Source organism: Mesoplodon bidens (genome assembly GCF_964165515.1).
Source record: "Mesoplodon bidens genome assembly, chromosome: 5".
Classification (NCBI taxonomy): domain Eukaryota; kingdom Metazoa; phylum Chordata; class Mammalia; order Artiodactyla; family Ziphiidae; genus Mesoplodon; species Mesoplodon bidens.
Window position 1 is genome coordinate 69,645,176 of NC_138161.1, and position 250,566 is coordinate 69,895,741.

The following is a 250,566-nucleotide window of genomic DNA, read 5'->3' on the forward strand; positions in this document are numbered from 1 at the left end:
ATGGATGAAAAGAAAACAGCTGGAATGTTTCCTATCTTTATTTCTTATAGGAAGACAATGTTTTTTAAACTAAAACTCTGTTCCTCACATTGATAAGGCCCTTGAGCCCACAGAAAATATAGCAGTTATTTTTGTGCCTCCTTGGCTTCCTTTAATTTCCAAAGAGTTGAAAAGAGTGGAGAGCAGTTTCAAAAAGAGACCAATAGTAACTTCAGGGCCCATTAATCTGAGAGGGAACCAGAACAAGTGGCCTGCAGGGCTGGTTTTCATAAAGATAAAATTAGTAAGAACCTCTTTAGTAAGGAAAAGGGTGGGTGAGGAATAAGTGAGAAATGTCATGAACATATTAAATAGTAATAAGGGATAAAACCTTTCCAATAACCTTTCTGTAATTGAGAGTTTTCATTTTAACTCACATTTTCATCAAAGTTACAAGGAGATTCAAACTGAACTTTTTTCTGTCTACACTCCCACACCATCCAGTTACTCATCTAGCCTCTAGCTTTGAATCTTTCCTCTTTTCTCACAAGTCGCAAATTTGTATCTTCAGCCCAGATCTTGTCCCTACACTCTAGACTCATATCCATCTGCTACCCAGTATTTCCACTTGATGTCTAACAGGCATCTCAAGTTCAACTTCTCCAAAAAACAGACTTCTGATATTCCTCCCCAAACCTGTTCCTCTCCCTGCCTTCTCCACCTTAGGTGATAGAAATTCTACCTTTCCAATGGCTCAGGACAAAAACCTTGACATCACCTTGACCTCACTTTCACAAACTACTGCCAACCCATCAGCAAATCCTGATGGCTCTAGCCTCAAATCATATCCAGAATCTAACCATTCTCATGACCTCCACCACTGCTAATTCCATCCAAGCCAACATCATCTCTCATCTGGATTGCTGCCACAGCCTCCTAACAGGTCTCCCTGCTTCCATCCTTTCCTTCCTGTGGTACGTTCTCACCCCGGGAACCAGAATAATCCTTTAAGAATATAAGTCAAATCATGTGCTTCCTCAGATTGGAATCATCTACTGGCTTTGCATCTCATTCAGAATAAATGCCCCAATCCTTAAAATGTCAAATAAGGCCCATCATGATTGGTACCCTATTACTCCTCTCTTACCCCTCTGCCCCTGGCTCACTCTGCTTCAGGCTCACTGGCTTCCCAGCTATTCCTAGAAGATACCAAGTACCCTCCTGCCATGGTGCTTTTGGACTTGCTCTTCCCTTTTCCAAGAACACCCCAAACTCCAACCCCACCCCATATCTCTGTGGCTCATTTCCCACGTCCTTCACCTTATCAACAAGGAGTTCCCTCACCACCCTATTTAGAACAACAAATACCATGCCCTCAAGGTTCCTCTTCCCTATTTTATTTTTCTTCAAAGACCTTATTACTCCTCAACATTAAATAAGTAAATAAACAGACATGTTTGTTCATTCACTTACTGCCCATGTTCCCCATTTAGAATGTAAGTTCCATTAGAGCAAGGTTTTTTTTTTTTTTAGGCTATTTTGCATATGGCTGAACTTCCAGTGCCCAGAATAGTTTCTGGCATATAATAGTCACATAAATGGTCAGAATAACATACACCTGTTGATGAATGAATAAAAAAAACAAAGGAACAATTGGACCATAGTTGATTCACAGCCAAGCACCACCTGTGCTGAAGGCAGAAGACACATGGAGAGCTTTAGAGAATGCCCACATCTGCCTGGCCAGCTCCTGGGTACACAAGTTGCTCTGGAAATTCTCCTGAGTGCAACGTGATGGCAGTTAGACTTGAGGGTCTTGGGTCACTCTTGTCTTCACCCCAGGGGACACAGCATTGCTCCATGAAAAGCATAAGCTTTAGTACCCAGAGCCTGGTGTTAAAGCCCATGAACTGTTTGGATGACTCTGGTCAAGTTACTTAATCACATTGAGTCTTGGTTTCCTTATCTGTAAAATAAAAACAATATCAATTATTTTTCATAACAGATGCAATAAAGATTAAATGAGCTAACATATGGAAACAATGATCTGTAAATTATAAAGGGGCAAATAAAAATAAAGGTTGTAATTATATAAGAAAACAACCTTGATTTGAGCCTACTTAGTAATTAAAGCAGAGTCACATATCCAGTGTAATTGATGGGTACCTGATTAGTCATATAAATGGCCAAAATGACTGGCTGGTATGGCTGTGAGACTTAACTGGCCTAAAAGGGGAGGGAACTGGGAAATTTTTTAGTACCCACAAGTGGTGGGTACTCTACATTCATTATTTCATTTTATCCTAATAAAAATTCATGGGAGGTAAGTATTACAGAAGTCACATTAAAGTTATAAGTGAGGTTCAGAGAGTTTAAGTAACTTGCCAAAACTCCCTTGGTCAGGGAGCTAGGAATTACAAGGCCATTTCCAAATCACCAAGTCATGCTCTTGGACTTTAAAAATTAAAACTCCCGGGCTTCCCTGGTGGCGCAGTGGTTGAGAGTCTGCCTGCCAATGCAGGGGACACAGGTTTGAGCCCTGGTCTGGGAAGATCCCACATGCTGCGGAGCAACTAGGCCCGTGAGCCACAACTACTGAGCCTGCGTGTCTGGAGCCTGTGCTCCGCAACAAGAGAGGCCGCGATAGTGAGAGGCCCGCGCACCGTGATGAGGAGTGGCCCCCACTTGCCGCAGCTAGAGAAAGCCCTCGCACAGAAATGAAGAGCCAACACAGCCATAAATAAATAAATAAATAAATAAATAAATAAAATTAAAAAAAAAAAATTAAAACTCCCTACCAGTGATTTTTAAATGTGTTAAAGACAGGTTGTCCATATAAAATGTAGATGAAAGGGATATTACAGAAGAATATGAAATATTTCATCAAAATTCATAGAAAATGAGAAAAGCCTGATACAAAAGGATACATACTCTTTGATTCCATTGAGATGAAATTCTAGAACAGACAAAAGCTGTGGTGATAAAATCAAAATAGTGATTACCTCATGTGTGTTGGGTGTGGGGGCAGGGATTGATTGGGAAGGGGCTATGGGAACTTAATAGGGAGATAGAAATCTCTTACACCTTGATAATGGGTTATATGGTGTATATATTTGTCAAAACTAATCAAACTGTATACTTAAGACCTGTGCATTTCACTGGACATAAATTGTTGTCTTAGTGTGTTCTGGCTGCTTTAAGACTGGTAGCTTATAAACTACTGAAATTTATTTCTCACAGTTCTGAAGGCTGGAAGTCCACAGTGCTAGCATAGTTGAGTTCTGATGAAGGTCTGCTTATGGGCGTCAGACTTCTGGTTATGTCCTCATAACCAGAAGGGGCAAGGGAGCTCTCTCTGGGGTCTCTTTTATAAGGGTATTAATCTCATTCATAAGGGCTCTATGAATTTGAGGGGGGATACAAAATCATTCAGACCATAGCAATTGCATTTTTAAGGTTTAAAGTCATAGAAAATTGATTTTTTTAGGCTTGGAACCCGAGTGAAAGGTAAAGGCACTGTTTTAAGGACTTTTATTAAACCTCAGGAAAATCCAATGATGTAGTTTGGAAATCAAACTCATCTCCAAGATGAAGAAGCTGAAACAATATAGAGTAATTTTTATGGTCCACACAGTCAGGAGGGGTGGAGCTAGAATTCAAACCCTAGTGGGATGTAATTAACCCCCCACTACAGCTGTCTCTAAAGATGGCTTGTCGTGACAACAATGAAGCTGGAAAAGGGAAGTTTGGGTTCATTTTTTCCAAATATATACCAAGTCTTTAGCCTCAGCATCATGTGGATAAACAGAATACATGAATACTTAGTAGCCAGTCCAGACCTTATTCAAAGAGGTGCCTTAGTAGGAAATTACAAGGAAAAATTATCATCTGTGACCCATAGGGATAGAAATGATTAGATTTTGTCTCTTATACTACAATACATCTTATTTCTGTTTCTTCATATTTCACCTTACTTAAAATTTTAAAAAACATTTAATCTTATCTTCATAGGAATAAATAAAGTAAGGATATGGCTTTGAGTTGTAACAAAGAATGAGCATTATATTGAATAGCCACCATAACCAAGTTTAAAGTCATTTCAAATGAACCTCATTTAAAACTAATGTGGAAGCTTTAGCCACATTGTACCGTGTGGCCTATTTTCAATACACCTCCCTTTGTACAATAGCTTTGATTTAACGTGGGAGAAGAGGCAAGAATAAAAATGTCTCAGAATAGATAGGAGCCTTATGGAACATTATTTCCCTAAAGTCCCTTCCTTTAATGACTGAATTCACTATATTTTCCTTAGAAAGGCAAAATGGTAGGTAATTTAAATTCAGACAACCATGCAGGACATAGCCAACTTAGCAGGTCACAAAAAAGAATTCAGAGGAAGCAGGGAAGATATTAACCACCATAACGAAACAACGGAAGATAAATAATAGAATCTCGCTTACCACACAGGTCTCTAACTATAGGGAATAAAACTTCCTTGATATTTTTCTCAAATGAGACATTAAACAGAAAGGCCTCGGAAGAGAAAAGCATTTATTTGGGTGAAAGAAACATAAATAAAATAGTTACATGATATAAATAATGGTAATCTAAAGAATATAACTGGTGCATGCAAGCAAAAATTTTGCAAAAACTCTAAACTACAGTGCAGAGGAGTTCAGGTCTGCTACAGGAGGCCTTAAAACAGTGTTGTCCACTAGAACTTTCTGTGGTGGTAGAAATGTTCTTTATCTGTTCTGCCCAATGTGGTAGTTGCAAGCCACATGTGGCTAGTTGAGCACTTAAAATGTGGCTAGTGTGACTGAGGAACTGAAGTTTTAATTTTATTTAGGTTTAATTAATTTAAATTTAAATAACCAAACGTGGCTAATGGTCATTGTATTGGACAGTATAGCATGGTTTCAAAGAAATAGACAAACATTTGAGACTGACCTTATCTTCAAAGAAACCCCTGATGACTCTGTCATTTCCCAAACTGACTTTTGAACGTTAATCAGTCTGTATGGTTTAAAGAGTTCAATTTGTTGTAGACACCTGCTGTTCCCAGGGGTGAAACTTATAGCCATGTCTAATGAAGGTTTACCCCATAGTAATGAAATGGATTGTGACATTCAGAAACACTCTCACTCTTCACCTTGGCCCATGAGATTCACAGAGTATGGCCTTACACAGAGCTGATGTAGTCCTTTATCTGATTTTTAGATTCTAAACCAAGAAAATAAAAAGGTCTCTGATGGGTTTCTTGGGAAGAAAATAAAATTGGTCTGACAGCCTGGCCTCTCTTCAGCAAGAGCTGGTTGCTGTTGTTAACAGATTTTTTCCATGTGGCCAGCTCTGCCACATGCTATAATGCTATAGCATTATAATCCTCTATAATCCTCTAACTTTCTATCCTCTACCAAATAAATTTAGTCTTTGGTGGAAACCACCCATGGAGTCTATGTGGTGAAATTCACTTCAACTAACCAAAGCATTAACCTTTTGTTATGAAGAAGATCATAAATTTAGCTAAAGATGGAATGCAGATTTCATTTAATTGACTGGTAATAAGTGCCTGGGCAGTTATTAATAATAAACTAATAATATCCCTAATCTTACATATAGAAAACCCTTAAGACTTCACCAAGAAACTATTAGAACTAATAAATGAATCGAGTAAAGTTACAGGATACAAAATCAACATACAGAAGTCAGTTCCATTTCTATACACTAACAAAGAACTATCTGAAAGAGAAATAAGGAAAATCACATTTACAAGAGCATCTAACAATAAAATACTTAAGAATAAATTTAACCAAGGAGGTGAAAACTCTGTACTCCTAAAGTTATAACACACTGATGAAAGAAATTGATGAAGAGGCAAGTAAATGGAAAAATACCCTATGCCCATACATCAGAATAATAATATTATTAAATATTATTATTAATAAAATATCCACACTACCCAAAGACATCTATAGATTCAATGCAATCCCTATCAAAATTTCAATGACATTTTTCACATAAATAGATACATCAATCTTAAAAGTTGTGTGGAACCACAAAAGTCCCCCAGTAGCCAAAACAATCATGAGAAAGAAGAATACAGCTGAAGGCATTACACTCTCTGTTTCAAACTATATTACAAAATTATGGTAATAAAAACAGTAAGTTAGTGGCATAAAAACAGACACCCAGACCAATCGAACAGAATCAAGAGTCCAGAAGTAAACCCACACATATACCTTCAACTAATATTTGACAAGCCAAGAATATTCAGTGGCGAAATTATATTCATATGGAGAAGAATGAATTTGGATTTGTATCTTACACAACTCAGAAAAATTAACTCAAAATGGATTAAAAACTTACATTAAGACCTGAAACCATAAAACCCCTGGAAGAAAATATAAGAAAAGCCTCCTTGGCATTGGCCCTGGCAATGATTTTTTGGATATGACACAATAACCGCAAGCAACAAAAGCAATAAACAGCAAGTGGGACTACATCAAACTATAAAAAGCTTCTGCACAGCAAAGGAAACAATTAACAAATTGAAAGGGCAACCTACAGAATAGGAGAAAATATTTGTAAGCCACATATCTGAGAAGGGGTTAATATCATAATTACATGAGGAACCCATACAATTCAATAGCAATGAGACAAATAATCTGATTTTAAAATGGACAAAGACTTGAATAGACATTTTTCCAAACAAGACACACTAACAGCTAGCAGGTATATAAAAATGTACTCAACATCACTAATCACAGAGAAATGTAAATCAAAACCACAAAGAGATATCACCTCACAATTGTTAGATTGGTTATCATCAAAAAGCCAAGAGATAACAAGTGATGTTGAGGATGAGGAGGAATCACTGTGCACTGCCATAGGGATGTAAACTGGTACAGTTACTACAAAAAAGTATGAAGTTTCCTCAAAAAATTAAAAATATAACTACTGTATGATCCAGAAATCTGACTTCTGGGTATATATTGGAAGGAAAAGAAATCACTATCTTGAAGGGATATCTTCAATCCTATGTTCATTGCAGCATTAATTATAGCCAAGAAATGGAAACTACCTAAGTGTCTGTCAATGGATAGATAGATGCATAAAGAAAATGTTCTGTGTGTATATATATATGCAATGGAATATTATTCAGTCATAAAAGAAGGAAACGCTGACGTTTGCTGTAACGTGAATAACACTTGAGAGCATTATGCTAAATAAAATAAGCCTAACAGAGAAAAACAAATACTGGATGATCCTTATACAGTATCCTTATAAATACTTATATGTTGAATTTAAAAAAGCTGAACTCATAGAAAAAGTAGATTGATGGTTGCCAGGAGCTGGGGGGTGGGGAAAATGGGGGTATATTGGTCAAAGGGTGTAAACTTTCAGTTACATGGTAAATAAGTTCTGGGGGCTTAATGTACAGCATGGTGATTAGAGTTAACAATATTGTATACTTGAAAAAAAATAATGTCCTGAGGTGCCTTGAAGTGCACTTAGGTTTAGTGGAAAATCATACTGTAATCATTTAGTAATATTTTCCATGGGATCACAAATGGGAACTTGTGGCTTCTGAGCTGTCTTTCTGCCAGGCCTATGTGAGCCAATGTAGTGATACACAGTTGAGGAAAACATAATCTAAACACATTTGCCACTAAATATCCAACAAGAGAGCATTATAGATATAACAGAGCACAGAGATAATATAGATCAATTGCAACGGGAACAATTGTGGCTGGCATTGTGGAAGAGGTGGCATTTGAGCTGGATTTTGAAAGATGCGTGGATTGTGGAGTGATAATGTGGAGGCATTACGGGCAATAACAGACACAGGGATGCACAGCATGTCAGAGGAAGGACAGATGTGTGACAAAGGTAGAAGGAGGTGCACTGAAAGATACTGCTGAAAAGACAACATGGAGCCAAATCCATTAAGGCTTTGGATGTCATGCTACAGAACTTTTTTTTTTTAAATTAATTAATTAATTAATTAATTAATTTATTTTTGGCTGTGTTGCGTCTTCATTGCTGTGCACGGGCTTTCTCTAGTTGCGGTGAGTGGGGACTACTCTTCATTGAAGTGCGCAGTCTTCTCATTATGGTGGCTTCTCTTGTTGTGGAGCACGGGCTCTAGGCATGCAGACTTCAGTAGTTGCAGCACATGGGCTCAGTAGTTGTGGCTCACAGGCTCTAGAGTGCAGACTCAGTAGTTGTGGGGCACAGGCTTAGTTGCTCCGCAGCATGTGGGATCTTCCCGGCTCAGGGCTCGAACCCATATCACTGCATTAGAAGGTGCATTCTTATCCACTGTTCCACCAGGGAAGCCCCAGAACTTGTTTGTAGTGATAGGTAGCCAGCAAAAAATTTTGAGCAAAGCTGTAGCATGGTCAGATCTGTATTTAAGAAGACAAGTTAGACTGCCATGAGCAGGATGGGTAGGTGAAACAAGACGTCAAATTTGGCAGGACATTCTATTAATTTTCTGGTAATATACACTTCAAAAATTGAGTTCAGACGGCTTCTTATAACCATGACTGCTGGTTGCCACCCCAACGACCATTTTCTCTTCTTTATTAGTTTATAAAATCTTACTGTTGTTCAGTCAGGAAAATGCACAAAGAAGTTGGGCCTTTCACCTTACTTCAGGAATTGAATCATTGTTGGTCCATAAAATTCATTGCCTTTTGCTAGAGATTTTTTTCAATAGGCACAGAAAAGGCATTCAAAAAAATTCAGTGTATGTGCACGATAACTTTTGGAGGTGATGGATATGTTTATTGCCTTGATTGTGGTTTCACAGGTGTATGCATATGTTCAAATTCATCAAATTTTATACATTAAACATGTGGGTTTTTGTATACCAACTATATTTCAGTAAAGTTGTTTAGAAAAACTCTTGTCAAAGCATGAATAGAAATGAGTTTCCCCCATCCAATAAAAACTGTCAACAAAAATGTGTAACTAATATTTTCCCTAATAGTGAAATACTGAACACTTCCACCCCAAGATTGGGAGCAAGGTAAAGATGTCTGCTCTTGCAACTTTTACTAAACATTGTCCTTAAGGTCTTAGTCATGCATTAAAGCAAGAAAATAAGTAAAAAGTATGAAGTTTAGAAGGAAGAAGTAAAACTGCCTTTATTCACAGTCAACAGACTATATGAAAGAAATGTTTTAAATAATCCACTAAAAAACTGGTAGAACTAATACATGAATTAATAAAGTCACAGAAAGAAAACAAGATCAGTATACAAAAATCAATTGTATTTCTATATTTTAGAAATAAACATTTGGAAGATAGTCTTAAAAATACCATTTAAAGTATATACCCAGGGCTTCCCTGGTGGCGCAGTGGTTGAGAGTCTGCCTGCTGAGGCAGGGGACACGGGTTCGTGCCCCAGTCCAGGAAGATCCCACATGCCGTGGGACAGCTAGGCCCATGAGCCATGGCCACTGAGCCTGTGCATCCAGAGCCTGTGCTCCGCAACAGGAGAGGCCACAACAGTGAGAGGCCCACGTACCGCAAAAAAAATATAAATAAATAAATAAATAAATAAATAAATAAATAAATAAATAAAGTATATACCCAAAAGCATTGAGAGCAGGGATTCAAACAGATATTTGTACATCCATGCTCATAGCAGCATTATTCACAATAGCCAAAAAGTGGAAGAAACCCAAGTATCCATTCCAATGATAAATGAATAGATAAATAAAATAGGACATATGCGGGGGAGAGGGGGAAGATGGCAGAAGAGTAAGGCGTGGAGATCACCTTCCTCCCCACAGACACATCAGAAATACATCTACACGTGGAACACCTCCTACAGAACACCTACTGAACGCTGGCAGAAGACCTCAGACCTCCCAAAAGTCAAGAAACTCCCCACGTACCTGGGTAGGGCAAAAGAGAAAAGAATAAACAGAGACAAAAGAATAGGGACGGGACCTGCACCAGTGGGAGGAAACTGTGAAGGAGGAAAGGTTTCCACACACTAGAAGCCCCTTCGCAGGCGGAGACTGCGGGTGGCGGACGGGGGGAGCTTTGGAGACGCGGAGGAGAGCTCAGCAACAGGGGCAGGGCAAAGTGGAGAGATTCCCGCACAGAGGATTGGTGCCAACCAGCACTCACCAGCCCGAGAGGCTTGTTTGCTCACCCACCGGGGTGGACGGGGGCTGGGAGCTGAGGCTCAGGCTTCGGTCGGAGCGCAGAGAGAGGACTGGTGTTGGCGGCGTGAACACAGCCTGAAGGGGTGTGTGCACCACGGGTAACCGGGAGGGAGTCCGGGGAAGAGTCTGGACCTGCCGAAGAGGCAAGAGACTTTTTCTTCCCTCTTTGTTTCCTGGTGTGCGAGGAGAGGGGATTAAGAGCGCTGCTTAAAGGAGCTCCAGAGACAGGCGCAAGCCGCGGCTAATGGCGCGCACCCCAGAGACGGGCATGAGACGTTAAGGCTGCAGCTACCGCCATCAAGAAGCCTGTGTGCGAGCACAGGTCACTCTCCACACCTCCCTTCTGAGGAGCCTGTGCAGCCCGCCACTGCGAGGGTCCCGGGATCCAGGGACGGTTTCCCGGGGAGAATGCACGGCACGCCTCAGGCTGGTAAAACGTCATGTCGGCCTCTGCCGCCGCAGGCTCGCCCCGCATCCGTACCCATCCCACCCCCGGGCCTGAGTGAGCCAGAGCCCCCGAATCAGTGGCTCCCTTAACGCTGTCCTGTCTGAGGGAAGAACAGATGCCCTCCGGCGACCTACACGCAGAGGCGGGGACAAATCCAAAGCTGAACCCCGGGAGCTGTGCGAACGAAGAGGAGAAAGGGAAATCCCTCCCAGCAGCCTCAGGAGCAGCAGAATAAATCTCCACAATCAACTTGATGTACCCTGCATCTGTGGAATACCTGAATAGACAACGAATCATCCCAAATTGAGGAGGTGGACTTTGAGAGCAAGATTTATGATTTTTCCTCCTTTCCTCTTTTTGTGAGTGTGTAGGTGTATGCTTCTGTGTGAGATTTTGTCTGCATAGCTTTGCTTTCACCATTTGTCCTAGGTTTCTATCTGTCCTTTTTTTTTAACTTAAAAATTTTTTTCTCAATAATTATTTTTTGTATTTTAATAACTTTATTTTATTTTACCTTACTTTAATTTATTTTCATGTATCACTTTTCTTTCTACTTTTTCTCTGTTGTATTCTGAGCCATGTGGATGAAAGGCTCTTGGTGCTGCAGCCAGGAATCAGTGCTGTGCCTCTGAGGTGGGAGAGCCAACTTCGGGGCACTGGTTCACAAGAAACTTCCCAGCTCCACATAATATCAAATGGTGAAAATCTCCCAGAGATCTCCCTCTCAACATCAACACCCAGCTCCACTCAATGACCAGCAAGCTACAGTGCTGGACACCCTATGCCAAACAACTAGCAAGACAGGAACACAACCCCACCCATTAGCAGAGAGGCTGCCTAAAATCATAATAAGTCCACAGACACCCCAAAACACACCACCAGACGTGGACCTGTCCACCAGAAAGACAAGATCGAGCCTCATCCACCAGAACACAGGCACTAGTCCCCTCCACCAGGAAACCTACAGAACCCACTGAACCAAATTTAGCCACTGGGGACAGACACCAAAACAACGGGAACTACAAACCTGCAGTCTGCAAAAAGGAGACCCCAAACACAGTAAGATAAGCTAAATGAGAAGAGAGAAAAACACACAGCAGATGAAGGAGCAAGATAAAAACCCACCAGACCTAACAAATGAAGAGCAAATAGGCAGTCTACCAGAAAAATAATTCAGAATAATGACAATAAAGATGATCCAAAATCTTGGAAATATAATAGAGAAAATGCAAGAAACATCTAACAAGGACCTTGAAGAACTAAAGATGAAATAAGCGATGATGAACAACACAATAAATGAAAGTAAAAATACTCTAGAAGGGATCAAGAGCAGAATAACTGAGGCAGAAGAACGGATAAGTGACCTGGAAGATAAAATAGTAGAAATAACTACTGCAGAGCAGAATAAAGAAAAAAGAATGAAAAGAACTGAGTACACTCTCAGAGACCTCTGGGACAACATTAAACACACCAACATTCGAATTATAAGGGTTCCAGAAGAAGAAGAGAAAAAGAAAGGGACTGAGAAAATATTTGAAGAGATTATAGTTGAAGACTTCCCTAATATGGGAAAGGAAATAGTTAATCAAGTCCAGGAAGGACAGAGAGTCCCATACAGGATAAATCCAAGGAGAAATACGCCAAGTCACATATTAATCAAACTGTCAAAAATTAAATACATAGAAAACGTATAAAAAGCAGCAAGGGAAAAACAACAAATAACACACAAGGGAATCCCCATAAGGTTAACAGCTGATCTTTCAGCAGAAACACTGCAAGCCAGAAGGGACTGGCAGGACATATTTAAAGTGACGAAGGAGAAATACCTACAACCATGATTACTCTACCCAGCAAGGATCTCATTCAGATTTCATGGAGAAATTAAAATCTTTACAGAGAAGCAAAAGCTGAGAGAGTTCAGCACCGCAAAACCAGCTTTACAACAAATGCTAAAGGAACTGATCTAGGCAAGAAACACAACAGAAGGAAAATACCTATAATAACAAACCCAGAACAATGAAAAAATGGGAATAGGAATATACATATCGATAATTACCTTAAATGTAAATGGATTTAATGCTCCCACCAAAAGACACAGAGTGGCTGAATGGATACAAAAACAAGACCCATACATATGCTGACTAGAAGAGACCCACTTCAGACCTATAGACACATACAGACTGAAAGTGAGAGGATGGAAAAAGATATGCCATGAAAGTGGAAACCAAAAGTAAGCTGGAGTAGCAATTCTCATATTAGACAAACTAGACTTTAAAATAAAGACTATTAGAAGAGACAAAAAAGGACACTACATGATGATCAAGGGATTGATCCAAGACGAAGATATAACAATTGTAAATATGTATGCACCCAACATAGGAGCACCTCAATACATAAGGCAAATACTAACAGCCATAAAAGGGGAAATCGACAGTAACACATTCATAGTAGGGGACTTAACACCCCACTTTCACCAATGGACAGATCATCCAAAATGAAAATAAATAAGGAAACACAAGCTTTAAATGATACATTAAACAAGATGGACTTAATTGATATTTATAGGACATTCCATCCAAAAACAACAGAATACACATTTTTCTCAAGCGCTCATGGAACATTCTCCAAGATAGATCATATCTTGGGTCACAAATCAGGCCTTGGTAAATTTAAGAAAATTGAAATTGTATCAAGTATCTTTTCTGACCACAACGCTATGAGACTAGATATCAATTACAGGAAAAGATCTGTAAAAAATACAAACACATGCAGGCTAAACAATACACTACTTAATAACGAAGTGATCACTGTAGAAATCAAAGAGAAAATCAAAAAATACCTAGAAACAAATGACAATGGAGATGCGACAACCCAAAACCTATGGGACGCAGCAAAAGCAGTTCTAAGGGGGAAGTTTATAGCAATACAATCCCACCTTAAGAAGCAGGAAACAGCTCGAGTAAACAACCTGACCTTGTGCCTAAAGCAATTAGAGAAAGAAGAACAAAAAAACCCCAAAGTTAGCAGAAGGAAAGGAATCATAATTATCAGATCAGAAATACAACAAAGAGATGAAGGAAATGATAGCAAAGATCACTAAAACTAAAAGCTGTTTCTTTGAGAAGATAAACAAAATTGATAAACCATTAGCCAGACTCATCAAGAAAAAAAGGGAGAAGACTGAAGTCAATAGAATTAGAAATGAAAAAGGAGAAGTAAAAACTGACACTAGGGCTTCCCTGGTGGCTCAGTGGTTGAGAGTCCGCCTGCCGATGCAGGGGACACGGGTTCGTGCCCCGGTCCGGGAGGAGCCCACATGCCACAGAGCGGCTGGGCCCGTGAGCCATGGCCGCTGAGCCTGCGCGTCCGGAGCCTGTGCTCTGCAACAGGAGAGGCCACAGCAGTGAGAAGCCCGTGTACCACCAAAAAAACCAAAAAAAACAAAAACTGACACTAGAGAAATACCAAAGATCATGAGAGATTACTACAAGCAACTCTATGCCCATAAAATGGACAACCTGGAAGAAATGGACAAATTCTTAGAAATGCACAGCCTGCCAAGACTGAATCAGGAAGAAATAGAAAATATGAACAGACCAATCACAAGCACTGAAATTGAAACTGTGATTAAAAATCTTCCAACAAACAAAAGCCCAGGACCAGATGGCTTCACAGGCGAATTCCATCAAACATTTAGAGAAGAGCTAACACCTATCCTTCTGAAACTCTTCCAAAATATAGCAGAGGGAGGAACATTCCCAAACTAATTCTATGAGACCACCATCACCCTGATACCAAAACCAGACAAGGATGTCACAAATAAAAAAACCTACAGGCCAATATAACTGATGAGCATAGATGCAAAAATCCTCAACAAAATACTAGCAAACAGAATCCAACAGCACATTAAAAGGATCATACACCATGATCAAGTGGGGTTTATTCCAGGAATGCAAGGATACTTTAATATATGCAAATCAATCAATGTGATACACCATATTAACAAATTGAAGGAGAAAAACCATATGGTCATCTCAATAAATGCAGCGAAAGCTGTCAACAAAATTCAACACCCATTTATGATAAAAACCCTGCAGAAAGTAGGCATAGAGGGAACTTTCCTCAACATAATAAAGGCCATATATGACAAAACCACAGGCAACATCATACTCAATGGTGAAACAATGAAACCATTTCCACTAAGATCAGGAACAAGACAAGGTTGCCCACTCTCACCACTCTTATTCAACATTGTTTTGGAAGTTTTAGCCACAGCAATCAAAGAAGAAAAGGAAATAAAAGGAATCCAAATAGGAAAAGAAGAAGTAAAACTGTCACTGTTTGCAGATGACATGATACTATACATAGAGAGTTTTAAAGATGCTACCAGAAAACTACAAGAGCTGGTCAATAAATTTGGTAAAGTAGCTGGATACAAAATTCATGCACAGAAATCTCTGGCATTCCTATACACTAATGTTGAAAAATCTGAAAGTGAAATCAAGAAAACACTCCCATTTACACTGCAACAAAAAGAATAAAATATCTAGGAATAAACCTACCTAAGGAGACAAAAGACCTGTATGCAGAAAATTATAAGACACTGATGAAAGAAATTAAAGATGATACAAATAGATGGAGAGATATACCATGTTCTTGGATTGGAAGAATCAACATTGTGAAAATGACTCTACTACCCAAAGCAATGTACAGATTTAATGCAATCCCTATCAAACTACCACTGGCATTTTTCACAAAACTAGAAAATTTTTTTTCACAATTTGTATGGAAACACAAAAGACCCCAAATAGCCAAAGCAATCTTGAGAACAAAAAACGGAGCTGGAGGAATCAGGCTCCCTGACTTCAGATTATACTACAAAGCTACAGTAATCAAGACAATATGGTACTGGCACAAAAACAGAAAGATAAATGGAACAGGATAGAAAGCCCAGAGATAAACCCACGCACATATGATCAACTTATCTTTGATAAAGGAGGCAGGAATGTACAGTGGAGAAAGGACAACCTCTTCAATAAGTGGTGCTGGGAAAACAGGACAGGGACATGTAAAAGTATGAGATTAGAACACTCCCTATCACCATACACAAAAATAAGCCCAAAATGGATTAAAGACCTAAATGTAAGGCCAGAAACTATCAAACTCTTAGAGGAAAACATAGGCAGAACTCTCTATGACATAAATCACAGTAAGATCCTTTTTGACCCACCTCTTAGAGAAATGGAAATAAAAACAAAAATAAACAAATGGGACCTAATGAAACTTCAAAGCTTTTGCACAGCAAAGGAAACCATAAACAAGTCCAAAAGACAACCCTCAGAATGGGAGAAAATATTTGCAAATGAAGCAACTGACAAAAGATTAATCTTCAAAATTTATAAGCAGCTCATGCAGCTCAATAACAAAAAAACAAACAAGCCAATCCAAAAATGGGCAGAAGATCTAAGTAGACATTTCTCCAAAGAAGATATACAGACTGCCAACAAACACATGAAAGAATGTTCAACATCATCAATCAGTAGAAAAATGCCAATCAAAACTACAATGAGGGCCTCCCTGGTGGCGCAGTGGTTGGGAGTCCGCCTGCCGATGCAGGGGATACGGGTTCGTGCCCCGGTCCGGGAGGATCCCATATGCCGCGGAGCAGCTGGGCCCGTGGGCCATGGCCGCTGGGCCTGTGCGTCCGGAGCCTGTGCTCCGCAGCGGGAGAGGCCACAACAGTGAGAGGCCCACGTACCGCAAAAAAAAAAAAAAAAAAACTACAATGAGATATCATCTCACACCAGTCAGAATGGCCATCATCAAGAAATCTAGAAACAATAAATGCTGGAGAGGGTGTGGAGAAAAGGGAACACTGTTGCACTGTTGGTGGGAATGTAAATTGATACAGCCACTATGGAGAACAGTATGGAGGTTCCTTAAGAAACTAATAGTAGAACTACCATAGGACCCAGCAATCCCACTGCTGGGCATATACCCTGAGAAAAACCATAATTGAAAAAGAGTCATGTACCACAATGTTCATTGCAGCTCTATTTACAATAGCCAGAAGATGGAATCAACCAGAGTGTCCATCAACAGATGAATGGATAAAGAAGATGTGGCACATATATACAATGCAATATTACTCAGCCATAAAAAGAAACGAAGTTGAGTTGTTTGTAGGGAGGTGGATGGACCTAGAGTCTGTCATACAGAGTGAAGTAAGTCAGAAAGAGAAAAACAAATACCGTATGCTAACATGGAATCTAAAAAAAAAAAAAAAAAGTTCATGAAGAACCTAGGGGCAAGATGGGAATAAAGACGCAGACCTACTAGAGAATGGACTTGAGGACACGGGGAGGGGGAAGGGTAAGCTGGGACAAATTGAGAGAGTGGTAGTGTATATATGGACATATATACACTATCAAATCTAAAATAGATAGCTAGTAGGAAGCAGTCACATAGCACAGGGAGATCAGCTTGGTACTTTGTGACCAGCTAGAAGGGTGGGATAGGAAGGGTCGGAGGGAGGGAGATGCAACAGGGAGGAGATATGGGGATATATGTATATGTATAACTGATTCACTTTGTTGTAAAGCAGAAACTAACACACCATTGTAAAGCAATTATACTCCAATAAAAATGTTAAAAAAATATTGGTAACAGAAGGGCATAAACACACACACACATGCACACACACACACACAGACACACATATTTTAACAAACGAAATGCAAGTCATATACACCAAAACCCTATATGCAAAACATCGCTGAGAGAAATTATAGAAGGCCTAAGTAAATGGAGCCAAAAAAAAAAAAAAAAACAATGTTGGAGACTCATCCTACGTGATTTCAAGACTTATTATAAAGGTACCATAATCATGACAGTGTGGGATTGGTGAAGGATAAATAGATTAGTAGAACAGATTAGAAAGCCCAGAAATGGACCGCACATTTACAGTCAATTGATTGGAACAAAAGAGCTAAGGCAATTCAACTGGGAGAAGGAAAGTCTTCTTAATAAAGGATGCTGGTACAACTGGATAAGTACATGGAAAAATATTAACATGAGATGAATTATAAACCTAAATACAACAGTTTAAACCATAAAGTCTCTAGGAGACACACATATGGTCTGGGTGGTGGCCCAAGAATTTGCATTTCAAACAAGTTTCCCTGATGATGTGCAGGCTGCTGTCCCAGGGACCACATTTTAGCATTGTTTTTTAACAGTGTGGAACAAGAAAATAAATACAAGTGCTAACATTTTTTTTTCACTCAACTCTTCCCCTTGAATAATTAGAAAGTAAAATAGTAACTTCTTAGGAATAAATTGAAACTATTAATAATTTAGGATTAAGTAGAAATGATAGAAGCTGTGAAGAAACATTTTTCAGCCATGTTGAATTTAGGACTAGGAAATCAGAGTTTTTTCAGAAGCTTAACTGGATACCATATACCAAGAGAAATTTACTGCCTTAACCCAAAGAAAAATAGTCATGCATATAATATGTACCTTTGCTTATGTGCCCAACATGAAGATAAAATATTCAAGTACATTTCAGCCTGGCAGCCCATTCCACTAGGCCATGCTCCATGATGAAATGTCATTGCCATTTCTCTGGATTAGAAAAAAGCCTTCTGTATGGAGACTTCCCTAATATTCTTCTGTGATTTGCCATTATAATCACTCTCTATGTCATGCTTCTTTTTACTATTTTCTTTGAAGTTTTAGCCAGGCAGTTTGCAGCTAGTGCATATCCCTTAGAGCAGTAAACAAGCTTCAGACAAATAGGTAGCATCAAGGAATTTTGGAGCTTTATAAAGGGGACCTTACAGATGACGATCTTACAGAGAGGCAGAGAGAGTGCAAGGCTTAAGAGCATGGGCTATAGAGTTTGGCAGCTCTGAGTTAAAATCCTGCTCTACCATTTAACTAGGAAGGATTTCTAGAGCAGTTTCTTCAACCATTTAAGGTCTCAGTTTTCTCACATGTAAGAGGAGAAAATCTCTTGTGAAGATTAAATGGGACAATATGTAGAAAGTACTCAGCCCTTTGCTTGAGCCTAGTGTGAGTAACTGTTGTAAGTATAATTGGGATAGTATCTTAAACCATATAAATGTGCATTTCTCCTTTGTATTTCCATATGAAGCATCTCCTTAGCCAGTATTATAAAGCATTAATCTGGGGAAGGGGATGGCCAGGGAGTATGGAGTAGAAAGCGAAGGAAGAGACAATTTGGAGATTTATTGCAGAAACATAAAGAAAATAGTTAATATTCAGATTCTAGCAGGCAACAAAAATGTTTTTGAGCACACACTGAGAGAGAGAGAGAGAGAGAGAGAGAGAGACGAAAACTGAGGTGCTGAGCATTTTATCTGAGAGATTTAGTATCGACCTAAAGGGGCCACGTGGTAGGTTTCTTGCCAAACTGATTGCTGTCATGCCTCTCTTTGTATCCAAGCCCTTTGCACCATGACTTTGCATGCCTCCATCAGGTGAATGGTCCAGCAGACTAAACAACAAGTGCAAGGACAATGAGGCAAGAAGGAGCTTGACAGTGTTCAAGAACCACAGAGAAGGCCAGTGTGGTTGGAGTGCAGGGAGAGGGACTGGGGAATGATAGAAAATGAAGTCAGAGAGAGGACAACACCAGATCATACACAGCCTTTTAGACTAGAAATCTCTGGCAACAGTAGAAGGAAAAGCCCAAACCACTGTGGCCTGCTTATACATGAGTACAGAAGGACCTATGGTTAAAATATCAAAATGCTTTCATTCCAGTTGGTAAATAGCCACTGTGCTGATCCTCCCTAAAAGTCCCCACAGCTCTGGCCAGCCAGGCTTCTCCCTGAGGGCCATAAGCCTTCCAGGATCCTGTAATTTAAGAATTCAGGGTAATTAGAAGCCTCTAACCCTGATCTAGTGCCATGATTACAGATGTGTAACATTATCCCCAGGCAAAAGGAAGAGCATTTCTTTATATACATCTTTATGAAGTTCAAAATAAACATGTATTCATTCACTTAGTAAATATTTATTAAGTACCAACTATGGGCCAGGAGATATTAGAGGTGTTGGGGATGAGTGAGAGTAAACAGACCTGTTTCTGCCCTCACAAAGCTTAGAGTTTGTACTTTAGGCTAATTGTTGCCTGTAGCGAGCAATTTTTAGGCAGTGGTTCTCAACCTAAACTACACAGCAGAATCACCAGAGGGTTTTTAGAAGTACTGATACCTAGGTCCCACCCCAAGAGGGTCTGATTTAATTCCTCTGAGTAGTGGCCAGGGCATTGGAAATTTCTAAAAGTCCACCAGCTGATTCAATGTGCTACCAGGGCTGAGAACTTCTCTTCTAGAGATATGAGCCAACGTGGATGACAGAGTGTAACTGTGACATTTTAGTAAAATTTATGGTTGCAAACCTAGAGAGTTAAGTCTTCACTGCATTTTAATGCATAAAGATAAATCAAGATGGAAACATGATTCTTTCAAAGGTATTTTTCAGAAAGTTCTGGAGGCCGTCTTTGTAGAATGGTGTCCTGACTAATGCTGCCTGGCAGTCTGACCCAATGTTAGGCAAGTCAACTCCACGTATTCTGCCAATACTCAGCAAAACTCTGGGCTTTGTGAAATAGAATTCCTGAGGAGAAGGACCTGTAAATGTGAACACTCCTACCCTTCTCTTCCCCCACCCATGACCTGTCTGCACGTCCCACCCAAAGCCAGCAGTCAGCCTGAGGAATGGGTGAACGCTCAGGACTCCATGCCACAGGTAAGGAATCCAGCCCTTGGGGTCAACAACCAAAACTTGAGATTGCTTTTCACACGTATTTATTACCTCTCCAAACCACTTTCCGGTTGCTTCCTTCAGCCGTCCATCAAGTGACAAATGTTTAGGATGAAACAGAATCAGATGAATTAGATGAAACTCCTTGAAAAGATTTGACCCAAAGGAGAGTCGAGAGGAGCTATGGAAAGGGAAACATGCAGCAAATGCTGGGCTGCAGCATAAAGATTTTTCTAGATTCATTGGGTCACAGAGAAGCATCAAAGCACATTCTAGGACAATGAATGTGCTCAGGGCTGGCTCTTGATTATTCTGTCCTAATGAAGGGGGACAATGATGTGAGTTTTCTGAAACAGCAACTGATTTTAATGAGCGGTTTGGTTTTGACTCTGGAAATCACTACTAGGTAAATAAAAACGTACCCAGCATGTCTGAACATTTTTCAGCTGGGCAGCTTGGAATGTGGTCAAGAATGTAGGAAGAAAATGGCTAGCATTTCAAAATTCATCTGAGAAAACCCACAAAACAGAAACATCTTAGTGGAAACAACAGAGCTCTGAATTACGATTTAGAAGAAAAGAATTCTTGTCTCTGGTCTATTGTGACCAGGTGTGTGACATGGGTAAGTAACTTCTCTTCCCTCTGTGCCTCAGTTTCCTCACTTTTAAAATGAGGGGACTAGACTTAAGTGATCTCCAGTAGAATAGATGGGTAAAATGGAATTTAATATCTGAGAGAGAGAGAGAGAAAAAAAATACTGATATGTGGGGCATGAAGACCACTGTCAGGGAGTAACCAAATTTGTATTTGGAGCCCAAGACACTCCTAGGGGATGAGGGCAGGAGGGGATCAAGATGCTTACACTTTTTCTCGAAAATTAAAACTAGTCAGGGCAAACTGGGGATTGCCCTGAGCTATTCATAGAGTCAGGGAAGGGCCACGAGAACCCTAGGTAAACTCACCACCAAGGAGAAAAGATAGGACCACCAGCCCAGATTCTGCACCAACTTAGGAGTTCAAAGTGTAGTGCACAGTGGGACAAGACACAACCCAGAATCAGGGAGCAGGCTTGATTCCTGGGGAAGTGGCCATGTGAGTGAGGAGCTATAATGATGGGAATCCAAGCCAGGTTTGCTTGAAGCCCACCACTGGCTGAACTTACTCCTGAGGGCTGGGACCTTCTCTTTGGCCCCTTAAAGAAGAGCAGTGGCCAAAGCAAGCTACACTAGTGGCTTCTCCTAGAGCCACCAACCTCTGTGGAACAGCAGAGTCCCCAGTCTCAGTTGGGACTCCAGAATTTGAAACAGAAATGACCAGGAGAGCCCTGGCCTATTAGAGGAAGGGGCTCCCAACAAAGGTCACTGTATTTCCTGTTCACTGGGCATGCGAGAGCTCCCACATTCAACTTTGCACCCCCACCTGAGTGGCGCCTTATTTGCATCCCAAATTATGAATTGGGGCACTCCAGTTACAGACCTATAAGATCCCTTACAGCTCTAATATGATGTGGTTTTAGTGTACCCACACTAAAATCACAAAGACTGACTTTATTTCAGAGTTTAGCATATAACTATCTCCTTGAGTTTGTAGACATTGGGACTGTTATCTAAAAAAAGGGAGAAATGGGTAAATTAGGGATCCATCTGTGACCATTACATAGCCTAAAATAAACACAAAATGTGTATCACTGCTAATGATCCATGAATTCACTCCATATGCATGCATTAGAGATCATTAAAGTGAAAGCTGGGAATGCAAAAGATAATTATATAGTTTGAATATCTAAACATTTTTCCTCATAGAGGGCAGATTTGTATGTATGTGTAAAATATAAGTGTATTACCCCCAAATGGAAACTGAAACACATGCTTGCTTTAGTGGAAGGTGATCATTATATTAATTTCCTGTTTCAAATGGCCTTAGACAATAACCATCAGCTTTGTAAACATGCAGATCTCTTGATCCAGCGATTTCATATGTAGAAATTTAACCTGATGAAAATTTCCACCAGTATACAAAAACAAATATATATGAATGTTCATTGTCACAACATTGTTAACGAAAAAACTGAAAAGAATTGAAATATTTATTAATAAGGGATTAGTTAGATAAATTAGCAGGCATCCATATGCCAGGATACTCTGAAATTATTAAAGATAGTCAAATGTACTTTTATAGCAGAGAAATAATATTATATTAACTGAGGGAGCTGACATTTACAGTTTGTATGTTTACCCCACATCCATTCCCTGCTTTAAATCAAATCTATGTTGAGGCTGAAGCCTTCCTTGTGTCAGGGAAGTTTGGTTACAAAGAGTGCTGATCACAAAAAGATAATTCCTCACACAGGTCAGAATGGCCATCATTAAAAATTCTACAAACAGTAAATGCTGGGGAGGGTGTGGAGAAAGGGAACCCTCCTGCACTGTTGGTGGGAATGTAAATTGGTGCAGCCACTATGGAGAACAGTATGAGGTTCTTTAAAAAACTAAAACTAGAGCTACCATATGACCAAGCAATCCCATTCCTGGGTATATATCCAAAAAGATAGATGCACCCCAAAGTTCACTGCAGCACTATTTACAATAGCCAAGACATGGAAACAACCTAAATGTCCATCGACAGATGAATAGATTAAAAATGTAGTATATTTATACAATGTATAAATAGATGTAGTATATTTATACAATGGAATATTACTCTGCCATAAAAAATAATGAAATAATGCCATTTTCAGCAATATGAATGGACATAGAGATAATCATACTAAGTGAAGTAAGCCAGACAAAGACAAATATCATATGGTATCACTTACATGTGGAATCTAAAAAATAAATAAATAAAATACAAATGAACTTATATACAAAACAGAAATAGACTCACAGACATAACAAACATATGGTTACTAAAGGGGAAAGGGGGAAGGGAAAAATTAGGAGTTTGGGATTAACATAAGCACACTGCTACACATAAAATAGATAACCAACAAGAACCTACTGTATAGCACAGGGAACTATACTCAATATTATGTAATAACCTATAAGGGAAAAGAATATATATATATATATATATATATATATATATATTTATATATAAATATGTGAATTTGAATCACTTTGCTGTCCACCTGAAACTAACATTGTAAATCAACTATACTTCAATAAAAAAATAAAACCACAAAAAGATAATTCTTAGTGCTTAGCACCAATGACAAGAGACCCAGAGAAAGGTATTCTCACCATCCCACTGGCACACTTTTGAGAATGAAAGTGAGTGCTATTAATAATGACATGGAAATAACCTGGACTGTTCTGAGGAAACAGGGACACACTACCTGGACCTTTCTCTGAAGTTTAATTCATTTTCTTATAAACCAAAGACAAATGTCATCTTTTAGTAGATAAGGCCCTTGCTCTCATGGAGACTTAGGTGAGGGGAGATGGCAAATAATAAAGAAAACAAAATAATGAACAAGATAATCAGAGATTAATAAAGCTTTGAAGAAAAATATTTTAATGGGTGAAGTGATGAAGGATGGGGAGGTAGAGTGGTCAGGAAGATCTGCTTGAGAAGAAAACATGTGGTGGGAGACCTTAATGTCCAGACAGGGTTGGGCATGCCATGATGTGGGCAGAGCACTCCTGATAGATGACCAATGACCAATGATGCCCAAGGCCTCTGATGTGTTGAAGGAATGCACCCCATGAAAGCAGAATTTGTTGGAGGGTTAATCAAGGGGATGACATGATCTGTATCATGGTCTAAGGGAAGGAATGAGAAAGAAGGAAACAGAGCCAAAGATACCTGATGGAGGGGGATGGATGATGTGTCTGGGGAGAAAATTAGTAAAGGCAGGAAAAGGGGGTGGGAGCAAGAGAAAGAACCATCCTGGCACCTGCTCCAGATTAGAGGTGGTATAGCTGGTGTTGAGACTGGACAGTGCCAGGACTGGCTCACCTGAGGGGCTAAGGAGTTTTTCTAAAACTCCAGGGAAATCAGAAGGGATAGCAAGGAAACCTCAGACTGGAGACGTGTAGCCTTGCCAAGAAAAGGCTAGTGCAGAGTTCACTCTTAATCTACAAACAGCAAATGCTGGGAAGGGTGTGGAGAAAAGGGAACCCTCCTGCACTGTTGGTGGGAATGTAAATTATACAGCCACTATGGAGAACAGTATGGAGGTTCCTTAAAAAACTAAAAATAGAACTACCATATGATCCAGCAATCCCACTACTGGGCATACACCCAGAGAAAACCATAATTCAAAAAGACACATGCACCCCAATGTTCACGCAGCACTATTTACAATAAGCAGGACATTCAAGCAACCAAAATGTCCATCGACAGATGAATGGATAAAGAAGATGTGGCACATATATACAATGGAATATTACTCAGCCAGAAAAAGGAACAAAACTGGGTCATTCGTAGAGACGTAGATGGACCTAGAGACAGTCATACAAAGTGAAGTAAGTCAGAAAGAGAAGAACAAATATCATATAATAACGCACATATGTGGAATCTAGAAAAATGGTACAGATGAAACGGGTTGCAAGGAGGAAATAGAGACATAGATGTAGAGAACAAATGTATGGACACCAAGGGGGAAAGTGGTTGGGGGTGGTGGTGGGATGAATTGGGAGATCGGGATTGACATATATACACTAATATGTATAAAATGGATAACTAATAAGAACCTGCTGTATAAAAAAAGAAGAAAAAAGAAGAAAAGGGGGCTTCCCTGGTGGCGCAGTGGTTGAGAGTCCACCTGCCGATGCAGGGGACACGGGTTCGTGCCCCGGTCAGGGAAGATCCCACGTGCCGTGGAGTGGCTGGGCCCGTGAGCCATGGCCGCTGAGCCTGCACATCCGGAGCCTGTGCTCCACAATGAGAGGCCCGCATACTGCAAAAAAAAAAAAAAAAAAAAAAAAAGAAGAAGAAGAAAAGGAAGAGGGAGGGCTAAATTAGGAGTATGGGATTAAGAGACACAAACTACTATACATAAAATAGATGAGCAACAAGGATTTACTGTATAACACAGGGAAAAATGTTCGATATCTTCTAGTATCCAATAATGGAAAATAACGTGAAAAATATATATATATAACTGAATCACTTTGCTGTACACTTGACCCTATACAATATTATACATCAACTATATTTCAATTAAAAAAATCTGTAACAGAGGATATATTAAAAAATTTAAAAACTCACACAACTGTACACCAAAAAGAGAGAATTGTACTGAATGTAAATTTAAAAATAAATTTTAAAAGGCTTTGGGGAAGAACCGTTTCTCACTAGGAATTCTGGACTGAAGCATTGGTGCAAGGCCTCTGCCCACAGCAACCTATGAGCAAATAAAACTAGACAGAGCACAAAGGAAAACAAAAGGTACTACAGACCCGCCTCTTTGCCCTGGAAGTGTGCTTGCAGCATATTTCTCCAGGCCTTCAGGCTTGGGTCTTGGACTGGAAGTACACCACCAGCTTTCCTGGACCTTCAACTTGCAGAGGTATTTCTTGGCTTCCAAAAGCAACTGTGTGGTTGACAGGGTCTTGTTGCTCCAGCTAGGTGTCAGGCCTGAGCCTCTGAGATGGGAGAGCCCATATCAGGACATTGGACCACCAGAGACCTCCTGGTCCCACATAATATCAGTTGGCAAGAGCTCTCGCGGAGATCTCCATCTCAACGCTAAGACCCAGCTCCACTCAATGACCAGCAAGCTCCAGTGTTGGACACCCCATGCCAAAAAACTAGCAAGACAGGAACACAACCCCACCCATTAGCAGAGAGGCTGCCTAAAATCATAATAAGGTCACAGAGACCCCAAAACACACCACCAGACATGGTCCTGCCCACCAGAAAGATAATATCAAGACTCACCCACCAGAACACAGGCACCAGTCTCCTCCACCAGGAAGCATAAACAACCCACTGATCCAACCAACGCCCTGGAGGCAGACAACAAAAACAACAGGAACAATGAACCTGCAGCCTGTGAAAAGGAGACCCCAAACACAGTAAGTTAAGCAAAAAGAGAAGACAGAGAAATACACAGCAGATGAAGGAGCAAAGTAAAAACACACCAGACAAAACAACTGAAGGGGAAATAGGCAGTCTACCTGAAAAAGAATTCAGGATAATGATAGTAAAGATGATCCAAAATCTTGGAAATAGAATACAGAAAATACAAGAAACGTTTAACAAGGACCTAGAAGAACTAAAGAACAAACAAACAATGATGAACAACACAATAAATGAAATTTAAAATTCTCTAGAAGGAATCAAGAGCAGAATAACTGAGGCAGAAGAACAGATAAAGAGACCTGGAAGATAAAATAGTGGAAATAACTACTGCAGAGCAGAATAAAGAAAAAAGAATGAAAAGAATTGAGGACAGTCTCAGAGACCTCTGGGACAACATTAAGTGCACCAACATTTGAATTATAGGGGTCCCAGAAGAAGAAGAGGAAAAGAAAGGGACTGAGAAAATATCTGAAGAGATTATAGTTGAAAACTTCCCTAATATGGGAAAGGAAATAGTCAGTCAAGTCCGGGAAGCACAGAGAGTCCCATACAGGATAAATCCAAGGAGAAACATGCCAAGACACATATTAATCAAACTAACAAAAATTAAATGCAGAGAAAAATTATTAAAAGCAGCAAGGGAAAAGCAACAAATAACATAGAAGGGAATCACCATAAGGTTAACAGCTGATCGTTCAGTAGAAACTCAGCAAAACAGAAGAGAGTGGCAGGACATGTTTAAAGTGATGAAAGGGAAAGACCTACAACCAAGATTACTCTACCCAGCAAGGATTTCATTCAGATTCAACAGAGAACTTAAAACCTTTACAGACAAGCAAAAACTAAGAGAATTCAGCACCAAACCAGCTTTACAACAAATGCTACAGGAACTTCTCTAGGCAGGAAACTGTCCGTAGCCCATCTTGATAGCTAAAAACTAGAAACAGCCCAATGGCCATTGACAGGAGCATGGATAAATAAATTATGTTATATTCATACAATGGAATCCTATACAGAAAAATATAAAAGAATGTGCTACTTATATCCACAACAATGTGGCTAACTTTCAAAAACATTATCCTGAATGAAAGAAGCCAAGCACAAGAAAGTATGAAGTTCTAGAACAGGCAAAACTAATACACTGCAGTAGAAATCAGAGCAATGGTGTTTCTTAAGGGTGTGATGGACTAGAAAGGGGTACATGGGATCTTTATGGGTGTTGGAAATGTTCTATAACTTGATGGAAGTATGGGTTACATAGGTGTATTCATTTGTCAAACTTGACTGAACTGTATATTTAAGATCTATGTGTTTCAATTCATGGAAAGTATACTTTAATAAAATATTTTTTAGAAACAGAGATGAATCAGGGATCTGTAAGTATAAGTAAGAGAATTCAGACTTTTTTACTACATATTTAGGCCAGTATTAGTAAAAGTACTGGAAGAGATAGTACTGGAGAAGCACTGGAGAGAGAGTATTGCTTCTTTAAATTGATTGCTCTAGTAGAAATATGACTGTATTTTGTACAGTTTATTTAGCATTTTCCTACATCTTTCATTTGATTCTCATGGCAACTCCATGTGGGAGGTAGTATGAGCACCCTCCCCATTGTGCAGATGATAAAATTGAGGTTCCGAGAGGTTGAGGGTTCTGTCCAAGGTCACACAGTCCATTTGCAGCAGAGCTAGGGCCAGAACCCCTATTTTCTAAAGGAGGTTTAGTGTTCATTTTACCTCTACATTTTTAGAGAGAATAAAGTTATGATAGCCAGAGAAACATCTGAGTTAGATTCTAGAGCATGGCTATTACTTAGTGAATTAAAAATCCAATGAATTTGACACACATCATTAAGAGGTTCTAGTCCCTTGTTTTTAGGGTTCAATAATACTTTGTTCACTGAAAAAGCATGGCTGGACCATGCCAACAACTCTCTTGGTTAGTGTGAGTTTCTCTGTTGCTATCAAGTTTCACTAATCATTTTAAGGATACATGTAATTAAGAGGCACAGGTGAAGCAGGAAGGAGTCCAGGATCTGGAGTGTGGTTCCCCAGGTCCTGTCTTCCTACAACAGACTTGTACTCTTTAGCCCATGGCAAAGAGATGTGTGGGTTACCTTACACAACAGGGAGACTGTAGGTTATGAATCATCTCTATTTTTACCCAGATCATTACGACTTAAATGGAATCCTCCAGGGAGCAATGATTCATAACTCAAAGATTCTAAATTAGTCTTCCATAAGCAATCCTAATCCAGGGTCACTTTGGCTAAAAGTGTTCCATAAATGGGGTGTCTCTTGCTAGTCAGTCTCATCTAGTTTATTTACCAGGAGGCCGATTATCAGCATGTTCCTAAAGAGATTATATTGGGTCACTTGTTTTCTTTATCTCCCAGGAGTGTCCTCCTGGTTGCATGAGATAAAGGATGATAGGCTAGCTGCTTAACTTCTTCCTCCAGGACTGAAATCCAAGTGATACACCACAGACCACAGGCCAGTGCTGCCACCACTTACTTCTCAGAATCTCGTATCATAAGGAGGTTTTCATGACAGGACTGGAGGGCACAGAGCTGGTGAGGCACATGTGAGCAGAGCCATCCCAAGGACCAGGTAACTAGGCCATGATGCTGGCAGTGATTTAGAGGAGTGAGTGATGGGGGGACTAGTGCTATATAAATAAAAAAATTAAATGTTGGAGTCCACTTTTTTTTAACACAATTATTGGAGTATAATTGCCTTACAATGGTATGTTAGTTTCTGTTTTATAACAAAGTGAATCAGTTATATATATACATATGTTCCCATATTTCTTCCCTCTTGCATCTCCCTCCCTCCCACCCTCCCTATCCCCCCCACAAGGTGGTCACAAACCACCAGGCTGATCTCCCTGTGCTATGCGGCTGCTTCCCACTAGCTATCTATTTTATGTTTGGTAGTGTATATATGCCCATGCCAGTCTCTCACTTTGTCACAGCTTACCCTTCCCCCTCCCCAAATCCTCAAGTCCATCCTCTAGTATGTCTGTGTCTTTATTCCCATCTTGTCCCTACGCTTTTCATGACCATTTTTTTTTCTTAGATTCCATATATATTTGTTAGCATATGGTAATTGTTTTTCTCTTTCTGACTTACTTCACTCTGTATGACAGACTCTCGATCCATCCACGTGACTACAAATAACTCAATTTCATTTCGTTTTATGGCTGAGTAATATTCCATTGTATATATGTGCCACATCTTGTTTATCCATTCATCTGTTGATGGACACTTCGGTTGCTTCCATGTCCTGGCTATTGTAAATAGAGCTGCAATGAACATTTTGGTACATGACTCTTTTTCAGTTATGGTTTTCTCAGGGTATATGGCCAGCAGTGGGGTTGCTAGGTGGTATGGTAGTTCTATTTTTAGTATTTTAAGGAACCTCCATACTGTTATCCATAGTGGCTGTATCAATTTACATTCCCGTCAACAGTGCAAGAGGGTTCCCTTTTCTCCACACCCCCTCCAGCAGTTATTGTTTGTAGATTTTTTGATGATGGCCATTCTGACTGGAGTGAGATGATATCTCATTGTAGTAATGATTTGCATTTCTCTAATGATTAATGATGTTGAGCACTCTTTCATGTGTCTGTTGGCAATGTGTATATCTTCTTTGGAGAAATGTCTTTTTAGGTCTTCTGCCCTTATTTGGATTGGGTTGTTTGTTTTTTTGATATTGACCTGCATGAGCTGCTTGTAAATTTTGGAGATTAATCCTTTGTCACTTGCTTCATTTGCAAATATTTTCTCCCATTCTGAGGGCTGTCTTTTCATCTTGTTTATGGTTTCCTTTGCTGTGCAAAAGCTTTTAAGTTTCATTAGGTCCCATTTGTTTATTTTTGTTTTTATTTCCATTTCTCTAGGAGGTGGGTCAAAAAAGATCTTGCTGTGATTTATGTCAGAGTGTTCTGCCTAGGTTTTCCTCTAAGAGTATGATAGTGTCTAGCCTTACATTTAGGTCTTTAATCCACTTTGAGTTTTTTTTTGTGTGTATGGTGTTAGGGAGTGTTCTAATTTCATACTTTTACATGTAGTTGTCCAGTTTTCCCAGCACCATTTTTTGAGGAGGCTGTCTTTTCTCCATTGTATATTCTTGCCTCCTTTAACAAAGGACCATATGTGCGTGGGTTTATCTCTGGGCTTTCTATCCTGTTCCATTGATCTATATTTCTGTTTTTGTGCCAGTACCATACTGTCTTGATTATTGTAGCTTTATAGTATAGCCTGAAGTCAGGGAGCCTGATCCCTCCAGTTGCGTTTTTCTTTCTCAAGATTGCTTTGGATGTTGGGGGTCTTTTGTGTTTCCATACAAATTGTGAAATTTTTTGTTCTAGTTCTGTGAAAAATGCCAGTGGTAGTTTGATAGGGATTGCATTGAATCTGTAGATTGCCTTGAGCAGTAGAGTCATTTTCACAAAGTTGATTCTTCCAATCCAGGAACATGGTATATCTCTCCATCTATTTGTATCATCTTTAATTTCTTTCATCAGTGTTTTATAATTTTCTGCATACACATCATTTGTCTCCCTAGGTGGGTTTATTCCTAGATATTTTATTCTTTTTGTTGCAATGGTAAATGGGAGTGTTTTCTTAATTTCTCTTTCAGATTTTTCATCATTAGTGTATAGGAATGCAAGAGATTTCTGGGCATTAATTTTGTATCCTGCTACTTTACCAAACTCATTGATTAGCTCTAGTAGTTTTCTGGTAGCATCTTTAGGATTCTCTGTGTATAGCATCATGTCATCTGCAAACAGTGACAGCTTTACTTCTTTTATGATTCGGATTCCTTTTATTTCTTTTTCTTCTCCTATTGCTGTGGCTAAAGCTTCCAAAACTATGTTGAATAATAGTGGTGAGAGTGGGCAACCTTGTCTTGTTCCTGATCTTAGTGGAACTGGTTACAGTTTCTCACCATTGAGAACGATGTTGCTGTGTGTTTGTCATATATGGATTTTATTATGTTGAGGTAAGTTCCCTCTATGCCTACTTTCTGGAGGGTTTTTATCATAAATCGGTGTTGAATTATGTTGAAAACTTTTTCTGCATCTATTGAGATGATCATATGGTTTTGGTCCTTCAATCTGTTAATATGGTTTATCACATTGATTTCCGTATATTGAAGAATCCTTGCATTCCTGAGACAAACCCCACTTGATCAGGGTGCATGATCCTCTTAATGTGCTGTTGGATTCTGTTTGCTAGTATTTTGTTGAAGATTTTTGCATCTATGTTCATCAGTGTTACTGGTCTGTATTTTTCTTTTCCTGTGACATTTTTGTTTGGTTTTAGTATCAGGGTAATGGTGGCCTCATAGAATGAGTTTGGGAGTGTTCCTTCCTCTGCTATATTTTGGAAGAGTTTGAGAAGGATAGGTTTTAGCTCTTCTCGAAATGTTTAACAGAATTCGCCTGTGAAGCCATCTGGTCCTTGACTTTTGTTTGTTGGAGGATTTTTAATCACAGTTTCAGTTTCAGTGATTGTGATTAGTCTGTTTATATTTTCTATTTCTTCCTGGTTCAGTCTCAGAAGGGTGTATTTTTCTAAAAATTTGTCCATTTCTTCCTGGTTGTCCATTTTACTGGCATATAGTTGCTTGTAGTAATCTCTCATGATCCTCTGTATTTCTGCAGTGTCAGTTGTTACTTCTCCTTTTTCCTTTCTAATTCTGTTGATTTCAGTCGTCTCCCTTTTTTGTGTGATGAGTCTGCCTAATGGTTTATCAATATTGTTTATCTTCTCAAAGAACCAGCTTTTAGTTTTATTGATCTTTGCTATCGTTTCCTTCAATTTTTTCATTTATTTCTTATCTGATCTTTATGATTTTTTTCCTTCTGCTAACCTTGGGGGCTTTTTTGTTCTTCTTTCTCTAATTCCTATAGGTGTAAGGTTAGGTTATTTATTTGAGATTTTTCTTGTTTCTTAAGGTAGGATTGTATTGCTATAAATTTTCCTCTTAGAACTGCTTTTGCTGCATCCCATAGGTTTTAGGTTGTTGTGTTTTCATTGTCATTTGTCTCTAGGTATATTTTGATTTCCTCTTTGATTTCTTGAGTGATCTCTTGGATATTAAGTAGTGTATTTTTTAGTCTCCATCTGTTTGTATTTTTTACAGTTTTTTTCCCTCTAATTGATATCTAGTCTCATAGCGTTGTGGTTGGAAAAGATGCGTGATACAATTTCAATTTTCTTAAATTTACCAAGGCTTGATTTGTGACCCAAGATATGAGCTATCCTGGTGAATATTCCATGAGCACTTGTGAAGAAAGTGTATTGTTTTTTTTTTTTTGGATGGAATGTCCTATAAATATCAATTAAGTCCATCTTGTTGAATATGTCATTTATATCTCATGTTTCCTTATTTATTTTCATTCTGGATGATCTGGCCATTGGCGAAATTGGGGTGTTAAAGTCCCCTACTATGAATGTGTTACTGTCGATTTCCCCTTTATGGCTGTTAGTATTTGCCTTATGTATTGAGGTGCTCCTATGTTGGGTGCATAAATATTTATAATTGTTATATCATCTTCTTGGATTGAACCCTTGATCATTATGTAGTGTTCTTCTTTGTCTCTTGTAATAGTCTATTTTAAAGACTATTTTGTCCGATATGAGATTTGTTACTCCAGCTTTCTTTCGATTTCCATTTTTATGGAATATCTTCTTCTATCCTCTCACTTTCAGTCTGTATGTTTCCCTAGGTGTGAAATGAGTCTCTTGTAGACAGCATATATATGGGTCCTGTTTTTGTATCCATTCAGCCAGTCTGTGTCTTTTGGTTGGAGCATTTAATCCATTTACATTTAAGGTAATTATCGATATGTATGTTCCTATTACCATTATCTTACTTGTTTTTGGTTTGTTATTGTAGGTCTTTTCCTTCTCTTGTGTTTCCTGCCTAGAGAAGTTCCTTTAGCATTTGTTGTAAAGCTGGCTTGGTGGTGCTGACTTCTCTTAGCTTTTGTTTGTCAGTAAAGGTTTTAATGGTGGTTTCTTATGAAATTAAACATACACATATTCTTTGACCCGGCAATTCTACTCCTAAGCATTTATCTGAGAGAAATCAAAACTTATGTCCACAAAAAGGCTTGTACAAGAATGTAAATAGCAGCTCTAGTCACAACAGCCAAAAACTGAAGTCAACTCAAGTGTACATCACTATGGGAACAGATAAATTGTGATGTGTTCATGCAACGGAATCCTACTGAACAATGAAAAGGAATTAACTAGTTTCATACAACAACATCGATGAGCCTCACTGATATAATACTGAGCAAAAGAAACACAAAGACAACATACTGAGTCATTTCACATATAGGAATTTCTTAAACAGGTAAAACAAATATAAGGTGTTACCATGTGATACTGCAATTCCAATCTTGGGCATATATTCAGAGAAAACTCTAATTTGAAAAGATACATGCACCCTAATGTTCATTGCAGCACTATTTACAATAGTCAAGACATGGAAGCAAGTAAACCTCCATTGACAGATGAATGGATAAAGAAGGCATGGTATATATACACAATGGGACATTAATCAGCCATAGAAAAGAGTGAAATAATGCCCTTTGCAGCAACATGGATGGACCTACAGATTATCATATTAAGTGAAGACAGAAAGACAAATATCATATGCTATCACTTATATGTGGAATCTTAAAAACTGATATAAATGAACTTACTTACAAAACAAATAGACTCACAGACATAGAAAACAAACTTATGGTTACCAAAGGGGATAGCAGGAGCTGGGGGAATGATAAATTAGGAGTTTGGGATTAACATATACACACTACTATATATAAAATAGATAAACTACAAGGACGTACTATATAGCATAGGGAACTATATTCAATATCTTACAATGATATATAATAGAAAAGAATCTGAAAAAGAATATTTTATATATAATCACTTTGCTGTACACCTGAAACTAACACAACATTGTAAATTAACTATACTTCAATTAAAAAAACAAATATAAGGCAAAGTAAAAAATGTTGTCTCAAGAATGAGAAGAAGAGCAAATAGGGACAGTCTGGAAAGAGACAGGAGGGAATTTTCTGGGTAGGTTAAAATGTTCTCTATCATGGTAAGATATGTGTATTGGTCTCAAGAAAACACCACAGACTGGGAGGCTTAAACAACAGAAATTATTTCTCACAATTCTAGGGACTGAAAATTCAACATCAAGGTGCTGGCAGGTTTAGTTTCATTCTGAAGCCTCTTCCCTTGGCTTGTAGGTGGCCACTATCTCGCTGTGTGCTCATGTGGCCCTCTCTGGGTGCAGAGAGAGATCTCTGGTGTCTCTTCCTCTTCTTATAAGGACAGCAGTCCTATCAGATTAAGGACCCATCCTAATGACCTCACTTAACCTCATTATATGCCCTATCTCCAAATACAGGCACAGTGGGGGTTAGGGCTTAAAATTATGAACTTTAGGGGACATAATTCAGTCCATAAGACAACAGTTACATGAGTAGATCCACATGCCAACATTGCACAGTTATGATTTGTTTTTTCAATGTTCATAAATTCTACCTCAAAAAAATTATAAATTGAGGGTTGCAGAGTGGATAAAGGAATAGATGAAACAATAATTACATGAAATAATAATTAGAATGTTGAACAATTTTGAACTTTGTTGATATGTACATAAGGATTCAGTATTCCATCTACTTTGTGTAAATCATTCTATTTACTTTGTATATGTTTTACAGTTTTTATAATAAAAAGACAAAGGAAATAATAATAAATAAATAATAAATAGACAAAGGAAAATGACGTGTCAATGGAAGATACTTTGTAGAGATGACAACTCTGTGTGACATTCTCCTGAGTTGAGCTCTATGTTAGGTATGTTTGTATTGTGTTTCTTGGGCAGGTCATCTTCTGGGCTTGATTCAATCTAGAGAATGCACTCATAATATAGACTTATTGAGTGTTCATTAGGTGCAAGACACTAGGCACTATGGTGGACTTACCTGACATTATCACCAAAGTCCTATTCAGCATTTAAATTCTATCACCATTTTATGTCATCAATGCAGATCACCCTCTCTTTTGCTACATATAATTCTCATGACTTTTTTTTTTTTTTTTTAGTGCTAAAATTTTTTTTTATTAGTTTCTGCTTTATAACGAAGTGAATCAGTCATACATATACATCTGTTCCCACATCCCTTCCCCCATGCATCTCCCTCCCTCCCACCCTCCCCATCCCACCCCTCCAGGCGGTCACAAAGCACCGAGCTGATCTCCCTGTGCTCTGCGGCTGCTTCCCACTATCTATCTACCTTACGTTTGGTAGTGTATATATGTCCATGCCTCTCTTTCGCTTTGTCACAGTTTACCCTTCCCCCTCCCCATATCCACAAGTCCATTCTCAAGTAGGTCTGTGTCTTTATTCCCGTTTTACCCCTAGGTTCTTCATGACATTTTTTTTTTTAATTCCGTATATATGTGTTAGCATACGGTATTTGTCTTTCTCTTTCTGACTTACTTCACTCTGTATGACAGACTCTAGGTCTATCCACCTCATTACAAATAGCTCAGTTTCGTTTCTTTTTATGGCTGAGTAATATTCAATTGTATATATGTGCCACATCTTCTTTATCCATTCATCCGATGATGGACACTTAGGTTGTTTCCATCTCCGGGCTATTGTGAATAGAGCTGCAATGAACATTTTGGTACATGTCTCTTTTTGAATTATGGTTTTCTCAGGGTATATGCCTAGTAGTGGGATTGCTGGGTCATATGGTAGTTCTATTTTTAGTTTTTTAAGGAACCTCCATACTGTTCTCCATAGTGGCTGTACCAATTCACATTCCCACCAGCAGTGCAAGAGTGTTCCCTTTTCTCCACACCCTCTCCAGCATTTATTGTTTCTAGATTTCTTGATGATGGCCATTCTGACTGGTGTGAGATGATATCTCATTGTAGTTTTGATTTGCATTTCTCTAATGAGTAAAGATGTTGAGCATTCTTTCATGTGTTTGTTGGCAGTCTGTATATCTTCTTTGGAGAAATGCCTATTTAAGTCTTCTGCCCATTTTTGGATTGGGTTGTTTGTTTTTTTGATATTGAGCTGCATGAGCTGTTTATAAATTTTGGAGATTAATCCTTTGTCAGTTGCTTCATTTGCAAATATTTTCTCCCATTCTGAGGGTTGTCTTTTGGTCTTGTTTATGGTTTCCTTTGCTGTGCAAAAGCTTTGAAGTTTCATTAGGTCCCATTTGTTTATCTTTGTTTTTATTTCCATTTCTCTAGGAGGTGGGTCCAAAAGGATCTTGCTGTGATTTATGTCATAAAGTGTTCTACCTATGTTTTCCTCTAAGAGTTTGATAGTTTCTGGCCTTACATTTAAGTCTTTAATCCATTTGGAGCTTATTTTTGTGTATGGTGTTAGGGAATGATCTAATCTCAAACTTTTACATGTCCCTGTCCAGTTTTCCCAGCACCACTTATTGAAGAGGCTGTCCTTTCTCCACTGTACATTCCTGCCTCCTTTATCAAAGATAAGTTGGCCATATGTGCGTGGGTTTATCTCTGGGCTTTCTATCCTGATCCACTGATCTGTCTTTCTGTTTTTATGCCAGTACCATACGGTCTTGATTACTGCAGCTTTGTAGTATAGTCTGAAGTCAGGGAGCCTGATTCCTCCAGCTCCGTTTTTCGTTCTCAAGATTGCTTTGGCTATTCGGGGTCTTTTGTTTTTCCAAACAAATTTTGAAATTTTTTGTTCTAGTTCTGTGAAAAATGCCAGTGGTAGTTTGATAGGGATTGCATTGAATCTGTAGATTGCTTTGGGTAGTAGAGTCATTTTCACAATATTGATTCTTCCAATCCAGGAGCATGGTATATCTCTCCATCTATTTGTATCATCTTTAATTTCTTTCATCAGTGTCTTATAATTTTCTGCATACAGGTCTTTTGTCTCCTTAGGTAGGTTTATTCCTAGATATTTTATTCTTTTTGTTGCAATGGTAAATGGGAGTGTTTTCTTGATTTCATTTTCAGATTTTTCATCATTAGTGTACAGGAATGCCAGAGATTTCTGTACATTAATTTTGTATCCTGCTACTTTACCAAATTCATTGATTAGCTCTAGTAGTTTTTCGGTAGCATCTTTAGGATTCTCTATGTATAGTATCATGTCATCTGCAAACAGTGACAGCTTTACTTCTTCTTTTCCAATTTGGATTCCTTTTATTTCCTTTTCTTCTTTGATTGCTGTGGCTAAAACTTCCAAAACTATGTTGAATAAGAGTGGTGAGAGTGGGCAGCCTTGTCTTGTTCCTGATGTTAGTGGAAATGGTTTCAGTTTTTCACCATTGAGGACAATGTTGGCTGTGGGTTTGTCATATATGGCCTTTATTATGTTGAGGAAAGTTCCCTCTATGCCTACTTTCTGCAAGGTTTTTATCATAAATGGGTGTTGAATTTTGTCGAAAGCTTTCTCTGCATCTATTGAGATGATCATATGGTTTTTCTCCTTCAACTTGTTAATATGGTGTATCACGTTGATTGATTTGCGTATATTGAAGAATCCTTGCATTCCTGGAATAAACCCCACTTGATCATGGTGTATGATCCTTTTAATGTGCTGTTGGATTCTGTTTGCTAGTATTTTGTTGAGGATTTTTGCATCCATGTTCATCAGTGATATTGGCCTGTAGTTTTCTTTCTTTGTGACATCCTTGCCTGGTTTTGGTATCAAGGTGATGGTGGCCTCATAGAATGAGTTTGGGAGTGCTCCTTCCTGTGAAATTGTTTGGAAGAGTTTGAGAAGGATGGGTGTTAGCTCTTCTCTAAATGTTTGATAGAATTCACCTGTGAAGCCATCTGGTCCTGGGCTTTTGTTTGATGGAAGATTTTTAATCACAGTTTCAATTTCAGTGCTTGTGATAGGTCTATTCATATTTTCTATTTCTTCCTGAGTCAGTCTTGGCAGTTTGTGCATTTCTAAGAATTTGTCCATCTCTTCCAGGTTGTCCATTTTATGGGCATAGAGTTGCTTATAGTAATCTCTCATGATCTTTTGTATTTCTGCAGTGTCAGTTGTTACTTCTCCTTTTTCATTTCTAATTCTATTGATTTGAGTCTTCTCCCTTCTTTTCTTGATGAGTCTGGCTAATGGTTTATCAATTTTGTTTATCTTCTCAAAGAACCAGCTTTTAGTTTTATTGATCTTTGCTATCGTTTCCTTCATTTCTTTTTCATTTATTTCTGATCTGATTTTTATGATTTCTTTCCTTCTGCTAACTTTGGGATGTTTTTGTTCTTCTTTCTCTAATTGCTTTAGGTGCAAGTTTAGGTTGTTTATTCGAGATGTTTCCTGTTTCTTAAGGTGGGATTGTATTGCTATAATTCTCATGACTTTTAACCTTTATATCTTGTGCTTATTTTTCCTTCCTGTAGAGATAAGATTCAATAGGCCAGTGCAGCAGTCATCTTTCAGCAGATTTGTTTTCTACTGCAATCTTTTGGTGTAGTGAGATTTCTGGAGGATACATTCAAGAAAATAGATGACACCCACAGCCAATATAATACTCAATGGTGAAAAGCTGAAAGTCTTCCCGCTAAAATCTGGAACAAGACAAGGATGCCCACTCTCACCACTTCTATTCAACATAGTATTGGAGTCCTAGCCACAGCAATCAGACAAGACAAAGAAATAAAAGGTGTCCAAACTGGAAGGGACGAGGTAAATGTGTCATTATGTGCAGATGACCTGATACTCTATATAGAAAACCCTAAAGACTCCACACAAAAACTATTAGAACTGATAAAAGAATTCAGCAAAGTAGGAGGATACAAGATTAACATACGGAAATTCGTTGCATTTCTTTACACTAACAATGAAATATCAGAAAAGGAATGTAAAAAATCCTTTTTAAAAAATCCTATACCATTTATCATATTTTAAATTAATTTTTATTGGAGTAGAGTTGATTTAAAATGTGTTAGTTTCTGCTGTACAGCAAAGTGAATCAGTTATATATATACATATAGCCACTCTTTTTAAGAATCTATTCCTATATAGAGTATTGAGTAGAATTCCCTGTTCTATACAGTAAAACAATCCCTTTAAAAATCACATCCAGAAAAAAATATATGTAAGAATAAACCTGACCAATGAGGTGAAAGATTTATATGCTGAGAACTATAAAATATTAATTAAGGAAACTGAAGGTGATCCAAAGAAATGGAAAGCTATCTCATGCTCTTGGATTGGAAGAATTAATATTGTTAAAATGGCCATATTACCCAAAGCAATCTACAGATTTAATGCAATCCCTATCAACTTACCCAGGACATTTTTCACAGAACTAGAACAAATAATTCTAAAATTTATATGGAACCATAAAGACCCAGAATTGTCAAAGCAATCCTGAGGAAAAACAACAAAGCAGGAGGCATAACCCTCCCGGATTCACACAATACTACAAAGCTACAGTAATCAAAACAGCATGGTATTGGCACAAAAACAGACATGTGGATCAATGGAACAGAATAGAGAGTGCTTAAATAAACCCACACACCTACTGTCAATTAATCTTTGACAAAAGAGGCAAGAATATACAATGTAGAAAAATTCTCTTTAGCAAGTGATATTGGGAAAGTTGGAAAATGCATGTAAATCAATGAAGCTAGAACACATCCTCATGCCATACACAAAAATAAACTCGAAATGGCTTAAAGACTTAAATATAAGACAGGACACCATAAAACTCCTAGAAGAGAACATAGGCAAAATATTCTCTGACATAAATTGTAGCAATACCTTCTCAGGTCAGTCTTCCAAGGCAATAGAAATAAAAGCAATAATAAACAAATGGGACCTAATCAAATTTAGAAGCTTTTCTACCGTTGAAGGAAACCATAAACAAAATGAAAAGACAAATTACAGACTGGGAGAAAACATTTGCAAATGATGAGACTGACAAGGGTTAAATTTCCAAAACATACAAACAGCTCATACAACTCAATAACAAAAAACAACCAACCCAATCAATAAATGGGAAGAAGACTTAGATAGACATTTCTCCATAGAGATGTAGACGTACAGAATGGACATGTGGACACAGAGGGGGAAGGGGAGGGTGGGATGAATTGGGAGATTTGGTTTGACATAGATATACTACCACGTGTAAAATGGATGGCTAGTGGGAACCTGCTGTATAGCACAGGGAGTTCAACTCGGTGCTCTGTGACAACCTAGATGGGCGGGATGGGGGGGTGGGAGGGAGGTCCAAGAGGGAGGGGATATAGGTATATATATAGCTGATTCACTTCATTGTATAGCAGAAACTAACACAACATTGTAGAGCAATTATACTCCAATAAAAAAAAAGAAGACATACAGATGGCCAAGAGGCACTTGAAAAGATGCTCAAAATTGCTAATTATTATAGAAATGTAAATCAAAACTACAATGAGGTGCCACCTCACACCAGTCAGAATGGCCATCATCAAAAAGTCTATAAATAACCAATGCTGGATTGGGTGTGGAGAAAAGGGAACCCTCCTACACTGTTGGTGGGATGTAAACTGGTGCAGCCACTATGGAAAACAGTATGGAGGTTCCTAAAAAAAAACAAATAAAAATAGAGTTACCATATGATCCAGCAATCCCACTCTTGGGCATATATCCAGACAAAACTATAATTCAAAGAGATACATGCATTTCTATGTTCATTGCGCCCTGTTTACAATAGCGAAGACACGGAAACAACCTAAATGTCCACCGACAGATGAACGGAAAAAGAAGATGTGGTATATATACACAATGGAATGTTACTCAGTTATGAAAAAGAGTGAAATAATGCCATTTGCAACAACATGGATGGACCTAGAGATTATCATACTAAGTGAAGTAAGTCAGAAAGAGAAAGACAAATACCATATGATATCACTTATATGTGGAATCTAAAATATGACACAAAAGAATTTATCTATGAAACAGAAACAGACTCACAGACCTAGAGAACAGACTTGTGTTGATATGGGGGAGGGGAGGCAGGGAAGGGATGGATTGGGAGTTAGGGGTTAGCAGATGCAAACTATTATATATAGAATGGATAAACAACAAGGTCCTACCATATAGCACAGGGAACTATATTCAATATCCTGTGATAAACCATAATGGAAAAGAATATAGAAAAAAATGTATGTGTATGTGTGTGTGCGTGTGTATAACTGAATCACTCTGCTGTACAGCAGAAATTAACACAACATTGTAAATCAACTATCCTTCAATTAAAAATATATAAAAAATAAAAATTAAAAAATAGTAGAATAACTAAAAAAAGAAAATAGATGACAATATGGAGAATTTTATGAAAGGACTGAACTCTTTTCAAGGAATTAAACTAAAATTCTAGTATAAATAAACAAATACAGCTAAATGAATAAATATGAGAATTAAATAGATGATTCCAAAGGCAGATTAAAGTCAGTATAAGTGAGGATTAGTGAAATTGAAGATAGTTAGTATAAAACATCCAGACTGGGGGCTTCCCTGGTGGCGCAGTGGTTGGGAGTCCGCCTGCGGATGCAGGGGACATGGGTTCGTGCCCCGGTCCGGGAAGATCCCACATGCCACGGAGCGGCTACGCCCGTGAGCCATGGCCACTGAGCCTGTGTGTCCGGAGCCTGTGCTCCGCAGTGGGAGAGGCCACAATGGTAGGAGGCCCGCGTACCGCAAAAAAAAAAAAAAAAAAGAAAAAAAAAAAACATCCAGACTGAAGTATGAGAATAAAATAATAGAAAATGTAGAAAACAGATAAGAGACATATAAGGTAAAGTGAAAATGTCAAACACACATTTAATGAAAGAACCAGAATAGGAAGAGAGAGATTTGGGCAAAAACCTTATTTGAGTCAAAGAGATTGGCTAGGATTTGTAAAACTTATCAACCTATGATATCAAGCCTTCAGCTCAAGAAACTAAAATCCCAACCAGGATGCAAAAATCATAGTCAAACTGCTGAAAATGAAAGATAAAGAGAGGATCAAAAAGCAGGCATGCAAGGCAGGGGAAGGGGGGACGCTATCTTCAAGGTCTCAGTAATAAGACTTATAGCTGAATGTGAAACATACTAATGAAAGCTAGAATCAGTGGAATGACACATTTAAAATTAAACAAACCTTCCAGTCTAGAATTCTATATTCAGCAAAAACATCCTTCTAAAAAGAAAGTGAGATAAAGATGTTTTAACACAAACAGAAATGGAGAGTGTTTGCCACCAGCAGACTTTTCCTAAAAGAAGATTACTAAGGGAATTTTCAAGTGACCCTAGATGGAAGCAGGAGAATGCAGCAAGGAATGAAGAGCAACAGAAAGGGTAAAAAGGGCATAAATATGAATAAGCATCAACTATATAAAAAGAATTGCATCTTATAGGATTTTAAATATATATGTGAATAAAATGCCTGACAACAAAAGCACAACAGTTAAGGAGAGTATATAGAGTTTAAGTTTTAAATTCTTGCATCATATGAGAAATGCTAAAAGTTCTAATTCATAATAAACTCTAATAAACCACGGATACATGTTGAAATGTTTATAGCAACCATGAAAATATTAATACATAAATGTATAACTAGCAAGCAAATATGGAGAGATGGAATAATATTTTTAAATACTTGAATCTAAATGAAGGTAAGATATAATTTTTTTCCTTTTAAATGGAAGTAGAACTCCAGAATCTGTTGGATCTAAGTCTTTGATTTATTTTGAGGAAAAATGTTTTTAAAAGAAGAGGAAAAAATAAAAAATTAATTCATGAGTATTGACAATAAATATTGTCAATTTATATGTGGCTTCTGTAAGTATTGCATTTAAGTCCACGAAGTTACTAATGAAAAATTACCCAGGACAGGAACTTTGCCACAGAGTTCAATCATATATAGAAATTACTTCTAAGGAAAGAAAAGTAATTTCAGAAACATAGATAGTTCTGGGGAAGCCAATTTACTCTAAGAAGTTGAAACATTCAAGATAATTTAATGTGGAGAAAAGAGTGACAAAAATTACTCTTTAGGAGATGATGAGATGCCTGATATTTTATTTCTTAAGGTAAAGAAGGATATAATTTACTCAAAGGATGTTTGTTCATAATCCAAGGAAATAGTATTTGATAGATGTGGTTTTATCCTCTGAGACCTCACTGCAGCAATGTTCTGTGAAACCATATTAGAATTAAGAATTTTTATTCTTTTAGTAACTGGGTAAATCTCCCAATGTAGAGTTCAAAGAGGATATTTTTACATGAATATATTATCTTTATAGCAAAATCTTTTAAAAGAATTAATTATATGTGTGTATGTACACACACACACACACAGAGGCATGTGGAAGTAACTGACATCCACAGTTATTCTATACACTGAAATTTCAAGATAACTTAAATTTCTTGATGAAGGGCCGCCAACATCTTTTTTAAGGAAATATATTAACTACTTACATATTACATATTACCTACTTTTTAAAAAATGGAAATTAAAAAAGTATTACATACTTTCCAATATACTTAAAACAACTAAAAATAAAATATATACTTTTATTGACAATTAAGGAATAATTATTATTGACATAGATTATTATACTATCTTACAATGTTCAAAGGGACAACAGGAATGCTAAACTCCTTTTTTAAAAATTCTACACTACCCCCTTTAAAAAAAATTCTCCTAATTTTTACAGTTTCCCTGCTTCCTCCTTGACTTCAGACCACAGCTCCTGTTTTCACTACTGCAGTGCTCCTGCTCTGTAATCCACTGTAAATTTGGGAGCCAATATCTAACATAATAGTGCATAGGACCTTCATGGCAACCTCAGATCCTCTCCTGTGAATTAGGTGAATGTTGGCCATGGAAAGTACAAGGACTTTTACAGACATCACTTTTCTCCTTTTCCATTTGTGGCTTTTGGGTGGAATTTCCCATAGGTGAGGTTTCCCTATAAGTGAACTACATGGAAGTGAGAGCTGTATGTTCATTGACTTTTATTAATGATGCGTATAATGTCAGACCTACTTCCATCTGAACGTCAACCTTTTAACTTATTCAGGAAATTGGTTCTACTTAGTTCCCAGATGCAAGTGGGTAGGGTGGGGTGGGAGGTGAGGGAACAAGGAGCTACCATCGACTGAGAAGGGATCATGTGAGATAAAGCTCAGTCGCCCTGTGATATCAAATATAATTCTTACAGCTGGTCTATGACGCACCTATTGACAACTCCATTTTACTGTTAAGGAAAAAAAAAAGACTTGCAGAAAAAAGGCAAAGGTAAAGTGACTTGCCAAAAATCACACTGCTAGAAAATAGCAGAGCTGAGATTAAAACCCTGGTGTGTTTCAGTGCCTCCTTTTTTCCCCTTCCACTACACCAGAGCTTTGGAAAATCTCAGGAATTAACTGGAAAGGACGAATGCTGGAGAATGTTCTATGGTGAAAACATAGCTCCAACATTCTGAGCAATATTGTTGTGGCTCTAAAACTGCACAGAGATGAAAAAGATGGCATCAAAATCTAAAATCCTCTAAAGAAAAAGTGAACAATACTTTTTAATTTTTAAGCATAAATTTCCTTTATTAAAATATAGTAGACATTCAGAAAAATGCAAAAATCATAAGTTTAAATCTCAGTTAATTTTTATAAAGTGAACAACTCATGTTACTACCTCCCAGATCAAAGAGTAGAACGTATGGCACCCTAGAAGGCCCAGGCTCTCTCTCACACACAAAGAAACTACTACTCTGACCTCTATCATCATAAATTATTTTTGTCTGCTTTGGAACATGCTATGAATGACATCATAAAACATGAACTCTTTTGTGTCTGCTTATTTCACTCTACATTTGTGAAATGTAATTATATTGTTGCCTGTTGAAGTAATTTATTCATTTTCATTATTGTGTAGTATTCCTCTGTGACTATACCACCACATATTCATCCACTTTACTGTTGATGAGAACTTGGATAGTTATGATACTACTTTTCACATTCTGGTACATGTCTTATGGCAAACATATGTATGTATCTCTGCAAGGTTTGTGCCTAGGACCAGAATAGCTGGGATATGCAGCTTTAAGAGATACTAGGCAACAATTTTCCAAAGTGCTCGTGTCAATCTACACTCCCTCAGAGTAGAAAAGTTACAGTTGCTCCAAATCCTTGTCCTTGCAGACACTTAAAATTGTCTGTCTTTTTCATTTTATTTTAGTTATTTGGATGGGTATGTAGTGGAGTCACATTTTTTCCCCAGCTTTACTGAGATATGATTGAAAATAGCATTGCGTAAATTTAAGGTATACAAAGTGATAATTATATATATGTATATAGTGAAGTGATTACCACAATATGGTTAGTTTACACATCCATCAGCTCATATGTTACCATTCTTTTGTGTGTGGTGAGAACATTTAAGATCTACTCTATTAGCAAACTTCAAGTATACAATATTTTAACTACAGTCATCATGCTATACATTAGATCCCCAGAACTTATTTATATTATAATTGATATTTTGACCAACATCTCTCCATTTTCTCTACCTCCCCCAGCTCTGGTAATCACTATTCTACCCTCTGCTTCTACGAATTCAACTTTTTTAGATTCCACATACAAGTGAAATCTAAAAGTGTCTTTCTGTGTCTGGCTTATTTCACTTAGCATAATGCCCTCCAGGTTCATACACATTATTGCAAATTGCAAAATTTCCTTCTTTCTTAGGGCTGAATAATACTCCATTGTGTATGTATACCACAGTTTCTTTATACATTCATCCATCAGTGGACATTTAAGTTGTTCCCATGTCGTGGCTATTGTGAATAATGCTGCAGTGAATATAGGGTGCACGTATCTCTTTGAGATAGTGATTTAATTTCCTTTGGATATATACCCAGAAGTGGGATTGCTGGATCATATAATTCTCCCATTTTTAATTTTTTGAGGAAGCTCCATAGTGTTTTCTATAATGGTTGTATTGATTTATAGTCCCACCAACAGTGGGGCATAATTGTTCCCTTTTCTTCATACCTTCACCAACAACCATCTTTTGCCTTTTTGATAATAGCAATTCTCATAGGTGTGAGGTGGTATCTCATTGAGGTTTTGATTTGTATTTCCCTAATGATTAGTGATGTTGAATACCTTTCCATGTACCTGTTGGTCATTTGTATGTCTTCTTCAGAAAAATGTCTGTTCAGGTCCTTTGCCCATTTTTAAATTGGATTATTTAATTTTTGCCATTGAGTTGTATGAGTTCTTTATACATTTTGGATATTAACCCTTTATCAGATATATGGTTTAAAAATATTTTCTCCCATTCTATAGTTCACCTTTCATTTTGTTGATTGTTTTTTGTTGTTGCTCTACAGAAGCATTTTAACTTGATGTAACCCACTCATTTATTTTTGCTTCTGCTGCCAAGACCAATGTCAAGGAGCTTTTCCTCTATGTTTTCTTTGAGTCCTCTTCTTTCCTTTTTTTCTTAGCCCAACTAAAGTTTTATCAGTTATGTTTATGTTTTCAAAAAAAACAACTCAGTTTTGTTGATCTTTTCTATTGTTTTCCTATTCTCCGTTTCATTTATTTCTATGCTACTCTTTATCATTTCCTTCTGTAGGTGTCCTCTTCATAGTGTTTAACAGGCCACAAACATGAACAGGGGTGATATCTAAGATTTCCTAACCTGAGGATAGATGTATTCCTAGAAAATCCGAATTAATATGCTGACAGCATGGTTCCAGAGAATACAAAATACAATGGTATTTGAGTTGTTTTTATTCTGCACTAAGCATAAATAGTATTCTGTGTGCTGAGCTGAAACAATACCACCTTGTCTAACATTGTTTCTTGAGAAAGTATGGTTCAAATACTAAATACTATCCATATATTTCTTATGAAGAAATATAGTTCTTTCTTGCAACAACAGATCTCAGCTGACTCCCCAGTGTCTGATTTAAGTCAGAAAAGGCATATCCTTTCTCAATTTTATACAGTAGTGAAGAAGACTACATTTCTTCTCTGTAGGAGCTGGTTAAATCTGGCTCCTTGACTGCTTCCTGCCATGTGGGTCATAAGTGTGGGTAAGAAGTGATGTTACTAACGACAGTCTGAAGTGGACATTGGGTACCAGATTTGGGATGGGTGGTTCCGTAAAAGAAATTAAGGTTACATTCCACTCTACAGCTGAATGTGAGTAGGGATGGGAGGAGTGGGGAGAACAGTCCTGAACTTCAGAAACAAAGGGACATGCCTCAGCAAGCAAGAAATAAATGGCTTCTTGCATCTCAGAGGCTGCTTCTGCCCCAGAAAAATAGGTCTATTTTATTTATTAAACAAATGTCCAAAATGTGCAGTATGCTTTAGAACCACAAGTAAATATCTTTGATAGCATATTCTTAACAAGGCCCACTGGAGCTCTTTTCAATGCATGGCCTTCTATATACCCATACATTTCCTTAGTCCAAGGCAAAATGGCCCAGGGCAACCCTATCTTTAGAGAACATACTTCATGAGGAATGGATACTCCATATTTAAAATATTCTTATCCAACTTCCCTTCCAGTGCATCTGTGTGTGTTGCCTTTGTTTCACCCTTGTACTCACCTAGGCATTAAACCCCTCGCCTTCACCAATTTCTGCAAAAAAAAAAAAATCAAAAAATCAAAAATCCAATCACAGCAAGTTTTTTGTGAGAGTGGAAGTTTATTGAAGATTTGGGACATTTTGGGGAAGTACTATACAACATTCCACCATCTCTCTACATTCTTCCTTCCCCTTTTTCCATGTCTTCAATCTCTTCCCCTTCCCAGTTCAAAGTAATTCAGTATGGCCCTCTATCAGTCAGGACAGGCTGGGATGTGCTGTGGTACAAAACAACCCCCAAACCAGTCACTTAATACAAACATTTATATGGGAATGAGACCTTCATTGATGTGCTTTGAAAGTACCTACAGAGATAATCTGAGCCTAAGCTCTACGTTTATATCTTTTTTTTTTTTTTTTTTTTTTTTTTTTTTAAATTTATTTATTTATTTTTGGCTGTGTTGAGTCTTCGTTTCTGTGCGAGGGCTTTCTCCAGTTGCGGCGAGCGGGGGCCACTCTTCATCGCGGTGCGCGGGCCTCTCACTGTCACGGCCTCTCCTGTTGCGGAGCACAGGCTCCAGACGCACAGGCTCAGTAGTTGTGGCACACGGGCTTAGTTGCTCCGCGGCATGTGGGATCTTCCCAGACCAGGGCTCGAACCCGTGTCCCCTGCATTGGCAGGCAGACTCCGAACCACTGCGCCACCAGGGAAGCCCCGTTTATATCTTTTGTAGCATGGATAGTTACTCGGATACTGAAAATATTACAATATGTCAAGAAGGACCTTATAGTTCCCTAAAAGGGGAACTTTATTTTGGCCTAATGGTTGCTAAATAAGAATTTACTTCAGAATCATGTGGGAACTTTAAAGCATTCAGATGCCTGGGCCCCATCCACAGATATTTTGATTCAGTAGATTTGATGTGCGGTCCAGGACTCTAAATTTTTAACAAGCTCCCCACATACTTCTGAAAATTATACAGGTTTGAAAACTACCCCTCTAGTACAGGGGTCAGCAAACTACAGCCCTTAAGCTAAAGCAAACCCTGCCATCTGTTTCTGTAAATAAAGTTTAATAGGAATGCAGACATGGCCATTCATTTATATATTGTGTATGGCTGTTTTGTGCTATAATGGCAGAGTTGAGCAACTGAGACAGAGACCATATGGCCCACAAAATAGAAAAAGTTTGCAAACCCTTACTCTTGTCTATTTCATAACTAATTTCCAGAGTCATGTGATTACTTGTGATGGGAACTAAGTAAGGCAATGAAGATGATCACTACTGAAAACAATAATACCTGGACTGAATTCTTTACAATCTTTATTTCATATGAGAAAAATGATTGTTTTTTATATACAAATTACCAGCCAAATTTTCTCCTGAGTTATACTGTCCCCTAATGGTAGAAATGTTAAATCACAGATGCTTAATCAGATTAGATGTTCCCCATTGTTAATCAATTCCTGAAATCAGTCACTATAGACTTTGTAGCAAGGGACTTTAGGGATCAGTTCAGGTGGTAGAACTGAGCAGGACTAAATGGGCTCAGACAACGTTGGCAATTTTAATGAGAATTAGAATCCCTTCCCTCTGTAAAATTCCTTTCTCTTCAAAGACTATTACTCTTTGCATATCCAATTAGATAGTCATTTATCCCAAGGCAATACATTTCTTGGGGACATTTCAGCCATTTGTGATGCCATGTCCATCTCCAAAATTGAAGCACAATACTATCAATATGGTCAAAATCACATGTGCACTCACTATGATGAACTGTGATAAAAGGAAAGAAAGCTTAAACAGGAACCTGGATGCATACACATAAATGCCAAAGTGGTTACCAAGGGGGATAGCACCCATGTTGGCAATAATGAGTCAGCAGAGGATGAAACCACTGGTTTTCTCCTTGACTAATGATTAAAATCCTCTGAGTCACTTTTAAAACATGATGATGGCCAAATCCTGCCCCCTGTCAGAATTACTTGGGACATCTGTTAAGGTGATGCTGGACATTTGTAAGGTGGACCACACTTTGCGTAGGAATGAATTAGATCATCCCTAGCCACTAGCCACAATTTTCATGCAAACTCAGTGGTTCTGAGATCTTAAAGTATGTAAGTATCACTTGGAAGCTAACTAAACATGAAAATTTGCAAGCTCCAGTCTCACAAATTAAAACTCAGTGGATCTCAATTTTTAACAAATGTCCCAAGCGATTTGAGAGTCACAGTCTGGAGACCAAACATACACTAACCTACACAAATGATATTTATTCTACAAATTACATTTTTTAAAGGTGGCAGCATTGTTTATTAATTAATTTTACAAGCTACCTGACCAAATGTGGGGAAATTTTTCTGTTCCAGGTGTGAAAAGAAATTACTATCAAATTCATTGGCTTAAACTAACAATTTTATTACATTTCATGATTTTGTGGGTCAAGATTTGGGCAGAGGTCGGCTGGATGATTCTTCTGCTCTCCTGTGGTGCTGATTAAAGTCACTTAGTGGTACCCAACGAGCAAATAGTTTGGCCTGAAGAGTCCAAGATGGCTTCACTTCACATGCCTTGGCTGGAAGGCTGGGCCAACTGGGACTGTTGCCTGGAATGCCTACACACCTCCAGTCTGGCAACCTTGGCTGGAGTAGTAGGTCTCCTTACATGGCAGCTCAAGGCTCCCAGAGAGAGTGTTCCAAGACACAGAAAGTGGAACAGAGTCATTTCTGCCATAGTCTACTGGTCAAAAAAGTTCCAGAGCTCAACCAGACTCAAGGGGAGGAGTCATAAACAGGCTGGAGTCATGGGTGTGTAACCCTTTGAAAAACCTCAAGTGCACCTGCATAGAAACCTGAACTCAAAAGGAGTCCATGCTTGGTTTATTGCTGTCTTGAAATTCTTTATAATTTTTTAACAAAGGGCACTACATTTTCATTTTGCACTGGGTCCCACAAATTATGTAGCCTGTCCTCATCATAAACCTCACCTTTCAATGGACAGAGTATTAAAAATTTTGTAGCCATCTTTAATGGGCCATAAGCTGCCTGCCAGAGACTTCATTCCTCACCATAGTTCTGTATTCAAAATTATCCTTTCAAAATGAAGAATGATGTTTGTGGGTTAAATTCAGCATAAAGAAGGGAAACAAATTATGAGGTTGGAAACTGGAACAAATTCTGTGATAAGTTTAGGATTAAGAAATATGTTGGAAACCAACAACACTGAGTATCTGCTAGCACCCTATAACTGGTCACCCCTGGGCTCACTCACTCAGTTATGTCATTAGGCATTAACCAACAGTTATCCAAGGTCAGTATGTGTGCTGAATTTATACATATTGTCCTTGATGAGAAAGACAGCCAGTAATCACTATATAGAAGGGAGTCTCCATGGTCTCAGCAAACCTGGATTTGTTTTGCGGGGGAATCTGCAAAACTATGTAAAGGTTATTAGGGAAGGCAGTGACAACTCCTATGCTTTTTGAGAACCCCAGCCACATCTGACATCTCTTCGGGTCATCAGTCATTTGCACTACATTATATTCTCAGCAGGAGTTCAATATGATTGCTCGTGATGAATCTAAGCAACAAATGGCATCATAACAATAACAACTACCAAAAACCAAGATGAATAGAATGGGGACACAATTAATGGAGAACAAGGTCAGGAAAAGTTAAGTACAGTATTTTGCACAAAGGCAAAGATTACTGAATTGAAAATATTGATATGATAAACCCTTGAAAGGTATGATTATCCAGGGAAAGTTTCTTAGAGAAAGAAGCTAGACTTTGAAAGAAATGAGGGTTGGCAGAGTACTGAAAGGAAATAGAAACTACATTGGTATGAGGACAAGAAGAAAATCAGCCCAACTAGAGTGGAAGAACGTGGGTAGAGGGATGTTACTGGATAAATTAGAGGTGAGGAAAGGAGGGTCATTGTTCCAGGGCACTGGTCCTAGGCTGCAGAATCTGAATTTACTCCACAAGTTATGGGAAGTTACTGTAGTTTGCTATTGGTTTGGAGGGAATAAGTGATGGCTTTTTATTTTAGTATGCAAGCATAATAGTGGAAGTCTCCAGCTGATGCACATTCCAAAGGACGTATAAGACTAAGATGCAGAATTTTTCAAAGGAGGTGGCAGAAACCTAGTGAATGATTCCCTGAACCACTGATCCACATTGAGGGTACAAGTATTAGAAGCTGACGATCAGAAAGGACTTTAAAAGAGAGGAGTTCTTGAGATACTTGACGGTGGGAATGTTTCCCCTTATCTCAGGAGACTATTTGAAGAAGTTAATATGTATCTCTTGGAGTTTGAAGAACACAGTGGCCTGTTATCTGATTCCCTCCTGAAGAAAACTTAAAGGGTAAAAGAAAGGATGACTAGCTACTTTGATGGAGGGAGTGAGAACTGGCCTGCATTCCCAGGGTTCTTTGAGGTGAAAATGTGTTTCCTGTTGTGGTAGATGTTGTGATGCCTGAAAGACTTGTTCCTTCAGCCACTAGAAGTGATGCCAGCAGAGAGTCCTCAACTGTCAGTCTCCTAGGGGATTGCTTTGGCTGAAGAAAGCTGATGACTGTCTGGTATGGGGGTACAAAGTCCCAGCCCCCCACCCCAATTTAGAACAACTCTTCAGAGCTATGCCAGGATCAGAACTCCCTGTAGATTGGCTAAGGCCTCTGTTGAGGCTGCAGCAAAGCTCAGCTTCTCCCGCTGACCAATTTTGCTTCTTTCCCTTCCTTTCTACAGGAGTTGATCCCAAGGACACTCCCAAATAAACATCTTGCATGGTTATCTCTATTTCAGAATCTGTTTCCCAGGAAACCTGACCTGTAACACCTGTAGATCAGATATGGAACCCACCAGCAAGTGAACTAGCATGAATTATGTTGGGTCTGTCAAAGTGGGACCCTGTAGGGAGGAATAAACATCAGCGGACAGGATCCTTAAAGTATCACTGAATTCCTTACAGCTGGGGAAGCAGTGAGCACCAGCTGGAATATAGCTGCACCAGCCCAGGTCAAGAAAACTGAAGATTAAAGATTTCCAGTTATGAGGGGGAGAGAGTCTTTGAAGAACTTACAAAACTATCTCTGAGAAGGGCCAGTTTTAACAGTTTGCCAAGTCCAAAGAGCACAAACATCCAGTTCACAGCAGTGTCAATCAAATAAAGCCTTTCCCTCCCCTCTCCTGTCCTCCTTCCAGGGCTCCAAACCTGGAGAGGTTAGAAACCCGGCGGAGGGGCAAGAACAGAAGATAGCATAAGAGAGAAGACGCCAACCCCACACTTTCTTGACTTAAAAGTTTAAAACTGTTTTCCCATCTCTCTCCATTTTTCATGATATCCCTCAAATACTGTCATAGTCTATCCTTTCCTTTACTTGGTGAGATGCCCCATATTCCTGTGAAGCGCTCTCTGCAGTGTCCCTTGTTGCAAAAAGTCAATACTTCACCTTGTCCGTAGGCTCTGACATAGCGCAGAGGTGGAATTGCGCGACCGCCACGCTGCTCACTCCGCCCTGCGCGCTCCGCTCTCACTCCCAGCCCAGCCCTGCTGCCCCGCCCCATCCGTTCCGCTCCTCTGGCCCCGCCTAGCCACCCTGCCCTGCGCCGTACTACCCGGCTGCCCCGCCCCATCCCTCTCGTCCGCCCACTGGCCCTCCCCTTCTCGATGGGCTCGCCCCGCCCCTTCCTGCTGCCCCGCCTCAGCCCACTCGTCTGGTCCCTCCCACTCGTCTGGTCCCGCCCCCTCCTGGTAACCTGGTGGCAAGGAGCGGCGGCCGCCGGCGCCATGGGGACTGCCTCGTCGCTCGTGAGCCCCGCCGGCGGGGAGGTGATCGAGGACACGTACGGGGCGGGCGGCGGCGAGGCCTGCGAGATCCCGGTGGAGGTGAAGCCCAAGGCCCGCCTGCTGCGCAGCTCGTTCCGCCGGGGCGCGGGGGCGGCGGCGGGGGCCGGGCCGGGTTCGCTGCCCCGCGGGGCGGGCGGCGGCGGGCTGCTGGGGGCCAGCTTCAAGTCCACTGGCTCGTCGGTGCCCGAGCTGGAGTACGCGGCGGCCGAGTACGAGCGGCTGAAGAAGGAGTACGAGATATTCCGGGTCAGCAAGAACCAGGAGTTGTTATCCATGGGCCGCCGCGAGGCCAAGCTGGACACGGAGAACAAGCGGCTGCGGGCAGAGCTGCAGGTAACGCCGGGCCCAGGCGCTCACCAGGGACGGCCGCGACACCCGGGAAACTGAGCCCCGGGGCCTCCTGCCCACCGCCTCGCAGCCTCTTGGCCGCACTGCCAGGTGGACCCTGGACGCCTGACTGCTCTGCATTTTAATTTGAGGGGACATACTGTCTTGGGTCTAAAGTGATTCCTTAACTAACCGCCCCCCCCCCTTTTCTATTTCTGGTCCATTCATTCAGATGCCTTGAAGCAATTAGCCTGAAAGTGTCCTGAAGCAACAAATGCTAATCTCCAGAGAAGTAGGTCCACACGGGGCACACATATACACAAAAGACTTTGGTGACATCTGTTGAGGCAACTCATCAAACCCTTCCTAGGAGTTTTTAACCACGCCTCACCCTCCCACCCCTCCACCCCCGCCCCACAAATTTACATACCTCGGAGGTGGGGCTTCTGTCTCCGTTTCTTTTTTTTTTAATTTTTTAAAAATGTATTTTTATTTATTCTTTTTTAAAATATATTTTTTAACTTATTTATTCTTGTTTTTTTTGTCTACGTTGGGCCTTCCTTGCTGCGGGCGGGCTTTCTCTAGTTGGGGCGAGGGTGGGGGCTACTGTTCATCACCGTGGGCAGGTTTCTAACTGCCGTGGCTGCTCTTGTTGTGAAGCACGGGCTCTAGGCACGTGGGCTTCAGTAGTTATGGCACACGGGCTTAGTTGTTCCGCAGCAGGTGGGATCTTCTTGGACCAGGGCTTGAACCCGTGTCCCCTGCATTGGCAGGTGGATTCTTTTTTTTTTTTTTTTTTTTTTTTTTGCAGTACGCAGGCCTCTCACTGTTGCGGCCTCTCCCGTTGCGGAGCACAGGCTCCGGACGCGCAGGCCCAGCGGCCATGGCTCACGGGCCCAGCCGCTCCGCGGCATGTGGGATCCTCCCGGACCGGGGCACGAACCCGTGTCCCCTGCATCGGCAGGCGGACTGTCAACCACTGCGCCACCAGGGAAGCCCGGCAGGTGGATTCTTAACCACTGCGCCACCAGGAAGCCCCTATTTTCGTTACTTTATGAAGTTCCATAGCTGTTGGATTTCAGTGATCTTGAAGTGAATTTTTCTGGCAGCCCCTGGTTTTCACCACCTTAACTGCTGTGGTTGAAAACGTTCCCTAGGTATAGTCAAATTTCCTTAATCCACTTGATTAAATTACTCGAAAAACAATTATTACATGCCCTTCCTGTAATAGATCTATTTTAACTGATTATTAGGAAAGTTATTTTTTTGTGAGCAAAGGCGTGAGATTTTGTGTCATCAGTTTGGGGCCCCTCTGAGGGTTGTAGTTTGTTTACTCTATTTTTCTTTACTATGGAAGAGACTTCTGGACAGCCCAAGTGTTCCTGAGCTCATTACAGGAGAAATAGAATAAATACCTCAGACCTGGTTTTTCTAGAAGGAAGAAGCCTTCTTCCTTCTAGACTAGTCCTTCTAGTCAATCCCTCTCCACCCCTACCGCACCCCCATTAGCTGTTGTATAATTAGCAGTGTTATCTGGGAAGACATAAGCAGTTTTATCTGTTGTCTTACAGATTTTCCTATTGGGCAGTCTTAATGCACTTGCATATATGAAATGGACTTATGCATTTCAGATATCTGATTTCATGCATCCAAGCCATTGTCTTGGATTCACTGCATATTGCAAAAGACTGAGGTGGAGGTAGAAAAGAAAGCCAGACCAACCAGGGTAGAGTGCACTAAGTGTTGACAAATGTCACAGTCCCAGGTTATTCCTGTTACCAATCCTGATTCCTTATGTAACCCTTTTGATTCCTTTCTCACATATCTAGACATTTTTTAAAAACCTTCTGTATTTATTTAATCCATTCAGTCAGACATTTACTGGAAGCCTGCCGTATATCAGGCACTGCTAGTGCTTGGGGCTAGCAAGAGGAGTAAGACATGGAGCCAAGGAGTGCACAGTCTCACAGAAGTAATTATCCTTCAGGTTAAGCCTTACAAGTTGTACTTCTTGTTCTCTTAAAGATGGGAAAGCTGAGGTGTAGTGAAGATTAAGAACTAGTGCAGTATTTCAAAGAAAAAGCATTAATTTCTATTGAAAGCTTAATGTCAAATATCTTCATTTATAATTCAAGCATATTTACATTTTTTTTCCATTATGTGTTTGAATAGAATGGCAATATGCATTTCTTGATAACTGGTGAAAAAGTAAGTAGATTGTTAAAATTCTAAGATATTTAATATGTATATAAGATAATGTAAAATTTGGGAGGCATGCTATTTTTGTTAGAAATAACAAGGTAAATTATTCCAGGCACTTCAGAAAACTTACCAGAAGATACTTCGGGAAAAGGAAAGTGCTTTAGAAGCAAAATATCAAGCAATGGAGAGAGCAGCTACATTTGAACATGACAGAGATAAAGTTAAGAGGCAATTTAAGGTAAATTTCATACATCTTTATCCCCAAAGTGATATGGAATAAAAACAGTATATTTTAAAAGTTCATATAATACTGCGATGAATAACCAGAAGTAAATGATGTAGGAGCCATGCAAGTTATAAGAACTAAACTAAAGCACTTTTTACATTTTTGAGTTGGACGAGGTAAACTTAAGGTAGTTTCAAAGAAAAGGTATAAAAGTGAACATTTTAATAGGGATTTGTGGGGGGTGGGTGGGAAAGGAAAGTGTTTCTATTAGGGGAAAGCATTTAGAATGTTTGGGGATGTTTTCTCTGGGTAAGCATTACTGGCATTAAATGGGAGGGGGACAAATTTGCTAAACATCAGGGAGCACACAAGGCAGCTCCACACATCCTGCTGGAATTCCAGTGGGTTCCAGTTACAAAACAGTGATGTAGAGGTACTCAGATTATTCATCCTACAAAAGGGGAGATCAAGGACCAAATGAATATTGATTTTATGAAAGAAAGAATTTTCCCTTAAAAGTTGATGATACAATTTTTGATTATGGAAAAGGGTTTCAAAATTAAAATCCTTCTTTTAAAGATTTTTAGAGAAACCAAGGAAAATGAAATTCAGGATTTATTGAGGGCCAAGCGAGAGCTGGAGAGTAAACTTCAGAGGCTACAGGTTCAGGGGATCCATGTATTTGATCCTGGAGAGTCTGATTCAGATGACAACTGTACAGATGTTACTGGTAAATTTATTTCCTATTTATAATATTTTGAGATTTCAATATAGGTATAATGATTATAGAGCCAACTTTGAATCCTTTTACTTATAAGTAATTGCTGTTACAAATAGAGTTGCACTTTCTCTTTCTCAGTTGTTATGACAGCTCTTTTCTATGAAGTCCATGATGTAGAGGCTGAGGTTCCTTCTGTCTCATTGTTCTACCAACCTTAACCCATAGCTTTTCTCTCTCTGGTCTAAGCCCCTCTAAGTCCCAACATCACATCTACAATTTAGCCAGGGGGAGGGAGGGAATACCTTACTTTCCTTGAAAGCACAATCTGAAAGATATACAGATTACTCCTACTCAAACCCCATTGGCCAGAACTCTACCTAGGAAGATGGGAAAGTGTAATCATTAGCAGGAGAGCCATGTATCCACATAAAGCTTGGGGTTGTGTCACTGAAGGAAGAAGGGGAGAATGGATGTTGGAGGACAGTTAGTAGTCTCTGTCACATTATTTTTCCACATAATTGATATATTCTTTACAACTATAAGAATATCTGCATAATATTTCATTGAGTGGTTTCCAATGCAGTTTTGTGAAATACTTTTAAAGTTTTTGTTTTACAATTAAACATAGAAAGTGTTTTTTCTAGAAATAAAGAAAAACCTGGAATCATAGACTGAAAGGTTCCACTGTGTTCCAAGGAAATAATAATGAAGTGTGATTGATTTTGAGAAATATTCTATTTTAAATGCAGTGGAAAAATGCAGTCACTCTCCCATTTATTAAAAATATAATTATATTCTTACAAACTGATGTATTTTAGAGTGAAATATGGCAACTGATAATTCCCTTTTAATTTTCATTTTAGTACCATTGGAATTTGACTAGCATCCTGGGACTTTTATTACTAACTTTTGAGAAAAAAAAGTGAAGTGATTCTTAATGACATTAGTCCTAGTGATTATTTCAGTATTGACATATGTTAAAATGTACAGGGTTTCAAAACTATTATATTCTAATTCTCTTAGCAAGTTAATAAAAACGAGTTAATATTTCCTCGTAGGTCTTTCTTCCTATTTCGATATAAACATGAAGAAGGAATGCTTGAGGGAATGTCACTCACTATTTGTCACCCACAAATAATAATCTCAGTTTTGCCAGAGATTTAGCCCAAATGCCAGTTTACTTATGTTTAGTCAAGGATGCCATGAATTATTATTTATTAAAAAAAAACACAACGTGTTCATAAGTACCTGTTGATTCAATCATTAATTTTTTTGCTCTGAGAAGTAAAGAAAATGTGCTCTTTACATCCTTAGCTTACAGCCTAATGAATTACCAATATGAATCAATATGAATTACTGGTGTGCCAGTAATAGTCTTCCTTTGAAATTCTTTCCTTCACATTTTACACTGATACCTAAATCATATAGTTAGGAATGTTTTTAGAATTTTTTTGTTGGGGGGTGTTTTTAACTCCTCTCTGTTATTATAATTCTTTTGGTTATTGTATTCCTAATTTATTTTCATCTTTCTCTTTTTAATCCCCTGTGTAAGTTTGAGGTGATAACCAGAATTCTGTTAACCACCACCTTAGAACTTGCCAGAAGTTGGTGGCAAAGTACTTTCAAAATCATTGTTTTGATTTCAAAATCAAAGTTTGAATATCTGTTGTATTTATAATATTGTAGTATTTTTTGCATTAGAAATCCATTGAATATATATGATAAGGTTTTGAAATTCCAATATAATTTGGTTTTCATCAGATGAAATCTCTTGCTTTTACAGCTGCTGGACCCCAGTGCGAGTATTGGACTGGTGGAGCCTTGGGAAGTGAGCCCTCCATAGGGAGTATGATTCAGCTTCAGCAGTCTTTCCGGGGCCCTGAGTTTGCCCATAGTTCTATAGATATAGAAGGACCCTTTGCTAACGTCAACAGAGGTAACACACGCCATTTGCCAATTACCTTGGTTAATGGTAGTGACTGTTCGTGTACTATGATCTTATGCTGGGAAAACTGCCATCAGCAGAGCATGAGACTTGTGTTCTGGGTGTCTTCCACTGTCAAACCATCATGTACTGGTGCTTGTCACTGACCAGGAATGATGAAGTTACATAATTCACATCAGGATCAGATGGTGCCTCCCAGCCAGACTGGCCAATAGGTTCTAATAACTGAATTTCTGGTCTGAGTTCTCGGATATTTTAGTTGAGTGGTGAGAGCCTAATGTAGATTAACTGAAAAACAGTAGTGTTTAGTCTTTCCCTCTGCATCTTTGATGGTGTTGAAGGTTAGAGAAGTTGTGGAGTAGAGTACAAAACTTCAGTTATATAATATAGTATTCTTATTCATTATCTTTTATATAATTTGGTATCCAAAACAGCTCTTAAGATCTGTTCCGAATTTCAATACCACCTCAGATCTGAAATGTTATAAGTAGCTCCACTCTTTTCTTAAAACTTTGAAATATAGGGACTTCCCTGGTGGCACAGTGGTTGGGAGTCCACCTGCCAATGCAGGGGACAAGGGTTTAAGCCCTGGTCCGGGAGGATCCCACCTGCTGTGGAGCAACTAAAGCCATGGCTGCTGAGCCTGTGCTCTAGAGCCCGCGAGCCACAACTACTGAGCCCACGTGCTACAACTACTGAGGCCCACGCGCCTGGAGCCCGTGCTCCACGACAGAGACAGGCCACTGCAATGAGAAGCCCGTACACCACAACAAGGAGTGGCCCCTGCTCGCTGCAACTAGAGAGAGCCTTGCGTAGCAGCCAAGACCCAATGCAGCCAAAGATAAATAAATGAATAAATAAATTTTTTTAAACCCTGAAATTATTTACCTATTAGCAAAATGAAAATTATTTTTTTAATTATGCATTTTGAATTAGTCAAATATGTCTTAAAATATTCATTCTCACTAACTATCTTTTGGTTATTTTTTGTTTTGTACTGTTCTTGAACTTTCTTTTTGACTCAATGTATTTCAAGAATAATTAGTAGATAAAACTGGGAATGTAGGCTCTCCTCAAGTAGCAAACTAATTGAACAGCCCATGTTGCCTAGTTCCCTGACATTTGACTGGAGCCACGAGTACCCCAGCAAAGACCACTGGTGACATTGATTGCTTTAAGCCCCAGGATAGAATTTGAGGTTAGAGAACTGAGTGCCTTCTAATATCTTATTCTAGAAGCTTTGTCGGTATTACAAGTGAGATCCAATGATGCCTGTTGTTTTCTTTCAGACTTTTGGGGAATCATGTTGTCAAATATTTTCTAGTAATTATTTTTCGGGAACTTATGAGAAATTTTATTTTCAGATGACTGGGATATTGCTGTAGCTAGTTTATTACAAGTTACCCCCTTGTTTTCACATTCTCTGTGGAGTAACACTGTCAGATGTTACCTCATTTATACAGATGAAACTCAGCCCGAAATGGATCTTTTCCTTAAGGTGAGGGCATTTATAAATTCTGTATTCACTGATTTAAAATAAAGTTAATGTTGTGTCCTGGTTATGATACTACTGATTGCCTGAACCAAGTAGTTTACTACCCACTAGATTATGTCTTAAAGAGTAGGAAGCATCTTGGGCTTTTCTTAAGAAAACGTCTTACTCAGTATTATCAGTATATTCAAATTAAGGCCTTGGAACTTTATGCTTTTGAATGCTTCATTACACGTTCTCCACAGTGTTTACAGCCCTTATTGATGGTGTCTGCTATAGTTAATACCTGCCAGCTCTATTCTTGAATCTGTTTCAGATTATGTCAAAATTTAATCCTTGTCATGGTTTTAAATTTTTCAAGGCAGCCATTGGGGTTAATCTAAGGCAGGGGTCAGCAAACTACAGCCTGTGGGCCAAGTCTGGCCTGCAGTCTGTCTGTGTATGACCTAGAGCTAAGATTAGTTTTTTTAAACGGTTGAAAAAAATCAAAAGAAGAATAATATTTTGACATGAAAATTATATGAAATTCAAATTTTGGTGTCTATAAATAAAGTTATATTGGAACACAGCCACGCGCAATGTATTGTCTCAGGTTGCTTCTCACTAGTGGCAGAATAAATTATGATGGAGACTAAATGGACCACAAAAACCTTTGCCAAAACAGCCAAGTTCTTAAGCTGTTATTAATTTGCCATCTGGCCCTTTACAGAAAAGTTTACCAACTACTGTTCTAACTGAATTTTAAATAAATATGCATGTCACATGCTATACCTGCTATATTAACATCATCCAGATTGCTGATTAATAAGTTCATTTAGCTTTCCTTTTTGATAATACTCAATTTTGGTAAAAAGACAAAGTATTTTGAAAACCAAAGCTTCTACTCACTGAGTATAGGCTGTTCCCAAACACATGTTGAGGGAATTACTAATTTATTGCATAATAATCATCATCATACTAAGTACCTTGATTTGTTATAGACCAACATATTTTTATATCTGTTTGCTTTAGTGTTCTAATATACCATGGCGGACACTTTTTACTATATAAATCTATGGATTTACATTTTTCACCCTATAACAATAAACAGAAGTCATTTGTAATAATAATAATAAAAATAAATAACTACCAAAGCAAAATAGCCTAATACTTTACTCCTGTTGTTTTAGGTTTATTATGAGATAAATCATTTTCTGGGCTAGGAAACAGGAAAGTTGCTAAGCTATTACTATTTTTATTTTATAGAGAAACTTGCCTTTTCTCTTAAAGATTTTCTTTAAGGTGTGATCATATATTTTTTAAAGTTTTAAATCAGAGAATATCCAACATAACCTTTTTGATTTTAAGTAGTATGAAGCTGACTAGATCTTTAGTTAAATAAGCTGTGCTTTCTTATGTTTTAATTTGTTTTTAGGACTGTTCACCTAAACTTAAAAGAATGTGTGAGACAATGGGATATTTTTTCCATGCTGTGTATTTTCCAATTGATATTGAAAATCAGTACCTCACTGTAAGAAAATGGGAAATTGAGAAGAGTTCATTAGTTATCTTATTCATTCATTTAACCTTACCAAGGTAAGCTGAAAATTCTATAATTTATTATAGAAGTTAAACTCATAAATAGAATTGAGATTACCAGATGAACTTGAAAGATAAATTCTAATTGCATTCTTATAATCAAAAACAATCCATGAAATTCAATAAATTCTATGACTTTTAATACGTGAATAAAATAAATTTAAAGTTTCACACTGTTAGGCTTGTTAATAGGTTATAAGTTTAACATCATTAATGTAAAGATCATTTTAATCAGAGGTCAGCAACCTATGGCCCTCAGGTCATATCCAGTCAGCCACCTGTTTTTTTTTTTTTTTTGCGGTATGCGGGCCTCTCACTGCTGTGGCCTCTCCCGCCGCGGAGCACAGGCTCCGGACGCGCAGGCCCAGCGGCCATGGCTCACGGGCCCAGCCGCTCCGCGGCACATGGGATCCTCCCAGACCGGGGCACGAACCCGCATCCCCTGCATCGGCAGGCGGACTCCCAACCACTGCGCCACCAGGGAGGCCCCCAGCCACCTGTTTTTATAAATAAAGTTTTATTGGAGCACAGGTATGTTCATTCATTTATGTATTGTCTACAGCTGCTTTCACACTACAACAGCAGAGTTGAGTATTTCAGCAGAGGCTGTATGGCCCGCAAAGCCCAAAATGTTTACTAGCTGACCCTTTACAGAAGAAGGTGGTGACCCCGATTTCAATAATCAGCATTAACCTTCATTATTTTCTTTCTTCAGATACAGATTGAGAGGCACTTGAACACTTGCATAGGTGTTAAATCATATTTTTAATTCTCTGAGGAGCTAACTACTTAAATCCAGTAAAGTGAGCAGTTTTCTTATAATGTGAAATATAATCACACCAATGAATCTAGTCTGCAAATGAAGCTTTTTTTTGTTACCAGTTAGATATATAGATAGAAGACAAAATAAGATAGGTTAAATAAATTAATTTTTCTTTCTATATTTTCTATCTGATTGGATTTAATCTTTCCAAAGCTTTTTTCTCTTTTTATTGAGGACCAACTCTGACTTTAACTGTGTTTGGAAGTGTTTGGAGCCCTAAGCTTTATGAGAGTCCCTGCAATATAACCTATCATTGATCCTTAAGACTCTACCCAGAGGCCAGGTGGCCAGGGAGCTATGTGGTCAAGGAACCTTTTCCCAAAATAAGTTTAAGGATTCCTTCAACTTGATTTCCTTTAGTTGGAGTCCTTTACCTCCCCTTCCCTCTTTTATTTTCCTGTTTTGTTTTTATATTAAGAATATATCCTGTTTTATTCTTTAATATCTAGGTAGTATTTTATCTTAGGTGATAGTATATGTCACTTGTTGTTTTTCTCTTGTTAATTCTTTAATCCTTAAAACCATGTTGTTTTTTCTGTTTTCTTCTTTTTGCTTTTTTTTTTCTGTTTCGTATTGGGGCCGGTATTTTAGTTTTTTATGCAAATTCTAAATCATATAATGGCTTTCCCCTGTATACACACACTAATTTGCCTTTCTAGACAAACTTTCATTTAATGCTTTTTAGAAATGGGAATTGTTTAGTTTTCCTTGTGGTGTAGAAAACATTAGTAGGTTATTTGAAGATTTTTCTGGAATTTAAATAGGAATAGTACAGACTGTAGTTACGGTACATTGAGCATAGTTAGGATTTTTTTTTTAACCTTTACCACAGTCAAGATTTTAATAGCTATCTAACCTTCCCCATCTGCCTCTGGATCTTTCTTACAGTGTATCTGGGGTATAAGGGTTCAGATCATTTACTGAATGAGTAAAGGCTAAAGGACTAGAGAAGAGAAAAATCTTGAAATCTTGAGGCTGATGATATTTGTGTTTTAACTTGAAATTATATAATTGTGAATAGAATTAGGTTTTCCATTTATTTGCAAAGTCTCATGAGTATGGACCATTATTTTGAGCAATGTTTAACAGTATTTTTGAGAAGTGTTTTTTTTAATTAGATTTTAAAAAATTAAAATTATGTATGCTGGGCTTCCCTGGTGGTGCAGTGGTTGAGAGTCTGCCTGCCGATGCAAGGGACGCGGGTTCGTGCCCCGGTCCGGGAAGATCCCACATGCCACGCAGCCGCTGGGCCTGTGAGCCATGGCCGCTGGGCCTGCGCGTCTGGAGCCTGTGCTCAACAACGGGAGAGGCCACAACAGTGAGAGGCCCACGTACCGCAAAAAAAAAAAAAAAAAAAAAAAAAAATTATGTATGCTTTAAAATTTAATTTATTGTACCTACTCTCATTGTCTGCTAGTGAATATATTATACTTTAATATTGACACTAAGCTAGAACAGAGCTATAAAAACATCCATTTTGGGGGCTTCCCTGGCTTCCCTGGTGGCGCAGTGGTTGGGAGTCCGCCTGCCGATGCAGGGGACGCGGGTTCGTGCCCCGGTCCGGGAGGATCTCACATGCCGCGGGGCGGCTGGGCCACAGAGCTATGGCCGCTGAGCCTGCGCGTCCGGAGCCTGTGCTCCGCAATGGGAGAGGCCGTGGCAGTGAGAGGCCCGCGTACCGCAAAAAAAAAAAAAACATCCATTTTTGGAAAGTTTCACTTATTCTGCAGCGGGGCCTTTTCTGGCCACTTGTCATTGTAGTAAATCCCCCTTCTTGGCACTTAGGTTAATTGACTAACTGTGTGCTGCCACAGTGCAGTATAGCACAAGAAATACTGATTTCCAATCTAGCCTGTTATTGGAAGACTGTGAAGAAGCTTTTCTGAAAAACACTGAAGGCAAACCACGATTAATTTATCATCGTTTGGAGGATGGGAAAGTCAGTTCTGACTCTGTCCAGCACCTGATTGATCAAGTTTCTAACCTGAACAAGACCAACAAAGCCAAGGTAAAATTCATAGGTTGTTTTTAAGAACATGCTTGGCAGAGAGAGGTGCTGGCGTGTTTGGGGAGAGGAAGGAAGCCAGTGGGGCTGGAGCAGAGCAAGTGAGGGGACATGAGTAGGAGCAGCCATGGGGGCCGACGCTGAAGAACCTTGTTTTTTTTACTTAGAGTGAGGTGGGGAGCCGTTGAAGGATTTAACCAAAGAGGAAGAAATGCTATTCTGACAAGACTCTCCTGGGCTGCTGTGTTGAGAATTGACTGTGGTTTGGAGGGAAGGTAGTGGGATAGGGCAGAGGTGGAGAGCTGTTGCTGTCATCCAAGTGAGAGATGCTGGTGGCTTAGACCAGGGTGGTGGTAGAGGATGTGATAAAAAGCAGTAGGATTCTGGTTAAATTTTGACAGAGCCAATAGATTTCCTAACAGATTAGTTGTGGACTATGAGAGAAAGAGAGGCATCAACAGCGATATGTGCCTAAATAGTGTATGATCTGTAAGTGGATAAATCAGAATCTCTACTGTGCTTTTTTCCCAAGCACAGAGTCCTTCTATCTATTATTGACCAAGGATTAGTGTAAGGAGGAGCCTTTTCATGGTAGCCTTTCCTGCAAGCATTGGGAAAAGCCAAAAACTGTTGATGAGTAGAAGGATTTGATCATCCCTAGATGCATGGTGGGATATATTTTAGAATAGAGATTACAGGCTTTGCATTACTGCATGCTGAGATAACTTGGTAAATGTTTATAGTTAGTGTTAAGAATACAATCAAAAACAACTCTAGGATTTTGATGAAGTTTCTGTTTCTCTATGCCTAGCCAGAAAATAAGACCAAATATGAGTACAGGCATTTTTCTTGAGGCCAGCATAACACAGTGAAGAGTCTAAGACAAGAGTACATTTTTATTACAGTTAATCTCCAGAGCCATTTCATTCGTTTGAATTATTTTAGTACCAGCCTAGTTCACTAGGTGCCACAACGAAAGATATTAATCTTTATCTTTTTTCTATTTGTTCTATAAATGTTGCTTTTAAAAATTAGTATACTAGAGGATGAATTTTTTTATATATGAGTCAAATAAGATCTCTCTACTATGATTATAAATTTAAATGTAGGATAAACTTCTTTGCTTTATTGGCATAAAGATGGATTTTGAAGGTTATGGGTATTGAATGGTACAGAAATACATAAGATGAAATTAAAGTAGCTGTTTAACTCATGTGTGTGGGTCAGTGTGTAGGCATGCATACATGTGTGTACACATGTGTATGTGTGTATATGTGTGTCTGTGTGTTTACAAAAAAAAACCATGACCTTTATTCAGGACATCAAGAGAAGGGACACTCAGCAGAGTGATTAAAACAATAAAGGCTGGTGTTGGGCTTTTCCCAGCTTTGGAATGTTCATACCCAAAAAGGTGAATTGATTAGCAAGGTATCCACAAGTTCTTACCTGAAGCAGAAGTGAGAGAGTTCAGCCATTGGAATTTTCCTGAAAAAAGACCATTCCTTTCACCGTGGGCCAAGCCCCCCAGCCAAGCAGGGGAGGAACTGAGAGTGACAGTGGGGGGGGGTTGCCTTGTCCTCTGTACCGGCTCCCCGACCTGTCCCCCAAGTGAAGAGGTCGTGGAGCTGCCCTCAGCCTTGGCACATGGCTCCTCCCCCCACCACTCCTCTGGATCATTCCATAAGTAACCCACAGATTTGCTGAGCACCTACTGTGTGCCAGGCCCCAGCCCACAGGGGAAAGCAGAGGGGGCCCCATTGTCTCCCACGAATGAAAGGTTGGTTCCCTCTGACCACTACAGCCTGGGACCCCAACCCTTCCATGTTTCCTCAGGTTACCCTGGTTACCCTTCCGAAACAAACAGGCAGAAAGCAAGCACTATTCAGGGAGGGTTTTTATATGAACCTATGTGTTCAGGTTATAGGACAAGAAGAAAAAAACAAAAACTATTTCCCCCAAGGCTGTGAGCTGAAAGGAATCAAGCCAAACTTAGGAATATTTTCCACACTGTCTGCTCCACATGATAAAATTTACTTCTGTTTGCATCCAAGTGCTGGCAGGGACAGAGGCTCCATGGCCTCACTACGCACCATGGGAGCGCAGATGCTGCTACCAGGGCCCCAGCACACACCATCCCACCTATCTGGTTCCTTAACAGGTTCCTGCTGTCACATGTCAAAATGAGCAGCTGTGTGCATCATCCAGACCAAAGTGGACTTTCAGTGGTGACACCAGGTCCTGGACAGAGTTTTGGTATCACCAACTCCAGTCACTTTCTCAGATGGACACATAAGCAAAAAAGAAAGCATACCTTTTGTTTTATTTGCAACATTGTTCACACTAAATCCCTTGTGTGACCTTAGACAAGTTTTTTAACTTGCCTCAGTTTCCTCTTCTATGAAATGGAGGGAATAACAGTGCCTCCCTCCTAGGGTTGTGAGGGTAAATGAGCTAATATACGCAAAGTACTTAGAACAGTTCCTAACATATAAGCACTCTAAAAGTGTTTACCGACCCCTCCTCCTGTTAGTCTTGTTTTTTTCTTGTTGTTAAACTTCTTTTTTTCCCCCCAGATCATTGATCACTCAGGAGATCCTGCAGAAGGAGTCTGTAAAACCTATATTTATGTAGAAAAGATTATTAAACAGGTAAATGTGCATTCCCTGTAAGATTTCTTCTCAAATATCTTAAGAGTGATTTCTATAAAATTGGGTTTTCCAGAGAAAAGCACTTGTTTGTTTTTTTTGAAAACAATACCGGGGTAAAGTGCCCTCTTTTCTGGCAAGAGTCCATCTGGTGGTATTATTGTGTTATTCCCAGTACCATGTATCTGTATCTCTCAGTTGCCTCACAAACGATTTGATGTTTTAATATCCATTAAGTATAAAATGGATTACAAAAGTGGTAGGTAAAAAGGAAGTATATGAGGGATAATGTTCATCCTATTCAACAGAGAGTCTCCTTAGATTCTGTGTGCACCTTGAGTTTTTGTATATTAGAAAAATCTGTCTTGAATTTTTCTACCACATTATCCCCCTAGCAATAGAGAGGGGTGAAAACACACCTCTAGGTGTCTGAGATCATGGATCACAGAGGTGTCTCAAACTGAAAGTTTCTATGATGTCTCAGTATTATCTTGAAACTTTATGTGAATTATATATTCTGCTTGATGTTTACCTGTCTTTTTTAATATTAAAAATCATTTAAAGTTATGTATCAGCAAAAATTCTAATAATGATGCGAAAAAGAAAAAGAATTCCCTATCTTCAAGTAAAACGGGCACCAGATGTTTAGCTTGTGTTTATCCTTACCTGCTGGCCCCTCCCTCAGGGTACCAGGGACCCTATTTGAGAAGTAAGGGATTAAATTACTTTTTAAAATTAACTTGTGTTACAAGTATGCAGATTTGTTATCACAGAAAAAGAGTGAGCCCCAAAATAAGATGAATTGAACAGAGTAAATGGCAGTAAGTGAAAATGGACATGTTGACCAACTTTACCATTTGTAGGACAACATATTTTCAGTGATTAATATAAAGACTAGACATTATAGCAGAGATATTTGATATCAAGAAACCCCATCTTAGTAATTAAATGCTTGTAAAAATGTAAAGCAGCATATTTCTTAGGCATTAGCACGGTCTTTAAAATTGTTCACCAGCCAGATATAACCAAAGATATTGTGTAACGTTTTTCAGAAACCAGATTCCCTCTAACTTTATTTTTAATGAATGAGAGTGATGTTTGTTTTTATTATTTTAATATTTCTTTACTTCTTTTCTTTATTTTTAAACTATTGCTTATTTTTATAGTTATAAATTGATCCCTGGAGGTACCATACAAAGGCCATAGGTTTGGGCTTGCCCTCCGAGGTAGGTGAGGGCCACCTTAGGCCTGTGTGCTGACAGTACTGTACAAGGTCTTTACTTCCTTTGTTTGCTTTTGTGTGCTTGCTCTTGGTGTTCAGGACATCCTGGGCTTTGAAAATACAGACCTGGAAGCTAAGGATTTGGGCAGTGAAGATTCTATTCCAGAAGAAGATGATTTTGGTGATGTTCTGTGGGACATACATGATGAACAAGAGCAAATGGAAGCTTTTCAGCAGGCTTCAAATTCAGCCCATGAGTTGGGATTCGAGAAAGTAAGCATTTGGAGTATTGTTCCAACAAAGATCAGTTGCTGCTGAAAGGCTGTATCATAATTGTGGTTTCACCTAATTATAGTCAAGGTTAAGGATTGTGTTAGTATCTGCCCTCATGGCTTAATTATCCATGTTGAGACATGTGCTTAGGTTTGTATCATATGAAAGATGTGTGAGATTCAAATATACTTATGAATATCAACCATGTTTAGTTACAGATTAGGATTTATCAACTACATGTTTATTATGCTACCATCTGCAATTCACCAGACCAAGTTTAGGATAACTAGGAAACTTGATAAAAATAGTAAGGCTCTCTATTGTTCCAATTCTTGGAGGAATCAAAATATCAAACATTCAGAAAACAAAGCAGAGTAGTTAATTCAGTAGGCAGGTCAGTCCTTCAGCATGCTTAAATATCTAAGCAAATAAACAAAACTAGAAGTGCACAAAGAATCTGCATTCAAGTTCAAAAATACTTAATAATATTTAAAAATTAATATAAGAACTAATATCTTAAAGAATATTACAGTAGTTGTCACTAACAGCTGTATTTTTATAGGATTTTTAATGACTTTCATAATTTAGACTGTCAGTGTTTATGCCCTGGTTCCACCATTTCCTCACTATGGATTTTGATCAAGTTACTTAGCTCTAAACTTTGACTTTCTTGTCTGTAAAATGAGGATAACTAATAACACCTATCTCACACGGTTGTTTGGGGGACTAAATCAGGTCATGCACATAAAGCACTTGGCACGGTACCTGGCATATGGTAAATGTTAAATTGTTGTCATTTTATAAGACAGGCATTGCTATCACTATTTTATTATATAAATGAAGAACCTAAGGTCCAGATTATAGTTTGCCTAAGAGCATACAGGGTGTAGATTGCAGATGTGAGATTTTAACCTAGGTCTTCTGGCTCCAAATCCTATGCTTTCTTCTATGGCAAGGGGTCTTAATGTGGGAAACATGGGTCTATAAATGGGCTTTAGTTGGGACCATGAACTAAATTGTTAGGATTTACAAGGTCATAAATCAATTAAGCCCTTTTCTTCTTGAGAAGTATCATTTCTATGAGAAATATTTGAATTCCTGCAGAATATGATATGACAAACAGAAAAATTGATTGAAAAACTATACCAAGTCATTATTTATTGTAGTTGCTGGAAATTTCTTTTACCCTAAAGCTCGCATAAACTACTTATTTATTACACATTCTTTTGATTCCTCATCAGCTATCATTTAGACCACTAGTACACTTAATAAACATCCTAACCCCCAAGATGACTTTGGAAACTCCTTTATAACGACTGAGATATTTCCGTTTTCTGAGCATGTCCTTTTCAGCTCTGAATGAGGTTTTCCTATCTGGGGAAAGCCTAGGAAATAGGAGTTCTCGGACTTTGCATGGAACACATGCAATTTCAGAAAGATCTCAGGTGTCCTAGCTTGGTTCTCAGTAGCATGTTGGGAGACTCCAAGGCCCCAGACAAGACCCTCTCTTGTTTCTCTGGAAACTGAGATGGTCTCCAGGACAGGTGTTCTTCTGACCAGGAGATGTACGATGCCTGCTGGTGCCCTCAAGGCCACCTGTGGTACTTTCCATGGTTCAGGAACTTGGGGTAATGCAGTAGTCTCCCTGCAGCGTTCTGCAGGACATCTGAATGGAGCAAAGCCCCATGGGGATCTGAAAGGTTGCCCCTCATCCATTAATACTATGGTAGGAGAAATTGGGGCCCATTCTTAGTTTACTACTTTGGACATATTTGACCAGCCATAAAAATAAGCAATTATGAGGGTGCTATTGATTAAAAGTAGATTTCATTTTTTCATGTGGCTTTTCTCCACTGATTTCAGAGGATAATCAGAAATTGACTCTATTTATTATTCTAAGAGGCATGCTCTTCACAATTCAAATTCATTTTTATTTCTAGTATTACCAACGCCTTAATGATCTAGTGGCAGCACCAGCACCAATTCCACCCCTTCTTGTATCTGGAGGACCAGGCTCTGGAAAGTCCCTTCTTTTATCAAAGTGGTATGATTCAGTGCAATTAAATTGTTATCGTTGTCATCATTTGAATTACTGAATTTGTTCAACAATATGAATTATTGAATGTCTACCTTGCTTCAGGGCCTGTACTGAACATTAAAAAAGCAAAAGGAGTAATATAACAGACTCATGCCCTGAGATATATACAATTTGAAAGTTAGAGAGAAGATACAGAATGAGAAAGGAATAGGAAATGTGAGCATTTGTGATTGTTTACATAAATTATGTAGGTCAGAGCTAAGGGAGTGGTCACTGTGGCATGGAGTTAGGTGAATTATAGAGGCATGTACCTTTATTTTCAATTACTGGCTTCATCTTAAAAGTTTCATTGGGATTTTAAATATTTGAAACAAGACAAAGACTGACTAGAGTAGAATAAATCATAAAGAATATCAAAATAAAGGATAATCTTTACTATGAATGCAAACTAGTTCTTCAAATTATGGACTAAGGTTCATATAAGCTAATAAGCTCTTAGTTTTATTTTAGTTCAGCATATTATTGAAAAACAAGTGGTAAGACCATTTCCTTTCACTCATAGTTATTATCTACATTGAGGAGTTAGTGTATGTTGTTTCCTTTTTATTGCCCTTTTATTCAGAGTTATGTTTGGAAATACTATTTTTGTACTTAACAAAGAAACTTCCTTTTTCCTTTAATAACATACTTGTAATTAAAGGTTAATGCTCATTTTACTAATACTTTAACCTCAAATGTATAGTGTTTTGGTTTACGTTAGTAACACCAATTTGTAATTAAAATGAAGCTATAATTTTTAATGGTTTATTTAAAAGAATCTAAAAGTGGTGTAAAAATGGAAATTTCCCATATTAATTCAAAATTGACTGACCATGTAATTACTAACAGGTAGCATTTGATGCTTAATGCATTGTGAATTCTTTTTTTGTTGACTGTAAAGGAGCTTCATCAGTCTTATAAAAGGTCTTTTTCTTTCAGGATCCAGTTACAACAGAAGAATTCCCCTAACACACTAATTCTTTCTCATTTTGTGGGGAGGCCCATGTCAACCAGCTCAGAGTCTTCCTTGATTATTAAACGACTGACTCTAAAGGTAGAAAAATACACTGTCTTTTGGAGTTATCAGAATTTTTATTTAGATTCAGAAGTTGTCAGGCCTGAGTACCTGATGATAAACCAGTTTTCAGTATTACACATTTGTTTTGGTTTTGCATAAGGTTAAAAATTATACTCAATGCAGTTGGGTCCTTTTGGTGACAATTTTGGTTTAAAATTCAGACAGAAATATTTCTTACCAGTTGTGATACAGTGTAGCTACTTTAATTTGCGTGTGTTCTCACCTTGTAGTTGATGCAGCATTCTTGGTCAGTATCTGCTCTGACATTGGATCCTGCTAAGCTTCTGGAAGAATTTCCACATTGGCTGGAAAAACTCTCTGCCCGTCATCAAGGCAGCATCATCATCATTATTGATTCTATAGATCAAATTCAGGTATGTTTTCACTTTTTAACCTATTGATATACTCAGAAAGAGACAAAAATAGTAGTAGTGACTATAGCAAACATTTAAATCATATGTTTGTGAGAAGAAAATGTTGATGTTGTTTCTTTTATTTCTGCTTAATTTCTAGAGAGGGAGCATGTGGATAAATATATATATATATATATATATATATATATATATATATATATATATATATATGCCAGTAGATGCTAGTATCTTATTGGGAAGGACCAACTGTATTTTCACAACTAGCAAATATTGTTCATTTTGACATGGTTTTAGGGCCTTGACATTTCCTTACATGCCCAGAATTCAGATCAGTGATAGTAGTGTTTTGCCACTTGTTCTTCTAATATTCTGAGATAAATCATCCAAAAAATAAGATTTTATCCTTAATAATAATGAGAAATTTAATGAGAATTTCATTTTACTTGGGGAGCTGTTATTGGGTTGCTTTTGAAATATTTTGAATTAATAGATGGAATTTTGTTTTTATATTTTTAAGCAAGTTGAAAAGCACATGAAATGGCTGATAGATCCACTGCCAGTGAATGTAAGAGTAATTGTTTCTGTGAATGTGGAAACATGCCCTCCAGCATGGAGGTAAGTGCTAAATTTAATTCTTTCAGATTACATGAAACTTTTAAAGTATAAACAAAGAAAGGTTTTTGATATGTCATATTTTTCATATGATGTCAGTGAGGATGGGGAGAAGTGGACTAATTCAAGAAAAGGATGCAATCTATAGGATTTGGTGGGAGGTTAGATCAGAGATGTGAGAAAGAAAGCTAGGATAGCTCCCAGGTTTCTGGCCTGAGAAATTAAGTAAACTGTGGTTCCATGAACTGAGATGGGAAACACAAAGGATGGGCAGGTTTGTGGAGCAAAGGTCATGACTTTTGTCTTTGGACATGGTTTGTTTGAGTTGCCGATTGTAGCTCCAATTGGTGATGTCTAGTAGGCAGTTAAATTTATGGGTGAGGAAAATGGGGAAGGCTGGGCTAGGAAAAATAGACCAGAGACCTGTGGTCCTGAAATGCAAGCTCACCTTAACAGTCCTCAAAAAGGGATGCAGTGGTTGAGTTCTGTAAGGCAGTGTTTCTTGACCTATTTTTGCCTCCCCACCCTAGGAGCCCTTTAGTGATTTTCTTCCTAATCACCTGCCAAGAAGTGTTAATACCGTACATACATCATATATCGATTCATGAATATAAACAGATATGTGTGTATATTTGTGCTTTATGCATAAAGAGAGTAAGATTTCCCCTCCCCAACAAACAATTTTCAGCACCCCATTGAGAATGGATGTTGTAGGGTGTAAATTCTAATTGGATTACAAGTAACCTGTGGACGAAGACTGTCTGACACTATTCCTCACAGGCACTAATACCTGTGTTGTTTTACTGATGGTATAGAACATAGAACTGGAAATGTTATACACTTCGTGTATAAGCTGTTTATAACAGTGTTTGTTGTGATTAATTGCTAAAAAATGAAATACTATTAATATGATTAACAGATTAATTTTATTTTATGAAGGCAGTATAAAAATTTAATTCTTGTAATGGACTTTGACTTGTCTTGTGGGTAGATTACAGCTTTGTTGTATTATTAAAAGAGAATTTCATTTTTCTTTTCTTTAAATAAAAGGTTGTGGCCTACACTTCATCTTGACCCTTTAAATCCGAAAGATGCAAAATCTATTATAATCGCAGAATGCCACTCTGTAGACATTAAACTGAGTAAAGAGCAGGTAAGTATTTTTAATTTTGCTGCTTTCTATTACTCTCTATAGCTTTCCTTATAAAAACACCTTATATGAGACTTAAAATTCAATATAGTACTCTATATGGTTCTAAGGAAAATTGGAACTTAGTAATAATTACTTTCTTAAATGCATTTACTCTTAAACTAATAACAGATATAGAAGAAGCAATAAAAAAGACTTTGGTCTTAAGGTTTACTATATTATATTAAGCAGTATTTTAAAAGCAAAAAAGCATTTGCATGTTGACAGCATCTGTGGTCCAGTACCACACGGCAGTGATGCCGCTGATGAGGTGGCAGGAACCGTGTTATTTCTGCAGGGATATTTGTTGATGGCTTGGTTGTAAAGACCACTTAATTCCAGGGTGGTTTTGTGTTTCTGTTTTGTTTTTTGGTAAACTGGTGCAGGAGAAGAAGCTAGAACGACACTGTCGTTCTGCTACAACCTGCAATGCCCTTTATGTCACTCTTTTCGGCAAAATGATTGCATGGTAAGTGGTGGTTATTTTATGTCATCTTCAGCATGTTTGTGTTTGCTGCAGAACGCTTCTTCACTGTGTGAATCTGAAAACTGATCATTATGACAATCTTGGGCCACTAAGATTCTGTTTATTCTAACAGTGATACTAACTACCGTGAGAATGTGACCTATGACTGAAGATTGCTGCTAGTCCTTGAATATCAGAACTTGTTGGGTATATCTGTCTGGTTTTCATCACAATAACCTTCTCCTGACTGGAGGTTGCAAAAGAAGGCCATCTTTGACCTCAATTTGGGGCCCACCCAGGAGTGCTCATTGTTGCCTCCTTGAGGCCTCTAGCTTTGAGAAAGTGAGGAGACAACTAAGGCATAAAAATGTTATTTCAGGTGTCTTTCACTATCAGTAGGTAGGTATGTAGGTAGGAAGTTTTAATTGTCTCTGTTCCCACGTCCTGATAAACCTTTCATCTTACAATTGGTCTTCTATTTTAGAAATCCATTCATAATTTGCCTTTAGATAAGCAGTAGAGAGTTTTACTACTTTTACTTCTTCAGTACAGCCTCACCTGCTTTGTCTGTTCGCAACCAGAGGTAAACAAGATCAACACTTGTTTTGGTATTTATCACAGTAGGTTGTAATCCTAGCACAACTCATATTCTAGACACTAAATTAAGTACTCTTGTCTCCTAATTCCACATTCTCACCTGAAGCACCAAATTTGAAACAAAAAAAATCTTCTGAAACTTTGAATTGTCCATGATATTTGATATTTTCGCTGTTCCCAGAGTTGTGGCGGTACATCTGTGAACATCAGTGGCTTGCATAAGTACAGTTCAAGAGTCATGCATTTCATAATAGTTATTGAAATTATCTCTTTTAAGAGGGACTATGGAACCATTTTTTTTTGTTTTTTCCCTATTCTTTGCATATCTATGTATTTAAAAAAGAAGCTACCGGTAAATATTGTGTAATATTTTAAAACAAACCCCATTTACTGGTTTTCTTTAGCCTGATGTGTTCCAAATTCTGGTTCTATTTTTTAAAATTTAATTTGCATGGCTAACTAATAATACTTATTTATAATTATTTTCCTGCTTCCTGTATGTAGGCGGCATGCCTCTAGGTGATAAGAACCATGTCTTACTCATTTTTATGTTTCATAATGTATAGTAGTTACTTGACACATAGTTAAGTCCCAACATATATTTATTGAATTGAATTAAATGGTAATACACTAAAATAACTGTGATGACTCTAGCAGCCCCATAAAACTAATGTTTTCCTGTGTCATGTTTTATTTAATTCCTGTTGTTATCAGTTAAACAGTACAAAACATAGAGGTAAAATAGAGCACTGTTTTTATTTACCCCAAATTTTTCACAGATGTTGGCAGACTATAAGAAATTAAATCTGTTCTCAATTCCAACAGTGCTGGGAGAGCAAGCAATTTAGATAAAATCCTTCTTCAGTGTTTCCAGTGTCAAGATACTGTTTCATTATATAGACTTGTTCTTCGATCTATCCAGGAGTCCATGACAAATGATATGGATAAAGAACTAATGAAACAGGTAAAATGTAATAAACTTATAAAGGGAAGATTATTTTGCCTTGTTTGTATTTGTGTGTGAATTGAAGTAAACAATAAATCCTTGTAATGCTAAATATGTTTTGAGAATATACTATACCCACTACCATAGTGTGCTGTGGCCAGAAGTGATATCTCAGGGAATTTGCATTTTCCTGATTATCATGGAGATTTTTCATCTTTTCATGCTTCTTGGTTATTCTTGTTTCCTCTTAGGTGAATTGCTTGTTCAGTTCCTTTACCCATTTTTCAATGGAGTTGACTTTTTCTTGTTGATCTGTTAGGAGTTTTTAAATGTTCTACATATTGAATACAAATCCTTTGTTATAGAGTTTGCAAATCAGTGTCTTTTTCCTGTTCTTGTCTTTTAACTTTATGGTGTCATTATACAAAGTTTTATTTTAATGAAGTCAGATTTATCAACAGTTTCTTTCATGGCTTATGCCTGTTGTATCTTATTTTTTTTAATCCTTTGCTATCATAGAAGTATTCTTATATTTTTTTCCCTTCAAAATATTTTATAATTTTGTTCTTCATGTGTGAGTCCTTAACTCATATGGTATATTTTTATTTATTGTGTGAGGAAGGAATCTACTTCTTTTTTTTTTTTTTTTTTGGCTACGCGACTTGCGGGATCTTAATTCCCCGACCAGGGATTGAACCTGGGCCATGGCAGGGAATTCCCAGGAACCTACTTCTCAATCTTTTAAAATACAGCTAGTTAATTGTTCATTTTACTTAATACATCTTTTCTACTGATTTGGAATGCCATCTGTCAAGTATCAAGCTCACATATAAACAAGAGTCTTTTTCTAGGCTGTTCTGTTCCAATTTACTATTCCTTGTCAATACCACTGTCTTAACTATTAGAACTTTAAAGTAAGCTTTGATATTTGGTTAGGCAAACCCCCTCTTAATATTTTCCACAGTTGTCTTGGCTCATTTCCCACATGTATTTTTAGAATTGGCTCAGCAAGTGCTATGCAAACTCAATATGCAATTTTAATTGTAGTTGCATTGGATTTAGAGGCTAAGTTGGGGGAAATTATCATATAAGTCTTCTCCTTCATGGAAAGCTAAATAGCTCTCCATTTATTTAGTCATCTTCTTGAATGATGATTATCAATAACATTTTATCTTCTTCCCCATAAAAATCTTAAACATCTTTTGTTAAAATTTGTTTCTAAGGACTCTATAGTTAAAATAACATTTTAAAATTGTTTGTTTCTGATTATTCAATTTAATTTTTGGAAATTTACTAGCAACCTTGCGGAACTCTTATAGTTTTAACCTGGATCCATTTTTATGTCAATTTCTCAGGTTGGGGGTTCCCCTGGGTTTGACTTTTCATTCTGCCTCTAAGCCCACAGTCTTCTGTCTGTTGGCTGTTTCCCTCAGGCACTCCGTCACTAAGGGGACAGCCTTTGAAAGGTCCCTGTGTTGGCAAGCATTCTATCATAGTTCCAACTCCTTGCTTCACAGAGCTTAAAGGCTCCCCTTCCATCCCGACTGTGGGTGTGAAAACCCAAGCTAAGTTACGGGAGTGCTGCTTATCCTCTCTCCCCACTTCACCCAGGGACAGCAGCTCCAGCACTTAGCCCTCTAACTTTCAGTTTCCTATTTATTTGGGATACTTGGGGGATTTCCCTTTTTTTTCTGCAGGTTCAGTTGTGCTTTTGGAAATGTTTTGTTACATGTTATCTGACATTAACAGGCATTTGTAGTGGGAGGACTGTTTTCTTCCACCATCTTCCCAGAATCAGGACTCTGTCATTAGTTTTAATAATACATTTCCTGCAGTTTTAATTTTCACTAAACTTTTTCTGTATGTGTGTTATCTTTGGTGTGCTAGACTTTATATGTACACTATCTTATTAGTGCCTTCCGGAAAGTGTGTTTTATTTTAAGAAATCTGTTTCTTGGTTTATTAAATCACTCGAATGATAAATTCAAATAAGTTAATAAGTTTAAAAGAATTGTGGAAATTTTAATGGCTGTTAGTTACTAATAGAAGTGCTTTATAATCATTGTTAATTCTTTTTTCTCCCTAGATTCTCTGCCTTGTAAATGTTAGTCACAATGGTGTGAGTGAATCAGAATTGATGGAACTCTATCCTGAGCTATCCTGGGCTGTCTTGACCTCCCTTATTCACAGTTTACACAAAATGTGTTTGTTGACTTATGGTTGTGGTTTGCTCAAGTTTCAACATCTACAGGTAAATGTTATCTTAATAAGGTTTTTTCACTTATTGAAATGTCCACATATCATCGCATATGTATTATGCTATATCATACCACATCATTTGAAATATTTCAATTATAAGACAAAATTGAAATCTCAAATTTGGCATTACAAAAATTTTTTCCAGTGATTTTAGGTTAGATACAAAATTTGACTAATATTATTCTTATGAAGTAAGTACCTTTGTGAAATGGCTATTACTTTAAAAGGTAGTTTTTTCAATTTTATATTTCATTGAATTGCTGGTATATTATATATGTTTTAAGAACTTGGCTCTGTAAGTCACTCTGCCTCAGTTCACAGCCCAGCTCTTCACAGCTTAATGTAACCTTGGGCAAGTTCTCTGAGCCTTGGGCAGATGTTTGCAGCTTACCTCAGGGGTTGTAAAGATAATTAATTGAGGTGGTGAATAATTAATTGATCCTGGTGAGGTCCTAGACATGATGTCTAGCACATAGTAAAAAATGACTAATATAACTTTTTTTTTCCCATATACTAGTTTGCATCTGCTAATACCAAACTCCCGATCCTTCCCTCCCCCACCCCCCTTCCCCTTGGAAACCACAAATCTGTTTTCTGTGTCTGTGAGTCTGTTTCTGTTTCACAGATATGTTCATTTTTGTCATATTTTAGATTCCACATACAGTATTTGTCTTTCTCTCTCTGACTTACTTCACTTAGTATGATAATCACTAGGTCCATCCATGCTGCAAATGGCATTATTTCATTCTTTTTCATGAATGTCCATCTGTCAATGGACATTTAGATTTTTTCCATGTCTTGGCTATTGTAAATAGTGCTATTGTGAACATAGGGGTGCATATATCTTTTTGAATTATAGTTTTGTCTAGAAATATTCCTAGGAGTGAGATTGCTGGATCATATGATAATTCTATTTTTAGTTTTTTAAGGAATCTCCATACTGTTTTCTATAGTAGCTGCACCAACTTACATTCTCACCAACAGTGTAGGAGGGTTCCCTTTTCTCCACACCCTCTCCAGCATTTGTTATTTGTAGACTTCTTAATGATGGCCATCTGACTCGTGTGAGGTGGTACCTCATTGTAGTTTGATTTGCATTTCTCTCATAATTAACAATGATGAGATAATTTCATGTGCCTATTGGCTATCTGTATGTCTTCTTTGGAGAAATGTCTATTTAGGTCTTCCACCCATTTTTTGATTCTGTTTTTTTGTTATTGAGTTGTATGAGCTGTTTGTATATTTTGGAAATTAAGCCCTTGTTGGTCACATCATTGGCAAATATTTTCTCCCAGTCTATAGGTTGTCTTTTTGGTTTTTTTATGGTTTTCTTTGCTGTACAGAAGCTTGTAAGTTTGATTAGGTCTTGTTTGTTTATTTTTGCTTTTATTTCTATTGCCTTGGGAGACTGACCTAAGAAAACATTGGTACGATTTATGTCAGAGAATGTCTTGCCTATGTTCTCTTCCAGGAGTTTTATGGTCTCATGTCTTTTATATTTAAATCTTTAAGCCATTTTGAGTTTATTTTTGTGTATGGTGTGAGGGTGTGTTCTAACTTCACTGACTTACATTGTGGCTGTCCAACTTCTACAACACCACTTGCTGAAGAGACTGTCTTTTCCCCATTGTATGTTCTTGCCTCCTTTGTTGAAGATTAATTGACAGTGGGTGTCTGGGTTTATTTCTGGGCTCTCTATTCTGTTCCAATGATTCATATGTCTGTTTTTGTGCCAATACCATGCTTTTGATTGCTATAGCTTTGTAGTATTGTCTGATGTCTGGGAGGGTTTGTTCTTTTTCCTAAGGATTGCTTTGGCAATTCTGGGTCTTTTATGGTTCCATATACATTTTAGGATTACTTGTTCTAGTTCTTTGAAAAATGTCATGGGTAATTTGATTAGGATCACGTTAAATCTGTAGATTGCTTTTGGTAGTATGGCCATTTTAACAATATTAATTCTTCCAATCCAAGAGCATGGGATATCTTTCCATTTCTTTGAATCATCTTCAGTTTCCTTTATTAATGTTTTGTAGTTCTCAGCATAAAAGTCTTTCACCTCTTGGGTCAGGTTTATTCCTCCATATTTTATTTTTTTGGATGTGATTTTAAAAGGGATTGTTTTGGGTTTTTTTTTTACATTCCCTTTCTGATGTTTCATTATTAGTGTAAAGAAATGCAATGGATTTCTGTATGTTAATCTTGTATCCTGCTACCTTACTGAATTTGTTCATCAGTTCTAGTAGTTTTTGTGTGGAGTCTTTAAGGTTTTCTATATGTAGTATCATGTCATCTGCATATAATGACAATTTCAACTCTACCCTACCAATTTAAATACCTTTTACTTTTTTTCTTGTCTGACTTCTGTGGCTAGGACTTCCAATAGTATGTTGAAGAGAAGTGGTGAGAGTGGTCATCCTTGTCTTTCAGATTTTAGCGGGAAAGCTTTTATCTTTTCACCATTGAGTATTATATTGGCTGTTGGTTTGTCATAAATAGCTTTTATTATGTTGAAATATGTTCCCTCTATACCCACTTTGGTAAGAGTTTTTATCATGATTGGATATTGAATTTTCTCAAATGCTTTTTCTGCATCTATTGAGATGATCATGTGATGTTTGTCTTTTCTTTTGTTGATGTGGTGTATCATATTGATTGATTTGCGTATGTTGAACCATCCTTGTGACCCTGGGATGAATCCAACTTGATTGTGGTATATGATCTTTTTTATGTGTTGTTGGATTCAGTTTGTTAATATTTTGTTGAGAATTTTTGCATCTATATTCATCAAAGATATTGACCTGTAATTTTCTTTTTTAGTAGTGTCTTTGTCTGGTTTTCATATCAGGGTGATGGTGGCTTCACAGAGTGTCTTTGGGAGTGTTCCTTCCTCTTCAGTCTTTTAGAAGAGTTTGAGAAGGATAGGTATAAGTTCTTCCTTGTACATTCAGTAGAATTCCCCTGTGAAGCCATCTGACCCTGGACTTTTGTTTGTAGGGAGTTTTTAAATTACAGATTCTATTTCACTTCTAATTATCAGTCTGTTCAAGTTACCTATTTCTTCTTGATTCAGTTTTAATGGGCTGTATGTTTCTAGAAAGTTGTCCATTTCTTCTAGGTTGTTGAATTTGTTGGCATGAATTGTTCATAGTATTCTCTTATGGCCTTGCAACAAAAAATATTAAACCCACACAGCCTACCCAGGGATGCTGCCATGTAAAAATAGCCCTCCAAGACCACAGTAGATAATTGTTGCTCCTAAACTCATAGAGCAAGAGAAATATAAGTAAAATGAATCACAGGAACCACTCCTAATTAAAAGATCAAGAGAATTCCTCTGAAAGAACAAACAATGAAACAGACCTCTTCAGTCTAATAGACACTGAGTTCAAAAAGGAGATAATGAAAATACTGAAGGAATTAAGAAGGACTATTGATAGAAATACAGACTACTGTAAAAAGGAACTAGAAACTATAGGGAAGAGCCAAGAAAAATTAGAAAATTCACTTGCTGAAATGAAAACTGAGCTAAAGACAATGAATAGCAGAATGAATAATGCAGAAGAATGAATAAGTGATCTGGAAGATAGAATAATGGAAATCACCCTATCAGAACAGCAGACAGAAAGCCAAATAAAAAAAAAATGAAAGCAATATAAGAGACATATGGGATAATATAAAGTGTGCCAATCTATGCATAATAGGGATCCCAGAAGTAGAAGAAAGAGAAAAGGGGATTGAAGAAATTATGGCTGAAAACTTCCCAAACCTAAAGAAGGAAAGAGATATCCAGGTTCAGGAAGCACAGAGGGTCCCAAACAAGATAAACCCACACAGACCTACACCAAGACATATTATAATAAAAATGGCAAAAGTTAAACATAAAGAGAGGATTCTAAAGGCAGCAAGAGAAAAACAAAGAGTTGATTACAAGGGAACCCCCATAAGGCTATCAGCTGATTTCTCTACAGGAGTGTTGCAAGCCAGAAGGGAGTGACAAGATATATTCAAAGTTCTGAAAGGGAAAAACCTGCAACCTAGGAAATTCCACCCACCAAGATAATCATTTACAATAGAAGGAGAGATAAAGAATTTTTCAGACAAGCAAAAACTAAACCTATACTAAAGGAAATATTGAAAGATCTTATCTAAATAGAAAAGAAGTAAGAATCTAGGGAAGAGAAAACCACAATTGGAAAGTAAATCACTTAAATAAGCCAGTACACAGATTAAAAAAAACAATTTCTGTGAGAGTGATGATTCACAGAATCACACATGAACCACAACGAACAGCAAAAGGACAAACATGAAGATGTAAAAGAGGACATCAGAATCATAAAATGTGGGAGAAGAGCATAAGAAAATGTAGATTTTTTTCTAGAATGTGTTTGAGCCTATGTAACTACCAGTCTAAGGCAAGTAGATATAGGAAGGGGTTAACGTACTTGAAAAACAGGGTAACCATAAATCAAAAACATACAACAGATTCACAAAAACCAAAAAGAAGAGAACGTAAGCATAATACAAAAGAAAACCATCAAACCATGAAAGGAAAAACAAAAAGAAAAAGAAAGAGACAAAGAAGAAATATAAAATCAATGGGAAAACAAGGTTTAAAATGGCAATAAATACATACCTATCAATAATTACCTCAGCTGTCAATGGACTAGATGCTCCAGTCAAAAGACACAGTGGCAGATTGGAGAAAAAAACAAGAGCTGACAATATGCTGCCTACATGAGACCCATTTTAGGGCAAAGGACACACATAGATTGAAAGTGAGGGGATGGAAAAAGATATTTCATGCAAATGGAAATAACAAGAAAGTGGGGTTGCAATACTCATATCAGACAAAATAGACTTTAAAACAAAGGCTATAAAGAAAGATAAAGAAGGACACTATATAATGATATAAGGATCAATACAAGGAGAGGATATTACACTCATCAACATATATGCACCCAATATAGGAGCACCCAAATACATAAAATAAATACTAACAGACATAACAGGAGAAATTGATGAGAATACAATAATGGTAGGAGATTTTAACACCCTACTCACATCAATGGACAGATCTTTGAGACAGAAAATCAATAAGGCAACAGAGATCCTAAATGATTCAATAGAACAGTTAGACTTAATTGATATTTTCAAGACATTACATCCCAAATAAAGCAGAATACACATTCTTTTCAAGTGCACATGGAACATTCTCTAGGATTGACCACATACTAGGGCACAAAACAAGTCTCAACAAATTTAAAAGTATAGAAATTATTTCAAGCATCTTTTCTGACCACAATGTCATGATACTAGAAATCAGCCACAGAAAAAGAAATGAGAAAAAAAAAAAACAATTACATGGAGACTAAGCAACATACTACTGAAAAACCAGTGGGTCAATGATGAAATCAATGAAGAAATTTAAAAATACCTTGAGGCAAATGACAATGAAAACACAACCATACCAAATCTATGGGATGCAGCAAAAGCAGTTCTTAGAGGGAAGTTCATAGAGATAAGAAAAATCTCAAATAAACAACCTAACCCACCACCTAAAAGAATTAGAAATAGAACAACAAAACCTAAAGTCAGCAGAAGGAAGGAGATAATAAAGATCAGAGAGGAAATAAATAAAATAGAGATTTAAAAAACAATAGAAAAAATCAATAATACCAAGAACTGGTTCTTTGAAAAGGTAAACAAAATTGACAAACCTCGGGACTTCCCTGGTGGCACAGTGGTTAAGAATCCACCTGCCAATGCAGGGGACACAGGTTCAAGCCCTGGTCCAGGGAGATCCCACGTGCCGCAGAGCAACTAAGCCCCTGTGCCACAGTGACTGAGCCTGCACTCTAGAGCCCGTGAGCCACAACTACTGAGCCCACATGCCACAACTACTGAAGCCTATGTACCTAGAACCCGTGCTCCACAACAAGAGAAGCCACCGCAGTGAGAAGCCCACACACCGCCATGAAGAGTAGCCCCCACTCACCACAACTAGAGAAAGCCCGCGTGCAGCAATGAACACCCATGCAGCCAAAAATATAAGTAAGTAAGTAAGTAAATTTAAAACATTGGCAAACCTCTGGCCAGAGTCACCAAGAAGAAAAGAGAGAAGACCCAAATATACAAAATAAGAAATGAAAGAGGAGAAATCACAACAAATACCACAGAAATACCAATATAATTCTTATCATCTGCAATGCCATGGTTGATTTATACATGTAAACAAATATAAATGAAGTCTTTCATTTGAGTATGCTGTGTTATATATGCAGGTGTGGAATGTTTGTAATTTCACAGGCTTATCTTTCTCCTTCATTGTATATCACTTAAATATAATTTGCTCTTTTTAGTACTTTTGCAAAACACATTTCAGATTTTTAATGTATTCACCAGAAGTTTGAATTGAATTATATTTTGAGTTCTTACAGGAGTTCTCATGTCAGTTTATCACATAAATATATACCAAATTTTAAAGTATTCTAATGCTCTTTCTATTATACAACTATAAAATTGAAATAATTGTAAATTTCTTTTTACAAATTCATTGTTAGATTGTACAGTGACTTACAGAAAATAGACTAATGTTTTTTCTTTTTCTCCATAGGCTTGGGAAACAGTGAGACTAGAGTACATGGAAGGTCCCACCATTATTTCTTCATATAGGCAAAAGCTAACCAACCATTTCACCATGCAGCTAAGGTATTGTAAATGTCCATGTTGTTTTTCTGTAGCTTCTGCAACACGCTCTACCTCTGTGTCCTTATTTCTCTTTCTTGCGTAACTTAATGTATAAAAATTTCCTTATTATTTTAAAAGGTTAAGTCCTCTCCTATTCTGTTACTGCCAAAAGAACAAAAGATGTTTATGTAAGTCAGTCTTTTAATATTATGCTGAAGATTTAAACTTAAGTGATATCAATGAAGGATCATTTTATTATAGTTAAATAGTTTAAGTAGTTTAAAAATATGTGTGTGTCTGTTTATATCTGTGTGTGTATATTTGGGTCTATTGATTTTTTTTTAATAGTTCAATTTTAGGAAAATAAACTTTAGTTTGGTCAGTGGTCCTGAATATCACTTTATTTTCATAGTTAGATTGGTGAAGTTTCTGATTTTGACCTAGTTTTCTCAGCATTAGTTTATACTCAGAGTCAGGGATATATCTCAAATGTCTCTCTCCTCCTTTAGCATTTGTCTGTAGCCTTTTGAAGTGATCTCATTGTAGCAATGTATTATTGAATGTTGTCCCGTCTCTTCTAATAGTCAGGACCGAGTGACTTGGAGGAGTGCAGATGAACTGCCTTGGCTATTCCAGCAGCAGGGAAGTAAACAGAAGCTGCACGATTGCCTTCTTAACCTCTTTGTGTCTCAAAACCTGTATAAAAGGTAAGAAACTTATTTGTAGGACACCTTTTCCCAGGAAAAACAGATTTAAACAGTTCTTCAGTGTAACAAAGAAAAATGGCATTCTTCATTTAAAAATTAGTCCAGTTTCAGTGGTAACTGAAGTATAAAACAGTGTGGGAGAAATTTTAATACAGTTTGCAAATTGCCAAAACATCTACTTTTTCCAAGATGTAAACAAGAAAGATAGAGTATTGCAGTTTTTCATAAAATCAGACCTGGAATACTCTTGAGATAGCTTTGTATCTTAATCTTTCACTGAAGCAGGTTTAAATCCAGACCACCCAGAGAGGCAGTTAATGATGTCTGCCTCTCAGGGTATTCAAATATTTCAAAGTATAGCCTTCAAAACAGACTCTGGGCTCTACAGAGAATCTGACTGGTGTCAGAATTTAAAGAAAGGATTACCCTTTTTCATAAATGTCTTTGTTTTAAAAGTTTTTATTTTGTCTTTTTGGCTGTGCCCTATGGCATGTGGGATCTTGTTTCCCCAACTAGGGATTGAACCCTTGCCCCCTGCGGTGGAAGCACTGAGTCTTAACCACTGGACCACCAGGGAAGTCCTTCATAAATGTCTTATTGTCTTTCCTGGTGTGTTTGAATTTGCCTCCGGCAGAACCACATTTTTATGAGACCAACTTCTGACCTCTAAGCCCTACGAGGGGGTTTTTCTGTCTCACCTGGAAATTTACTCATGTCTCATAATTTAGAGGCATAATTTGTTTTGCTTCTTAGAGAACTCTCTCAAATTTCTTTGTTGCACCTTATAGATTATTTCTGATCTCCATCCCAGTTTTTCATGATTTCATTTGAAATCATCCTTTTAGTTTACCAGCTCTCCCATCCTACTTAATACCATCAATAGATGAATAAGCTTACTTTTATCATTCAATTCCTTGATGAAAATACAAAGCAGATATTCTGACAGTTTGCCTGTGTTTCATTAATTTCTTCTGTTCTGATTTCTTCATTTAAAATAATTTTTGGGTGAACTCAGCAGTTGACTGCATATCATGAAATGTCTAAACAGGATTATGATAGGTTTCCATTGGTGAGTAACCATAATGATATTAATGGTAGCAGCCAACACTATGGAGTACTTGCTACAGGCCATAATCTCCTTACAGTAACACCTGAGGCAGGTGGTGTCGGTGTGCCCCTTCTGCACATGAGGATGATGAGGTGTAAGAGAGCACACAGCTAGGCTGCTGTGGACTCAGATGGCAGTCCCAGTCTACACCCTTACTTCACTACACTGGGCTAGCCTACTAATAAACTATCAATAGCTTGATATGAATTGTGGCATCTTCACTCAATAGTGGGGTTTAAAGTTTCTTTTTCATTAAATTACTGTTGTTTGTTGCAACAGAGGACACTTTGCTGAGTTGCTGAGTTACTGGCAGTTTGTTGGCAAAGACAAAAGCGCGATGGCAGCAGAATACTTTGATTCATTGAAGCAGTATGAGAAAAACTGTGAAGGCGAGGAGAGCATGATTTGCTTAGCTGACCTTTATGAAACCCTGGGGCGATTTCTCAAGGATCTAGGCCTTCTCAGTCAGGTAACTTCAGCAGGGAGTTAGAGACTGTGTGGGTTTTCATGTTTACTCTTTTCTCCTTCCTAGCAGTTAATGCAGCTTTTATTTGTTATGCTAATCAGATCTTACAGCATTTCACCCACTTTAATTGGCCTTTAACCTTTTTCTTCCCCCAGGCTGTGGTGCCTTTGCAGAGGTCTCTAGAAATTCGAGAAACAGCTTTAGATCCAGATCACCCACAAGTAGCTCAGTCCCTCCACCAACTAGCGAGTGTGTATGTGCAGTGGAAGAAGTTTGGCAATGCTGAACAACTATATAAACAGGCATTGGAAATCTCAGAAAATGCCTATGGTGCGGACCATCCACATATTGCTCGCGAACTTGAAGCACTTGCAACTTTGTACCAGAAACAAAATAAGTAAGATTTCAATTGGTAATTCTCTGGTTTTATGACAGGGAGTTACAGTTCTTAATGTATTTATGTGGGAGGCTTTGTTTCGTGGCTGTGTATTTTTCCGTATCCCATATTTTCCTTATCCTATATTCTTTTGAATCCACCATGTTCAAATATTATTCTTGGTCTGGGGGGTGAACAAAAAATTAGAACTACAAGATTCATCTCTATTTCAAGATGTGCAAAGGATAGAGCATGGACTTTGGATTCATATAGTTAGGTTTGAAACTGGGCTTCTTCGCTAACTCTAATATTGAGTGTACTACTAATACAGGGGGCAGCAAACTGTTGCCCACATGCCAAGTCCAGAAGGTCCCCTGTTTGGGACGTAGAGTTGTAGTGTAACACAGCCACATTTTTTTCATTTACATATTGTCTGTGGTTGTTTCCATGCTTCAACAGCAGTTTTGTAGTTGCAACAGAGACCATGGGACCCACAAAGCCTAAAATGTTTACTATCTAGCCCTTTACAGAAGAAGTTTGCTGATCCCTAGTATAATAAGCCCTCCGAATGATATCTCTTCCTCTATCTGAAATCATTTGTTTTGCTCAATCAGAAGTGATACATATTGGAATTTTTTCTTTTAACCAGAAGTATTGTTTCACACAGATTTTGTGTGATTTTCACATTTCTATTTGACAAAAAATTAACCTGTGTGGAAGCTGATATAGCAAACTAAAGTTTTGGATTTTCATTTAGTTAGATCACCCTTTAGAGATTCAAAATGAGTTTAATCAGTTAAAAACAGTATAAATGTCAGCTACTTGGGGGACTAGATTTGTTTTGTTAGATTTTGTTTTATGAAAGTTTTTGTTAAAGATTTTAAATTCCATATGACTATCACTTCTAGAAATAATGCTGTATTTAATTAGCCAAAAAAACTTTACACTGGTGGTTTCATTTCACTGAAGTATGACACTTTGGACATATGTTTCTTTCATTTGACTTTTTTTTTTTTTTAAGATATGAACAAGCTGAACATTTTAGAAAAAAATCTTTTAAAATTCGTCAGAAAGCTACAAGGAGAAAAGGCAACTTGGTAATGCAGATTTCTTTTGTGTTGTGTTTTGAACAAAAAGGAAAAGAACATCTCTGAATATCATAATGTAGATGCATAAACATCACATATTTAAGAACTTTAGATTTTAAAGTGACTTCTACGGAAGTACTGATTAACATTTTCTTATTTATAATACATGTTTAAATATTAGTATCACTGAGAAGTACAAATTAGTAGACTTTTAAAAAGTGGAACTATGTATTGTGATAATCGTTTTACACTACATACGTATCATCATGTTTTACACTTTAAACTTACACAATGTTATATGTCAATTATATCTCAATAAATCTGGGGAATTTTTTTTTAAAGTAGAACTATTCAGTTAATTTAAAGTTAATTAATATTTTAGAAGATGGACTTAAAAGCTGTTTCAATTCTTTAAAGGGTTGGAAAACAGAATAAAAGAAATTTAGTAAACATTTTATGTTAGATTCAAATGCCAAGAAATTATTGCCCTTGAGTGCAAAAAATTTTTCATTTTTCTAAGCTGCTAATAAAATCTAAATATAGCATATTTGTTTGTTTTAACTTAAAATGCTATGTGCAATTTTTTAAATTGAAATATATTTGACATCTAACATTGTGTAAATTTAAGATGTAAACATGCATATCTGATGAATTTATATATTGTAATATGATTATTACCATAGCATTAGCTAACACCTCTATCACATCACATAATTATCATTTCTTTTTTGTGGTGGGAATAATTAAGATCTAGTCTCTTAGCAAGTCTGATGATTTTAATACAGTATTTTTGCTTATATTCGCTATGCTGTACATTTGAGCTCCAGGACTTATTTGTCTTCTAGTTGCAAGTGCTATGTGCAATTTTAAGTACCTGATATTTAAATGTTTAGTAATAGGGTTAATAAATATATACATGTTAATTCTGTTTCCTAATCTTCTTGAGGCACTTTCGGATTCAGTTCATTTTGCTAAAATAATCTCATAATTATTTTCACAAAATAGTTTTTTAATGAATTTAAGAATGTGATGCTACATGGAAGTATATATATTTTCATAAATCATTAGATTAATTCAGTATGATACTTAAAGTAATTGTAATCTACTTTAAAGGGAAAAAAAGGAGAAAGGATTTTTTCAGAACCTTAGTATATTGCTTCAGAATCAAAGATAGCACTTACTTGGTGATTGTTGTGAATTTCTTGTGTTTGCTGCAGTATGGATTTGCCCTTTTACGTAGACGGGCCCTACAGTTAGAAGAGCTCACGTTAGGTAAGGATACACCTGACAATGCTCGGACCCTCAATGAACTGGGTGTGCTCTACTATCTTCAGAACAACCTGGAGTGAGTACCATGGTGTTAATAATGAAAACAGGTATCAATTTTGTCTCTTAGATACAAAGCTGTTTTACATTTCTATCAAGCTAAGCTAGAAAAAAATTGATAGAAACCATGCCAAATTTCATGTATGATATGTTATAAACATGGCCACACTTAACAAGGACCATGACATTTTCTCTACTGTTTCCTTTCACATTGTTTCTTTAGTAACTAAAAAGTTATTCTCTAGCTTTCCTAGTATGTTTTATATGTTTATGAAAAGTGAGTTTGTGTAGATATTGTACATAAGATCTCACATAAGAACAGATTTGGGACTAAAGAATGTAGATGGCTGCTAGTTTTATTCTTCGGTTTATTTGAGCATAAAGACTCACAAAGGCATTAATATTTATGACAAAGAGGTGTTTTTGGACTTCTTTTTATGTCAGAAAAATATAACAAATTTGACACTTTGGATACCAGAAACACACAACAAATACTTAGCCCACTTCACAAAGGGTTCTTTTATTAAAAATTAATTAGTACTACAAAGGGAGAAAGAAAGAATACCAAAATGTTTTGAGTTTGGCCTAGTAATTTTTAAAGATATAAAAGATTTGTTTTGGAAACTATTTATGGGTTTGTCTTTTAGAAGTGAAGTGGAGAATTGAGACAATTGTCCAGATACTTTAGGCTTTCACACTATCAGGAAAGCATTTTTAGTTTTTGGAAAAGGGAAGGAAGAGATGAGGGGGTGAGAAAGAGGGGGAGAGGATTTTGAGCTGAATCCTTTATTTTAACTATCTTGGATTTAAGAATAAAAGTGCTTCAGTTCTCCATCTAACTATGGCTAGGGATTCTCACTTCTAGAGAATAAATTGTTTAAACCATTTGTGGCTTTTGTTCATAGAACAGCTGACCAGTTTCTGAAGCGTTCCTTGGAGATGAGGGAGCGAGTTCTAGGACCAGATCACCCTGACTGTGCCCAGTCTTTGAATAATCTGGCGGCTCTATGCAATGAAAAGAAACAGTATGATAAAGCAGAAGAACTGTATGAAAGAGCCTTAGACATTCGGAGACGAGCATTAGCTCCTGATCACCCTTCTTTGGCTTATACAGTGAAGCATCTTGCAGTCTTGTATAAGAAAATGGTAAGTAATCCTTGGCATGCCTACATGTGTTTTATAATATACCAATTAAGCCATAATTGTTATTAGCAAAATAATTTATCTTCTTATGGATAGATTATTTCTATGAGCTTTTAAATCATAGTGACTTAATTTTTTAACAAGTAGCTGAGTAAAACATTTAAAAATATTATTTCATCAAAGACGACACAAACAGATGGAGAGATATACCATGTACTTGGATGGGAAGAATCAATACTGTGAAAATGACTGTACTACCCAAAGCAATCTACAGATTCAATGCAATCCCTATCAAATTACCAATGGCATTTTTCACAGAATTAGAATAAAAAATTTTACAATTTGTATGGAGACACAAAGGACCCTGAATAACCAAAGCAATCTTGAGAAAGAAAACCAGAGCTGGAGAAATCAGGCTCCCTGACTTCAGACTATACTACAAAGCTACAGTAATCAGGACAGTATGATACTGCCACAAAAACAGAAATATAGATCAACGGAACAGAATAGAAAACCCAGAGATAAACCTACACACCTACGGTCACCTAATCTATGACAAAGGAGGCAAGAATATACAATGGAAAAAAGACAGCCTCTTCAATAGGTGGTGCTGGGAAAACTGGACAGCTACATGTAAAAGAATGAAATTAGAACACTCCCTTACACCATACACAAAAAGAAACTCAAAATGGATTAAAGACCTAAATGTAAGGCCAGACACTATAGAACTCTTAGAGGAAAACATAGTCAGAACATTCTTTGACATAAATCGCAGCAAGATCTTTTATGATCCACCTCCTAGATTAATGAAAATAAAAACAAAAATAAGCAAATTGGACCTGGTTAAACTTAAAAGCTTTTGCACAGCAAAGGAAACCATAAAAAAACAAAAAGACAACCCTCAGAATGGAAGAAAATATTTGCAAACAAAGCAAGTGATTAATCTCCAAAATATACAGATAGCTCATGCAGCTCAATAACAAAAAAACAAACAACCCAATCAAAAAATGGACAGAAGACCTAAATAGACATTTCTCCAAAGAAGCCATACAGATGGCCAACAAGCACATGAAAAGATGCTCAACATCACTAATTATTAGAGAAATGCATATCAAAACTACAATGAGGCATCACCTCACACAGGTCAGAATGGCCATCATCAAAGAATCTACAAACAACAAATGCTGGAGAGGATGTGGAGAAAAGGGAACCCTCTTGCACTGTTGGTGAGAATGTAAATTGATACAGCCTCTATGGAGAACAGTATGGAGGTTCCTTAAAAAACTAAAAAGACAACTACCATATGACCCAGCAATCCCACTCCTGGGCATATCTCCAGAGCAAACCATAATTCGAAAGGAGGCATGCACCCCGATGTTCATTGCAGCACTATTTACAATAGCCAGGACACAGAAGCAACCTAAATGCCCATCAACAGAGGAATGGGTAAAAAAGATGTGGTACATATATACAATGGAATATTACTCAGCCATAAAAAAGAATGAAATAGTGCCATTTGTAGAGATGTGGATGGACCTAGAGATTGTCATACAGAGTGAAGTAAGTTGGAAAGAGAAAAATATCGTATAATACCGCTTTTATGGGGAATCTAGAAAAATGGTACAGATGAACTTACTGGCAAAGCAGAAATAGAGGCACAGATGTAGAGAATAAACTTATGGTTACCAAGGGGGGAAGGGGAGGGTGGGACAAATTGGGAGATTGGGATTGACATATATACACTACTATGTATAAAATAGGTAACTAATGAGAACCTACTGTTTAGCACAGGGAACCCTACTGAGTGATCTGTGGTGACCTAAATGGGAAGAAAGTCTAAAAAAGAGGGGATATATGTATATGTATAACTGATTCACTTTGCTGTACAGCAGAAACTAACACAACATTGTAAAGCAACTATACTCCAATAAAAATTAATTTTAAAAAATAAATAAAAATATTATTTCAGACTTAACTGGTTTAGTTTTTAAAAATACATTCTAAATATAAATGCATTTGTCAGCACTCTAATTAGAACTTATTCTTCTATTACATTTCAGAAGTTCTAAAATTCAACCAGGATTAGGTTTGCTGTGTTAAGCTACCAGAAACATATCAAATCACCCAATTGTTAGGGCTGAAGGAGGAGTCTCTTGTAGCTGGTTAAATGACCATTTTAATTTCATTCTTTCTTTTCTTTGCTTGCAATTAAATGTAACCATTCTTTACCATAGGGTTCTAGCCTGAGTGATATTTGGAGTGTTTATAGCTGTTCTCAAAAAAAAAAAAAAAAAAAGAAGAAAGAGAAGCAGAGAAGTCTGCTTTCATTTAGCACAGTTACAGAGTTAGATTGTATTTAGACTTTGTTTGTGGGACCCTTGCTGGTTCTCCTGGTAGTGAAGTTGATGTTTTAGTATGAAGGATCCATAGTTGCTATTTCTGCCTAACTTTCAAGTAAAAAAGAAAGAGTAATCTGGAAAGGATTTGGTGGAAAACAAATTTTTTTGATGCTATCTCTAAATTATGTATAGTAGCAACATACTTTTTACTTCATCAGAAATAGTAATAATGGATGATCCTAAAGGACTTTCTGAGTTATCAAAGAAAATGTTTTCATATTCAATGTAGCTGTACTTACATGTTCTATTAGATGTCAGTTATCTATAAACTTAACCATTAAACTGGGAGGAAATGCTTCTGAACTTTTTTCCTCAAAATTACTTTTTAATATAAAATTGTATTTATGGAACAAGCTCTGATCAGAAAGTATTTATTGCTTTAATATTTTTGTTAGATTTCACTTTTGTTTTTTAGGGGAAACTTGACAAAGCTGTACCTTTGTATGAGCTGGCTGTTGAAATCCGGCAGAAATCCTTTGGCCCAAAGCACCCTAGTGTAGCTACTGCCTTGGTGAACTTAGCTGTTCTTTATAGCCAAATGGTAAGTTCCCACACTGTAATTCTTTATAAGTGAATGGTTTTACCGTATGAAATATAGGTAAACATGTATTAGATATGGCACAGTAAAAATAATTAAAGGACATTTAAGGTTATCTACTAATGTTCCCTTTAATACTTGAGAAATTACTGAAGTTATATTTGTAGGATAGTCCCCTTCTCTTAGTGTAAAACACTGAGTGTTTAGTTCATTGCATAGGCTTAGTTTTTTTTAAATTCTGGAGACTCCCTACATCTCTATATCTAATATTGTTCTTAAGCTCTATCATTTGCCTGTGATGAGTGAAAAACAGGTATGGTACCCTGTGGGCAAAAACAGGTTTGTGCTTATATAATTGGATTAATGTCATTGGTTACCAAGCCGAGTCTAAAACTGAAGTTTCTGACTTTTTATTATACTGCTTCTCCCATTATTATTCCTAAATTAATCTGTTTATCCACATCTTGTAGGAGGATACTAACTTTTTAAAAGTGCTTACCCAAGTAGCTTAGTCTAGAATACCTTAATAGTAATTTCAGAAATGCAGTGTGTTCAAGTGAGCATTGTTTCTTTTTTAATAAGAAAAAACATATTGAGGCCTTGCCGTTATATGAAAGAGCATTAAAGATATATGAGGACAGCCTGGGTCGGATGCATCCTCGAGTTGGAGAAACATTAAAAAATTTAGCTGTGCTTAGGTAAGAATTTTTCACTTTCCTCATGCAGCCAAAATCCCTTTTAAAACATCTTTGACTCATCATAGAGCACCACAAAATATTTATTGCTGATATGCTTTTTATTGTAGTGGGAGGGGTTGTTTTGGGTTGATCTATATACTTCAAGAGATACTGAAGTAATATCCAGAGTGGAATGAAGGTGACATGATCTATTTTGTAGAGGAGTGTATCACAGCAAATAGAGAAGGACAGTTTACATTTGCAGCTAACTGGCTGTAGGGTAATCTGGGCAATTTGCTGTCCTCACAGCTGATTTACCATTAAGTACATGTTGATTTTTGCGTTATGTTTATCTCAGGATACTAAATTCCCTTAGCAGTTTCACTGCATCCATTACAACATAGTCTTAATGGTGCCCCTATGAGACACTTAACAGCACAAGACAGAAAGGAGAAGAGTTGGGGTATTCTGTTTTATTGGTCTGCCTGAATGAATGCACTGGAAAAAAAGAGCAATTATTAACAACTTGTTTTTCTGTATCCTATAAGATCATCTAGAATTGTTAAAAGGTTATATTCTCATTTTGAGAATTTTTTTTGTCTCAAAGCTATGAAGAAGGGGATTTCGAAAAAGCTGCTGAACTATACAGAAGGGCAATGGAAATAAAAGAAGCAGAAACATCTCTTTTGGGTGGAAAAGCTCCTTCCCGACATTCATCAAGTGGAGATACGGTTAGCTTAAAAACAACCCATTCTCCTAATGTTTTCCTTCATCAAGGACAAAGGTAATAGCAGCAACTGCAATTCATTGCAAATGCAACTTAGGATAAAATAATTAAGAAACATTTGGAACATTAGAATTTAAAACTTATAAAAATAGTTTTTAAGAAAACTTATTTTGTGTGATTTAACTGATATTTGTATGAAATTGTATTGGACTACATTGAAGTTTGAGTCATGATTGTTTTTATTTTAGTTCTTTAAAAGAATTAATTTTCCTATTGTGTGGGAACCAATGATGTAGAAACATTAGAATCCTAAGATGACATGAAGAGTTGATCATGGAGAGTAGACTGGTCCCTGTTCTACGAGAGCTGTCAAAGCAGCTAAGACAAGCGGTTCAAGAATTCCGTGATTCTTCTCCTCTCTCGTTACTTTAGCCTCATCATTCCTCATCTTGCTTTTCAGCAGCAGTCTGGCCCAGTTCTCTACCTCAAAGAAAAGTTTCAAGGAGTAAAGGGATAATGTTGACGGAAAGTATGAATTGTTTTCTGTAAAACGAACTAGTAATAGGAATCTCTGCTACATCTTTTTTATTCTACCTTTTCATTCAGCAGATTGGGCCAAGCCCTCTTCTTTCTGTGCTGTCTACACTGTATATTGTTTTTACTGTGTAGAATGTACCTGCACAATCTGAAGTCATTAATGCAGTAACAGGTCAAGCTCTTTGGCATTCTTTGACCTTTCCCAAAATATGGACATGACCTTCTTTCTTAAATGGCCTAAATCTATGTCTTCATTTATCTTGGACTCAAATTAGTTGGCCATTTTATACTGAAAATTAAATATTTTTATAGATTTTATAAATATTGCCAATTTGGGATAATGTTTTGTACCATTTATGTATTTATATATAAATAAAATCTTCAACTTTAATACTTGTAAGATTCCAACATGTATTAATTGTAAAGGTGAAAGATGTAATAACCATATTTCACTGTTTTAGAATAAAAGTGGAATTTCAAGTTTTTTCCCACTCCAGTTTATATTGGGTTGGCCAAAAGTTTCATTCGTTTTTTTCCGTAAGATGGATCTAATAGCACTTAGTTGTCTTTAACTTCATTTGTAACAACGTTGTTAGATTGTATGTGACAGCTATCATATCAGTATGCATTTTAAAAAAGATTTATCAAAATTGGTTAATTTTTGTGTAGCCATTTTAATATTGAAGATGGAAGAAAAAAAGCAACATTTTCAGCATATTATGCTTTATTATTTCAAGAAAGGTAAAAACACAACCAAAACGCAAAAAGGATTTGTGCAGTGTATGGAGAAGGTGCTGTGACTGTTTGAACGTGTCAAAGTAATTTGCAAAGTTTCATGCTGGAGATTTCTCAGTGGACTATGCTCCACGGTTGGGTAGACCAGTTGAAGTTGATAGGGATCAAATCGAGACATTAACTGAGAACAATCAATCACATTATACCACGCAGGAGATAGCCAATATACTCAAAATATCCAAATCAAGCACTGAAAATCATTTGCACCAGCTTGGTTATGTTAATTGCTTTGATGTTTAGGTTCCACATAAGTTAAGTGAAAAAAACCTTCTTGACCATATTTTCGCATGTGATTCTCTACTTAAACGTAATGAAAACGTTCCTTTTTTTTTTTTTTTTTTTTTTGCGGTACGCGGGCCTCTCACTGCTGTGGCCTCTCCCGTTGCGGAGCACAGGCTCCGGATGCACAGGCTGAGTGGCCATGGCTCAAGGGCCCAGCCACTCCGCAGCATGTGGGATCTTCCCGGACCGGGACACGAACCCATGTCCCCTGCATCGGCAGGCAGACTCTCAACCACTGCGCCACCAGGGAAGCCCGAAAACGTTCCATTTTTAAAACAAATTGTGACAGTCGATGAAAAGTGGATACTGTACAATAACGTGGAATGGAAGAGATTGTGGGGCAAGTGTAATGAACCACCACCAACCAAACCAAAGGCCAATCTTCATCCAAAGAAGGTGATGTTGTGTACATGGTGGGATTGGAAGGGAGTTCTCTATTATGAGCTCCTTCCAGAAAACGAAACAATTAATTCCAACAAGTACTACTCCCAGTTAGACCAGCTGAAAGCAGCACTCCATCAAAAGCGTCCAGAATTAGTCAACAGAAAACACATTATCTTCCATGAGAATAACGCAAGACTGCATGTTTCTTTGATGACCAGGCAAAAACTGTTATAGCTTGGCTTGGAAGTTCTGATTCATCCACCGTATTCGCCAGACATTGCACCTTCGGATTTCCATTTATTTCAGTCTTTAAAAAATTCTCATAATAGAAAAAAATTTCAATTCCCTGGAAGACTGTAGAAGGCACCTGGAACAGTTCTTTCCTCAAAAACATAAAAAGTTTTGGGAAGATGGAATTATGAAGTTGCCTGAAAAACGGGAGAAGGTAGTGGAACAAAAGGGTGAATACGTTCAATAAAGTTCTTGGTGAAAATGAAAAATGTGTATTTTTTTATAATACAAGAGGATTATATTTATATAATTAAGAAAAATGTTGAACATTACAAAAATGACTAGAATGTTGTCAGTATTCACTGAGTAGTTTCCTGAACTTGAGCTTCAGTGACTCCGTAGGATTTTGGTTAATGTTCTCTAAGGCTTGGCTACTCAAGGTGGTCTGTGAACCAGGATCATCAGCGCCACATGGGAGCTAATTAATTCAGACAGCCTCTCCCCAGATTCTTATGCACATATGTTTGAGAAACAGTGGTCTAATTCTAAGGCACTAGAGTGGTGACTTAAAAGAAATGAGGTAGGACCTTACAAAATGAGCATCATTCTTCCCCCTTCTGGGAGAAATTCAAGAGGGAAAAAAGAAGATAAATATAACCAAAACACATCTTTCTGGTTATGGCCAGCTGTGAAAGGCACAAAGTAATTGAATTCACAAATACACCAGCTGTGAAAGGCACAAAGTAACTGAATTCAAATATACCAGACATTGATTTTAGAATTAATCTTTTAGAGTTTAAAATTTGATTATTTAGTGGTATAAGAAATTTAACACACTGTAAGTAATATATTAAATATAAATGCCTTAAACTTTAGGAAATAATCTGAGATTAATATTTTAGAAGAACCCTGGAAAAAGGAAAAACTAGCAAAAGAATAATATGCATTTTTTTCTTTGTTCCTATAAAATTTGGACTTGAAAAATATACAAAAAGTGAAAACTTATATTATTCAAAGTGACTTTATGGTAAGTTTGTTGGGGGATGATGACTACTTCAAAAGGTTTAAGTTTAAATATAATTTTTAAGACTATATTTTAAAAACAAGGACTATATTTTGATCTTACTAATTATACTATCAACTCAAATGTTTTCATGTAGAATGCCTACTTAAAAAGATAAAAATAGCTGAGACATTCATTTCTTTGAGGTACTCAAATAGGATAATTATGTGCACATTAATATACACCTTTCACAATGAAAAATGTAGCTTTCAGACATTTATAAATTGGAATTGGTAGGCTCCAAACTATGGTAGTTATAATTAATTTTCATTCATTAATACTTTCAGAAAGAAAAATATTAAAAAAACATGTGATGGGGTGGTCAAAGCTTCATTAATAGATTGTTAAATATTTATTACCTTTTTGGGTTGGTCAGTGTGTTTATAGGTATTCAGGGAGTAATTTTACATAAAGAAACCCATACTACATTATTTTTTTTTTTTACTATTTACATAAAACATTTGAGTAGTACCACAAATTAACTCCCCACTAACAATTAAAAAGGGATTAAAGTTGAACATATTGTTTGTTTTACTGTAATTTAGAGCCTTTGTGCTGAGGCAATTTTTGGAGTGTTTCCATCTTTCACACTAGAAACAATAGTGTTATAAATCTGGTCAAGCACTATGGGTTTATTTAGTAATGTAAAATCCAGTGATGATTAATTTTTCATAGCTGCCTACATATACAAGTTTTCACAGCATACAGATTGTCAAGAGAGCTCTCTAGGTTACAAAAGATACTTGTTACCAGATTTTTTCTGCTAAAATAATAACTTTAATGGAAGATATAAGATAAAAAAATTAGATAAGGTTTGGTACAGTATAAGACACCAGCAGGGTACAGTGCCAAGTTAAGAACAGAAAAAAGGTCTTTAGAAGATAGCAGGTTCTAATATGTATATGTATAACTGTTTCAATTTGTGTACACCTGAAACTAACACATATTGTAAATCAACTATACTCCAATAAAAATTTTTTTTAAAAAAGATAGTAGGTTCTAGCTATTTATCAAACTATATAAACTTATAAGTAAAAGCCTTACCAAATTAGTGTACCAGAGGTACCAAATTAGTATACCAAAGGAATGGGACTTAGAAAGACTGCATTTCTTTTTTGAAATTCAAAGCATCTCTAGGAACTAGAAACGTTATTTTACAGATGACTACACTAAAATTTTAAACAACAAATGACCTACTAAGGCAACGTAAATATGTTTCAAGGCTAGAAAAACTATCCCCATACTTTCCTGACATCACTCTAAACATAAGAATCACAGTATGCTAAAATCTCAAAGCTAATATATTAAACATATTTGATATTTGGGGCTTTCTGAAATTATTTTTAGAATTTTACTTTACAAGTGGGAAATGCACTTTTAATTTTTAATGACATTTTCCTCCTAGAGATAGAATTTAGACATTTATATCTTTTCAGAGCAAAAAAGTCATCAAAATAGGAGACTAGCATACTACCAGCCTACAGATAATGGTTACACATTCATGTGTCTTTATTAGTCTCCAAGCCATTAGGAATTTATTTCAAACAAGGTGCTCTACGCCTTCATTATTTGTATGCAAAACCCAGAGAAAACCAGTTTATCAAATTACGATTTAGTGGTCACGATCAGGGAAAATGATACTCTTCCCTGTGAAGAAATACATGTCAGTCATTGCAGAGGCAATTTAGACCTCTTTTATTGTCCGTTATCCAGGACAAACCTTTGCCAATATCTAATTACCCACGGAATCAAATTTAAATAAAATAAAGTATTAGAAGGTAGCCCATATGATGGGTATAATTTAGATGATCTTAGCCTAAATTTATATTTTGCTCCTCAATAAAGCACACTGACTCAGATATATGTTCCAAAGATGATATGCTTTTTCTTAAACAGTGCAGAAATATAATTTGTACATCCTGAAAATATCTTTATCTGTCTATCCACAAAGAAAGCTTCCTCTTATTTGCCTCTGTCTTGTTTTGAATATATAATTCAGAGGTTTACAAACTTTTCCAATGACTGTATTTCAGCTTGTGTTTCATCAGGAAACATTTGAAAGGATGTTTTTACTTCATAGGTTTACTATTTGAAATTCACTGTTGCTCAAGTTAGTAGTAGTGGGCAGTTTTCCTGAAGAGAGCAATTCCAAACACAATGAGTAGATGCCTGCTGGCTCTAATCAATAGGTTGTACCTCTTGTCCTTTCCCTATATTTGACCACACACTATTCTGTTGTCCATGGCCTCAGGCAAATCAAATTGGTCCTTTCTTCCCACCCCTCCCAAAAGGCCAAAACAGTTCAATGGCTAAGTTTTAAATAAGATTTATAACTGCCTGCAATAATCCTTTGAAGTTTTCTTACTAGAATGAAACATGAGTTTTAGGAGAGTTTCTGATTTAGTTGAAGGGGGGCGGGGAGTAACAAGCAATAGTCACAGTATTTTTAAACAGTATAACAATTCAGTGAAGATTATACATCAACTGATGTTGCCCTAAATTTTCTCAGTTTTAAATGATTTTCTTTTTAATTGCTAGGGAACAGGTTTAGACACAGGAAATAAAATACAGGCCAGTCCATTATTTACATGTTCTTCATCTTGGCCATGAGGTCTTCCAAGCTTTCACCAGAATCTTCCACTGTTACTTCAGGTACAGAATCTTCTTGCTATCCACAAATGAGGGAAACATGGTGAAAAAATAACCAATTATAGTTCTTAATGCTTAGGAACATATAATCAGTAAGCCTTAACCATGTTCAACAAGTTTACAAAGTAAACTTTCTTTAATAAGTATGCCTTCTAATTTTTAGGAGAGACAAAATCCTTTATTTTCCCCACCAGTCTTTTGATTTGCAAGGCAGTAATTTCAATGTTCTTGAGATCTCTACAGAAGTGGTATTTTTAAATTATATTGTGGCTAAAACTTATCAATATACAAAAAAAATGGTATTGTCACTTAATCAAAATCTATTTCACTTGATCCACCAATGAGCGAGCAAAACTATTCTACATCTATGTTTTCAAACAGTTTAAACTGTGCTGTGCCTGTATTTCCATATTAACACTGAATACCTCTCTCTCTCACAAATCTTAATGCCTATAATGTAAAACACCTAAAATAGTAAATACTGCATTGGCATTATAAAATAGGTTGAAGATTAAAGAAAATAAATAGACATTTTCTCTTATATTTACTTATGGTAAACAGATTTTAGATGTACCTTTTGGGGAACTGTATATGCCACTGTAATTCCTTCAGGTAAGTCAGGAATTGGACCTGAAGAATTTTTCAGTTCCTCTTCTGAAACCTCAGATACCAACTCAATACCTGTAAGGTTAAACTTGATCTTAAAACAGTTTTTAAGGAACTTAATGAGCAATAATCATTCAAAACTTGTATATCTTAATTATAATCAGTTTCCCTCCCATAAAAGATTGTTTTATGCTGCCATTTCAATTTATGAAACAATTCTTACCCCACTCATTGTCGTCATGTATTATTTCTTCCTCTTCTTGAACAACCTCCTGTGTGGGCAGTGCTGCTACCTTTTTCTGTAGAAATCAAACAGTATCAGTGTTTTTACTCATTTTCAGTTCTCTGAAGCATCAGTCAGAATTAATCAGAACCAAGAATTCAGATAGGCTTTTTTCTAAGGAAGACCATACAGAGAGTCAACAGACACATATCACTAATCATCAGGGAAATGCAAATCAAAACCAAAATGAGGTAACACCTGTCAGAATGACTATTATCAAAAAGACAACAAATAACAAGTGTTGGCGAGGATATGGAGAAAAGGGAAACCTTGTGCACTGTTGCTGGGATTGTAAATTGTTGCAGCCACTAAAGAAAACAGTATGGAGGTGCCTCAAAAAATTAAAAATGCAACTACCATATGATCCAGCAATTTCACTTCTGAGTTTTTTTTTTTTTTTTTTTTTTTTTTGCGGCACACGGGCCTCTCACTGTTGTGGCCTCTCCCGTTGCAGAGCACAGGCTCCAGACGCACAGGCTCAGCGGCCATGGCTCACGGGCTTAGCTGCTCCGCTGCATGTGGGATCTTCCCGGACCGGGGAACGAACCCGTGTCCACTGCATCGGCAGGCAGACTCTCAACCACTGTGCCACCAGGGAAGCCCTGGGTATTTTTTTTAAGAAAACAAAAGCACTAACTCAAAAGATATATGCACTCCAATGTTCACTGCAGCACTATTTACAACAGCCAAGACATGGAAGCAACCTAAATGTCCATCAACAGATAAATGGATAAAGAAAATGTGGTACATATATACAATGGAATATTATTCAGCCATAAAAAAGAATCTTTACTATTTGTGACAACATGGATGGAACTAGAAGGTATTATGCTAAATGAAATAAGTCAGACAAAGACAAATACCATATAATCTCACTTAAATGTGGGATCTATAAACAAAATAAAGAGACTCACAGATACAGAAAACAAATGATGTTGCCATAGGGGAGGTGGGGAGTGAAACAGGTGAAGGGGATAAAGAGGTATAAACCTATAATTATATAACAAATAAGTCATGGAGATAAAATTTACAGCATAAGGAATATGGTCAATAATATTGTAATAACTTTGGGGACTGATGATAACTGGACTTATCATGGTGCTTATTTCATAATGTATGCAAATGTCAAATCACTATGTGGTACACCTGAAACTAACATAATATTGTATCAATACATCAAGTATATTTTAGTTTAAAAAAATTAAAATTAAAAAAAATTTTTTTTAATGAATTCAGACAGGTTTTTTATCTTACCAAAAGCAAGAAAGGACTTTGAACAGAATTTTCATGTTAAAGCACGGTGAATAAATTAAACCTTGAAAAATCCAGAATCCATTTACCTTGTATTCCAAATCTAAATAATTGTTTCTTCTTTTTTAAGTTATTGTCCTATGAAATATGACCTCTCATGCATTGTGACACATTGACATATACCTTATATTCTTCCTGTTGCTTCCTACAATTTCTGTCATCACACTGAGGATTTGGCTTCATGGACATAGTAGGGAAAAAATCCTGCATTGCATTGTATCCGAGGTAAAAACTAACAGTACCAAAATTTAACAGAAACCTAGAAAAACAAATCAAAGTAGACTTAACTAAAGAAATAAAACCATAAAAGTATTAGAAAAAAGTAACTGACTTTTTAAAAAATCACCTTGAAGAAGGTAATGATTTTTGTAACAAGCAACCCAGAAAACAAATTTCTTATCTTGTTTACAGGGCCTGGCTTATAGTAGATTTTGTTGAATGAATGCAGTGAAGAAAGGCTACTCCATTTCATCAACCATAGAATGCACTATTATTTTTTGAACGTGTAATAAAGATAAAAGGCTGCCAATTAAACTATGACATGTCAACAACTCTAAGAAGCATATTAATTTTACAGAAGTTAAAATGTGGCAGAAGTGTATCTTAAAAATCTCTGAGATACGGTACTAAATCTAATTTTTAAAAGTTTTTTATATATAACTTGCTGCAAAGTTTACAATCTTAAATTTGTATTAAATCTCAATAAAATGTTACAGAAGTATTCACCCATGTATTATTCACTACCAGATCAAAATATAGTTGGCACTCAGTATCTATGGGGGACTGGTTCCAGAACACCCCCCACCCACAGGGTACCAAAATTAAGCCCCTTATATAAAGTAGTATAGTATATAAACTGTATCATATAAACTGTGCACATCCTCCCATATATTTCAAATCATCTCTAGATTACTTATAATACCTAATACAATGTAAATGCTATGTAAATAGTTGTAAATACAATGCAGATGTTATATAAATAGTTGGAAGCTTATGGAAAATTCAAGTTTTGCTTTTGGAACTTTCCAGAATTTTTTTTTTTTTTTTAATATTTTCGATCCACAGTTGGTTGAATCCAAAAATGCAGAACCCAAGGAAATGGTGGGCAGACTGTACAGTGCATTTCTAGTATGCCATAAAGCTCCCTGTGCTCCCTTCCAGTCAAATCTGATTCCTTTTAGAAGCTTATAGAAAAGCTGAAAAATCATGTACAAAAGATAAACAACAAAAGGAAAAAAATCTGCAAATGCATGTTCTTAATATACAACAAGGAAAGACAAAAAAACTGAGCAAAGGATGTGAGAAGACAATTCACAGAAAAATGTTAAGTGCTCAACCCTTTTCACAACTGGAAATTAAAATGAGATACCCATTTTTCACCTAACAAATTGACAAAGATAAAAGAGTTTGATGACTCTAACACCATATACAAAAATAAACTCAAAATGGATTAAAGACCTAAATGTAAAACTGGGTACTATAAAACTCCTAGAGGAAAACATAAGCAGAACACTCTTTGACATAAATCACAGAAATATTTTTTTGGATCTGTCTCCTAGAGTGATGGAAATAAAAACAAAAATAAACAAATGGGACCTAATTAAACTTAAAAGCTTTTGCACAGTGAAGGAAACCATAAAAAACATTAAAAAACAACCTATGGACTGGGAGAAAATATTTGCAAACAATACTACCAACAAGGGATTAATTTCCAAATATACAAACAGCTCATATAGCTCAATATCAAAAAAAACAAACAACCCAATCAAAAAATGGGCAGAAGACCTAAACAGACATTTCTCCAAAGAAGACATGCAGATGGCCAATAAGCACATGAAAAAATGCTCAATATCATTAATCATTAGAGAAATGCAAATCAAAACTACAATGAGGTATCACGTCACACTGGTCAGAATGGCCTTCATCAAAAGGTCTACAAATAATAGTTGCTGGAAAGGGTGTGGAGAAAAAGGACCCCTCCTACATTGTTGGTGAGAAGGTATATTGGTGCAGCCACTATGCATAACAGAAGTTTTTTAAAAAACTAAAAATAGAGTTATCATATGATGCAGCAATCCCACTCCTGGGCATCTGTCCAGAGAAAACTCTAATTCAAAAAGATACATGCGGGCTTCCCTGGTGGCGCAGTGGTTGAGAGTCCGCCTGCCAATGCAGGGGACACGGGTTCGTGCTCCGGTCCGGGAAGATCCCACATGCCGCGGAGCGGCTGGGCCCGTGAGCCATGGCCGTTGAGCCTGCGCGTCCGGAGCCTGTGCTCCGCAACGGGACAGGCCACAACAGTAAGAGGCCCACATACCTCAAAAAAAAAAAAAAAAAAAAGATACATGCACCCCAATGTTCACAGCAGCACTATTTACAATAGCCAAGACATGGAAGCAACCTTGTCCATCAGCAGATGAATGGATAAAGATGTGGTATATATATACAATGGAATATTACTCAGCCATAAAAAAGAATGAAATAATGCCATTTGCAGCAACATGGATGGACCTAGAGATTATCAGACTAAGTGAAGTAAGTCAGACAGAGAAAGACAAATATTATATGATATCACTTATATGTGGAATCTAAAAAATTGATACAAATGAACTTATTTACAAAACATAAACAGACTCAGACATAGAAAACAAAGGGGATAGTGGGAGGGGGGCGAGGAGGGAGGAGGATAAGTTAGGAGTTTGGGATATACACACTACTGTATATAAAATAGGTTAACAACAAGGACCTAATGTATAGCACAGGTAACTATACTCAGTATCTTGTAATAACCTATAATGGAAAAGAATCTGAAAAAGAATATATATCACTTTGCTGTACACTTGAAACTAACACAACATTGTAAATTAACTATACTTAAAAAAAAAAAAGGTTGATGATACCCAATGTTACCAAAGGTGTGGACAAACCAGGTACTCCCACACTGTCATGGAAATGTACCATCCTTTTGAAGGAGAAATTTAGTAATATCTATCAAAATAAGTATTGCATAAACTTAGAAATTCAAATTCCACTTCTAAAAATTCACAATGTACAAAAATCTACTCTACAAAGATATATGCAAGATGCTTTTTGCAGCACTGTTAATAATAGCAAAAAAATCTGTAAGTAGCCTAAATATCCATCAATAGAGGGCTGGCTAGATATGACACATTGGTAAGAGAATACTTTGTAGCCATGATTTTTTTTTCCCTTCTTCATAACATACTGTAAAATGTTGTGTTTAGATTAAGACCTACTGAAATTTGACAGGCTATTTGTCTCATCTGAAACAGCCCTAGACAGTTGCCTTGAGAGTTCTTATGTATGCTGGTATTTCTTTGCTGATGGCTGATAAATGATATTAGAGTGCCTCCCTGTATCATGTTGCAATTTGTTCTTATTATATTGGATGCTTAAGAAACATAACTAAGCTTATTAACATTGTAAAGTGAGGGAAAAAAATGGCCTGAGTTAGGGCACAACTAAAGCAGTTCTGCTTTTCATAAAGTATGAGTTGGTTCAAAAACTCTATGACATTAATTTTAGCTTCAAAGAAACGTTTGTCTTTATTAGTTATAGTTTAGATGGTGTGGTTGCTGGGTATCTGTTTACGGATAGCAGAGATATTACCCTAGTTAACGTTTAATCACATTCATATTATTTTTAGAAATGTTAAACCAAGATAGTGGAAGTGAGCGTGTTTATGGGTCTTCACCCTTTGGCCAGATGTGCAGAAATTTAAATCATTTGGTTAATGCTTCATAAATAAATATACCAGTACCACTGTACCATTTAACAAGAACTATTCCAAATGGAGAGTAACACAAATATGTATGTGTTGATATATGTAATATTAATTAATATATATTTAAATTAAATATATTTATATATAAAAGTATACAAATATACATATATAAAAATTTAAAATATGTGTATTTAAAACTAAACTAAAAAAACAAATTAAATACTTAGCTAGTCATTCCAATATTTGAAATGTTTGTCAAAAGCAAACAAGACTATTCAGAAAAATTATCCTTCACTCACTTTAACACATTTTGTACCAAGATCCCAGCAACCACTCCCATAGTGGTAGGAAGACTGGCTGCACAAACACCTTCTCGTTTCAGAGTCTTCTCATCAATATTTGCAGCAACTACAAGCGGTGGAGCACACTACATGAAAAAGAATAAAAGAAAATATACTTCAAAAGAAAGGGAAAAAAGTATAAGTGATTCCAAATAATATTCCATCAAATTCATTCAAAGTTTGGTTTTTCTTTGAATTGTAAACATTTTCAATGCCCCTAGGAACTCCAGTACTTAACAGTGAAAAATAATAACCCAAAATGAATCATGCATACCGCAAAACAAGCAGATTCTCCAGGAATTATGAGCTGTATATGCCCTGAAACTGCATTTTCACTGACCCCAGACTCCATCCATGTTTGTCCAAGCTCATTACAAGCCTTAATAGAAATAGGTAAAAACACAAGGAAGAACATAAAGAAGCAAGAAGTAATTTACCATAAGTTCTTTTCATGAAAAACTGGAGTTTAACTGAATGAATTACAAAGGGTTTTTTAAAATTAATTTTCAGAAACAAAGAAGAAAGTTGTAAATAATGGAATTCCTTAGCAATCGCCACTCTCCTTAAAAAAGAAACTGATAGCATTCAGGTAAGCAGTCAATATAAATATCTAATTAAACGGAACCATAGTTTATTGGATTTATTAGAATAATGTAAAACTTCATTTTTCTAAAATAATTTCAGCAACAAAAAAATGAAAAATGTCATTTGCAAAGTTGAAAACACAGTAATTCAAAAGAAAAAGAATTCAGTTTTATTTTTGAGAACTCATGTGTGTAGGCAATTTATACACATTTATACATTTACTTAAAATAAGTCAACAAAGGTAAAAACCAATGCCAACCAAGAATAAGACAGTATTATAAGATATTCATTCATTTAAAAAATTGTACATCAGAATTATCTGCTGTTTTAGTTTGCTCTATTGGCATAAGAGACAGTAGGATACTGAAATATATGTCACACCAACAAGGCTAGACAGGTCACATTAGAATAAATTTCAAAAACAGGATGAGAGAACATTAAAAACAAATAAAACACATTATCAAAGAGTTTAAATGCAGAACTATTTTCAGAATGCAGAATATATACTGACAGAATATACAGGAAAATAGATAAATCCATGAATATAACACACTATACAATAGGAATACTCACTGTATTTATTGTCATTCGAGCTTCAAAATTGTCCACACAGCTAAGAACTAGGTCAACAGGTTTTCCTTCTTCTAATCCACCATTACTAGGCAAAAAATAAATTTTATTTGAAAAAAATCAGAACACAAAATACACTCTAATTAGACATTATTTGTTCAGTCAATACATTTAGTCTTTCAGTAAATGTTTGAGTATAATTATAACATAGCATTTAATATTAAAGACCCAGTATACATTGAGTATTCACTATTACGAACATAATATCAATGATATTACAGTATTTCTTATACAAGATGTACAAGGGTGCGAGAAGTATAAAATCTGTTCACAAAAGTTACCATTTCCCTATTAGCTTTCACAGACTTCTACTCATGTTTCACTACAAATGTAAATGTAATAAAGTTAACTGAATACAATTGAATATTTCAATGGTGTTAGTCTGCAGAAAACCACTTTCAGATAGAAGTATAATCTATAACACAGAACTTATAATTGAGGCCCCTTGTTATATCATAATAACAGGCTTTTTTAGATTTGTTTTTTATTTTGTTGTTACTATAGTTTTTTGGACAATATATGCTTTTTGCTGAGCTCCCAATACATAAAAATTACACAAAAAATTTTAAAACTATTTTAAAAACAAAATATGTATCAACCTCCCAACTCAGTGAATTAATTAATCATTGACAGATTTTCTAATACTTAAAATGAGCTGGACATTGTGCAAAATATTCATAAATAAAATTTTACCTTATTCTATTCATGAAATGTTCAAAGTTTTCTACTGTGGTTACATTGTAGTTGTGTACTTCAAAAAGAACATCAGGATTAATGTTCCTAAGAGGGAAAAATGGAATGATTATAAAAACTACTAGTAAAACAGTAAGAGAAAGCAAGATAAAGAACTAAAAGAGCTAAAAATTATTCAACAGACATTAGAGAAATGGAATTCAAGCCATTCAAAGAAAATCCAAAGTCCTCTTCTACCTCTTTTGTCCCACTTCAAGGACCAGGTTCAAAACATGTAGACTGTCAGAAGGATTACAAAAATATTCCCACAATCTACGTGCTGGGAATTAAGCCTTTATTACCTCTGTTAGCTACAGTTCAGCCACAGAAGAGCTTCTTTGTTTCTTATTCAATTCAGTACAAATATGTTTAGGACCACAAAGAAACATCCTAGAGTAAGGGTTGGCAAACTCTGGCTCTTGGGCCAAATCTGACTACCACCCTGCCACCTTTTTTTTGTAAGTTCTGTAAGCTAAGAATAGTTTCTACATTTTTAAATGGCTGCAAGAAAAGAAAAAAGTCAAAAGAAGAACAATATTTTATGACATGAAATTTTATATGAAATTTAAATTTCAGAGTCCATAAATAAAGTTTTTATTGGAGCAGTCGTGCTCATTCACTTTTATTGATATATTGCCTACAGCTACTACAACTGCATAGTTGAGCAGTTCTGACAGAAACCATATGGCCCTCAAAGCATAAAATATTTACTATCAAAAAGGAGGCTGCCACCCCAGATCAAAGAGGTAAGAAAATTCTTTTTGTATAAGTGAAACCTGCATTTTTATAAAGGAAAATTCAGGTGCATTTATATGTTAGTTTAACTCATACCAAATACACACAGGAAGATTTCACCAATTTCACTGCCTTCAACTGATATTCCATTTACCTCAAAGTATGTTCTGCTGCTTGAACTTTACTTAATCCTGCTTGATGAGGTTGGAAGAAAAGTCTATTCATATTGGCCAGTTCCACCTTGTCATAGTCAAAGAGTAGCAACTAAAATGAAAATAGTGGTATTCTGATGAAAAACATACCAAAAAAACAAACTAAAAATAACAAACGAGTCAGCTTTCTACCTGATGGGTTTAACTGTTTGACAGTAATAATATTAACTAATTCTGAAATACTAGATGCCAATATTAACTCATTTAGTGACCATACAATATATAGGTTCTCTTATCCTCATTTTAGAAATAAGACAACTAGGGTACATGCCCAAAAGCCACTCAGCTAATATGTAGTAAAAATGGGATTCAAATTCAGGCATTCTCAATCCAGCATCTGTACCCTAAACACAATGCTGTACTGCCTCTCTAAATGATTAGCTCAAAAATTAATGTTCATTCCATTTCATTGCAAGTTTTACAAACTGTGCCAAAATCCTACTTCATTCCAATGTTTGGCTAAAAACCAAGAACCCATTAGATAAATGAAATTTTTAAATAAGATAAAAACAAATGCTGTAACTTAAAACCATAGTATAACACAATTCCTTTCATGAATAAGGCACTATATATACTCATGCCATAGCTAAAACATTATTCCAAACAGAATTATTAACCAATCAGTTAATTGTTGTTTCCTGCTATATATTTAGGCATGACAGCATTTGTCAAACACACTCACACAACTTTAAAATGGCCGAAAGGTCCATTTCTTATCAGTAAGAACAGGTTGAACCCAAGTATATCCACAGTCCCTTTTTTTTTTTAATTATCTAAAATTAAATTTTTATTGGATGAGACAGTAGATTAGACGTTGCAGGGGAAAAAGAGGATCAATGAACTTGAAAGCAGAGCAATGCAATTTATCCAAAGTGAAGGAAAAAAGAACCAAAAAAACCCCCAAAAACAAAAAACTGAGCCTCTAGACCTATGGAATAATTCAAAGCAGTGTAAAAATGACATACAGTTCCTGAAGTCCCTCCTTCTTTATCTAAAATCTGTGACTTTGTAATATAATTCTCAGCATCCTAAATCTAACAATAAAAACAAAAATGGGATTTTCTTCTTCTCAATACAGAAACTAAAAAAAGTTTACCCAGCCCATAAAAACAACACGTAGGTAACTCTCAGTATCTTGCTAGAAAAGATATCACTTATACTCTCTATGAAACTTTCTAACCCTACCTAGAGTCTCCAAAATTTGGTTTATTTAAGCTCAGTCAACAATATTTATTAGGTCAGGCCAAGTTTTAAATTTGAGTTTCGGCCTCATAGCTGGTTTATGAGTAAGTTGTAGGAAATCCTAAATTTGGGGACAGGAGGTGTAAGTAGTAACCGTGTCACTAATTAGCTCTGCTTCTGGGTAAGTCACTTTCACTGTTTAGGACTGTATCCTCATCTGTAAAAATAAGGCAGTTGATCTAGATCTGGTGATTCAGTGTGCCCCAGGAATTCCAGAACTTTCAGGGATAAGAAGTGGGCTCTGGATCTCCAATCCTCCGCTTCCCTACTTAACCCCATGAAACAGCTTCTTGTTTCTCTGTTTGACATATTGAAGAAAGAGTTCTGAAACTTCCTATGTAGATCCTTAGCTTACAAACTTGAGTTGACACTGGAACCACTGTATTTAAAAAATACAAATGTGTAGGTCTCATCCCCAGAGGTTCTGATTAACCTAGTATGTGGTGCAGTCTGAACATAAGAATTTTTTTAAACATCCAAGGTGATTTTAATTACAGTAATATTTGCTAACTGTTCTAGACCCTTGCTACTCAAAATGTGGCCTGGGATAACCCCATCAGCATCACCTGAAGCTTGTTAGAAATACTGGAGTACTTCCTCAACATTAATATGCCTACGAATCACCTGGAGTTCTTGTTAAAATATAGATTCTGATTCAGCATGTCTTGGGTGGGGCCTGGGAATCTTCAATTATAACAAGCTCCCAGGTGATGCTGTTCTTAAAGCATAGTCCCCAGAACAACATCATCAGAACCACCTGGGAACTTGTTAGAAATGCACATTCTTAGGTCCACCTGAAACCTACAGAATCAAAACCACTGGGGTAGAGTCTGGCAATCTGTTTTAATAAGCCTTCCAAGTGATTCTAGTGCACACTCAAACCTGCGACCAGCAAATCTCCATGATCTCTACCACCCTTGATCAATCAGCCAAGGCATGTATGTCAGGTATAAGCAATTATTGGCTAGCTTTTATAAACTTCTTGAAAGGCTTTAAAATGTTAAACATTTTTAGTATTTTGGTGTTGTCTTTTCTATATTGATAAATAAGTGCCAACTTTGAAACCACTTTCTTTTAAGAATTTGGGGCATGGAGGGGACCAACATATTAAAAAGCATTGATAAAGCAAACATTTTTCCACAAAGTTTAGCAAAATGATATATAATTGTGGAAAACTTATGTATTCAACCACTATCTATCTAACATCATGGACTCTGGCTTTATAAATCTAAGATTGGTAGGCTGATTTCTGGTACAAAGTTAACTTCTCCTTTCTACCCAATCAAATCAATTTTAGAAAAAAGTATGGGACTTCCCTGGCAGTCCAGTGGTTAGGACTCAGCACTTTCACTGCCATGGCCCTGGGTATTCAATCCCTGGTCGGGGAACTAAGATCCTGCAAGCCACGCGGTACAGCCCCAAAAAAAAATTTTAGAAAAAAAAAAAAAGAAATGTATGGGTTAAAAAAAATCTGGAGCATTCACCATTTCAAATTCAAGAGTAAGAAAGGTATATGCCTTCTAGTTTGTCTTGTATAAAAACTGTGTTTAAAAAAATATTTTGGATGTTTCAGTGTTTCACTACACACTTTATCAATTTAACAGCCTTCTTTCCTAAACTTGTATGTCTAAAACACTTAAATCCAAACAAAAAAGTTCCTGAACAAAATCAGGTAGTCCTTGTTTAATTAGTAATAATATTAGCTTCCTTTTGGGTGGGTTTATGTCTTAACCCCACAAACTGGGGTAGAAAAAACCAACTGAATAAATACACCACACATCATGGACCTAGGATCTGTCATACAGAGTGAAGAAAGAGAAAAACAAATATTGTATATTAATGCATATATGTGGCACCTAGAAAAATGGTACAGATGAACCTATTTACAGGGCAGGAATAGAGACAGACATAGAGAACAGACATGCGGACACCGTGGGGGGGTTAGGGAGGTGGGATGAATAGGCAGATTGGGATTGACCTATATACACTACCATGTGGAAAACTGCTAGTAGGAACCTGCTGTATAGCACTGGGAGCTCAGCTCGGTGCTCTGTGGTGACCTAGATGGGTGGGATGCGGGGCAATGCGGGGGGGGGGGCGGTAAGGGGGTGGGAGGGAGGTGCAAGAGGGAGGGGATATATGTATACATATACTGATTCACTTCGTTGACACCAGAAACTAACACAACATTATAAAGCAACTATACCCCAATTAAAAAAAAAAAAAAAAACCTGGGATAGAAAAAAATTTTTTTAATAAATAAATAAATACACCACAAATCAATAAGCCATTAGTAAGGAGAAAAGAAATTCTAATTTGTACCTGATTTACTCCAGAAGTGATTGGGTTCCCTAAATGATAGACAAAGAGAGATGTTTTTACCTTACCAATGCCACATCTTGTCAGCATTTCAGCAGTCACACTGCCAACTCCACCAACACCTACTATTGCTACAGCAAAGGTACGGATTTTCTGTAAAATGCAAAATTATATGTGTGTTGGTTAATAATTCTTCATCGGGGCTTCCCTGGTGGCACAGTGGTTAAGAATCTGCCTGCCAACGCAGGGGGCATGGGTTCAAGTCCTGGTCTGGGAAGATCCCACATGCCACGGAGCAACTAAGCCCATGCGCCACAACTACTGAGCCTGAGCTCTAGAGCCCGCGAGCCACAACTACTGAAGCCGGCACACCTAGAGCCCGTGCTCTGTAACAAGAGAAACCACCACAGTGAGAAGCCTGCACACTGCAACAAAGAGTAGCCCCAGCTCACCGCAACTAGAGCAAGCCTGTGCGCAGCAACAAAGACCTAATGCAGCCAAAAGTAAATAAACAAACAAACAACCAAATAAATAAATAAAAATTCTTCATCGGAAATGTCATCGAAAGTTATTTTCATTTACTGAAATCATCTTCAAAAACTTGGAAGGATTTATCTTACCTCATAGTCACTTACAATTCCCATTCGTTTCAATGCCATCAGGCGGCTTAAAACAAAGGAAAGAAATATTTTAAGGCTTACAATCTTTTAATTAATAGTGATATAGGTAAACATACATCATCACAGAAAATAAACTGTGAGAGAAGAAACAGTGAGTGTGAGAGAGAGAGAAATCTTTCAGCTAATTTTTACCAGATGAAACTAAATCACTTCAGCACTGATGCCTGAATACCCTCCCTCCAAGATGTAGCCTGTGCAACAAGATTTTTTAAAAGTTCCTCATACATTCTAATGTGCAGTCAAGATTGAGACCTATTGACTCAAATGTTGTTTCCAGAGAATGGGTCAAAGTGAAATTTCAACATTTTCCCATGCTTATTAGTATATGTAAATATTTAATGTTTAACTCAGACTTAATGTTTAACATCAGAATAATCTCATGGATGGAATTCTATTCACTTGTTGCCTCTGCCCACAATGGATAATGTCTACTTTCAGTAAGCACCTCTTATACCAAGGACTCTAAGAGGTATTTACCTAGTTACTGCTAGTCTGTTATCTTCTTCAGTATTTTAGGTTTTTTTAAATACATATACTTTAAAACTATACACATCCCCATTATATACACATCCCCATATATACACATTATATACACATCCCCATATACAATCCCCATTAGTTTACACATTAAGAGTCAAATAGTTCTATTAGGCTTGTTAGGAAACTCAGCAGTGTTCTGGCCTGCACCCCCATTTTCCTCTCCTCACTCATTTTTAACTCTGTTACCAGGATACCTCTAAATAACATGCTAACACTTATTTCTTGATCTTCAGGTTTAGGTACTATCTGAAGATTTCACTCTTTATCATTAAACACAAATATTTCCCATCTCACCAGCCTCTTGATATTGTTATATGGTCATTTTGGTTAGATGTTAATACTGTTCACAACTGGACAATGTAGTATATTAGAATTTACCCTTTCCTGTATGATCCCCACCCTTGAAATTAATAATTGTGTTTGTTCTTATGTTTACTTTTCTATGTATTTTCACAAATTCAACCCCAGTTGTCTAAAATTGCTCTAGATAGTCATATACATTAGGTGTTCTAGCAATTTCTTCTTAAAGATATACTAGAATCTTCTGACATGTCCCCATGTGCACATTTACTGCACATACAGCTCCCATCCTGCATTCTCTCTTCATCACATTACAAATTCTCTTCATTTCTTCATCCTGTATTAATCTCCTGCTTCTGGTACCTTAGAGCTCAATGGTTCTAAAGTGTGGCCTATGGATCAGTGGCCTATGGAATTTGCTAGAAATATCATTTCTTGAGTCCCCACCCTATAATCACAAAGCAAATCAAACTTTGGATGTGGGGCCTAAACAATCTGTGTTTTAACAAGCTCCCCAAGTAATTGTGATGCACACTAAAGTTTGAGAGCCTCTGCTGTAGATTATTTCTTAATTTATTCTCTTGCTATGGTTGGAAGAACATCTTCTCGTAGCTTTGTAAAGGGTACAAGGAAGGTAAATTTTGAGAACGTGTATGTCTGAAAATGTTATTTACCAAACTTCTTAAAAATGTTTTATCAAAATGTTTTATCAAAATTCTATTTTTAGAAGTATTATAAAATTGACAAATTAAAGGGTATATAATCGTTGAAAGCTACACCTACACACACACACACTTAGTCGATAGTTTAACTTGGTATAGAATTCTATGTTAGAAACATTTTCCTTCAAAATTTCTAAGGTGTCTTCTAGCTTCTGAAATCTCATGATGTCCCTTAGAGTTGAATCTATTCTCATCAATTGTGCTGAGTACTTGTTGGACTCTTTCAAATAGGAAACATGTCTTTTCAGTTCTGGGAAATTTCCTTGAATAATGTGATGATGTCCTTGTTTGGTTGGTTTGTTTTTCCTGGACTTTGTGAAACTTCATTATTTGGAAGTTGGACCTCTTGGACTAGTCCTCTGCTCTTAATTTCTTTCTTCTATTGTCCACAATTTTAGTTTTCTGCTCTGTTCTCTGGATTTCTTTCAACATTATTTTCCAAATCTTCTATTGAGATTTTCACTTTTGTTATCATTCTCCATTTGCAAGAATTCTTTTCAGTTATCTGAATGATTTCTTTTTGTAGTAACTTGTCCTGTTTCATTTACACAACATCTTTCCTTTCTGAAGATACTAATAATAATATTTGGGTTGTGTTCCCCTTACAAAGTCTATTCAAGTAACTAATTTTATTTTCCTTCTTTCACATTAGGAGCTTCTCTCATCCTTTATTCTGCTCATATTTAAGAGCCAGACACTAATAAAGGCAGGGATGTGGGCATTGCTTGTTTGACTTTGGGCTTCACTGTAGGGTGATCTGGCTGGGTTGTTTAGTTGAGAAACCCACAATGTCAATGTCTTTCAGTCTCTCTTCTTGGTGCTCTCAGATTCCCTAGAGAAGAATCTTTCAATTTCCAGCCTGAAAAGTCTTTATGCCTGTAAGTTTGGGGGTGTTAAATGGAAGAAAAAGGTTGGAAGTCCTAGCATTCAGTATGTAAACATTTAGTTAATCCCCTTTCTTCAGGTATGAAGACTTGCTTCAATTATTAATGTAAATCCTCTATTTTACTCTCCAATGAGTAAATCTCTAGTCTTCTCTCCTGATAGAGAAGAGGCATTTGCCCAGCTACCCAAAGTGAAGTAGTGAACCTGGGTTGTTTCTTCAACAGATTTTCAGCCATATCTTTCTTAGCCCTACCTTAAGCCCTTCTAGAAATACTATGCCTATTCTTGAGCTTTTGGGGAATTCTGTGGTATAAACTGGGTTGCAGCGTTTAGAGCCAATTTCTTTGGATCCTTTACATCAGTTATCAGTCATCCATCCCTTTTCTAGATTCTAAAACTGTCTAACTATAATCTTTTAAGTACAGGGGCTCACCCATCCCCCAATTACTTATAGAAACCCTCTTTTTTCAGTGGAGGTTTATTCCTTTTTAAAAACTCCTTTACTTTCATTTTAGTGGGATTGGGTGGACAGTGATAATATATGCCTGGGATCAATCTGCCATCTTTACCTTGATGCTCTCTTTAATCTTTATATATAATGCTGAGAAGAATGCAACCTCCTTTTATGAATGGGGGAAAAGATTCAGGTTAATTAACTTGCCCAAGATTAGCTAAATGGCAAACAATTATTCAGAGCTCAGTTTTTGAGCCAGTATTTAAAACCAGGTTTTCTAATTTCAAAGCTTCTGCTCACCTCTTCATTTAGTCAACATGCTTCTAATTATATTACATACCACACAATTTTACAGTTACTTGTGTTGATCATTATTCTACAACCGCTGAATCTCCCAAACTAAAGCAAAAGGTCTTTGAGGGTCAGGGGCTTTATATTATATTTCTATTGTATCACTTGATGCAATTAAAATGATGTAGGAGACCTACAAATCCCTCTCCTATATTTTTTCTGATAACCATGTATCAATACTTTATCATATTTCTTACCACTCATATTGCAATCCCATGTTTACTTTTCTATCTATCTCACACTCATCTGGTAACCTCTGGAGGGAAATGACCATGTCTACTTTGTATTCCCAGTGTCTATGAATAATAATAAGTGGTAGATAACATTATCCAGCTGGAGATGAAAAGGTGCTCACTAAATATTTGCTGAATGAACAACAATTCAAAAACTTAAGGCTGACCTTTATCAAATTTCCATGTACTAGTGCAGAGCTTTGGGTGACAACTGCCATCTCCTAAGTAGCAGTTTTAATAAAGACAAATGGTGCAAATAATATAGAAAATACTAAATGTTTAAATTTGAGTTCTGAATGTTAGGTTTGTGGTCATTACAATGTCAAGGAATCATCTCACATTAAAATGATGTCTGAAAGATGGTTATAAATATATGATCGGACTTCTCTAGTGACGCAGTGGTTAAGAATCCGCCTGCCAATGCAGGGGACATGGGTTTGAGCCCTGGTCTGGGAAGATCCCACATGCCACAGAGCAACTAAGCCCGTGCACCACAACTACTGAGCCTGCGCTCTAGAGCCCGTGAGCCACAACTACTGAGGCCCACGTGCCACAACTACTGAAGCCCACACACCTAGAGCTTGTGCTCCACAACAAGAGAAGCCATCACAGCAATAAGAAGCCCGCGCACTGCAACTAAGAGTAGTCCCCACTCAACTAGAGAAAGCCTGCGCACAGCAACAAAGACCCAAAGCAGCCATAAATAAATAAATTTATTAAAAAAAATAAATATATGATCCACATTCCTTTGCTTTTCTTGGAGGGAATATTTTAAAATTTTCATTTGTAAAATTGAAAAATGTTTAAGAATGCCAAATGGAATAGTTTCCACTCATTCTAATTAGAGATGTCAATTCATGCTTATTCAACCTCTAAAAATTTTGGACCCCTCATATGTGTCAAGTAAAATATATGCACCCTGTCAATTATATCTCAAAACTGAAAGAAAAAAAATTTTTTTTAAACATAGTAAGATAAATAAGAGAAAAGCAAGAATCTGGCATGATTTCACTTAATTTGGGTTAAAATGAACTCTTTTGTAATTATGGAACAATTATAATTTTGGTCAGGTTTTTCTATTACAAATAAAATTGTAATTAACATCTTTGTGCCAAATACTGGTCTGCATTTTAGGTTGTAAAACAAACAAACAAAAAACATGCACCCTAAGACTTCCACTGAGGCTTTATATGTCATAAATAAAACCCTTCTTTAAAATCCAAACTCTCCTGCTCTTTTCATTCTTTTTTTTTTTTTTTGCGGTACGCGGGCCTTTCACTGTTGTGGCCTCTCCTGTTGCAGAGCACAGGCTCTGGACGCGCAGGCTCAGCAGCCATGTCTCACGGGCCTAGCCGCTCCGCGGCATGTGGGATCTTCCCGGACTGGGGCACGAACCCGTGTCCCCTGCATCGGCAGGCGGCCTCTCAACCACTGCGCCACCAGGGAAGCCCCAAACTCTCCTGCTCTTTGAAGAGAAAGAGCAACAATAATATCTTTCCTGTTTCACCTACTCTAAAACTATCCAGTTTTTAGCCACACTACTTAATGGCTTATTTATTTTTACTGGGGAGACAGTTCCATGTGAACTTTGGAGTAAGACAAACCTAATGCCAGTCCAGGCCTTTTTAGCTACTGTTATAGCTCTATGACCTGCGGCAGGTCACAGCAGCTCTCTAAGCCTCATTTTTCTCATAAAATGGGGATAAAATAATAGTAGTAATCTCCTAGGGCTGTGGTGAAGAGGAAAAGTGACAGTGCACGCCCGCTGAATTAACAAATCTTAGGAAAAGAAAGGAGAGGAGCAGACAGGCCTGGGGAAGTCCAATGGTTTTAGAGCTAATCCAGCTCTCTCCACAATGCCCCCAATTTAAGAAACACTGAGAAGACTTTATGAAGCTCCCAAGTTTATGCTTAGCGGGTTTTACATCTGGTGTCTTCTGAAAGTTTTTACTCTCAGTTTTACGCAGAGAGAGGAAGACTAATAGCGGCAGGGGCGGTAGTTAACTGGATACGTGTCCTCAGCAAGCACTGGAGCAGCACCATATGGCTGATTCAGTTGGGTTTTTTAAAAAGAGGAAGAACACGTTTCACCAGTACTAAGACTTGGTCTTGCCCGTTTGGGAACAGGACCCCAGAACAAGAAAAGGGAGGTGCTAGGCCTTGTGAGCTGGACAGCAGCAGGGAGCGCCTCACTCCTGACCACCTGGAGACGGTGACCTCGCCCCTCTCCCCGCCCCGACCCGCCACGCAGGTCACCTGTAGGGGTTGGAATCCACCACCTCGGGGCTCATCTTTTCGATGCGGGCCCGACCGCCTCTTCCATCGCCGCCCCCCAGGGCCCGGCGACTTCTCTCCTGGGCCAGTTCCCGCTCCAGCTCCTCGACCCGCCGCTGCAGCCGCTCCACAGACTCGGCCATGGCTGGGACGCCGGCCGCCAGCGCTCCCAGCCCCGGCCGTCGACGTCGCCGCCGCCCCACGCTGCTGGCCTGCTGGGCCCGCGAGGGGTATGTGAGGAGGCACCTTGCGGCGGCCTTCCTAGCCCACAACCCTGAGGAAGCCCTCCCAGCGCCTCCCGGACTGACCGTCTCCGCCGCTCCCGCGAGCCTCTCAGCGCGCCGCTTCCGGTGCGTTGCAGTCATCGTTCCCCCTCAAGGAAAAACCAGCCCTTTCAGTTTCCCTCTTCGCCCGGGCCGAAGCAGGGCCCGGGTCATCATTGTCCAGAGCCGGCGGCCTGCGATGTTGCCTTTCCAACCGGGCGGCAAGGAGAATCCCCAGGATCTTTTATTCCCGGGCTCGAGGTCCTGACGGGCCCTTTTCTGAACCGGACCCTATAGGTCTTCCGCCTGCCGGTGCATTAAACTTGGAGGCGGAGGAGGCTTCGGCGTTCGTATTTACCCGTAGTGACTAAAGTGGTTTTGCTTTATTTAGAATTGAGACCCCCCAACTCTGAGGCTGACTGAAAAATTTAAATCCAAACACACTAGGCCCTTCTGGCATTTCCTAACACAGCCCAAATCCTGGGCCAGTGCTGCCCAGCAGCGGCACCTGGGTGTGTGGGGGTGTGATTGGCTGGAGCCGCGGGCCCGCCTCCGCGCGGGCGTCTCGGACTCGCCCCAGGCTGTGGAGCGGTGCTCCCCTACCAGAGGTATCCGAGCCGTGGAGACTTGTGGTTTCTCTGACTCTGTGGTCTGAGGCGGCAGCACTGATCATGGAGACCGGTGCCTCCCGCGAGCCCGAGACGGCCGAAGTGCTGCCCCAGCACAAGTTCGACTGCAAGTCTCTGGAGGCCTACCTACACCAGCACTTGCCCGGCTTTGGGGCCGAGCCCGAGGCCAAGCTGACCGTTGCCCAATACAGGTACCGACGCCAGCAATCTCCGCTAGCAAAAACAGATCTGTGCCTTGTGTTTTTCTTCCTCTGGCCTTGGGTGTGTTCCCAGTTTTCCCCATCCTGTTTCTTTTTCCGCAGTGACGCACTCTGCAGGCGAGAGCTGCCGTCACCGGTCCCTTGCATTACATTCTGAGTATTTCCAATTCAAGGGCAGTGATGGAAGCACGATAACATTCACGATTCCAACTACAAGAAGGAATCATTGTTAACTATATTCATTGAAGCAATTAAGGTTGGAAGGTCTGTGGGATATAAAGAGGCCTTCGTTCAACGTTTGTCCTATAACCTTTTTTTCTGAGAAGCGGATGTAATTCCATTCACATTGGCATATTCTTGGAGGCTGAGTTAATGGTACCAGTTGGGGGATCCGAATTCTTATCCTAGATCTTCCATTTAACAAATCACAGCACCACCTTGGGCTTTAGTTCTTTCTGAAGTAGGGGTATAGAACTGGATGACCGTTCTGAGAGCACTGTTCCCCACAGTGAATCTGGCTCTAGTCTGATGTTGTATAACAGAAAATAATTTTCAAATAGACTTTATTCTAAAAATAGTATTTTGATAAACAGAGCTATAGAAGCAGTCCTGGCTTCCAGAAAACTAGACGTGCCACTTACTGACTGGGAATTTAAATACTATGGTACATGAACTCTCTGAGAACTAGTTTCATAATCTGTAATAAATATCTGCCTGTTCTGCTTGATCCTGATAATTAAATGAAGTAATACAGGTGAAATGGCTTAACACTGTAACAGAACTGTATACCAGTGGCATTTATCACTGACATTTATATTCCTTGACTACTGATTTTAGAGAAATTAAAAATAGTGGAAAGGAGATGGATCAGAGAAGGTTTGGGGGTGTGGAATTAAAAGGCACCCTGTGGGAATTCCCTGGTGGTCCAGTGGTTAGGACTCGCGCTTTCACTGCCCGGGGCCATGCCGTGCCGCTGCCAAATTAAAAACAACAAAAAATAAAAATAAAAGGCACCATGTCATAATAGATATTGTAGGATGAAGGAGAAGGTGGAATAAAATATGGCTGAGGTTTCTAGCCTAGAAGCCTTGTGTTATAAACAAACTAACAGCTCAAAGTTCAAACTTGCTATGGGAATCTGAACAACTTATTTAACTCTTTTGAGCATTGAATCCTCCTTTGGCAAAATGGGGATAGTAATATTTCTCTCCTAGAGTTGCTGGAGAATTATCTAACTGAGAGTTAATTCTGAATTAAGTTGAATGTTAAATAAACCAGAATTGTGCTTGATAAATGGAATTAGTTGTGGTGTAAATAATATGTATGTGTGGAACTATCTCCACAGAGAATACACATTTATTTCCAAGACACATGAAAAAGTTTATGAAAATTGAAGACATGTTAGGCCACAAAGGAAGTTTCAGAAATTCTAAAGTGTCATTCTTAAAAAAAAAAAAAATCAGAATATAAATGCCAAAAGTTTAGAAATCAAGAGAAGATAGCTAATAAATACATTTTAGAAACTAATTGAAATATAGATTAAAGAGCCAATAATCTACAGAAAATAATGGAGTTTATCAAAGTTCAGTATGCAAAAATCAATTGCATTTCTTGACTTTAGCAACAAAAATGTAAAATTATAATTTTCAGAAAGATAAAATTAATAAGAGCAACAGAAATATAAATTTCTCAAATATTAATCGAATAAAGTATGTGCAAGACCTTTGTAAATGAAATTATAAAACTGTATTAGGACCTTAAAAAGAACTAAATGAATTGAGAGATGCCATGTTCACGAATAGGAGAATTCAGAATTGTACATTTCTGTTTTTTCCCAACTGATCTATAGATTCAGTGCAATGACGATCAAAATCTTAGTTTTTTCCCTAACTTGAAAAATTACTCCTAAATTTTATGTACAAGAGCAAAGGGCTAAGAATAAGCAAAAACACTCCTGAAGAAGAACAAAGTGGGAAATTTGAATTAAGATGGCATATTATTAGCACAGAATAGACAAACAGATCAATAAAATAGAGTCCACAAAAAGACCCACATGTTTATAGAACTTGGACATATGACAGTGCTGGCACAGAGAATCTGTGTGTGGGGTTGGAGGGAGAAAAGATTTTTCAGTAAATTATACAGCAATAATTATTATCTGTATGAAAAAATTGAAAGTAGCCCTGTCCCTTATTCTGCCTCACACAGTTCCAGGTGGACTACAGACTTGAATGGTAAAGGCAAAACTATAAACATTTGGAAGACATATAGGAGAAGATCTTTATGACTTTGGAGTAGAGAATAAAATCTTTAAAAAGACAAAAGCACAAACCATGAAAGAAATGATTGATAATTTTTTAGTGAAAGAATCCTTAAAGTGAAAGAACAAAAGAAAATATTTTCAGTGTATATAATGGATAAAAGATTAATATCCAGAACATATAAAGAACTACAATAGCCCAACAGAAAAATGGGCAAAAGACTTGAAGATACTTAACCTCATTACACTATGATAATTGGGGAAATGAAAATTAAAATGACAAGATACCATTTCACACCATCACATTCACTTTTTTTTTTTAATCTGACAATATCAAGCAGGATATGAGATAACAGGGACTCATCCACTATTGGTGAGGCTGTGAATTAGTATAACTACCTTGGAGAACAATTTGGCACAGTCTTGTAACGATGAAGATAGGAAGACAAAGCCCCATGACAAAGCAATTCTATTCCTAGTTTTATACTCCTGAGGAATTCTTGTACCATGGTATCAGGAGATAATCTACAAAAATGTTCATTGCACTGTTTGTAATAGCAAAAATACAGGAATAAAACACGATGTTCATCAATAGTAGAATGGATGAATAAATTGTAGTATATTCACGTGATGGAACACCATACAGCAGTGAACATGATTCAGCTGCAGCTATACACAACAACACAATCAAAAACTGGACAAATAAGCAGTATATTGTTTAAAGAGATAAACTTCAAGGTAATGATATATTTAAAAATAAAGACAGTAGTTACTCTGAAGGGACAGGGAATTCCCTGGTGGTCCGGTGGTTAGGACTCAGCGCTTTCACTGCAGTGGCCCAGGGTCAATCCCTGGTGAGGGAACTAAGATCCCTCAAGCAGCTCTGCACAGCCAAAAAATTAAAAAATGAAGGGAGGAACACAAAGAGAGCTTCAGAGATACAGTAACTTTTTTCTTTCTTAAATTGGGTAGTGAGAACACTGGTGTTTGTTGTGTTATTCTTTATGCTTTACAAATTTTGTATATATTTTTAATCTATGCAAAATTTATTTTTAGAATTTGCAAAAATTAAATCATATTAGAAATAAAAATATTTAGATTTAAACAATAATGAAGGCATTGTATAACTTGATAGAACAAAACTTATGATTTCCAGCTATGTGCATAATACATGCCTGGCACTGCTCCAACCACTGGGGATATAACAGACAAAAAAATCTTGCCTTTTTGGAACTTCCATTCTATTTGGAGAAAAGAGATGATAAATAAAATCACTTTCTAAATATTACAGTGTAGAAAAAGGTGATATGTATCATGGAGAGAAACAAAGGAGAATAGGAAATGTTTAGGAGGAGGGAGAAGAAAGGCCTCAGTGAGAAGATGGAATTCAGCAAAGAGAGATGGGGATGTGAGCCATGTAGCTATCTGGGGAAAGAGTATTCCAGACAGAGGGAACAGCAAGAGCAAGAGCTCTCCAGTGGGTGGAGAGACTACAAGCCAATGTGCCTGGAGTTGTGTAAGCAAGGGCAACAGGAATTCTGTTGGCTGTTATGAGGACGTTGGCCTTTACGTTAGTCGAAATGGTGAGAGATTAGGGATTTGGGGGCAGAGGAGGGAAGTGATTTGTCTTTTTAAACAGAATCTCTTTGCCTATTGTGTTGACTGAAGGAGGCAAATACAAGGAGACCAGTTTGGAGTGTATTGCAATGACCCGGCACAGAGCAGTTAGTGGTATGGACCAGGGTAGTAGTGTAGGATAGGTGCAAAGTGCTCATATTCTGGATTTATTTTGAAGAATTTACTGACTGATCAGGTGTGGGGTATGAAAGCAAAAGAAAAGGAGACAAATAGTGTTCCATTTTTGTCTTGGCAACTGGAAGGATGGAGTTATCATGAAATGAAGTAGAGATGACTGTAGACAATCAGACTGGAAGGGAAATATCAGGAACTCAGTTTTGCAGTGTTAACTTTCAAGATGTCTTTTGGAGTGGATATGTATAGTAAGCAGGCAGATATATGGGTCCAGAGGTCAGGGAAGAGATCTAAACTAGACATTTACATTTGGGAGTCATTGAGATAGAGAGGGTATTTAAAGCCATGAGATCTTACCTAGATGATGAGTCTACATGAAGATACAGAAGGTCTATGAACTTATTCCCAGGCATCCCAACATAAGAAGTTGAAGAATTAAGGGGGAACCTACAAAGGAGTCTCAAAAGGAGTGGCCAGAGAGATGGGGAGAACCATGGTCTGATACCATAGCAGTATTATTGACCTTGAAAAAGTAATTTCAGTGGAAAGATAGGAATGAAAGCTTGATTGAAATGGGTTCAAGAGAAGATAGGAGGAGAGGAATTGGAACAAGGAATATAAACAACTCTTGAATTTTTCTACAAAAGTGGAAATAAATGTCTTACATAGAGGGGGAAGTGGGGTCAAGAGAAGTCTTTAAAAAAAAAAAGGCAGAATGTTTATATGCTGATGGCAGTGATCCAGAACAGACAGAAAAATTTGTGTAGGAGAGAGGGCTAGAACAAAGTCCTTGAGTAGACAAGAGTAGGATGGGATCTAATTCACAAGAGAAGGGATTGTCCTTAGATAGGAATGTAGACATTCTTCTACAGACTCTATAGGGAAGAAGAGTATATGAGTACAGGTGCTTCTGTGCAGTAGATATGGTAGTGTAAGCTTGTGGAAGTTCTCACCTGATTGCTCCTATTTTCTCTGTGAAATAGGAAACTAGGTAATCAGCTGAGAGTGAAGATGGTGGGAAAAGTGTTGGAGGTTTGAAGAAAGAGTAGGAATTGTGAAATAGTCATCCAAGAGCATGGGAGAATGAACAGGCCAAGGAAGTATATTATGATTGCTGGCAGCGTTCACTTTGAGGTTCATAGTCATGAATTTGAAGCAAGAGTAGTTATTTTAGTAGATATTATTGATACTTTGCCCAGATTCTCTTGCATTCCTTTCTACTGTTTCCATGCACACACTGGTTTGGTGGCTTCTGCTTCCAGTAACCAGCACCTATGGCTCTTTTAGAGACTGTTCTTGCCTACTGGAGCCTCTTTTGCCCTGAATGTTGTAGTGCCTAAGATGGCACTGGAATGGAGGTACTAGTGGGAATGAAAGAAAGGAAATTATGATCAGACATAGAAATGCTTAAAAAATAGGATAATGCAGTGCTTGAGTTGTTGTTATTGATAAGGTATAGGGTGTGTCCCATAGAATGAGTGACAGTTCTCTTGGATATATACCTAGAAGTGAAATTGCTAGATCATATGGCAGCTGTATCTTCAATAAGAAGCTTTTAGTTTTCCTTTTATATTTCACCTGGGTCATTTACCATCATAAAACGCCAGTGCTTCATATATGACTGCATTATCAAAAATGCATCCAATCAGACATTTGGCATTAAAAAATGTCTTTGTAAGGTTCATTGCACCTTGACTCTTTGGAGCATCACAAATAAATTGTCCCATGTCAAGACAGACAACACAGCTTGAAGTGGTCCCATTTCCTGACCATTGTGGCAATGATCTCCACTTTCCTATGCTAAAAGGCACCCCCCACACAGGATTAGATGGTGCCAAGATGATTGCTGGGGAGGATGGGTCTGGCATATCAGAGTTAGAAGTAGACACTGGACGGACTGCTGCATTCAATCTGGACTACTCTTGTTCTTTGCAGATGGAGGTGGAGGCCTAGGGAGAAACTTCAGGAAAAAAAATGTTTTTAACTTTCCCCTATTACCTGTTACCTCAGGGATTAATTCGTCTTTTTTTTTTAGTTTAGGGCCTCTCTTTCATGCAGTTGAATTATTTAAAAGCTGTGTAAATGAAGATATAGATTGAATAATTTTGGTAGCTGGAGTGTATTTCCTTAGTTCACATGAGAATTTCTGTTCACAGGGCAGAGAAAGCCAGTGCCCTGGTGTCTGTGAGTCAACTGGGGCACTGTTGCACTTCCTGGCCCAGATATCCACTCTAGGACCTTGCTTATCAGAATTCCCTCTTTAGAGAGCTGTACTTGGAGTTCTCTCTCCAATGACAGATGTTGGAATACCAATCCAGCTGTTCCAGCATCCTTTAATTAATTTTCTGACTGATCACCTACAATCTCTTCTCCCAGCCTTTCTTTGCTTAGATCTAGACATTGTTCTAGGTGCACTTCTGATAAAACTCATGATTTGCAGGTAGGAAGTGTGGTCTCCTCTACCTGTGTAGGTTGTAGATTCTCCAGCTGCCACGGTGTTACCATCTGCTGTATATCATCCAAAAGCTCATGTTCTTAGCTGCTGATAGCACCCCTCTTGGCATTCCCCCATTGAAATGGGTTCATTTTCATTTTGTGTTTTCTTTTGAAATTTCAGCAGGATTTGGGGAAAAGGAAAAATATATCTTTGTTATTGACCTTTTCTCTACTCTTATCTAGATCAGGACAGTCCAATCCAACCTTTTATCTCCAGAAGGGCTTTCAAGCATATGTACTCAGAAAAAAACCACCTGGCTCACTTCTTCCTAAAGCACATAAGGTATGGTATACAAACGCAATGATAAATTCCTTGTTGACTAATAAATGCATTTTATACACACAAAACAATTTAAATTGCTTTTAAAAATAATCACAATTATTAAATATAGAAAATGCATTTTATTTCTTAGATGAAAATTTCACTTTAATTGTATCCCCCCCTTTTAGTTTTTATTAAGGATTTGAGTTTGAAATCTGAGGCTGTGTTTCGGCTGTTAATCCTGAGCAATATCCAGTCCTCCTATGGATTTGATTCCTTCCTATACAATTAGCTAGAAACACAGTCACCCAGTAAATATTTTCAGTGCTACTCATTTATAGATATTTTGTACTTTGGTTAAATTATGTTTTAAAAAGCACATTATTAGGGCTTCCCTGGTGGCGTAGTGGCTGAGAGTCCGCCTGCCGATGCAGGGGACACGGGTTCATGCCTCGATCTGGGAAGATCCCACATGCCGCGGAGCGGCTGGGCCCGTGAGCCATGGCCGCTGAGCCTGCGCGTCCGGAGCCTGTGCTCCGCAACGGGAGAGGCCACAACAGTGAGAGGCCCGCATATCGCAAAAAAAAAAGAAAAAAAAGAAAAAAAAGCGCATTATTATATCTTATAACAATATATACTCACTGAATACTTTAATATATTTGATATGACAATTCCCTGATCTTTTGGTGATAAAAAGAAATATTTAAATAATCATTTTTGTATTATTCTCTAAATTGACAGTGAGAATTATAAAAGATTTTTGTTGAAAACTGACTCTGTTTTCAGAAAAACAGATATTATCTATGGATTTTTAGAGAAGAGAACATTAAAAGCATGATGCATATTTTGAATATTATTATCATGTATAACAGGTGCTTCCCAGGCCCAGCTGACTAGAGATGGGCCATTGAAGGGGGGTTTAATATCACAGTAATGGAAAATGCAGATTTTGACCTTCTTGGTCCTGTGTCATATTTCCAGAAAATGAAGTGACTTGGATGCTTAAGATAGAAAAAGTTTAGTAACTTTTATTAAGCCTCAACACTGCATGGCTGAAGGAAAATCCCCACTTGTAGGGAGAGATTTATGCCCCAATAAATAGCTGGGTTTGTCTCCTCTTGATAACGACCTAGATGTCTGGAAGACATCAGAACATAACATAATGCTTTCCACCCAAGGATCTGGAGTACTTTTGTTTCAACTTCCTTCATTTTTTCCAAATCTGCATGGGATAAAAGCAGTGTTCCCACACTGCCATCCACTTTATGACCAGCCTCCACCACTCTACCCCACCCCCCTTTCCCAGCACTAGGTGGTTATAAACACTTCTTTCTAGAGCCATTGGCACCACTGGCTGCTCTCACCTTGGTTATGGGTTTAGTCACTTCCCTGCTGTAGTTATTGCAGCAGTACCTGCTTTATCCCTGTTGTGAAAGTGAGCTTCATGGTTTCTTCTCCTTAGAAGTGGTCAGCCACCACTGCCTGAGTCTGGGGAAATGGACTTTGCAGGTAGATGAGTTGGCATCAGAGTTCTGCAGTAAGCTGTGTCCCTGGGTCCTGAGTGATAAGCCTGTATATCTGTCCTGGTTAAGGAAGCCCTTTTTTTCTCCTCTTTTATTTGGGCTCCTGCTTCAGTACCAGCTTGCTTCTCATTGCCTTCTTACCCAGTAGTTATCTTGAGCTCCATGGCAGCTCTGGGTACCAGGAAGGATCCCCACACCCCTGCCTTGGAAACAAGTTCCTCCATTGATCTCCCGAAGGAGTGGGTGCATTTCCTTTCTACCAGCACCCACTGGCCTTCCCCAGCACTCTGTAGTTGACTGTGCCCAGAGTGTTGGAATAGAGAGCCCGCATGGGAAACTGGAGTTGGGGGGTTGGGGGGGTGGGGAGCAAAAGCAAGAGTGAGCCAGCAAGCAGGGAACTGGTAAGAAAAAAAAGGGATGTTTTTATGATGATACATGTGAAATATTGTGGTCAGGAAATGTCACCTTCATATTATCAGAGTTAGGAATAAGCCCCATGCACATGCCTATCCTTTTAGCCTAATTAAATGACCAATTTTTAGTGCTGGCCTAATTTGTAATTGTAATAATCCCACTAAGATGACTTTATTTTGTTAAAGCAATTATTTTTTTTAATTTAATTTTATTCTTTTATACAGAAGGTTTTTATTAGTCATCCATTTTATACACATCAGTGTATACATATCAATCCCAATCTCCCAATTCATCACACCAGCACCCCCACTCCCCGCTGTTTCCCCCCCTTGGTGTCCATACATTTGTTCTCTACATCTGTGTCTCTATTTCTGCCCTGCAAACCGGTTCATCTGTACCATTTTTCTAAGTTCCACATATATGCGTTAATATACGATATTTGTTTTTCTCTTTCTGACTTACTTCACTCTGTATGACAGTCTCCAGATTCATCCACATCTCTACAAATGACCCAATTTCATTCCTTTCTATGGCTGAGTAATATTCCATTGCATATATGTACCACATCTTCTTTATCCATTCGTCTGTCAATGGGCATTTAGGTTGCTTCCATGACCTGGCTATTGTAAATACCGCAGCAATGAATATTAGGGTGCATGTGTCTTTTTGATTTATGGTTTTCTCCAGGTATATGCCCAGTAGTAGGATTCCTGGGTCATATGGTAATTCTATTTTTAGTTTTTTAAGGAACCTCCATACTGTTCTTCATAGTGGCTGTATCAATTTACATTCCCACAAACAGTGCAAGAGGGTTCCCTTTTCTTCACACCCTCTCCAGCATTTGTTGTTTGTAGATTTTCTGATGATACCCATTCTTACTGGTGTGAGGTGATACCTCATTGTAGTTTTGATTTGCATTTCTCTAATAATTAGTGATGTTGAGCAGCTTTTCATGTGCGTCTTGGCCATCTGTATGTCCTCTTTGGAGAAATGTCTATTTAGGTCTTCTGCCCATTTTTTGATTGGGTTGTTTGTTTTTTTTAATATTGAGCTGCATGTACTGTTTATATATTTTGGAGATTAATCCTTTGTCCATTGATTCACTTGCAAATATTTTCTCCCATTCTGAGGGTTGTCTTTTCATCTTGTTTGTAGTTTCCTTTACTTTGCAAAAGTTTTTAAGTTTCATTAGGTCCCATTTGTTTATTTTTGTTTTTATTTCCATTACTCTAGGAGGTGGATCCAAAAAGATCTTGCTGTGACTTATGTCAAAGAGTGTTCTTCCTATGTTTTCCTCTAAGAGTTTTATAGTGGCTGGTCTTACATTTAGGTCTCTAATCCATTTTGAGTTTATTTTTGTGTATGGTGTTAGGGAGTGTTCTAATTTCATTCTTTTACAAGTAGCTGTCCAGTTTTACCAGCACCACTTATTGAAGAGATGGTCTTTTCTCCATAGTATGTTCTTGCCTCCTTTGTCTTAGATTAGTTGACCATAGGTGCGTGGGTTTATCTCTGGGATTTCTATCCTAGTCCATTGATCTATATTTCTGTTTTTGTGCCAGTACCATATTGTGTTCACTACTGTAGCTTTGTAGTATAGTCTGAAGTCAGGGAGCCTGATTCTTCCAGCTCTGTTTCTTTCCCTCAAGACTGCTTTGGCTATTTGGGGTCTTTTGTGTCTCCATACAAATTTTAAGATTTTTTTTGTTCTAGCCCTGCATAAAATGCCATTGGTAATTTGATAGGGATTGCACTGAATCTGTAGATTGCTTTGGGTAGTATAGTCATTTTCACAATGTTGATTCTTCCAATCCAAGAACATGGTATATCTCTCCATCTGTTGATATCATCTTTAATTTCTTTCACAAGTGTCTTATAGTTTTCTGCCTAACGGTTTTTTGTCTCCCTAGGTAGGTTTATTCCTAGGTATTTTATTCTTTTTGTTGCAGTGGTAAATGGGAGTGTTTCCTTAATTTCTCTTTCAGATTTTTCATCATTAGTGTATAGGAATGCAAGAGATTTCTGTGCATTAATTTTGTGTCTTGCAACTTTACCAAATTCATTGATTACCTCTAGTAGTTTTCTGGTGGCATCTTTAGGATTCGCTATGTATAGTATCATGTCATCTGCAAACAGTGACAGTTTAACTTCTTCTTTACCAATTTGTATTCCTTTTAGTTCTTTTTCTTCTCTGGTTGCCATGGCTAGGACTTCCAAAACTATGTTGAATAATAGTGGTGAGAGTGGACATACTTGTCTTCTTCCTGATCTTAGAGGAAATGCTTTCAGTTTCTCACCATTGATGTTTGCTGTGGGTTTGTCATATATGGCCTTTATTATGTTGAGGTAGTTTCCTTCTATGCCCACTTTCTGGAGAGTTTTTTTCATAAATGGGTGTTGAATTTTGTCAAAAGCTTTTACTGCATCTATTGAGATGATCATATGGTTTTTCTCCTTCAATTTGTTAATATGGTATATCACGTTGATTGATTTGCATATACTGAAGAATCCTTGCATTCCTGGAATAAACCCCACTTGATCATGGTGTATGATCCTTTTAATGTGCTGTTGGATTCTGTTTGCTAGTATTTTGTTGAGGATTTTTGCATCTGTGTTCATCAGTGATACTGGCCTGCAGTTTTCTTTCTTTGTGACATCCTTGTCTGGTTTTGGTATCAAGGTGATGGTGGCCTCGTAGAATGAGTTTGGGAGTATTCCTCCCTCTGCTGTATTTTTGAAGAGTTTGAGAAGGATAGGTGTTAGGTCTTCTCTAAATGTTTGACAGAATTTGCCTGTGAAGCCATCTGATCCTGGGCTTTTATTTGTTGGAAGATTTTTAATCACGGTTTCAATTTCAGTGCTTGTGATTGGTCTGTTCATATTTTCTATTTATTTCTGCTTCAGTCTTGGCAGGTTGTGCATTTCTAAGAATTTGTCCATTTCTTCCAGATTGTCCATTTTATTGGCATAGAGATGCTTGTAGTAATCTCTCATGATCCTTTGTATTTCTGCGGTGTCAGTTGTTACCTCTCCTTTTTCATTTCTAATTCTATTGATTTGAGTCTTCTCCCCTTTTTTCTTCATGAGTCTGGCTAATGGTTTATAAATTTTGTTTATCTTCTCAAAGAACCAGCTTTTAGTTTTATTGATCTTTGCTATCATTTCCTTCATTTCTTTTTCATTTATTTCTGATCTCATTTTTATGATTTTTTTCCTTCTGCTAACTTTGGGATTTTTTTGTTGTTCTTTCTCTAATTGCTTTAGGTGCAAGGTTAGGTTGTTTATTTGAGATGTTTCCTGTTTCTTAAGGTAGGATGGTATTGCTATAAACTTCCCTCTTAGAACTGCTTTTGCTGCATCCCATAGGTTTTGGGTCGTCGTGTCTCCATTGTCATTTGTTTCTAGGTATTTTTTTATTTCCACTTCGATTTGTTCAGCGATCACTTCGTTATTGAGTAGTGTATTGTTTAGCCTCCATGTGTTTGTATTTTTTACAGATCTTTTCCTTTAATTGATATCTAGTCTCATAGCGCTGTGGTCGGAAAAGGTACTTGATACAATTTCAATTTTCTTAAATTTACCAAGGCTTCACTTGTGACCCAAGATATGATCTATCCTAGAGAATGTTCCATGAGCACTTGAGAAAAATATTTATTCTGGTTTTTTTTGGATGGTATGTCCTATAAATATCAACTAAGTCCATCTTGTTTAATGTATCATTTAAAGCTTGTGTTTCCTTATTTATTTTCATTTTGAATGATCTGTCCATTGGTGAAAGTGGGGTGTTAAAGTCCCCTACTATGAATGTGTTACTGTCGATTTCCCCTTTACGGCTGTTAGTATTTGCCTTATGTATTGAGGTGCTCCTATGTTGGGTGCATAAATATTTACAATTGTTATATCTTCTTCTCGGATCAATCCCTTGATCATTATGTAGTGTCCTTCTTTGTCTCTTCTAATAGTCTTTATTTTATTTTATTTTATTTTTTTTATTAGTTTCTGCTTTATAACAAAGTGAATCAGTCATACATATACATCTGTTCCCACATCCCTTCCCTCATGCATCTCCCTCCCTCCCACCCTCCCCATCCCACCCCTCCAGGCGGTCACAAAGCACTGAGCTGATCTCCCTGTGCTCTGCGGCTGCTTCCCACTATCTATCTACCTTACCTTTGGTAGTGTATATATGTCCATGCCTCTCTTTTGCTTTGTCACAGCTTACCCTTCCCCCTCCCCATATCCTCAAGTCCATTCTCAAGTAGGTCTGTGTCTTTATTCCCGTTTTACCCCTAGGTTCTTCATGACATTTTTTTTTAATTCCGTATATATGTGTTAGCATACGGTATTTGTCTTTCTCTTTCTGACTTACTTCACTCTGTATGACAGACTCTAGGTCTATCCACCTCATTACAAATAGCTCAGTTTCGTTTCTTTTTATGGCTGAGTAATATTCCATTGTATATATGTGCCACATCTTCTTTATCCATTCATCCGATGATGGACACTTAGGTTGTTTCCAGCTCCGGGCTATTGTGAATAGAGCTGCAATGAACATTTTGGTACATGTCTCTTTTTGAATTATGGTTTTCTCAGGGTATATGCTTAGTAGTGGGATTGCTGGGTCATATGGTAGTTCTATTTTTAGTTTTTTAAGGAACCTCCATACTGTTGTCCATAGTGGCTGTACCAATTCACATTCCCACCAGCAGTGCAAGAGTGTTCCCTTTTCTCCATACCCTCTCCAGCATTTATTGTTTCTAGATTTCTTGATGATGGCCATTCTGACTGGTGTGAGATGATATCTCATTGTAGTTTTGATTTGCATTTATCTAATGATTAATGATGTTGAGCATTCTTTCATGTGTTTGTTGGCAGTCTGTATATCTTCTTTGGAGAAATGCCTATTTAAGTCTTCTGCCCATTTTTGGATTGGGTTGTTTGTTTTTTTGCTATTGAGCTGCATGAGCTGTTTATAAGTTTTGGAGATTAATCCTTTGTCAGTTGCTTCATTTGCAAATATTTTCTCCCATTCTGAGGGTTGTCTTTTGGTCTTGTTTATGGTTTCCTTTGCTGTGCAAAAGCTTTGAAGTTTCATTAGGTCCCATTTGTTTATCTTTGTTTTTATTTCCATTTCTCTAGGAGGTGGGTTCAAAAGGATCTTGCTGTGATTTATGTCATAGAGTGTTCTACCTATGTTTTCCTCTAAGAGTTTGATAGTTTCTGGCCTTACATTTAGGTCTTTAATCCATTTTGAGCTTATTTTTGTGTATGGTGTTAGGGAATGATCTAATCTCAAACTTTTACACGTCCCTGTCCAGTTTTCCCAACACCACTTATTGAAGAGGCTGTCCTTTCTCCACTGTACATTCCTGCCTCCTTTATCAAAGATAAGTTGGCCATATGTGCGTGGGTTTATCTCTGGGCTTTCTATCCTGATCCACTGATCTATCTTTCTGTTTTTATGCCAGTACCACACTGTCTTGATTACTGTAGCTTTGTAGTATAGTCTGAAGTCAGGGAGCCTGATTCCTCCAGCTCCGTTTTTCGTTCTCAAGATTGCTTTGGCTATTCGGGGTCTTTTGTTTTTCCAAACAAATTTTGAAATTTTTTGTTCTAGTTCTGTGAAAAATGCCAGTGGTAGTTTGATAGGGATTGCATTGAATCTGTAGATTGCCTTGAGCCATAGAGTCATTTTCACAAAGTTGATTCTTCCAATCCAGGAGCATGGTATATCTCTCCATCTATTTGTATCATCTTTAATTTCTTTCATCAGTGTCTTATAATTTTCTGCATACAGGTCTTTTGTCTCCTTAGGTAGGTTTATTCCTAGATATTTTATTCTTTTTGTTGCAATGGTAAATGGAGTGTTTTCTTGATTTCATTTTCAGATTTTTCATCATTAGTATACAGGAATGCCAGAGATTTCTGTACATTAATTTTGTATCCTGCTACTTTACCAAATGCATTGATTAGCTCTAGTAGTTTTTTGGAAGCATCTTTAGGATTCTCTATGTATACTATCATGTCATCTGCACACAGTGACAGCTTTACTTCTTCTTTTCCAATTTGGATTCCTTTTATTTCCTTTTCTTCTCTGATTGCTGTGGCTAAAACTTCCAAAACAAGGTTGAATAAGAGTGGTGAGAGTGGGCCGCCTTGTCTTGTTCCTGATCTTAGTGGAAATGGTTTCAGTTTTTCACCATTGAGGACAATGTTGGCTGTGGGTTTGTCATATATGGCCTTTATTATGTTGAGGAAAGTTCCCTCTATGCCTACTTTCTGCAGGGTTTTTATCATAAATGGGTGTTGAATTTTGTCGAAAGCTTTCCTGCATCTATTGACATGATCATATGGTTTTTCTCCTTCAACTTGTTAATATGGTGTATCACATTGATTGATTTGCATATATTGAAGAATCCTTGCATTCCTGGAATACACCCCACTTGGTCATGGTGTATGATCCTTTTAATGTGCTGTTGGATTCTGTTTGCTAGTATTTTGTTGAGGATTTTTGCATCTATGTTCATCAGTGATATTGGCCTGTAGTTTTCTTTCTTTGTGACATCCTTGCCTGGTTTTGGTATCAAGTGATGGTGGCCTCGTAGAATGAGTTTGGGAGTGTTCCTTCCTCTGAAATTGTTTGGAAGAGTTTGAGAAGGATGGGTGTTAGCTCTTCTCTAAATGTTTGATAGAATTCGCCTGTGAAGCCATCTGGTCCTGGGCTTTTGTTTGATGGAAGATTTTTAATCACAGTTTCAATTTCAGTGCTTGTGATTGGTCTATTCATATTTTCTATTTCTTCCTGAGTCAGTCTTGTCAGGTTGTGCATTTCTAAGAATTTGTCCATTTCTTCCAGGTTGTCCATTTTATTGGCATAGAGTTGCTTATAGTAATCTCTCATGATCTTTTGTATTTCTGCAGTGTCAGTTGTTACTTCTCCTTTTTCATTTCTAATTCTATTGATTTGAGTCTTCTCCCTTCTTTTCTTGATGAGTCTGGCTAATGGTTTGTCAATTTTGTTTATCTTCTCAAAGAACCAGCTTTTAGTTTGGTTGATCTTTGCTATCGTTTCCTTCATTTCTTTTTCATTTATTTCTGATCTGATCTTTATGATTTCTTTCCTTCTGCTAACTTTGGGGGTTTTTTGTTCTTCTTTCTCTAATTGCTTTAGGTGCAGGGTCAGGTTGTTTACTCGAAATGTTTCCTGTTTCTTAAGGTGGGATTGTATTGCTATAAACTTCCCCCTTAGAACTGCTTTTGCTGCGTCCCATAGGTTTCAGGTCGTCGTGTCTCCATTGTCATTTGTTTCTAGGTATTTTTTAATTTCCTCTTTGATTTCTTCAGTGATCACTTCGTTATTGAGTAGTGTATTGTTTAGCCTCCATGTGTTTGTATTTTTTACAGATCTTTTCCTGTAATTGATATCTAGTCTCATAGCATTGTGGTCGGAAAAGATATTTGATACAATTTCAATTTTCTTAAATTTACCAAGGCTTTATGTGTGGCACAAGATATGATCTATCCTGGAGAATGTTCCATGAGCACTTGAGAAAAATGTGTATTCTGTTGTTTTGGGATGGAATGTCCTATAAATATCAACTAAGTCCATCTTGTTTAATGTATCATTTAAAGCTTGTGTTTCCTTGTTTATTTTCATTTTGGATGATCTGTCCATTGGTGAAAGTGGGGTGTTAAAGTCCCCTACTATGATTGTGTTACTGTCGATTTCCCCTTTTATGGCTGTTAGTATTTGCTTTATGTATTGATGTGCTCCTATGTTGGGTGCATAAATATTTACAATTGTTATATCTTCTTCTTGGATCGATCCCTTTATCATTATGTAGTTTCCTTCTTTGTCTCTTCTAATAGTCTTTATTTTAAAGTCTATTTTGTCTGATATAAGAATTGCTACTCCAGCTTTCTTTTGATTTCCATTTGCATGGAATATCTTTTTCCATCCCCTTACTTTCAATCTGTATGTGTCTCTAGGTCTGAAGTGGGTCTCTTGTAGACAGCATATATATGGGTCATGTTTTTGTATCCATTCAGCCACTCTGTGTCTTTTGGTGGGAGCATTTAGTCCATTTACATTTAAGGTAATTATTGATATGTATGTTCCTATTCCCATTTCCTTAATTGCTTTGGGTTCGTTATTGTAGGTCTATTCCTTCTGTTGTGTTTCTTGCCTAGAGAAGTTCCTTTAGCATTTGTTGTAAAGCTGATTTGGTTGTGCTGAACTCTCTCAGCTTTTGCTTGTCTGTAAACGTTTTAATTTCTCCATCAAATCTGAATGAGATCCTTGCTGGGTAGAGTAATCTTGGTTGCAGGTTTCTCTCCTTCATCACTTTAATTATGTCCTGCCACTCCCTTCTGGCTTGTAGAGTTTCTGCTGAGAGATCAGCTGTTAACCTGATGGGGATTCCCTTGTGTGTTATTTGTTGTTTTTCCCTTGCTGCTTTTAATATGATTTCTTTGTGTTTAATTTTTGACAGTCTGATTAATATGTGTCTTGGTGTATTTCTCCTTGGATTTATTCTGTATGGGACTCTCCGTGCCTCCTGGACTTGATTAACTATTTCCTTTCCCATATTAGGGAAGTTTTCAACTATAATCTCTTCAAATATTTTCTCAGTCCCTTTCTTTTTCTCTTCTTCTTCTGGAACCCCTATAATTCGAGTGTTGGTGCGTTTAATGTTGTCCCAGAGATCTCTGAGACTGTCCTCTGTTCTTTTCATTCTTTTTTCTTTATTTTGCTCTGCATTAGTTATTTCCACTATTTTATCTTCCACCTCACTTATCCGTTCTTCTGCCTCAGTTATTCTGCTATTGATCCCATCTAGAGTATTTTTCATTTCATTTATTGTGTTTTTAATCGATGCTTGATTCATCTTTAGTTCTTCTAGGTCCTTGTTAACTGTTTCTTGCATTTTGTCTATTCTATTTCCAAGATTATGGATCTTGGAAATAGAATCCTGAATCAGCTTTACTATCATTATTCTGAATTATTTTTCAGGTAGACTGCCTATTACCTCTTCATTTGTTAGGTCTGGTAGGTTTTTATCTTGCTCCTTCACCTGCTGTGTGTTTTTCTGTCTTCTCATTTTGCTTATGTTACTGTGTTTGGGGTCTCCTTTTTGCAGGCTGCAGATTCGTAGTTCCCGTTGTTTTTGGTGTCTGTCCCCAGTGGCTAAGGTTGTTTCAGTAGGTTGTGTAGGCTTCCTGGTGGGGGGGACTAATGTCTGTGTTCTGGTGGTTGAGGCTCAATCTTGTCTTTCTGCTGGACAGGTCCACGTCTGGTGGTGTGTTTTGGGGTGCCTATGGCCTTATTATGTTTTTAGGTAGCCTCTCTGCTAATGGGTGGGGTTGTGTTCCTGCCTTGCTAGTTGCTTGGCATAAGGTGACCAGCACTGTAGCTTGCTGGTCGTTGACTGAAGCTGGGTGCTGGTGTTGAGATGGAGATCTCTGGGAGATTTTCGCTGCTTGATATTATGTGGAGCTGGGAGGTCTCTTGAGGACCTGTGTCCTGAAGTTGGCTCTCCCACTTCAGAGGCACTGCACTGACTCCTGGCTGCAGCACCAAGAGCCTTTCATCCACCCGGCTCAGAATAACAGGGAGAAAAAGTAGAAAGAAAGAATTAGTAGAAGAAAGAAAGAGAGAGGGAAAGAAAGGAAGAAGGGAAGAAAGGAAGGAGGGAAGGAAGAAAGAAAGGAGGGAAGGAGGGAGGAAGGATGGAAAGAAAGAAGGAAAGAGGAGGGAGGGAGGGAGGAATGAAAGCAAAAGGAAGAGTGAATGGAAGAAGGGAGGGAGGGAGGAAGGAAAGAAAGAAAGACAGGAGGGAGGGAGGGAGGAAGGAAAGAAAAAGAAAGTGGAAAGAAGAAGGGTGGGAGGGAGGGAGGGAGGAACGAAAAAGAAAGAAGGAAAGGAGGAGCGGAGGGAGGGAGGGAGGAAGGGAAGGTAGGAAAAAAAGAAAGAGCAGGTAAAGTAAAATAGAATAAAGTATGAAATATAGTAGCGTTATTAAAATTAAAAAGTAATTATTGAAAAAAAAACGGACCGATAGAACCCTGGGACATATGGTGGAAGCAAAGCTATACAGAGAGAATCTTACACAGAAGATTACACATACACATTCACAAAAAGAGAGCAGGGGGAAAAATCAAAAATCTTGCTCTCCAAGTCCACCTCCTCAATTTGGGATAATTCGTTGTAAAAAGAGGAAAAGGGCGAGAAGTCTGAAATCTTGCTCTCTAAGTCCACCTCCTTAATTTGGGATAATTCGTTGTAAAAAGAGGAAAAGGGGGGAAAGTCTTAAATCTTGTCCTCAAAGACCACTTCCTCAATTTGGGATGATTCACTGTCCATTCATGCACTCCACAGACGCAGGGCACATCAAATGGACCGTGGAGCTTTAATCCGCTGCCTCCGAGGCTGCACAGAGAGATTTCCCTGTCTCTGCTCTCACAGCTCCCGGGTCTCAGCCTTGGACCTGGCCCCGCCTCTGCGCGTAGGTCGCCGGAGGGCGTCCGTTCTTCGCTCAGACAGGACGGGTTTAAAGGAGCCGCTGATTCGGGGGCTCTGGCTCACTCAGGCAGAGGGGAGGGAGGGGCGCGCAGTGTGGGGCGGGCCTGCGGCGGCAGAGGCCGGCGTGACGTTGCAGCAGCCCTTGGCGCTCCGTGCCCTTTCCCGGGAAAGCCGTCCCCGGGTCCCGGGACCCCGGCAGTGGTGGGGTGCACAGGCCCCCCCAGAAGGCGGGGCGGATAGTGACCCGCGCTCGCACACAGGCCCCGCGGCGGCAGCAGCCCCAGCGTCCCACACCCGTCTCCGAGGTCCGCGCCTTACCCGCGGCTCGCGCCTGTCTCCGGCGCTTCCCCAAGCAGCCCTCTTAATGCCCTCTCCTCGCGCACCAGGAAACAAAAGAGGAAAAAGTCTTTTGCCTCTTCGGCAGCTCCAGACCCTTTCCCCGGACTCCCTCCGGGCTAGCCGTGGTGCACTAACCCCTTCAGGCTCTCTTCCCGCCGCCAGCCCCCGTCCTCTCCCTGCGCTCCGACTGAAACCCGATACCCGAGCCTCAGCTCCCAGCCCCGCCCGCCCCGGCGGCCGAGCAGACAAGCCTCTCGGGCTGGTGTGTGCCTGAGGGCACCGATCGTCTGTGCCAGAATCTCTCCGCTTTGCCCTCCGCACCCCTGTTGCTGTGCTCTCCTCCGCTACTCTGAAGCTTTCCCCCTCCGCCACCTGCAGTCTCCGCCCGCGAAGGGGCTTGTAGTGTGTAGAAACCTTCCCTCCTTCACGGCTCCCTCCCACTGGTGCAGGTCCCGTCCCTATCCTATTGTCTCTGTTTATTCTTTTTTTCTTTTGCCCTACCCAGGTATGTGGGGAGTTTCTTGCCTTTTGGGGGGTCTGAGGTCTTCTGTCAGCGTTCAGTAGGCGTTCTGTAGGAGTTGTTCCACGTGTAGATGAATTTCTGATGTATCTGTGGGGAGGAAGGTGATCTCCGCATCTTACTCTTCCGCCATCTTCCTCCGGGTCCTCAATAGTCTTTATTTTAAAGTCTATTTTGTCTGATATGAGAATTGCTACTCCAGCTTTCTTTTGATTTCCATTTGCATGGAATATCTTTTTCCATCCCCTTACTTTCAATCTGTATGTGTCTCTAGGTCTGAAGTGGGTCTCTTGTAGACAGCATATACATGGGTCTTGTTTTTGTATCCACTCAGTCAATGTGTGTCCTTTGGTGGGAGCATTTAGTCCATTTACATTTAAGGTAATTATCAATATGTATGTTCCTATTCCCATTTTCTTAATTGTTTTTGGTTCGTTATTGTAGGTCTTTTCCTTCTGTTGTGTTTCTTGCCTAGAGAATTTCCTTTAGCATTTGTTGTAAAGCTGGTTTGGTGGTGCTGAACTCTCAGCTTTTGCTTGTCTGTAAACGTTTTAATTTCTCCATCAAATCTGAATGAGATCCTTGCTGGGTAGAGTAATCTTGGTTGCAGGTTTTTCTCCTTCATCATTTTAAATATGTCCTGCCAGTCCTTTCTGGCTTGCAGAGTTTCTGCTGAGAGATCAGCTGTTATCCTGATGGGGATTCCCTTGTGTGTTATTTGTTGTTTTTCCCTTGCTGCTTTTAATATTTTTTCTTTGTATTTAATTTTTGATAGTTTGATTAATATGTGTCTTGGCATATTTCTCCTTGGATTTATGCTGAATGGGACTCTCTGTGCTTCCTGGACTTGATTAACTATTTCCTATCCCATATTACGGAAGTTTTCAACTATAATCTCTTCAAATATGTTCTCAGTCCCTTTCTTTTTCTCTTCTTCTTCTGGGACCCCTATAATTTGAATGTTGGTGCATTTGATGTTGTCCCAGAAGTCTCTGAGACTGTCCTCAGTTCTTTTCATTCTTTCTTCTTTATTCTTCTCTGCAGTAGTTATTTCCACTAGTTTATCTTCCAGGTCACTTATCCGTTCTTCTGCCTCAGTTATTCTGCTATTGATCCCATCTAGAGTATTTTTCATTTCATTTATTGTGTTGTTCATCATTCCTTGTTTCATCTTTAGTTCTTCTATGTCCTTGTTAAATGTTTCTTGCATTTTGTCTATTCTATTTCCAAGATTTTGGATCATCTTTACTATCATTATTCTGAATTCTTTTTCAGGTAGACTGCCTATTTCCTCTTCATTTGTTAGGTCTGATGGGTTTTTTTCTTGCTCCTCATCTGCTGTGTGTTTTTCTTTCTTCTCATTTTGCTTGTATTACTGTGTTTTTTTTCTCCCTTTTGCAGGCTGCAGGTTCGTAGTTCCCGTTGTTTTTGCTGTCTGTTCCCAGTGGCTAAGGTTGGTTCAGTGGGCTGTGTAGGCTTCCTGGTGGAGGGGACTAGTGCCTGTGTTCTGGTGGATGAGGCTGGATCTTGTCTTTCTGGTGGGCAGATCCACATCTGGTGGTGTGTTTTGGGGTGTCTGTGGACTTATTATGATTTTAGGCAGCCTCTTGGCTAATGGAAGGGGTTGTGTTCCTGTCTTGCTAGTTGTTTGGCCTATGGTGTCCAGCACTGTAGCTTGCTGGTCGTTGAGTGAAGCTGGGTGCTGGTGTTGAGATGGAGATCTCTGGGAGATTTTCGCCATTTTATATTATGTGGAGCTGGGAGGTCTCTTTTGGACCAGTGTCCTGAAATTTTCTCTCCCACCTCAGAGGCACAGCACTGACTCCTGGCTGCAGCACGAAGAGTCTTTCATCCACACGGCTCAGAATAAAAGGGAGAAAAAGTAGAAAGAAAGAATTAGTAAAAGTCGAAAGAAAGCAAGCAAGCAAGCAAGCAAGAAAGAAACAAACAAACAAAAAGAAAGAAAGAGAGAGAGAGGGAGGGAGGGAGGAAGGAAAAGAGGGAAGGAAGGAAAAAAGAAAGAAGGAAAGAAGATAAAGTAAAATAAAATAAAGAAAAGAAAATAACGTTATAAAAAATAATAATTATTAAGAAAAGAATAAAAGGATGGATAGAACCCTAGGACAAATGGTGGATGTAAAGCTATACAGACAAAATCTCACACAGGAGTATACACATACACACTCAGAAAAAGAGGAAAAGGGGAAGAAATCATAAATCTTGCTCTCAAAGTCCACCTCCTCAATTTGGGATGATTCGTTGTCTAAAGGAGGGAAGGAAGGAAAGAAGGAAGGAAGGGAGGGAGGGAGGGAGGAAGGAAAGAAAGAAAGATAAAGTAAAATAAAATAAAGTAAGATAAAATAAAGTTATTAAAATAAAAAATAATTATTAAGAAAAAAATTAAATAAAAAAACGGATAGAACCTTAGGACAAATGGTGGAAGCAAACCTATACAGACAAAATCTCACATAGAAGCATACACATACACACTCACAAAAAGAGGAAAAGGGGAAAAAAATCATAAATCTTGCTCTCCAAGTCCACCTGCTCAATTTGGGATGATTCCTTGTCTATTCAGGTATTCCACAGATGCAGGGTACATGAAGTTGATTGTGGAGCTTTAATCTGCTGCTTCTGAGGCTGCTGGAAGCGATTTCCCTTTCACTTCTTTGTTCTCACAGCTCCCGGGGCTCAGCTTTGGATTTGGCTCCACTTCTGCGTGTAGGTCGCTGGAGCTCTTTGCTCAGACAGGACAGGGTTAAAGGAACAGCTGCTTCGGGGGCTCTGGCCCACTCAGGCCGGGGGGACCGAGGGGTATGGAGTACAGGGCGAGCCTGCGGCAGCAGAGGCTGGCGTGACGTTGCACCAGCCTGAGGCGTGCCGTGCATTCTCCCGGAGAAGTTGTCCCTGGATCCCGGGAACCTGGCAGTGGTGGGCTGCACAGGCTCCCCGGAAGGAGGGTGTGGATAGTGACCTGTGCTCTCACACAGGCTTCCTGGTGGCGGCAGCAGCAGCCTTAGCGTCTCATGCCCGTCTCTGGGGTCCGCGCTTTTAGCCGCTGCTCGCGCCTCTCTCTGGAGCTCCTTTAAGCAGCGCTCTTAATCCCCTCTCCTCAAGCAGCAGGAAACAAAGAGGGAAGAAAAAGTCTCTTGCCTCTTCGGCAGCTCCAGACTTTTCCCCGTACTCCCTCCCGGCTAGCCGTGGTGCACTAACCCCCTGCAGGCTGTGTTCACACCACCAACCCCAGTCCTCTCCCTGCGCTCCGACCGAAGCCCGAGCCTCAGCTCCCAGCCCCCGCCTGCCCCGGCGGGTGAGCAGACAAGCCTCTCGGGCTGGTGAGTGCCGGTCGGCACCGATCCTCTGTGCGGAAATCTCTCCGCTCTGCCCTCCGCACCCCTGTCGCTGCGCTCTCCTCCACGGCTCCGAAGCTTTCCGCCTCCGCCACCCACAGTCTCCGCCCGCGAAGGGGCTTCCCAGTGTGTGGAAACCTTTCCTCCTTCACAGCTCCCTCCCACTGGTGCAGGTCCCGTCCCTATCCTTTTGTCTCTGTTTATTCTTTTTTCTCTTGCCCTACCCAGGTACATGGGGAGTTTCTTGCCTTTTGGGAAGTCTGAGGTCTTCTGCCAGCGTTCAGTAGGTGTTCTGTAGGAGTTGTTCCACGTGTAGATGTATTGCTGGTGTATCTGTGGGGAGGAAGGTGATCTCCGCGTCTTACTCTTCTGCCATCTTCCCCGGAAGTCTGTTGGAAGATTTTTAATCACAGTTTCAATGTCATTACTTGTGACTGGTCTGTTCTTATTTTCTATTCCTTCCTGGTTCAGTCTTGGATGGTTATACCTTTCTAAGAATTTGTCCATTTCTTCCAGGTGGTCCATTTTATTGGCATAGAGTTGCTTGTAGTAGTCTCTTAGGATGTAGTAGTCTCTTAGTATTTCTGTGGTGTCTGTTGTAAATTCTCCTTTTTCATTTCTAATTTTATTGATTTGAGTCCTCTCCCTCTTTTTCTTGATGAGTCTGGCTAATGGTTTATCAGTTTTGTTTATCTTCTCAAAGAATGAGCTTTTAGTTTTATTGATCTTTGCTATTGTTTTGTTTCTATTTCATTTATTTCTGCTCTGATCTTTATGATTTCTTTCCTTCCGCTAACTTTGGGTTTTGTTTGTTCTTCTTTCTCTAGTTCCTTTAGGTGTAAGGTTAGATTGTTTATTTGAGATTTTTCTTGTTTCTTGAGGTAGGCTTCTACTGCTATAAACTTCCCTCTTAGAACTGCTTTTGCTGCATCCCATAGGTTTGGATCGTCATGTTTTCATTGTCATTTGTCTCTAGGTTATTTTTTGATTTCCTCTTTGATTTCCTCAGTGGTCTCTTGGTTATTTAGTAACGTATTGTTTAGCCTCCATGTGTTTGTGCTTTTTACATTTTTCTACCTGTAATTGATTTCTAATCTCATAGCGTTGTGGTCAGAAAAGATGCTTGATATGATTTCAATTTTTTTAAATTTACTGAGGCTGGATTTGTGACCCAGGATGTGATCTATCCTGGCGAATGTTCCATGTGCACTTGAGAAGAAATTGTAATCTGCATTTTTGGATGGAATGTCCTATAAATATCAATTAAATCTATCTGATCTATTGTGTCATTTAAAGCTTGTGTTTCCTTATTAATTTTCTGTTTGGATGATCTGTCCATTGGTGTGAGGTGCTAAAGTTCCCCACTATTATTTTGTTACTGTCAATTTCCTCTTTTAGAGATATTAGCAGTTGCCTTATGTATTGAGGTGCTCCTATGTTGGGTGCATATATATTTATAATTGTTATATCTTCTTCTTGGATTGATCCCTTGATCATTATGTAGTGTCCTTCCTTGTCTCTTGTAACATTCTTTATTTTAAAGTCTATTTTATCTGATATGAGTATTGTTACTCCAGCTTTCTTTTGATTTCCATTTGCATGGAATATCTTTTCCCATCCCCTCACTTTCAGTCTGTATGTGTCCCTAGGTCTGAAGTGGGTCTCTTGTTCACAGCATATATGTGGGTCTTATTTTTGTATCCATTCATCAAGCCTGTGTCTTTTGGTTGGAGCATTTAATCCATTCATGTTTAAGGTAATTATCGATATGTATGTTCATATTACCATTTTCTTAGCTGTTTTGGGTTTGTTTTTGTAGGTCCTTTTCTTCTCTTGTGTGTCCCACTTAGAGAAGTTCCCTTAGCATTTGTTTTAGAGCTGGTTTGGTGGTGCAGAATTCTCTTAGCTTTTGCTTGTCTGTAAAGCTTTTGATTTCTCTATAGAATCTGGATGAGATCCTTGCCAGGTAGAGTAATCTTGGTTGTACATTCTCCCCTTTCATCACTTTAAGTATATCATGCCACTCCCTTCTGGCTTGTAGAGTTTCTGCTGAGAAATCAGCTGTTAACCTTATGGGAGTTCCCTTATGTGTTGTTTGTCATTTCTCCCTTGCTGCTTTCAATAATTTTTCTTTGTCTTTAATTTTTGCCAATTTGATTACTATGTGTCTTGGCGTGTTTCTCCTTGGGTTTATCCTCTATGTGACTCTCTGCACTTCCTGGACTTGGAAGGCTATTTCCTTCCCATGTTAGGGAGGTTTTTGACTGTAATCTCTTCAAATATTTTCTCTAGTGCTTTCTCTCTCTCTTCTCCTTCTGGGACCCCTATAATGCGAATGTTGTTGCGTTTAATGTTGTCTCAGATGTCTCTTAGGCTGTCTTCATTTCTTTTCATTCTTTTTTCTTTATTCTGTTCCACAGCAGTGAATTCCTCCATTCTGTCTTCCAGGTCACTTATCCGTTCTTCTGTCTGAGTTATTCTGCTATTGATTCCTTCTAGTGTATTTTTCATTTCAGTTATTGTGTTGTTCATCTCTCTTTGTTTGTTCTTTTATTCTTCTAGATCTTTGTTAAACATTTCTTGCAATTTCTCAATCTTTGCCTCCATTCTTTTTCCAAGGTCCTGGATCATCGTCACTATCGTTATTCTGAATTCTTTTTCTGGCAGGTTGCCTATCTCCACTTCATTTAGTTGTTTTTCTGGGGTTTTATCTTGTTCCTTCATCTGGTACATAGCCCTCTGCCTCTTCATCTTGTCTATCTTTCTGTGAATGTGGTTTTTGTTCTACAGGCTGCAGGATTGTAATTCCTCTTGCTTCTGCTGTCTGCCGTCTGGTGGATGAGGCTATCTAAGAGGCTTGTGCAAGTTTCCTGATTGGAGGGACTGGTGGTGGGTAGAGCTGGATGTTGCTCTGGTGGGCAAAGCTCAGTAAAACTTTAATCCACTTGTCTGATGGTGGATGGGACTGGGTTCCCTCCCTATTGGTTGTTTGGCCTGAGGTGACCCAACACTGGAACCTACCCAGGCTCTTTGGTGGGGCTAATTGCAGACTCTGGGAGTGCTCACGCCAAAGGGTACCTCCCAGAACTTCTGTTTCCAGTGACACACAGGCACCCCCCACCTCTGCAGGAGACTCTCCAGCACTAGCAGGCTGGTCTGATTCAGTCTCCTATGTGGTCACAGCTCCTTCCCCTGCGTCCCAATGAGGACTCTACATTGTGTGTGCCCTCCAAGAGTGGAGTCTCTGTTTCCCCCAGTCCTATCGAAGTCCTGCAATCAAATCCCACTAGCCTTCAAAGTCTGATTCTCTAGGAATTCCTCCTCCTGTTGCCAGACCCCCAGATTGGGAATCCTGACGTGGGGCTCAGAACCTTCACTCCAGTGGGTAGACTTCTGTGGTATAAGTGTTCTCCAGTTTGTGAGTCACCCACCCAGCAGTTATGGGATTTGAATTTATCGTGATTACGCCCCTCCTACCGTCTCACTGTGGCTTCTCCTTTGTCTTTGGATGTGGGGTATCTTTTTTGGTGAGTTCCAGTGTCTTCCTGTCAATGATTGTTCAGCAGTTAGTTGTGATTCTGGTGTTCTTGTAAGAGGGAGTGAGAGCACGTCCTTCTACTCCACCATTTTGAACCAATCTTTCACACTAAGACTTTTAAGGAAAATACTAAGGAAATTATTATCCTCTGGCTTATTTGTTGATACTGGTTTAAAATTAATTTCTATCCTTAATGTTAGCTCACAAGTAATTATTAAATTTCTGTATTTCTGATTTTTAATTATCTATCATCCTATTTAGATTGATAGAGAATTTAAAGTCCAGAAAACTTTGTTTTCAATTGGATTCCCCGTTCCCAAACCTTTATTGTACTGCAGTGATGCTTGTGTCATTGGAACAGAATTTTATGTGATGGAACATGTACAGGTAAATTAACACTTAATTGTACTTTTTGTTGCTTTTATTTTTAATTGTGAAATTAGATGTTAATAAATGATAGTATATTAGTCTACATTGCAGGTAATTAGTTTGCTTTGCAAGGGCTTAAACTTTTTTCTTTTTCTTAAAACAACAGAAATTTATTCTCTCTATTCTGGAGGCTAGAAGTTTGAAACCAAGGTGTCAGCAAGATTGGTTCTCTATGGAAGTTTTGTTTTGTTTTTGTTTTTGTTTTTTTAGTTTTTTTATTGAGATCTAGTTGATGCACAATATTATATAAGTTACAGGTGTATTACATAGTGATTCACAATTTTTAAAGGTTATACTGCACTTACAGTTATTATAAAATACTGGCTCTATTCCCTGTGTTGTATTAAACTTTCATTTTATTTTGAGCACACACCGTTTGAGCGGATTGAAGTAAACTAGGAACAAATTTAGTAATTAGGGTGTATTGGCTTAGTCTTCCTCTAGGTGTCAGTAAAGAGCTATATGTAGTGGCAATAACTAAACCGTCCAAATAGTAGGGGAAAAAACTACTCCAAATAGGACATCAATCCATTAAAAATAAATCCAAATTGTTTTAAGTTTGTTTTTTTTTTGGTAAGATGTTACTTGAAATTAGTTTTTGTCCTTTAAGTTCATCTTGGTGTATCCTTGTATTTTCCCTTTGGCATGTACACTCTTATGTTAAACATGTTTCACAAATGACAGTTTTTCTAGAGCAGTCTACAAAGAATTGGTTTTTGTTGTAAAACTGTATCCTGATCTTTTTTGTAGGCAACAGGGGATGATGACACAGCAAATAATTGGTATGAAAAGATTTATCTTGTTTTATATTATCTGTTGTAATTGCTTCCATAGGGCCGAATCTTTCGTGATTTCACAATTCCTGGAGTTAGCCCAGCAGAACGCTCAGCCATATATGTGGCCATGATAGAAACCTTGGCTCAGTTACATTCCTTGAATATACAGTCACTGCAGCTGGAAGGATATGGTAGAGGTGCTGGGTACTGCAAAAGACAGGTAATGCATCCACACTAACAGCTCCTTTTCTCAAGTTGTTGGAAATAATATTAGTTAAAATAAAAACCTATTATTTTATACTTTTCTAAAACTTGGCTATAACTTTTTATATCAGCTGTCAGATTGACTTGTTTTAAACATAAAATAATTTTATATTTTTATATCAGATTTTGTTCAGCAAAAGCTTCTGTAACAGCATGTACATAAATGCAGATTTAAAGCTGTTTCTATCACTTCATTTAATTTACCAATATATTTTCTATACAATTTTCCCTTTTTAAATTAGTTTAACAGATATTTATTAAGCATGAATGTATGTTTAATATGTGCTGAATACTGTGTTAAATATCAGGAAAATAGAATTAAGTTCTTCCCCTAAAGGAACTTATGGTCATTTTTGAGACATCTATACCTGAATCTCATTTACATGAGACTTGAAAATGGTGTAAAAGAGTATGTAATCTTGTAGTAAATTGTTTGGTACTCATCATGAAAACTGTTCCATTCAGAGGAGATATCAGTATGCCCTTGCTTAGGTTGGGGAAAGCTTCCCGGGAAAGATATGTCTTGTACTGTGTATTTAAGGAAGGATAAAATCTAGAGCAATAGGGAAGAGATGGTGAGCATTTCAAATGAAAGGAACAGCAAGACCAGATATGTATGGGGCTGTTTCCCTTTGTACATATGTCTTTTTGAGGGGGCAGAAGGGAGAGAAACGGGAACTAAGGTTTAGGGAATACTCGTTATGTGCCAGCTCCCATGCTAGGTGAGTTGTTAGACCTAGTGTTTTTTAATCTTTGTAAGAACCCTAATACATAGCTATTACTACCCCCATTTTGCAGATGAGGAAACTGAGGCTTGCAGGTATTAAGTAATATACAAATAAGTGGCTTAGGCATAATTTAAACCCAACCCTCTGTGACTCCAAAGATGAAGATCTTTACTGTACTAAATTGAACAGAGATACCTTAGAAAGTGGGGGGAGATATATAAGTAGATAAATAATATTATTTCAGTTGATGGAGAACTTTGAGAATAGGTTGTCTTATTTGCATTCAATTCTAAAAACAATAAAAAATCTTTGCATTTTTCATATCTGTAATATATTTTTGAAGATTCTTTAGAAAATTCTATGGGTAATAAGAAAGGGGATTAAAATGAAATATAAAAATCTCCCTTCTTCTTCTAGTCCCCATATTACAGTTTTCAGGGATTACTTGTTTCTTGTGACCCTTCCAGAAATTTTCTATGTCTATTTTTTTTGGTATGTACGTATGTGTGTTTGTGTGTGTTCTTTTTTTTTTTCTCCTTCCACAAAATAGTTGCTGAATAAAGACTAGAACCCACGTCTCTTGATTCCTAGGCCAGTATTTTTTTTCCTGACAAAAGTCTAGGTAAGTAAAATGGAACTAGATGGAAGAGAAACTTAAATGTTGAAGTTTTCAGGCTGATATGAGTGTTTTAGGCTAATATGAGTATCACGGCATTTGTCCTGAGCATTTAACACTAAAACAAAATTTGGTATAATTGAATTTTGTTTTAATTTTAGAATTGCTGAATCTTATATTCCACTTTCAGCTCTGTCATTTTTTAAAAATTTATATATCTTTAGGTATCAACCTGGACAAAGCAATATCAAGCTGCAGCTCATCAGGACATCCCTGCCATGAACCAACTATCTGACTGGCTAATGAAAAACTTGCCAGATAATGACAATGAAGAAAATTTGATTCATGGAGATTTCAAACTAGATAACATAGTTTTCCACCCTAAAGAGGTATTGGAAGCCCTGTTTATTAAAAATTGAGTATGTCTGATTTGGGATACACGTACTAAGTAGATGTTCCCCCAGAGCACTGAAGGAGCCCACTCCATCCCCATTCTTCCCCTATATTCAAAACTAACTTTATCACTCACAACTTTTTTTTTTTTTTTTTTTTTTTTTTTCTTTTTGCGGTATGCGGGCCTCTCACTGTTGTGGCCTCTCCCGTTGCGGAGCACAGGCTCCGGATGCGCAGGCCCAGCGGCCATGGCTCACGGGCCCAGCCGCTCCGCGGCATATGGGATCCTCCCAGACCGGGGCACGAACCCGTATCCCCTGCATCGGCAGGCGGACTCTCAACCACTGCGCCACCAGGGAGGCCCATCACTCACAACTTTTAGAAATAAGTCCTGCAGATATTCTGGCATAGGTATCTGCCCACCTTAAAAGGCTGGGTCTAATCATCTAATTTACTACTTTAAAAGTATTTGGGAATTTACATGCATGTTGCTGTTTTCTTCAAAGAAATTTTTCAGCTACTAAATATATTTAGCTTATCCACGTTCTTGCTCTTTCTTCTGGTTCATTTTCATTTTTTTCCATATCTGATAAAGAATTTTTAATTTGATTATTATAAGCTCAGAGAGGACAGAATTCCAAAAGACTCTTTTGAGGCTTCAAAAGAATTTGTATGAGGTTAATGTAACCTTGCCCTGTGTAAATGTACACAGTGTAATCTTTATAAAGAGTACAAACAAATCAGAGCTATAACCCTCCTCCACTGAGCATAGTGAGGCCTAGGATTGGAGGAGTGTGGTGGGAATGAAGAAAGTACTTCAGTTCTCCTCTCTTTACCTGTATGCCTTTGGACAAGACATTTATTTGGCCCTTAGCATTCTGATATTGATGTGAATGATTTACAGTTCCCTGAATCTTCCTTCTTAGGAGAAAATTTTCTGGGTTCATTAGTTTTCTCAGAATGCTAAGATGTTTTAGGGCAGGTAGAGCTATTCTAAATTCATGTGCTAAGCTTCTGGGTTTCATGTTCTTTTCATACAGGAAGAGGACAGGAGGAAAATAACATTATAAATTGCATTGCTGTCATAATTCAAAGTACTGCTATATCAATTGAAAGTTCAAATATAATATAAAGACATACGAGCACATTCACCATCAAGACAGAAAATTTTTCATAGAAAAGTCAGTTTGGGTATTTAAATTATGTATATGTAATTATACATATGCGTGCGTATGTAACTTTTTGTTAATGGCATGGATGAATTCTGAATTATGACTGTTAAATATAGAATAGGAAAATTAAAGATTGCTAATTTATAACCTGGAAAAATTAGAAAAGCATATACCTTAAAACAGCAGGATCTGGTCTATATTTTATCTATTTCATTTGGTTCATTAATATTTTTGGAGCCTATCTTTGAATAAGTCAGCGTTCTTTATGTGTTCTATCAATATAACTACAGTACTTTTACATTCATTACGTAAGCAAGGAAGGAAAAATTCAGACCTAAATCTCCTTAGTAATGTGTTGTCTACCAAGATGTTTAAATATGCTGAAATTAAATATTAAATATGCTGAAAGTAACAGCAGGTAAGTTCCAAATAGTTATTCCCTTTTTATATTTAATCTCATGTTAGAAAACCGTTTCTTATAGGATTAAAGTTGCCAAACAGGAATCATCTAACTTAAGTTCTGTGGAGGCAATGCTAATTTGTTACATATATCATTATCTTTTATGTTTTAGGGTTATATAGTAGCTAGTAAAATGTCTTCTACTTTATACCCAGTAATCCCTTAATTATTAGTTAAATCAAAGTTAATCAATTTCTGTCTCATATAAATATGTGTAGCTAATTTTTTATGGAAGTAACATAGAGTTGACAAAGTACAAGTCAACTGGCATTTATTTATTACAAACTATGTGCTCTGAAACATGGGGTTAGAAGGAAAAACAGCTCTTGACGAGCTCAAAATACAGATGGAGAGAAAAGATACTCGGGTAACAGCAGAGAACAATATATACCCAAATGCTAAAGTATATCATACGGTAAAATTAAGAGAGTAGTCAAAGAAGGAAAACATTCCCACTGTGGGCTGGCATTAAAAGCTATGAAACTTTAGAATTTAATTCTAGTCAATAGTTCCATCTCATTTTTTAAATTTCATAAATAATTAGGAAATTAGACTATGTTTGTTTTTTCATGAAGGCACTTCAAAAATTGGAAAATCAGTCCCTGGATGTGTGTATGTATGTGCTCCACTGTATATATTCCTAGGGATATGATTGAAAGCTTTTTATTTTTCCTTTGAGGGTAAGAATTATACCTTTAATTAATTTTTTTCTTACCTTTGTTTCTAGAGTCTATATGGTAGATGCTCAATAAGTGGGCACCTTCTAGACTAAGAGCTCCTATAAAGCAGTAAATGCATCTTATTCATTTCTGCAGGTGGTTACACGTTTCTGAATGAATCTATGTTAAAATAATTGACTTTAATCACTAAGGTACTATTTCCATCTCATTTATTTATGCTTAATTTTTATTCTCTACCAGTATGACCTTAACCCCTTACTGTGCCTCAGTTTTTATTGTAACGTTTTATTTTGAAATCATTAAAGACTCACAAGAAGTTGTAAAAATTGAGAGGGGCCTGTGTATCCATCATCCAGATTCCCCAAAGAGATCTCACACAACTAGAGTATATTATCAAAGCCAGGAAATTGACATTGTGTGATTTGTGTGCCTTTTGGATTGGGAAAAAAAAAATTCAGGGTTCCCAAGGAGCTAAAATGAGGTAATTGATATGGAGCAACTAGCTGGTACCTGGCACAGCTGGTGCTCAACTTATTTCAGTTCTCTTCTTTTCCATTCTTTTCCCCTCTGTTTTTATATTCTGCTTTTCCAAGATTGCCTATCAGCTCTATTCTTTAGAAAAAATTAGGGTAAAAGTAAATCTTTACTTTTAGTAGATATGTACTAAAACCTAAACAGTACTTATAGGGAATGAAATTATAGGAGATTTATAAGTTGTACATTTCTGTAATGTTTAAGGTTTGAGGTTTTATTGTTTTTTTTCCCCCAAACAACAGCATATTTTATTTTTGTTGTCAGAAAACACAACAATTAAGAAAGAAAACAAAAACAATTTTAAATGATAAACCATCTAAGAATGTGTGTGGTAAACCAGTAAAGAATTGCTAAAGGGAATAACCAAACTAAAATATATCACTCAATTTCACAATCCCTAGTTATTTTCTAGTTACTGATATGTAACGTATTTGAAGCATGTTTGAGCAAGTGTTTCAGTAGTAAAAAATGCTTACTGCAATGTTTAAAAGAAATCCAGTTTTCCTGGAAAATATCGTTAATTTTCCAAATATAAATCTTACCCATCTGGCAGAGAAATGTTTAAGATTTTGGAATTTAATGTACATATTATCATTTCAACTTGAAAAATAAATATATTTAATAAACCCATAGATATTTTATCTGCATTCATTAATTAGTAGTCAGATGTATTTACGATAAATATAAGGGCACTGTTTCTTCTGAAGTCATCTGCCTTGCAGCCTTTTATATGTTGTCTTATGGAAAAAAAATTTGTTATGCAAAACAAAACTTGTCTTTTTAATGGATTTTTCTTTTTAATTCCCCCACTATTTCTAAGATGTCAGTGTATTTAGAGAAAAGCTTAATTATAAAACTTAATTTTATTGCTAGAAAAGCCATGGGGATTGGGGTTTTTATCCAATCTTTTTACTTTTCAGATGTTTTTAAATACCCTTAATATGCTCTTTGGTCATAAAGCCAGGTTTTGAACTCAGACCTACTGACTTCCAATTCCATATGATTCCTTCCACACTGTACTGCTTCTCATCTCTGTTGGAACTGGTCAACTTTTGACTTCATTTGACTTCTCACCTTGCCTGGCCCAGGTGGGCATGATCAATCATTTCAAGAACTACCTTCTTTATTATCAATGAATTAATAATTTTTTGACTGTGAATGTGTGTGCAAGTAATGTAAGAGTTATAAAGTTTCCTGACCTTATATTATTATTGCAGAATCTTCTCACCTCTTGACTTTATATATAATCTCCAACCCTGATCTTGGTTCATTGTATTTTTGCTACAGAATGAAGTCGTAAAGTCACGTTAATGGGGTCTGGGACATATCTATGCTGCATAATTTCATCTAGGTTGTAACTTCAACTCTTTGTAAAATCTGTGACTTTTTTTTTAAATGGCTTTTTCAAATCTCTATTCTTCTTGAACTATCAAGTTGCCTTTTACATCTAGACTCCCACTCTCACATTTAGACTTGATTCGTTTTTGTCCTTTTAATCACTTTTCAGCACAAGCTGCTTTCTAGGGATTACATACCCCTGGAAATTCTCTTGATGTTATTGAAGACATTTCAGTCCACTACACAATGTTTCCTTCATGCAGAGTGATGGGGCACATTTTTCTTAAGCCATTGCCAAGAAAAATTGTTACTTTTTAAAAATTAAAGTATAGTCGATATATAGTATTATGTAAGTTACAGGTGTACAGTATAGTGATTCACAATTTTTAAAGGTTATACTCCATTTATAGTTATTATAAAATATTGGCTATATTCTCTGTGTCCTTATAGCTTATTTTATACATAATAGTTTGTACCTCTTAATCCCCTACCTCTAAATTACCCCTCCCTCCTTCCCTCTCCCCATTGGTAACCATTAGTTTGTTCTCTAAATCTATAAGTCTGTTTCTTTTTTGTTATATTCACTAGTTTATTTTTTACATTCCACATATAAGTGATATCATGTAGCATTTGTCTTTCTCTGTCCAACTTATTTCACTTAACATAATACCATCCAAGTCCATGCACGTTGTTGCAAATGGCAAAATTTCCTTCTTTTTTATGCCTGAGTAGCATTCCATTGTGTGTGTGTGTGTGTGTGTATATATATATATCATGTCTTCTATATCCATTCATCTGTTGATGGACACTTAGGTTGCTTCCATATCTTGACTACTGTAAATAATGCTGGTATGAACACTGGATACATGTAACTTTTCAAATTAGTGTTTTTGTTTTCTTCAGATATATACCCAGGAGTGGAATTGCTGAGTCATATTATAGTTCTAGTTTTAGTTTTTTGCAAAACCTCCATACTGTTTTGCATAGTGGCTGCATGAATTCACATTCCCACCAACATTGTATGAGGGTTCCCTTTTCTCCACATCCTGACTAGCATTTGCTATTTGTGTTCTTTTTGATGATGGCCATTGTGACAGGTGTGAGGTGATATCTCATTGTGGTTTTGATTTCATTTCCCTAATGATTAGCGATGTTGAACATCTTTTCATGTGCCTGTTGGCCATCTGCATTTCCTCTTTGGAAAAAAGTCTATTCAGGTCTTATGCCCATTTTTTAATCAGTTTTTTAAAAAAATATTGAGTTGTATGAGTGTTTATATATTTGGGATATTAACCCCTTATTGGTCATATCATTTGCAAATATTTTCTCCCATTCAGTAGGTTGTCTTCTTATTTTGTTGATGGTTTCCTTTGCTGTGCAAAAGCTTTTAAGTTTAATTAGGCCCCGTGTGTTTATTTTTGCTTTTATTTCCTTTGCTTTAGGAGATAAATCTAAAAACATATGGCTACAATTTATATCAAAGAGTGTGGTCTGTTTTCCTCTAGGAGTTTTTTTTCTAGTCTTACATTTAGGTTTTTAATCCATTTTGAATTTATTTTTGTATGTAGTGTGAGAAAATGTTCTTATTTCATGCTTTTACATGTAGCTGTCCAGTTTTCTCAGCATCAGTTTTTGAACAGGCTGTCTTCTCCATTATATATTCTTGCCTCCTTTGTCATAGATTAATTGACCATAAGTGCGTGGATTTATTTCTATATTCTCTGTTATATTCCATTCATCTTTTTGTCTGTTTTTGTGCCAATACCATACTGTGTTAATGACTGTAGCTTTGTAGTATAGTCTGAAGTCAGGGAGCATGATTCTTCCACTTCTGTTCTTTCTCAAGATTGTTTTGGCTATTCGGGATCTTTTGTGTTTCCATAAAAATTTAATTGTTTTTTGGCTACACTGCACAGCTCGTAGGATCTTAGTTCCCCTACCAGGGATTGAACTCGGGCCCTTGGCAGTGAAAGCACAGAGTCCTAACCCTTGGATCTCCAGGGAATTCCCTCCATCTAAATTTAAGAATTATTTGTTCTAGTTCTGTGAAAAATGCCATTGGTATTTTGATAGGGATTGCATTGAACCTGTAGATTGCCTTGGGTAGTATGGCCATTTTAAGAATATTAATTCTTCCAGTCCAAGAACACGGTATATCTTTCCATCTGTTTGTGTCATCTTCATTTTCTTTTGTCAGAGTCTTATAGTTTTCCAACTGCAGGCCTTTTACCTCCTTAGGTAGGTTTATTCCTAGGTATTTTGTTCTTTTTGATGCAACGGTAAATGGGATTATTTCCTTAACTTCTTTTTCTGATAGTTCATTGTTAGTGTATAGAAATGCAACAGATTTCTGTACATTAATTTTGTATCCTGCAACTTTACCAAATTCATTGATGAGCTCTAGTAGTTTTCTGGTGGTGTCTTTAGGATTTTCTATGTATAGTACCATGTGATCTACAAAGAGTGACAGTTTTACTCTTTCCTTTCAAATTTGGATTCCTTTTATTTCTTTTTCTTGTCTGACTGCTGTGATTAGGACTTCCAATACTATATTGAATAAAAATGGCAAGAGTCGGCATCCCTGTCTTGTACCTGATCTTAGAGGAACTCCTTTCAGCTTTTCACTGTTGAGTATGATGTTAACTGTGGGTTTGTCATGAATGACCTTCATTATGTTGAGATATGTTCCCTAATCTATGCCCACATTCTTAAGAAAAATATCATAAATGGATGTTGAATTTTGTCAAAAGCTTTTCCTGCATCTATTGAGATGATCATATGATTTTTATTCTTCAGTTTATTAATGTGGTATATCACATTGATTAATTTGCAGATATTGAAAAGTCCTTCCATCCCTGAGGTAAATCCCACTTGATCATGGTGTATGATCCTTTTAATGTGTTGTCGTATTTGGTTTGCTAGTATTTGGTTGAGGATTTTTGCATCTATGTTCATTAGTGATATTGGCCTGTAATTTTCTTTTTTTGTCATATCTTTGTCTGGTTTTGATATCAGGGTGATGCTTGCCTCATAGAATGGGTTCAGAAGTGTTACTTCCTCTGCAATTTTTTGGAATAGTTTAAAAAGGATAGGGATTAACTCTTCTGTAAATGTTTGGTAGAATTCACCCATGAAGCCATCTGGTCCTGGACTTGTGTTTCTTGAGAGTTTTTAAATTACTGATTCAATTTCATTACTGGTAATTGATCTGTTCATATTTTCTATTTCTTCCTGGTTCAGTCTGGGGAGATTGTATCTTTCTAAAAATTTGTCTGTTTCTTCGAGGTTGTTGATTTTATTGACATATTGTTGTTCATTGTAGTCTCTCATGATTCTTTATATTTCTGTGATGTCAGTTGTAACTTCTCCTTTTTCATTTCTGATTTTATTGATTTGATCCCTCTCCCTTTTTTTCTTGATAAGTCTGACTAAAGGTTTTATCAGTGTTGCTTATCTTCTTAGAGAACCAGCTTTTAGTTTCATTTATCTTTTCTATTGATTTTTTAGTCTCTATTTCATTTATTTCTGCTCTGATCTTTACGATTTATTTTCTCCTACTGACTTTGGGTTTTGTTTGTTCTTCTTTTTCTAGTTCCTTTAGGTGTAAGTTTAAGTTGTTTATTTGAGATTTTTCTTTTTTCTGAGGTAAGCTTGTATCACTGTAAGCTTCCCTCTTAGAACTGCTTTTGCTGCATCTCATAAATTTTGGATCATCATGTTTTCATTTTCATTTGTCTTTAGGTAAGTTGTTATTTCCTTTTTGACTTCCTCAGTGTTCCATTTGTTGTTTAGTAGCATATTGTTTAGCCTCTTGTGTTTTTTGCAGTTTTTTTCTAGTAGTTAATTTCTAGTCTCATAGTGTTGTGGTCGGAAAAGATGCTTCATATGATTTCAGTTTTCTTAAATTTACTGAGGATTGTTTTGTGGCCTAGCATGTGTTCTATCCTGGAGAATGGTCCATGTGCACTTGAAAAGAATATGTATTCCACTGCTTTCAGATAGAATATTCTATATATATCAACTAAGTCCATCTGTTCTAATGTGTCGTTTAAGGCTTATTGATTTTCTGTCTGGATGATCTGTCCATTAATGTAAGTGTGGTGTTAAAGTCCCCCACTAGTATTATGTTACTGTCGATATCTCCATTTATGTCTGTTAATAGTCACTTTATGTATTTAAGTGCTCCTATGTTGGGTGCATATGTATCTATAATTGTTATATATTCTTCTTGGATTGATCCCTTGATCATTATGTGTAGTGTCTTTGTCTCTTGTAACAGTCTTTGTTTTAAAGTCTATTTTGACTGATATAACTTTTGCTACCCCAGCTTTCTTTTGATTTCCATTTGCATGGAATACCTTTTTCCATCCCCTCACTTTAGTCTTTTTGTGTCTTTAGATCTCAAGTGAGTTTCTTGTAGGCAGCAACTATACAGGTCTTGTTTTTGTATCCATTCAGCCACTCTGTGTCTTTTGATTGGAGCATTTATTTCACTTACATTTGAGGTAATTACTGATATGTAAGTTCTTATTGCCATTTTGTTTATTGTTTTGGAATTGTTTTGTGGGTCTTTTTTATCACCTTCTTTTTTTCTCTTGTCATGTGATGTGATGAGTATCTTTAGAGTTATGTTTGGATTCCTGTCTCTTTTTTGTATGTATATCTATTATAGATTTTTCGTTTGTGGTTATGATGAGGTAGGTGGGTATACATACATATACATATATATATATATATATATATATATATGATTGTTTTAAGTTGCTGACTGCTTAATTTCAAATGCATTTTAACAACCCTGCATTTGTACTCTCTTCCTCTCATGATTACTCTTTTTGGTATCATATTTTACATCTAATTGGTTGTGTATTCCTTACCTGCTTATTGTGGATATTAATGATTTTACTACTTTTGTCTTTTAATCTTCCTACTAGTTTTGTGCATGGATAATTTCCTACCTTTACTTATGTTTGCCTTTACCAATGAAATTTTTCATTTCATAATTTTCTTGTGTCAAGTTGTGGCCTTTTCTTTTTTTTTTTTTCTTTTTGTGGTATGCGGGCCTCTCACTGCTGTGGCCTCTCCCGCTGCGGAGCACAGGCTCTGGACGCGCAGGCCCAGCGGCCATGGCTCACGGGCCCAGCCGCTCCGCGGCACATGGGATCCTCCCAGACCGGGGCACGAACCCATATCCCCTGCATCGGCAGGCGGACTCCCAACCACTGCGCCACCAGGGAGGCCCTGGCCTTTTCTTTTTTGCTTAGAGAAGTTTCTTTAACATTTCTTGTAAACCTAGTTTGGTGATGCTGAACTCTTTTAGCTTTTGTCTGTCTGTAAAACTTTTGATCTCTTCATCAAATCTGAATAAGAGCCTTGCTGGGTAGAGTATTCCTGGTTGTAGGGTTTCCCTTTCATCACTTTATTCTTTTTTTTTTTTAATTTATTTATTTTTGGCTGTGTTGGGTCTTCTTTGCTGCACACTGGCTTTCTCTAGTTGTGGCGGGTGGAAGTTACTCTTTGTTGTGGTGTGTGGGCTTCTCATTTCGGTGGCTTCTCTTGTTGCAGAGCACAGGCTCTAGGCGCATGGACTTCAGTAGTTGTGGCCTGCGGGCTCAGTAGTTGTGGCTCATAGGCTCTAGAGTGCAGGCTCAGTAGCTGTGGTGCACAGGCTTAGATGCTTCATGGCATGTTGGATCTTCCCAGACCAGGTCTCGAACCTCTGTCCCCTGCATTGGCAGGTGGATTCTTAACCACTGCACCACTAGGGAAGCCCTCCTTTCACCACTTTAAATGTATTGTACCACTCCCTTATGGCCTGTAGAGTTTCTGCTGAAAAGTCAGCTGATAACCTTATAGGAGTTCCCTTATATGTTATTTTTTGCTTTTCCCTTGTTGCTTTTAATAGTCTCTCTTTATCTTTGCTTTTTGCCATTTTAATTAAAATGTGTCTTGGCATGTTCCTCTTTGGGTTAATCCTTTATGGGACTCTACACTTATGGGACTTGGATGTCTATTGCCATTCCCAGGTTAGGGAAGTTTTTAGCTGTTAGGTCTTCAAATATGTTCTCATCCCCTTTCTCTCTCTCTTCTCCTTGTAGGACCTCTATAATGCAAATGTTATTGTGCTTGATGTTGTCCCAGAGGTCTCTTAAACTGTCCTCATTTCTTTTCCTTATTTTTTCTTTTTTCTGTTCCACATCAGTGATTTCCACTACTCTGTCTTCCAGCTCAATGATCCATTCCTCTGTATCATTTAGTCTACCATTGATTACTTCTAGCATATTTTTTCATGTCATTTATTGTATTCTTCATCTCTGTTCAGTTGTTCTGCATATTTTTTGACTCTTTGTTAAGAACTTCTAACTTCTCACTCTGTGCATCCATTCTTCTCCTGGGTTTTTTCATCATCTTTACCATCACTACCCTGAACTCTTTCTTAAGTAGATTTCCTGTCTCCACTTCACTTAGTTCTTTGTCTGGTGTTTTGTCTTATTTCTTCATCTGGAGCATGTTCTTCTGTCACCTCATTTTGCCTAAGTTGCTATTTGTATTTTTATGTATCTGCTAAGTTAGTTAGTCACACTTGGAGAAGTGACCTCCTGTAGTAGATGCCCTATGCATCCCAGCAGTGCACTTCTTTCTCATCTCCCAAGCTATATGCTCTAGGTGTTCCCCCTATGAGGGCTACCTGGGACCTTCTCTTGTGGCCAGCTGAGTATGTGGGCAGTCTGGTAGGTTTGGTTAACCCCCAGTCCAGTTGGTTGCTAGGCTCTGCCTTATGTGGAGGCTGCTGGCTGCTGGTTGGTGGGGCTGGGTCACGAGGTCACTGACTGAAGAACTAGCCCAGGGGGCCCCAAGCTAGTGCTGGCTCACTGGTTGGCAGAGTCAGGGTCCAGAAGACTCCAGGGTTGTTGCCCACCTTCCTCGTGGGTGAAGCCAGGTCCTGGGGTTATTTCCGGACTACTGGCAGGCAGAGAAGGTCCTGGAGTTGGTTGCAGGGTCCAGGGATTCCAGAGATGGTATCAGATTGCTGCTGGTGGGGGGTGGGTTTCTGACACAGGGTCTGGGGTGTCAAGAAGCTTGAATTAGCCTGCTAGTGAGCAGGGCTGGGGCCCGGCTTGTCCCAGGGCAGGGTCTCTGGCCTGTTGGTAGGTGGGCTGTGTCTGCAGGCTGCCAGATTGTGGTTTTCTTACATCTGGTCCCTGCCCACTGGTGGCTGGAGCTAGGTCCTGGGCTCTCTGGTAGGCAGGGCCATGTCCAGAGGCAGCTGTGGGCTTAGGGGGTCTTAAGGCAGCCTGTCTGCTGATGGGTGGGTCTGTGTCCTTGCCCAGTTAGTTACTTGGCTTGAGGCACCCCAGCACTGGCGACTACAGGCTGTTGGACCAGGGCAGGGCTGGGTCCTGGGGGTAATAAGCCAGAGGGAGGATTCCACAATGGTGTCTGCCAAGACTAATGTCCACATGGTAGAAGGAGCTCCCAAGAATGGCTTCCACTAGTGTCTGTGGCCCCAGAGTGAGCTGCAGTTGCCTCCTGCCTCTCTGGGAGACTCTCTAAGACCAATAGGTCGGTGTGTCCCAGGCTCCTATCAAATCATGGCTTTTATTTTGGGTCCTGGAGTGTGTGAGATTTTTTGTGCACCCTTTAAGAGTGAAGTCTCTGTTTCCCCCAATCCTCTGGGACTCCCAAAATTAAGCACCACTAGCCTTCAAAACCAAATGCACTGGGGGCTCATCTTCCTGCTGCAGGACCCCCAGAATGGGGAGCCCAATGTGGGGCTCAGACCTCTCACTCCTGTGGGAAAACCTCTGCAGTGTAATTATTCTCCAGTTTGTGGGTCATACATCTGGGGTTATGGGACTTGACTATATTGTGAGTTCACCTGTCCTACCCACCCCATTGTGGTTCCTTCTTTATGTTTTTAATTGTAGAAGATCTTTTCTGGTAGGTTCTGGTCTTTTTCATTGATGGTTGTTCTGCTTATAGTTGTTATTTTGGTGTGCTCATGAGAGGAGGTGAACTCATGGTCTTTCTACTCTGCTGTCTTGACTGATCTCTCCATGAAAATTGTCACTCTTGAGCAGCTGAATTTTTTTGCTTTGTTTTGAAGTACAGTTGATTTGTAATATAATGTTAGTTTCAGTTTCAGGTGTAAAGCATTGTCATTCAGGGTTTTTGCAGATTATACTCCATTATAGGTTATTATAAGATAATGGGTATAATTCCCTGTGCAATACAATATATCCTTGTTGCTTATCTGTTTTATATATAGTAGTTTGTATCTGTTAATCCCATACCCCTAATTTGTCCCTCTCTCCTCCCCTTTCACCTTTGTAACCACAAGTTTGTTTTCTATATCTGTGAGTCTGTTTCTGTTTTGCCTATGCATTCATTTGTATTATATTTTAGATTCCACATGTAAATGATATCATATAGTATTTGTCTTTCTCTGTCTGACTTATTTCACTAAGCATAATATTCTCTAGGTCCATCCATGTTGCTGCAAATGGCAATATTTCATTCTTTATTATGGCTGAGTAATATTCCATTGTGTATATACCACGTCCTCTAACCTAATCATCTGTTGATGGGCACTTGGAAGCAACCCAGGTGCAGCTGGTTTGTTTTTAATCTACATGCACTATAAGCATTGTGACTGATTATGCTTCATACTTTATTTTGTCCATAGAAAACTCAGAGCAAATTCTGCTGTCAACACTAAAAACTATATATCAATATGACCTGTGACATTTAATTTTATGTAATAACCTACTCTTAGCTTTATCACTTTATTAAAAATTATTATCTTTTTTCCTACCTCCTTCATCTATTGTCAGTCCTACTGTATTGCATGTGTTTCTTTTGTTTTGAAAAGGTAATATACATATATATTAATAAAATTCAAGGGACTTCCCTGGTGGAGCAGTGGTTAAGACTCCGCCTGCCAATGCAGGGGACACGGGATGGATCCCTGGTCCAGGAAGATCCCACGTGCCACGGAGCAACTAAGCCCGTGCACCACAACTACTGAGCCTGCACTCTAGAGCCCGTGAGCCACAACTACTGAGCCTGTGCACCACAACTACTAAAGCCTGTGTGCTCTAGGGCCTGCGTGCCACAACTACTGAGCCCACATGCCCAACTACTGAAGCCTGTGTGCCTAGAGCCCGTGCTCCACAACAAGAGAAGCCACTGCGATGAGAAGCCCGTGCACTGCAATGAAGAGTAGCCCCTGCTCACCGCAACTAGAGAAAGGCCGCGTGCAGAGTGAAGACCCAACACAGCCAAAAATAAATAAAAAATTTAAAAAAATTCAATATGGCAAAAAGCATACTAGAAAATAAAACTCAATATAGAAGATAATCAACAAAATGAAAAGCTTCGGTTGTGCTGAGGTTTCAGAAAAACTCTCAGAAATCATTTTAAGTTCTTTAGCAGCAAAATGAATTAGTAAATGTTCACCTCATCCACTAGAAGTTATGCTACACTTTCTATAGCTCTGTATACAAACAGGAATAGACAGGATTCTAATAAACCATTGCTAATTAATTTATACTAATTGATAACTTGATGAACCATCAGTTTTTCTCACTGGCTATTGTTTTATAGCTTTGTGGGTAATTACTTTTAAAATGTTTCAAATTTCTTGAAACTTAACTCCAGGGAAAATTCCCAATTTTCAATTAAAAAAAGGTAAACATTTATAGCATAATTAAGTATATCATCTTCTTTTCTTTGGACGTCAAGAGCACAGAAACAAACAGAAAGGTATAGAGAAAAATGTGTCCAATCCCTTTTTAAAGCAAATTTAACAAATCTAGCTAATATAGTAACTTATAATTCAATATAACCACAACCATAAGAAGTCTTATGAAGTCAACTCATAGAGGAAGTAGTGATCTTCCCATAGTCAAAATGATAATTTTTTTATTGCCTGCTATGTGCCAGGCTCTGTACTTATTCATCGAATAAATACATTTTGGCCACCTACTGTATGTCAGGTACTTCGCAGCTAGACACTGGTAAACAAAATGGACATGTTACCTGCTCTTATTTCATCTTCACACTAAATCTATGCAAAAGGTGTATGTTATGGCTGCAAAAATTGAGAATCAGAAAGGTTAACTAGCTTGTCCAGAATTACACAGCCAGTAAATGGTGGAGCTAGGACTTGAATACAGGTCTGTGATTCCAAAGACCACATTTTTCCTTAAAGCTACAATAATGTGTTCAAGTGTGTGAGAGAAGCAAGGGAGTGCAAGCACACACACACAAAGTTACATAAAGGCATGAAACCCAGTAACTTGCATTGCCTAAGTGAGCTTTGCTGTTTTATCTGGCTTAGATAACCTTGTCTAGATTATTGCTGCAGCCTCCTCATTGCCTCCCCTACAGTCTATTCAAAACATAGCAGCTAGAGTGACCTTAAAATACAAATCCTATCATGTCACTCCTCCCGTACAGAACCCTCCAATGGAGTGTCTCCTCCCATATCCCATCCCTCCTGCCTCAGTCCCTTGAAGTAACCATAGCCATTGCTATCAGTTTGGTATATATTCTTTCAACTTTGTGTATTCATTTGTACCCTTTTTATTTAAACAAATAGGATCATACTATGCATATTGTTTTACAAATTGCCTTTTCCCCTTGTATTTGCAGTTGAATGTCCTGTGTTCTTAACATAAAGCTATATAGTCCCTTGATACATATTGTTACAAAATAGAATGAGGAAAGCTTTCCGTGTTATTGATTCCAAATTTCACAACTCTTTTATCATGTTGCTATATAATGGTGGATTTTGTATTCATAGAACAAACAGCATCTTTTATAACAATTACAGTTTTATATATACTGCATGAAATAACTTACTTTAAAAAATTACTATTGTCGGGCTTCCCTGGTGGCGCAGTGGTTGAGAGTCCGCCTGCCGATGCAGGGGAAACGGGTTCGTGCCCCGGTCTGGGAAGATCCCACATGCCGCGGAATGGCTGGGCCCGTGAGCCATGGCCACTGGGCCTGTGCGTCCGGAGCCTGTGCTCCGCAACGGGAGAGGCCACAACAGTGAGAGGCCCACATACCGCAAAAAAAAAAAAAAAAAAAAAAAAAAAAAATTACTATTGTCATAAGAGTGTAATATTTGTTATGTTGTAAGATTCATTACCAGAGCATAGATTCTTAAATTATAAGTAATTGTTAGAATTTCTTCTTTACTATAGTTACTCTCAGTTGAAACTTTTCAACTGCTTTTGCCTCCGTTCATTAGTAGACACGTTAGGCTGTGTAAAGTAAAATGCAGAGCTGTTGGCCAGCAATGGAAACAGGGGACTTGGCTCTATTTGATAAATGAAATGTGCCACTGTGTGTAAAGACTGCAAACTACAGCTTTACATTTGCTTTTGATGGAAAATATGATTTTTAATATATTCTATTTCATTCATCTCCTTATTTTAGTTGTTTTGGATTTAATATATTAAAACCTTTTTATTTTTAATTACAGTCTCGAGTTGTAGCTATACTAGATTGGGAGCTTTCAACCATTGGTCATCCTCTGTCAGACTTGGCTCATCTCTCTGTGTTCTACTTTTGGCCAAGGACCATTCCATTGTTAAGTCAAAGTCCTCATTTGCAAGAAAACATAGGTATGAAAACATAATGTTGCCTAAATTGCTATTAATATAAAATTATATTTATTTTTCTTCATAATTAATAAAAGGATTATATTGCAATCTTAGATAAATAGCTTTTGTTTCTTGAAATGTTTTTAAATCATTTTATTCTATCCATTTTTTTGAATGTATCATTCCACTTCTAGTAATTTGTTACAAATTATAATCATTTGTATATAATGTTCTTTTGGAAATCAACATTTAGAGCATGTTTTGTTATATGGATTATAATTATATGGATCATAATGTTTTAATTATAATATATTTTATTATTATATATAATTAATATAAATAATATAATATATTATTTATATTGTATAATATAATTTATACTATAATATAAGTAATAATATATTATTATAAGATAATATTATATTATAGTTATTTTAATTATAATATTATAATTATATAGATATAATGTTTTGTTAAATGATTAATGTTTTGTTATATGGATTAATTTTATGTTCAGTTTTATATTTATATGCAATATGACATTTTAAAATATTCACCATGACATTCTTATTAACGTTTATAGTATGTACTGTTTTTATAGGGGTACCATCAATGGAAGAACTAATTTCAATATATTGCCGCTGCAGGGGAATTAATTCTAATCTTCCTAACTGGAATTTTTTTCTTGCCCTTTCATATTTTAAAATTGCTGGAATAGCACAGGTAATTAATTTTTTAACATGTGTTTCACCATTACTTATTTATGGACTGTTGACAATATTTTTGGTCTTTGGGGGTTTTACGTTCCTTTTTTTGTTTTTTGTTTTTTGTTTTTCTTTTGGGCCACATCATGGCTCTGCTTGTGGGATCTTAGTTCCCCTACCAAGGATTGAACCTGGGCCCCGGCACTGAAAGCACAGAGTCCTAACCACTGGACCACCAGGGTATTCCCTTAAATTCTTATCTTTAGATCAATTTAGTTTCCATAATAACAAATACCAGACATGGATAAACCATAAATCCAGAGTTTACAGAATAGGAATTTGGCAAGGGAAAAATTTGAGTAGCAAAATGTGGTATCACTTTTTGGTATAATAAACCAAAAAGATGGAAGAAGGGAGAGAGAAAGACATAATAACAAAAAGAGAAAAAGCATGTGATAATTGGTTATTTCCTGAATATCCAATATAAGAAAGAGTTAAACTCCTTATATGATATCTGATTCAGATTATAAAACCCTATTAATCAGGGCTGATGATGAAGGAATTATCATTGTATTTCCCAAAGCCAGCACAGTACCTAGCATACAGAAGCCTCTTAATTATGTGTTTGAGTGAGTAGATAAGCTCACTCAAACACATAATTAATTAATTGTCCATTTTCTAATAATGTGATAGTTATGTGATAAATTTTGAGAGAAAACTGAACATAAATTCAGTTTTGTAAATTTACAGTTTAGACAAATGCATTCTTCATTATACTAACTCAGCTCCCTTATACTTTGAGTCTTAGTTTATTTAAGAAATTGAGATTCTTCATCTCTGGCAAGGGGTTAGGGCTTGGAGGAAGAACAAGTAAATAAGATATTTTAGAAACAGAAAAGAATGGGAAAAGAAGGATTAACAAAAATTATGGTTATTTTTCCCTGTCCTCAGAGTTCATGCTGTCCTCCAATAACTGAAATGTCTAGGAAATAGTTGTCTTACATCTCATCCTGTAGTTTAGAATCATATTAATCATATTAGTTAATCATGTTGATTGGATGCATTTCTCAAAATAGCGTTTATGGTATGTTTCTATATCTGTCAATTTCCAAAGTGAGATAACAGATAGGCTTTGAATTTAAAATGTATTTTCATTTCAAATAAAAGCTTGACGTGGTTTATGATTGAAATTAATATGTATGTCATAAACTAGGTAGTTAGTAGCCTTAGAGATGATCATAAACATTCCATTCTAACTAGAAATGTGAAATTGGAAATGATGGAAAGACTGCTACAGTGTTTTATTGTACAAAGAATTATATAAAGAAAAAAACTAATGAAATTCAGTTGATTGTGTTTGGGACAGGGAATAGGAGAGGATATTATGTTGGAAACACAGAACATGGAGAATTAAGAAAGAAAAACAGATGAGCATTCAACTAACACTGTTCAAAGGAGAATAGTTTCACCTAAATTAGGGGTCCAAAAAATGAGATAAAATACTTTTAGAAGTCTCTCATTGCCTTCTCTTTGGTTTTATAGTTTTGAATTTTATTTCGGTTTCTTTAGATTTTTTTTTTCTCCACTGTGAAGGGAGAGCAATGATCTTTAGAGGTGATATAACTTACCAATTTGGTATCTTTAGTAACTGCTAAACTCATTTTAAAGTTTGGTTTGACTTCCAGTTATAATTCTGTTATGATGAGAGTATGTTAACCAAATGATACAAGTGTAATTCTTTAATTTGGAGTGGTATAATTATGCCTGCATGTAAATTAATAGAACTGATAGTCTGATTTATATCTTAGTACCTTGTAAGTTTAGTGATTCACATAGCTGGGAAACTGGAAAGACTGGATAGTTGAAGAATAGTTTTCCATGAATTTTAATCACTTTGTATTAATTTACTTATAGGGAGTATATAGTAGATATCTTCTGGGAAATAATGCATCTGAAAGTAGCTTTCAGTTTGCCAATATTGTGCAACCTCTGGCAGAAACTGGATTACAACTCTCAAAAAGGTAAGCAAAATATAGATTCTGTGGCTAACTCAAATTATAGCCTTTATTAGGTATGTGAAGGTCATAAACTTTAGGGGGATAGGGATTGTTTTTATTGCTTACAACACCAGAATTGCTGCTGCCAATCATGGTCAATTTTTTTTTAGTAAATCTCTTTTATGCTTGAAAATAAATTGACCTCAGATTTAAAGAAAGTACCCATTTAATGATTAAAAGGGTTTTTTTTGCCAATTTGAATGTATAAGTCTTTAAGATATTGATAAAATTCTCAAATGTTTCCTTCTAATGTTTAAGTTACTTACATATACCTGTTTAAAGTTATGTATTATATAAGATGATTTATTAAGTTTAGAAATGTTGCTCTCTTCCACCATGACATTGCATGAAACTGTATTCAGACATTTCATAAGAGTCTTTGAAATTCATATCTCCATTAGTGGAGCACTTTTGAGACATCTAATACACTTCTTCCAAACACACTCCCATCTAACAGGTGTGATGGAGGGGAGAAATAAATTAGGGGGTTGAGGTTAACATATACACACTACTATATATAAAATAGATAATCAACAAGGACCTACCATATAACACAGGGAACTCTACTCAATACTTTGTAATAACCTATATGGGAAAAGAATCTGAAAAAGAATAGCTATATGTATATGTATAACTGAATCACTTTGTGGTATACCTGAAACACTGTAAATGTTGTAAATCAACTATCCTCCAATATAAAGCAAAATTTTAAACAAACAAACAAACAAAAAAAAGTGTGATATATAGCACTTACTGAATGCACGGATGATGCTGTCCCTGGAAATTCTGCCCAAGCCACAAATATCCATGGCATATCATTAGGACAGTTGTGTTTTACAATTCATCTCATACATGAATATTTGTAATCTCCACAACATAACAAATGATGATGCTGCTCTTCATAATGATCTTTAAAAGTCTTGTTTATAATGATATCCAGCAGTTGTATTTGTGAGGCATATACTAAGAGTAATTATTAAATTTGTATTCTATTTCTTTGCCTTCTTGTTTAGAGATTCTGATATGTGGCTTCAATAAAGATTTTAAACTCCCATTGATTGAGGTCATGCCAGGCTTGTTTTCTCCAAAAAGTGCTTTAAGCACTAAAGTTTAATGTTCAAAATAAAGTGATTCTGCATTCCTTCCATAACATGAAAGACAAAAAACTCCAAAATATGGAAACTTCTTCTGAGAGATGTTTTTGGGAAACTGGGGGAAGACTTTACATTCTATTCAGAAATCTATAATAATGGTTTTGCACATCTTTGTAACTTTTTTTTTTATAAAGAACTTTCAGTACTGCACTTCCACAGACTGATACTACCAGACAATTATTTGTACAGACTAGGACAGGCCAAGAAATTCTTACTAGGGTGAAGCAGTTCATGAAACAACACATCCTCCCAGCTGAAAAGGTAAGTATTCTATAAACAAACAGAATGTATTTGTGCTCCAAGACTATTGAAGAATTACTTCTGTTATCTCTGCTTCTAGGAGTACCATGGTATCATTTCTTTGCAGTCAATCCTTACCTAGATGCCCCTCCTCACCTTAGCACTGAACTGCTACAGAACCTGATCCTGAGAAATTCCAAGCTTCTAAAATATGCCAAGGGAATGCCACAGATAAATCTGTGGAATTAAAATTAAGTCAGAGGGAATTAGCAGTTTACAAACTTGAGATCTTTAAATATTTTAGAGTTAAATGCTACTTTGTGGGTCTTTTCCTAAGGCAGTGACTTTCAGCTTTTTTTTTCTTTAATGGGCCCCTTTGAGAATTGAGAATTGTAGGCTAAACAAGAAAGGCATACCCAGAAAAATTTGTATATCATTTCAAGCTGTTCACAGATACTACCATCACTCCCCCCACAAGCTACTATTTTAAGGTGTTAAGTTTCAGTAAATTCACTGAGAGTAGACAAGTTATGTGACACATTCATTCATTCAGTTAACAAATAATTATTAGGTACCTAATAATGGGTTAGGCCATTGAAAGTAAAAGGAAGAACAAGAAGACAGGGCTTATGCTTCTACAGAGCTTATACTTTAGCATGAAAGAAAGACATTAAGTAAGAGATGATAAATGCTGTGAAGAAAAGATAAAAATTATTATAAAGATTTATATATATAAAATATACTATATATAAAATAGATAATCAACAAGGACAAGGACATATTTATAGCACATGGAACTCTACTCAATACTCTGTAATAACCAATATGGGAAAGGAATCTGAAAAAGAATATATATATATGTATAACTGAATCACTTTGCTGTACACCTGAAACTGACACAACATTGTAAATCAACTATACTCCAGTATAAAATTAAAATATTTTTTAAAATAAAATTCTGAACTTTTGGTGTTAAAAAGAAAATGCAACACTTTGAGTTCAAGATGGCAGACTGAAATCAGCATTTACCTCCCCTCACACAAATAAAATCCTCTTGAATTAACAATAAAGTAATTTTTAAAAAATGGAATTGGTAAAAGCACAAAAACAGGAGAAGTACACATCACAGGACTAAAGGTTTTGAAAAGAGAATTGGAAAAGGATTTGGGAAGCAGAGTGGGTCATACCAAAGAAAAAACCTTAACACATCTCAGAAGAATTTCTAAGAGAGGACTATAACTCAGGTGGTAACCACTTTTTTTTACAATGGAGTCCCCTGTGATTGCCGGTTGTGGAGAGCAAGAGTGAGAAGAGGAAGAGAAATCAAGATGTTTGATTTAAGAATTAACCTGGGGGCTTGGGGCCTCCCTGGTGGCGCAGTGGTTGGGAGTCTGCTTGCCGATGCAGGGGACGCGGGTTCATGCCCCGGTCCGGGAGGATCCCACATGCCGTGGAGCGCCTGGGCCCGTGGGCCGTGGCCACTGGGCCTGCGCGTCCGGAGCCTGTGCTCCGCAGCGGGAGAGGCCACAGCAGTGAGAGGCCAGCGTACCGCAAAAAAAAAAAAAAAAAAAGAATTAACCTGTAATAGGTGGGCTGCTTGAGTTGGTTTCTAACACTCCTGGGTAGCAATGGTGTTTGCCCCAGACAAAAGGCTGCTAGAGTACTCTAAAAAAGCATATGATGTGTTTCAAAGAAGCCAGGGTTTCCAATGACTGTTGGTGCTCCTCCATTTTTTTTTTTTTCCCATGGTGTGTTTGGTGTAGACCCCAGCTTTCCCATCAGCCTTACTGATTTATTCAAAGGAGACTCAAATTGGGAGAGGAAACCAAGTAGCCATGTTCTTTCATTCATAGATGTAAATGAGCGATCCAGGGAAGCATGTAGCACAGAAGAGGTGTTACAAATTGGACTGTGATACATCTGCTGAACTTCATATCATGCAGCTACTAAAATATTTACAAAGAATTTGCAATAAAGGAAAATGCTTTATGATAAATAAAAAAAGCACTCTAGTTTTTTTTTGTTTTTGCATTACACGGGTCTCTCACTGTTGTGGCCTCTCCCGTTGCGGAGCACAGGCTCCGGACGCGCAGGCTCAGCGGCCATGGCTCACGGGCGTAGCCGCTCCGCGGCATGTAGAATCTTCCCGGACGGGGGCACGAACCCATGTTCCCTACATCGGCAGGCGGACTCTCAACCACTGTGCCACCAGGGAAGCCAATATGATTATAACTACATTTATAAAAACTAAAACAGTCATATCTAGAAAATAAGATTGTATCATATAATACACTAACATCTTGATAGTACATATCTTTAGCTAGTAAGACTCTTGATGACTTTTTCTTAATACTTTACGTATTTTTCCAACTTTCTATAATGGGAAAAAATAAGGTCCGTTTATGCTAATGACCTTTTGAAACGCCTTGAATATCATAAAGTAAGAACATCAGAACCCATCATCCATTTAAATGTTAAAAGGCAATTCTTCCTCGGGGGAGGAGGGGAAATTGGTTGAAGGTAGTCAAAAGGTGTAAACTTTCAGTTATACTAGGGATGTAATATACATGATAAATATAATTAACACTGCTGTATGTTATATATGAAATATGAGTTCTCATCACAAGAAAAAATGTTTTCTATTTCTTTAATTTTGTATCTATATGAGATGATGTATGTTCACTAAACTTGTTGTGATAATCATTCATGATGTATGTAAGTCAAATTATTATGCCATATACCTTAAACATATACAGTGCTGTATGTCAATTATGTCTTAAGAAAACAGGAAGAAAAAAGAAATTTTAAAAAAAGGGCAATTCTTGCTATTTAAAAAGGATGAGGAGTCCTAATAAAATAGCATGTAAAACAGGAACTAGCAACATGACATATCTGAGAACACACTTTTAACATAATGATAACATTAGTCATATTTTCCTACTGAGTTTAATAATATACTAAGGAGGAACTGTTGCTTCTTTTTTTCTAACGGACTTAAGTTTAAAGTAAAAAACATATTATATTGCAAAATTATTTGTAGGCTCAGATTTAAGATTCTGAACCAACATAATACAAAGCAGTATCTCAATCAGTGAATGAGAAAGTTAGATGTTAAAGGAGATATTTGGGGAGAATTGATCAGGCACCAAGCATATTTTCTGCTTTCTTTTTTCATCAGTAAACTCTTTTTCATACTTAAAGAATTAAAGAAAGCTTCTTTGTAATGAGATATTTTATTTTAATTCTGACTCCTACCATACCACAAATAGATTTTGAAAATCTCCAAATCTATAGACTTTAGAACAGGAAGTATTAAATAATACAAATTTTTAAAAAAATATATAAATGGCATAATTTAATTTCTCAGAACTGTAGTGTCATAGAGAGGTAGTCACAGATGGGGAATTTGTACATGTATTACATTACATATATCTTATCAAGCACAATTGCATTGACTCTTTCCATAGTAATGTGAGGGATGGAAATAATAAACAACCCTAAACAGGAATTCTTCCAACTTAACTGACTTCCTGACAGAATGACAAGTGCTATTCATCCTGGTGCCTGTGAAAGAGCCATCTTTTGTCTTCTTGAAGTTTTAACTAAATATAATTGTATTCTAGACTAGCCATGCTTCAATAAAAGGAACATTTTAACATATGACTGTAAATTGGTGGGACAATTTTAGAAAATAATTTTGTAATTTGGAGTTTTGGCCAATGTTCATAGCCTTTAATTCAGTAATTCTACTAGCCTATGTGTAGAAAATAAGTACAGAGATGCTTTAATAGCAAAATATTGGAGAAGGCCCTTATAGTCCAATATTTTAGTTCATCTTGATTTAGTTGCACAAATGAGAGATTATTGTTATTGTTTTTTATGTGGCTAGTTTTTAAATATCCATTTACCCATGTATTTATCACCTTATTTACTATTCCTTCTTACAACTCAGATGTTTCTTCTTGGATCAAGCTCCTTTAGTGAGCATCTGCTAATAAACTTTTACCTTTTTTTTCCCTTTTATTTTCCTTTTTTTGCCTGAGAAAAGGGAAGTAATGATTTTCTCTATCATCATATCTTTTAACCACTCGTATTTTCCTTCTATTGAATTTCTGTGCTTCATTCAAGAAAGGAATAATTTCTTCAGATCCTTCTTTCAATTTATTATTATTATTATTATTTGGCTGTATCTAATCTACTTTTCAACCTTGCATAGAGCAGTGGGTCTCATTATTTGGATTGTGTCAGAATTGCCTAGGGAGCTAGTTAAGATTACAGAAGTAGGAATACTGAAGTAGGATAGGACCTGGGCTCTTGTGTTCTACCAAGTGATTCTGATGCCACCAAAGTTTGAGAACCACTGCCATTGAATTTTGAAGTTTAATTACTATGGTTTTTCTTTGCTTCAAGTTGCATTCAGTTCTTTTTCAAATTTGTCTGGCCAAGTTTGATAGTCCTTTGTCATCCTTTTAATTCCTTCCTTTATTCTTGAAATCTACTGGACACAAATACTTTATATTCTGTGTTTGATCACTATTCTATCTGTGGCCTTTGCAGGTGTGATTCTGTTTTGTTGAACTATTGTTTTTGTTAATTCTTGCTAATGGTGGCTTGTTACCTTGAGTGTTTAGTATTTTTTCATTCTGAACTCATGTTCTTTGGAATGGAATTTTATCTGCAGGGATTAGTTAAGACTTTTTATAAAAGCTCTTCCTCCAGAGTGAATTTGCTTTTGCTTCTGCCAGGTGCTTTCAAGCATTGTCCCCAGGAACACTGTAAACTTAATTTTTGACTCAAAATTTTAGGGCCCCATAGGTCTGTGAATTAAGATCTCAAACTTGGGTGAAGACAGGCTCAGGTTAGAAATGTTTCTTTTTTCTCTTACGTCCTGTGAATGACCTTTATTCCCTTGGTCTACCACTGAGCGGTGGGTTTTTGGTTTTGTTTTCTATTTTTTTCCAGTTAGGTTTTGCTGATCAGGCATCCTGGCTTTGGTGGAGGGAAGTAGTGAGCTCTGATCCTCCCTCTTGCCTTGTTTGGGGCATTTGGTTTCGCCTCCTGACCCCTGCCTACGTGGCTCACTGCAAACTAGGGCCCAGGCGAACATAGATCAGCCTACATCCCCCAGACAAAGTTGGTTCCAGTGCTCACTCACACCTGAAGAGTCAGGCTTTTGTACTCCTGACAAAGTTGGTTCCAGTGCTCACTCACACCTGAAGAGTCAGGCTTTTGTACTCCTGGCCTCTGAGGAATTTCCTTATTTGCTTTCCAGCACAGCTATGTATCATTACTACATGTATTTTTTAAATTATTTTTAATATTTTACCCAGCATTTTTAGTTGTATTATCCTGGGAGAGGATTCTATGACCATCTAGTATGCCACATTGCTGAAAATGGAACACTCAAATCTTGGTATAGGATTTTGAAAGTTAATCCTCTAATACAGAGGCAACATAATTTTGTGAGGAGCAAACATCTAGAATTTTTTATACTTCTGTGTCTGGTTTTAGAAAGAAATTTTACTGATTCAGTAGCAGCTGAAAAACTTCTTCACCCAAACATGTTTACTTTGGATATTAGCAGTTTATGGCATTATTTACTTTTCTAACTTTAACTAATGAACTTTTTTTCCTTTTATACTTTAAGGAGGTAATTGAGTTCTATGTTCAAAATGAAAATTCAGTAGACAAGTGGAAAAAACCTTTAGTGATTGATAAACTCAAGGTAAGAAAAATAAGAGAACCGTAAAAGTGGAGAATTTATATACAGGCATTTTTTGAGACCTTAGTTTGCTGTTGCTTCTGTTGTTATATATGTAGAGGATAATTATATCAATTATAACTTTTTAAAAATGAAGTTAAAAATAGAATCTGTAATATACAAATTAGGTTACATAGTGTGTTGTGTATGGTATGTGATGAAGATAGCCTCTTAACAGCTGTTCAAATTAAAAATACAATCAGCACTACTCACTTGAGACTGAAGTTCAGGCAGGGTATTTTTCCCACATGGGCTTAATCCAAATTTCATGTTTTCAAATTTTAACACATGTTAGGAATTGAAATGGACAAAATAGTATATTTGGCATAATTATGCTCAGATGTAGGAGATTTTAGAATCGCTGTGATTCAATAAGAAGTACTCAAGTAAGCAAATTTAGTTTTTCAGCCAAATCTAAGGAAGCTTAACAGTTAAGAAATTGTTGATTTATAATGAATTAATAACTACTTGCATTGTAGGATACAATGAAATAAATAATTTCATAAGCTCAAAAGGCATAAATACCAGTATCTTTTAAAAATAAATAATTTTAGGTCATGATAAATTATGATAACTGTGGCATATTCATCACCTTGACAGGAAATGGCCAAAGCAGAAGGCCTCTGGAACTTGTTTTTGCCAGCTGTAAGCGGTCTCAGCCAAGTAGACTATGCCTTGATTGCTGAAGAAACAGGAAAATGCTTTTTTGCTCCAGATGTCTTTAACTGCCAAGCACCAGGTTGCAACATTATTTAAAAACAGAACTTTTCTCAGATATTTTGAGCAGTGTTTAAAATTTCTCTATTTTATGACAAGGAAGTTTTTCTACACAAAGTCATTGATTTATAAATTTGTCTATAATTTTACTTTCAGTTACTTTTATTTAAATATTTTTTAAAATGGACCTAAAGTTCTCATTGGGTTATTCTTTTATTAAACATCATTACATTAAGAGTATTAGTGAATAGAAGTCACCACCAAAGGGATTGGGCATATAAGGTTTCCAGCTTTCTAACTGGGTATTAAACATATCTATGGTTAGTTAGAATGGATAGAGTTTTAAATCTTTTGGTTAGCCTCACTATCTCTCCATTTACTCACCAATTATTTATCAATTGCCTACTATATGCCAAGCACTATTTTAGGAACTATCATGAAATAAAATACACAAAGATTCCTGCCTCATGGAGCTGGCATTCTAATAGAGAGAGACAAAAATAAACAATAGCTAGATTAAATAAGTAATTATATAGTAAGTTTGAGGATGAAAAGTGCTTTGGGGAAAAAAAAACAGCAAGGTAGGGGAGCTCTGGAATGCTGAGGGACAGGTAATGTGTATAACAATTTAAGATGGAAGGCTCAGAATAGCCCTGAAAATGACATTCAGTAAAGACTTAAAGAAGGTGAGAGAGTTAATCATGCTGAGATCTAGGGGAAGAGTTTTCATAGCATAGAGAACATAAAATGCAAAGGCCCTAAAGCAAGAGTGTGACTGGTGTATTTCAAGAATAGCCAAGGAGGTCAGTGTGGCTGGGAAAGAATAGCAAAAGATATCAGAGAGGAAAGGGCCTTGTATGTTGGGGTTTATAGGGCAGGTGAGTGCTTATACTTTCAGTGAAATGGGGATTTGAGCAGAGGAGTGACAAGATGTCACTTCAGTTTTAAAAGGATCCCTGTGACTGATATGGAAGGAAGTAAGCAGGGAGTCTTGTGATGGTCTTGGTGAGAGATGATGGGGATTTGTTCAAGGGAGTAGCAGTGGAAAGAGTGAGAAGTGGAAAGATTCTATATTGACTTTTTTTTTTTTTTTTGCGGTACGCGGGCCTGTCACTGTTGTGGCCTCTCCCGTTGCGGAGCACAGGCTCCGGACACGCAGGCCCAGCGGCCATGGCTCACGGGCCCAGCCGCTCCACAGCATGCAGGATCTTCCCGGACCTGGGCACGAACCTGTGACCCCTGCATCGGCAGGCAGACTCTCAACCACTGCTCCACCAGGGAAGCCCAAGTGGAAAGATTCTAAATATATTTTGAGGGCAGAGCCAAGAGGATCTCCTGATTGGTTATGAGGTATTAATGGGGGAGTCAAGGATGCCTTCAAGGACTTTGGCATGAAAAATTGGAAGGATGAGGGAAGGAGGCCAACTTTCCTTTAAAAAGGTAATATGGGGGGCTTCCCTGGTGGCGCAAGTGGTTGGGAGTCCGCCTGCCGATGCAGGGGACGCGGGTTCCTGCCCCGGTCTGGGAGGATCCCACGTGCTGCGGAGTGGCTGGGCCCGTGGGCCTTGGCCGCTGAGCCTGCGTGTCCGGAGCCTGTGCTCCGCAGCGGGAGAGGCTACAGCAGTGAGAGGCCCGCGTACCGCAAAAAAAAAAATAAATAAATAAAAATAAAAAGTTAGTATGGAAGGAGTAAACCAGGAATGTAGTCTTTAGAAGGTGTTTTCAAACCCAATTTGCAGAAGGAACCCCCTAAGAAGCTTTTAAAAAATCCTGATTCACAGGCTTCATCCCTGGAGATTCTGACTCAGTAGGTCTAAGGTAGACCCTTGATATGTCTTTAGTCTTTTTTCCCACAAGTTACTGTGGTTATTTTTGATGCTTCCAGTCAAGGACTGGCATTTGATTTGTAGTAGAAGGATAATTGTATAATATCCTATAGTGTCCCTGCACAAGTTAGGCCTCTGTTTTGCCTTTTGTGCTTATTGTATGGCCCTGGTACTGAAGCCTCCCAAAAAGAGTTAATGAAGCAGGGAAGTGCCCAAAAGAGGTATGTTGGATGTCAGAGAAAACACAATCTAGTTGCTTCTCGAAGTGTTTCCACACTGGACTTTGACTCTCATTTCTTGGGAATTATTAAGATAGTCCATAAACCTCTGATAATGGTTGAACTTGTCCCAGATATTGCTTTCTCTCTTCAAAACACTGATTTGTCTAGTTACTGATGACTACATTTTAATCCAATAATGAGGCTACTGTAAAAGTAAATAAATCTATTCACAGAGTTTCTGAAGATTTTATCTCATTATGTGTAGCTATTATATCATGCTACATAGGTAGCATAATTTTATGGAAAGAGAACTGGTAGTCTTTTGCTTAAAACTTTTTTTATTGCCACTCATAGTAAGAAATATATTTTATATTGTGACCCAATATGTAGTGTATGAAGCTGTATATGTGTGTTCATGGATTGATTTATGGAAATGAGGAGGGAAGAGACATATGTTACTGAAAAAAGGCTTCATGAAACAAGTTTCCCTTACTACATGAATTCATATATTTTCCACTGAGTCTAGTCTAATGTATTCTATTTTGATCTATTTTCATTTCTCAGAGAATGCTAGTCATATTCCATTGAATTAATTTTATGACAAACTTATGGGTCATAATATGAAAAATAATGCTATAGAAGGCATCCATTGCAGATGCAGCTCTGCCGCTATTTTTCCATTTGACCTATGAACTTTTCACTAGATGGTCATAGACCTTTTTCTAGTATTAAAATTTCATTAGTCTGTCGGTTATAATATGATACACCAAACTGCTGAAATTTTAAACTTGGCAAGGGAAATACATTTTCTTTGACCAAAGTATGATAAACAACTGTCCTCAGCAAACAAGATGTATAAAACCATAGGTAGAAAACTAGGCATTTTCTCTTTGTAGTGGAGATATCTCCATGAAGGCCTTTGGGCTATTGTGTTTTAAAGCATTGTGTTTTGCTTTATACAAAGCAGATAAAGAAGGGAATATAATTGATGTAGATTAAATACTTAAGAGTTTTCTTAAGTGTGTATGAGATGAATTTCTACTCAAGATACCCAAATTATTTCCCAAATAGTTATAAAATATTATGGGACACATATGTAGTCTTCTGATTTGCCTTTTGTTTTGTTTTGGTTTGGTTTTTTTGCCCATCAATAAGTCATACAATATTGTATATTGGAATGTTGAAAATAGTCATTTTAATTCTAAAGCCATTACTAGAAAATTTGGGGGCCTTGAGGCTAATTTGGGGGAAATTTTTTCTTTTTGTACAAGTAATTTATCTAAGCTCTTTTTTTTAAACGAACCTATAAATGATAACTTTGGTTTGTCACATTCTCAGAATAAACTAATTTTTGGAAAGTTTTTATTCAATATTTACCTCATTCGAACTACAAGAAACACTGGATTTAAAACAAGCAAAGAAAACAATGAACTTCATTAATTATAATTCAAGACTCATTTTCTCCCTCAGTTGAAAAGAATTTTAAGCTTGTGTTAATCTACTAGGAATTGTGTGCATTTTAATATAACTTGGGCCCTGTTAGGGGTGCCTGAACAGAGTACAAACATGTTTTGAGAGACTTAACTTAGACTTAGCTCAATTTTCATAGGCATTTCAATAGCTGTCCTTAATATCATTGTAAGAGATGATATTGAAAAATTCTTCCTCAAAATCTTATAAGTAATCAGCATTCAAGAGAAAGGTTTTAGAGAGTATTTTTAGAAATTTGATGGGAATGAAAATCAGAGAAAGACATCTAGAGCATTTTGCTCCACAGCAGACGTGAAGCATTCTTTTTCACCTGAGAGTGATGCTGCAGTGTATCATGTATTACACAGTGCCCTCTGAGGGCTGGAGAGGGTCTTTGAAATTATCTATTGTCATTTTCTATCCAGGGCAGGGATTCCGTGTTTAGCATCCTTGAGATATTACCTAGTACTTTTCTAGGTGGTATGGGATCACCAAAGTAAGAGCAGTGTTAGCGGTAAAAAGACAATAATTACTATGTGAGGTCAAAGTAAGGAGATATTTCTGATTGGGTAGCTGGAGAGTCTTCACAACGGAGATGGCTCAGAGGCAGAAGTTTACTTAGGAGTGACAGGTAGAATTTCACCAGAGAGAAGGCCTGGCCCAAGCAAGCATGTGGAAGTTAAAAAGCACAGGGTGTGTTTGAGGAACAGGAGTCTCAGTAATAAGTAATGTTAATTGTTCTCTAAGAGCATTGCAGTCACTCCAAGCAGAGTATATTTGCAAGATAGCAGGCAAAGGTTAGGCCAGTAAATTATTTTCCTCAGTCCTAATTGAGTTAAAACTCATTAGAGCCATGCTTCATTGGGATGAAGTAGACAAGTGTCTGTGATTCAGAACAAGTTGAATAAATATGCACCAAATGCCATGTACTTGTAACTACTTATGGCATACCTTCCTTGTAAATTGTATTTACTATTATGTTTAGTCTATGGCCATGCCACCCTGAATGCACCCAATCTCATCTGTGTGTTTGAAAATATTTTTGTTAGTAAATATTTGCTCTAAAAATGTTCATGTCTGTTATCTATATAAAGTTTGGATTTCACATTGATAAATTTTTAAATGCAAAACAAGTGCTTTTCCTTATTACATGTAGACACAGGGAACATGGAGGTGCTTCACCTATATGGAAGTGAGAAACAGAAGCAGCAGTGGCTTGAGCCTCTTCTTCAAGGGAGCATTGCCTCTTGCTTCTGTATGACAGGTAAGAGCAAATCAGTCACATTCTCCCATTGTGGAGCCACTCTTTCCGGTTATTATGGAGGAACTGAAGAAAAGTGGGATGTGGCTCTGTGTTTCAAGCAAATTTGCCTGTGACCAGAAAAGTGAACATGTTTGTTGTGAGCCCAATTTTAATTTTTGGCATTTTTAAATGTGCAGAATAAAATTGTCCTCCCCTTTGGGAGGACACCAGATGATGTTTTCTGGTAGCCTGCTTTAGGCATTAGCAGCAGAGTAAACCTAGTTTTATAACCTTTTGACTTGCATCTAAAATTGCCATCTGTGGGTGTTTAAGATCTTTTTTACCCTAGTGTATGAAATATTGATCTTCGTGATAATTTTATATTGACACTTAAAAACTACTCAACTCTGCCATAAACCCAGAAAAATAGAATTTTCACCAGTGTTGGTCATATAGCTCAAATTATAATCAGGTAGGGTAATTAAACTAGGAGCATGTTAATAAAAATGGGTTTTGGTACATTTGTACATAAGAAACAGTAATTAAGAACTCTTCAGAGGACAAAATCATTGTTTCATATTTGAGTATAGAATTAAACTCAATTTCATCTGGCCATGATTTTGGCCAGATTTTATTGTCCTTCTATAACATGGCATACATTTATAATAGCAAAACTGATCTCCATTTAAACCAGTAAGAGGCCGTTATTGAACACCTGCTGTATGCTGTGTCTACAAAGCTCTAATTAATTACAAAATAAGTAGAGTACACACCTACTTTTCTAAAGAAAGAGGGTCTCTAGTTTTAGAAAGAGAACACATAAAATACCTTAAGGATCCATTCAAAAGAGCAGCACATTAACAAGTGCAGATTGAGAGCTAGCCTATAAGTTCTAAAATGCAGTGCAGTAAAGCAGTCTTGTAAAAGTGTCCTATGGAAAACTTTCTGAAGACATTAAGTGTTGAGCAAGCTTTATAGAATGCAAAATAAATAGATTGGTGAAAGCATTCCTGATGGAATTTGCAAGGCACAGTTAGAAGTTGTTTAAGATACTACAGAAATAGAGTCACAGACGTCAAAAACAAATTTATGGTTACCAAGGGGGAAAGCAGGGGAGGGAGTGGGGAGATAAATTGGGAGATTGGGATTAACATATACACACTACTATATATAAAACAGATAACTGCTGAGAACCTACTGTATAGCACAGGGAACTCTACTCAATACTCTGTAATGACCTATATGGGAAAAGAATCTAAAAAAGAGTGGATATATGATTCACTTTTCTGTACAGCAGAAACTAACACGACATTGTAAATCAACTATATTCCAATAAAAATTAATTTAAAAAAAAGAGAAAAAAGAAGTTGCTTAAGATACTAAACCTATGTTGGGGAAATCTGGCTTGCAAATATGTAGTACAGATTTTCATTGTGGGAAGTAAAGAATGATATTTTTAATGCACATTTGATGATTGGAGAAAAGATTGAGTTGTATCCCAAGTCATATATCACTGAGGATGCCAAGAACACAGTTCGTATAATTGATCTATCTGAGTTGTTCTAAATACTTCATTTATCCATTCATTCTTCCAATACACATTTATTGAATACCTACTATGTGTAGGTTGTAGGAGAACCAGGGGGAAAGGGGGAAGGGTAGGAAGATGAAAAAGACAACGATGCCTCTGTCCTCAAAGAGTTCACATTTCTTTAACTAAGTGTCTTTTGTAAACTAATGGTGGCTGCCTGCCTGTAAATTCAGCCTTTGCTTATTTATAGAGCCCGATGTAGCTTCAAGTGATGCCACAAATATTGAATGTAACATCCAGCAAGATGGAGATAGCTATGTAATTAATGGCAAGAAATGGTGGTGCACTGGTGAGTATTCTATTGATTCTTCGTGCCAGATGCTGTGCTAGAATAATAAAATACATAGTTACTCACTTCATGACCACCGTTCTTTAAATTCTGCCTTTGAAAGCATTTTCCAATTTAGAAATAGTTGATAAAAAGAAAAGTAATTTTAAAACAATGTCTTGATTGGGCAATGTTTATTTAAGACCAGAAAACGTCTTTTTTTATAGTTTGTGAGAAAAAATTTATATTAGTGCACACTATTTTTGACCATTGTCATTTCTATCAAATTTAAATTTTAATAGGGGCATATTACATGGACTATAATAATTTATATATAATTGTTTTTAAAGAGATAAGCAGTCCATATTATTAAAAATAATATATTGTGGCACATATTTTCATTGTTTAAAAATACAAGTATTTAAGTGAAAAATAAGAGTCTTTAGACATAGAAAAATATATTATTTAGTCAACCCTCAGTAATGGACTCACGTAAATGGATGAGCCCTTTAGGCAGTTATAAAAATTGAAACCTAGATAAATGTGATTGTCTGAGGATTGCTTCTAGAGTATAAATGATAAATCTAACAGGATAACCAGCTTATTACTAAAGAAAGTTGACATCATAAAAGCAAATTACATGTTTAGAAACTTACCAGTAATATATTACAATAGCCAGAAAAGCTTTTTATGTTTTTGTTTTTGTTTTTTATTGCCAATTGTTATTCTTTCTGGAGTTTTATGAAATCTCTTACAAATTAAGAAACAAGAAAAAGACATTGAATTTTGCTACATAGTTATTCAAGTACTAAAATTATGCAGGGAAATTGTTCTTATATTAAAATTTAGATAATTTAAAATAATTATAAATGCCCCGTAATTTAAATTTCTTTAATAATCTGTTTTAGATTACCTAACTTATAGTGTTTTTCTTATGTATGATTGTTACTACTATTTTCCTATATTGTTAATTTTAATTTCCATGTTTTATGCATTTATTTTTTGTTTCCTCTTTTTCTTGGCTTCTACCCCACTCCCCTTCCCCACCCTAACCTCTTCTTTGTTATAAGTTGCCACCACACTGTTTGAAATTTGAATTTCAGAAAGATGCAGATGTTTGGTCTGAGGGAGAAGCCTCATTCATGTGTATCGAAGCAAGAGACAGAGCAGTTTTATATTTAAATGCTGAAAGTACTGGTTGGCTCTGTAGCATCTTCAGAATCGAAAGGAATCTCCTCCACATTTTGTCTTTGTCTTCTCCAGGACCCATATTTCTTGGCAACTTTCATGATGTAGTTTTTAAAAGAGTTTCCCATAAAAACATACAGGACCGGGTTGAGGCAGCTGTGAAAGAGTGCAATGCTCTCTGTGATTTGGATGGCAACATCCATACGTTTGCTCATGTCGCAGTTGGTGATCAGGGAGTAGATGATATCTATGGCTTGGCAGAACTTGACAATGTTATAAGGCAGCTGAGTGACAAGGAAAACTATGACCACTGTGAGCAGAACTTTGAGGGGCCGAGATTTTGTAATGTTTGGCATCTTGATGATTGTCTTTGCCGTTACGAAGTAGCACACTGCCATAATAAGAAAGGGTATTACAAATCCAACGCAGATTTCCAGCATTTGAATTGATGCTTTCATTGATGTTCCTAGGTGGTATGGAAAGATGGGAATGCACCTAGCCTTGTGATTTACTGTATAAAAAACCAGCTGAGGTATACTCAGCAAGATGGCAACCATCCAGACACAGAAACAGATGAGCCGGCATTGTTTTTGCACTCCCAATTGACTGGGGGCTTTCGTTACTGCCCAATATCTGTCTATGCTGATACAAGCCAGAAACTGCATTCCAGAGACAAAGTTGACTGTGTACAAGGCTGAAGTGACTTTGCACATGATTTTCCCTAAAACCCACCCATGAACTGCATTAACTGCCCAAAATGGCAGAGTGAATAGAAGGAGTAAGTCTGCCACTGCCAAATTCAGGATGTACACATCTGTTTTGGTTCGCCGCTTTTTGTAATGGGCATAAATCACCACTATTATGGAATTGCCTGCAAGTCCAATGATGAAAGCTATTGTGAAGAAGGCAGGCAGGAAAACTTCTGCAAATTTTCTGACCTCTTCTTTTATACAGATCACTTCATACTGACTATAGTCATGAGTGTCATTCATTTCATTTTCCTCATAATAGTAATCTGTTGACTGGTTGTGTTCCAAAGCCATGGCTCCAATCTAAATGGCAAAAAGAATACAGGATATTTATTTTGATATTGCTTAAGTGGAAACGCTTTTGATCTAGCATATGTTTTATTCTTTTACTAGAGAATAGATTGTTGCCATTGCATATGTGAACCTGAATCTGGCACTCTTTGAAACTCTTTAATGGAAGCCACGTTGGAATATATCCCCAAGAGTAGTTTTTCATCCCTCGTTTTTACAAGTTTGTGTACAGGAGCTGGGATTTACAGAGGGAAGATAATAATACCCTGGGGAATTTTATTAATCATTAAACCCTGTAACTTTACATATACAACTTTGTGATTCTTACACAGTATATTGACAATAAATTAAATTTTAAAATTAAAATAATTTTATTTAAAATAAATATTATTTTTATTTATTTATGAATTTATTTTAAAATAAGTTAAATATATTATCTCAGCATTTTACTTAATTTTACTGGTTGGCTTTTTTTTTTTTTTTTTTTTTTTGCAGTATGCGGGCCTCTCACTGCTGTGGCCTCTCCCGCTGTGGAGCACAGGCTCCGGACGCGCAGGCTCAGCGGTCATGGCTCACGGGCCCAGCTGCTCCGCGGCATGTGGGATCCTCCCGGACCGGGCACGAACCCGTGACCCCTGCATCGGCAGGCGGACCCTCAACCACTGCGCCACCAGGGAAGCCCCACTGGTTGGCTTTTTTTTTTTTTTTTTTTGGTGGTACGCAGGCCTCTCACTGTTGTGGCCTCTCCCGTTGCAGAGCACAGGCTCCGGACGCCCAGGCTCAGCAGCCATGGCTCACGGGCCCAGCCGCTCCGCGGCATGTGGGATCTTCCCGGACCGGGGCACGAACCCATGTCCCCTGCATCGGCAGGCGGACTCTCAACCACTGCGCCACCAGGGAAGCCCCTGGTTGGCTTTTATAAAACAAAGTCTCCTCTAGTTAGCTTCCCTCCAAAACCTGTCACCATATGCTGATTGTAAACTACTATTTGGTAGCACTGTTGTTCCACTAGTCACCTAAGCCTTCAGCCTGTACCATCCTTGATTTATCTCTTATCTTCATCCCTGATTTCCAGTCAGCCCCTAAATTCTGATTTTACCTCCCAAATAGGTCTCAAATCTGTCTCTTTTAATCTGTGCTCCTTGACACATCCACACAATTCGACCATCATTATTACCTGGCCTATTACAATATCTTCCCAACTGGCATCCTACTGTTCTTATTCCTCCTTACCACCTCCTTGTCAAAACATTTTTCTTACTGCCATCAGAGTGCTCTCTTTCTAAAATGTCAATCCATCACTGCTGCTTATTAGCTCCTCACCTGAAAGACACATCCCTTCATCTGAAAGATACAATCTAAGCTCCTTACCATGATACCCAAGGCTCCTTCCATAATGTTGTCCTACCCATGGTTCCTGCTACATCCCTCTACTGTGCACCCTGCATGGTAGACAGTAACAATACTGACTTGCCAGCGATTTTCTGGCACACACCATGTTGCAGCACATGTCTACATCATTACTCATTCTGTTCTTTTATCTGATGGACTATTTCCTGCCGTTCCCTTGAAGAGCCAGTTCCTACCCAGTTAACTTAGATGTCACTTCTCCAGAAGACTTTCCCAATCCAATAACTGTATCTGCATATCTCTCAGAGAACTGACCCCATCCTACGGAAGACATGTTTCTCAGACTACCTTTTCCCTCTGTGCTCTAAGTTCCCTAAGACTATGACCTGTTGGATTTATGTTTATAATTAATACCCAAAGAGAGTGCCTGGCACACTCTAGGTGCCCAGCAGATATTTGTCAAACTAAAGGTTTTACCAATAGGTATAAAGCTATTACTCTAGAATGGAAAGATGATACTCCAGGAATCTCATGTCTCTTCATTAAGTTATTCTACTGTACTGGCTATTAACACCCTGTAGTATTAAGATAAGCTTGCACAGAATTCACAAGTTTTAAAATATATATAATAATAACTTTCAGTGTTTTTATTATAGTGCTGAGTTTTGTTATGCTTTTTCCTTAGCCCTTCTGTCTCCCTTTATCCTTAAAGTTATTTGAAAAGTTCTGATCTGGAAGACTACTCTAGTCTTCGTTTTCTTATATGTTAATTATTAATATGGTAGGAACTTTGTTCTTTCCTTCTCTTTTATCACACAAATCTTGAACCTGGTGATAAGGTGTAATATGGCCAAACAGTATAAGATATTAAGGAAAGATATTTTAAAAGAATTAATCATACTAAAAATATGAATAAATAAGAGTAGGAATGGAAACTATTTGCAGAAGTGATCCTTCTGGCAGAAACATAGAAACACATTTAAATGCCTTTGTAATTATCATAAGAATAAAAAAATTAACAATAAAACAAAGCAGGAAAAAATGATATAGCAAAACCTATTATTAACAAAGTTTTATAGGCAAGTAATGGTATTAAAATAATATTTTCTTCTTGCTATATTCATATTTTTGTTTTAAGGTTAACATGTATAACTGTTATCAAATAGCTCTTTTTTGCACATGTAAACATTTATTCATCAAGACTCCCTCTACATACATAAATATACCAAACCTTTGGGCTTAAAAGAAAATCATATACAAGTCTGAATGAAAAAAGAAAGAAAAAACCAACCTGTTTCTGTCAGCAGACAAGAGCAGTCTTGATTGCAGAGAGTAAGATAGAATGACCTCTCTAAATCAGAATACTTTTATTTTCGTTTTATACCCCGCCTTTGTCTTACATCCAGTAAGGCTTTCAGGAAATTTAACCTTGTGAGCACTTGATCTTTTATTTTATGTATAACCATACTGTGAACTCAAATCCAAGTTCTTAAGTGTCCTAGGTTACAAACTTGAAGGAATTCGATCTCGTTTCAAAAATTACAGACCTTTCAAAGTTTCCACTTAGCCAAAGGGAACAGGAATGTGCCTGCAGCTGAGGTACTGACTGCCAAACCAAAAGAATTCACCAGAGTGCCTCAAGGCAGCTAACAAAGATTTACTTGTAGGTAGCATCTAGACAAATACTCTCTAAAATTAGTTTGTCTAGGAAAGAAAACAAAAATGATTGTAACCTAGAAAGTTATCTTTGTGAAGACTAAATTATCAAAAACTAAATTGTAATCATTAGGCATTTATAGTAGAACTAAAATTTTTATACCACATCATTTTGTATTTTGCTTAAACTATGAGACTCCCCTTGGCCTCACTGTACTCCTTATCTGTCCTTGACCCCAGAGTATGCCTTTCCCCACGACTTTAAATTCTTGTGCCTTCCTGTAATCTTCTTCAATGACCAGCTACAAACTTTCAAAATCCTTCTGTCTGGAAAGGCTATCTCTGGCTATGTCCCCCTCCCCCTACTTCCAAACAAATGAAAGTTAGAGAAAGAAGAGAAATGTATGCAGATTTAACCCTTGGCCTTGACTCTCCTCACATTTGCATAACAGTTCCCTTATTTACTTTCTCTAGGCTCAGTCTCCCCCTTCAGAAGTTATTTCAGACCAATGCCATTTTTTCTACAAGCAATTGATCTTACTTTCCTGTTGATTCACAGAAAATAAACTCTAGAGCACTGGGGCCTTCATCTTCCCACATTATGTGTCTGGGGGTACAGCCAACTTCTCCTACTTGTTATCCACCAGTCTTTGAGAAGAGTTATTTGCATGCAGCTAAGCCATCTCACCAAGAAAAAAGTGCCTGACCAAATGTAAAATAGATAGCTAGTGAGAAGCAGCCACATAGCACAGGAAGATCAGCTCGGTGTTTTGTGACCACCTTGAGGGGTGGGATAGGGAGGATGGGAGGGAGATGCAAGAGGGAAGGAATATGGGAATATATGTATATGTATAAGTGATTCACTTTGTTATACAGCAGAAACTAACACACCATTGTAAAGCAATTATACTCCAATAAAGATGTTAAATAAATAAAACAAAACACTTCCAAATTGAAAAAAGAAAAAGAAAAAAGTGCCTGGATTTGTAGTGTTAGACATTTTCCATGGTGTAAACACTCCCACCATGGCCAATTTCAGCTACCAATGTGAAGTCACTGAGCGCAAAGTTGCTAAGAGATGAGCATATCAGTCTTTCTTAGCAGACTCTAGCACAATTCTTCCAAAAGAGGCATCTTTTCTCCTTACCATGGCTGATCATTACTCTGATCTCTTGCTGCTTGCTGAGGGATACTGCTCTTAAATTTATCCCTGCCCTCTCTAGACTCTCTGGTCTTTTGCCTTCTCTTACCTCTTATTCTTCTTTATCTTATGTATTTTGGGGGCAGGAGGAAGCAAACAAACAACCTTCCACTAAATTCTTAGAATGGCCTACCCTCCATCCCTCATTGCCTCTCTGACTTATTTCCTTCTCTTCCCCTTTGCTTGCTTATTCTGCCACACCAACCTCCTTGCAGTTTTGAAATGTGCTAGGCACATTCCTTCACATTCCTTTTGTACTGGCTCTTCTATCTGCCTGGAATGTGCTTCCTTTCAAGACTTGCAAGGCTCACTCCCTCATGTCTTTCCAGTCTTTGTCCAATCACCACCACCTCACTGAGGCAACCCCTGATTATTCTATTTAAAATACCTTTCACAAACAAAACAAATGAACAAACATAACAAAACAGAAACAGAGTTATAGATACAGAGAACAAACTGATGGTTGCCAGGTGGGAGGGGGATGGGGAGGAAAGAAATAGGTAAGGGAGATTAAGAGATTACAAACTCTTAAAAAGAGATTACAGGGCTTCCTTGGTGGTGCAGTGGTTAAGAATCTGCCTGCCAATGCAGGAGACACGGGTTCAAGCCCTGGTCAGGGAAGATCCCGCATGCCTCGAAGCAACTAAGCCCACATGCCATAACTACTGAGCCTGTGCTCTAGAGTCGGAGCTCCACAGCGAGAGAAGCCACAGCAATGAGAAGCCCGTGGGCACCACAACGAAGAGTAGCCCCTGCTTGCCCGAAGACCCAATGCAGCCAAAAATAAATAAATGTATAAAAAACTACATCTTCGTTGATATGTATGCATTTAATACCTTATTCCATAGCGTGCATCAAATTTTCAAAAAAAAAAAGGATTACAAACTTCCAGTTGCGAAATAAATGAGTCATGGGGATGAAATGTATAGTGTGAGCAATATAGCCAATAAGTAAGTAATATCTTTGTATGTTGACATATCATAACTAGATTTATCATAGTGGTCAGTTTAAAATGTTTAGAAATATCCAGTCACTGTGTCATGTAACAGGAACTAACATAGTGTTGTAGGTCAATTGTACTTCACAAACAAACAAACATAAAAAAAGAGATCAGATATGTGGTTGCAAGAGGCAGGTGGAAGTGGAAGGGAATTGGATGAAGGTGGTCAAAAAAGGTACAAACTTCCAGTTGTAAGATACATAAGTAGTAGGGATGTAATGTACAACATAATAACTAGAATTAACACTGTTGTGTGTTATATATGGAAGGTGTTAAGAGAGTAAACCCTAAGAGTTCTCATCACAAGGAAGAAAATATTTTTCTATTTCTTTCATTTTGTATCTGTGTGAGATGATGGATGTTCACCAAACTTATTGTGATAATCATTTCATGATGTATGTAAGTCAAACTTATACAGAGCTGTATGTCAATTATATCTCAATAAAACAGAGGGCAAAAATTAAATAAGTAAACGAAATACCCTTCACCTGCCTATACTCCCAATCAACCTTACCATAGCACTTTTCATGTGCTAATTTACCATATCATTTATATTCTGTTTGGTGTCTAATGTATCTCACCCTATATTAGAATATAAGCTTCATCAGATTAGGGACTTTTGTATAATTTGTTCATATATAAATATATAGAATAGTGCCTGGCATGTAGTAGATACTCAATAAATACTTTGAATTAATAAATAATTCTACTTTCCCTTCTGATTATTGTCCCATTTTACTTGCCCTTGATGCTGTAGTTCTTTAATGGCTAATTAAATTTATGAATGAATGAATCAATCAATCAATCAACCAATCAATCAGTGCTTAAGTAACTTATCTTCCACAGACTTATAAATTTAGCAATGCAGCTGGAATTTTAGATCCAGATCTTTAGTCTTAGATGATTTCTACTTTTTCATACTATCCCTTATGCATATGTATAATTCCATGATGTCATCTATTATAGAATTTTGATACATATTTATAGATATTTAAAAGTATCCGTCCTTTTCCTTCATTTCCTCCCCCATGTACTTTCAACCACATACTTTCTTGTAAATAGGATTCCCTTCTTGTAAATCAGTTATAAAGCTATAATCTTCACATCTTTTCAATTCAGTCATTATTTTTGCTAACTCAAACACATACCCAGCCCTTGGGGCATAAAGGATCTCAGGATCAAGCTTCCTCTGGTAGTATATAGTGAGTCACACCTGTGTATGAAACATGGTGAAACTAGCTCACTGACTGACCTTTTCCTGTATTTTCCTCCTCAACAGAACTAGAAGAGGTGTTAATAGGGAATACTTGACAACATTTGAAAGTCAATCATAAAGCTTGGAGGATAGGGAAAGGCATCACTTACCTTAGGCAACTTTTCAGAGTATTTACTTGATGCTTCTTTAGCGCCTTTTTTTTTTTTGTACCTCTCTTCCACTTGCCTTCCACCATAAGTTGATTCCAACTGGCTTCTCACCATAAATTGTCTCTCACCCTTTCTCACCGGTCCTAACATAGCAATGTCCCTTGTTCCTATAGAGTCTTTCTCTCCACACCCATTTCTCATCTTCCTCTTGTAGTGCCATTTTTCTCAGTATTAGGTGCTTGGGAAGCAATCTGACTAAACTACATTTTACATTTTCACTGAAAATGTCTTCGATATTGAGATATAAATTAATAATCTTATGATTACTCTTTAGTGTCCATACTACATATTGAATTCATATTGTATATGAGTTTTTTATTTAGCATTTTTACTTAAGCACTATCATGTTATTCAAACTCACTATAAATGACATTTTTTCATAGCTAAATAATACTTTATGTGGATTATCATAATTTGACTTACCATTCAACTACTATAGGACTTTTTGAATGTTTCCAGTGTTTTGCTATTACAAATAATGTCATAGAGAGAATCTTTGTAGATATGGTAGGAAACTGCACTTAATCTAATCTTACTGAGGGATGTTGAAGAATGGGACTAACCATGTATAACTATCCCCTTTCTTATTACACTAAATATAGCATTCTGTAGAATAATCTTAGAGTTCTTACAATTAAGTGCATAGAAAGCTTCCTTATTCTTTTTAGAAGCGTTCCATTATGTGGACATACCATTTAATAGTCTCCTATTGATGGATATTGATTTATGCCCAATTCTTTGCAAGTATAAACAATACCTACAGGTAATAATCTACATCTGTCAGTTCATTCAGAAACAGCTATATCTGTAGGATAAATCCCAGAAGTTGAATTGGTGGATCAAAGGATAAACGAATCTGTAATTTTGATGGATATTGCCAAATTGTACTACAGAGGGATGGTATTACTTTGCACTTTCACCAATAATATATGGAACTGTCTATTTCCCTAGAACGTTGCCAGTTGAATGTGTTATTCCACTACCATCTTGCTGTCTTAAATGACTTGTAACAGATTCAGTACCCTTCCCCTGCCCTTGCCAGTTATGTGTGAGATATTTTCCTTAAATTGTTTTTTGCTTTAATTTTGTTTCTTACTGTACAATAATTTTATACAGATAAACCAGTCAATCTTTTTCCTTTGATTTCTTTTTTTTTTTTTTTGGCTGCGTGCAGGGATTGAAGCTGGGGCCTTGTCAGTGAGAGCTCAGAGTTCTAACCACTGGACTGCCAGGGAATTCCCACATTTATTTTTGAGGCTTAAAATTTCTTTCCCATCCAGAGATTTCATAGATACTAAATTGTTTTTTCTTCTAGATTTTTAAATGTCTTTTTAAAATAAATAAATAAATTTATTTATTTATTTTTGGTTGCATTGGGTCTTCGTTGCTGTGCGTGGGCTTCTCACTGTGGTGGCTTCTCTTTTTATGGCACATGGACTCTAGGCTTGTGGGCTTCAGTAGTTGTGGCTTGCGGGCCTTAGAGCACAGGCTCAGTAGTTGTGGAGCACAAGATCTGTTGCTCCGCAGCATGTGGGATCTTCCAGGACCAGGGTTTGAACCCGTGTCCCATGCATTGGCAGGCGGATTCTTAACCACTACGCCACCAGGGAAGCCCTTTAATGTCTTGATTATTTAAATTTTTTTTAAATTTTCAATTCTGATCTATTTGGACCTGATTTTGATCCAACGGTATTTTGTAATAGTGACAGCATGTAACATTTATTGAATACTTATTAAATATAAACCTTCCTAGCAGTAGAGTAAGTGAATTTCAAAGGTTGTTTCCCCTATTAATAATAGCACATATTCCAAGGGCACACATGAGATTGTTTTTTTTCTTAACCGAATGATAAACTTTTTCTTTTTTTAACAAGTGGAAATTTCATTGTAAAATGTTACTTAACTCATATTGGTTTTTTATTTGTATTTGAATTAAAGCTAAGTAGTAATATTAATGCTAAGACCAAATGAAGTTTAAGTATTTCACCTCAGACGTTCAATGTTGGTAGAAGAAATAACCTTGAGACTTTGTACATGGCTAACTGCACTTCATATTATATTATTGTTCATATCACTTTTTTTTATTGTTACAGGCCATATCCATACCCAGTAGTCATGTTTTTCTCCACCTGTCATCTTTCCTTGTGTTAGAGAATGATTTTGTTTGATAACCATGTGGTTGTAAGAGCCTGTGAAATTAAAACTCATCAGCAAATATCAGTAAAATGTCCTTTTCAGCCTGACTTAATCCTGGCACTTGAACAGTTTTGAAATACCACAGAGTCTGGATTAAAAACAAAATTATCTTATCTATGCCATCTGTTTTCATTCATGAAGTCCTGTGACACAGCAGACATATTTAGATGTTTTCTGGTCTATTCAGATTTCCTTTAATATATTTAATTTATGACATTTGGTATCCTGTTCATTAACTAAAATAACATGAGAGCAAAAACTCCCTTTAGAAGAAGGACATTTCTGTTGCTGCACCTGCCAAATTATGCTTGTAGCTAAGATGAGATGATATATTTGTGAGAGAGTTTTCCCATTTTCTGAAACATCAAGGTTAAATCAAAATATTTCAAAATTTACAGCTTATACATTCACCCTTACTTCCTCTACTTAATGACCCCCAAAAGGAGAGCCAATTTAGAAGTTTTATCTTTTTAGAATCTGAATTGTTTTTCATATTAGATTGAGCAAAGCAGAATTAAAGAATTATTTGCCTTGTTTCTTGAGTTTCTTCAAAATTTACCTGATATCTGAAATCTGTTGGACACTTACAAAAAGCTGTGGCAACATTTTTTTATGATAGAAAGAGCAAGACAAGAAATACTATTGGGAAATATTAGAGAGAAATATAGAATTGGAAAAGGATGGCTTTTGGTTAGGGTTTGAGGGAATTGTAGACAAGATTTTACTTTTGAAGGATTCAGCTTCTGTTTATCTAGAATTAAAATCCATGAAACCTTAAAAGATTTACCCAAAATGTTCTTGATTACCAGGATAGAAAGTAGACAAAGAAAAGATCTGTAATGAAAATGAACCCCAAGTCATACCATTATGTCCTAATCTGATCTTCAGAAGTACACCCACCAAGGAGATAATGTGTTATATGGGGCAAGTGGACTGACTCTTCAGCCTAAGGGCCTCAAGTCTTCCTACGAGTAAAAGCTCAAAAACCCCAAGTAGAAAAATATCCAGTTGAAAAATTAAAAGTAAGCCTTTCTGGAAAAGACTATTTTCTCAATAATTTCTAGCTAAGAATCAAAGCATGATTACATATTATTGCAGAGCCAGGATGAATCAAGGGTAAAAAAATTCCCCCAGCCCAGTGTTTTCAGATAAGAAATTTCAGTTAAGATGCACAGTGTAATTTAAGTATTATCATTTACCATTTGAATCATCCTGATGTTCTTCAGGTTGATCCTCAGATTTGTGGAATTCATTTTCTATGTATTAGCACCTATAAAAATCAGAAGGACTCACTGTTGTAAAAATAAACACAATTTGGAAAGTAAGACATGGTTCAATAAAGGAGGATAGTCAAGTGGGCTCAACATCAAGAGTATAACACCTTAGATTTTTAAAACTTAATTTTGAAATATGTGAATGGGGAAATCTTTTCTCATTAAAATCTGGAAGATGTAGCAGCTGAAACATCCTTCTTATAAAAAGTTCTTTCAGAACTGATTGAAAAGTAGATTCCATTAAATTTGGAGAAACCTAAATCAGAGCATTGGTTTTAAAACAATTGCATTTTAATATTTTTTTCTTTTTGCCCTGAATATCAATTTATTAGTCCAGTAATTTGTTTTCCAATACCTCTTATATATGTATATCATTTCACACAAGTGAAACGCTGTTGGATAAATTTTTTAAAGTGGGAATTGACACATATTTTTAAAATTTTTATTGGAGTATAGTTGCCTTACAATATTGTGTTAGTTTCTACTGTACAACAAAGTGAATCAGCTATACGTATACATGTATACCCTCTTTTTTGGATTTCCTTCCCATTTAGGTCACACAGAGCATTGAGTAGAGTTCCCTGTGCTATACAGTAGGTTCTCATTAGTTATCTGTGCATTTTAATCTTAACTATATTTTACTTTACATGTGTAATTCACAATACAGAATAATTGAGGGGAATAGAATTGTTAGGTCTTGGTTTTGTTGGTTTAAAAATTTTAGAGCTTCTAAGATTCCTAATTCTGCTTCCTAAATCATATTTTGAGGTGAACATTGCATTTCTTTTTTTTTTAACATCTTTATTGGAGTATAATTACTTTACAATGATGTGTTAGTTTCTGCTTTATAACAAAGTGAATCAGTTATACATACACATATATCCCCATATCTCTTTCTTCTTGTGTCTCCTTCCCTTCCACCCTCCCTATCCCACCCCTCTAGATGGTCACAAAGCACAGAGCTGATCTCCCTGTGCTATGTGGCTTCTTCCCACTAGCTATCTGTTTTACGTTTGGTAGTGTATATAGATCATTGCATTTCTAAAACTTCAACTGACACTAATGATAGGTACATGATGTAAGAAACCATCACACTGGATAAGTGAAGACCTGGTTTTGGCAAAGTTTAAAGGAGAGACCTTTAGGGGAGCGCCATATCTAGTGTGATGGAAAAAGTGCTTAAAATTCACCTTCTCACAGGTAACAAATAAAAAGCTACAAAAAATAACTACCTGAAGGGTCTGGGGAGTGACCAAAGACAGGCTGATTTTGTAGCGGAGTCAGAATTTGGAAGACGAGACAGGTGCTAGGTCTAATTTTAAGGCTTTAGCCTAGGGACTTCCCTGATGGTGCAGTGGTTAAGAATCTGCCTGCCAGTGCAGGGAACACGGGTTCAAGCCCTGGTCTGGGAAGATCCCACATGCCGTGGAGCAACTAAGCCCATGCACCACAACTACTGAGCCTCCGCTCTAGAGCCCACGAGCCACAACTACTGAATCCCATGCACCTAGAGCCCATGCTCTGCAACAAGAGAAGCCACCGCAAAGAGAAGCCCACACACCGCAATGAAGAGTAGACCCCACTTGCCGCAACTAGAGAAAGCCCACGGACAGCACACGAAGACCCAATGTGGCCAAAAAAAAAAAAGGGGGCTTTGGCCTAAGTACACAATGTGGTGCAAGAATGCTGAAGCTTCTCTAGATAACTCGGGTTTGTGTCCTAAGGAACCAGAGGACAGTGTCTGGGGCAGCCATCACTCCCAGAAAATGATAGAATAGGGTGGGATTTCAGGAAAGGAGAAACCTGGAAAAAGTGAGATCTGTTTCATGTGTAAACTTTGCCCAAGTCTCTGGCTTACTCGTGAACCAAAGTGATTCACAGGGCAGACACAAAGCACCTTGCAGCTAAATAAAAAGAGCTAAACTGAAATGTGACCTCCCATTCACCTTAATTGAGACAGACTCTGAAGTTTGACTCTACTTAAGTTAACTGCCCTATAAAACAAAAACATTAATGCCAGAACAGAATCTAGAGTCTTCAAAACAAAGGAATCACAATGTCCAGAATACAATCTAAAATTACTCATCAAATGAAGAACCAGGAAAACATGATCCACTTTCAAGGGGAAAGCCCAACCCTCCAAGTGACTCAGATGTTGGAATTATCAGGCAAGGACTTAAGACAGCTACTATAAATTTGCTCAGTGAGGTTAAGAAAAAGGAAAAGAAAATATCAGAAGATAAATAGAAAACATGAAAAAGAACTAATTGGAAATATTAGAATTGAAAAGTAAAATATCTGAAAAAAATTCACTGAATGGGCTTAAAAACATAATGAGATGACAGAGGAAAGAGTTAATGAACTTGAAGACAGACCATTAGGAATTATCCAATTTGAAGAAACGATGGAAAGAAATGAACAGTCTCAGGAAACTGTGGGACGATATCAAAAGGTCTAAACTATGTGTACTTGGAGTTCCAGAAGAAGAGGCAAGAAGGAGAGATGGCCATTTAAAAGAAGAACATCTGTATAATGGAATATTATCCAGTGCAAAAAGAAAGGAGCTACCAAGCCATGAAAAGACATGGAGAAACTTTAAATGCCTATTATTAAGTGAAAAGGCTATGATTCCAACTATATGACATTCTGGAAAAGACAAAACTCTCTGGAGACAGTAAGAAGATCAGTCGTTGCCAGGGTTGGGGGTGGGGAGGGATGAGTAGCTGGAGCACAGAGGATTTTTAGGACAGTGAGATGTATAATGATGGGTACATGTCATTATACCTTTGCCCTAACCCATAGAATGTACAACATCAAGAATGATCAGTAATGTGTATACAGGTCTATGAAAATACTGTGGAATAAGCCCAGGAAAGATGCATAGTGTTCCAATGGGTCCTTCTGTAAGTAAAAACAATCAGAGTGCAGGCTTTAAATGCTCAAAGTGTGATGGGAAACTTTATAAAGTAACAGTCAATAGAAAGTTAAGAATCAGTCTTAGAGATTTATTCAATGCCAGTTCTTGCCATCATGTTTTTTCTGTTTTGTTTTGTTTTTGTTTTTTTGGCTGCACTGTGCAATTTGAGGGATCTCAGTTCCCCGACCAGGGATTGAACCCGGGCCACTGGCAGTGAAAGCCCAAAATCCTAACCATTAGGTCACCAGGGAACTCCCTTCTTGCCATCATTTTGAAATTGATAAACTGGGCATAGTTCAGAAAGCAACCTGATGCCTTTATGGGAGATGGAGCCACATTAGTGCTCTGCGTGGGTTCACCACTGCAGGAGAACGTTATGTTTTCTCTTAAAGGCAAAATGCTTGTAGTTTTGCCTCTTTACTTTGTATTTACTTTTAAAGTTGCACTTGTTCACCTACCAGTGTATACAAAATCCTATATTTGGGATGTTTTTTCTATAATAAAATGTTATCATTTAAAAAAAAAAGAATGAACTATAATGTAAACTATGAACTTTGGGTGGTTATGATGGTCAATGTGGTTCATCACTTGTAAAAAATGTACCACTCTGGTGAGCAGTATTCATAATGGGGGAAGATATGTATGGAGGTGGGAAGGGGGATATGGGAAATCTCTGTACCTTCCCCTCAATTTTGCTATGAACCTAAAACTGCTCTAAAGTTATATATATATATTATATATATAATATATATATATATATATAATATATATATTATATACAAAATTCTAGAAATCCTATAACTGCCATTTATTATTGGTTGGTATACAATAAGTATGTTTAACCTGAATTAAAGGTCTTTGTTATCTAATATCAATACACATACCGCAGACTTTTCAAGGCATTGTAAAGTGTTCTACTTGGGCAACATTAAATTTCTGTTGTATTTGTGAAGATGCTTACGTTTTTCCTTTAACAAAAAGCAGATTTATTTATTTTCAATATAAAAACTTTCTATTGAATTTTCTTTGAAACAACTGGTAGTAAGATTATGATGCAAAAGCACAGAAGGGTGGAGAAAATAGTCTTGCCCTTTATCTTATATATAATATGTCATATTTGTCTTAGCCCCAGGATAAGGCAATAAGTCATATATTTGGGAAAAAATAGGAGACAATTTTGCTTAACATATTTATTATGTGATTACAGTGTTGCATCAAATGCCAATTTAATGCTGTTTTTTTAAAATGTTCTGCTCCAGTTAGTTAAAAGGCTTCCTTCCCTTCCTTTCTAGTCATTAGATAAAATCGTATATGTATATATGATTGCAAGTTCTGACAATTCCTTTGGCTTTGGCCATGGAGAAAGCAGTCTTGTGATTCAAGCTCTAAATCAGTTTAAGGTGTTTCCTTATTCCACTACCAGCCTGGGGATGAACAGAATCATCCATTTTAGGCACACTGCCTCCCTCCCTTCCCCTCCTTTTCCCAGATGAAATCTATTTTTAGTGTTTTTATCATTTTAGGCATTTCATAAGGCAGAGGTGTACATGTAGGATTTCTGGAGTTATGTATTATCACTTAGAAGTGGAGAAGTGCCACACTATATGCAGGAAATGGCCTCCACAGTCCAAAGATAAAACGTTCAGATTAAAGGGAAATTAGGAAAGAGAAAAAATATATTGCAGTTTATTCAGCAGGTCTCTCAGTTTCCTTCTCCAAATTAGGATCTACAGATTTATTCACAAGATAATAGGCTGTTTTTTTAAATTTTTTTAAAAAGTAGTAGTAGTTATTGTTATTCAATTAGAAGTGGTAACAAATCTGAAAATATTTAAGAGCATACTGTTTCCCATCCCTTCACACAACAATACCATACCCTAGAGAAGACTCTAGTTTTCTGATTTTAGTTCTCTGGTTTCTGCTATAATTTTAGGTAAAATGTTTTTTTCTCTCTCCCAGTTTATTCATTCTAGACACTACTTATCGATTCCCCAATTTGATTAAGAACAGTTTCACTCATATGTATTATAACTCTCTGCCCTTTTGTAATGTAGACATTTATTATTTCAATTTTTTGATTGATTACTTTTTACACTTTAGACGATATCTCTAAATTTCTCCTCTGCATCCCCATTCCACAGAATCTCTTCAAGCTCCTCTTTATAACCTAAAGATACATGAGTGCACCTACCCCTTTCTCTACCTTTTATTCTTCCCTTCCATATTTTACCTTATGTCAGCCACAGCTTCTACTTTTACATTGTCAGAATTACTAACATTTATTTCTGTCTTGCAACTATAATCATTGTTGAACACAGAATGACTCTACACTTTGAAAACCAACACTTACCTTATAGGACTATGCTAATATTGTTCAATGCTGGTCTGAGTAGTGTATTAGATAGGTTTCATGTCCTTCTCTAACTGATTCAATATAATATCACCTTGGCCAGTGTAAGGAGAGTGTTTCTAAGCATCAACATCAGTTAAAATAGTTTTACACTCTATGTATTATTTAAATTCATGCCATACTGTAGTTTCTTTTATATTTAGACCATGGTTCACTTGTACATTTACAAATTATTTTCCTGCAGTTTCTAATTGCCATTTTTCTTTCATTTCATTATTTGCTTTTATATCTCCTTCCCCTTATCCATACACACACATGCGCACGCGCGCACACACACACACCTTTAAATTGTAACTTTAATTCTATTGAGTTCTTTCTTTTCTGGAGACCTCTCTCCTGGAGTCTTTAGTTTTCCGATTCCAATCAGTTTTTACAGTTTCTTTATTTGGGCCTGTCATTCTCTTTAATGCTGCAGACTCTTCACATACTACAGATCCTTGTTTTTCTATTCATACTTAAGAAAAAAGGAAGAGTAGCTGGTTGAGGTTTCCTTTGTTTTAACAGCTCTTTTCCAGCCATTTTTCTCTCCTGAGTAGCAGTTCTGCAAGGAAACTTTTGGTGGAGCTGGGCTGGGACTCACTTTAGAGTGTGCTGATGGGAAGCTAGCTTTCAGGCTACAGGCCCCCAGGTCTCAGAATGACTTTATGCCACCTGTTACATTTGCCCAACTATAAATAGTGGATTAATCCCCCTTTGGTAGCCTCACTTCTCAGTCATAACTTCTGACTCCAGAGTCAGAACCCTCTCCCTTTGCAGTTCCTTACATCATTTGCTAGGCTCTGACTTCTCTGTACATTTCATTGGTCAACTTGCCTCTATCTGCTCCCCAGATATTTATTGAAAGCTCTCATTTGTTGGTGGCCACCAACACCCCTAATCCTGTTGCCTCACATTCTTTACTTCCTTTTCTGTTATGGTTATGCCTTCATTATACTTTTATGTTTTTATTTCAATGGGATCTCAGGAGCAATGGGAGATAAACACATATTTCTGCTATCTTGAATCTCTCCAAGTTGGTTTTAGAAAAGCTATCAATTCAGTTTCCGCTCTAAACTCTAGGAAATATTAGATTGTTTCTACTCTATAGTTTTCTCTGTTTATTTAGTATCTCCTCATATAGACTGAAAACACTGCAAGAGCTGTAGTTGTGCATTCTGTTTCATCCATTTCTTCTATAGAGCCAAAGATTCAATTGTAAGGAGTTTCAAAATTTCAGATGTAAGTGCCAATGTTTAAAGTAGACCCCTTTTCTCTAGTTTTTCTATTCATTTTTACCCTCTCTTCTCTTTCTTTACCTCTGCTTGCCTTGGTCTCTGTTTCCCAACTAATCATCTTTCTTCTAGCACTGCTTCTTCACTATGTCCTTTTCCCAATCCCCTCAATCTATAGAGTTAAGGCATCTCTTTCCTCTGGGCCCTACCCTCCTTTACTCCTCATGTTCACTATTATACGACCTATTTGCAGACATTTCAGTGTACCACCCATGTTTCTCCTTTATATCTTTGCTACATATTTAGGTCTCCCAGGAATACTCTGAATAGTTTTACAACTCAGCAGTTTCCAACTCATGGCCAACCTTGCTTCATCCTACTCTCATTCCCTCCTCTCCCCATATTATTTTGAAATAAATTCCAGACATCACATTAGTTCTTTCACAAACATTTCAGTGTGTATCTCAATACGGGTGCTTTTAAAAATGTAACCACAAAACCATTAGCACACCTAAAATTACTTAATATCATTACCTATCATTACATATTCAAATTTCTAATGTTTCATAATTGTGATTAATGCTTTTTAGTTTGTTTAATTGAATTAGGATCCAAATAAGGTCTAAAAATTCCTGTTGGTTGATGACTCTTTTTAAGTCTCTTTTCATCTCTTTTTATCTGTAAGCTCCCTTCCTTTTTTCCCATCCCTCTTTTTTCCTTTTTACTGCAATTTAATTGTTGAAGAAACTGGATTATGTGTCTTGTAGATTTCCCACATCTGGATCTCACTGATTACATCCTTGCAGTGGCCTTTGATATGTCCCATAGAGTTTATCCTTTAAATCCTGGGATTTTATGGTGTTATTCTACTATTTGACATAATTCCTAACATTTCACATTTAATCTTCATATGATTTCACATCTCCTAAAACTACTTTTTATAAGAAGTTATGTGTTTAACTTAATCTGATCCAGTTGCTTGCAGTCTTATAATTAGAACACCAGTTAAATGGTAGTTTCGCTGAGGGACTAGGTGCTTAGGCTGGTGAAAATGAAACTTACTTTTTGCAAGAAGGCCCCTTTGGGGAATTGCCATAGACCTTAAATTGTAGTTAAATAAAAGTTTACATTAAAATGAGAATAGCTTTATATTTTCAAATTTTAACCCTTAATAAATCAATGAATGAAAACAGGCTTACTGAAGGTGGAATCAGAGCCTCATATATGTGGACAGCTCCAAGTAAACCATCTTCAGCTACTCCATAGCATAACTAGGACAAATGATGTAATCTGGGATAGGTACTGAAATCCTCCAACAGACTCACCCTCACCCAGCCCCATGGCTGGGGAAATTAGGTCTTTCTCAGTCACTGGTTGGGGAGTAAATATCATGAGTTTTAGTACTTCTTGTCCATATGTCAGAAAATATGGGACCTAAACAGGAGGAACTATGCTAGAAGAAGTTCACAACCTTTCTAGCATGCTGATGTCTGAAATGGTATGAATGGGAGAGCTGTCATTTTGTCTTAAGGGCTGCAGTTCTTTCATGGCTTCTTTTTTTTTTTTTTCTTTTTTTTTTTGCGGTACGCGGGCCTCTCACTGCTGTGGCCTCTCCCGCCATGGAGCACAGGCTCCGGACGTGCAGGCCCAGCGGCCACGGCCCACGGGCCCAGCCGCTCCGCGGCATGTGGAATCCTCCCAGACCGGAGCACGAACCCGGGCTCCCTGCATCGGCAGGCGGACTCTCAACCACTGTGCCACCAGGGAAGCTCCTCACGGCTTCTTTGACTTCTGGCTATTTTCGTGCCACAGCTGTCATTGAGAAGTCCATTCTTGGCCTTGGCTAGTGATTTTTCTTGGGTGATATACAGTTTTGTACATAGCATTATTTTTTTAATGAATTAAGGGTTTTCTTCCTGTATGTTTGTTTGTTTGTTTTCCCAGAGGTAAATTTAGAAAGATTAGAACTTTTACAGTGGAATGTCAGGCTAAAAATTTCTTTTTATGATGTATTGTTCTAATTTTCTCTCTGGTTTTAGGAGCTGGGAATCCAAAGTGCAAAATTGCAATTGTTATGGGAAAAAGTAACAATAACTCTGTAACCAGGTAATAAAACAATAGTGATTGAGAAATCTATGAGGAATAAGAGTAGGTCTTTCTCTGTATCCACTTAATTTACTTAAAACGCACCATTTGGGCTCACAAATCATAATAATATAAAATATATTATGACATTAAATGTCACATGTTTGTATTTCACAATTATTTTGCTAAAAGATATATTTAGAAAACATTTTAGGGAGTGTCACTGTACATTCTTCACTGTGGAATTTCCTGTATTAAAAGTGTTGCTGAATCCTCAAAGCTGTTTGGATCAGATTACAAGATATATAAAATTTTTCAAAACTGTTTGTAAGTTAGACATTTAGATCCAAGGCAATAGTCTTGAAATGTTTAATGTATTGAATATCAGTTGCCAGTTACCACTTTGAGCAATGAGAAGCCTCAGTTAAATAACTTTCACATCTTTTAAAATCATCATTGTTCCAGATCACAGCCTGCATCTGAATGTACTTAATGTATGTTTTTTACACAGTTCCCATTCCAAACATCATTGCTTACATAATTACATGATAACAACAATGAAAAGATGACAGCTGAGACTCTGCCTAACATCTGTTTTATTTTTCCACTTAGCACACTTTTCCTAACATCTGTTTTTCTTTTGACCAGACACAAACAACACAGCATGATTCTTGTTCCCATCAACACACCTGGAGTAGAAGTAATAAGGCCCTTGTCTGTTTTTGGCTACCTGGGTAAGTACTCAATCAACCTGTCCGTGTATTTGCAAGCAGGAAGACTAGAATATGCAGTAACACTGAAGGGACTAGATAGCATTTTTTAAAAAATATTTATTTATTTATTTGGCTGCATCAGGTCTTAGTTGTGGCACACAGGATCTTCATTGCGGCATGTGGGATCTTTCATTGTAGCGGGCAGTCTCTCTAGTCATGGTGCACAGGCTCTAGAGAGCACGGGCTTAGTAGTTGTGGCACGTGGGCTTAGTTGCCCCGCAGCATGTGGGATCTTAGTTCCCTGACCAGGGATCAAACCCACGTCCCTTGCATTGGAAGGTGGATTCTTAACCACTGGACCACCAGGGAAGTCCCCAGATAGTATTTTAATGCACAAGATGGGTTCTTAGAAATTTTTTGACGCTTAATAAAAAGACGAGTGGAGTTCAGAATAGAACAAATAAAAAGAGAGGTGATGCAGCATTCTACCACGTTTTGTCTGCTTTGGGGAAAGGGCAGACTGGTATTCAAGGAATAACGACTCTGTCTGCCAGTCTTCTCTTCATCATCCAGGAGAATAGATTAATGAAATACACCTGGAAAATTAAATCTAGGTAACCCATAGTAACATTCATTTTTGTTTTCAAGTTTAGCTTTCTTAGTCAATCAACCTCAAGAGCTATTAATAAGCAATGGGTTTTGACTGATTTGAATGCAAATTTTTTCCTTCCTTCTGTCCTTGGGTGGAATTTCTAAGAAGCAAGGATACTTTTGCTCAGGCTCATGTTCACTGTTTCCTTGCCAATCAGGTTGCTCACCCAGCAAGTATTGGTTGAGTGCTGAGCACGGTTCCAGGTATTTAGAATACATTAGTGAACACAGTAGACCAAGATCTCTGCCCTTGTGGAGCTTACATGCCGGGGGAAGGAGACAGAGAATAAATACAAACATGTAAATAAGGAGTTATATAGCTGTCAGCCGGTGATAAATGTTATGAAAAAGTTTACTGAACTTCAGGTTTGTGGTGACCCTAGCTTTCTGTTTATTGTTGAAAGTGACTAATGAAAATATTCAAGTAGTAGATATAAGACTTGCAGTTTTATGGAACATTTGGCATCATCACTTTCTATAGGCTGCAGCTGGAGAATGCACCCACAGGTTAAGCGTGTTGGCAAACATGAAAAGATGCTCAACAACACTGATTATTAGAGAAATGCAAATCAAAACTACAATGAGGTATCACCTCACACTGGTCAGAATGGCCACCATCAAAATATCTACAAACGGTAAATGCTGGAGAGGGTGTGGAGCAAAGGGAGCCCCTCCTGCACTGTCGGTGGGAATGTAAACTGGTACAGCCACTATGGAGAACAGTATGGAGGTTGCTTAAAAATCTAAAACTACAACTACCATGTGACACAGCAATCCCACTCCTGGTCATATACTCTGAGAAAACCATAATTCAAAAAGACACATGCACCCCAGTGTTCATTGCAGCACTATTTACAATAGCCAGGACATGGAAGCAGCCTAAATGTCCATCAACAGATGAATGGATAAAAAAGATGTGGTACATATATACAATGGAATATTACTCAGCCATTAAAAGGAATGAAATTGGGTCATTTGTAGAGATGTGGATGGACCTAGAGAGTGTCATACAGAGTGAAGTAAGTCAGAAAAACAAATATTGTATATTAATGCGTATATGTGGAATCTAGAAAAATGGTATAGATGATCTTATTTGCAAAGCAGAAATGGAGACACAGACATAGAGAACAAATGTATGGATACCAAGGGAGGGGAGAGGGGGGAGGAATTGGGAGATTGGGATTGACACATATATACTATTGATACTCTGTATAAAATAGACAACTAATGAGAACATATTGTATAGCCCAGGGAACTCTGCTTAATGCACGTGGTAACCTAAGTGGCAAGGAAATCCAAAAAAGAGGGGATATGTGTAGCTGATTAATTTTGCTGTACACTAGAAATGAATATAACATTGTAAAGCAACTATACTCCAATAAAAATTAACTTTAAAAAAAAGGATTGAATTATAAAGAAAAGAAACGTGTGTTGGCAGCATGGGGATGAACAAGCTCACTGGAGCAAACTGTGCGTGGGAAGTTGTTGGGTTGCAGAGCAAAAGCCTGAAAGACCACCAAAATGAGTTTATAATGTTTGTTGGCTACAAATACCCTCCACTGTAGAGCCTATGTTTGAAATTTCAGTATGATAATTTCACCAGCATCTCTCCAACTCGCTGTGCCAAGGCCAAAAGAAACAGTGTGGACATAATTGATTATTAATGTCTCTTCTGACTGGGAAAGGGTGTGGAGTTAGCATGAGATTATCTGCAGAATTTGGCAGGGAGGAGGGATGATGTAAAGACAAAATGTGAATGTGTTCCCAATCTCAGTCACATGCCAGCATTTTCAAGAGGCAAACACACAGTGAACAAGCCTAGACTGGGAGCAAACATACCTGAAGGCCCAGCCTCAGCTTTGTCTCTAAATGCTGAACCTGCTCTGTCCCTTCAAGCAGGTTCTTCACATCATCAGGCATTGGTTTCCACAATGGTCAAATCAGAAATTTAAATTACATTATTCACTTTCAATTCTTGAACCAGTGGAACTTTTTTTTTCCAAGTAAAATTTTCTTTGGAAGCCCGTATATAAAAATTTTCAAAGAAGAAGCAATAACAAAACAATAATAAAATAGTTTGATCGGAGCTGTGGAGCCGTCTTCCTTTTTCATAGCTCTACAACTTCAGAGAATGAGTTCAGAAACCTCTTGATGAAATGATATCTAAAATCTCTTAAAATTTCTAAAACAGTTGATAAGTTTTCTGAGCTACACAGTGCTGGGGGTTCAGGGCTCTGGTCTACCTAGGAATGTATGACATATAAGGCCTTTAAATTCCACTATCTTTGAATAACTATATTTCAGTAGATTAATTATCTGTGACTGTTTTTTGGTCAATTCATTTTGCTTTTTAAAATTTTATTCTCTATTTTATAGATAATTTCCATGGAGGACATTTTGAGATCCATTTTAATCAAGTGCGAGTTCCTGCCACCAATTTAATACTAGGTGAGATAAGTTTGGAAAAATGATTCTCTATTATTTTGTTTTAAAATATTTTCAGGTCTAAATCTGGAAAAGATACGAAGTATACCATAATTTAGATACTTTCCCCTCTTATTTACTCCATTTGTAAAGGACATTTTTTTCCTTTCATGGGTTTTCTTACATGGAATAATAAGGTTTTATTTAAGTATTTGATGTGGTAGCACATCAGTTGAAAACACAGCTAAATACAAAAATTATACAATTCAGAGCAACAGACTTTTTCCTAAAACGTGATCTTCAAGCCTCTACTTGTTTTACTGAAACCTCAGGACTTTATGAATTCAAGTCATATACACATTAGAAGCATAAATAACTTTGTGAACACTGTATACCTGGAATGACTCCATCCTCTTGCCTGTTGGAATCCTACTCAACCTTCAGGGAACACCTCTGATGCCACCTCTTTCAGGAAGGTTCTTGTGTTCCTCATCTCATCCACTCAAAAAGCCCCTGATCCTGCCAGGCCCTAAGGTTACCATGATGAAAAAACAGCGTCTCCCTCCTTTGCCTTTCTTGTCCCTCTCCATATCCCTTATCCCTAGCATCCTTGCCCATCTTCTAGGTTCTAAACTCAGGTCTGTGTCTTATCTACCTTTGTAACCATTGCAGCTCTAACAAAACAACTTATGCAGAGTAGGTACTCAGAAGACATTCTTAAATTTGATCCAAGTTTTTGATGATGGTGGTTTAAAATACATAGAAATCAAAGTTCCATAAAGGTATAGTGAACCTTATTACAGAGCTGACTTTTTTCCTACTGGAATGCCATTTTTATTGAGGGCAGCTCATAAGTTTCTCAGGATTTGTGTAAATAACAAAAGAAATAGGCTGTGGCCATGTTATCCTTTCTTTCTCACAGGTGAAGGTAGGGGATTTGAAATTGCCCAAGGCCGCCTTGGACCTGGCAGAATCCACCACTGTATGAGAACAATAGGTTTGGCTGAACGTGCTTTGCAGATCATGTGTGAACGGGCAAAACAAAGGGTGGCCTTTAAGAAGAAACTGTATTCACATGTAAGGATAATTACTTATTTGAATTTATTGTAGCCCAATGCATTACACTAACCTTGAACTGAAACAGCATTACTTGGGTCAGCAAGAGATTTCCTCTGAATAAACAAGGAGAAAATATGTTTTCCACAAAACATATTTATGTCTGAATTTAAATATAGTCTGACCAGAGGTAGTTATCTTTGTGAAAGATTAAATAACTCTTTAAGTGCTTCAACACCTCAGCACACAGAGTGTGGACAATTCCTTCAACTTTCCCAGACTCTCGTTCTCTAGAGAACCTCGTACAGTAGCCCTCTCTGTGGACATGAGAGGGCTGTTGTAAGGAGCAAGGAAGCCTTGTCCTTTGACTTTCTGGAAGGAATTAGAACAGATAAGTGGAGAGAAAATATAGGAAATATAGGAAAATATCCTAAAACTCAGTGAAATAAGAGAGATATAAAAGTGGAATGGACTGCTTTAAAAAGAAGTGAGCTTCCTGACAATGGAGAAATGCGAGTAGAAATGGGATCAGCATTTGGTGGGATGTTCAAGATATTTTGAATTCTCATCTCTTAATTATGTACTACTGAGTCTGTTGTATACAAAGTACAGTAAACAATATAGTTACATCCTTACATCCGGGCACTATAATCCAAATTAGACAATATTGATCAAGAGAAAAAGAGACAGTACTTCCCTGTTAGAGCAGTGGTTAAGAATCTGCATGCCAATGCAGGGGACACAGGTTTGAACCCTGGTCCGGGAAGATCCCACATGCCATGGAGCAACTAAGCCTGTGCGCCACAACTACTGAGCCTGCATTCTAGAGCCCACGAGCCACAGCTACTGAGCCTGTGAGCCACAACTACTGAAGCCTGCATACCTAGAGCCTGTGCTCTAAAACAAGAAAAGCCACTGCAATGAGAAGCCTGTGCGCTACAATGAAGAGTAGCTCCCGCTCGCCGGAACTAGAGAAAAACCCACACACAGCAACAAAGACCCAAAGCAGCCAAAAATAAATAAATAAATAAATTTATTTAAAAAAAAAAAGAGGAAAAGACGCTATCATTTCAGACTTCCTTGCTTACAAGAAATGTTGAAGAGAGCTTTTAAGCTGAAATAGAAAACTTAGAAATGAGATATCCAAATCATCTCCCCAAAAGCCCTTCTAAATTTTAAGGAAGCAAGAAAAATTATTATTAAATATTTAATACTTATGATTGCTAACATGTAGTGTTAGGTCAAACTTGTAGTAATAAAATTGTATTCTAGAGAACCTCGCTAGACATGTTTGCTGGACATGTATATTTTAGTACATTTTATAAGATTATCACAAATGTACTTTACAACCCCTTGTAAAGTACATTTGTGACAGTCATAAAAATTTTGCAGTATATTTTTTACCTTGAATTCCTATAGGCCATGTTTGCTTTTTTTTGAAACATTATTCAGCATATCTATGATTTAGTTGTAACATTGTTCTTATGGAAAAATGACAGCCTGCTTTATGGCACATACCTAGGAATAATTTGTGGAAGAACCCCTTTAGTTAACTTTGAGAGCAAGGGTTCAGCTGTTAGATGGGCACTGTTGGAAGAAGTAAGAAGATGTGAATGTTTGAGGCCATGGATACAACTCCACAATGTTGCTGGAGTAGGAGCTAAAGAATTGCTCATGGCATCAACTGTCACTTCTTACACTTTTCTCTTTTCAAGATTGCCTAGGAGGAGCTTCAAAATGGCAGAAGAGTAAGACATGGAGATCACCTTCCTCCCCACAAATACATCAGAAATACATCTACATGTGGAACAACCCCTAGAGAATACCTACTAAATGCTGGCAGAAGACCTCAGACCTCCCAAAAGGCCAAAAACTCCCCACGTACCTGGGTAGGGCAAAAGAAAAAAGAAAAAACAGAGACAAAAGAATAGGGACGAGACCTGCACCAGTGGGAGGGAGCTGTGAAGGAGGAAAGGTTTCCACACACTAGGAAGGCCCTTCACGGGCGGAGACTGCAGGTGGCGCGGCGGGGGAAAGCTTCGGAGCTGCAGAGGAGAGCGCAGCAACAGGGGTGCGGAGGGCAAAGCGGAGAGATTACCGCACAGAGGATCAGTGCCGACCAGCACTCACCAGCCCTAGAGGCTTGTCTGCTCACCCACCAGGGCGGGTGGGGGCTGGGAGCTGAGGCTCGGGCTTCGGAGGTCAGGTCCTGGGGAGAGGACTGGGGTTGACTGCGTGAACACAGCCTGAAGGGGCTAGTGTGCCACAGCTAGCCAGGAGGGAGTCCAGTAAAAAGTCTGGAGCTGCCGAAGAGGCAAGAGACTTTTTCTTGCCTCTTTGTTTGGCAGTGCACGAGGAGAGGAGATTAAGAGCGCCGACTAAATGAGCTCCAGAAAGGTGTGCGTCAGCGCAGACACCAGGGATGGGCATGAGACGCTAAGGCTGCTGCTGCAGCCACCAAGAAGCTTGTGAGCAAGCACAGGTCACTATCCACACCTCCCCTCCCAGGAGCCTGTGCAGCCTGCCACTGCCAGGGTCCCGTGATCCAGGGACAACATCCCAGGAGAACACATGGTGCATCTCAGGCTGTTGCAGCGTCACACCAGTCTCTGCCGCCGCAGGCTCACCCTGCATTCTGTACCCCTCCCTCCCCCGGCCTGAGTGAGCCAGAGCTCCCTAATAAGCTGTGCCTTTAACCCCATCCTGTCTGAGTGAAGAACAGAAGCCCTCAGGTGACCTACATGCAGAGGCGGGGCCAAATACAAAGCTGAACCCGAGGAGCTGTGCAAACAAAGAAGAGAAAGGGAAATCTCTCCCAGCAGCCTCAAGAGCAGTGGATTAAATCTCCACAATCAACTTGATGTACCCTATATCTCTGGAATACCTGAATAGACAACGAATCATCCCAAAATTGAGGTAGTGGACTTTGGGAGCAATGATATATACTTTTTTTCCTTTTTCTGTTTTTGGGAGTGTGTATATATATGTTTCTGTGTGTGATTTTGTCTGTATAGCTTTGCTTTTACCATTTGTCCTAGGGTTCTATCTGTCCGGGTTGTTTTTTGTTTGTTTGTTTGTTTTTTTCTGTATAGTTTTTAGTGCTTGTTATCATTGGTGGATTTGTTTTTTGGTTAGGTTGCTCTCTTCTTTCTTTTTTTTTAATAACTTAAAATTTTTTTTATTTTCAATAATTTTTTATTTTATTAATTTTATTTTTTAATTTATTTTTCTTTCTTCCTTTCCTTTTTTCTCCCTTTTATTCTGAGCCATGTGGATGACAGGATCTTGGTGCTCCAGCCGGGAGACAGGCCTGTGTCTATGAGGTAGGAGAGTCGAGTTCAGGACATTGGTCCACCAGAGAACTCCCAGCTCCATGTCATATCATATGGCAAAAATCTCCCAGAGATCTCCATCTCGACGCCAAGACGCAGCTCCACTCAGCAAGCTACAGTGTTGGACACTCTATGCCAAACAACTAGCAAGACAGGAACAGAACCCTACTAATTAGCAGAGAGGCTGCCTAAAATCATGATAAGGACACAGACACCCCAAAACACACCACCAGAGGCAGACCTGCCCACCAGAAAGACAAGATCCACCCTCATCCACCAGAACACAGGCTGTAGTCCCCTCCACCAGGAGGCTGACACAACCCACTGAACCAACCTTCGCCACTGGGGGCAGACAGCAAAAACAACAGGAACTACGAACCTGCAGCCTGTGAAAAGGAGACCCCAAACACAGTAAGTGAAGCAAAATGAGAAGACAGAGAAATACACAGCAGATGAAGGAGCAAGATAAAAACCCACCAGACCAAACAAATGAAGAGGAAATAGGCAGTCTACCTGAAAAAGAATTCAGAATAATGATAGTAAAGATGTTACAAAATCTTGGAAATGGAATGGAGAAAATACAGGAAACATTTAACAAGGAACTACAAGAACTAAAGAGCAAACAGACAATGATGAACAACACAATAAATGAAATTTAAAATTCTCTAGAAGGAATCAATGGCAGAAAAACTGAGGCAGAAGAACGGAAGAGTGACCTGGAAGATAATATAGTGGAAATAACTGCTGCAGAGCAGAATAAAGAAAAAAGAATGAAAAGAATTGAGGACAGTCTCAGAGACCTCTGGGACAACATTAAATGCACCAAAATTAGAATTACAGGGGTTCCAGAAGAAGAAGAGAAAAAGGGACTGAGAAAATATTTGAAGAGATTATAGTTGAAAACTTCACTAATATGGGAAAGGAAATAGTTAATCAAGTCCAGGAAAGGCAAAAAGTCCCATACAGGATAAATCCAAGGAGAAACATGGCAAGATACATATTAACCAAATTATCAAAAATTAAATAAAAAGAAAAAATATTAAAAGCAGCAAGGGAAAAACAACAAATAACATACAAGGGAATCCCCATAAGGTTAACAGCTGATCTTTCAGCAGAAACTCTGCAAACCAGGAAGGAGTGTCAATACATATTTAAAGTGATGAAAGGGAAAAACCTACAACCAAGATTACCCAGCAAGGATCTCATTCAGATTCGCCGGAGAAACTAAAACCTTTACTGATGAGCAAAAGCTAACAGAATTCAGCACCACCAAACCAGCTTTACAACAAATGCTAAAGGAACTTCTCTAGGCAGGAAACACAAGAGAAGGAAAAGACCTACAATAATAAACCCAAAACAATTAAGAAAATGGTAATAGGAACATACATATTGATAATTACTTTAAATGTAAATGGAGTAAATGCTCCAACCAAAAGACCTACACTGGCTGAAAGGATACAAAGGATACAAAAACAAAACCCATATACAAGAAACCCACTTCAGACCTAGGGACACATACAGACTGAAAGTGAGGGGATGGAAAAGGTATTCCATGCAAATGAAAATCAACAGAAAGCTGGAGTAGCAGTTCTCATATCAGACAAAATAGACTTTAAAATAAAGACTATTACAAGAGACAAAGAAGGACACTACATAATGGTCAAGGGATCAATCCAAGAAGAAGATATAACAATTGTAAATATTTGTGCACCCGGCATAGGAGCACCGCAATACATAAGGCAAATACTAACAGCCATAAAAGGGGAAATTGACAGTAACACATTCAGCAAGATGGACTTAATTGATATTTATAGGACATTCCATCCAAAAATAACAGAATACACTTTCTTCTCAGGTTCTCATGGAATTTTCTGCAGGATGGATCATATCTTGGGTCACAAATCAAACCTCAGTAAATTTAAGAAAATTGAAATCGTATCAAGTATCTTTTCCTACTACAACGCTATGAGACTACATATCAATTACAGGAAAAAAAGCTGTGAAAAACACAAACACATGGAGGCTAAACAATACACTACTTAATAACCAGGAGATCACTGAAAAAATCAGACAGGAAATCAAAAAATACCTAGAGACAAATGAAAATGAAAACATATGACCCAAAACCTATGTGATGGAGCAAAAGCAGTTCTAAGAGGGAAGTTTATAGAAATACAATCCTACCTTAAAAAATAAGAAACATCTCAAACAACCTAACCTTACACCTAAAGCAATTAGAGAAAGAAGAACAAAAAAACCCCAAAGTTAGGAGGAGGAAAGAAATCATAAATATCAGATCAGAAATAAATGAAAAAGAAATGAAGGAAACAATAGCAAAGATCAATAAAACTCAAAGCTGGTTCTTTGAGAAGATAAACAAAATTGATAAACCATCAGCCAGCCTCATCAAGAAAAAGAGGGAGAGGACTCAAATCAATAGAATTAGAAATGAAAAAAGAGAAGTAACTACTAACACTGCAGAGATACAAAGGATCATAAGCGATTACTACAAGCAGCTCTATGCCAAAAAATGGACAACCTGGAAGAAATGGAAAAATTCTTAGAAAAGCAAAACATTCTGAGACTGAACCAGGAAGAAACAGAAAATATAAACGGACCAATCACAAGCACTGAAATTGAAACTGTGATTAAAAATATTCCAACAAACAAAAGCTCAGGACCAGATGGATTCAGAGGCGAATTCTATCAAACATTTAGGGAAGAGCTAACACCTTTCCTTCTCAAACTCTTCCAAACTATAGTAGAGGGAGAAACACTCCCAAACTCTTTCTACGAGGCCACCATCACCCTGATACCAAAACCAGACAAAGATGTCACAAAAAAAGAAAACCAATATCACTGATGAACATAGATGCAATAATCCTCAACAAAATAATAGCAAACAGAATCCAACAGCACATTAAAAGGATTATACACCATGCTCAAGTGGGGTTTATCCCAGGAATGCAAGGATTCTTCAATATATGCAAATCAATCAATGTGATATACCATATTAACAAATTGAAGAAGAAAAGCCATATGATCATCTCAATAGATGCAGAAAAAGCTTTTGAAAAAATTCAACACCAATTTATGATAAAAACACTCCAGGAAGTAGGCATAGAGACAACTTACCTCAACATAATAAAGTCCATATATGACAAACCCACAGCCAACATCATCCTCACTGGTGAAAAACTGAAACCGTTTCCACTAAGATCAGGAACAGGACAAGGTTGCCCACTCTCACCACTATTATTCAACATTGTTTTGGAAGTTTTAGCCTCAGCAATCAGAGAAGAAAAAGAAATAAAAGGAATCCAAATCGGAAAAGAAGAAGTAAAACTGTCACTGTTTGCAGATGACATGATGCTATACGTAGAGAATCCTAAAGATGTTACCAGAAAACTAGTAGAGCTAATCAATGAATGTGGTAAAGTAGCAGGATACAAAATTAATGCACAGAAATCTCTTGCATTCCTATACACTAATGATGAAAAATCTGAAAGTGAATTAAGGAAACCCTCCCATTTACCACTGCAACATAAAGAATAAAATACCTAGGAATAAACCTACCTAAGTAGACAAAAGACCTGTATGCAGTAAATTATGACACTAATGAAAGAAATTAAAGATGATACAAATAGATGGAGAGATATACCATGTTCTTGGATTGGAAGAATCAGCATTGTGAAAATGACTCTACTACCCAAAGCAATCTACAGATTCAGTGCAATCCCTATCAAACTACCACTGGCATTTTTCAGAGAACTAGAACAAAAAATTTCACAATTTGTATGGAAACACAAAAGACCCCTGAATAGCCAAAGTAATCTTGAGAAAGAAAAACAGAGCTGGAGGAATCTGGCTCCCTGACTTCAGATTATACTACAAAGCTACAGCAATCAAGACAGTATGGTACAGGCACAAAAACAGAAATATAGATCAATGGAACAAGATCCAACGCCCAGAGCTAAACCCATGCACATATGGTCACCTTATTTTTGATAAAGGATACAAGAATATGCAATGGAGAAAAGACAGCCTCTTCAATAAGTGGTGCTGGGAAAACTGGACAGCTACATGTAAAAGAATGAAATTAGGACACTCCCTAATACCATACACAAAAATAAACTCAAAATGGATTAAAGACCTAAATATAAGGCCAGACACTATCAAACTCTTAGAGGAAAACATAGGCAGAACACTCTATGATATAAATCACAGCAAGATCCTTTTCGACCCACCTTCTAGAGAACTGGAAATAAAAACAAAAATATACAAATGGCACTTAATGAAACTTACAAACTTTTGCACAGCAAAGGAAATCATAAACAAGATGAAAAGACAACCCTCAGAATGGGAGAAAATATTTAGAAATGAAGCAACTCACAAAGGATTAACCTGCAATTTTAGAAGCAGCTCGTGCAACTCAGTTTCAAAAAACCAAACAACCCCATCCAAAAATGGGCAGAAGACCTAAATAGACTTTTCTCCAAAGAAGATATACAGATGGCGAAGAAGCACATGAAAAGCTGCTCAACATCACTAATTATTAGAGAAATGCAAATCAAAACTACAATGTGGTATCACCTCACACCAGTTAGAATGGGCATCATCAGAAAATCTACAAGCAGCAAATGTTGGAGAGGGTGTGGAGAAAAGGGAACCCTCTGGCCCTGTTGGTGGGAATGTAAATTGATACAGCCACTATGGAGAACAGTATGGAGGTTCCTTAAAAAACTAAAAATAGAATTACCGTATGATTCAGCAATCCCACTGCTGGGCATATACCCAGAGAAAACCATAATTCAAAAAGACACACGCACCCCAATGTTCATTGCAGCACTATTTACAATAGCCAGGTCATGGAAACAACCTAAATGCCCATTGACAGATGAATGGATAAAGAAGATGTTGTACATATATACAATAGAGTATTACTCAGCCATAAAAAGGAATGAAATTGGGTCATTTGTTGAGATGTGAATGGATCTAGACACTGTCATATAGAGTGAAGTAAATCAGAAAGAGAAAAACAAATATCATATATTAACACATATATATGGAACCTAGAAAAATGGTACAGATGAACCAGTTTTCAGGGCAGAAATTGAGACACAGACGTAGAGCACAAACATATGGACACCAAGTGGGGAAAGCGGTGGGGGCGTGGGTGTGGGGGTTGATGTATTGGGTGATTGTGATTGACATGTATACATTGATATGTATAAAATGGATGACTAATAAGAACGTGCTGTATAAAAAAATAAATAAAATAAAATTCAAAAAAAGAAAAAAAATACAGAGAAACCTTGTGCCTTTGACCCAGTTTCCCACAATTGCAACATCTTATCAAACTATAATACATTATCAGAACCAAGATATTGTCATCAATACAGTCAAGATATAGAACATTTCCATTACCACAAAGAGCCCTCATGTTGTCCTTTTATAGCTGCACCCACTTCACTCTCACCACTCCTTCCTCCTTAACTCCTGGCAACCACTAATCTGTTCTTTATCTTTATAATTTTGTCATTTTAGAAAAGAAATTATACAGTATTTAAACTTTGGGAGTTGGTTTTTTTCATTCAGCATAAGTTTTTGGAGATTCATCCAGGTTATATATATATATATATATATATATATATATATATATATATATATGTATCAGTAGCTGGCTTCTTTTTATTGCTGAGTAGTATTCCTTGGTGTGGATTATCACAGTTTAACTATTCACCTGTTGAGGGATATTTAGGTTCTTTTCAGTTTTGAGCTGTTACAAATAAAGCTGCTATAAACATTCAAGTATAGGTTTTAGCATCAACTTAAGTCTTTATTTCTCTGGTATAAGTGCCTAAAAACGCAGTTGCTGGGTCATACAGTAGTTGCATGTTTAGTTTTTTAAGAAACCACCAAACTGTCTTCCAGAATGACTATGCCATTTTTCATTCTCACCAGCTGTGTATGAGTGATCCAGTTTCTTAGGAGAACATTATGCATAATGTTGGCTGTAGTTTTTTTGTAGATGTTCTTTGTTAAGTTGAATTCCCCTCTATAACTAGTTTTCTGAGAGTTTTTATCATGAATGAACGTTGAATTTTGTCAAATGATTTTTCTACATTAATTTGTATGACCATGTGATTTTTTTTCAGCTTGTTAATACGATGGAGTACATTGATGGATTTTCAATACTAAACTAGCTTTTCATCCTTAGAATAAACCCTACTTTGTCATTATGTATAATTATTTTTATTTTTTGAAAGTTTTATTGCTTTTTAAATTTACTATTTATTTTTTATTTTGGCTGCGCCAGGTCTTATTTGCGGCATGCGTGATCTTTAGTTGCAACATGTGGACTCTCTTAGTTGTGGCACGTGGGTTCTTAGTTGAAGCACGCAGACTTCTTAGTTGTGGCATGTGCACTCTTAGTTGCTGCAAGCATGTGGGATCTAGTTCCCCAACCAGGGATTGATCATGGGCCCCCTGCATAGGGAGCACAGAGTCTAACACACTGGCCCACCAGGGAAGTCCCAAGAATTATGTTTACTTGGTAGAAATTTTTAGGACTTCAAGCCTGAGAGGCAGCATCTCAAGTAACCCTGAGAGAACTGTTCCTAGGAGGGAGCCAGGATATATAGGAGTTTTGCAACAAAGGGCAGGTAGTCTGAACATCAAAAGATTATTGTTAATTAAAGAAAACCAGATTGTCTAGATTTATGTTAATTCTTCTTTAGACATTTGGTAGAGTTCTCCAATGAAACTATTTGGGCCTGGAGATTTGGTCTGGGGGTTGTTTTTTTTTTGTTTGTTTTTTGTTTTTTGCGGTATGCGGGCCTCTCACTGTTGTGGCCTCTCCCGTTGCGGAGCACAGGCTCCGGACGCGCAGGCTCAGCGGCCATGGCTCACGGGCCCAGCCGCTCCGCGACATGTGGGATCTTCCCGGACCAGGGCACGAACCTGTGTCCCCTGCATCGGCAGGTGGACTGTCAACCACTGCGCCACCAGGGAAGCCCTGGGGGTTGTTTTTAATTTACAGTTCAGTTTCCTTAATAGTTATAGGGTTATTCACATTATCTATTTTATATTGAATGAATTGTGGTGGTTTGTATTTTTTGAGGAAGTGATCCATTTTGTCTAAGCTGTCAATTTTATGTGTTTAGAGTTGTTCATAATATTCTCCTGTTATCCTATTGATGTCTGCAGGGTCTTCAGTGATACCCTGTTTCATTACTGAAATTAGTTATTTGTGCCTTCCTTTTCCTTTGTCTGTCTTGTTAGAGGTCTTCAATTTTACTGGTCTTTTCAAAGAATATATATTAATTATTAATATATAAAATTATACAATATAATAATTGATATGACTTAACATTAACAAGATCTTTGTTTCATTGAGTTTCTCTATTTTTTTGTTTTGTTTTCAATTTTATTGATTTCTGCTATTTATCATATCCTTTCTTTTGCTTTCTTCAGACTTATTTTGCTCTTTTTTTCTAGGTTCTTGGTGCGGTAGCAAGGAGTATTGATGTGAGACATTTCCTCTTTTCTAATCTATGTGTTTAGTGCTGTAAATTTTCCTCTCAACACTGCTTTACCTGTATTCCACAAATTTTTATGTATTGTATTTTCATATTAATCCCATCAGTGTATTTTTCAATTTTCCTTGAGGTCCTCTTTTTTTAAAATTTTTAATTAATTAATTTGTTTATTTTAATGCTATTCTTTAAAAAAATTTTTTGGTCTATTTTCTCTCTGTAGTTCAGATTGGGCAATTGCTATTGTCCTGTCTTCCAGTTCACTGATTTGTTCCTTTGTCCCCTCCATTCTGCTGTTGAGCCCATCCACTGAGCTTTTTATTTAAATGGTTATATTTTTCAGTTACAAAATATCCATTTTTTTCTTCTTTATTTCTTCTTAGTAATTTCATTAATAAGACTTAAGTTCCTTTGCTGAGGCTTTCTGTTTTCTCATTTGTTTCAGTTGTGTTTCTATTTACTGATTGAAGCATTTTTATCATAGTTGCTTTAAAATCTTTGTCAGAAATTATAACATTTCTGTTATCTCAGTGTTGTCATCATCATAAATTTTGAGACTTCCTGGGTTTTGGCATGACAAACAATTTTTTGTTAAAACCTAGACATTTTCATATTATGTTATGAGATTCTGGATCTTATTTAAACTTTCTATTTTAGCTGGGTTTCTCTGACACTGCTCTGTTAGAGGAAGGGGTTGCACCTCATTACTGCCAGGCAGAGGTAGGTAGAAGTCCAGCTTCCTGCTCAGTCTCCACTGATAGCTGAGAAAAGAGGTGCATTCTCATCACTGGGTGGTCCCCAATGACATCATAGAGGGGAGGGAACTTGTTCCTGTTGTCGCTCCTTACTTGACACTCTCTGTCTGATACCACCCTGACAAGGGTGTTGAGGTACCTCATCTCAGCACTCACAAAGGTGGAAGTCTGTGCTGGCATGAATAGGAGTGGGGCCAGTGCTTTTTTCTTTAGTATTGGCTTGGGTAGAATGGTTATTCTCTAAGTTTTCTGTCTTTCTAGCTGCCCCTTCCCAATCCTTCAGCTAAAGACAGTATTTGTTGAGGCTGTTTTTTGTTTGATTTTTGTCTGTGCTCATTGGTATTTCCAGGTTGCTGGCTTCTTCAGCTCCAAGTCTGGGATATATGAGACAAAGAGGAAACGGAGGGAACTTACTACCATGTTGTTCTTCTGTTCCCAAAGTCCCTGGCCAGTCTGGCTTCTTCTCTCTACCTTTCAGAGTCTTCTTGTTTTTGTCCTATGGATGATGCCCAAGATTTTAGTTGTACTTTGCAGGAGGAATAGGGAAAAGTACATCTATTCCACCTTCCTGGATATAGGAGTCTTTGGAAATACCAATTTCATAATTTGTGCAAGTGTTCTATAAACCACAATGTGGAGCTCTCTGGGAAAACCTAAACTGGAGAATAGGGACTGGTACTGAATCTGAGGTAGAGTCTGCTCCACTCTAGATCTGGGGCTTAGGAAACACACACTCAGGCATGTATGCAGAGCACATAAATTTAGCAACTTAGATGAAATGGATCAATTCCTCAAAAGCCACAAAATACCAAAACTCACTGAATGTGAAATAGATAACCTGAATGGTTCTACAACTATTAAAGAAGCTGTATACACAGTTTAAAATATCCTGAGAAAAGAAATCTTCAGGCCCAAATGGTATCACTGGTAAATTCTGCTAAACAGTTAAAGAAGAAATAACACAAATTCCACACAATCTCTTCCAGAAAAATGAAGAGGAGCAAGCACTTGCCAACTCATTTATGAGACCAGAATTACACTAATCCAAAACCAGACAAGAACAAACTACAGACCAGTATAGATGCAAAAACCTAGCAAATGTAATCCAGCAATATGTAAAAAGAACAACCAAGTGAGGTTTATCCCAGGAATGCAAGGCTGATTCATATTCAAATATCAATCATTGAGAAAATTACTCACTGTAATGTGCCATATTAACAGCCTAGAAAAGAAAAGCCACATGATCATATCGATTGATAGAAAAAGGCACTTGACAAAATTCAGCATCTATTCATGATAAAACTCTCAGCATACTAGAGATAGAAAGGATTTTATTTAACCTGATATGGAGCATCTAAAAATTCTACAGCCAACATCGTTCTTAATAATGAAAAACTGAATGTTTTCATTCCCAAGATTGGGAAAAAAGCAAGGATGTTTACTCTCACCATTGCTTTTTTTTTTTTAACACTTTTAAAATTTTTATTTATTTATTTTTAGCTGTGTTGGGTCTTCATTGCTGCACGCAGGCTTTCTCTAGTTGGGGCGAGCGGGGGCTACTCTTCATTGCAGTGCGTGGGCTTCTCATCACGGTGGCTTCTCTTGTTGCAGAGCATGGGCTCTAGGTGCACAAGCTTCAGTAGTGGCAGCACATGGGCTCAGTAGTTGTGGCTCACAGGCTCTAGAGCATAAGCTCAGTAGTTTTGGCACACGGGCTTGGTTGCTCGGCATCATGTGGGATCTTCCCAGACCAGGGCTCGAACCCATGTCCCCTGCATTGGCAGGCGGATTCTTAAACACTGTGCCACCAGGGAAGTCCCATCACCACTGCTCTTTATCATCATAGAGGAAGTCTTAGCCATTGTGGTGAGACAAGATAAAGAAATAAAGTGCATAGTTGGGGAAAAAAATAAATAAAACTGCCCCTCTTTGCAGACAACATGATTGTGTAGAAAATCCTTAGAAATCTACCAAACTAAACAAAACAATCCTCCTAGAACTAATAATAAATTAGTTTAGCAAAGTCATAGGATTGAATCAACACATAAAATTAATTTTATTTCTGTATACTAGCAGTGAACAATTGGAAGCTGAAATTTTTAAAATACCATTTACAATAGACTAAGAAAGGAAATAAGTACAAATCTAACAAAACATGTATAGAATCTACATGCTAAAAATTATAAAAGTGTAAAATAAACCAAAAGAAGCCTAAATAAATACAAAGAAATACTGTGTTCATGGATTGGAAGGCTAACATAATAAAGATGTCAGCTATTCTCAAATTGATCTATAGGTTTAATGTAATTCCAATCAGAATCCCAGCAGAACATTTTTGTAGACATAAGCAAGTTGATCCTAGAATTTATATGGAAATGCAGAGAAACTAAAATAATAGAACAGTTTGAAAAAGAAGAGTAAAATTGGAGGAATCACAGTATCTGATTGAAGACTTACCATAAGCTACGACAGTCAAGACAGTGTGGTATAAGGAGAGACACATAGGTCTTTGGAACAGAATAGCAGGTCTAGAAATAGACTCATAAAAACATGGGTCAATTGACTTTTTTATATAGGTGAAAATATCACGAAGATAAAAGTCTCCTGACCTGGTATTAGGCAAAATGTTCTTAGACATGCACCAAAAACATGACACATAAGGGAAAAAAATTGACAAATTGTACTTCATTAAAATTGAACATTTTGGCACTATGAAAGTCACTATTAAGAGAATGAAAAAAGCTATGGACTGGGAGAAAGTGTTTGCAAATTGCCTATCTAACAAATGACTGAATAATGAACTCTAAGCCCAGCTCTCTAAGCCCAATTAAAAAATGGGCAAATGACTTGAACAGACTTGTCACCAAACAGAATATATAAATGGCAAATAAACATATCAAGAGGTGACCAATATCATCAGCAATTAGGGAAATGCAAATTAAAACCACCATGAGATATCTCTGCACATTGTTAACATGGCTAAAATTTAAAAATATTGACAATAACAAGTGCTGATGGTTTGGAGAGTAACTGGAACTCATATACTGCTGGTGGGGGGGCAAAATAGTACAGTCACTCTGGAAAACTTTGATGGCTTCTTATAAGTATTTACCACATGACCTAACAATTCCACTCCTGGTATTTGCTTTAAAAAATAAAAAAGGTATGTTCACACAGAAACCCATATACAGATATTTACAGAAGCTCTGTTAATAATTCACCAAAAACTGGAAACAACCCAACTGTCCTTCAACAGGTGAATGGAAAAACAAATTGTGGTACATCCCTACAATGGAATACTACTCAGTGATAAAGAGGAATGGACAGTTGATACACAGAACAATTCGGATGAAATTCAAAGGAATTATGCTGAGTGAAGGAAGCCGGCCTCTAAAGAATACATGCTAAATGATTCCATTTATATGACATTCTGGAAAAGGCAACAGTATAATAACTGAGAACCATTCAGTGGTTGCTAGAGGGCAGAAGTAGGGCTAAAAAGGGGCAGCATGAGGGAGTTTTTGGGGGGAGATGAAACTGTTCTGTATCTTGATTGTGGTTATACCAGTATATACATGTGTTAAAATTCATAGAACTCTTCACCAAAGAAAAAGTTCATGTTTACTAAATAAATAATAGTAATAACACAACAAAGGATGCTGGACCATTCTCACACTGAAATTATCTTAGGAATTATCTAGATTGTCTATAAGCAGGTCCACCACCTTACATTTAACCAAGTTTCAATGGTACTGTGCAGTTAGCATTCAGAAAGGCCAGTAAGGAGTGTCTTGGCAATAAGACAATTGCTCAGTTAGACCATCTTAACTTTAGACACCAGGATATCCAAAATAAATTATTTTTCTGAGCAAATAAAGTTTTTTTCTAAAATCCACCAATGTTACCTGCAGCATTCCATGGGTAAGTGGCTGGCTGGTTATTTCAAACAAATTAACTCTTCCATTTAAAAATATATAGAGGACTTCCCCAGTGGCACAGTGGTTAAGAACCTGCCTGCCAACGCAGGGAACATGGGTTCAAGCCCTGGTCTGGGAAGACCTCACATGTCATGGAGCAACTAATCCCGTGCGCCACAAATACTGAGCCCGCGTGCCACAACTACTGAAGCCCGCATGCCTAGAGCCTGTGCTCTGCAACAAGAGAGGCCACCACAATGAGAAGTCCACGCACCACAACGAAGAGTAGCCCCCACTCACCGCAACTAGAGAAAGCCCACATGCAGCAACTAAGACCCAACGCAGCCAAAGATAAAATAAATAAATAAATAAATTTAAAATATATAATAAAAATAAAAACATATAGAGTAAGGCTTGAGAACAGTCCTTGGCGTGGATGATGTTTTCACCAAACTACCAGTCTGTGTTACACGTGGAACTCACACACCAGCTTATCTCCTTTTTCTGCTGCCCTTTGCTCCCCTGCAGGAGGTGGTGGCTCACTGGATCGCTGAAAGCCGCATTGCCATTGAGGAGATCCGCTTGTTGACCTTGAAAGCTGCCCACAGCATTGATACCCTGGGCAGCTCTGGTGCTAAGAAGGAGGTGAGGCCCCTTGGACCACCATCTGCCAAGCCTTCTCCAAGAATTTTGTCCCACTCTTTGGGCATTCCAGGTTTCATGGTGGCTTGAGGGCACTCAGAATATCGGAAGCTTCCATGTGATTTCAGTTTAAAAATTATAAATGTATAATTTATACATTTATACAATCACCCTTGCTAGTTTTCCTTTCACTGAGCTGCTTTAGGGAATGATTTTCAGGATGCAGAATATCTTCAGCTTTCTGGAGATGCAGTAACAGAAGGCAGAGAAAGTAGAGAAATACCAAACTTTATACTGACTTGGAATTGTACCTGGTATGTTAATTTCTGCTAACCTCTTGACCTTGGGCAAAGTATCTGACCTGTCTGCCTATGGCCTAGGGTTCTAGCGAAGACTGACCAAGTTGATACAGAATGCAGAGCACTGTGCTGCCACATAGAAATGTTTCATAGAAGACACCTCTTTTCCCCACCTTCTTATGTTTCTGGCCTTATTTGGAATAAGAACATGATCATTTAATTATAAAAGCAATGAAATTGCCAAGGGAAAACTGATTATCAAAGACTTTTTAACTCTTCATGATCTCTAAGGTGATGAATGTCACTTATCAGTTGCCTGAAATCCTTTCAGAAACAAGACAATGCAAGTAATAAATAAGTTAATAAAATGTGATTTGGAAGAGATATCTCTTTCCTTTGAAGGTCTGTGTTGACTGAAATATGTCCGTTAGCTGCATTAGTGGATCTTTGTTGGCTTTCATCAAAGATCGTGTTTCAGTGGTGTGTGTATGCGGGAAAGTTCCCTTGTTTATTTTCACAAAGAAAATACAGACTATATCAAATTCTATCACATTGTGTATTGTCTAAGAAAGGAACATTCTTTTTATATCTTGTTTATGTAGATTGCAATGATTAAAGTGGCTGCCCCTCGGGCCGTCTGCAAAATTATTGACCAGGCCATCCAAGTGTGTGGAGGTGCCGGCGTTTCCCATGAATACCCTCTGGCTAACATGTGAGTAGATGTCATTTAATCACCGTCTACATTTGATGGGCTTGGAGTTAAAAATCTACAGATGGCTTGATACTAACTATGAAGAAAATAAAGATAACTAACTTACTTTAAAGCAAAATTGAAGGCTAACTGAGGCAATATAGGTATTTTACTATAGAGCTCAGTACCAATAGATAGTTTTATGATTACAATTGTCATTTCACTCAATCATGTTCACTTTTACACTGAGAAGATGCACTGAGGGTTCCTGGGCTGTAGATAACTCATGGGGGTTCACCCTGGAACAGGAAGGAGAGGAGGGGAGCAGAGCAAGGCTTAGGTGTGCACTAAGGACACTTTACCACCCACACCTGGAGGCCGTGGCCAGACTGCGGCAGTGCATGCCAGCCACCATCTCATGTCCACATGTGCTTGCTGGGATCAAGAAGGAATACTCTCCACTGCCCATCATCACCGGGCATGGTGCCACCTTCTCTCTCACACTGGAGATAAGAGTCTAGTGCCCCATCAGTTTATCCCACATCAATTTTTAATAAGAAAGAACTCAATATATAGTACTATATATTTATAGCATATAAATGTTATATATTCTTCATGGCCTGTGGATTACCTAAGACATCTCCTAGTTCTAGCAAATACTAGTACCTACAGCAAACCAAGACTGAGATTAAGCCCACTGCACTGTGCCATTTAAGATTCCACTCCCAAGGTGAGGACTTGAAAATGGCATTTCACAACCCCTTGGGCTGACTTTCCTTGATTTTCCCTGTGCAATTTTTCTTATCACTGCCTTGGCGAGATTTCAAACACTAACAATCTTGGCTTAGAATCAGAGTGACTGATGCTAAAGCTTCAGGTTCCTCTTTGATAAGTCCTGCCATCCCTGCTCTTTGTGTTTTTGCAGGTATGCCCTAACGCGAACATTGCGCTTAGCAGATGGGCCCGATGAAGTTCACCTCTCGGCAGTCGCAAAAATGGAGCTGTGGGACCAAGCCAGAAGGCTGAGAGCCAAGGTGTAGAATTCATCGGCTGCAGCATTTGTATCTCATTCAGCTTTTGCAGCAGTTTAAGCACAGGATTAATCACTCACTTTGGTAAAGATTTGAGCATCTGTTTTAATCAATGGGTTTTGTCATTTCAAGGGTCACACTAAAAATCTTATAATTTCAAGGGTTTCAGTGAAAAAGGAAATTTCATAGCTGTTGTCATTCAGTGTAACACCTAAGTGTATAGCATTTATTTTTTAAACGCTCCTCTTGTAAAGAAATCATGAAATAAATTGGAGAACTAAAGCATAGCGTAAAAATATTTTCACTTCTTTACTTTCAGGAATTGTTCCACTTAAATAAATATTCAAGGAATATTTAATCACTACTTTGTAAAAAATATTGTGGGAATCCCCTTTTTAACATTGGTTTTAGGGGCTGGTTTAACACTTTGTGGTAATGTTTGCACTGGAGAAAGATGGATGACTGATTGGGTCATTTTAGAGTTTGTATTGCTATAAGCCTCTTCATAATTCAACAGGAAGCATTTATACATAAAATCTGATTGTTACTAGAAGACATGGCATCTTATGAGAAAATATAATTAAGAAAAATTTTAATTATGTATAAAATGTTGATGCTAACAGTGGATAGTTTAACCTACAAGAAAGTTATGCAGTTTTGAGAGGAGTTTAAAGACAGTGTTCTCTGAACACCATTCTGTTAATATCAACACCCTAAGCCAACATCCTTGGAGACTTTAGGTCAGCGCTGCTGAGGACTGCAGCCCGGGCCATGTTGTAAGTCTTGAGCACCTGAACTGTGGTCAGCATAACTGAAGAACTGAATTTTTGATTTTTTTACATTTTAATTAATCCAAATATAAATTCTCAACTCAGTTACTGGAAAACTTTTAAGTACGCTTGGAATAACTTGGGTATGTGAATTGTCTTTTGCAAATGTAAATTTTATGAAATCTAAATACAGAGCAAGTATTTTGAATGAAAATTTAACATCCAAATTAAGAAAGTATACAATATATACCAGATTTTGAAGACTCAGTATGAAAAAAAAATTAAATGTCTCATTAATACTTTTTTAATATTGATTACATGCTGAAATGGTAATATTTTGGATATATTGAGTTAAATAAAATATATTATTTAAATGAATTTTACCTGTTTCTTGTTGCATTTTTAGTTTGTGGAATTGGAATAGTTACTGGCAATTTTTTTAAATTTTCAAATGAAAGTATTTTGAGTTTGGAAAGCTTTAAAACTGTTTTATTAGAAAGCATACACATCACATGAATTTATTGATGCATAGAGATTATTTCAATCATTATTTAAATGTCATCTTGGAGTGGGGTTAGGGCCAGACATTTACGAAACCCATGTCATGTGGGCTTTGTAAACATTTGCCTTTGAGCCTTAACCTCGCTGCACCTCGTATTTCTTTTTGTACGTTGGGATTAACTTTTAAACCTAGAGGACCCTTATCTACTGAGGGCTTGTGTGGGAATCACTGAAGCCATATAGAAGCACTTTGATACTTGTGAACCACAATAAAGTACTTTATAAGGCATCCTTATTTAAAGTGGATAAAATCTTATAACCCAAGCTGGTCAACCTTATTACTAGTTTTAAAAGCTGTGATTTAGGAGAAATCAGGATTGTTTCTGAACAATTAGAATTAAAAGTTATATCTGGTAGTTGTAATTTTGTGATAATTTTTTCCTCTTTGAGAAGAACTGGCTATGTTGGTGGTTGATTCATTTCAGTTGATCTGTTTTTATCTGTGTCTGCCACATCCTCACCCATCCCCCCATGTGATCCATATTCACCTCTCTCACCTACCTTTAAGTTATTCAGATAAAATCATGTTAAAAAAGAGTAGTAAAAGTTGTTGAAACGGAAAATTCCAGTCTCCAAAGGATAAAGTAAGATCAAGGGAACTATGCCTCAGTCACAGTGAGCGAAGGACTGTAAACATGGGAGTGGCAGGGCCATTTCTGGGGTCTCCTCAGGCTGTCACTGTGGGTCACTCTGAGCAGTCCACCCAGGACAGTCAGCCAGGTTTGTCAGGAATTTGAACCCACACAGCTGTAAAATGAGAAGTAGCCCTTCAGGGTGACCCCACGTGGGAAGGCAAGAAGAAGGGGAGAGCTCACCAGTCAGGGCTTTACCCAAGATTTGCAGTGTGGGCAGCAGCAGGAGAGGCGGGGCTGTGGCGGCGCGACAGGAAGTCACCATAAAGCTCTACACATAAGCAGTCACAGAAGGTGTGGCAGTGCTTATCCAAGGAAGCAGCCGGTTATGGATCTCTGGGAGTTGACGTTGTAACCTTTTAAGAACACACAAGAGAAATTTCAGCTGATCACGGAGGAGCTGATTTCCTCATCAACCTGTTTACAAGCCTTCCCCCAGGTCCACATCACTCCAGCTCTTCCCACAACTCTGGTCTGCTTACATGTCATAGGCGTGCGTGCATTTTGTTGAAGAAACTTAAAGTGGGTGACGGCAGCAAAGACCAGTAGTAGCTTGTGGGTGAGTCAATAGATGGGCTGCATGAAGCTGGCAGACAAATACGTCTCCTGTTTTTCTTGAATTAAGCTACAACAGTTGCTGGGAAATTCAGAAGAAGGCACTTTCTCACCCAGGCTTCTGAAGGATTTAAATTAGTAAAGTTCTTAAATAAAGGATATTATAAAATGAAATGTATTTAAGAAAATGACTGCTATGAACAAGCGCTTGATTTCAGTCAAGCCAGGTAGCCTCAGCCAGATCTCTCTTTTTCCCGGGCGCGTGATGATCCCTCCCCAAGAAGCAGAGTGGAAGGGGTGCAGGCCAAGCAGTGGGCCTCCTGTTAGCACTTGGAACCAATGTTTGTCTGTTGCACCTATTTCCCCACTCTCCCTTTGCCTGGATTACTGTGGTAGTCTTCTAACTGGGCTTCAAATCTGTTCTCATAGCAGCCAGCCTGAACCTCTCAAAATGCTGCAGTGGCTTTCCATCTCACTAGGAATAAAACCCTAACCCTCACCTTGGCCGACAAGGATCCACCTGAGCTTGTCCCCAGTACCTCTCTGCGCTCATCCACCTGCCTCCCTCCAAACATCCTCTGGACTGTGCTTCCAGCAGACCAGACCACCACAGCTGGGCCTCGGAGTCTTGGCTCTCACTCTTTTCTCTGCCTGGGAAGACCTACCCTGAGATTACCAGATGGCTGCTCCAAAGTCACCTTGTCGAAAGGTCCTTTCCTGAGCACTTGTTCTGGACTAGCACCACCTGCTGTCACTCTCCAGCCTCTTTACCTGCCATTCTTTTCACAGCACTTATCACTTGACATATCTACTTATTTATGGTCTGTCTTCTCACTAGAGTCCACTTATTTTGTGTACTGGAACCATGTCTGGCTGGTATGCACTCAAAAAAAGTATGAATGAATGAATTCATGTGCATGGATGCTCTCCTTGTCCCTGATTTGCAGTTGGCGAGAGGGCAAATCATTTACTTATAGGTCTGCAAACAGAACAGAGCAGAAGCCTGAGCACCAGCCCATGAGCACAGTGGTTGGACAACAGACTCAGAGTGGGTTACGGGTAACTGGAGAAACGCTGGGGCTGAAAAGGGATATTAGTGCCCCAGCAAGGGGGGGCACACAGCAGTTTGGACAGATCAGTTGATGAAATAGGCGTTTAATGAGTATTTTAACAATTCAGAGAATGCATGTTTACTTTTTAAAATTTTCTTGATGTGGAAAGCAGCCAGAGTGCTGTGATCAGCTCGAGGTACAGAGGGAAGTCAGAGTAACTAAGAAAAACAAAACCACATTCAGTGATTGTTAGAATTTTCCAAATAAACAATATTCTGGGAAGTGTCCTCACTTAATCCAGGGCAAAGAGCATTCAGGGTTTATGATCCTGACACAATAATTTTATTTCTTTTTTTGTTATCTCTTTCTCATTGTGATTATCATGAAGAAAAGCCACAAACATTCTAGTGTAAGAGTGTGGTTGCGATAAGCTCTGTGAAACAAGGGCATTTATCTGCTTTATCTTCACCCCCAAATATGTGAGGAAACAAAGGGTGATTGTCCTGAGCAGTGCCTCACTGGGGCCCGCCTGATAGGTGGAGAATGGCATGTGGCCAGAAGCTCCTTTTCCCGCTGCGTGGATGGTTGTTACCAGCCGGTGGAAAGTCTTGTTTCACTCTTTTAAACAAGTGAAAGTGGAGGGTGCAGATGCCTCCTCGCCCCCCTGCCCTGGCCTCTGTGACTTCCGTTTCTACTGGTTTTTCCTTACTGCATACCAGCCACACCAGCCTTCTGCTGTTCCTCGGATACCCCAGATTTTTTTAAAAATTAGAAACGATATATATTGTTTCCTGTTAAAATAGGGCACTCATGAAAAACAAATGTGCAAAAAGAACACTCCTGTGTTTTCTCACTTATCCCTGTGTTTTCTCACTTATCCCAACAGACCTGGACTATTGATTCCAAACCTTCCTCACTCTGTACAGGGGAAGGCTCTCCACCTACTCCCAGGAAATTAGGCTACTCTAGTTTTAACTTTGATTACTCGCATGCATGAAAAACAGATCAAAACCCAACTGTTAACAGGCTACCTGTCCCTAGGCACACAGGCCCATTCCACCTGGATAGACAGACAGACGTGAGCCTCAAGTCCACATCCCCCATGTGCAGGCCAGGATTAGAGGTACTCTGGTAGTCAAGTGGGTGCTGCTGGCTAGGGAACAAAGAAGACCCCAGCTCCTGGTCAGCTGGCTGAAAACATGCAGCCTCCAGTGAGAGGTTGAGCTCCCTCCTTTTTTTTTTTTTTTTATAAATCTTATGTATTTATTTATTTTTGGCTGAGTTGGGTCTTTGTTGCTGTGCACGGGCTCTCTCTAGTTGCAGTGAGTGGGGGCTACTCTTCGTTGCGGTGCATGGGCTTCTCCTTTTGGTGGCTTCTCTTGTTGTGGAGCATGGGCTCTAGGCATGCAGGCTTCAGTAGTTGTGGCATGCGGGCTCAGGAGTTGTAGCTCACAGGCTCTAGAGTGCAGGCTCAGTAGTTGTGGTTCACGGGTTTAGTTGCTCTGCAGCATGTGGGATCTTCCTGGACCAGGGCTTGAACCCGTGTCCCCTGCATGGGCAGGTGGATTCTTAACCACTTCACCACTAGGGAAGCCCTGAAGTCCCTTCTTAGCAAGGAATATTTTGGGTGAAGTAGGGCACCCATCTGGCCACAAACAGTATCTGGTCTAGAAGCTATGTAAATTCTCTTGTGATCCCTTAAAACGACAAAAGTGAATTCAAGTTTCAAAATGGCACATCAAGTTATACGAAGTAGAGAATATCATTAAGGCAAGGGTCTCATCATGTCCTCACACAGACTCTGACACCCCCTTCCCTCCCCCTCAGGACCACTGCTCCTTGTGGGCAACAGCTTCCAAAGTCCAGAAGCCTTGAGCAGCCTTCAGCCTCACAAGTTGGGGGTGGCCCAACTCCACCTTCTCAAGGCTTGCTCCCTTCCTGTAAATGTAACATTCTAGGTGTCCCCTCTGTGATCACCCTATCTAAATGTCTCTGCCCTTCTAACACACACACACACACATACACACACACATGCACACACTCCTTACCCCCTTCCCTGGTTTGGCTTTCTCCTGAGAATGTCCATCTTGTAACATACTATGTATCTTTCCTTTTTATTTGGCTTATTATCCTCCCATTTCCCAATAAGAAGTATACTTGTGTTTTTGTCTCATTGCTACACAGTGTCTAGAACAATGCCCAGGGAGTGCTTAATAAGTCCTCACTAAACATCTGTTGACTGCCAGAGTGCAGGGATCCCAGGAACTTTGCTTTCCTTTCCATCGGAAGTATGGTAGCACAAGCTCCTGTTTACTCACTGGCCATGCAGATGCTTAAAAGAAGATGTTCTAAAGTCATGCTTCTCAATCCTGGCTGAGCATCAGAATCGCCTGAGGAGTTTGAGCTGCCCCAGCCCAGCCCCAATCCAGTGTTGGTGATGGTGACTTCAGTGGTAACTGATGCACCAGGGATTCTGGAGAAATGAGGGCCTAGAGACTCACTCCCTGCAAATCCTGGTCAGATCTGTTTTAGGGTGTCTGGCTGAAAACCCTGGGAAGAGACTGGCTAACGTGTGCTAAAGGGAATCTGCTAGGTGGGCATGGAAGCAGAAGACCAAGAAAGCCTGGAGGGTCTCACCAGGAAAGGACACAGGGAGGGAGAGTGACCGACAAGCAGGGCTGACCTCCCTTGACCTCCCCCACCCCTCAGTCTGTGCCTCGCCCGCTGCCTCACCCGATCAAGCTCTGAGGAGCAGCTGGTTGGCCAAGCTCAGCTCACAGGCCACTGGGGCCTGTCCTGGAACAGGGAGAGAAAAGAGAAATATAGTGCCTGCCACATGTGTGATTTTAAATTGTCTAGAATTTTTTAAAGAAGTACACTTTTAAAGAAGTACAAAGAAGCGTGAGAAACTAATTTTAACAATATATTTTATTTAACCTAATATATCCAAATATTATCATTTCAACACATAATCAATATAAAAAATTACCAGTAAGATATTTTGCACTTTCCCTCCCAAAATCCAGAGTATATTTTACATTTACAACACATCTCAATTTGGAAGCTAACTTTTCAATGGAAATATTTGAACTGTAAAAAGTTAACTGTCTGTGGGTTTCATAAAATTTATAGTTGAAAAAGAAGATCTTGAATTGTTCCAAACACATTTATAAGTTTTCAAAAACTGAATTGAGCATCACTTTTTAAACTTGAAGAAATTAATTAAAATTAAATTAAAAATTTAGTTTCTCAGATATATTTCAAGTGCTCAGTAGTCACACGTGGCCAGTGGCTACTGTCCTGGCCAGGAGGTTCCTGAGACCCACCAATCACACTCAGTACAGGAAAGGCCTTGAGGTATTAGATACGGAGAACAGATGCTGAGCAGCCCAAACCACTGTTTACTACTGTAGCTAAGGGAAGGTAGTGCTTTTATATCTTCTATGCTTTTGTCTGGTGCAGGAAAAAGTTAACTCCAGTGCATTTCCTGTATTTCGAAAAAAACAAAAAAACAAAACAAAACTCATCATGACAGGAACTGCTAAGCATCTCTAGTTTACCAAGGGTCCTGTGGTAAACCATTCTTGAAGATCATGTGAGGGAAAATTGCTGTTTGTTCAGGGCAGTTAGGGTTTCCAAGTAGGAAAAACGCTTGGCTCTAATACATGGAAATAGAAGGGTGTAAACTCAGTCTCTTGAGGTCACACAGTTGATTTGTGAGCAGAGTCCTCCCCGCTTGGTGGAAATTAATGATGATCTTGTCATGGGAAATGGAGACAATACTTTTTATAAAATTCAAGCTGTGATCATCAATTATTCTCTCCCAACGCATCCTCTGCAAATTGTTTATGATGAGGTTTTTGGCTTGAGGGGAGATCGCCCCCAAATGGATTACTTGCTGCATTTCATTCCATTTAGTCCATCACAAACTCCTATTATCTGTCTCCAATATTCCAAACAAACTTTCTACTACTCAGGGACTAAGCCATGAATGCAGCTGGAGGGACGGCCCACTCATCAGGTGTGGATGTTCAGTGCCTACAAGGAAGGGCAGGCTCCCTTCTCCGAGTGCTGAGAGCCCACAAGCCTCCATTCACAGCCAGCTCTCACAGGTGACCTCAGGCCAGACCCACCCAGACCTATGGACCCTGGCAGTCTCTCTGACCGCTTTGCTTGAAGTTAGATTTAAATTCCAAATCCATTTGAAACCTCTTTGCAAGAAGTCTCCTGCCAACCCATCAAGACAGCTGGACCAAATCCCAAAGGAGTAAATAATTTGACAGGCAAGCGCATAATATGTTGTGACCCTCACGTACTTAGTTAATGATTTTATTTGTTCTGTTTAACCTCTCTTTTGCTGACAAAGTTTGAAAATCCATCCAGAAGAAAAGAGAGGCAGAAGCCACCAGTCACAGAAGCTTTGTCATTTGCTCCAAGTGGAGCATGAGTGCTGAGGGACTTAAAATAGTTCCTTCCTATTCAGTGTTGCTGCCTCATGATTCTTTAAAGTATTAAATCAAAAGGACTTTGTATTTATATCTAGATGAAGCAACACGACATTAGACCAAATGGAATTGAGAGAACACCAGGTTAACTTTAGAGCCGAGGCGGAGAACACCCTGGTCCCAGGCAATTCCCTCAGTCCTTCCTGAGTGCCCGTGGGGATGCACTTGCCCGCAGACCTATGTTGTCCTTGCCCTCAGGAGGTCTTTCAGCAAGCTGACAACTCCCTTAACCTAAAACTCCCACCCATTTCTAAAAGAAAATGCCAGGTTTTCATCAATCACACAATCTTGAGAAAATAAACTGGTACTTAACGTGGAAAACGATGGAAAATATTTTTAGAATTTCTAAGATCCCATTTCCACTGTAGAAAGTTGAGGACAGTGCACAAGATGAGTTTGAAGCAACTTCAGCTGAAGGACCTAGAAGCAGGAAGCAAAAGAGGATCACAGGTGAGATTTCTCCTCATTTGGGACCTCTAGTCCCAGCCCCAAACCTCAGGGGATCAGATTCTGAACAGCTGGCATTGTTGAAAATATTGGGTCGGCCAAAACGTTCGTTTGGTTTTTTTCTGTAACATCTTATGGAAAAAACCAAAAAAACCTTTTTGGCCAACCCAATACCTAGATGTCAGAAGAGACTGCCCTGGAACAGGAATTTGTAATTTTGTAAACAGCCCATGCAGCACTGGCTCAGACCCAGCCCGGGGCTCTGTTAATGTCAATTGGTACAAGTTGCTGTTTGCTGTTACCATCAATTTTACACCATGTGAATTTGTTTTTTTTTAAATTGTGAAAAATGGATTTATACAAGCACAGTTCAATTCATTCACCAACTACTTATTGAATGCCTGTTATGTTCTAGATATAATACTAAATTCTGGGGGATCTTAGATGGACAAGACAGACATGATCCTGGCACACGCAAAACTTACTTCTTATGGGGAGATGGTCAAATAAATACAATGATTTCATTAGTGGAGTCCATGATATCAGGGGGTCACTGGAGGTTCTCAGACCTTAAGAACAAAAGGTGTGGGAGAAATGTTCTGGGTGGAACAGTATATGGGAAGGTTTGAAGGGAAAAGTCTGGCAAGCTCTAGAAACTGAGAAGTTCACTATTTTTGGAATGATACAGAGATAGTAGGAGAGATGATGCCAGAGAGAGAAGGGGCTGGAGTATGAAGGGCTGCAGGGCCAAAGACGAGCCACTGGACTTGGTCCTGACAGTGAGGAGTCACGGAAGGGCATTGAACATGGGATCAAAAAGGTCATACTTGGTTTTAGAACTGTTGCTCCATGAAAAATGTACTGGACTCAGACCATGTTAGAAGTCAGACACCAGGTAGGATCCTGTTGCCCTGAACCAAGGCAACTTGTTGGAGGGCTTCACAATGGGGAGACAGACTGGAGATAGACCCTAGAGATATTTAAGGTGTAGAAAAAACAAAACTCAGTTAATTGAAAGCGACGTGGTGAGAAAGAGGATGAAATCAAGGAAGATGCTCATGGCTTGTTGTGGCAACTGGCTGGGATTGAAGGTTCACTCTTTTATTTAATGGGTTTTATGTTTTATTTTTCACTTTAAACGTTTGATGTAGCTGGGATATACGTGCATGTAAGTAAATGAGGTAGGGCCACTCTGTGGATCCTTTATTATATGGGGGGTTATCTATACGAGGGCTAGCCAGTTGCTTGATTAATCCATTTCTCCTCTCTCACCCCCCCCCACATGTCTAGTGGAAAGGTCATCTTTACCACACGCTCTCTATCATGTACTTGGACTGATAGTTTGTTTGCTTCTGTTGACCTTTTGTTTACAGTGCCTATGCCACACAGTTACACAGTTTTAATTTTCTGTAGCTTTTTAATATATTTTAAAATCTGGTTGAGCAATTCGTTATCCAATTTCTTTCTTGTAGTTCTATAGTATTCTCACAAGTGAGCCATAAAATAATTTTGTTGAGATTTTGACTGAGATTGCATTGAGTTTACTTTAGTGACAACTGACACCTCTATAATATTGAATCATCCTCCCCAGGAATAAGACATGTTTACCTGTTCCATAATTCCTCTATGTCCCTCAGTAGAGGGCTAGTCTTCATAGAAATCTTGCACATTTCATGTTAAAGTTATTCCTAAATATTTTGTTCCTTTAGTTGTTGTGGATAATATTTTTTCTATTGTATTTCCCACACTGTTTGAATGTACAAAATCTGCTTTTTTACGTTTTTTAAAAATTGAAGTTTAGTTGATTTACAATGTTGTGTTAGTTTCTGCTGTACAGCAAAGTGACTCAGTTAGTTATACATATATATATACTATTTTCATATTCTTTTCCATTAAAGTTTATTATAAGATATTGAATATAGTCCCCTGTGCTTTACAGTAGGTCCTTGTTGATTATCTATTTTATAGATAGTAGTGTGTATAAGTTAATCCCAAATTTCTAATTTATTCCTCCCCTGCCCCTTTCCCCCTCAGTAACCCTAAGTTTGTTTTCTATGTCTGTGAGTCTATTTCTGTTTTGCAAATAAGTTCATTTGTATCATATTTTAGATTCCATATATGTGATATTTTTATTTGTAAATAAGTTCATTTGTATCATATTTATTTATTTTAAGATTTTTTTTGATGTGAACCATTTTTAAAGTCTTTATTGAATTTCTTACAATACTGCTTCTGTTTTATGTTTTTGGGATTTTTTTTTTGGCTGTGAGGCATGTGGGATCTTAGCTCCCTGACCAGGGATTGAACCCGCATCCCCTGCATTGGAAGGCAAAGTCATAACCACTGGACCACTAGGGAAGTCCCTATCATATTTTAGATTCCAAATATAAGTGATATCATATGATATTTGTCTTTCTCTGACTTACTTCACTTAGTGTGATAATCTCTAGGTCCAGCCGTGTTGCTGCAAATGGCATTATTTCATTCTTTTCTATGGCTGAGTAGTATGCCATTGTAGGTGTAGATATGTACCACATCTGCTTTATCCATTCATCTGTAGATGGACATTTAGGTTGCTTCTATGTCTTGGCTATTGTAAATAGTGCTGCTATGAACATTGGGGTGCATGTATCATTTCGAATTAGAGTTTTCTCCAGATATATGCCTAGGAGTGGGACTGCCATATTGTATGGTAGCTCCATTTTTTAGTTTTTTAAGGAATCTCCATACAATTCTCCACAGTGGCTGCACCAATTTACATTCCCACCAACAGTGCAAGAGGGTTCCATTTTCTCCACACCCTCTCCAGCATGTATTGTTTATAGACTTTTTGATGATGGCCATTCTGACCAGTGTGAGGTGGTATCTCATTGTAGTTTTGATTTGCAATTCTCTAATAATTATCTATGTGGAGCATATTTTCAAGTGTCTGTTGGCCACCTGTATGTCTTCTTTGGAGAAATGTCTATTTAGGTCTTCTGTCTATTTCTTGATTGGGTCATTTGTTTCTTTGATATTGAGTTGTATGAGCTGTTTTTATATTTTGGAAATTAATCCCTTGTCGGTTGCATCATTTGCAAATATTTTCTCCCAGTCTGTAGGTTGTCTTTTCATTTTGTTTATGGTTTCCTTTGCTGTTCAAAAGCTTATAACTTTGATTAAGTTCCATTTGTTTATTTTTGCTTTTATTTCTATTGCCTTAGGAGACTGACCTAAGAAAACATTTGTACAATTTATGTCAGAGAATGTTTTGCCTATGAGTTTTATGGTGACATGTCGTATATTTAAGTCTTTCTAGGAGTTTTATGGTGACATGTCATAAGCCATTTGAGTTTATTTTTTTGTATGATGTGAGGGAGTGTTCTAGCTTCATTGATTTACATGAGGCTGTCCAGCTTTCCCAATACAACTTGCTGAAGAGACTGTCTTTTCTCTATTGTACGGTCTTGTCTCCTTTGTCTAAGATTGATTGACAGTAGGTGTGTGGGTTTATTTCTGGGGCTCTCTAGTCTGTTCCATTGATCCATATGTCTGTTTTTATGCCAATACCACATTGTTTTGATTACTGTAGCTTTGTAACTGTCTGAAGTCTGAGAGTGTTTTGCCTTCAGCTTTGTTCGTTTTCCTCAGGATTGCCTTGGCAATTCTGGGTCTTTCATGGTTCCATATAATTTTAGGATTATTTGTTCTAGTTCTGTGAAAACTGTCCTGGGTAATTTGATAGAGATTGCATTAAATCTGTAGATTGCTTTGGGTAGTATGGCCATTTTAACAATATTAATTCTTCCAGTCTAAGAGCATGGGATATCTTTCCATGCTTTCCATAAAAAGCTGCTTTTTTTTTTTTTTTTTTTTGCGGTACACGGGCCTCTCTCGTTGTGGAGCACAGGCTCCGGAAGCGCAGGCTCAGCGGCCATGGCTCACGGGCCCAGTCGCTCCGCGGCATGTGGGATCTTCCCGGACCGGGGCACTAACCCGTGTCCCCTGCATCGGCAGGTGGACTCTCAACCACTGCGCCACCAGGGAAGCCTGAAAAGCTGCTTTTTAAAAGTTTTGGTTTTACTGATTTTTAATTTCCCTTTAATATGTATTGATTTGTTAATTTAGTTTTTATTTTTAATCAAAGGTATACATATCTGAGTTCAACAGTCAAATCACTGTTCAAAGCTAGTCATGAAAACATCAGTGGTTCCTCCTTCCCACCCTTCCAACATGCTAACCTCCCATTCCCGTAGGCAAACACTTTAAAACTTTTAAGCTAATTGATAAACATGGCTATCTACTTCTAAATAATGCAAGTATGCTACTACTCATCTCCCAGTTTTTATTTTGAAAAATTTCAAACCTTCAGAAAAGTTGCAGGAAGAGTAAAATGAACAGCTAAATATCCTTATCTAGATCCACATTCCTTTCTTTCTCTCCCTCTCTCTCTCCCTCTCTCGGTGCTATTTGACAAGTTAGTTGCAGACATCATGTCATTTATCCATAAATAATGACCACACTTGGGGAATTTGATCTGGATAAAATACTATTATTCATATATAGTTTGGTATATTGCTAATCCTTGATTTTTTTCTAGTTTAGCCATTATTTAGTTGTCTTTCATCTTCTCCCCTACCAAACTTACACTCCCTCACACATCCTTCCTGCATTTCCATTCTCCCAATATAATCATGGTGGCATTATAATTATGTAAGTACCAGTCAAAATCTTACAGGTCATATGTACAATGTTATTTTGCTGTCCGACTCTTCTGAACTTTTCCTCAGGTACATCAACCTCCTTCCTCTTACAATGTTCAAACACGTAGGTTGTCTATCAGTTTCATCTTCTTGAAGAATTTGTTCCCTGAGCCTCTGGTCTGCTGTGGCCTTTTCCAGTCTGGTCATGCTCTAAGTCAGCTGCAAGCTGTTGCCTTACTTTAGGATCTCTTTTCACCACCATTTGGAAAATCCCACTTTGCTTTCTTGGTTACCCAACTTTGGTGGAAAACATTCTTCAGGAGCTTCTTACAAAACATGCATGGGAGGTAAATCTGAGACCCTGTGTAATTGGAAATGTCTTAATTTCCCCCCCTTCATTTAATTGGTAGTGTGGCTGGATCTAGAATCCTAGGCTGGGAAATCATTCTCCGTTAGGCTTTTGAAGGCATCACCTCCTTGTCTTCTAACATTCAGTGTTATTGAGAAATCCGGGCTATTCTGATTCTTGTTCCTTTCTGAGAAATGTTCTCCCCTTCTCCTGCCACACCCTGGAAGCTTATAGGAACTTCTTGTTTCCATATTGTAAAATTTCACAATGACATGAATGTGTCAGAGTTTATTTTCATCTATTTGGCTGGGCACTGGGAAAGTTTGACTTTTTGATTTTGTTCTCTGCTCATTTTAGTTAGCTCGGGCTGCTATAACAAAATACCATATACTGAGTAGCTTAAACATACCTTATTTCTCACAGTTATGTAAGCTGGAAGTCCAAGATCAAGGCACGGACAGATTCAGCATCTGTTGAGGGCTGTTTCTGGTTTCCAAATGCTGCATTCTCACTATGTTTTCACTTGGCAGAAAAAGCTTGAAAGAGCTCTCTGGGGTCCCTTTTATAACAGCACTAATCCTATTCATGCGGGCTCCACCCTAATTCCATCATCCTGAAGATAAGGATTTCAACATAAGAATTTGGTTGGGGTGGGGGACAAAAATTCAGTCCATAACATCTACTTTAAAAAACTAGTATCTCTTTCTGGATCTAGGTTTTTTGGATAATGGGCCTCCTGGGCTGGGCCTCTTGCTTAACTTTTATTCCTGTTTTTCTATCTCCATCTTTTTACTCTGCTTCTTAAGGAAATTTCCTCAACTTTATCTCTCAATGTCAACTTTGTCTCTCATGGTTTTTCATTTCTGCTATTTTAATTTTTAAAAATATACAAGACCTGGTTTTAATTCTCTGAATAAAAGTATTTTTTAAAGTGGCATCCTGCTGTATTGTGGATGCAATGTTTATCTCTGAGGGTATTAACTAATAACAGCTTTCTTTTCCAATGTTTTCTTCTTCCTTCTCTGTTTTCTCCAAATTGCCTTCTTTTCCCCATTTTGGCCTCTTCCATGCTTCTACACTCCTGCCTGGAGCAAATGATAAAGTTTTCTGCTCTAAACTCAAGAGGTGCATAAATACCCTGAACTCATCTTGCTTGTTTTAGAGCTAACAAGATTGTCTCTGGCCAATTCTTGCATTTAAAGCCAGAGGATATGCTCCATTTCCTGTCTTGGAATGCTGGGACACCAAACAGATGTATACAAGGGGCTGTTTGCAGTCCTGTACAATATTAGTGTGTAAGGGTGGGGTTGGAGCTTAAGTATCTAAATTTATGCACAACCAAATATTTGTAGAATTACTTCCATATGACCTTTTTTTCTGAAGATAAATAACTCATTTGTCAAGGACTCAAGCCACACAACTTCATAAGCCTTTCCCTGAAATAAAGAGATTGAGGACATGGGGTTCCTCTTCTCCTGTTCACAGACATTGCCACACTTGACAGGGGCCAGGGAATGAGGCAAATATTCCCTCACAGATATTAAATTTTATTATATGTCATTGGAGAGTAAATTGTCAAAAATTTATACACAGTAATCACATAACCTTGTTATGAAAGCCATATACCTTTTCAGTGTTGAAAAATATAGGCATATGGGACTTCCCTGGTGGTCCAGTGATAAAGAATCCACCTTCCAATGCAGGGGACACAGGTTCGATCCCTGGTCAGGGAATATGCCATGGGGCAACTAAGGCCAGGCGCCACAACTACTGAGCTCTCACGCCTCAACTAGAGAGCCTCATGCCTCAACTAGAGAGCCTGCGTGATACAAACTACAGAGCCCTCGCGCCCTGGAACCCACACACCGCAACTAGAGAGAGAAAACCCATGTGCCACAACTAGAAAGAAGCCCATGCGCCACAATGAAAGATTCTGCATGCTGCAACTGACCCGGTGCAGCCAAAAATAAATAAAATAAATAATAAATCTTTAAAAATATATAGGCGTAAACATTAATTCATTGTATGTATAACTGAGACTTTCCATTAACAGTTCTGTGGCCTTTATCTGCTCTTACAAATTCATTTCCCTAAGCTGAGGCTTTGTAAAATGATGGAAATGTACTTATATTTCTTTTGTAAGCCATATGGAAAAACAAACTTTTTAAACTGGCCACCCTACATCCTGTATTCGTGGGGCTCTGGAGCCCACAGTAACCCAGCCTCACCTTTTACTCCCTGAATTTGGAAGTTATGGATGGTCCAGATGTGAAGTTCTTTGCTCTAAATGCTAGATGATATATTAAACAACATATGCAGTAAACACTAGCATTAGGAAAGTGCTGATGAGCAGGATAGAGTCCTGGATGTTCCCACTATGGTGGAGGATAGAAAGAGTCTGTTTCATGATAAGTCCAGTTACTTGAGAGACAACAGTATCAAAATACTTAGAAGTCATCTAGCACTGGGGTTAGAGAGGGACTGAGTTCTCTTACATAAAATATGTGCCTTTATACATTTTTTGCATAGACTGCTTATCTTTTTTGTTCTTTTTAAAATTTTATTTAATATTTATCTTTATTTATTTGGTTGCACCAGGTCTTAGTTGTGGCTCGCCAGTTGCTTAGTTGTGGCATGAGAACACTTAGTTGCAGCATGCATGTGGGATATAGTTCCCTGACCAGGGATCGAAACCGGGCCCCCTGCATTGGGAGCACAGAGTCTTAACCACTGGGCCACCAGGGAAGTCCCGGCTTATATTATCTTTTATGAGATACTTAACAGTGAAATATTACCTGACCAGACCAACCTAGGCATTTTAGAGAAGAAATCTATGCCCAAGATCAGAATCCCAAGCAGGGCAGATTCTACCTGTTAAGGCAGTGTTTTCTCCCCCTTCACCACCTCACCGTCTAGGAGGCTGGCACTGTCTAGGATGTGTTAGGTGTTTATGTTGATTATCTCTGATCTACAGAACAGAGGGAGGTGTTAATGAGCCCCATTTGAAGATGAGAGGTCACACAGTGAGGTCCAGAACCGCAGCCTGGATGGCCCCAACTCCAGGGCCTATGCTGGTTCCAGGAAAAATTGCTGCCTCTCTCTTGCTCTCAATTAAACAGACTGGGTGACACAAGACCACAGGGAGACACAGAATTCAACCCAAAGTCCACACAACCACTTGGGGTTGATGTGAATGAGGATGGACTACTTAGGATGAACACCTAGGTCCTTGGGCATCCAGTAGTGATTCTGATATAATCTGGATCTCAAAATTTAACACATTAAAAAATCAACAAAACAGGAAACACACACTTGGTCCCAGGAGCCAACCAGTTACCTACTTCTAACCCAGCGCCCATTCCAAACTTCAGTGTGTGCTGTAGACAGGCCTTGGAGGTTTGCCTTCCCAACTTCCGGACAGGCTATCAGTTCTTTACAAAGGTACTGAAGCTGAATTTATACCAAGTGCAACCAATGCGCAGTTGGCTCTGGTTCTGATCAGCCCTTGTCCTGCTAATCTATGAGCAAACTCTCCCCTCCCTTGTGCTACTGGTCCTCCAGCCAGCACCAGTGTATCAGTCAGCTCAGGCTGCCATAAAAAAATACCAGACTGGGTGGCTTAAACAACAGACATTTATTTCTCACAGTTCTGGAGGCTGGGGAGTCTGAGATCAAGGTTCTGGCAAGGTAGGCTTCATCTGAGGCCTCTCTTGTTGGCTTATAAGCAGCTGCCATCTCACTGTATGCCCTCATGACTTTTTTCTGTGCACACAAGGAGAGAGTGAGCAAGCTCTCTGGTGTCTCTTCTTATAAGGGCACTAACCCCATCATGAGGGCTGCACCCTCATGACCTCATCTAACCCTAATCACCTGCCAAAGCCCTCACTTCCAAAGACATTGTGGGTTAGGGATTCAACATATGAGTTTGTGGGGGCGGGGCACAAATATTCAGTCCATAATGACAGCTTTGCTGAAGTCTTGTCCTCTTCCCTCTCTTCATGAAAGCAGCAGGAGTGCACCTGATGGTGAAACTACCCCATACTGCAACAGCAGTTCAGTCATTTAAAAATACAACTGACTTAATTAACTCTTTAGACAGAAAGCACATTCATCCAACTCCGTGTAACTCCTATTTTCGATCTCATTTCAAGAGGACTGAACACCCTTGGGTCAAATCTAATCTGCAGGTACTTTTCGTATGGCCCACTTGGTTTTAAAACCTTTGAATGGGTTGCCCGTATTTTAAAAGCCAACTTCACATGGAAATCCAGACTTGATCCTATCTTCCTGAGCATGGGAGCATTTAGCACACTGCGACGGCTCTTCCCCCAGAAGGTCCCAGTGGAGCCAAGCAGAGGCTGCTCTCCATTGGGCACAGCTGCCATCCCTCTGCACCCACCCACCAGACCTTTGCAGGTCAAGGTTTTAGCCCTGGTCTTTTCATAGGGGAATGGAAACTGGAGGCTGGTTGCTGTTGTCCAGGCATCCCTGCCTGCTAGAAATCAGCTTTCCAAGGAATTCTGTATTCTCTAGCTTTTTCTAATCCACCAACTCCAAACTCTGAATTCTACATTTCATTTTATAGTGAGACTCATTTGACAGTGTAAACAGTCTGTGTTTTAGTTTTAGTACAGAACTCTTCACTCAACTTAGTAGTTAAGCGTCCTCAATTTGGAAGTAAATTTAAGTCATTCTCTGGGCCTTGCCTCTTGGACCTTATCTGATGGTAAACAGGCAGCAGCTTAAGGGAAAAGATGTTTTAGTGTGTAGGAAACAGATGGTTTTGCTGACCAAAGATTATGGCATCTCTGATTTTGGAGCCAAGATAATGACTTTTTAGTTAGCAATTATGTAACAACATGACTATTTTAAAAACTAACAAAAAATTACAAATCACTTTATGTTGACCTAAAGTGTCCTTGGAATTTGTTTTCCCCTATTCCTGATCCCAAGTATGAAGACAACGAGAAAAATTGCTATTGATACAACAGCTCACCATTATTGTCACTCTTCTTAGGCCTCACAGTTCCCAACGCCCTCTCACAGCCGTATTTAATCCTCACAACAGCCCTGGGAAGGACCAGTTAAGAATGATCATTATTTTATAGATAAGGGAACAAATGCAAGGGAGCCTTTGCATTCCTTGCTCACAGCCCCTCTGGCCACTAAAAGGGAAGTGCTTATACCATATAGGGGGCTGAGCATTCCAAGCAGGTAGTTAAATTTCTAGTCAACAGTTTGCCAGAAACAGACTGAGTTTATCTGCAATACTTTTTGCAAATTGCTCTTCCCCAAATCCTAGTAAATTTAGTCATTTAGAGACATTTCATCACATAATGGACAATATGCATTAGGAAAGGGATCACAGAAGTTCTGGACTGAAAAGGGTTCTGGAGCTGATTATCTAGTGACAATCCTTGGGCTTACATATGACTTCCAAGAGTGGTCTCTTGCCCGTTTCCCGCGTTCATCCCCTGCATTGCTCCTTAGATGGGCTGTGTTACTAGTGTCTTTCAGTTTTGCCACCTCTCACCACCCTCCCCCACCAACAAACACACCAAATTGATCACAGCCCACTGCTATTTTAAAACACAGCGCTCATTCCTGAACCACATCTGGGCCTGCATGCCGATGCCTCAGCTTGGCACTCAGGACACTGCCCAACTGGCCCCTCCCTAGGCCTCAGGTTCGGTTCTCTCTGGACCCCTATATGCCACCCACACCATACCACCCCACCCCTCCAGATATCCTATACTTACTTTCCTGTTACCCTGCTCATGCTGTCTCTTTTCTCTCTCAAGGCAAATTTCCCCACGCATAAATCTCAGATAAAACCTCCACTCCAAAAGAGGACAGAGGACCAAGCTGAATTGCACCAGGACTGTGTGATCAGCAACTTCCAACTGTAGGAAAACCAACAGGTCAAATGGCCGCAGGGACTTTGACAGACAAGTGGTGGGGAAAAGAAAGGGATGGAGGGGCAGCCAGATTGAAAGAGACTCAAAGACACATTTAAAAAAGAAAAAAAGCAAGACCAAACTCTGGTGTCTAGCGATGTACATGTGGGTGATGAACTACGAAGTCACACAAGGACGTGTTGGACAAGTGGTCACTTTTGAAGGGAGGGGCTATGATTCTGATGGGGGCACATGTTGGGGCTTCTGGAGAGGCTGGCAAAGTTCTTGACCTGCCTGGGAGGTCAAGGGTGATTCATTAAACTAAGTTGTTCAGTGAGATTTTCTATACCTGTTTTAGTTTACAATAAAAAATGTTTAAAAATGAAAAACAGGGGCTTCCCTGGTGGTCCAGTGGTTAAGACTCTGTGCTTCCACTGCATGGGGCATGGGTTTGATCCCTGGTCGGGGAAGTTCCACATGCCATGAGGTGTGGCCAAAAGAAAAAAAAATAATAATAACTCAAATATTAAAAAAAAAAAAAAGAAAAACAAAGAAACTCAGTCTTCCTAGTCACATACACCTATTTGAGATTATCACTATCTCAGGATAGTGGCTCAGAAAACAGACTATGGTGGCAAGTAAAAGTAGTTTTAATTTCTTACTCTGTTACTTACTAGTTGTGTGACTTTCGGTAAGTTGCTTTGCCTCTCTGAACCTCATGTTCTTCACCTGGAAGATGGGAATTATATCAGCAACAAGCCCATAGGTTTGCTGAGGATTAATGGAAGTTATGCACATATGACACTTTATAAAATGCTTGGCATAATGTCCAATAAAGATGAGCTGGCAGTGGTGTAATGAAATGCGAGATTGGGACTGACATATATACACCAATATGTATAAAAGGGATAATAAGAACCTGCTGTATAAAAAATAAATAAAATTCAAATATAAAAAAAAGATGAACTGTTATTGGTATTCAAACATTAGTGACTTGCAGATTTATTTAAATGGGCCTTACTGTAAATATTCACAATATTTACATTCTTTTAGTATTTAAAGAAAATATATCGTTGTATTGATTTATGCTCTTCTAAAACACCTACTCCTAAATTAGCTGTTAGGATCTCTTTTAGTGAACATATTTTTATGACTAAGTATTGCCTCTTAGAAACTAAAAACCTAGGTATATGTTAAAATACCTACATGGGTGCATTACTCCATAATCTTTAAGTTGAGAGATGGAAAAATCTGATGGAAAAGTCTGAATTAACAATTTATGATATGAATAAGTGTCCATTCCAGCTCTTCTTACACATCAACTGTGGAATAAACTTGGTTCTTGCTTTCAAAGGCAACTTGGAGGGTTGGATATTTCCTTATTCTTTAAGAAGTGTTTGTATATATTTTACATGTTTATATTTTCCTGTAGTCTGT

General features: G+C 37.8%; 4 protein-coding genes and 1 long non-coding RNA gene across 18 annotated transcripts; 2 read left to right on the forward strand and 3 right to left on the reverse strand.

The window, feature by feature from the left end:
• Positions 1-53,837: 53,837 nt before the first annotated feature.
• On the forward strand, positions 53,838-99,236 carry NPHP3 (nephrocystin 3). 5 transcript variants are annotated; one of them, XM_081235637.1, is made up of 29 exons: positions 53,838-54,000; positions 54,088-54,262; positions 56,571-56,696; positions 57,264-57,414; positions 59,189-59,341; positions 60,715-60,848; positions 62,257-62,417; positions 65,095-65,251; positions 67,822-67,896; positions 69,215-69,388; positions 71,329-71,432; positions 72,405-72,519; positions 72,774-72,917; positions 73,435-73,532; positions 74,580-74,682; positions 75,105-75,187; positions 76,607-76,745; positions 78,814-78,978; positions 85,603-85,697; positions 86,261-86,383; positions 87,771-87,960; positions 88,113-88,354; positions 89,355-89,430; positions 90,639-90,766; positions 91,653-91,893; positions 94,705-94,830; positions 95,410-95,525; positions 96,112-96,288; positions 96,692-99,236. In XM_081235637.1, exons 1-29 carry the CDS (start codon positions 53,870-53,872, stop codon positions 96,738-96,740), a joined length of 3,951 nt encoding a protein of 1,316 aa, XP_081091763.1. In that variant the 5' UTR covers positions 53,838-53,869; the 3' UTR covers positions 96,741-99,236. The 5 variants fall into 5 exon arrangements, with proteins under 5 accessions (XP_081091763.1, XP_081091762.1, XP_081091761.1 ...); XM_081235636.1 differs by having other exon boundaries at positions 53,838-54,262; positions 96,480-99,236; XM_081235635.1 differs by having other exon boundaries at positions 53,838-54,262.
• A 1,041-nt stretch (positions 99,237-100,277) lies between these two features.
• On the reverse strand, positions 100,278-121,850 carry UBA5 (ubiquitin like modifier activating enzyme 5). Of its 4 annotated transcripts, XM_081235432.1 has the most exons (13): positions 121,661-121,850; positions 121,335-121,564; positions 115,534-115,579; positions 114,977-115,066; positions 111,295-111,404; positions 110,367-110,453; positions 109,617-109,701; positions 108,733-108,837; positions 108,417-108,544; positions 104,496-104,631; positions 103,002-103,077; positions 102,747-102,853; positions 100,278-102,191 (listed from the first exon to the last, which is right to left on the reverse strand). In XM_081235432.1, exons 1-13 carry the CDS (start codon positions 121,715-121,717, stop codon positions 102,108-102,110), a joined length of 1,341 nt encoding a protein of 446 aa, XP_081091558.1. In that variant the 5' UTR covers positions 121,718-121,850; the 3' UTR covers positions 100,278-102,107. The 4 variants fall into 4 exon arrangements, with proteins under 4 accessions (XP_081091558.1, XP_081091557.1, XP_081091559.1 ...); XM_081235431.1 differs by having other exon boundaries at positions 121,335-121,850; XM_081235433.1 differs by lacking the exon at positions 121,335-121,564 and having other exon boundaries at positions 121,661-121,840.
• Positions 121,851-121,982: 132 nt separating this feature from the next.
• On the forward strand, positions 121,983-230,755 carry ACAD11 (acyl-CoA dehydrogenase family member 11). Of its 6 annotated transcripts, XM_081235424.1 has the most exons (21): positions 121,983-122,435; positions 129,136-129,235; positions 149,682-149,807; positions 150,684-150,845; positions 152,458-152,622; positions 168,305-168,446; positions 169,027-169,148; positions 171,044-171,150; positions 172,475-172,601; positions 178,228-178,305; positions 178,942-179,080; positions 183,732-183,839; positions 185,600-185,698; positions 206,585-206,651; positions 207,279-207,364; positions 210,371-210,442; positions 211,341-211,495; positions 214,756-214,797; positions 227,545-227,661; positions 228,560-228,669; positions 229,574-230,753. In XM_081235424.1, the coding sequence occupies exons 1-21, from the start codon at positions 122,287-122,289 to the stop codon at positions 229,686-229,688; spliced, it is 2,388 nt and encodes a 795-aa protein (XP_081091550.1). In that variant the 5' UTR covers positions 121,983-122,286; the 3' UTR covers positions 229,689-230,753. The 6 variants fall into 6 exon arrangements, with proteins under 6 accessions (XP_081091550.1, XP_081091552.1, XP_081091553.1 ...); XM_081235426.1 differs by lacking the exon at positions 149,682-149,807 and having other exon boundaries at positions 229,574-230,755; XM_081235427.1 differs by lacking the exon at positions 228,560-228,669 and having other exon boundaries at positions 229,574-230,754.
• On the reverse strand, positions 185,730-191,377 carry ACKR4 (atypical chemokine receptor 4). The gene is made up of 2 exons (XM_081235435.1): positions 190,547-191,377; positions 185,730-187,917 (listed from the first exon to the last, which is right to left on the reverse strand). Exon 2 carries the CDS (start codon positions 187,906-187,908, stop codon positions 186,856-186,858), a length of 1,053 nt encoding a protein of 350 aa, XP_081091561.1. The 5' UTR covers positions 187,909-187,917; positions 190,547-191,377; the 3' UTR covers positions 185,730-186,855.
• Positions 230,756-236,191: 5,436 nt separating the features above from the next.
• LOC308617784 lies at positions 236,192-243,778 on the reverse strand. 2 transcript variants are annotated; one of them, XR_014015936.1, is made up of 4 exons: positions 243,642-243,778; positions 239,029-239,171; positions 238,687-238,770; positions 236,192-238,174 (listed from the first exon to the last, which is right to left on the reverse strand). It is a non-coding gene; the product is annotated as an uncharacterized lncRNA (long non-coding RNA). The 2 variants fall into 2 exon arrangements; XR_014015935.1 differs by lacking the exon at positions 238,687-238,770.
• Positions 243,779-250,566: the final 6,788 nt, after the last annotated feature.

Bases quoted from the DNA above. Each gene is read 5' to 3' on its own strand.
- ACKR4 (XM_081235435.1), bottom strand. From the start codon at position 187,908: ATGGCTTTGGAACACAACCAGTCAACAGATTACTATTATGAGGAAAAT.
- UBA5 (XM_081235431.1), bottom strand. From the start codon at position 121,717: ATGACTGCAACGCACCGGAAGCGGCGCGCTGAGAGGCTCGCGGGAGCG. The intron at 109,702-110,366 runs GTAAAATTTTAT...TTTTTTGCCTAG, and splicing joins CATTTCATGAATAGAATAAG to TAATGGTGGATTAGAAGAAG. The intron at 102,192-102,746 runs GTACATCTAAAA...ATTTGTGGATAG, and splicing joins CATATACAGTTCCCCAAAAG to CAAGAAGATTCTGTACCTGA.
- ACAD11 (XM_081235424.1), top strand. From the start codon at position 122,287: ATGGAGACCGGTGCCTCCCGCGAGCCCGAGACGGCCGAAGTGCTGCCC. The intron at 172,602-178,227 runs GTAAGTATTCTA...TTATACTTTAAG, and splicing joins ACATCCTCCCAGCTGAAAAG to GAGGTAATTGAGTTCTATGT. The intron at 227,662-228,559 runs GTGAGGCCCCTT...TTGTTTATGTAG, and splicing joins GCTCTGGTGCTAAGAAGGAG to ATTGCAATGATTAAAGTGGC.
- NPHP3 (XM_081235635.1), top strand. From the start codon at position 53,870: ATGGGGACTGCCTCGTCGCTCGTGAGCCCCGCCGGCGGGGAGGTGATC. The intron at 90,767-91,652 runs GTGAGTACCATG...TTTTGTTCATAG, and splicing joins TATCTTCAGAACAACCTGGA to AACAGCTGACCAGTTTCTGA. The intron at 91,894-94,704 runs GTAAGTAATCCT...TTTGTTTTTTAG, and splicing joins CAGTCTTGTATAAGAAAATG to GGGAAACTTGACAAAGCTGT.